The sequence below is a fragment of the Lutra lutra genome, chromosome 14 (genome assembly GCF_902655055.1).
Source record: "Lutra lutra chromosome 14, mLutLut1.2, whole genome shotgun sequence".
Classification (NCBI taxonomy): Eukaryota; Metazoa; Chordata; class Mammalia; order Carnivora; family Mustelidae; genus Lutra; species Lutra lutra.
In genome coordinates, this window is record NC_062291.1 from 79,653,715 (window position 1) to 79,894,328 (window position 240,614).

Below are 240,614 nucleotides of genomic sequence, written 5' to 3' on the forward strand. Positions count from 1 at the left end.
TTTCCAGGCATGGTGGATGTGTCTCCACCTCTCCACCTCCGAGTTAGTCTGGGGCCTGGGCTTTGCAGACCAGGTTACTGAGCCCCTGGAAATTTCCACCCTGGCCCCCGGCATGAAAACTCTTGACTTTTAGGCAGATCTTCGTTCCTGGAGAGAGCGGACTAAAAATCATCTCTCCACAAAATAAATCATCAGGCATAGTTTTAATAATGTAAAACTCTCTAATTCTTATTTAAATATTTTTGTCCAAACATTGCTGAATGCCCGAGCCAGAAATAGAGCACCCCAGAATGCCCAACCTGGCACGGATCTGAGAACCTTCCGGAACCATCCTCTCATGTGACAGAGGAGGCCTGCGGACTTGGGGCTGGACACTCCCTGAGGCCCTTCGAGCAGATGCTCCAGGTAACCTCAGGTGCTGGGAGGAAACACGGCACCGTTGGGGCAAGAGGGCAGGCGTGGCCTGCGAGACGCCACCCTGCCCGCAGCCCCCAGCCCTGCTGAGTCGGGCCTGGAACAGGAAGTGCTCAGAACCTTTCCTGCGGTTGCCATGGTGCCCACAATCAGGAAACCAAGGGCAAACTCTCCTGCCAAAGCACCTTGGCCTCTAAGAAGAGCAGGGCGAGCCCCGCATGTCATGAGCGCTCCCAGGATTCAGAGTGAGAAGGCGAGCGGCCCGCAGCGATCCTGTCACTCCGAGACCAAGGCCACGGGACTGCCTCTGTTCGACCCGCTTCTCTTGTGAACACCCACCCCCACACCCCCGGGGGCTGCGAGGGGGCTTTGGAGCCGTGAGTACAGCCGGGGCTGTTCATCCCTGTTAGAGACGGAGGCCATCCCGGGGCATCCCCAGGGCCCCGTGCTGCCTGGACTAGGCAGGGAGGGGCTGCGGGGGCTCCAGGCTGGGGGTAGGGGGCCTGGAAGCCGAGGGACCCTCGAGAGTAGCAGATGATCTGAGCAGCCCACTTAGAGACCTCGGTTCCCACCCCCTGGCAAAGGGGCGAAGCGTGGTGGCTCATCTCCCATTTGGCTTTTCCCGAGCCACATTTCCGGCGCAAGAGCAGAGAACGGTCAGTCTCCCGGTGGGCTTTAAAAAGTCAGAGAGTCTCTCGATTTGACAAATAACCCACCCTGGAAGTTTGCTCCTATCACTTGTTTTGTGGCAAAATACAGGCTCTTCAGGCCAATCCCCTGTTTGAAGAGCCCCTCTGGAGAGTTTTTGAAAATGTCAACCTTACCTCTTTTGTCTTCCAGGTGTTTCTTCTGCCCTCCCCTGGGTGTCGTCACCACAACCGTTCATGAAAATGCTGCATCCGGTGAGTAGCGTGGGCTCATGGCGAGCCTCGGAAGCACCTGCTTACAGCTCTGTCACCGCGTGTACACGAGGGGACGGGTTGTGTACAACTCCTGACTCCCAGCTCTATTGGCTGACCCTCCTGTCAGAGCCCAACACCCACAGGACTGCATCAGATTCACATTCCACACTGTTCGATCGCCCGTCATATTCCAGATACTGAAACCTAGTTCCCAGACTTCCTCTTGTCATTTTAACATCATCACTGTTGCCAGGGCCATCATCAGATGAGGACCAAAAGCCTCAAAAGGTTAAATGACTTGCCCAAGGCCATACAACCCTTTAGTGGTGATAACAAAATTTGACCTTAAATTCTCCATTCCCTGGCCCCTGGTCTCCCTATCACCCTGCCAGGGACTGGCCTGGCTTAGGGACAACCACACCCATATCTCTGGGACCCTCATGGTACACCTTCCCCAGCTAGCTTTCCTTGAGCCACCAAGTCTGAGGCTCCCAGCCATGCTGAACCTTCTACTGTTCCCTTAAGGAGGCTGCTGAGCCTGAGGACCTCAAGGAAACATCTAAGTCAAAGTCCCTGCCCAGTGGCCCAGATGTCCACTCCTGGGTATAGACCCCAAAGAATTGAAAATGAGTGTTCAAAAAGAACTTGTACACAAACGTTCACAGCAGGATTTCTCACAATCACCAAGAGGTGGAAAGGACACAGTTGTCCATGAGATGATGGATGGACAAAATGTGGTCTCTCCACACCCTGGAATATTATTCAGCCCTAACAGGGAATGAGGTTCTGATACCTGCTCCCACAGGGACGAACATGGAAAACATGGCGCCAAGGGAAAGGAGCCAAGGCTAAAAGCCCCCATGTCTGATTCCATTTATATAAATGTCCAGCAGAGCGAATGCATAGAAGCAGGAAGCAGACGGCTGGTTGCCAGGAGCTGGGGGAAGGGGTTAGGAGTGAGGGCCTGATGGGTATAAGGTTTCCTTTTGGGGGAACGCAAATGCCCCCAACTGGATGGTGGTGATCACTGTGCAACTTGTAAATGTACCAGATGCCACTCAGTGGTATGCAATGAAATGGATAAAACGGTGAATGTTACGTTTTGTGTCTTTTACGACAAGAAGAGAGAAAAACAGTCCCCACCTAGGATCTCTCAGTTTGGTGTCTCTCCGAATCCCCAGTGAGGATAAACACGTAAGGAAGAGTCTCTTGAAATGTCATCCTGTCCCCCCCAACCCCGTGGGCTCCTGAGCACCGCCCGCAAAGACACAATCTTGCCTCCTGACCTGTTGTCTCTGGAACCTTCTGTTCTAGATCCTAATTACTATGTTCCTTGAAACCCTCTGTCTACTGAGTACAATATTGGCCTTGAGAGGATTGCTCCTGAGAACCCCTGGCCATGTCTGAAAATCAGCCAGTGTTTTCAAATGTGTCTTGATTTTCTTTCTGATGTACACGTTGGAAAACCTGGCCTTTGGGAGAGGTTCAAAAAGGACTTTCTGCCTTCCTTTGCCTCCCAAGCACCACAAAGCTCGGCTGGAACGCCGGATGGTTGGCTCGACCAACCGGTGGCGTTTTCCCAGAGAGGCTTTCTCCGGGGACCTGCTAGGACTTTCCCAGATGTGCAAGGCTTTGAACGTGGACTTTGAAGAAGTTTTGAAGAACCCAGACAGGTAGGGTGATCAAAGGCCATGGCAGCCGGGACTGCCCCGGTGGGGGCACGGGACAGACAAGCATTTCTGGGAAGGACCCTGTGGTTGGGCTGCTCTACCTGGGCAGATGGGCTCATCTGGGCTGCTGTTGGTACCAGCCTTCAGGGTCACCACTTCCCCTGAGGATGTCTGAGATGTCCGTGACACCCCATGTGTGACAAGCTGGCTCCTCCCTCCTTCCCAAGGCATTCTAACCGCAGGCTTAGCATTCCTCCTCCCTGTGACAAGTGCTTTCTGGTCTCTCCTGGGACATGGAGCCAGACCCCACTGCAGAAGGAAGAAGTCACTTCCCTGGTGCTTTGAACTTTACTTGGTGCCGTTTCCCCCCTGGGCTGGTGGTACCCGGCTCGTGAGCACACGGCCTGTGCCCCAGAAAGCACCGGGCACAGAGGAGCCGCTCGCTCCCTGTTGGCTGAGCCGGTAGCCCCAGGCCAGCCCTGCTCCAATCCCCACCCCACTCCCCGGCGACTCTCCTCCACACACTTGGGTAAATTAAATCCATCTGTGGTTGGCACCTTAATTCTCAGATGACCCCGGATTAAAAAAGGTGAGTGCTGTAAGTTGCCATTTGGGGCATTAGCCTTAAACTATCTTGAATTTATTTTCTATTGTATATATATTTTATTTTTTGTCTGGTTAGGGCCTTGAAGAAGTCTTAGGGTTAAAATGCATGGTGTTCCTCAGTGGCAGGAGTGTAAGCAAACTGATCTGGAAAGCTGATGAGTGTGGCTGGGCAGGAGGAGCAGACGTCTCCGGGACTCGGTCTGTGTGATCGCTGAGCTAAGCTGGGGGGTTGGGGGTGGCCTGAGAGGCGAGGCACAGAAGCCAGAGGGTGGTGGCAGTTGTGCTGGGTATCAGGACTATTAAAAGTAACGTGTCAGACGGGTTAGAGTTCCTTCTCCTCCATTTACTAACTCTGTAACCTTTAGCCAGTGGAGTAACCTCTCTGAGCCTCAGTTTCCTCACCTGTGAAATGGCGATAAGAGCATCTTTCTGGAAGCGTTATCTTGAGGATTAAATCAGTCGGTACCTTGCAAATGCTTAGTGCTGTGTCTAGCGAAAATTAGATGATGTGTAAATGGAGATTTTATTCGTCTGAGCAAGTTTTAGTTAATGGTCCTGGTGATTTCATTTTGGGGTGTGCCGGCCCTGTGCTCTTGTCAGCCAACAGCCCCATTTTTCACTCTGCCTTTTACCACCTTCCCCCAAAGCAAGGCACCTGGCCTACACACACAGGTGGCACAGTGTGCCTCTCTCCTTGGTGATGCTAGGAAGCCATGGGTCCAGAGGCCGGCTGGGGCAAGGACGTACTCAGGGAAGGCTGATCGCTCATGGGTCTGGTGGTCAGCTGACCCAGGCTCTTCTCGTCCTCCTCCTGAGATGGTCGACTCGCTGGGCGTGCTCTCATGCTGATAATGGCAGAGGACAAAGGCAAGCCCAGGCACAAGTGCTTTCCAAACTTCCAGCCACATCACATCTGCTAAGATCAAGGCAAGCCACATGGCCAAACTCAAAGTCAAGGACAGGACATCAAATTGGACTTGCCAGTATTAAGCCAAAAGCCCTTTGGACAGTTTGCTGCAGGAAGTCCTTCCATCCATGAGACACATAGAGAATTTCTCCCTCCCCCTCTTGTCTCTCCATCATGGGTCATGACTGGGGAGACCGAGTCCCCAACCTAATAGCATGCTCCCAGTTTTCCCATGTGCTACTTTATCCTGGGCTGTCTAGTCCCAAAGAATGAAGAGGACAGCTCACAGATGCCATTTAGTCCATTAACTTTTCCAATGGTCCTAAAATAAACCTAGCCCTTGGAATCTGCAGAGCCCACATGATAGATGGTATATCTTGGCGAGGACCCATGACACCAGGAGAAGGCAATGAGGTTACTTCTGTTGTCTGGCTCAGCCGATGACACTGATGTTTGTGAGGGTAGTTGAGCTCATGGGCATTGCCCATAGTTTCCAAAGTCCATTGCTCCATTTTGAGATCACAGTCTGAACCCCTGACCTTGACCAACTCTTACTAGACGTGTGACCCAAGCCACCAGAAGGATTGAGGCTAGCTTGGGTCAGGTCCACTACTCCTGTTGGATAAATACCGCAAGCTCTCACTGCCTTTCTGGGGCTGAGTCACTAGTAGCTACCCTCTCCACTTGGAAAGGGCAGATTGTGGTCAATGTTATTCTGGACGTGGTTTCCCCCACCCAGGCCCCCCTCTATGTACCCTGGCCACGAGGGTTCTTGGAACCCTTGGAAAACAGCATGGTAAAAGTGACACAGACCAGATGTGATCATCCAGTGTCCTTTGGCCAGCTGGCTTTCTTGGGATGGACTGTCTTCAAGCTGGGACTATGTGACTCAAACTGTGTTTCATGTCCTTGCTCAACGGGATGAAGGCAGTGTTCATGAGAAGGTATCTTACCTTTGTCATCATTCAATCATTGAATAGATACTTACTGAGCACTTGCATAGTGCCCATGCTGGGGTTCCAGCAATGAATAAATGCCAGATCTGTCTTTGTGGAATGCAGAGCCTTGAGTGGAGGACACATGAGCAAACAGGTGACCACAAGACACAATAGAAGGAGCTCCAATGGGGGCGGGGGGGTTCCAGGGCGGTCAGTGGAAGGACCACTCACTCGGTCTCCCCAGAGAAAGCCACAGCTGAGCTCATCTAGGAGGGTGAGTAGGAGCTCATCAAGTGACGAGGTCAGGAGGACAGCACTCAGGGCAGTGGGTGCTGTGGGTCCAAGAGAATGACAGTGAGAGATGGTGGCTTCAGTCTGTTGAGAAGGGCTGGAGCAGGGATCGTAGAGGGTCGAGCCACACTGAGGAGTGTGGGCTTCCCCCAAGAGCCCCGGGAAGACAAGGAAGGATTCTCAGCAGGAGAGAGGTGAGAGCAGATGTGCGTTACACATGGTTCTCAAGCTGTGGCATCAACTGTGTATCCGAGGGGAGCTTCCTGGAGACTGGAGACTGGCCACAATTTCAGGGAGATAATAATGGCTTGGATGTGGCTTACAGCAGGAAGGGGGCAGGGACATCTGCTATTTGTCAGATCTAGGCGAGTGATCCGATGTAACAACCGTCAGCCTGCTGGCCTGGGCAACTGGAGACTGGTGAAAGAGCATTTGCTGGAGAAAGAGCAGGGTGGTTTGGCATAAAATCTGAGTTTAGTTTCTGGACACTTCGAGACTGCGGCGTGCATGTCCCCTAAACAGAAGTGTTGGTGAGTCACTTCCCAGAAGTGCCCAGAACCCTCTCTTGCTTTCTCTAGCAGGTGTTTATGGAATAGTTACTCTATGCTAGACATTGTTTTAGACACTCACCGAGAGAGGAGTCATTCAGGCAACTGGATATAATTCCGACTACCTTCTCGGGAAAGCCTATCAGCAAACTGAAAATGGGAATGGGTGTTCGAGCCAGCCACAAAGCTTACAGATAATCAAACTAGCAGACAAATGGTGACCTAAGACTAGACCTAAGCTAGATGAATGGATGCCATAGGGACACTTCCACTGGAATGATGTGTGTGGCAGTTAGCGAAGGTCAGTGTTAACTCCTGAATTTTCTGTTTGTATTTTCCCTCGAGGTTATGCATTTCACAAATTCAGAAAATTTTCTCAGGGAACTTGAAGAACAAGACCATCCCAAGTGGGGAGGCAGGTGAGTGCTTGTCACCGGTGGATTCGATCAAATGCCACTGCACCCAGGGCCAGCTGTGGTTTCGATAGAAGGAAACCAGACGCTAGGCCAGGTCACTGGTCTGTAAGTCCCAGTTTCTGTCCACTGCACACCGTGTAACTACAAATAGGCGCTGTAAATATTTGTCAGACACACCATGGGATGATGAATGGAACCAGGCTTGGCAAACACATTTTCATATGCTAATGGCCCCAGGGAAGGCAAACATGCTGATGTAAATAAATAGCGTTTGGAATGAAGACTAAACAGAAGCCCCATCAAGTATGGGCAGCTCTTCTCTGTCCCTTTTTGCTCTAACCAGTCATGAGTTGGACATCACCTCCGCACTTGCCCAAGAGGACTTTCCTGATTGAGAATGAGGAACCAGGCTAGGTCTGTTCTGCTAGGCAAAGCTCACTGAACCTTACCAGGCCTGGACAGTTCTGCTCCGTAAAGAGGTTTTGTTGTTGTTGTTGTTGTTGTTGTTGTTGTTGTTGTTTTAAGATTTGTTTATTTATTCTAGAGAGGGAGAGTAAAGGGGTAGGAGGAGAGAATCCTCAAACTCCCTGCTGAGGGCAGAGGATGTGGGACTTGATCTTTTGACCCTGAGTTTATGACCTGAGCCAAAATCAAGAGTCAGCCGCTCAACTGACTGAGCCACCCAGGTGCCCCTTAAAGGAGTTTTTTTAAAGATAAGCTGCCTGAGGTCAGAGCCAGCCTTCTTCTCCAGAGGAGGCTAATTGATTTCCTTGCCTGTGGGTTCTGGTTGACTGGAGGCCCTGAGAAGTAGTCTGAGAACATCTCCTGGCTTAGGGAAAATACTTCTGGGATTGGGAGTGACGTCTCCCATGCATGTGCCCCTGTAAAGGCAGCTGTGGGTGTCCGGGGAGGAGACACGCTTTCTCCATGCTGCTCCTGCCTAAAAGCACCCTAATGGGTGGGATACTTTCTAGCCCAGCATGACCAGAGGTGACCCGAGATTTGAGATGCAAGCCCGCATTCTGAACCCAGCCTGAAACAGTATCATAGGGTTGGTGAATCACAGTGTTAATGATAGGAGATGCCTGAGCTCACTCAGGCAAAGTAATGGCAAGGCCATTAACAAGTCGATGGGGCTCTCAAAGTCTTATCCAACACTGAGGTTAAGGGTTTGGGGGGGATGGGCGAGCACCACCCTCTTCCCCCAGCTCTGCGCTGACAGGAGTTCAGCCTGCAGAGGTATCCTGCCCACGGCCCCTCCCGCCTCACCTGACCATCTATCCTTGGATCCTCCATCTGGCCTCCTGTCAAAGGCTCTCTCTTTAATCACCTACGCTATCCAAGGACGAGATAAAGCCCTGTGCATAAAGCCCCTTCCAGTTTGCAAAAAGGTTCCTTTACTCTGTAATCCTGTTTCACACCTGTGAGCTGGGTTTTCTGGGGCTCCCCATTCCCTCGAGGAAAGTGAGGCTCACAAGGTCTCTGCCTCCTGGGGATGGGCCTTGGAGCTGCACTTGACTGTCACTTTTCAGGTGGCCAATAATTAAGCACCAGTGACCAGTAGCTTCAATAGGGGACTGGGTGGCGAGATCCCTTCCCAGGGGAGATTTGGCGATGCCTAGAGACATTCGGGATCGTCACAACTTAGTGGGGAGGGTGTTCCTAGCATCCTGTGGGTAGAGGCCAGGGATGTGGCTAAGTAACCTACAAGGCACAGAACCACCCCGTGACAAAGAAGTACGCGGCCCCAAATACAGAGTGCCAAGGGTGAGAAACACTGTAATGGGAGGGCATGGTGAGGTCCCCAAATGTGTCCCAGCCAGTGTCCCTTCCTTGTGAAGCCGTTCCAGTTCCCCAGCCGGAAGGCAGCCCATGTGCCTCCGAAGTCCTACAGCTATGCTGTATGCGTCAGCTGCTCTTGGATACTTTTCTCCATCTATGTTACCTTGTGAGGCCGCTCACTGGATCCGCTGGGAGCCAGTGAGTGACCTGAGGCCCACGCAGTCTTCATTGCTTTGTTCCTGGAGCAGCCCAGCAAAGCCACCTGCCCATCTGCTCTGTGACTGCGATGAGATGGCGGGTGGGAGTTGACAGGTCTCTTGGAAGGGGCACCATGAAACCGCTAACTCATCACCACGTTCTCTCCGTAGACGTGATTCTCACATGTCTGGGCTCCAAATGGGAACTCCACCAGCCCCAGCTTTTCCAGTCTGAGACCTTGGCCAAGCTCTTCCTGATGGCACTGGCCCAGGGCACCACAAGCCCCACAAAGGAACTGGAGAGGCTTCTGCGAGGTATTTTCTTAGAGGTGCCCTCCATAGAGCTCCAAATGCCGTCTGGTTTGAGGGTCCCCAGCTTGGTGTTTGGTCATCTCTTTGGGGACCAAGGTCACTCTGGCAGATACGAGCAAAGCCCATGGTGTGACCTCATCACAGATTTAACCTTGGTCTGCAGCTATAACATGGGAATGATCGTTCTCACTATGCTGCATTAACGCCTGGAGACGGTAGAGCTGAGAGGTTCTAGAACAAGGCCTGGCTCGTATTAGGTGCTCAGGAGATGTCATTTATTTTTCTCATAACAACCCAATCCTGCCCAGCCAGTGGAAATGGAGACTCTACCTACTTCTTCGAGAGGAGCAAACAGTTGTGTTGAGTCTTCTGAATGGCTCTCCGGAAGGAGGGCATAGTTCTGACATCTGGCCCAGGATGCTGGTTAGAGGTTTCATGTGAATGTCGAGGTTATGTTTCCTTTGGTTTCTCTTTTCTTAACTTTGCGTCATTATGTAAAGTATTTGGGCCACTTCTTTCTTTCGTTTTCTCCTTTTTCAACTCTAGTAACCCCCAGGCTCCCCTCTTTGTCCCCTAAGTTCTTCTCCAGACACACAGCCTTCTTTGGGTAACAGATGGGCATCATTTCAGGACGGCTCTAAACAGGTACTATGGAAAGTTCAAGGTTTCCAAAGCCAACCAGCGGGCCAGTCAGGATAAGGCTACATTTCCAGGATGTGGCAGCAAAGCTCTGTTATTCCAGAGCCAGACAGGCTGGCCAGCCCCCCAGCTGCTGCCCCACCCTGAGCCTGGAGAGAGGGCCCAGCTGCCAGCCGGAATCAGTCCGGCCACAAGGCTTCTGACTCAGCCCTTCCCTGCTGAGCTGGGAGCTGAGAGCAGGCTGCGGCTTTCCCCCAGCACTGGGACAACCTTCACACTCACTGGACAATCTCCTTTGCTCTTTCTAAGCGTTTGTCCCAGTGTCTTTGAGAGTGGGACCAGGCTCATCCCTGTGCCCAGGTCAGAACACTCTCCAGGCCCCCAAGGAAAGGCCATGGAGATCCAGACATGAATGCATTGAAAAGCAAGAGAATTGGGAAAGAGAAGATGGAGTTACTGTTAATGATTTGGTCTTTGTCATTCTAGAAGGGTCTCACTGAAAAGACTGGACCCTGCTAACACAGCCAGTCGGCTCCAAGCCCCCTGCTGGAGGCTGGGCCTGCCTGGGGGGCAACCGCGTAGGTGCAGAGATGAGGACCCCCGCTGCCCACACTGTCAGAACGCTCAGGGTCTGCGCCTTGTCCTGGGAACTGTGTGCCCGTGTTGTTGAGTGGACACGGCCACCAGGCTTTGTGCTCCTGCAAAAGCAGGACGTGCCTCACAATGACACTTTAGATGGTCTCACAGCTACTGCCTCGTGCACTGCCATCTTGGAGCGGTGGGCACAGTGCAGAGGCAGCCCCGTGCCAGCCTCCCTGCCCCGGCCACACACGGCTGTCCCAGCTGGTCGTGTTCCTGCCACCGAGAGCCCGGGATGAGCTGCGCTTTGGCGGGACCCCTTTATTCTTTTTTTTTTTTTTTTAATTTTATTTATTTGACCGACAGAGATCACAAGTAGGCAGAGAGGCAGGCAGAGAGAGGGGGAAGCAGGCTCCCTGTTGAGCAGAGAGCCCAATGCGGGGCTCGATCCCAGGATCTGGGATCATGACCTGAGCCGAAGGCAGAGACTTAACTCACTGAGCCACCCAGGCGCCCCCCAGGGCCCCTTTATTCTCTAGGAGGAACTCCCAAAAGGAAATGGTACTCTTTTACTAAAAAGGAACCACTTGGTTTCAGAGTACTTCCGAAGCACATGACTGAATTATTACTTTCCTGTTTGATTTTGAGGTTTTTGGTAAAACAGGCTATGCTGAAATTCTGACTTCCACTGACTCTGACCTAGCAGATATTTTTCCTTTCTTCCCTCAACAAATGTTGAGCGCTTAACTTAGCCTAGGTGTTGTGCTAGGAACTCGGTGTCGGGGGCTGGGGGATGGACAAGGCAACCCAAAACAATGACAAAGCGTGAGGAGCAGCATGATACCAGCTGCCACCTCCGGATGGCCTCGTCTGTGCCCCAGGGCGGGTGAGCGACAGAGTGCCCCTTGCGGGCGGGAGGTGGTCCTGAAATCCTGGAGGACAAGGAGTCAGAGCGGAGAACAGGGCCTGACATTCAGCAGATGCTCAGTAAATATTTGCTGAATGGGAGCGTGGACAGAGCCAGGTGCCGTGAGCACGGTGAGGGGAGACGGTGAGGGGAGACTCAACAGCCCTGCTTTCCCGACGGAATGGATGTTTGTTCTCCCCCTTTGCTCTGTCGTCTTTGTGGTTCGCCGTGTGACATCCTTTCTTGGATCCTGCTTCGTGTCATTTTTCATTACCCAGAACCTTGAGCTTGGGAGGCTTGGGGTTCTGATAGAGTCCCCTCATTTCGGTAATTTGGGTGACGTTTACTGAGGACCAGTGTGTGCAAGACTGTCTTGGGGCCTGGGGAGGGAGTGGCGAGGAAGCCATCCAGTGTGCCCGCCTAACAAAGACATGACGTGGCAGAAGGTGGTGGTAACGGTGGGTCTGGGAGGAAAAGTATAGCCACTTAGGGGGGAGGAAGGGGTGGGGTGCTACCTTCCATATGGAGTCAGGTGGGTCTCTGATGGGGGAGGGATGGAGCCCTGTGGCTCTTCTATGGAACAACAAGAAGGCAGTTTTGGGGTCCAGTGAGCCAGAGACTAATGGTCTTGGGTCCATTAGAGGCCTTTGGCTTTGTGCCAAAGGCTTGGGATGTCCCTGGAGACATGAGAGCCGTGGGTGTTGTAACTCACATTTTAGAATAAGTGTGAGTGGTTGGGGGAGGTGGGTGGTGAACCAGGCAGCCCCTTCCCTGCCTCCTGGGAGCCCTTAATGACGGGGGTCCTTGGACGTCTGTGGGGCAAAGTTCTGACAGCTACTAGGCGGTTAGGTCTGTCCCATGCTCACCCTTTAGCAGGTGGTCTCTGTCGTCCCATCTCCTGCCAGGTCTGGGCTGAGGGCGGGGGGGCACAGAGGTAACAAGTCCCAGCTCTTGCCCTCCAACTGCTCATGGCCTGAAGAGAGAGAGGGAAGAGAGGGGAGAGAGAGAGGGAGAGGGGCAGGGGCCAGTAAAAAGTATCTCCTGCACTGACAGCATCCGTTTCCCAGCCCTGGTCGCCGCGGTGGCTCAGTAAGATGAGCGGCGAAGGCGGCCAAGGGGGCACGAGAGCTCCGTGGCTTTGCCACTCCTTGCGATTCTTCAGCTGTTTCTAAATAAAGAATCATTTCAAAAAAGCATCCCCTAAACAAGCAAGCAGAAACAACACGTGGTGTGGGGAATGCCAAGATCAAGGTTGTGCAAAGGGCCAGGGGACCTCACGCTGTATCCTACACAATTCACCGCAACTGTCAGGTCCTGACGTCCCCATTCTGTTTCCTTTACCAGCCCACTTGCTTGGGAATGTCAAGGAAAGACCCCCCATAAAGAAGATGATCATTTCCTTGAAGATCAATGACCCCCTGGTCACTAAAGTTGGTAAGTTACACCTGTCTTCTTGTGCTGAAATGCCAGGGAGGCTGCAGCCCTGCTAGATTTAGAAACAATAGAACAAATAAGTGGCACAGGGTGTTCAGTCCTTCCTTGTTGAAGATAGCTGAGCGGAGCAGAGAAGGAGCTAGAGAGAGGTGCTCATCCCTGGAAGAGAGGCGTGGAGGATGCCGAGGAGGAAGAAAGCAACAGGCATTGGGTCAGACCGACCCGATGACAGGGAAGCCCTCGGCCTGCCCTTCCCGGGCAGCTGTGGACACGCCCCTCCCTCGCTGGGCTCACCCTCTCCCACCCCAGCCTGCCACCTGGAAACAGAGACAGACGGCTGTCTTAAAGCAGCTGCGTGCTGTCACGGTCTTCGGACCCACAGGTCAGGACACCAGCCCCGGAAAGCCCTGGCCAGGCCGGTTGTCCTCGGAGAGCACGGGGCAGGGCTGCCGTGCTGATTGGGACCAGGTAGACGGACTTAGAATAGGCCCCATCCCTCTGCTCCTGGGTCACAGGAGCTCAGTTCTCCGACATGACATCAGCCTAGCTCTTACCAGGAGTCCTTAGCCTTTTTGAAGACTCTGAGGAAAGTCTGCTGTAAGCTAAGCTTCCTCTCCAGAGAACAAAGTGCACGCACATGCACACAGTGTTTGTACATTTTGGGGCAGTCACCTCCCTGCACAGCACACAGGGCCCAGGGGCGCGGAGGACCCCTGAGGCACAGATGCCAGGATGGGATTAGGGCAGCGTTCTTTCAGCAGGAGCCGGCTTTTCTTGACTTCATCCTCAACTCCTCTGGGGAGGGTGGGAGCCCGGGCTGGATCTGCACTCAGGGCCGAGCAGGTACATTTCCTCTAAGGGCATCTCTGCCCGGCCAGCCCCAGGACACTTGAATGTCCAGTGGGGAGGGCACCCCCAGGTAAGGGACGCAGGGTGCAGAGCCCCAAGATGACGGATTTCTCTCTCGCTGCTGCTCTCCCAGCCTTCGCCACGGCCCTGAAGAACCTTTACCTGAGCAAAGTGGAGATAAACATGAACGACGTGCTGGGCGTGCTGGCTTCCGCACACATTCTCCAGTTCAGCAGCCTGTTTCAAAGGTAAGAAGCCTGGCAAGGCGTAGGGCCGGGGCCAGCCCTGGGCGAGGTAGAGGGGGGCCTCCTGGCCCATTCATAGACCGTTTCTCTTCCGTGGACGAGGACAACTGGGTTTCTCTGCACCGAGCACAGCTGTGAGTCTGCAGAGGAACCGAGGCCCTAACTCACACGTGCTGAGCTCACAGCTGAGCCTCCGCCCCAGCAGCGAGCTCCTTCCAGCCTCCCCCGGGCCGCCCACCCTGCTTGCTTGTCAGTTCACCGTGCTCACTGGTCGCTGACAAACCTCTCACTGAGCGCACACACCTCCGCGGGCCGACTGAGACCATGACCAGAGCCAAAATCAAGAGACGCTCAACTGACCGAGCCACTCAGGCTCCCGGTTTTCATTAGACTTTTTTCTGCAGAGCCAACAGCAAACTTAGGGTGTGAGCAGCCGGGGCTGTGCTCAGCCCTGTGGTAAGCTGTTTCTTGCTCTTCGTGTGCCTCAGTGATCTCAGCTGTGAAATGGGGCTCATTACATTTGCCCTATTTCCAGGACTTTGTCGGGGGTGAGGGGCTGGTGCTCTGAGCGGGAGCATCGGGCACAGTCAGTCACTGCCCTCAGCTCCTGGCCAGGGTGACCTCGTTCATCCTCCCTGCAGTCCTGGGAGGTGGTACGTGACTATGTCCACTTCACAGACAAGAAAACTGAACCCTCGTGAGTTGAGTGACTTGCTCAAGGCCACAGGAGAGCAGCCAGAACTTACAGGAGGTCGAGGGGCCGCAGAACCTGGACCCCAACACTGTCCGTTTCTGCTTTGCTCAGGCGAGTGGTGACGTCACCACTTGCCACGGAATGAAGCCTTCCTGCTCCCTCCCTTCAGGCGCACTTGGTGAGGCAGGGTTTGCTGGGGGCCAGTGACCGGTCATTTTGTTCCAACACACCTTCAGTCACTCATCTGCTCCTTTATGAACGACGCCTCGGGTGTCTTCAGGACACCGGGAACAGTGAGGACCAAAGGGACAGAGTCCCCGCTCTCTAGAGCTTCCTGCCCCACAGGTCTCCAGGGCACAGGAAATGAGCAAAGTGGAATGAAGGATGGGGATCCCAAACGGAACATTTTGTGTTATGTATGATTAATTGAAAGTAAACAGGTCCCTGTGATTAACCAGAACAGTTCTTAGAGCTCCCCTTTTCTGTATCCTGTAATACTGCTCCATTCCGGTAACATTTATGAAAGGGTAAGTGAACCAAATGGAAAATCGTTGATGGGATTCACTTTTTCTAGAATACGTTGTCCCTTCCCTCAGGCTTTTCCTGGGATGTGTGCCTACCGCACTCACATCCTGAGCGTCGAGCTGGTATCGTCTAACTCTCTGATTTCATAGCACTGGAGGCGATTCCACACAGAGAGGGATTCCGGGCAGCGATGGTCCGTCTGGCTTGTTCCACTGTCTGCCTCAGGATCTTTATCTGAGGAAATGAAAGAATGCAAGAACTTCCTGTCCTGGTCAAGAGAGGACCTCAGCAGGACGCCTGGGTGGCTCAGTTGGTTGAGCAGCTGCCTTCGGCTCAGGTCATGATCCCAGCGTCCTGGGATCGAGTCCCACATCGGGCTCCTTGCTTGGCGGGGAGGCTGCTTCTCCCTCTGCCTCTGCCTGCCACTCTGTCTGCCTGTGCTCGCTCTCGCTTCTCTCTCTCTGACAAATAAATAAATAAAATCTTAAAAAAAAAAGATTTATAAAAAAAAAAAAGGAAAAAAAAAAAGAAAAAAAAAAAAAAGAGAGGACCTCAGCTGCCCTGGAGAGCGCAGGGCAGGATCTCTCCGGACTTGTGCCGGTTTCAGGTCAATTTCTGTAGACTCCAAACAGCCAGATTCTACCCCGAAGACTGTTTTGAGCCAGTGTCTCATTCTTGGGTCATCCGAAATGACTCTATCCAGACACATGATCCGGAGTCTCGAGAAGCCTTATTGGGGAGGCAGGCGCCATGTGAGCTTAGGGATGCAGGCTCTCAGAGGCCGGAACGTGACAGCCAAGGGGACCAGAGTCTGGAAGAGACACTCCAGCATGTCAGCTTGGCCCGATCTGCAGGGTGGGTGGCTGTGGGAGGTAGGAGACCAGAGGTGTAGGCAGAGCTGGGTCGTGTGGGCTCTGGGGCTAACTCCACTGGGGCAAGGTCTGGCTTCTGCTGGGATTTCCCGTGCCCCGTTCATGGCCTGCACCACCCGTTTGCAGCCCCACATCGCCATGAGAACAATATCACAGCTTCCTGATTCCTGGTGCTCTGATATCTCTGACCTGAAAGCTGGAAGGTCTGCCTCCCTCTTGTCAGCCCCAGCTGCCCTACCTTGGGCCCAAATTCTTAGCCTCAGCTCACTCTCGGAGCCCTGGCGTTAGCAATCTGGGGCTGAGCTAAGAATGACAGGTCCTTCATTTTCCTTCCTCCACTCCACGACTTGTTTTAAAGGTCAGAGTAGCAAGGGCTTTGGAGATAACAAGCCCTCATTACCCAGATGAGCAAACCTCAGCCTGCCTGGGGCAGATGGGTCTTGCTCAAGATTCCCCAGGTAATTGTGGTGGGTGTCACAGGTCGGATCCAGGTGGGCCTGGCACGCCACTGGGCTGGCTCTCACCTGCCTTTGAGAGGCTGATGGTACAGTTGGCCAGGATGTGGCAGCACACGCCTCAGTGTGTGTGTGTGTGTGTGTGTGTGTGTGTGTGTGTGTAGTGTATAGTGGAACAGAAATGCCCTGGGTTACTCTGATAGCATCACAAATCCAGGTGCTAGATGAGACCTCAAAGACCATCTTAGTTGAGCTCCTGGCCAAGTGCAAAATCACCCTGGTGGCTGCTTAGGTCTGGATCCCACACCACCAAGGCCATCTGTGTTCGGGGGGTGCGGTGTGTGCCTGGAGGTTCCAGCTGGTACTGTTCCTTGGTTTTGTGCATCGCACACTTGCAACGGCACAGCTGAGATTCTGCTTGCTGTGTGTGTAGACGTATGTGCATGCTTTAGGCTTGCTTTGTGTCCCCCAATCTGGGGAAGCCTGACCATTCCAATGCAGCCTGGCCAATGAGTATGACAGTGAGAAGGGAGGCACACGTGAACGTGTCAGCCTCCTGGAGCACCAATTTCTGTACCCCAACTCCAAACCCTGCTAATTCTGCTCACATGTCTCACTGCCAAAAGCCAGCACGTGAAGAACACAGGGCCTGGGGGGGGGGCAGGACCAGCACCTTCTGCACACCCCCTTTCACACCTCAGTTCCACCCCTGCTACCATCCTGGAGTTGATGCAAACCTCTGAGGTTTCCAAGTTCTCTGCCTGGGGGTCTCCAAGAACCACATTTCTCTCTCTGCAGGTGTGTGGCCATGATGATGAACGGACTCATGCCAAGCACCATCAAGGACTTCTACCTGGCCGGCTGCAAGGTGAGGATAACCTGGACTGAGCTCATCACACCTGGGGAACTTTGAGAACATGTCAGGCTCTGGGATTTTACCCACCAGGGCCAGCTCCAAAATCAAAACAAAACAAAACAAAACAAAACAAAACCTATCTGAAAGCACCCACTTAACTGGTACCCATATTTTATTTTGCCAAGGAAACAATTTTAAAAATCACTTTAGTTTAAAAGGACATTTTAAAACCAAAAAAAAATTTTAATGAGAAATTAAAAAGCCTTAAAAATTAGGAGGGCAAATAAAAGCACAGCCTTTCTCACCCCAAGTAGCAGGCAATCTTCCAGGACATTCTTGTTGGAGTCAGGTGAAATTATGTGTGTCTCCCTGCCTGGGGCCAGTCACTGTATCAGTACTGGGAATAAATGATGTCATCATAAGGATCACATTATCAGAGGAGAACACTGAGACCCAAGGAGGGGAGCAAACAGAGCAGGGTCAGTTCTGAGTTGCGGTGCTGGGCTCGAACCCCAGGCCGTCCGATCCCAGCCTTCCTCTGTGAGGTCGCCATTGACCTTGAAACAGGTCCATCTGACTGCCAAGTCCAGTCCACGCACAATCGGCATGTCAGAGTGCCCTTGTGATGGCCTCTAAGAAGGCACTCACTGCCTCTTTTGCAAAGATAATGCAGTGCCCTCTCCTTCACTCCATCAGGCACTAAAACGTCACTCTGTGGGCAGCGTCTCTGCGATCTGGTCAGCATTTCTCAGCCACTCTTTGGCTTGGGAAGGACTGTCACTCCGAGGACATGCAAGGGGTACTAAGACCTTGTCCAGGTCCGTCCCTGGGAGAACGTTGTCGTTTTCTTTGGACTTTTTTCTTTGGACCAGCCTCCCTTTGGGGTACACCCTGTGGGCCCTTCCACGATCCGTGGTTTCAGCGTGCCACCCTGTGGTCACACCACCAGGGTTTGCTCCCAGCTCTGCCACTTGCTAGTTTTTGGATCGTTGGCAAGAGCAGCTATCTTGGGGCCTCAGTTTCTCCATCAGTAAAAATAGGGATAATAAGGAACCGACCACACAGGATTATGGTGAGGATTAACTTAAATCAATCTGGTGCGTGGCCAGGAGCATAGCAAACATTCCAAAAATGTCATCTGCTGCATTTTGTGTGTTTGGAAGAAAAGGTTTGAGTGTGTCTACAGCAGGACACGCCCGGGAGCCTGCTTGTAGTGTCGGCACGGGCCAGCAGAGGGCGCTGGGAGTTCAGGGATCTCTTAACCCATTGGCTTTTCTGGTCCTTCTCAGTATAAGGAAGCTCAGCTCACCACTGCCTGTGAGAAGTGGCTGGAAATGAACTTGGTCCCTCTGGTGGGGACGCAGATCCACCTCCGGAAAATCCCGCAGGAGCTGCTCCACAAAGTGCTTCGGTCCCCCAGGTCAGAGTTGGTCCCCAGGGCTGCTGTTTGTGGGACCAGGAGTTGTCCCCGAGGGGATCCTGGGGCAGTAGGGTTGGTTCTGGAAGGGAGGTGCTCAAGCGGGGCACCCCCATACCCCTGATGGCCAGGCCCAGTGTTCAGCACCCGCTCCTTCCCAAACTCCCCGCCCTCCTGGACAGCCAGCCCAAGGTGGGGGCCAAAACGTGGAGTGCTGGGGGGTGGGGTGGGGATGGACCCCCTTCACAGTCCTTCACTGGGGTAGGGATGCTCTGGGTGCCCGCTGTCTCGTTACCCACATGGTAATTAATTCAATAATTGCCCATGTAATTAAAAAAAAATCCTGGCAACATTAATACACATTCATGGTGGTAAAGGGAAAATAGAGAAAATCAGAAAACAGAAAATAAAACCTCTTATCCTAAGTCAGTTTCTATCTTTAGCCCTGACTCCTCTCCTGAACAGCTCAGGCCCAGACATGTGTTTGACCCGACAGCTCAAGCTAACAGCCAACCCTTGGGGCCCCGCCCTGTGTTCCTTCACCAGCTGCTCAAGCTAGAACCTTGGGAACCCTTCCACACCCACTTCGCCTTCACCCCGAGCGCGTCAGTAACACTCCCGCACCCAGCCCATCTCTACGGGCTTCTCTTCTTGGGCACCAGCCAGAGCCTAGACCTCCATCAGCTGTTCTCTGGACCACTGCAGGGACCTCTAAGTCAGGGTCTTGTGTCTGCTCTTGACCCCCACTGAGAACGTCTCTAGCCCAAGGGCCTCTGGTGCACGCATCTGTCCCTCTGTCTCAGCAGCCACGAGACATCCATGGGGCCACCTGAGACTCCAGCCCCGCTGAGCACCTGCCACACACAGGTGTGCTCTCCCTCCTGCCCGAAATGCCTGGTTTCTGGCTGGCTCCTTCTGGTCCTTCGAGTCATTCATGGAAACATCCCCAGTGCTTGACCTTTTAGGTTATTTCTAGTGTATTACCAATATAAATACAGTACCGTGGTGATCTCTCCTTCAATGTACGTGTGTCTATCTCAGACTATTTTCCCACATTAAATTTCTAGACGTGCCATTAACGAAGTCAAAAGGACTTTCTGGTTTTGTCACAAGTGAAAAGTATTTTTAAACATAGTCTATTTGAAAATAATTTCAAACTTAAAATAGTAAGAATGGCACAAAGAATATTTATACACCCTTTACCCTGTTTTGTTCAATCTCTTCGATTTGCTCAATTATCTGCATCTGTGCGGAGTTTCGTACCCACGTCTTGCTCCTGAAGCCTCTGGGGGCAGGTTACCTACACCAGCTACAGTTTCTCCTAAATGCTTCCGTGTTTATTTGCTGATAAAAAGAACTTTTTAATGTGACCGCAGTGCAATTATCAACCATACGCGATGCGGCATTGATGTTAATAGCTGATGTCATTGGCCCGGCGCTCTCCTTTAGAACATTCTGGTTTAGGGTGACAGGCTGTATTTACCTGTCAGGATCTTTGGACCTCCTTACAAGGCCATTGCCAAGTTACCAGGATTGTATCCCCTTGGGGTGAACTTCAAAAGCGAGAAGTAAATCCTACTAAACTTTGTAGCCATATGTCAGAGATGAAATGTCTACTCCTGCTCATGGCATAGAAAGCAATCGGATTTCAGAAAACAGATCTGGACAGATTCATTCCACTGTTGGTTTGAATTTACAGAGTGGCTTGCGATGTTCTCACACTTAAGGAGTAATGAGGTTGTTAGAACAGAGTTCTAATGTTGAGGGAGACCGTGCCCCGGGGAATCTGGGCGGCCTCCTGGTGTCATTCTGCCCCACTCCCTGCTGCTTCCCCACGCCCCTCCCCCATGTGCCCTCCCCCACCCTCCAGCAGAGCAAAGGTTACACAAGCATTGAAGAAAAGATAAACATGGCATCCCTTAGACTTTTCCTAACACTGTCCCTCCCTTGGAAAGACTGAGCTGTCGCACCCTGGTAGCATTTAACCAAGAACAGAGAAAAATTGTCTGACCACAGCCAGAGTCTCGGTGATGGAATGGGCCTTACAAAATGTACATGAGGCAGGAAAAGAGGTCAAGTACATACCACGTCAAGCGTCTAGACGCACAAGCTTGGGGAGACATGACTGATGTGGGAACAGGGTCCTGCTCCTCCCGCCCCTCCCCAGGAGCTGTCTACACACACGGTCCAGAGCCATCCCAGCGACAGGGGAAAGGGCCCTGCGTGGCCTCAAGCAAGTCATCAGCCCTTGTGCCTTGGAGGCTTTCAGCTGGCAGCGCCCTGACCTCCTGTTCACGTTCCCCCAGGCAGATTCTCCTCGGTCGCGGGTCGCAGTGGTGTTGTCAGCCCCACCTGCTTTGAAGCTGGAGGGAGGTGGGGAACAGAAGGTGCTGGAAATCGGGGCCTGGCCATACCTGGTGCCGGGTGGGGTCTGAGACATTTACCCAGGCTCGGGCACCTCACCTGGGCACGTTGGTTGGCTGGTGGGTCTGCCATCTTGGACCACAGCTGATTAAGAACAAACCTTTCCAGAGTGGTTGCACCAGCTTGCATTCCCACCAACCGTGTAGGAGGGTCCCCTTTCTCCGCATCCTCGCCAGCATCTGTCATCCCCTGACTTGTTAATTTTAGCCATTCTGACTGGTGTGAGGTGATATCTCACTGTGGTTTTGATTTGTATTTCCCTGATGCCGAGTGATGTGGAGCACTTTTTCATGTGTCTGTCGGCCATTTGGATGTCGTCTTCGCAGAAATGTCTGTTCATGTCCTCTGCCCATTTCTTGATTGGATTATTTGTTCTTTGGGTGTTGAGTTTGATAAGTTCTTTATAGATTTTGGATAATAGCCCTTTATCTGATATGTCATTTGCAAATATCTCCAATTCTGTCAGTTGTCTTTTGGTTTTGTTGACTGTTTCCTTTGCTGTGCAAAAGCTTTTGATCTTGATGAAGTCCCAGTAGTTCATTTTTGCCTTTGCTTCCCTTTCCTTTGGCGATTCACAGACCTGTACCCCTGGGGCTAATAATACAATATATGTTAATTTAAAAAAAAAAAAGAACCTTTAGATGAGTTCACGTTTATTGAGCCCCTTAGGGTAGGTGCCCTGCTCTGTGCACCGTCCCTTTCAAGCCCCACAGCCCTGTGTGACAGGTGCAGTTAGTGTCCCAAGGATAAGAGGGACAATAAAACGTAGGGCTGGCTCAAGCCCAGAGCTCAGGCTCCAAAGTCCAGGCTCCCTCCCTCCACACTACACTGTCTTGTCATTTGTTCCGGAGGCCACGCTGCCCAGCAGCCAAAGCTCAGCTGGGTTGTCCTGGCAAGTCACATGGTCCCAGAGGGGCTGTGTGGAAATGCCAGCACATGAGGGGTCAGGGATGGCCCATCCCCATGGGCCCACTTAGGGTAGACAGCGGCCCGTCCCCCAGCTTCTGGTCATGGTGTGTGGGTCTCTAAGCCTCGTGGGAACAACATCCATCTCAGCAGACACTTCAGCTTCTGGGCCGTTCACCTTCTCGTTCTGAAGCCCCTTTGACCTGGTCTTCCTCTGGGTTTCGTAAACAGCCTTGCGTAAACTACACACCGCTTCCCTGACCTCTGGGGCCTCTGGTGTTTCATTTCTTCGCCTGGGCCTTCGGCTGCCAGTTCACTTTCTCTTCAGAGGTCAGCACTAGGTTACCCTGTTCCGCGAACTCCAATACTATGAAAGCTTCCTTCCAACTTCTGCTTTTCTAGAAGCCAAGCTCCTGGTAGACTTAGAAGTGGAAAACTCCGCCAGCTGTCCAGTTCCTATCTACATGGAAAGCCACCCTACAACCCAGGCTCTGTCCACTTCTCCTGGGCTTCCTGCCCATGACATCATCAGTCCTGAGGGCTCAGGAATTCCCAGGAGAAGTCACCCTTGTCCTCCATGGTGAGCCAGTCCCACAACATCTGGAGCACCATAGGGCATGGCTCTCAAACAGTTTCTTCCTGAAGCTGATGCTTCTCTGGCTAATGGCAACTATTGAGCACTTGTATACAGGACACTTTGAGTGGGTTATTGGCCTAACTCCTACAGCCACGCAGTGAGATGGGTGCTGTTACCTGCGTTTTCATGTGTAGGAAATGAAAGGACTGGCCCAGTTTCCCTGCGTGCAGCATGAGAGTTGGGATTTGAACACAGGTCTGAGTCCTCAAAGCCCCGCTGATCACCAGCCCGGCCCACCGCTGTGCTCTGCATGAGGACTCATTTTTCCCTATTGATAATCAAGATCAATAAGGATATTGATGGTTAGTTTTTATTGTAAAACAATTTTAAAGTAAGGAGGCAACTAGAACACACAATTGGACCTCCCTCCCAAAATGAACAGTGACATTTTGTCGTAAGAAAGAAAACATCACCAACAAAGCAGAAGTCGACCATGCTCCCTTCCCAGCATCCTCTTAGCCTCTCCCCCTCCCCAAGACAATCAGACCATTGTCCCGGGCCTGCATGAACCCAGTCCTGTGATTGTATTCTTACTCCATACGTGCGTGTCTATAAATAATGTGTAATATCGTTTCGTGGGCACCTGGGTGGCTCAGTGGGTTAAAGCCTCTGCCTTTGGCTCAGGTCATGATCTCAGAGTCCTGGGATCGAGCCCCACATCGGGCTCTCTGCTCAGCGGGGACCCTGCTTCCTCCTCTCTCTCTGCCGGCTTCTCCGCTTACTTGTGGTCTCTGTCTGTCAAATAAATAAATAAAATCTTAAAAAAAAAAACAAAACCTTAAACTTCGAATCAATGTTCTCATCGTGACCGTAGTGCTCTCCAGCCTCCTCGTTTCCTGACACAGGAGCTGTGTTCTCTCCGTTGATTCTTACTTATCTAATTAGCATTTTTTTTTTTTAAGATTTTATTTATTTGTCAGAGAGAGAGGAGAGCGAGCGAGCACAGGCAGACAGAATGGCAGGCAGAGGCAGAGGGAGAAGCAGGCTCCCTGCCAAGCAAGGAGCCCCATGTGGGACTCGATCCCAGAACGCTGGGATCATGACCTGAGCCGAAGGCAGCTGCTTAACCAACTGAGCCACCCAGGCGTCCCTCTAATTAGCATTTTCAATTTGAAGTTGTGCAGGCTTCCAGTGAATGGATAGAGAGCAATTTTTCATTCCCTTCCTAATAGCCATTTGTTTTATTTTGCTTTTTTATTTATTCGGGATCCTTGTTCATGCTTTCTTGTTTGCCCTGATACAGCTTTCTTCATAGTCTGTACTCAAAGGGGGGCCCTTATTATTTATGTATAATTTTCTTTAAAAAAAAAAAAAGACAAGCAGTGTCTTGTTAACATTTTTCTCTTGAACAAATACCACTTACCTCCCAATGGCTACTACTGAGCACCTGTAAACACAGGTAGAACAGCCCAGATGTTCACCTGTGCTGGAGGGAAGTTTAGGATCTCTGGGTTCTGTGAGGCCATCAGAGCTCTTGAGTAAATGAAAATATGTTAGAATGTCCTCAGCAGGAACCAGTACTTCAGGGGACTGGAACTTGGCCTAAAGATGGAGGGGCTGGGGCACCTGGGTGGTGCAGTTAAACGTCCAACTCTTGGTTTCAGCTCAGGTCGTGATCTCAAGGTCCTGAGTTAGTGCTGTGTCAGGCTCCACGCTCAGTGCGGAGCCCGCCCTGACACCCCTCCCCCGCCTGGACGCACGCACACACTCTTTTTCTCTCAAATAAATAAATCTTTAAAGACAGAGGACTTTATTTGAACAATTACCCTTCATAATAAAAGTAAAACCAGGCATATCCCATCCTCATCGCAAAAAAAAAAAAAAAAAAAAAAAGTAAAACCAAGACCCTGATTCATGGAGCCCCAGGGACTCCTCCCCTGCTGCTGCTGCTGGCTCCTCTCTGGTGAGGTCCCAAAGAACCTCCGGGTTTGGGGACCTGGGGCTTGGATTCTGTACCAGGCGTCACGCAGCTCCCCAGCCAGAGCTGGTTGGTGGACTGGCGGAGTTCTGTGTGGGCACATCATGTACTAACAGGCTCTGTGACATCCCCCATCCCTTCTCACCCTCATTGCCCAGACAGTGACAAATTTGATCCTGTCTAACCAGCATCAAAGCCCATGCATCTGTAGGTGGCCTGAAAACAAAAGCAAAGAGACATTCTCCTGTGGCCAGAAATAGTGTGAAAGGTGGGTGGGTGACCTTTCCACTTCCTTTAGAGTCACCATTTAGCTTGGGTCCCACCCACCAAGACCACTCAAAGTGGTGGATGCAGAGGCTCTGATAAGTGAGGGAGCCAAACATGCCATCCCTGTGCTCATGGTGAGAAATATCAAGGGTATTAAGACCGACTGGAATGACTTCTTAGATAATCAAGCTGGTGGGAGGCTTTGGAGAAGCTCTCCGGGAGACCTCCTTAGTTTACAGAGTTGACGTTGTAGGGAGTGACACTCCTCCTCACCACTTGTTTCTAGATAAGAAGTCTCATGTCACTGCGGGCAAAGCGTGGGCTCCACAGCCAGGACCCAGCCCTGTCACTTGGGAGTCAGAGGTGCCATTCGTTAGCTCGCTCCTCCGTGCCAGGCCCTGTGCTAATGATCTCTGTGTATGTCATCGGCTCGATAATGTCCACATTCCAACCCGAGGAATATGTTCAGTTGCATGGCAAAGGGGAAGGAAGGTTGCAGAGGGATGACCTTGAGCTGGGGAGGGTGTGCTGGATCGCCCGGGGGGACCCAGTGTAATCACAAGGATCCTTGCACGTGGAAGACCACAGGCAGGAAAGTGAGAACTAGAAAGAGATTGGAAGGTGCTGTGCTACTGGCCTGAGGATGGAGGAAAGGGCCATAAGCTACGGGATGTGGGTAGCCTCTGGAAGCTGGAAAAAGCATGGAAACGGTTCTCCGTAGAGTCCCCAGGAAGAATGCGGTCCACACCTTGATCCTAGCCCAGTGAGCTCCGTTGTGTTCTTCTGAATTCCAGAACCATAAGATCATAAATGTGTGTTGTTTTAAGCCACTTGGTTCATGGTGGTTTGTTAGAGCAGTGACAGGAAACAGCATGCCACTTAAGGAAATCTTAGCACCTGCTGTCACCACTGTCTATGGATACAAGCATCTGCGGGAGGCTCCACGGCCAGCCTGGGGCTGGACTGACCCCTGCCCAGCTCTGCCCCCACAGTCCTGCGAACTCAACTCAGTTACGTTGCCCTCAGTCCCAGCTGGAACTAGGAGGTGATGATGGAGGCATTTATCTCAGTGCAAAACTTAAGAGGGGCTCCAAAAGACCTCAGCTGCTGAGGTAAGTATATTGCGGTGCAGTATTTTAAAATCAAAATTAATGCAAAACCCCACAATGAACGAAATATTAAAATTTTACATAAATATAGGGTCAGTCTGAATTTATCTATATAAGTAAGGAACATACCCCAACTTTGCAGGATTGTCCGGAATTAAATGAAAGAACAGATGAAAACATCTCGGGCACTCCTGTCTCTTTGAAGCCGGCCATTGGTTTGGCACCACAGCCGGTGGGGGGTGGGTTGCTTAGGGTCACATCCCAGCTCCCCCTAAGGATCACCGATGGGTCACTGGGTCCCGTGACCCTGAGAACATGACCTTGAGAACGTCATTTAACATCTCTTTGTCTGAAGTGACCTGCAGACTCAGGGGTGGTGTTTCCTCTTTCCTAAACTCACTCTTAACTTTCTGTTTTTTCTTACAAACGGCCTGAGTTGTTGCTACTCCTTAAATTTCTTCTCTTTCATTTTGGCCAGGTTGTTCACTTTTAACGAGTTTCATCTTCTGAAAACACTACTTTTGTGGGTCTTCTTGCAACTGAACCACAAAATCCAGACGGTTCCAGTGCACGAAACTGTGCTGGCGTTTTTTAAAAGGTAACGTAACCGTGCGGATTGATGAAATGCATATACGCTGGTTTTTACACTCATAATATCCTGGAGCAAAAGCCTCAGGGATACGATTTTTCATAGCATCACCCAGAGTGCACTGAATGCAATTTTCTTTATGGGACTTAAGGTTATCGGGATCCTTGGAGCCCTTGGAGTACTTGAAAATGCGAATATGTAGGTGTTATAACCTGAGATAACCATGTGCTTCTGAACTCTTGTTCTGTCCAATAAAAGACATGATGCACAAAGTACTCCTTTCATTCAGAAAAATATTACCAAACCTTCAAAACATCATGTTTAAAATGTGTCTAAATGAGACCAGGTCATCCTCCTTTATGTTTCATGAGAGCAGATGACATCGTGAATTTCCTAGACAAATGGAAAAGCATTTGAATGCACAAAGCTTTCATAGAATTAGCTCAGTTTCTTATACTCTCTAAACTTATGAATTCTAGAAATTCTAGATCTCAAAAGAGCAGTCAAAAATAGTAATTTCAGCTTAATGGACACCATTTAATTATGTGTTAAGTGCCATAATTCTGATAATGGCACTTTGTATTTGTAATCTCAGTTGGACTCTGGGGCTGGTTTTATTCCCATTTTACAGATGAAGAAACTCAAGGTGGAGATGAACTATCTTGTCAGAGATGACGCAAGTGATGGGGTCTGACTTGAACTCAGGTCTGCGAATCCCAAGGCATTTTGCTGCCCATTCCTAGGATGGCTGATAGGATTCCTCTCTTGCGTCCGCTCCAGCTGGTTCAGTAATAGCTCCCTGCATGCCGGGTTAAGCAAGATTCTGAGGCTGCCTCTAGGTTCAGTGTTTTTGTTAGCTGAGGACTTTACAGTGTGTCCTCCCCTCCCTGGTCTGCTCTCTGCTGTGAGTTTTCTGTTCAATCAAGAGTCCCCTGTTAAGCTGTGGTAGCTTGTGGGCAGCAGGGCAGGGTCGGGAGAGGCTGAAATTGGTGGTTTACTGGCTCCGTTTTGCACCTCTCTAGCCTCAATTGATACTTTGTGAATACACTCACGTCTATCACACAGGCTGGCTGTGGGGTGTGGGGGTCCTGTCGCCAAAGATAGTCCCAGGTGGTCCTCAGGCTCTGCCTGGAGGAAGTCACTGATGGCATCACCGTCACTGTCAGGTTGAGGAGCCTGCCCCCCACCTTGGCAGGAAGGGGGTCTCCAGGCACCATCCAGTGTGTCCCAGGAAGCCCAGAGGCTCCGTTTCTTGTGCACGTATGAGTTTCACAGATAAACACATCTGCCCCATACTCATCAGCGGATTGACCTGTTTAAGCCAAGTTTTTCATTTGCATTGTTCTGACGCATTTAATCCTTTTCTGGAACATCTGTGCACGATGTTAACTACAGAGCTCATTTTTCCTGCCTCATTATTTGGGGAAAGCGGTAGTCAGTGCCAGAATGACATGCACTTTGCTTAGTTTCTATATAATTTGCTTTGAACACAAATGCTTAAACCACCCCCCCCCACTCTTTTAATAGCCCAAAAGACACTTTTTCCTATGAGTCACACGCACCAGGAAAACTTGCTATTTGGCTCCAAGTTAGCACTCATACTGGAAACGGCTTAGAACCAGGAGGTAGGAAATGAGCTGGGATGTGGAAACTGTGTTTTTAATGTGGGAGAAACACTGGGAATGAGGCTCTCAGGTGTGTAGCCCCCTCCGCGGAATTGGGGGTGTGTCCTTGGGTTTCCTGAGCTGGGGTCCCCAGGCTCCTCCCCTCCGTCATTAGCTTTTCCATTTCTCTCGCATCTACACTGGGTTCCATTTTGAGCCCACACCTCCCTTCATGGCACTTCCCGAGCCCCCGATGCCACCTCGTTTCTGGTTAGAAACCACTTGTGAGTTTCCTTTTGGTGTCCATACCTCCTCCTGGCCCCATGTTCTCAGACACAGCGCAGGAGGGAATCCCAGGGGCCTGCCTTCCCTCCAGCTCCCCTCCAGCAAGCTCTGTGCCCCCAGGGAGGAGAGACGAACCATCTGGGCCTCAGTGCCCTTTCACTGTAGTCATCCGGGCCCACCCCTGATCTTGAGGACCATGTGCCCATTTTTAGGATTATAGGTGGTTCTCCTCCCATCCCAGGTCTCCTGCCCCAGAACAGGGGCACCTTTAAGGTGCTCCCTCATCAATGGCCTCCACCTCCCAAATGCATGTGCCCGGGGACCCCAGTCTCCTGAACCTCGGTTATCTCCTGAACTCGCTGCTCCTGCTTCCCTGACCCCAGGCTGCTCTGCCCACTCTGCCACTCTGTGCATGGCGGGGCCTCTCTGGAGAGCCTCTGTGACCAGTTCCCTTATGACCACATGGTGGTACATACGTCCTGACCCCCAGGAGCATCATGAGCAGCTTGAAGGAAGGGGGTGTGGGCCTTCATCTCAGCCCTCGCTTCCCGGCCCCGTGCTATGCACGGAAGGGCTTACTGAGTGATGAGTTCCCATCCATCGTTTTCACGTAGCTTGGTTCCCCTCACAGAAGTGGGTCTTCATAGGCTGAAGTAAAATTCAGAGAATGCCTTGTCTGTAGCAACTAGGAGTAATGGAGCTCAGAGGCAGGTGACTCGTGGCAGGTGCCCATTTGGTGTTCTGGACAAGGAAGGGTTCCAAGGCTTTCTCTAGACTCAGGGAGAAATTACGTCTTGGTGGATTAGCGATGTCTACCCCAGACACGGCAGCGAGCGGTGGTGGTTCCCTTGCTCTGTATTGGCCAACCCCGTCCTGGCCAGCCCCATCCCTGGGGCTGACCCGTAGCAAGGCAGGGCCTCGGGGCGGCTGGCCCAATGGGGCTGGTGGCCTGAAGGCTCAGGCAGTGAGAAGGCATCTCTGCTCATAGACCTGGGCCAGAGCCGGGTCACCAGGGGAACTAAACTACACAGTTCAATGAGGCCAAGGGGGACAGCTAGCCATGCTTCTGTGGCCGCCAACAGGGTTGTGCCATGGGGCATTAAAAGATGAGACAGCTGCCTCTGGGAGACAATGTGTAGGCTTAGGAATGAGAATCAAGGAAGCTGACCCTTTGGCCCAGTTTTTAAAGTTACTACTATTGGTGACGTAATGTAAATGGCTGAGTGATTTATTAAGGAGTCTCCCAGTGCTCAGAGTGGACATTTTGAGGCCATCACCAGATGGGGACTTCCCCAAAGGGACTGTACTTTGATAACGTGTGGCAGTGGGCCAAGCCGCCTGAATCTGAGCTGGGGAAGGGGGGTCCTATGAGCCCCGGGGACAAGCCACACTGCCGCGCTGGATGTGGTCTTGGCTAGCCCAACATCCACATCGGGAGGGCTTGGGGCAGTGATTGTGTAAAAATAGACCAGATGCCCCTTTTCTGATCTCTCTTAGCAATGTCCAGAAAACAAGCCATGAGAGAAGGTATTTGAATAATGCCTGCAAATAAAGACACAGGTCCAAGCCTTTCTTATTCTCCTATTTTCTTTTATTCATTGATTTTTTTCAATGTTTTATGCATTCAACACATAGTTACTGAACACGCACTCTATGCCAGGGACACTGATGGAAAGGGGAAAGGGAAGTTTCTCTGCCTAGCTAGATGTGTATGAACATCTTCCAACTTATTTTCATTGCTAAGTATAATATTATAGGAAGGGAACACTCACACACACTCGCACACACACACACACACACATGCACGCATGCTCCCCTCAGCACCCACAGTCTCTTTTCTGGCAATGGTTAATTTAGAAAAACAAATAGACTGGCCAGAATTAAATTTAACATTTCCTTGTAGGAAAACAAAAAATGTAAGCAAAGCTGTTGCCTCTGTCCACAGAGGAAAAGTCATCTTTTCTTTCCAGTTAGCAGTCTGAGGACATCCAGGAGAGCTGGAAAGTCTCCTCAGTTGGAGTAAAGCCAGAGGCAGGCAAACTTTGCACTTTTTTAAAAAGCACATTTTTCATCAAAGTATAAAATACATACTGAAAAGTGTGTGAACCCAAAGTGGATTTCCAGAAAGTGTGAGCAGCACCCAGCCCCACAGACAGATGTGGCCAGCCACCTGGAGTGTCTTATCTTTGTCCCCACCTTTCCCAGAAAAAGGCAAACAACATCCTGGCTTCCTTTCCTTTCAAGATGTCTTGGCTGCTTTTGAACTTTGTATAAATAGAACCTGACAGTACACACTTTTAATGTCTGCCCTTTCACTTCCCGGAGCATCTGTAAACTCCATCCAGGGACAGATGGCCGGGGAAGGCAAGAGGCGGGCTCAGGATCCATCAGCAACATGGTGGTGGGGTAGGAGCTGACCTGGGATCCCCTGAACTTCTTTTATTTTGAGATTCTCTGCTTTGAGGGAAAGTCATGGATTGACCTGTAATTCTAATCCTTAACGGACTGATGGATCACGAATTGGGTCCCTCTCTGACACAAGGATGGGTTCCAGCGGTGGGCTTACAACCTCTCCAGGAGGAGGTCATTGACAGCCACCAGCAAAGCCAATTTCCACGTGATCTCAACTCCTAGATTTCTATGAGCTCTGCAGCTGAGTCTCTCCTCCTTCCTTGGCGCTATCCCAGTCTGACCCAAGGACTCCTCCAGGAAGCCCTCCCAGATTTCACCTGCTCACCGGACAGATTCCTCCCTTGAGCTTCTCTTTGCAGAGAGAACAAGAGCACGTGCTGACCGTGTGAGTGGGCACTGGCCTGATAAAGCCAACGCTATGCTCCCCTTATGTCCTGTGAGGGGAGCCTTGGCATAGAGCCACTCCGTGGCCCCCCACATCTCTGACACCTGAGCCCACTGATGTTTCCAAGGACACGCTTTGTGATGCTATGTGACAGGAAAGCCATCAGCCATGTGTCTATTGTGATTAAAGAGTCATCATGAAACTGGGCACCCCTGGTGTGACAACTCTGATCTCTTAACCAGAACATTCATTTTGAAACATCCCATGAGTCACGGCCATGAGAGCTATCGGATGGTTCTGTCTCAGATAACCAAGCCCTGTGCAGGGAGGTGGATATATCTGGGGGCAACAGGGTTTCTCATCGTTGGACTTTGGTGTTTCTTGCCCTTTTTTATTTCTTCTCTTGCTCTGACCACGCTGCCCCTGCTCCCCTAGAGTTTGGCTCTCTGGATGCTGAAGCTCCTTTGTTTTCAAAGTCTCTAAATATCATTGATCCCTATGCCTTGCTAAGTTTTCACTTCCCTCCTGTGGCTTCTTGGCTTTCCACCCAAACCGGGTAGCCCCAGTGCATCGTCTTTGGCAAGATTAGAGATGTGGCAGGGGTCTCAGGGGTGAGAAGTGTCTGACTCAAGAGTTCTTACAAAGGGCAGAGCAAATGACCATTATTTCTGGACTCACTTCTGCCTTGGGGCAAAGGTCAGTGTTAGGGTCCATAATCAAAGGATCGAGACTGATACAAAGCGAAGGTCAAGCAAAGCTTTATTTCGCGCCAAGCATCGAGAATCAAACTTGCAAAGAGGCGACCCCTCCCAGCCTCACAGACGTACTTTTATAGAGGCCCTTTAGCCGGGCTATCCACAGGTAGCCAATGAGATTGCAATACACAGAGAACTCTGCACAGTCATGCTAAGTCTGCCACACACAGAAAAAAACTGCTAGGTAACACACAGGTGGCCAATTGAATTTCAATTTACCCTAGTAGATATATGCGTGCCCCACTGATTGGCTGTCTCCACCTGGCCTGACCCGCCCTTGTATCTAGGCTTTGCAAGTAAGTTCCTCTGGGAGGGGCAGGGTCAATCTAAGTTTACTGCATAGGGTCAATCTAAGTTCACTACATAAACACAAAATGACTCCCTCTGGCCAACCAGGCCCTTACAGTCAGGACCGACTTCATTGTCAAGATGACGTGGAACAGGGTCTCAATGAATGTCTGCCAGGACTTGGCCTGGCAGATAAGCTGGCAACGGCAGCAGGTGGGACTCCCATGAGCACAGGAAAATCAGCACGTAATAGCCTCGTCTGCGTGCACCCGTGTGCGCGTGTGCGCGCTGGGGACGGGGACAGCTGGCCCTCCTCGAGGAGACTCTGTGGGCGAGTGGAGGGAAGGGATGGGAGGATGGAAGCTGCCAGGTCGGTGGGACCAATTCCTCATCCAATTCATTCACTCAACATACTGCAAGCCCACGGAGCGCCCGGCCCTGCAGGAACACCGAGAGGAGGAGAGCAAAAACAGACACCAAGCCCCGTCCTTGTGGCATTTCCCACCTCAGAAGCAGACCCAGACCATATATTCAGTAAAGAAGATGTACATTAGCAGATGGCAGCTCGGGGGCTGGCTCCCGCCCCTGCTATGAACTGGCTGGGAGACTTCGGGCGAGGACCTGACCTTCCTGCATGGACATTAGCATATCGGGACAGAGGCAAGTTCATTGGGCAGGGGTGTCTACTAGGCGATGGCGGTGGTGGCAGCAGTCAGAATCATTTGCATGTACTGGGCTGTGGGGTTGGGAGCCAAGAGGACCGGGTCCTGGCTCCCGGCTGGCTGAAAGTGGCCAGTTCTATACCGAGTTCCATTTTGAAAAAAGCCGTGTTCCTTTCTCATTGTGAGTTATTGCCCCAAAGTGTGTAACTTTTTTCTTCAAACTTCACCTTAAAATGTAAACTATTACTTCATGGATTGCTCATAGAAATGGAGTGATATTTTAACCCTCATTCTTTTTTATTATGGTAATACATGCAGAACATAAAATTGACCATTTTAACTATTTTGGGGTGTTCAGTGGCAATAAATAAACACATTCACACTATTGTGCGACCATCACCTCCTTCCATCTCCAGAATGTTTTTATCTTTCCAAACGGAAGCCCTATGTCCATTCAACAGTAACAGCTAGCCAGCCCCCTGCCCCAGCGAACCCACCACTCCGCTTCTGTCTCTGTGAATCCCACTACCCTGGGGACCTCGCCTACGTGGAATGGCAGTGTTCATTCTTTTGTGTTGGGCTTATTTCTCCTAGCATAAAGTCCCCGAGGCTTGTCCGTGGAGTACCATGGGTCAGAATTCCGAAGGGTATATTTTAAGGCTACAATGAAGCCCTGGGGTACTGGGGCTCTGAGTCAGATGCTCACAGGAAGGGCAAATGACCAACATATGACAGGATGGGGGAAGTGAGGAGGCTGTGGCGAAGGGCAGCTCTAAAATGACAACCTGTGACAGTCAGAGGGGCACTTGTCCCGGGCACTGCCTTTCAGGAAGTCTGTGGGGGATTTGTCCCCGGGGCCCTTGAAAGCAGGACCCAGAGCCAACCTGGGTGTGTCTTTCAGTCTCAAGGCCTAGGAACTGTCCTCCCCGAAGGGGTCATGACCCAAGGGTTTCTTGAAGAACTTGAGGAGGCAGACACCATGGCCTGAAGTTTGCCCCAGAAAAGTCGGTGCTAAACCCAGAGAGATCTTGGCACAGACATGGCACCGAGTGCCAGGGGGCCCACGCCAGCACTCGATCTCACCAGCAGAGCCACGCAAAGAAGCCCCCGACTTAGTGTCAGCATTTTCTCACTTTGTTTGAAGTGGGGTGAATGCGCTCATGGTTGAGCCCAAGACAGTCGAAGCCTCTGTCTCCGGACAGCTGAAAGGAGCCAGGAGAGGGGGGAAATGCCCCAGGCTGTCCTCAGGAGGCCTCAGAGAGTCCTGGCTTTGTGACAGTGGACCTCGCTGGGCTCCAGGGGCGGGGCTCTACTGACTCGTTCAAGGTGTTGGACCACAGTCCCCTGATGCTCGTGCTTTCTGATTTTAGAAGATCAGCAGAGGCCACTACTTTCTTCCTTGGAGGTGGCCCCGGGCTTGGGCCATTTACAGGGTGGCAGTGATCACAAAGTCCACGCACTTAGCCAGCTTGACTCTAAGTCCCTTTCCCAGGGACAAGAGGACAGTGGTGGTGGTCACAAGATGGGGAGTCCTCGCTGGTGTACTGTGCCCAGCACCATCACCCATGGCTGTTGTCCCCACAGGACAGAGAAAGGGATTCGAGCTCAGGGAGGCTCAGTCCTGTGACTGATGGCCAGCTGGCTTGGGACTGGCACCTCGCCAAAGCATGGCTGGACAACGGATGAGCAGACTCATGACCTTGCAAGTTGGCCGCCACCAATGCCCCGTCCCTGTGACCCAAAGGGATCTTAAAGTCCAATCACGTATCTCAACAGAGCTCTTCCCTGAATCCTCGGAGAGAGGTGGTCTGTCCGGAGAGCTCTTGGCTGATGGGCTCTGAGGTCTGAGCACCTGCCCCAGGGAGACTCAGGGGTCTCGGCTTCCTTCCCACAAAGCTGCAGAGTTGGTGCCTGGGGGCTTCCAAGTCACTGAAGTGCTGTCCTCTTACTGTCCTTTCCCTTTTGGGCTGAAACTGTCTTTAACCCACAGCTCCAGCAGGTTCTCACTCTAGGGGCAGTGCCGGGCTGTGGGAACCCTTGCCAAGGGTGCAGGCTCATTCCCCAGAGCACTCAGCTTGACAGGGAACGAGAGGGACTGTGCCAGCCCAGCCCCTTCTTCCCTCCTTGGCACCTGCACCCCATGTTATAGCACGGAGTTCGTTCCTTGGTTAAATGGTGAGAGAGAGGCAATCGAGTGTTATTTGTCTGGCTAAGATACTGTGTTCTTGGGCCCTGGTATGGCCCACACTAGCCCAGCTCCACCTGCCCTAGGGAATGGAGGGCTGGTTCCGGGATCACTAGCACTGCGTTCCTATAAGTATCAGCCATCCTTTACACATGCCTGACCTGTCCGCTCCTGGAGACTGGCACCCAGCAGATTCTAATTAATAATCATTGGATTGAATCAACTCATTTGTTGCTGTGCCCCTCTCTCCTTCCACAATGCCTCAGCATCCTTACACTCTCTCCTGGGACCACTCACTTGGAGAGTCCCAAGAATTCCCATTTGAAAGCAAATGGTCCTCGGCAGGCTGGCAGGCACCCCCAGCAGAGGCAGGACACGGGCCAATGGTGCGTTCAGTCTGGCTGAGACAGGGTGCGATTTGGACATCCCTTTTGATTCATGGAAAAATAATCTACAAGAGCCCTTGGCTGGTGTCATACGGATTTGCCTTGAAGGAATGACTTTGCATTTCCAAAGGGACTTGGAAAAATTACCCCCGTGGTCTCCATTGGTGAAAAGTGACCCTTTCACGAAACGAGTTGTTTCAAAACAAGAGTGGTGGGTGTGTGTCTACGTGTATGCGTGTTCTCAAAGGGAATCTGATCTCAACCCAGCCCTGACCTCAGCCACGTGTGGAAATTAACTGGAGTTTAATATGGGCAGTAACCGCTGAAGGTCTGATTGGGAAACAGCTACTAGAACTCGTTACCCACATTCCTTCTTTTTAATCCTTCCAGAAAATACTTTTTAAAAATTTTATTTATTTACTTATTTGACTGAGAGACAGAGAGAGAGAGGGAACACAAATAGGGAGAGTGGGAAAGGGAGAAGCAGGTTTCCCATTGAGCAAGGGATCCAATGTGAGGCTGGATCCCAGGACCCTGGGATCATGATCTGAGCCAAAGGCAGACGCTTAATGACTGAGCCACCCAGGTGCCCGAGCAAGCACTTTTAAAGGGTCTACATTGGCCACTATTGAAATGGCAGCCTGTGTAGAGGAGGAACCTGAAGTCCCAGGTTCAAGTCCTCACTGAGTCTTTGTTTTTCATCTGTGAAATGGAGCCGAAGACACGTGCCCTCTCTGGCCCACAAAAGGTTTGTGAGACCCAAGTGAGAAAATGTATCTCAAAATCCTCTATACAGTAACTCGTTACTGTCAGTCACTTCCTGGGTATGCTCTGTGCACCTGCTAGGGGCGTGGCTCGGTGGGGGATGGCAAGGGGACTAGAACCAGTGCCTCATTACAACCTCTGGGGTCAGCCCTCGCCCAGGCTGCCTCAGCTGCCCTCTGCTTCCACACCCCTCACCCATCCAGAGAGAACCAAGCCCCATCTACTCCTGGCTGGTGAAACCACCAGTCTCTTTGACGTGACTTCCACTCCCCCTCACCAGTTCCAGAAAGCAGTCTGATGACAGTCTCTTGTTCCCCTCTGCTAAGCTTCCCCAAGAAGCATTCCTTTCTGGATCAGGACGCAGGACAGAGCTTGGTGCCCCTCTTCCTTTGCCTTCGCCTGCATGGCATCATCAAAGGTAAGCCTCCTGGGAAGCTGCTGGGGACTCGCCCCACCCCTCAGCCACTCCTGGGAAAGACCCAGTAGGCATTGTTGAAGGAATAGGCTGAGCGATGGCATTGTCACTTTCAAGCTGTGTGACTTTGGGAAAGTAACGTACCTTTCTGGTCTCAGTGTCCTTGTCTGTAAAGTGGGGGATAGTCAGAGCTTCCATGAAATATGATAGTGGGTGAAGGGCCGTATGGATTGCTAAAGCGTGTGTGGCTGCCAAGGGCTGCGTGAGTGTCCTCTAGCCATGTGTGCCGCCTCTTAGAGTAGCATCCCCTCCAGGTCAAGCAGCTGGGGGGAAGCCTGTGAGTCTGTGCTCCATGCTTGGCTTTCTCAGCCTCTTGTGCTGGGCCTGGCAGAGGCCTCTCTGACTTGGAAAGAGGCAGAAGCTAGTAGGGAATGTGTTTGGGGCTGCCCAGGTGGCCCCCGGGAGAACTTTGCGAATGAAAGGACATTATCTAGATATGATGGATAACTCTAAAACCCAGGGATAGTTGGTGGACCCCAGCTAGTTCTGTCCAAGTTGCTTCTAGACACCCCAAAGACACCCAACGATCAGACCCCATCCTGCCCTACTAGGGCAGGATTTTGGCCAGGGGGCTGTGAACACTGGGGGAAAATGCTCGGTGCCATCCCATTTGGGCTCCACGCACCTTATGATCTCCGGGACCCTGGTTAGACCCTCCAGTCTTCAACCCTCAACTTCCTTCTTTCTCCATAAATTAGACTTCTGCCAGTCTGTGATGAATATACTATAAAAATGCTCTCTTTGTGTTTCTTCCAAGGCAAAAATCTGGAGGAGTTAAGGCACATTAATTTCTTCCCGGAGTCCTGGTTGATCCGAGTTACAGCCAACCATTACCACGCAGTGAGTTTCCAGCTCAGCAAGGAAATAATTATTGAAATTTATTGCTTTTCTGACTTGGCTTTTTCTGGAGATGTGTTTTGCATCTGAAACCCCTGGGCTATTGAGGTCCAGATGGTTTTTGCTCCTCCTCTGGGGCAGTGGGTAAAGCCAAGCCTGGCAGGCTAGAGGGGGAGGGGACCCCAGGCTCTGAACCCAGGCACCCCGTGCATGCGCGCTATTGACCCAGAGCATGAGATGGGGTCCGGGAACGCTGGCTCTATGGCCCTCTGGACCAAACTTCCGAGACACGCATGTAACATGTGCTTGCTATTGGGAATTTTTTAAATGCAGAGAAATTGAAAGAAAAGACATATCCTCAGACCCATCGCCCAGAGACAGCGCCTGCTAAGATCTCATTGTGTTTATTGACTGTAAACTCTTCCACCAAGAACATTGGCTCTAAACAATGCTACTTTGCCTTTCCTTTAGAGTGGAAAATTTGTGGTGTTCCTAATTGTTAACTACTATAAATGACTGTATGAGAAACGTATTTGCACATGATAGTTTATTTTACCATACTTAGAATTGTTTCTTTTTTCATTATTATTATAAAAGATTATATTTATTAGAGAGAGTGACAGCAAGAGAGGGGAATACAAGCAGGGGGAGGGGGAGAGGGAAAGCAGGTTTCCTGCTTGAGGAGGGAGTCCAATGCAGGCTTGATCCTAGGACCCTGGGATCGTGACCTGAGCCACCAAGGCACCCCAGAATTATTTTCTTACAGGCGATCTTAAGAATAGAAAATACTGGCCCAAAAAGGAACATTCATTTTTGTTCTTGATACATATTAAACATTTAGGACCAAATTACTCTTTCTCCAGGAATGAATGAGCTTACTTCCCTTTGTACATGATCAGCAATGGGGGCATTTTTATTTTGGATCACTTTTGTTAATTGAGAAGTGAACAATGAAATCTCGTTTTTCTCTATGCATTTCTTTTATTACTAGTAAATATGAATATTTTTTTCTATGTGGCATGTCCCCCTTTGTGAATTGTCCACGCAAACTGTTGTATTTCTTGTGTTTCTAATCATGCATTTTTAGGGATGAAGTAGGGCAGTGTTTGAGTTCTGAGGATTTATGAGTCACTGGTTAAAACTCAATTCAGCCCAACAAACACCTATTGTCATGTGCAAACCACAGTGCCCAGTGCCCCAGCACAGCAGATAATTACTCCATGGAACCGAGCGTCTCTGGACATAACTCAGATCTAGGCTCTAACAGCAGAGTTGAGGCGGGAGACTGTCCCTGGGGCTGGACACCTCAGGAAGTCCCCCCTGCATCCCACCCTTTCTGTTCTTCTGACCCAGCCCACCTCCTTCCTTTTGCCCTCTGCTGCCAGTGTCATGCATGCTGCCATGCGGGATCATGCTTTTGACTTTATGGCCACCATCATCCTCTACAAGTGATCAGGCTATTTATGTACACATTTTATTTCCCCGGGGAGACTGCTCAGGCATGTTTCCCATTCTCATCTTGGCATCTTCTCAAAGCATTGAGACAGGACCTGGCACATGGTAGGCTTCAACAAATCCTGCAGCCTGGCTGGGTGGCCAAGTGTGGGATCCAGAGACAGAACTCTTTTTCAAGCATGGTCGGTGTTGTGGGGTCAGCGAACCAACGTGCAGATGGTGAGAGGCGCTGGTGTCCAGGTAGCTCGTGGGCTTCTCTTTCAGCTGGAGAATGGAGGTGACATGGTCCACGTGAAAGATCTCGCCACCCAGGCTATGAGATTCGGGCTGCTCTTTAATCAGGTACAGACCACTGGGCCCAAGCGAGGGGAAAGACTGTCCCCTTCCACACTTGGTTAAGAACTTCTGTATAATCGCTTCTTCCCTCCCTTAGCAAGACCAGGACAGAAAAGGAAATTGTCGTGTCTCCTCCTACATGTTCACCACACCCTAGGAAATGAAATTCACAAGTCAGGAGCCTGGGACAGGCCATTCATTGACATGGTGTGCACATCCAGAATTTCTCCTTGAGGGGGACCAAACTATCCTAGTTTTCCAGGGATGGAGGAGTTTCCCTGGGATGCAGAACTTTCTGTTCTAAAACCAGGAAAAGCTTGGACAAACTGGGATGAATTGGTCATTCTCTTCTCCACAAACATCAAGACTTGCCAATGGCTCAATGAGAAATTCCACTCCAAGCCGTGTTTATAGTTGCAAGGGGGAACCTATTCTGGGTGGATATTTTGATGGGTCCCTCCCCCACATCCAAGCATCAGGGGTTAGGGAGCTTGGCTGCAAGGCATCTGGGTGCTCAGTCCCTAAGGGAGTATGCAAGGCCAGGGACTGCATTCTATCTTGGGCTACCTGGGATAGGCACGGTTCTCCAAGAAATTGCTGCTCTCTGATTTTCTAAAGCCTCCCCAGTAGTGATCTCAAAAGGTTTTGTGTTCCAGGGACTTGAGGCTCTGAATCTATCATCAGAAACTCCCTCTGGGTCAGCACTGGATGGGCTGGGTCTCCCCCCTTGCTTGCAGAGACCTGCCTAAGTAGACAGACTGCCGACCTCAGGGGTCAGGACACCTCACGATACCATGAGTATGGAGTGTCTTTTAGGCCCATTAAATTGGAGCAGATGCTTTATTCCAAAGGTCTGCAAGCCCCTGAACATCTAAGAACATGCCTAATGCATTCTTCACCCCACTAGAGGACACACATAGTAATTAATATGTCACTGAGTGCTAACCCAAGGGATTTGTGAAGTCACTACAATTTGGCTCTTCCTAGGCTAAAATTGCTGTTGTGTTTTAAACCAGCAGTCAAATTAGTCATTTTTGTTTTAGCTAGAATTTTTTTACTGTGTCCTCATGCCATTGAACACTGAAGAGTTCTTCCCCGCTCCTCTTGTTGTTTATCCTTCCCAATTTAGGAGTATACAACTCATTCAGAAATGATTGCCGTATATGGATTCTTCTTTGAGATAAAGGGAATCAAACATGATACTACCTCTTATAGTTTTTACATGCAGGTAAGAAGGACAGAGCCCAGAAAAGGTGTGTCTCTGAAACGGTCTTTTAGATTCATATTAAATCATTATTCAATTCATACTAAATCAATAATAATTGATTATCACTCATTAATAATGACCATGGAATGTGTTGTAAGCCTGATATTAATAATGTTTCTACAACATGATTTGATCTGTACAACCTTGGGAGCTTGCTATCGTTGGCCTGTTTAATCGATGGGAGATTTCCAAACTGAAAGTCTTCATATACGAATGGTCTCTATTGACAAAGCTGGGGTTAAATTCTAGATTCTGACTCCACTTTCAGGGCTCAGTGCATCATCAGTTTGTACATGGTGGGTGATCCTTTACTGATGGCCCCTCTTTGGTGGAGGTAACACATAGTGCCCACAAGGGAAGAGGGAATTGTCTTGTTGAGAGAGTCAGAGCAGGGCGGTGGACAGGACACTGGTGAAGTCAGGAAGGCAGATGGCTTTGCCTCAGTGCTCCTGGTAGACTTCTGGAAGAGCACTGTGTTGAAGATCAGAGAGTCAAAGTCAAGCTGCATGGTGAGCTGTGTGACCTTGGCAAGCCGATGAACCTCCTATGTCCAGCATCCTGAGCTTTAAGATGGAGAAGGTAAGAGAACCTACCACACTTGGCTGTGGGCAGTATTACTGTGTTAATTTGTACAAAGGCCACTGGATCAGGGCCTGACCCATAAAGCACTCTATGATGACAATGATGACATTGATCATAACAACTATGACCGGGGACTGCTGTGTTCCACTTAGGATTTGCTTTATAAGTCTCTAAGACATCAAGCTCCTGGAGAAACCATATCTCATTCATCTTTTTCTTATCACTACTAATCATAGTACCTGGAATGCAGGGAAGATATGTTTGTATCATGAATGGATAAATGGACAGATGCGTAAGTGAAGAAAAGGGAGTTTTTAGCCCCAGCTTTGCCACCCCTCATCGCATACCTTTGAGTGAGTCACATCTCTTTCTTGCGTCAGTTCTTGGGCTTCAGTGACTCAGGCACTTCCCTACATAATGGATTTTACTGGATGGGAGAGATGAATTCTGTAACAACGCCCGTTGAAATGCTCATGTGAATACTATGTTGGTTTTTAAATTCAGGCCAAGCAATCGTGAAGACCTTCCAATTCAGTACAGCTTGACTTAAAGGCATTTTTCTGGGTTCACCAAAGCCCAGTCTGTGAGTCAGTAGTTTTGCAGAGTGAGGGCTCTGCTACTAGCTGACTCAGCAGCAGGAGCTCTCAGGAAATGGAGCCCTGGGGGGGAATACCCCTTTGCTCTGGGCACACATTATGCGGGAGAGCCAATGAACCAGGTGTTGCTAACTCTGGGTCACCCCACTTTCAGTTCCGCCTAAGGTGGATCACCCTCTTTGCAGAGAGTAAAGCACACTGACTTGGGGTTCCCATCCTTGCTCTATGAGCACGGCCCCGTTAGCCTGAGAACTGAGCGCTTGGTGAAGTACGAGATCAGAGCCCAGACCCTGGTGGACGGCAAGTGGCAAGAGTTCAGGACCAACCAGATCACCCAGAAGTTTGGGTTCGTCAAGCCATCCTGCAAAAGCCACGTGAGTGTCTGTCTTTGACTTTTCTCCTTAATATCCTTTGTGCTCTTTCTCTCCTCCACCCCTTGTTGGGGATCCCTGGCTTTACGTCTCCAGAGATCTCCAGGGGACGCTTGCTCACTTTCTAAAAGATAATCACAGCTCCATATCACGCTAGAGAGAGAACTTGAATGAAAAGCTGAGGGACATTGAAAACTCTCACTATAATGTCAGATCCATTTTATAAATGTCAAAGGGTACTGTGCTGGAGGAGTAGAGACCTGGTGGAGTGTTATCTGTCCCCTCCACCTCCACTGTCACCTACACATGGCCTGGGATGTGCACCAAGATCCGTGGCCTGACCTACCTGCCTCAGTGGCCACACCAGCATCCAGGTGATTCCCTACCTGGCCCAGGTCCTGACAGGTGAAATCCAAAGATGGCCAGGGAGCCTGGCTGTAGTCCTAGAAGGAACCTGGGAATTCCAGAATGTCCGGGGGCCTCCCTTGCTGTCCTGTAGGGAATGGGACTCAGCTTTAAGCCAGGGAATTGTTCCCAGTCCTGACTGCACATCAGAACACTGGGCCCTTTGCATGCTCTACAGCCCTGAGCCCCACCCAGCTCCTTAGACCAGATAGGCCACTGTACGGCCCAAGCATTGGTGTTGTTTAAAGCTTCCCAAGCTATTCTCTGTGATGTCAGAAGCCAAAATAACAATTTCCCTCGTGGAGGTGGGAGCAGGGTGGCTAGGATATTGGCTGGGAGAGAATATAAAGAGGATTTCTGAGGTGTCTGAAATGTTCTTTACTGTGGTCACCCAGGAAGACTCATTCGTGAAAATTCACCAAGCCGGACCCTTAAGAAGTGTGTACTCTATTGTATTTATGTTATACTTAAATTTTTTAGAGTTTGTTTTAAAGACTTTCCTCAGGTGGTTCTCATGTGCAGCCAGAGTTGGGAATGACTGCCATACACAACTGTGAAGTCCTCTCTCTCCCTCGTCCCTCCTCAAGAGGGCAATTGTGTTTATCCTAAAAGCCCTATTTGCTTTGTTTTGTTTTATCTTTTAGGCCCTGAAAGTCCAAACTGTGGGCATCCCAATCTATGCAAGTTTTTCATTCATCTTCCCAACATCTTGACAATTTCCAGAATTGGGATTTTTTTATGGGATTTTTCCTTCTTCCACCAGTCTGCAGAAAAGAAAATAAAATGACATTGAAGGGACCACTCAAGCCTTCAGCTGACTTTCCTAGCTGGCCATGGTCTTAGTAGAACTTTTGCCCACTGTCTCAGTCGGGCTGCTGTCACAGTGTACCACAGGTAGGGGAACTTATAAACAACAGATGTTTATCACTCACCGTTCTGGAAGCTGGGTGTCCAAGATCAAGATGCTGGCATATTCAGGGTAGGTTCTGGAGAGGACTCGCTTCCTAGTTCAGAGACAACCATCTTCTTGCTGGGTCCTTGGAGGGTAGAAGGGACTAGGGGACTCTCTGAGGCTACTTTGTAAGGGTTAGAGTGGTGTCATTGTGACCTAATCACCTCACAAAAGCCCCACACCCTAAAACCATCAGCTTTGGGGGTTAAGATTCAACACAGGAGTTCTAGGGAGACTTTCAGACTGGAGCACCATGTTTGTATCATATGTGGATGGAAAATACCAGACCTGAGTCTGTTCACCATCCTTCACCTCAGAGCACCTGGAGGCCAGCCCTAACTTATTGCCTTCACAGGAGCACTGTGATGGGAGTGTCAGCAGTTGACAACATTCTCCAACTGGGAGTACCAAGCACTCCCCTTTTCATGATGCTTCTCTACCTGCTGACCAGGACACACTGACCTCTGTCCCTGCAGTTTTGGGGAGGACAGGGAGGGAAGGGAACAATTACAAGGTAGAGAGTGACTTGCAGACCATCCACCTTTTTAAATGGAGCTCAGTAGTTTAGAGAAAGTGAGTTAGAGAGACTTTCTTCCCACTTTGTGGATTAGTTTTCTATTGCAGTGTAGCAAAGTCCCATAAATTCAGGCTTGAAACAACATACATTTATTATTTCACATTTGTTGCAGGTTGGGAGTTCAGGTAGCTTTGCCAGGTCTCCTGTTCAGGGTCTCCCAAGTCTACAGTCTAGGGGCAGCAGAACTGTGTTCTCATCTGAAGGCATGACTGGGGAGAACCCATGTCCAAGTTCATGGAGTTGGCAGATTTATTTTCTTGCAGCTGCATAACTGAGGGCCTGGTTGCTTACTGGCTGTTGGGAGAAGAGCATCTAGGCCCCAGTAACCCCCAAATTCCCTGCCGGCCATCTCTCTCTATAGACATTTCAAAGCATGGCTCTTTATCCTTCAATGCCCGTAGGACAGTCTCTTTGATGCTAGTCTGCTAAGACAGAGTCTTGTTGCTTGTAAGGTAACTTAGGAGTGACATCCCATCACCTTAGCCATATTCTCTGGACTAGAATTGAGTCACATGTTCCACCCACACTCAAGGGAAGAGGATTATACAAGGGGGCATCCTGAAGTGCATCCACCACAATGGGTTATCCAGTGTCTTTGGAAGAGTGATAGAGCATCCTTGATACTGCGCAGACAAAAAGGTAGGTAAATTTAGTCTAGCAATCACCTTAGAATCAGACATGGGCCTAGGGAAATCCTTCCAGCAGAGGACTGATGCTCTGTACAGGGTAAAATGGGAGGGAGAGAGGCTGGTGGGAAGATGGGAAGGCAGCCCAGTGGAGGCTTTGGAGGAGAGGAACAGATGCATTCATTCCCATGTGCATCCCCCCTTCTCTTCTGCAAGTCCCATCCCATCTCCCTCAACAGTTTGCTTCTGGCCAGGTCCAGACCATGAGAAGGAGTGGCAGGGGTTTGAAGGACAAGAGACTGGGAGAAGCCAGATATTTTCAGCAATGGCTGTGTCTCCTTCATGGTTTCTGCCTGGCAGCCTCCTGCCATGGTCCCAGTGCCACGAAATGGCCCTGCTTCTGGGTCTGTGTCCCTTCAGCCCGAGGGGCAGTTCAGCCTTCCTTCTGCTGCTGGTCTTTGGGCTTCCCCCTTCTCCTGTTTGACTTCTTAGTTCTTCCTTCATCCCCACAATCAGTTCTCTGTATCATATTTATACTGTTTGTAATCCCTGGAGTCCCATGTGCTTTCCAGACAAATCCTTGACATAAAGGGTTTTGAGAAGTTGGTCAGTGTGGCGCAGTGGGGTAGATTGTTGGAAAGCACTGCCTCGATTACTCTTCCCATCCCCACAGGGCTGGGGCGAGGGTCTGACAAGTCAGGCACACACCTTGCACCAAAATACTCAGGAATTTAGATAAATAATACTTTTTAAAGTTTTTATTTATTTATTTGAGAGAGAGTGAGAGCACCAACAGTGGGAGCAGCAGAGAGAGAGAGAGAAGCAGGCTCCCCGCTGAGCAGGGAGCCCAATGCAGGGCTCGATCCCAGGACCCTGGGATCATGATTTGAGCTGAAGGCAGACGCTTAACTGACTGAGACACCGAGGGTCCCTATGAGATAAATGATATTTTATTAAATAAAATAAAGCCACTAAAAATCTATGATGCAGGCTGGTGGGTTACCATGAGGTGAACATGTATCTAGGAGAAGCTCCCGGATCAAAAACAGAATGAGCCTGGTCCACACCCCAGACACCCCCCTCCTGGTCACTACCCCTGGAAAGTAAACACTATCCCAGCTGTCGCCATTTATTTGTTTGGCCATTGAGTTTCAATATTGAGTAGACAGTGTCATCCAGCCCGTCCTCTTCTGTGCCTGCTTGCTTATGTTCAACATCTCGTTGAAGAGATTCATTTATGTTTCCACAGGGAGCTATGGTTTCTTTCCCAATAAGCACGAGAGTTTCATTTTTCATTTTTTAAAACATGAAATGTTATTTCTAATAATACAGGCTTGTCAAAGAAAAGAATAAGAAAACACAAAGAAGAAAATAAAAGCCACTGGGACTCCCATCACTCAGAAGACTGGCAGGCAACCTCTTGGAAATCTTTTTAGGGACACTTATAGGTTTTTTGCCACTCAAAATGGGGTGATGGAGCGCATCTTCCTTAGAACCTGACTTTTTTTTTCCCCCAAGAATGAAACCGAATGTTTTCTTTAACCGAGGAGCACGGTATTTGGGGAAGAAGACAATGTTTTTGCCTCGTCTCCAGACTAATTGTGCTAAGTTAGAAACGTCGCTCGTCGCTTACCCTCAGTGAACATTGCTTGTCTATAAAAAGGGCCTAAACCAGCACTTCTGCCTCCCCCTGGGGACCATGAGCTGCTGGGTGGGACAGTCCCTCTCTGGGCCACCAGCTGCTTGCTGCGCAGCCATGGGGGCAGGGCACCGTGCTGCTGGCTCTAGAGAAAGAGCAGCCACGTGGCATTTTTCCACACTCCTGTGGGATGACAGAGAAGAGAAGAACTAGAAACTTCTGAAAAGCAAGTCTGCAGTTGCCCAGGAGAGAAGAAGCTGTTTGGAGGCTCTGTGACAGGCATGACTGCCCACCTTCTTTCTAAGCGAAGCAAGTTCTAGCTCAGTCCTGTAGAATATGCAAACTCGTGATCCTGGGGTTGGCAGGAGTGGGAGAAACTTGCAACACGGCAGTGCCCAAAATGCCTCCCTGGGGTGAATAGTAAAGCTGCGAGGGGTCCAAAAGCCGGGGAGGTAGGAGGAAGGCAACCTGCGAAAGGATGGGGTAAGGGGCTGAAGGGCACGTAGCGTGCCGTCCCATGGGAAATGCCATGTGGTTCTGACCGGGGCATTGGGACAGGGTGAGGGCGGTCTCATAGGGAAGGGAGCCCATCGTTGGGCTTAGGAGGGTGGGCCGTGTCCTTGCAGGGGAGAACGGGTAGGGCACGGCACCCTGGGGTTGCTCAAACAGCGGGGAGTGGCAGGTCTGCAACTCTTGAACTGAAGCCCCACCGGGACCCCTGGGAGCTGGCACCAGAGCAGGAGCGGGGCCCCAACTGCGGGAGGCTGACCTTGTGGTCTAGGGTTCCCCCGGGGACGTGCGCCTTAACAGGTTCCTGGAAGACCCTGAGGCAGGACGTCTGCTGCTGCGTCCAGAGACTCCGAACCTGAAGGTGTCGAGTGCCCCAGCAGGGTCCCTCTCCTTACCACACACACCCGACTGCCTCCCTTACCTGGCGGAGAATGATCTGACACCACCACCACGCCTGTGAAGGAAGCGGAACCTCAGGGGGGTGCCCTAGCATGGGGGAGAACCGCCCAGGGTAATCCAGAGCCCACCCGTTTCCACTAGGGGGCGAGGTCTGCCTCAGAAACGGGAACCAGACTTTTCGCGGCAGAAATTTGCAACCAAAAACTTGATCTTGCCATCTTCTTGCTTTGTAGTTGAAAGTGAACTTTGTACATCCTGGATGAGGTGCGGGTCCTTTGAACGGGTACAATGCTCGCATCATAACATCTCTGAGCTCAGGAAGCATGAGTCTTGAGACAAAAAAATTCTTAAAATGATGTTAAAAGCTCCTCTTTGTGAGAACTTCCCAGACTAGAATATTAAAACCTACAGTCACGATGCCCAAAGCAGTGACGAGGTGTGCTGGCCAGCATAACCTGCTGTGTGCCACATACACGAACACCTCTGTCTTTGCTCTTCCTTTTTTTTTTTTTTAAGATTTTATTTATTTATTTGACAGACAGAGATCACAAGTAGGCAGAGAGGCATGCCGGGGTAGGGGGGGTGGTTGGGTGGAGAAGCAGGCTCCCTGCTGAGCAGAGACAACTGAGCCACCAGGCGCCCCAAGAAACCCTGTGGTTAAGTGTTAATGTGTTGATGTGTGATTTATAAAGCACCTGACGCATAGCAGGAGCGTCCTACAATTTATTCCTGCTTTTCCCCCACGGCTTGGTGACCTTTAGTCCTTGGTGAAGGTTAAGATGGACACTGTGTGATCTTGGGCAAGTTTCTTTCCCTCTCTGGGCCCACTTTCCCTTAAACAAAATGAAAAGTTAAACTAGATGCTCTTGGTGGACCTTTCCAGCTGCAATCTTCCAGTCCTCTGATTCTGTGAGTGGAGGAGAACGGAAATGGATGGCTGAGCCTGTGAAGAGAAGAAGGAGGGTCTGGGGAAGAAATGAGCTGTCTTGCTTTCCCAAGAGCTCACTGGAATGAGAAGGGATTAGAAAGAGTAAGAGGTATTTTTTTTCCTCTCTCCTTTTTAGAGGGCTTTGCATCCTGGAAGCTGGTGTGTCTGTGGGACCAGAGAGGAGAGAGGGATTTTGCTCTCGAAAGCCTAGGCTGAGAAGGGGAAGTGCTGGGGGGGTGCTGAGTGCTGGGGAGGGGGTGGGCTCCCCAGGGACCGGGTGGGGGAAGTCCCAGGCTCCATCTGCCCACGGGGTGTTGGTGTAGGATGTGGTGAGTCCTGAGGCCTGGAGAGCTGGGACAGGGAGAAGCCGGCAGAGAGGGAGAGGCCTCTATGAGGGAATCCTTGGGGCAGTGCTGTCCACTGACCTCTTCAGTGATGGAAAGGTCCTATAGCCTCCCTGTCCAATATGGCAGCCACTCGCCACGTCTGGCCACTGAGTACTTGAAGTGTGGCCAGTGGGACTGAGAAATTGAATTTTTAATTTTATTTCCTTTTGATGTATTTAAATTTAAATGGCCATAAGTGCAGGTAGGAGCAGAGTGACAGCAGGACCCAGCACGGAGCAAGGACTGGGTCCTTCCTGATTCTGGAAACCCTCCAGGTACAGAGGCTCTCCCCAGGGCGGACCGCTGGGTGAAGGGCATCTCCCCGAGAGCAGAGAGAAGGCAGGCTGGGAGACAAAAGGTTCTAGTCTCACAACAGCAAACTCAGCTCTGTGTGGTGGGATACCATTGTTACCCCGCTTCTTCTACTAGCACCGATGGTTATTTAAATTTAAATAAGTTAAAAAGAAATAAAATTAACAACCGAGTTTCTCCATCAAATTTCAAGGGCTCCGTGGCCACACGTGGCTGGGAGTTACCATATGGGACCGAGTGGCTAGAGGACAAAAGACTTCTACGGCTCTACTTCGTGACTTTGAGTGAGTCATGTGCCCTCTGTACTTTCATTCCCTGACTCATTCTCTCATTCCACGGACATCTAGCGGCCGCTGCCTTGGGTTAGGGTTTCAAAGATGAACAACACAGGCCCTACCCTCATGGAGCCTACAGCGTAGGAGAGAAAGGTGTTGACAGATGCCTGAGAGCCCTGAGGAGAGGGAGCCCAGTTCCTGGAAAGGATAAAGTGGAGAAAGCTGACCGAGACCCCAGGCAGGGGAGTAAGGCCCAGGAAGGACCCTCTCCAGGGAGGTGACCCTTGGGCCCAGAGCAGAAGTAGGAGTGGAGTTAAAATAGGTTGGGCAGGGGTGCCTGGGTGGCTCAGTAAGTTAAAGTCTCTGCCTTCAGCTCAGGTCATGATCCCAGGGTCCTGGGATCGAGCCCTGCTTCGGGCTCTCTGCTCCTCAGGGAGCCTGCTTCCTCCTCTCTCTCTGCCTGCCTCTCTGCCTACTTGTGATCTCTGTCTGTCAAATAGATAAATAAAAATATTTTTAAAAAATAGGTTGGGCAGAGAAATTGGAACAGAGACAGAAAGTAGATGAGTGGGTGCTTAGGGCTGTGGGCAAGAGGAGGCTGGAGGGATGGGTGACATAGCTAAGGGTCACAGGATTTCTTTCAGGGCAATAAGGATGTCATGGACGGATGGTGGTGGCCACACAGCTCTAAATATGCTAAAAATCACTGAACACGGCACGTAACTGGGTGAACTGTATGATTCGTGATCTAGCTTATCAATAAAGCCATTAAAAGTGAAAAGAGAAGGAATGGGCCGTTCGAGAAAAGCCTCAAGCCCCGAAGACAACATGTACAACCATGCCTAGAAGACACAGAAGGCCAAGTGGCCAGAGCCGGCCTTGCAAGCAGAAGAAACCGCTGGGGCGGAGGGTGAGTGGGACCTCAGAAGGACCGGAAGCCCCGGGAGCGAGTCTGGTCTTTTTCCAGAGAGCAGTCAGGAACGTTGAAGAGTTTTTCAGCCTGGGCCTGACCTGATGAACTTTGCATTGTGAAAAAACTCATTCTGGATGATATTACAGCAAAAGGAGAGGGGGTGGAGACAGAGCAGGACTGAGCACACTCAGGAGGCTTTGGTGGCGACCCCCGAGGAGAGGTGAGGGGGTGCGGGCAGGGGTGACAGCCAGGCAGAGAGGAGGAGCTCACCGCTGCTCTGTCCAAAGGGAATGATCGTCCCCTCACTGCCCCGCGTGAACGTTGACCATGTGTCCGGCCCCGGCACCACCTAAGGGTGTGACTGCGGCCACTTGGGGAACAGAAAGCTCTTCTGCTGTCACACATTGTGTGCACACTTTTTTGTCTGAAAATAACTCTCCCCAAAGCGCACCGGAGTGCAGCGTGTGAACTGGTATCGCCTTCCTGAGGACGATTTGGCAACATATTAGAAAAGTCCTAGGATGTGAAGCGCTGTGATGGGTTATCATCACAGTGGCCCCAGGAAATCCCACCTCTCCGTGTTCGTGCCCTTGGCCTTGCCGCTCCATCCCTGGAGAGACGGTGTCTCATTTCTCCACCTGCCTGGCCCCGGCGCTGGCTTTGGCCGATAGAGTGTGGCAGGGGAACGTCGTGTGTGTTTGCTGTTCTACACACCTTGCAGCTCCCACTCTTGCCCTGTGGAGACCCCGAGACCGGGCAATAGCAGCCCTGACCAGCCCGCGGGAGGCTCAGAGACCACCTGGAAGAGATCGGAGGGCCTTGGCCCACTGGCATCACCAATTGCCGGACGTGTGAACGAGGCCATCTAGAGCCTTCCAGCCCAGTGGGGCCTCCAGTGAGAGGGGGATCGATAGGAAAGGATTCCTCCAGCCAATCAGCAGCATCACAAGAAATAATTGTTCTCTTAGCCACTAAATTTTGGGGGCACTTATCTCACAAAAGATACTGAAATACATATCCTTTTGATGAAACAAATCCACTTTATACCGATAAAAACAAAAATCAAAAAAATAACCAACGATTTATTTTACAAAGTTACAAAGGTGTTCCTTGAAGCATCGCTTATGATATAAAACTTCGGCATGGGGGCGCCTGGGTGGCTCAGTGGGTTAAAGCCTCTGCCTTCGGCTCAAGTCATGATCTCAGGGTCTTAGGATCGAGCCCCGCATCGGGCTCTTTGCTCAGCAGGGAGCCTGCTTCCCCCTCTCTCTCTGCCTGCCTCTCTGCCTACTTGTGATCTGTCAAATAAATAAAAAAGAAATTAAAACAAAAAATCGGCATGATCTTAGAGTATCCAACAGCTGGGATTAGATAGAATATGGTACATATGTATACTATACAATCATCAAAAAGATATTGCTGAGGGGTGCCTGGGCGGCTCTGTTGGTTAGACATCCTACTCTTGATTTTGGCTCTGGTCATGAGCTCAGGGTGGTGGGATCAAGCCCCACATCAGGCTCTGTGCTCAGCCGGGAGTCTGCTTGAGATTCTGTACCTCTCCCTCTGCCCCTCCCCACTGCTCACGTGCTCTCTCTCTCTCTCAAGTAAATAAATCCTGAAAAAGGTTATTATTGAGGTACGCTAGTGGCAAGATTTCCAGAATTAGTATTAATTAGGAAAACAAAACAATTTCCAAAAGTATGATTCCATTAAAATATGCTTATTTTACTTGTATTTTGAGACAAAATTGACGGGTCCAAAGGCATGTGCAACTTCAGTCTGCTGCTGTTAGAGCGCTCTCTCGAGATGGACATCACAACGTGTCTTCCCAACAGCCGTGATGGGCCTCCTGCTTCTTGACGTCCCAGTCACGTCCCCAGCCTCCTGCTGACACATCTGAGAGGCGGGTCAGTCCACTCTCAGAGCTCATGTGAGTTAGAGCAAAGGGAGCTTTAACCTTTATTTCCCAGAACAGGATTTCCTGGTTTCTTGACCACTCAGAGACACCTTCCCCTGACCCACTTGTCACCCCAACGAAGACACCTGATCTACTCCTGGACTCCCTCACAGAGAAGGAACATTCAGGTGCATCACGAAAAGCCAGCAGGGAGCCAGGAGTCATGCCAGCGGGATGGACTGCGGCTGGCAGCTGGGGAGTGGTCCTGCGTCGAGCCAGCGCACCGGAAAAGGCTCCGTGAGTCTCGAACACAGTGATTAACTTCTCTTTAATCTCCTCATCACTGAGCAGCACAGCCAACTGCTTGGCTTCCCCAGCAAGCTCTGCATGAGTCACTGATGTCTTACTGTGCATGTCCCACTGTGGCCTGTGCACACTTCATTTCAGGGGGTGTGACTGTTCCTTTCTGTGCCCTTGAGATGTCCGGGGAGGGAATATTGCCTGCTGTTCTCCTCTAACCCCAACTCAATATTGAATCGGCAATGCCTTATTTAAAACAATATAATATTGCTCTTAGAGCCTTTTTTTCCTACTCTGTTTCCTTCCTTTTTTTCCTGGCTGCTGAATCAAGGCTGCTGGTCCCTGGGATGTGGGGCAGCTCCTTAAGTAATAGGAAGTTTATTGACTCGTAGGTTAATTGAGAAAATCATTTACCAGACCATATGTGGGCATGCTGTGCCAGCAACCCTTGAACTGCCGTCAAGACTGGGCCCCAGCTGTGGCCGCTTCACTCTTTCTTCTAATGTGGGTCACTCCTTGAACTAGGACAGTCTGCAGGTGTCCCTTTTGTGCTCAGACACTCAACTCAGCCCTTGAAAGAAAGAAGTCAGAACAAAGGCCTGCTTGGGCATGTTAGAGCACAAGAATCGGGGAGAGGAAAGCAGAACCTTTTTCACACTGCAGATTCCTTGTACTCCTCTGACTTTATTATATAATCTGTTACATTCAATTAGAATCACAGAGACCTGGATTCCCCCTCCCCTTCCCTACAGCTTTCTAGCTGTGTGGCTTCAAGCAAATCACCTAACGTCTCTGAGCCTGTTTCTCGTCCTTACAGATCCTCTGTGACCACAAAACAAGGTGAAGCTGGTGATGGGTGGGAGGCAGAACAATGATTCCCCAGACATGCCCACATCCCACGCCCCAGAACCTATGAATGTTCCCTTATGTGGCAAATGGGTGCGATTGCAGATGTGATTAAGTTAGGGGCTATGAGTTGGGGGGATTATCCTGGATTCTCTGGGTGGACCTGGATAATCCCAGGGGGCCTTATAAGAGGTCGGAAAGACAGAGGGGATGAGACGATATAAGCAGAGACTGCAGTCATGGGACCACGAGCCACGGAATGCTGGCGGTCTCCGAAAGCCCCAGAAGGCAAGGGACAGATTGTCCTCCAGGGCCCCCAGAAGGAATGGGCCCCTCCAACACCTTGACTCGAGCCCAGCGAGACCAATTGCAGACTCCTGGCTCCCAGAACTATAAGAGAATAAATGTGTGCTTCCGGCCACTCAGTTCATGGTCCTGTGTTACAGCAGCCACAGGAAACTGATACGGCGTGGCCCGTAACTAAAATCCTGCACGCGTGGACGAGAATGGCTGTCACGTAGCCAGACCCAGGTGAAGCCAAACTTGGGGCGTGTGTCTGCTAAGGCGGCAAGGTGCCAGCCTGCAGGTGTCTATTCACAGGGAAGGAAAGTACCTCCACAAGGGCTGTGAGGGGCTATGTGGCTGGAGTGATGTCTGCCGCCATCCTGCCCTGTCACCCAGACGTAAGCCCCCGTCCAGTGGGGAGACACTCTGGACAGAGCCTAAGGAACTGCTTTCCAAGGGACTCTGACAGTGTCATGGAAGGACACTGAGCTGCTTTGGGGTCCAGTGACAAGGCTGGACGTGGAGGGAGTAGGGAGCCTTCAGCCCATTTTGACACACAGCATGGCATGGCTACAATCCAAGATGGCACCTGGCACGTTCTGGCACTCAAGGCGGCATCTCAGGACTACGGGCGCACCTCAGCCTTGACCTGGACGGTGGAGAAACGCCACTCTTGGGACTTTGCAGGCTGCTGGTGTCACTAAGAGATTCAAGCCAAAAACCTTATGTTTCCCGTGAAACTCCCCCAAAGAAATAATGCAGTGCACCATTGCAGGGGATTGGGCGTTGGGACCACTGGTGTTGGGACTTGTGTGTGAGGTGCCCATCCACTGTGAGGCCTTGGGACCCTCAGGCTCCTGCCAGGCCTGCCTGTGGGCACCCACCGAAGTTTCTCCCCAGGACAGCTGTTCCCTGGATAACCCACTGATCTGTCTCACAGCAGCCCCTCCATTCCTTGCCCAGTGTTCCCCACACTTCACAGTGGGGAACGTGGCAGTCACTGGAGCTCAAGCATGACTTTCCGGGAACTCCTCTTCCTCTGTCACATATATTCTGAGTCCACCTGGAGAGCCATCAAGGTGACAAGCAGACAGGATGCTAGGTGTCACTGGGCTTTCCAGGCTCTGGGCATCTCAGAGAGTTGTGTTAGCCCAGCAGCACCACTGCTGATGGGACAGGTGCTGTGACCTGGGTGCTGGACCCACCAGTGGGATTCCTTCTGCCTGAGGATTCAGTGCATGGGCCTCACGCCTCATCTATTGTGAGAAAACATTCCCCTGCTTGGCTGTGCTTCTCGGCGGACCGGCCTGGGCACGCAGCTCTTCTGTCTCCTGATCTGTAATTGTACGTCTCCTCCCCGCCCCACCGTAGCCCACAGTCTACACGGCAGGCCCAACATCGCCAGTAGGGTACAAATAAGACCGGATCATCGCGCCATTGCTTTAAAGGCCTCAACTGCATCCCAAAGAGGACATGGAAATAGATTTCATAACAAAAAATACAAGGGGCCTGGTTGAATCTGAATTCTGGATAAACCACGCATAGATTTTTTTAGTATAAGCCTGTCCCGAAAGGAATCTGAAATTCACATTAAGCTGAACCTGCTGTATTTAAGTGGCAACCCAAACTGAATACAATGAAGTCAATCTCGACTCTTCACCTTGATGGACAGGATCCCGGGAGCCCCACTTTTGCCCACTCGGGGACCTCATATTCTGCCCTCACTCTCTCCATATGCCCCATCGCATTAGGCTTCTGGCCACTGCTTTAAACATTTCTAAGACTTCCCCCACCCTGAGCCTTTGAACATTCTGTTCCTCTGCCTGGAACTGTGCTCCGCAGGTCCTCGAGTAGATGGTCTCTGCTTATCACTCAGGTCTCAAAACTCCGTCACCCCCTTGATGGGGGGTGTCTCCCCTGAACCCGTCCAGGTGCTCTCTGCCGCCTGTTTCCTTCCTGCTGTCCACCAAAGTTCACTGCTCACTGGTCTGGAAAATCTCAGGAGCCCGCCAAGTGAAAAGGCACCGGAAGCCCACGAAGTGATTTTCCATCAGGACGGCCTGAGTAAGGGCCAGTGGAAAGCTCTGAATGTGCACCCGGTTCTCCCGTCACAGTTCTGTTTACTCTCCTCTGACGATGCTGCAGAGACGGGGGTGCGAGAGCTCCTGCTGCTCTGGGGTCTTGCTCCTCCTGCCTTCTCCCTCCTGGCCATTTCCTAGCATCATTAACAGATGGCATCCTTCTGCCCTCACCTCTGTGCTGCCTGTGCGCCCTTCTTAAGCCTGGGCTGCTCCGGCCAAGCATCAGGGAGACTTTGGAAAATTCCTCCTGGTCCCCCAGTGTTTAGGAAAATCTCCCACCCCCGCCCCACCCCCGGGACATCTTTCTCAGAGCATGATGTCCTGAGTCATTCTAGAATGTCAAAATTTATAGCACCATGCACATGAGGGGGCAGGGTAGAGGGGAGCCAGAGAAACTCTTTGTTTAGGCAGGGTCATCTCCTTTGAGAAGTCAACAGCCAGACCTCAAAATCCTGAATGTTCTTTATCCCTGCCTCTCTCCAAGGCCTTCAGAGGTGTTGCTTGTCTGTGGTGGAACTCATTGTATTTCTGACCCCCCAGTCCATCTCAGACTGACACTTCTATAAAATGTGATAAAAAGATGAATGACTAGAAAAACAAAAACTTACAAAATACAACCTCCACAACGATGAGTTTGTGTGTTGTGACATCAAAATGCTGTACACACTTCTAAATGCTGACTCTCACTTTCTGCACATGTCCCACTGAAGGTGGGTAAGAAGTATGAGGGCTGTACCAGCCCACGGAGGCCACTTAGAGTTCCCGGTGAAGGTTAATGATCAGCTTGGTTAAAGTAAGAATCCTCAAAGTGTTCTTTATTCTTTATTATTATTTTTTTTAAGATTTATTTATTTATTTGTCAGAGAGAAAGAGAAAGAGAGGGAACACAAGCTGGGGGGAAGGAGAAAGGAAGAGGGGGAAGAAGACTCCCCACTGAGCAGGGAGCCCAATGCAGGGCTTGAGCCCAGGACCCTGAGATCAGGACCTGAGCCAAAGGCAGACGCTTCACCGACTGAACCCCCCAGGTGCCCTTTCTTTATTCTTTAGTATATGAATCTACAGCCAGAGACTTTCTCAGTAGACAAAGGCAATGGGAATACAGCCCTGATGGGTGTTTATTATTCACTCAGGCCTGGTTATAGGGGACTTCCTCTGACAACCTGAGGATCCCCAAAGCCACCAGCTCTCTGGTAGGAGACAGAGGTGGCTTTGTTTGGTTTGCTTGCCAGGACTGCCAAGAAGGGGCTGGGGGAGAAGCCACTTTGGGGGAGAAGACTTTGAGGGGAACTGGAGGTGGGTTTGGTTCAGAGACTGTGAGGCTGGGTCCTATTTGCTCCCCTGTCCTGTAGGGACACTGGCTCAAATCAAGGAGTCTTCAAGCCACATTTGCTCTAAGATTCTGTTGGGATGATGCTTCAATGTCATGACCACTCTTGTAAGAAGACCCAGTGGGTGTAAACCTTAATTTACAAAAGGGTTATTGGTCGTTAGGACGGCTCAAGTGTTTACTATGTGCAGGCACAGTGCTGAAGAGCTCTCAAGGGCGTATCCCCATTATCCTATGAGGTTCTTTCCATTGTTTTGATGGTCATTTTACAGATCAAGGGTCTGGCTGCAAAGAGCCAGAGTGCCCTGCCCAGGAGGTGTAGCTCGTGATTGGCCGAGCCGGGATTTGGACCCCGACCGTCTGGTTTCAAAGTGCCTTTACCTGCTGCATCGCATCACCTTCCAGATCCATCACTGAAGGGGTTAATTATGACTTTTTGGGGAAAGATTCCCTGGAGTAGGGCTCTGCAGAGTCCAAGGTCATTTCTGTGCATGACACCATGATGCTAGAGCAAGGATGGAATTACCCAGATGACCTCATCTGGAGAAGGGGTTCTCAAACTCCGGTGTCCCTGTGCCAGATTCACCCAGAGGGCCACTTGTAACACAGACTGCTGGGCTCCCACTCCAGCAGTGGGACTCAACCAGTGCTAGTGAGTGCACCGTGAGAAGAGAGAATTTGCATTTCTAATGAGTAAGCAGCAGGTGATGCTGAGGCTCCCAGGAGACTGGTAGGACTGAGCTTCTGAAATGTTCTCTGAATAGGGAATTTTCTCCCTGGGGGAGGTGGCCGGGAGAGGTGGGAGGACAGTGATATTTCTGCTGTCCACTCCAGGGTCTTCCCACAGCCCCTTTCTTCTTGAGGACTTGCAGTTTATTCTAAAGCACCAGATATTCTAATCAAGCCCAGTCCTACCGGTGAACTTGGGAGCATTGTGGCTCAAGAGCAGGTGGTCGTCTATCTCCTTGGACTGTGGAGCCTCGCCCAGTGGCAGGCACATCATAGGTATTTGCTAAATACCCAGGAGAATTCTCCCCAGTTAACAAATCCTGTGAATTCCAGTATATTGCCTGGGTGGGAGGAAGAGGTGGTGATACTTTCTTCCTCCCCCATCATCTTGCTTAAGTATCTTGAGGATTGGAGATGTACTGACCCAGCCCAGAAATGACAAGGGAAGGCGATCAGAAAATGAGATTCCAAATGGAAAGGAAAATTTTATGCCAGGAAATTGGGAGAGCCATTCAACACCCCTTCAGCTCAGACAGGCTGTGGCTACCCTGGAACCAGTCAGTTCAGCATGGAGTGGGTGAACCCTGCGTTTTGTCCCGCAACTACCTTGGGCCTGAAACGTGGCCTGCTTTTGTGGGCTGGTGCTAACATGCGAGATGGACGGGCAGGACACTTATAAGATCATCTTGGGCTCAGTCTCGCTTTCAGGGGTTCCACTCCCTGTCCCATCAAACATGAAAACCCAGCCCATTCCATGTGAAAGAGAATTTTCCAATAAATTTCAAAAGGGCTGTTATAATTTTACGTTTGAAATTATTTGCCTATACGAAGTAGTTAATGTATAATACTTGCCTACAATTTCTTAGCCTTCACATATATCTGGAAACTTTTCAGGAAGTGAAAGAAATCAAGTGTATTCTGTTTCAAGGTCATGAAATTCCAACTCTCAATTTCACAACTAAGTAAGTTGACAACGTGTTACATTGCATGTGGACATTTAATTGAACATTTTATTAATAATCATATTGTCATTTTCTTATCTAGAGCTAATAGGTTTTTCCCTGGTTTTAATCGTTTCTGAAGGTTCATAGGTCCAGATGCTGTCTTTTCAGTGCCTGAAGTTTCAAATATGCCGTCTCACAGGCCCTTGGGGGACTCTTCCCATAGCAGCTGGGCCTGGGGGCCTCTCCCAAAAGTATCCGCGCAGCTCACTCATTCATTCACCTTCTCCAGGTGTTTGCACACACGTCACCTGCTCCAGGAGGCCAACCCCGACCACACCCACCCCTCCTTGGCATCCGTAATTCCTTTTACTTGGAGTGACTTTGTCATTTTCCACGTACCATATAATTTACTCATTTATTATGCCCATTGTGCATTTTCTGGCCCTCCCACCCCACCTAGGTGGGACATAAACTCTGAAAGAACTAGAATTGCATCTTTGGTTTTTCACAGACAGATCCCCAGGATCTAGCAGAGTGACCTGCACTCAGTAAACACTTGTGAATAAAATTATGCACAGATGTTGATGGAGGTCAAGATCGTAAGTAGGGGCTTTTGTTTTAGGGCCCAAAGCCAGGCAGGGGCAAGACCTCGTTTTGCAGAAGAGTTCCTAGGAGATCTGTTTGCTGCAGCTTCACCTCCAGGGCCAGAATGGCCTGAACGTCAGGTTTGCCCTCCCAACGGTAGGTCTTTCTGATGGCCCCTCCCCCCATGCCCTGCACCCCAGAATGCAATGAGTGGAGAGTGACCCAAGCCAACTCTGGAGGCAGGACCAGGGAGAGGGAGGGCCTAAGGGACTCCAGAAAGGGTTCAAGAAGAGAACACAGGTGAGAGGAGGGAGCCTCTGCTAGTCAGGGGTGGCGACCTGGACCCAAACCCAGGCGCTGTGCCCTGGACAGGTCCAGGGCAGTTGCATATGCTGGAGAATCCCTCACAAACCTGGCACCTGCCGATCTGATGGAACATGTCTTAGAGCCTGAGGTCAAGGGCAGATTGAACACCTTCCAGGACTCCTTCTATGAGTTTGTTTGCCACAGTGACAGATCACATGGCTGTGGACTGACCCACCTGCCTCCTCCTCTATGACTTCAGACTGTAGCAGGAGCTCTGCCGGCCCCAGAGACTGTCTGGGGTTGCCGGTGGAGGCTGGTTCGGCCTGCAGGGAGAGAGGAATGGATGGACCTTCCCCCACAGAACGAGGCAGGGAACTGCACCCTCTTCCTTTCTACGCATGCTCCTGCTCGACAATTTCTATTACCAAAATCTATAAAAATGTCCAAGAGTGGGCGCTGGGTGGCTCAGTTGAAGTGTCTGCCTTCAGCCTGGGTCATGATCTCAGGGTCCTGGAATCGAGCCCCACATTGGGCTCCCTGCTCAGCGGGGAGCTCACTTCTCCCTCTGCCTCTCCCTCTCCCCCTGCATGTGCACCATCAATCTCTCTCTGTGTCTCTCTCAAATAAATACTGTCCAAGAGTACGTACAGCATCTCATTTGATCAAGGAGGGACCTTGATGCTCCAACATGCACCTGTCAGACAGGATGCCAGCATCATTTCCCCAAGTCCCTCGAGGGTTACAGAACAGAGCTCTGTGTCTGCCCTGGGCTTCCGACACTCAGGTGTTCTGAGGAGCCGTGTCAAGGGGAGCGGGGCCTCAAACCTGTGAGTCAAAGTTAAAGGTGTAAGAGATTTTCAATCTGGGGATGGGGGCCAACCTGGGCGAGTGGTTTTCAATGCCAAACTGTTTTAGCAGGTGAAAGGTGTTAGTTTGGAGAATCAGCTGTCTTGCATTTCTACTCACAACCCAGCAGGCTTCATGGAGTTTATAGACCAGTGAGAGGACTCTGAGTTAGAGGTAGGAATACGCTTCCTTCTGTCGCTGATCAGCAGAGAATGCTGACAAACGGGAAGTCATGGCAAAAAGAGAATTTATTTTTTCTAAAGATTTTATTTATTTGACAGAGAGAGAAAGAGAGCGCAAGAGCACAAGCAGGGGAGGGGCAGGCAGAGGGAGCAGCGGGCAGAGGGAAAAGCAGACTCCCCGCTGAGCAAGGAACCAGATGTGAGACTGGGACCCTGGGACCACGATCCAAGCCAAAGGCAGGCTCTTCACTGACTGAGCCAACCAGGTGCCCTTATTTATTTTTTTAAAGATTTTGTTTTAATGTAATGTCTACACCCACCACGGGGCTCAGACTTACAATGCCGAGGTTGAGAGCTGTGTGCTCCATCAACTGAGGCAGCCAAGCCCTCCTGTTTTATTTTTGTTGTTGTTTTTATTTTTTGCCTCACGCAGTCTAACCTGTGTTCCAGAGACGCTGGTGACCGAGAAACCCCAATGGGTGCAGACCAAAAAAGGTCCAAGAGCTGTCTAGCCAAAGAGCCAGGCGAGGGGGCCAGCCTAGCAAAACAGAAACCTCTTGAACAATGACCGCACACTTTAACCAAGCATCACAGAGAAAACTGCAGCCCCACCTCTGCTCGGCAGGCAAAGGCTCAGCGAAGAGCTCGACTTTCTCCACTGCCTGACTATAATGAGATGCTCCAACCCCTCACTCCCGGGAGGTTGTCAGAACAGGCCAAGTGGAAAGATGGGACCTGTAACAACAAGCCTGTCTTCCCAGTGTTGGTGCAGAACACGCAGGGAGCCTCGACTTGTCTGCCAGCCAGAGATTACAAAGCACTTCTAGCCCTGTCCTCACTGGGGTGGTGTCAGAGGAGACAGAGAGGGAAGGTCAGACTTTCCGCTGCTCAGGAGTAACCCGGCCACCTCCTTCTTTGGTGTCTTTAGAGGCAACATGGGGACAAAACGAGCATCCCTGCCCCTCACAGCCAGGGTGGTATCAGCTGAGACCTACTGGAGAGCTAGAACTTCCAGGCCTGCCCAGCAGTAACAGGAACGCCTCCCACTCTGGTGTCCGGGAGACTCAGTAGAGAGCCTGAAATGTCGTCCCTACCCGGAAGTAACAAGGTGGGCTCTTGCCACCTGCCGGGGTTGGGGTGGGGGTTGCCCCAGGTGACCTGCTAAAGCATGAGATGGAAACGGGCTCCAGAAGAGCATAGTACACCCAAATGTCCAGGTTTTAAAAATTGCTTATCATACTGAGAACCAGGAAATCTCACTTTGAGTGAAAAAGGATGACCAACAGACACCAAGGCCGAGGTGACACAGACCTAGAATGAGCTGATGGAGAGTTCAGAGCAGCAGTCATACGAGTGCTTCCATGGGCCATTACGAACATGCTTGAGACCAAGGAAAAATGGAAATGGTCAGTGAGAACATAGAAGGCTTAACAAATACATAGAAGATTATAGAAGAATCTAAGGGGAGGTCTAGACCTGAAAAATACAACAACCAAAGTTAAAGGTCAGTGGCTGCTGGGACAGGACACATAGATTGTGTCGATGTCAGTTAGTTTTGATGTTGTACTTGACTGTGTGAGATGTACCCATTGCGGTAAACTGGGTGAAGGGTATTGGGGGCCTCCTTGAACTACCCTGGCAGCTCCCTAAGAACCTATAAGTATGTCCAAATAAAAATCATTTTAAGAAAAAGGTATGTAGAGCATTGTGTCATTCTATAAAATCGTTTAGCTTTATCGATAGGGGAAGTATCTGTGCAGGAAGGTGTCTGGAAGGATGTTCAGATTTTTGAGGGACTACTACTTGAAAGGTAGCATTTGGGAGCGATTTTCCCTTCTTTGTGTTCTATTTACAGTGGGAGTCATTTTTGATTTAAAGTCTAAAAGAAATAAAAGGGCTCTGAAAAGACATATCCACCTGGCCTTGGCAATGGGTGGAATCGTGTGTGGTAGCTCATTGGACAGATGTGTGGTTCAGGGCTTTAACCACAGGAAAAATACTTGCCTGCTTCCTTATGGTGACAGCCCCTCTGAAGAGCTCAATACATAGCAATTGCCTCTCTGATCCCAAATCAGAGGCTGGGTAAACCACCCCCCTCACCCTCTCACCCCTCTCCACCAGGCCCTTGAGAATGCTCTTAACTCAGTTCATTTCAAATTCCCACTTAAGCCAGAAATTTCTAAGTTTCATTTTTAACCCCAAATAGAAGACAAATCCTAGAGATCGTGCATTTCTACAGACTGTTGCCTATTAAATATTTCAACCAGCAACAAAAATGGTCATATAATAATTTTTTGAGGTCCTGGGTGTTAAAGAATGATATCACCAATTCTTAAATACCCTAGAAGGTCCTCTTTCATGTAAGTAATCTAGATAGCTAGAAGCTAGAATCAATGACATTTTTTCCCTAGCTTTGTTGAGCAAGGATTTGTTTGGGTTTTCCCATTGGGGAATTTGTGCATGCAGAATATGATATGAAAAAGACCTGGTGTGTGTGTTTCCATGAAGTGTAGTGCTCTCGTATGTCTATTAAAACAGACACAGTCCAGGGGCGCCTGGGTGGCTCAGTGGGTTAAGCCGCTGCCTTTGGCTCGGGTCATGATCTCAGGGTCCTGGGATCGAGTCCCCAGTTGGGCTCTCTGCTCAGCAGGGAGCCTGCTTCCCTTCCTCTCTCTCTGCCTGCCTCTCTGCCTACTTGTGATCTCTCTCTGTCAAATAAATAAATAAAATCTTTAAAAAAAAAAACAGACACGGTCGGTTTGGCTGGAAATGCAAGGACTGGCTCTTCTACTTCCTAGGCACATGAGCTCCCGTGTCCTCAGCTGTAAAGCGAGAGAAATACCGGACCAGGCTGTTGTCAGCTCTAAATGAGACAATATGCACAAAACAGGGTCTAAAACTGGATTCAAAACGGGGTCCGGCCCACATGGGTTGTTCACTTTGGCCCGCTTACCTGTGTGTCCATTAGCAAAAGAGGGGATTAAAAATCTATGGCTTTTTCATTGCCTTAAAGAAGTGGTAAGAGGCTAGATGCCAAAAGGTCTCGAGTGGGGAATTAAGTGGTAGTAGGTAACCGGCCAGCTGGCAGGCCAGACTGATTTTTGCAAGATGTTAATGACACTTTTAATTTAACTGCAAGTGGGTCTTGGCTTTATACTGAGAACCCTATAGAAAAGGGTGGGAAGTATTGAGAGACTCTGGGCTTTTTCATGCTCTGCTGCTTCACTCTCATACCCTGGGCAAGACTCTTTGCCTCTCTGGGGCTCTTTCTCTGTAAATGGCTTGACAGAGGCAAGCACTGCCTGGCTGCCTCGAAGCCTGACTGTAAGAAGAGGCCATGACTGTGAATGGTTCCTCAGTCAGTGGGCCTTCGCAGGTGTATCTTTGTTCCTTGCCCCATGGGCGATGCCGTGACCGACAGAGCCATCTCCTGACCCCCAGGCTCACGATCTGCAGGGTAGGGACCATGCCCCCACCTCTCTCCAGATCCCCTCTTTTTGGGCTTCTAACCCACTCCCCTCACTTGCCTCTTCTCTAGGAAGGCCAACAATGCTGCCTTTCCGAGACAGGAGGCGGGGACTGCTGAGGATACAGCCCCACACCAGGCTGGGAGAGCGCCTAGCCTGAGTTTGCCCACTGGTGGCTCAGAGTGGGACCGTCCCGCATCCATGGAGTCCCAGATGCATTCATCCTTGTCACCAAGATAGGCCCAGATGCTCTTTCCCAGAAGCCAGATTCGGCTTCTCTCCAGGAACCTGGTTACCCTGATTACGGGGCAGGGGCATCCGGCTGCTGCTAAGGGAGGGCCTTCAAAGTAACTAGTACTTTACTCCTACCCCAGAGGCCAAGAGGACAAGGTGGGCCTCTGGGCCAAAGGATAACAGTCATTTACCACCATGTCCCTCATGATTCATTCGTGATTTGTTTACTCGAGTCATTGTTCATTCACTCAGACTTTCATTTGATTTTATTCTTTTATCAGATTGGTGGTCCGCTCATTGATTCGCTCATTTACTCAAACATTCATCTGTCCACCAACCCACTCATCCACCCCTCTATTGACCCGCCTGTCTATACTTCCATTCCTCTGTCCCTCCGTCCCTCTACCCATCCACCCACCTACGCACCCACTGTGTCACTTGGTGGGTCAGGAATGAAATTAACCAGGCAATCAACAGACACGTATGTATTCCCTGGTCCGAACTACTGTCCTACTTCGGCAGTGCGTTAGAACCTGGTGCCAGGCTACTATGTGCTAGCACAGAGCCAATCTCTTAATATACTTGATCTTCACATTAATCCCAGAGGCAGGTACTAAGCTTGGCACATACGGAAAGGCGGAGTAAGCCCGGAGGGACTGGGTGACCTGTCTAGAGAGAGTCAACAAGTACGAGATGGAGCTCAGGTCTCACCCCAGGTCTTCTAGTCTCTGCAGCCCCTACCTTTCCCAGCTTATCTTTGCTGTCACTGTTTACAGAATATCTTTACATTCCTTTCACACCCGCCATGGGCCTAGAAGATGCATCACATTGCTCCATGGTGCAAATGAGCAAAGTGTGTCTCGGTGAGGTTGAGTGAGACGCTAAAGACCACAAGTTGGTAAGGACAGAATCTGAACTTGAACTCAGGTTCTTTCACTGCAGAAGTTCTGTTCTTTCTATAGCCTATGTGCTCTGAGAGTTAACCACACAGGGCAGCAAGTTCTGAGTGGCAGTGGCCACTGTGTATTTAGGAGAGAACCCTGGGTTCTGGGAAGGGAGCAATGAACACGTGTTGGGGGACAGAGAAGGATTTCTGGAGGATGAATAATCAAGCCAGGCCTTGAACATAGGGAAAATGTCACCAGGTGGAGAGCACCTCAATGGGACAAAGGTACAGAAAGTCTGTCTAGGAGTTTGGCCAGAGCAGAAAATTTGTGATAGGCAAAGGAAGGAAAAGAGGCTGGAATATGGCGGGGACGGCTGGGGGAATGAGTTCCCTTCCTGAAAGTCCAGAAAGACTTTGCTAACCCACAAATCTGATCTGCTCTCCCTTATTTGAAAGCCTTCAATACCCTTTTTTCCATTTCTCCCCTGATCAAGTGTACACTTTGTGCCTGTCTTACCAGCCCTCTCTCCCCTATCACTTTGCCTGTGCACCCACTCTACCCAACAAGTCCTGCTCACAGGGCATCCTACCTCTGACATGCCCGTGTGGGTGCTTGCTTGGGTAGGATAGCTTCTCGCAGCAGTGACTCAGGGAGCAACTTTTGTTTCAAGGAACTGCATGGGCAGGCCCGCCACTCCCTGGCTGGCCTCCTGCATCCAAAACAAACAGTCTGGCGGGCAGCGTGTGGGCACCAGAATGAAGTGGGGGAGGGCATTTCAGGATAACCAGGAGAGCTTCCAGAGAAAAGCCTGTTTGTTGTTAGAAAATAAAGATGACGAATCCTGGAATAGGGCCGGGGAAAGGGGGGCGCCTACCTTCTCCAGTGTCCCGGTAAGTCGCTATCACGACAGCTCCTGGGCACTAAGCCCCAGCCTCACGATCTCTGTGCAGCAGAGGGATCACTTGGCGGATGAGGAAACCAAAGTTCAGAACACTAGAGTGAGTGGCTTGAAGTTACCCAGCCAACAAGCCACAGATTTGAACTCAGATCTTTCTGGAACCAACAGAATCCCCTTACTACAGCATCATGGGTCAAAAAGCTTAAATTGCAGAGATGTGATCATCTAGGTACTTGTGAAAGCAGATTTTCTAACTAACGTTAATCACCTCTACAACAAAGAGCCCAAGTAGTTACAAACCTGTTGCTGTGGAGACCGAGATTTCTGAGTAATGCCGCTGGTTTGCCCTCCTGGATGCAGAGCTCTGTTGGTTGACATTTGGTTGACTTACGTGAAAGACAAGAAAGAAATCAGAGAAAAGGAATCCTGTGGCAGGAAATACAATGAAAATTGCTGGCCTCCTCTGACCAGCTTCCTGGCCAGATCCAAGTGCCCCACTGGAAAGGGGGCAGCAGCCGTGAGGGACAGGGCTTTATGGCTGTGTTCAAGATGGTGCTCCAGGCCAGACCAGGACATGGCAGTCCCTAATCTGTCATAGCTGGGCCCACTGTTGCCCTGGCCCAGGGCTCCATTCTCCCAGATGCCTGAGTCCATCTCCATGGGTGCTATGTGGGCTCAGCATCTGGAGGTAAGCCTGGGGGCTTGGGATTAAATCACCAGGAGTGAGTCCTGGGTAGCTGCACACCTTGCTCATGCCCAGTCTGTCCCACTGACTTCCTGTCAGGCTGTCCTTCAGTCTCAGGGCCCTTTCTAGGGCTGGAACTTGCCTGCTTTATGCTGCCTTCCCTTTCAAAATCCCGCAGGCATACCTGCCTTTTCTGGAAGGGTACTGGCCTCCTAGGAACAAGCCACTGTTTCTTGACCTTCCTTTCTCTAGGGCCAGAGATCATTAAGACATGGTCTCTGCCGTGAGGCAACCCTGGTCTCCTGCCAGAGGCACCCCTATAATTTAAAAATGGCAGTAGTGGGGTCACAGAGAGAGAGTCACTCCTCCCTGGAAGTCCAGAAAGATTCCAAGAGATGATGAGTTTTGACTGGGGTATTAAAGCTTGCCTCTCAGAGCAAGTGGGTTTTATTTGTGGGAGATTAGGGGGTGGGATGGGGCTAGAGGGAAAAGCCATTCCGGGGCAGAGAAAGCAACATGAAAAAAGAAACAGAAGGGAAAATAATCAAAATGTCCATCAACAGGAGAATAGATAAATTGTGCTTTACTCATAAAATGAAATACTACATAGTGATTAAAAAAAAAAAAAAGAACGGACCTGTTACAACACTCAAGGACATAGATAAATCTCACAGACACAATCTTCAGCAAAAGAAGTTAGACGCCAAAGAGTACATGACATAGTGTGTAATTACAATTACATGAAGTTCAAGAACAGGTCAAACTAATCTATGGTGATAGAAATCAGACTAGTGGTGATCTGTGGCTGGTATAAGAAGCCTTTTGGGGTGTTAGAAATGTATCTTCGGGCACCCGGCTGGCTCAATTGATAAGGCATACCACTCCTGATCTTGGGGTTGTGGGTTCAAGCCCTGCATTGGATGTAGAGATTACTTAATAAAAAAAAAAAAAATGTTTTTTTAAATGAAGTGTATCTTGATCTGAGTAGTGGTTAGAGTTTATGGGGCTTTAAACTTAAGAATTTTGGAATTTGCTATATGTATTAGTTAGCTTGGGCTGCTATAACAAAATACCATAGATGGGGTGGCTTAAATTTGTTTTTTCTAATATTTTAAATTTTTAAATATTTAAATATTTCATATTTAAAATATTTTAAATATTAATTAATATATTTAAAAATATTTAAGATATTTTTAAATATTTAAAATATTTTAATATTTTAACTGTATTTCTCACAGTTTTGGAGGTTGGGAAGCCCGATTTTGCTAACAAGGAAATGTGATTCAGTCTCTGGTGAGGGTTTTGTTGGCTTGCAGAGGGCTGTCTGCTCCCAGAATATTCACATCGCTGGAAGGAGTGGGGACAGTGAGCTCTGGTGTCTCTTCTTATGGGGACACTAATCCTATTGGGTCAGCCCCTCCCCCTCCTTATGACCTCCTTTAATTCTCATTACTTCCATAAAGGCCCTATCTCTGAATACAGTCCCATTGAGGGTCCGGGCTTCAACATATTGCGGGGGGGTGGGCGGGGTGGGGAGGGCGGGGAACACAGTTCAGTCCATAACACCATATTTAAGTTATACGTCAAAACTAAAACAGAGAAAAAATAATACCCATGTCAATTGCTCATTGCCAGGGATTCTAATGCCATTGGTCTGGGGGTGGGGTCTTGTCCCAAGTATTTTCTTAAAGCCCGCCCAATGATCCTGCTATGCCCCAGGCCTTGAGACTGTAGTCCCTCTTATGAAGACCTCCTTTCTCCACCGTTCTAGGACTTGAACCTGGCAGGGGAAGCCAGCCGCTGGGCTTATCCTGGAATGCACAGACCGCAGCGACGGCTAAGGAAATCAGTGCAAAGTTCCCTTTTATCTGAAGGAAGTCGCGCATGAAGGGCTGCTGCCGCGGTGGCTGCTGAGGTCTCCAGCCCCGGGGCAGTCTGGCTGGTCCCCGGGGCCACCGCGCAGGCTTCTCCACGCCAGCCCCTGCGCGCACACCTGCACCGGCTGCTCCTGGCAGGGGCCCAGGCTTAGCATCTCTTTGCAGCCTCTCGGCAGCCCCGCTGAGGAGGCAGGAAAGCCCTGATTGGAATAAGCCGCCCTGGGACTAGGTGAATAATTGTGAATGGAATTCGTGCTGGAGACTTGTGGTTCTCACAGCTGCGGGTGGGGGGACCACCATGGGAATTCTGAGTATTGTTCAGCTCTGACTGCACCTTCCATTGTTGGGCTCTAATTACAGCTTTTGTTTCACCATAAAGTACAGTTATTAGATGCTGGCCGGAACAAAGATGTATTTACAGGGGGGGTGGGGGGCGGCGGAGCTGCGCTATTTTTAGAGCTACCCCTGTTGTTAGGCTGTGGTGGGGGGGGGCGCTGCCAGCTTTTAGGTGAAAGCGAAATGTTTCTGAGGGAGGCGGACAGCCCTGAAAATGATGAAGAAGCCATCGTTGTCCTGATCTAGTCTAAGTCAATTGATTTATGTTTATTTACTCTTGTAGCCAGGAGGGGGTGTGGGGTACACATGGGAAGGCAAACTGAGGGCCCCCTGTATTATTATTAGGCTAGGTTTTCCAGAGAAACAGGCTAATTAGGAGAAATAAAAATAGATATAGAAAGATATAGATAGACGGATAGCCACAAAGATACAGATACACGAGAAAGGAGACTTACTATAGGAATTGTCTCACGTGGCTATGGAGGACAAGAAGTCCCACGATCTGTTCCTTGCAAGCTGGAGAGCCGGAAAAGCTGGTGGTGTCCAGGAGCACCGATGTCTCAGGGCAGGAGAAGATGGATGTCTCCTCAGTTCAGGCAGCCATGAAGTCACCTACCTCCATTTTTTGTTTTATTTGGGCCCAAAATGGATTGGATGATGCCCACCCACGTTGGGGAGGGAGGTCTTTACTCAGTTTACCGATTCAGATGGTAATCCCTTCCAGAGGCACTGTCATAGATACAGGCAGAAATAATGTCTTAGCAGTTATCTGAGCATCAGTTAAGCTGCCCCGTATAATTAGCCATCACATCCCCCTTACATTGGCATCCTTGGTTCTTCTGAAGGAGCCCTTCCTCCTTCCCCACTACCATATCCACACGATACTGCTCTCCAGCTGCACCAAACTCCCCAGGATCCTAGACCATGGTGAGTACGTCCATCCCAGTCGCCCTAGATATGTGTGAGATCCACAGCCGTCAGAGTAGTTCTAGAACTTACCAGCTGCCCAAGTGAGAGATTTTAAATGTATCATCCATTTTGGTCAGGCAAGTTTGGGGATTGGACTAAAGTGAATAATACAGTTGTGAATATTTGTGGAGCCATGAATGTGTGCCAGACACCTTGCTAATTGAGTGCATATTTGCTAATATGTGTTATTTCATTAAGACTCATGATGAGCTGTAAGGTAGGAATTATTATCAATTGCATTTTACAGATGAGGAAATGTTGAGGCTCAGAGAAATAAAGTAAGGAGCCCAAGGTTACAGCTGGTCCGTGCAAACGGACTTCAGAGCCCTAGCTCCTTTCTGTCCTTTCCTGGGGTGGGACCCACGATGTCCACAGGGTTTGTGGTAGAAGCTGTGACTTCCATTTCTCTTCCTCTGGGGGTCAGACCATGGCAGCCCTCCCAAACGCTTGAGACATTGGTTCTTGTTGTTGAAGGCAAATACACTCTTCAGATGAACGACAAGGTGGAGTGGAGAGAAACCAGTGGCCTTTGACACAAGGAGGACCTTAGCTAGAGTGGGACATGAGAGTTGCCGAGGTCTGAGGAGTGTGTGAAGCCCAAGATGGACTCATTCCCAGATACTCTCCCAGCTCTGTCTGGAAGAAAGAGCCCTTTACTTTCTAGAATGTTCCTCAACTTAGCTACCCAGCTGTGACGCGGGACAAGCCCCTTGGCTTCAGAAAATCTTCCTTTTCATGGTTTCATGCCACACCGGAGCAAGAGATCACATGTTTGGATGATAGCAGGCCTTCTGTGCTCCATAACTTGAGGGCCTACGAGCATCCCAGACCTGCCACGTGTGGTCAGGATAATTAAAATATGACCTTACTGGGGTGTGTGACAGGGCCGGAACCTCACCAGACCCCAGAGACCACAGGGGTTGCAGAGGATTTTTAAGGGACCTATGGAATAGGGGTCCTAAGGCAGGACATACCTGGTTCCTCTCCCTAAAAATCTTGGAGGCAATTCTCTCTCTCCCTCTCTCTCTTTTTTTTTCTTGTTGGGCCTGGAGTTTGGGTTGATTGCTGACCTGTTCTGAAATTCTGTTCTCACACCTCTGCGAGCATGACTTGGGGACAGTCCCTCATAGGTCCTCCCTGAAGGACTTAGCTCCAGCCCTGGGACGCAAGAATGAGCTCCAGAAGGAGCATCCAGTCACCTGAACTGTATTCTGGGCAGGTCACTCAGTCCCACCCCACCCTGGGTAATTACTGAGACTCATCGTTCCTATCGCTTGGCTGAAGCCCAGGGCGTGGGAAGGCCGGGAGAGCCAGCCTTCTGAAGACTGCCAGAACAGCAACCCTATCCACTGCGGCGGGTTTCATTTTTACACTGAAAAACAGGGAAGAGCTGTTTTTCACTCTCAGCCACCCAGTCTCTGGAAGGCACGACAGAACCAAAGCTGGGTTTGCAGAGTGTCTGGTTCATGTTTAATTCTTATTCTATCTTGGTTCTGATTTCTAGAGAGAACAGGGGTTTACTTCTGGAATTGCTGCTTCTGTCGACTTCTGATTCTGCCTATCCGTGAAGCAAGCTGGTGGCCTTCATCACTGAACAAGTATTTCTGTCCTAGGCAGTGAGGATATAGTGATGAACGAAACAGATAAAAAACAAGAACAAAAGCAAAAACAAAAAAACTACAGGCTTCACACTAGTGTGACATGCCAAAAATAAACAGGATAGATAAGTAAGAGATATAATGTGCAGGAAAGTGATCGTTGCTAAGGAGAAAAATATAAAGCAGGGAAGGAAGACGTGAAGTGTCCGTGAGGGGAGGCCATAGATTTTAGAGGTGATGCATGCTCACTAACTTTCTGTGTGATTTTGGATCATAATGTGACTTGTCTACACTGCTCTTCTTCATGTTGTCAAAAGGGTTAATTCTATGTGGAGGATCCAGGGTCCTGCATGTAAGCATACGGAAAGGACTCGATAAGTATTTTCGAATGCAACATCAAAGTGCTTTCTTTACACGCTCGAGGTGTGATGATGAGGAGGAGAGTGATGTTTTCAAGGTAAATTGCAGATTCTTGAATTCAGACTCCTCCTCTCCCTTTTCTTCAGATGACAAGTAGCCATGGAATATTCCAGCATTCCTCAGTGCTGTCTGTGGGTCCTGAATGTTCTGGGTTTGTACTCAGACTGTAATTTCAACAAGGGAATATTCCACATACTTCTTCTTCTTAAAAAAACAAAAACAAAAACAAACACACTAAGAGCACTGTTATGTAATAATCTCTCCATCCAAAAAAAGGCTGGGTAAAGGAGAGAGAAGAGTATTATTATGGTTATTATTATTATTGTCATCATCATTACTGTTATTTTGGTCACCACTGATCATTTATTTATTGGCTGATCCTGAGAATTCCATTCTTTCCCCCTTCCCTAGGGTGTTAACAGGTTCCGTTTATACCGCAACCTCAAAGGAGCCCTGGGATTACCTGGCTATGTGTCTTTGGGCAATCTGAATCACTTTTCTGGCTCTCCCCCTTGTCTGTACATGTGGCTCTCAATATCAAACAACCTTTGGGGCTTGTTAGGCCAAAAACACAAAGGAATAATTTAAAACCACTCAGTCGAATAACGTTCCGTCCAGAGTGAGGGAGAGGCTCTCCACTTCAGAGGTCTGATCTCTGGGCTAGGGTTTCCAGATCAAATACATGCTAAATTTGAATTTCAGATAAACAGGAGTTTTTGTTTGTTTGTTTGGTTTAAGTGTGTTCCAAATATCCCACTTAGAATCTTCTAGGATTCTGGAGCTGGAGACTCCCTTTAGACCCTCTAGGTCAGGAAAGACAAGCTCAAATGTCTATAGAAATCGGAAAGGTGACATCTGGAATTTTATGTGAAACCTTACTATTTTTATTTATTTTAAAGATTTTATTTATTTGAGAGAGAGAGAGAGAGTGAGAGAGCTGAGCACATAAGTGCACGAGCAGGGAGGAGGGGCAGAGGGAGAAACAGATTACTGCCACTGCCTTTCCCCCAACCCCCAGGGGAGCAGGGAGCCCTACTTGGGGCATGATCCAGATCATGACCAGAGCTAAAGGCAGACACTTAACTGACTGAGCCACCCAGTTGCCCCCAAATCTTCCTATTTTTGAATGTTAGCTGCATAGTTTTATTTTTTAATTTAGTTAATTAATTTTTTAAAGATCTTATTTATTTATTTGACAGAGAGATCACAAGTAGGCAGAGAGGCAGGTAGAGAGACAGGGGGAAGCAGGCTCCCTGCTGAGCAGAAAGCCAGATCGATGCAGGGCTCGATCCCAGGACCCTGAGATCATGACCTGAGCCAAAGGCAGAGGCTTAACCTACTGAGCCACCCAGGCGCCCCAGCCACATAGTTTAAAAAAAAAAAACCAAACTGACTGTGAACCAAAGGAAACAGTGCTGTAGCTACTGTAGAAACTATGATCAGGCCAAACACTTTCAACCATTATATGGATGAAGACATGAAGCTTTGAGAAGACAGTTGTCAGCAAGGCTACACAGCCAAGGTTTCTCAAAAGGTAACAGAACCATCGTCTTAGAAATGTTGATGATGAGCAGTCTGAAAGAGCCAGGACAGGAGCATCCCATGGAAGATGTGTGTATTTCCCCTCCAACAGCTTATGGGACTCTGAGAACATTCTTCAAGTTCAGCAGCTGAAATCACTGAGTCAAGAAAGACAAAGCGTCACCCTCTGCCTAAGGTCACACAGGTACATCTCCACAGGTAAGTGTAGGGTTGTTTTCCACTTCTCCTTTGATTCAGGTGAGACAGTATCTTTAGGATCCTAATAAAGACAAATTCCAAATCCAATTTTCTGCCTCATAACCAGAATGGAGTCAAGAGGCCAGGCTGAGTGCCCAGACTTTTAACCCAGTTCACAAAGATAAGGAATCAGGATTCTGCCATGTAACCAGGTCATCAGCATTTATCTGGTGTTTTCTGTCTCAGCAGCCCTACAGCCTGTCCTACCACTGCACGTCGACCTGTCTCCTCTACATCTTCACATAGCAAGCATGTTCTGAAAAGCGTTGATAAAGATTTTGAGGGGTGAAGGCTGTGATCTAAAGCTGTGCATGCCGAAGGAAGGAAAAGGACACAGAGAGAACAAGTATTTATTGAGAGCCTAGTGTGTGCCATGCATGTGGAGGGCGTGGCATATAGTTCTTTCCCAGCTCTTTGCATGTCTAAGTAATTCTCATTTTGCAGGTTTCAGCTCAAATATTACTTCCCCAGAGAGCCTTCCCCAACCGCCTTCTCTAGAGTACCTCCCCATCTCTTTAACTTGTGCCATTTCTTCATTGCCTTGAAATCTAAAATCATCCTGTTTAAGGACTCGTTCCCCTCACGGATCGCAGGCTCCAAGAGGGCAGGATGGTGTCTGTCTTGTTCTCAGATGTACACCTAGTGCCTGTCACGGGATTTGGCATGTAGTAAGTGCTCAACAAATATGTTAAATTTTTATGAATAGTTCATGAGACTACATATTTATGGGGCATCTTTCCGGAAAGAATCTGAATTCATCCTTCCTTAAGTTTCTCCAAGCTCCCTGTCCTATAAAGTAGGAGGTGGTGCTAATAGTTCTAGGCAGAAACGATTATGAGCGAAGAGTTGGCGCGCAGAGCTGTAAAGCGTTTTCCTTCAGGTCACACAGGAGCATGCGAATTTATACTTCCCAGACCGATTACGGAACAGCTCGCAAACGAATTACCTGCAAGTGAACGAAGCCTATTTTTTTTTTAAAGATTTTATTTATTACTTATTTGACAGACAGAGATCACAAGTAGACAGAGAGGCAGGCAGAGAGAGGAAGGGAAGTAGGCTCCCTGCTGAGCAGAGAGCCCAATGTGGGGCTGGATCCCAGGACCCTGGGATCATGACCTGAGCCGAAGGCAGAGGCTTTAACCCACTGAGCCACCCAGGTGCCCCGAACGAAGCCTATTTTTAAAGATTCCTGGGCTGCGAAGCTCTAGGAGATGACATCAGAGAACCTCCAGTTCCTCCCCCTCCTCCCGCCCCGCTCCGAACCAAGCCCCTCCATCCTCAAAGACTACCAATCCCAGGAGGCGCCGCAGCGCAGGGGCCCAGAGCTCCACGCGCAGCCCGCCCCGACGCGCCGAGGCCACCTCCTCTGGAACCAGGAAGACGCCCGATGCCCGGCCCGCCACGCCGCGGGGATCCGCGCGGGGCGTGCCGGGACTTGTAGTCTCCGCGGGCTGGGAGTGCCGGCTCCGGAATCTCGGCGGCCGTCTGGGGGCTGAGGCGGCGCGGGCACGCGTGCGCAGTGTGTGGACGGGCCGTCGTGGGCGCCACTCCGGCAGTTCGGTGCCTGTGGGAGCCGGGGCCGCGGCTGCGCGGGTGCTGCGGGCCGAGGGCCGACGTGAAGTTGGGCGTGAGGAGCGCGGCCGCACCGGGGCGGGGTGGGCGGGGCCGGGCTCCGGGACCGCCGCGCCGACTGAGGCGAGCAGGGAGGCGGCCGCGCGTCCGCCGAGGGGCCGGCGGGCGCTGGTGAGTGCGGGGCGGCGGGCGACGCAGGGTACCGGGCTGCCCCGCGGCCCCTCTCCCCGTGTGTCCGCCGCGCGCGGCTGCACCTGGGCGAGGCCGCGGCGCCGGCTCACCTGCTCGCGGGCTCCGGGGCGGCGGGAGGGGGCGGCGTCCTCTTCCCGCGACTCCTTTTTATTGTTTTCCTGACCTCAGCCCTCCGCGGCGTCCTGCGGGGGAGGGCGGGGAGGCGGGCGGCGATCGGGGTCGCCGACGAGCTGGTCGGGGGCTCTGCTGGAAAGGACGGTCGCGCGCTGCTCCCGGGCGCCCTGCGAGGGACAGCTGTCCGGGGATTCCCGGCGGGCGACGCCTGTCGGAGTGGCTTGACTCCAGGGCTGTGCCCCGGGGGGCTCCACTGCCTTGGGCATCGTTCTCTACTGTCTTCATGCGCTTTCACTTTAGGGCCCGCGGAGTCAGCAGTCGACTCCGCCCTGTGCCTCAGAACCATGCTTTACCTTCGCACCTTAATGGTGCAGATGACCAGTGCGAGCGTTGAAAGTGACTTGCCCAAGGTCACGCAGGTGGGACCAGGGAGGCGAGCAGAAAGAACCCTGGTCTTTCAGCCTCGTGGCCAGCTGCCCGCCGCAGCGCCTTGGGGAGGTTCTGAGTGGTTTGTGGTTTATTTCAGATGCTTTCTGTTGACCCTCCTGGATAGATCATCAGAAGGGAAAGTGGTGTCCGAGTGAAAACGGTCTTGTTATTTATAGCATTTATTGCCTTTGTCGAATTCTGGTTATGCTGAGTCCCAAAACAGAGCATCTGCCCTTCGCGCGGCACTGGATTGTTTTGTTGCGGGCGCAGATGTGAGAGAAGGTTCGGGGAAGAAATATGCACGCAATTTGTGCCATTTTTCTCTCCCTTTTCACCTACCAGCCCTGTAATACTTGCTTTCTTATTTTACGATTGATTGCTGTCTGTTTCAGCAGGACTTTCTTTGCTTTAATGAAGTCATCGCCTTTGTGAATTAGTTTTCTAACTAGAAAATCTTATTTCCTGTGTGTTTAATGACTGGAACAAGTAGTGCCCTCTGAGGTTTATAACCATTGTCTTTTATCTTAGAACTACTGATCAGTCTGCTTTATTACCCCGCCAAGGACTCAGCTTGCATACTTTCTATGTGAGTTTAATGCCACTGAAACACTTTACAGCGAAATTTGGCTAAGCTTTATATGAATCGGAGAAAAACTTGAAGAAAATCCTTCTGTAAAGCTACATTTTTCTTCACCATGTGAAGGACTTGAAGAACTATTATTTCAAAAATAGATGAATTCTGACTAAAATGCCTGTAACGTTTCATATTCCTCGTTTTCATATTAATACACTTGTGGCAAAAAATATTTCCCCAAATAGAGTTTCTTTAAATAATCCTCATCTTGACCAAATCTTCCCAAGGAAGATTACATCTTAGAATATTTATATATTTAAACAAGAATGTCTGAGCTTAGCAGAATTTGAGTTAATGGTTACTTTATTTTATAGTGCTGTAAACCCCACAGAATATCCATTGATGGGCTTCTCTTGAAGAGAGAGCCATATCAAGGAGTATCAAGGGCTATAGCTTTGGATTTGTTTTTTGTGGTTAAGTAGTGGGTAACTTCTGTGGCTTAAGAAGATGTGATTTATATGTGCTGAAACGGCTTCACATGGCACTTTATCTTGCTAGTTACTAGTTTTATGGTTGCTTTGGGGAGAAGGGAAGTAACAGGTTTGTCTCTTTTTATTCTGTTTTAGCAATGTAGCAAAATAGGAAAGAGAGGTGGTGTGTCAATTTGAGTTTGTCAGTAGACCCACAGAGACAGTAAAACAGGATAAGTGTACAATTGTTAGGAAACTGCTATGAGTTCATAAGCCGGAAGGACCTTTTTAGAAATGTTTAAGGACTTTGAGAATAGCATTGGGATATTTTCTTTAAAAAGCCACTATGGGCAGTCCTCCCGTGTTTGTTGTTAACATATAGGATGTGGCAATATTGAATTCTCCTCGGAAAATATTTAGGAAAGATGGAAGCATTTTATATTTTTGTAGAGGCTTTTCCTCTAGAAATGTCTAATGCAGCTTAAAAACAAAACAAAACAAAAAGACTCACTTAAGCCTCAAAGTTCTTATAGTCCTACCATAAAACTTCCTGTTATTTTGACTGTATGATAATTTGTAACCCAGAGTGAAATCTAAGAAATAATTTATTAGTGTAATTTAAATTTGACTTCAATATTGAAATATTGCTAGATGTTTAGTTGTTGTTCTTGTTTAAATAATTCTGTCATTTAAGAATGGAAGAGAGATCATTATCTGAATACAATATAGTAATTATTCAGATGTGATAACAGTTAACACTCTGCTTTTATGAGATTGAAAACTTCAAATGCCATAGTAGTGGTAAGTGCCTCAGCTTTGAGCTGAAGTGATATAGAAGTACTACTTCTTCACATGCTTGAGCATTTTACTTTTGTTAATATTAAATTTTGATTTTAAATTTCTAGATTCTCATATTTCTGATCTGCAATAATATAATAAAATGGTTTCAGTAGGAAATAAATATTAAAACAGTTAATTATTTTCACCATTGTAGGTACACAACATTTAGAAAGGTATTAACATGTTATCAAAGAATTCTTAGGGCAGAAACTTCTGGTGGTTTTAGATGCTTGTCTGTAATGCTTAATTATTTTTAGAAACATAAAAATATGGGATGTTTTTATTTAAAAATAAAAATTCATGTTGATACTTGTTATAGCAGTAGGACTCATTCAGTTATGCTTAATGAGTAACATTAAACCATTGAACTCTGAGTAATATTTTCTCCTAGTAGCTGCTCTGTAATAAAGAATATTTCAGCTTATAATTAATTCCTAGAAGATATTTAAGCAAACATATTTGCTATTTATTTTTATAAGCCTTTTGATTAGTTGAATTGCTTTGAATGCAGGGAGTGTTTTTGAGGATTTTGTATCAGAATTTAAATTGAAATGTCTTTTGACTGTAAAAGAAAATCAGTGTCAGTTGCGATATTTTTTAGCATTAAATTAACCTTTGAGTCTTAAATATTTTTTTCCTACGGAAATCTTATTATTGTCAGTCTGACAGTTTTATTTTTTTTTAAAAAGTTGTGGTTTTACCCTTTTATATAGTCTAGCCTCTTACAGTTTATCCATTGAACTCTGGATTCTGTGAAGAAAGGACAATCCCTTGAAGAAAGGACAGTCTCAGGCACTTAGAACTAGAAGCAGTCTCAGAGGACTTCTAATGTAGCATCTTACCCAGTACAGTAAATCCCCCATGGGAATTTTCATGTCTGGTGTTTCCTCTCATTACTAAGGGCAGTGATGATGTTCCGTGTATCATCAGGTTACTGAGTAGTCTGAGCTTGGTGAAAACAAACAGAAGACAATTTTATTTTTCACCACTTACTGCTTTGAACTGTGATATGTAGGGTCTTCCTCTTTCCCCTCTCTTCCCACTCATCATATCACGGACAGATGATGGCTTTTCCATCATTTACAGTTATTAAAACTCCAGTCTTTCTCTTTCAGTTTAAACTTTCAGTCTCCTAGTCAATTTCAAGTTCCTCCCCTACCCCAGTGTCAGGCACTTATTACTTAAAATACTTGGACTGGGGAAGAATTGTGGTATGCTCCCAGAATTCCTCTTTCTCTTTCCTCTTCTGGGATCTACTTGGTCAGGGACTTGTAAGAAGAAAAATGGAAAAGGGCACGTCTATCTTACTGGGTGCTGTTAAAGCCCTCTTTTGATTAGCGATGGCAAGCCATTGATGTCCACTGATATGCGTCTGCACTGGAATTTTTGGTGAGCTCTCACAGAGAGACTCCCCAGTGTCCCTAATTCCTGGATTTGAAATTTGCTCTGGGCCTATACGGCCACCTTGTCCTCCTTGTTCGTGACCTGTCAGTCCTACCCCCTGGTTCCTAGGAGTTTTTGTGGGGCTGAGGTACTTTGGGGATCTTTTCTCTCCACAGCCAGATTTTTTGATAATGGCAAGACAGCTCAAGTCTAGCTACCTCCTGCAGCTTCCACTTAACCCACTGGAAACTCACTTCCTTGTGATGCCAAGCGGTGGTATGCTAGCTGCATAAATCTGCCCCCCTTTTTGTGCCCTTACATTTCTTGTTAATTTTTTTTGTCCCCCTGCTCAAATAGGTACAGATCAGACTCAGTCTGCTTCTTAAGTAGACATTGAACTGAAGAATGGGATGCCAGTCTCTCCTTCTTGTAAACTCTTCTCTTAGAGGGCTCCTGCCATTGTTTTGGGGTGAATATCTCCTTCCTTTCCGTGTCTTCTCCCTGCAGACTTGGAAGACTTCCAATTTTTTCCCTCTCTTCTGTCAAATGTTTCTATCAAGTGACGGTAAAGTGTTGATTATGGTGCCAGAGCCCTTAGGGGTATGTGTGTGAGGGAAGGGGTGTCAGTGCTGGGTTTCCCAGATGTTTGATGTCTATATATCCTCAGCTTTGAGCTTGATAGCAAATTTGGGACAACAAGGCTAGTCCCACTCAACACTGGTTAAAAATAATAGTGAAGCCCTGTGGGCCTAGTGCTGTCTCACTGTGCAGAATTTAATTTTTCCTTTTTTTTGTCTGTGTCTCCGTGATTTTTGTTTTGTTTTGATTTTTTGGCTTACTTCCTGGGTCCTGACTGATGAAGTATTAATATTAACTGTGAAAATGTTAATTGATGACTGATTGTATGATCTTATACCTTAGAGTGAGGATACATTTGGGGAAAGGTTTTAATGATATACTTTTATCTATTCTTGCCTCGTACCAAGTTTACTAAAAATATAAATACAAATAGAAATATAGTGTTTGAAACTTTTGCCTTCCATCGGCTAAGCAAACCAGTTAGTTAAATCTGCCAAAGGATATCTCGTCTAATGAGGAAAAAACAACTTTCTATCTAGAAACTGTAATATTAATATTCATTGCAAAAACACGGATGGATCTAGAGGGTAAAATGCTAAGTGAAATAAGTCAGTCTGGTAAAGACAAATACCGTATGATTTCACTCATGTGGAATTTAAGATGCAAAAAAAATGAACGAAGAAAAAAGAGACAAACAGAAAAAACCCCAGGTTCTTAAATACAGGGAACAAACTGGTGGTTGCTAGAGGGGAGGTGGGCGTGGGCTGGGTAAAGTAGGTAAAGGGCGTCAAGAGTACACTTACTGCGATGAGCACTGAGTAATGTATAGAATTGTTGAATCACCATATTGTATACTTGAAACTAACATAATAGTCTGTGCTGATTATACTTGAATAAAACCATTGTGGAGGAAGAAAGTATTTGTTGGAATCATTATGGGCTCCTTAATACTTCATTCAACAAATAGTTATTGAGTGCCTTCCATGTATCAGGCACTGTTTTAAGCATTGAAGAAACAAAAAAAATCACTGCTCTTGTGGAGCCTACATTAGAGTGTGGGGGAAACAGACAAGAAACAGGTAAATAAGTAAATGATATTGTGTGTTAGCCCCAAATGCCAAGGAGAATAAAGTTGGAAAGGGAGACAGGACAGTACAGCAGTACAGTTCACATTTGCAATTTTAGATAGTGTCAAGATAGGGTGTCACTCTTTCTCTGAGAAAGTGATATTTGAGTTCAAAGGCCCTGAGTGGGAAGCTTGTCTGACATAGGGAGTCCAGTAGCCAGATGAGTGACCAAGGGGGGACTGGGATAAGGTATGAGACATGTAGGTGAAGCCTGTATGTCTTTGTAAGGGCTTTGGTTTTTTACTTGAATGAGATGAGATCACATTGAAACAATGGTTCTTAAACTTGGCTGAACACTGGAATTAATCTGGGGAAATTGAAAAAGGTACTAATGGCTAGATCTCATCTCTAGAGTGTCTTTCTTTTTTTTTTAATTTTTATTTATTTAAATAATTTAAACACTCAACGTGGGGCTCAAACTTAGAACCCTTGAGCTCAGCAGTCACATCTGTTTCTAACTGAGTCAGCCAGGCACCCCCCATCTCCTAGAGTTTCTGATTTAATTGGGATGAGGGATGACCAACCTTGGCATCAGGATTTTTAACAATCCCTCGGTAATTCTAATAAGTAAAGTTGAAGAGTTTTGAGTAGGGTGACGTTACCTAGTATTGAAGAATCTGGGCTCCAGAGCTAGACTCCTCTGGTTTGAATCTGAGCTGTGCCATTTCCTAAACCTGTGACCTTGGGCAAGTAATTTTTAAAATTCCCTGTTCTTTGTTTTTTCTTTTTTTTTTTTTTCTTTTTTTTTTTTTTTAATATTTTATTTATTTATCTGACAGAGAGAGATCACAAGTAGAGGGAGAGGCAGGCAGAGAGAGAGAGAGAGGGAAGCAGGCTCCCTGCTGAGCAGAGAGCCCGATGCGGGGCTCGATCCCAGAACCCTGAGATCATGACCTGAGCCGAAGGCAGCGGCTTAACCCACTGAGCCACCCAGGCGCCCCTGTTCTTTGTTTTTTCATTTGTAAAGTTGTTCTAAGTATTAAGCTAATATTTAAATATTTGGAACAGTGCTTGGCCAGTAGTAATACGGGTTTACTGAATAAACACTTAAATATATGTCTTAATGGAATCACTCTGCTGTGTTGAGAATAGAGTGAAGTGGCAAGGCAGAAGCAAGGAACAGTCATCTAGCTGAGAGATGACAGTGGCTTGGACAGTGGCAGCAAGGCAAGTGATGAGAAGTAGTGGGATTCTGGATATTTACAAGATGGAACCAATAGGATTTGCTGATCGGTTGGATGTGTAATGAGAGAGAAAGAAGATTCATTCCAGTCTGACTCTAAGACATTTTGCCTGAACAGCTGGAAGAAGGGAGTGGTTGTTTACTGAGATGGGGAAGACCGAGACAACAGGTTTCTAAGGGGAATGGTTGATGCTGTTTAAGTTTGAGATGTCTGTTAGATAAGTAAGTAGATATGTAGACAGTTGTATACATGAGTCTGCAGTTCAGCTGGATGTCCAGGGCTGGAGACAGCTGTTGGAAGCCATCTGTATGTAGACTTATGTAAACAAGTGAGCTCACCTAGGGCATGGGCAAAATGCATGAACAGATACGAACATTACTTCGTTTAGTTTATGAACACTAAAACTGAAAATGGTTTCAGAATTAATAATACCAAGTGGGATTACTGGGTTATAGGGTAAATGCATGTGTGATTTTGTTAAATAGTGCTGTATTCATCTCAGTAGGCTTGCACCATTTTGCCTTTTCATGAACAATGTAAGAGTCCCTGTGTTCTAATAACTTCACCAATATAGTGTATTGGCAAGCTTTTGACTTTTGGCCAGTTTGATAGGTGAGAAATGGTATCTCTCTGTAACACAGATTTTTTTCTATTATGAAGGGTTGTGAACATCCACAAAAGTCTAGAATTGTATAACTATAGTACTCATCAAGTAGTTCCAACAACTATCAGGCCAGGCCATGCCTCCTTCATTCCCTACCCCTAGATTTTGCAGGTACTATTTTGTGTATAAGTAGATACCTCTGCTAAGGATTCATTTTCTTGGTGACATAACCATAATAACATTATCACACTGAAAATAAAGACCCATTTTCTTAATACAGTTAGGCAGTATCCTAATATCAGTTGTCTTTTCTTTTTAAAGATTTCATTCATTTATCTGACACAGAGAGAGAGAGAGAGAGAGACAGCTGGAGAGGGAACACAAGCAGGGGCAGAGGGGGAGGGAGAAGTGGACTCCCTGCCAAGCAGTGAGCCAGATGCAGGGCTCGATCCCAGGACCCCGGGATCATGACCTGAGCTGAAGGCAGATGCCTAATGACTGAGCCATCCAGGGGCCCCCTAATATCAATTTTCTTAAATATGTCAGTGTTTTAAAAATTTATTTAATTTTTTTTTAAAGATTTTATTTACATGAGAAAGAGTGAGAGATTGGATTTTGCTATTTGAATACCCGTGGTATGGTTTAACATGTTCTCTCCCTGTTTTTTGTGTTCCCTGTCAGTTGGTAGTTAGATCTAGAGGTTTGGGTCACATTCAAGCATTTTATTTTCAGAGGTGTTTCGTAAGTGCTATCATGTTCTTAGGCACATGAAGTCTGCTTGCCTTTTTTTTAATGGTGTCAGTGGCAATGCCTACTGTATCTCTGTTATTTTGAGATTTTTCTTCTTATGAATGAAGTCAAGCATCTTTTTATTTTTAAGGGCCATTTTTATATCTTTTTTGCAGAATATCTGTTCATGCATTTTGCCCATTTTTCTCTTGAACTTCTGACATATTTCCCTTGACTTTTTTTTTGCAAGCTCTTTAAATGTTAAGGAGATTAGCCCTTTATGATGATGTAAGTTGTAAATATTTTCTACTGGTTTTGACTTTGCTTATCAGGTTTTTGCCATGCAAAAGCTTTTTTAAAAAAGTTATGCACGGTCAGTTTTATCAATGAATTTTTTATTGCTACTGGATTTTTAAAATTAACTTTTTGGAACTGTAAGTTACATACAATAAACTGTATCCGTTTAAAGTTTACAGTTTGATGAGTTTTGACTATATTGTGGCATGTGGCTATGGTTCTTTTACACAGTAGAATGTATTTCATTGTATAGACAAATTACGTTTTATTTATCTCCATGTGTTGGCGGACATTTGGGTTGTTTCTAGTTTGAGGCTATTAGAAATAAAACTGCTCTAAATATTAGTGAATTAGTCATTGCATAAATATATGTTTTCATTTCTCTTGCATTAATACCTAGGAGTGGAATGGCTGGGTCAGAGGTTAGGTGTGTTATTTTGGTTTTATTGCCAAAACTTTCCCCAGAGTGGTTGTATCATTTTACATTCCCATCAACAGTACAGAAATTCTGGATGGGCCACATCTTTGACAACATTTCATGTTGTCATTTAGCTTAATTTTAGCCATCTGGTGAGTGTATATGGTATCTTTTTTAAATCATGATTATTGATGTATAATTTACATATAGTAAATTTTACTCATTTTAGGGCACAGTTCTGTAAGTTTTGACATGTGCATATAATTGTGTAAGCTCCATCACAATCAGGATACACAACAGTTACATCATCAAAAAAATTTGATTTGTGTTCCTTTGTGGTTCTTTTTCTTATCCTAAGCCCTAGCAATTCTTTTTTTTCCCCAAGATTTATTATTTATTATTTTAGAGAGAGAGGGGAGGGGAGCGGCAAAGGGAGAGAATCTCCAGCACACACTCCCCTGAGTGCAGAGGGAGCCCTGTGCAGAGCTCGATCTCATGACCTGAACCGAAACCAAGAGTTAGACACTTAACCAGCTGAGCCACCCAGGTGCCCCTCAAGCCTTAGCAATTCTGATCTGTTTTTTAGCACCGTAGTTTGTTTTGTTTTTTAACTCGTATGCAGTAGAGTTTACTCTGCGGTGTATGGGCCTGAGTTTTGATGAATGCATTGTGTAGTGATACATCCCGGCACAATTAAGATGCAGAACGGTTCCATCACTACAAAAATTACCAGTCCCTCCCTTCATTTACTGATTTGTTCCCTGTCCCAACAGCCTTTTTGGTCTGGCTTCTTTCACTTAGCGACGGTAGATTCGAGATTTACCCATGTTGTATGTATCTATGGTTTGTTCCTTTGTATTGCTAAGCAGTGTTCCATCATATTGGTTGTACCACAGTTTATTCGTTTATGGGTCAAGGGACATTTGGGTTGTTTCTGCTTTTTACCAGTTATAAGTAATGTTGCTGTAGACATTTGTACAGATTTTTGTGCGAACACAGCTTTCAGTTCACGGTAGGATTGCTGGGTCATCTTGTAGTGGTATGTTTAACTACACGAGAAACTGTGAAAGCTGTTCATCCAAGTTGCTGTACCATTTTGCATTCCCACCAGCAGCGTATGAGAGGGAGTTCACTTGTTCCACATTCTTGTCCGCATTTGATATTGTCAGGTTTGGTGTTGTTTTTGGCTTGTTTTCGGTTTAGCCATTCTGTTAGGTTTGTTGTGGTATCTCATGGTTTGTATTTGCAGTGCTTTCCTCACTAATGATTGTGAACATCTTTTCATGTGCTCGTTTACTCCTTGTGTCTTCGTTGACTGTTTGTTACTATTTGTCTTTTCAGATTTTCTTGGCCATTTTCCTGTTTGGTCACTTCTCTTACTATTGAATTATAATATTTTCTTGCCTGTTCTTTGATATCAGTTATTTGATACACATATATGTACTGAATATTTTTCTCATCCTGTGACTTGTCTTTTGGTTTAACAGTGTCTTTCAAAGAGCAGTTTTTAATTTTTTTAAGTTCAATATAACAACTAGTATACTGTTCATCCTCTTTGTGTCTTAATTAAGAAATCTTTGTGTACTCCCAAGGACATGAACACTTTCTCCTATATATTTTTTAGAAGCTTTATTGTTGTAGCTTTTGTGTTAGGTCTGTGATTAATTTTGTTACATTTTTTTCCCACATAAATACCTAATTGTTCTAGCACCATTTGTTGAAAAGACTATTCTTTTCCTGTGGAATTGCCTTGGCATATTTGTTGAAAATCAACTGACAATATATATGTAAGAGTCTGTTTCTGGATTCTAGGCTGTTCCACTGATTTATCTTCTTCTTCTTCTTCTTTTTTTTTTCCCCCAATCTGTCCTACATTGTCTTTATTGCTATAGCATTTTTGTAAGTCTTAAAATCAAATAGTGTAAGTAATCCTACTCCATTCTTTGGGGAAAAGATTTGGCTTTTTATTTATTTATTTATTTGAAACATAGAGGGAACATAAATAGGGGGAGCAGAAGGCAGAGGGAGAGGGAGAAGCAGGCTCCCTGCTTAGCCGGAAGCCTGACACGGGGTTAGATCCCAGGACGTCTCAGAACCTGAGCCAAAGGCAGCCACTTAATGACTGAGCCACCCAGGTGCCCCATAGATTGGGCTTTTCTAGGTCATTTGCATTTCAGTATATATCATAAAATACATATCATGTTCTCTATTTTTATAAAATATTCTGGACTTTTTATTGGATTATTATATCAGTCCTTCATTCTTTTCTGTATCTGCATAATAGTCCACTGTGTTAGATGGATCACATGTTTAACTGTTCACCTGTTGATGAGCATGTGTGTTGTTTCCACTTTTTGGCTATTGTGACAGTGCTGCTATTAATAGTTATGAGTAGCTGTTATCACTTCTTTTGGGTGTATATCTAGGAGTGGAAATGCTGAGTTGTATGGTATTTCTGTGTTCAACTTTAGAAGAACTACTAAACTGTTTTACACAGCTCTTGTACCATTTCACAGTGTGAGGGGTTCCAGTTTTTCCACGTCTTTGCTAACACTGGTTACTTTCCTTTCTTTTAATTATCACCATCCTGGTGGGTATAAAGTGGTATCTCACTGTGGTTTTGATTTACATTTCCCTAATTACCAATGATACTGAGCATCTTTTTGTGTTCTGTTTGGCCATTTGTGTATCTTCTTTGGGCAAAGTCTTTTCAAGTCCTTGCCTATTTTTTATTTGGATTGTTTATTATTGAGTTATAAGAGCTATTTATATATTCTGGATATTAGACTTTTGTCAGATACGTAATTTGTGGACATTTACTCCCATTCTGTAGATTCTTTTTTCATTTTCTTGATGTTCTTTGTTGCAAAACAGCTTTTAGTTTTGGGGTTCCTGGGTGGCACAGTGGGCTAAGCGTCTGAGTCTTGGTTTCAGCTATGTTGTGGTCTTGGGGTCCTGAGATTGAGCGCAGTGTCGGGTTCTACCTCAGTGCAGCGTCTGCTTAAGTTTCTCTCTTCCCTTCCCTACCCTGCTTGCACACTCTCTCTCTCTCAAAGGAAAAAAAAGCTTTTAGTTTTTATGAAGTCCAGTTTAGCTATTTTTTCTTTTGTTCATATTTTTGGTGTCATATCTAATAATTCATTGCCAAATCCAAGGTCATGAATATCAGCCTCCATGTTTTCTTCTTTTTTTTTTTTTTTTAAAGATTTTATTTATTTATTTGACAGAGAGAGAGATCACAAGTAGGCAGAGAGGCAGGCAGAGAGAGAGGAAGGGAAGCAGTTCCCTGCTGAGCAGAGAGCTCCATGTGGGGCTCCATCCCAGGACCCTGAGATCATGACCTGAGCCGAAAGCAGAGGCTTAACCCACTGAGCCACCCAGGCGCCCCTCCATGTTTTCTTAAAGTATGGTTTTAGCTATCTTACATTCAGACTGTCAATCTATTTTGAGTTAATTTTCATGTAGTGTGACGAGGGGTCAAATCTGCCCCGTTGCATGACACTGGCACCTTTGTTGAAAATCAGTTGGCCATATAGGTATGGGTTTGTCTGGGGTCTCAGGACTATTCCTTTGGTGTGTGTCTGTCCTCATGGCACCACTCAGGTGGATAGTTTTTACTGTTGGATACAGGTACACCTGGACGGTATTGTGGGTTAGGCTCCAGACTACTACAATAAAGCAAATACCAAAATAAAGCAAGTCAAATGAATTTTTTGGTTTTCCTGTGCATATAGAAGTTACTTTCACACTATATTGTAGTCTGTTAAGTGTACAATAGGATTACGTCTAAAGAAAACAATGTACAGGGGGCACCTGGGTGGCTCAGTGGTTTAAGCCTCTGCCTTCGGCTCAGGTCATGGTCTCAGGGTCCTGGGATCGAGCCCCACATTGGGCTCTCTGCTCAGTGGGGAGCCTGCTTCCCCCCCCGCCCCTGCCTGCTTCTCTGCCTACTTGTGATCTCTGTCTGTCAAATAAATAAATAAAATTTAAAAAAAAAAGAAAACAATGTACATATCTTAATTTAAATACCCTTTCTTCCTAAGAAAATGCTAACCATCATTTGCACTTTCATCGAGTCATAATCGCTGATCACAGATCACCAGGACAAATATTGTAATAATGAAAAGATTTGAAATATTGTGAGAATTACCCAGGTGTGCCACACAGAGACACCAAGTGAACAGATGCTGTTGGAAAAATGATGCCAGTAGACTTGGCTCCATGTTTGCCACAAACTTCCAGTTTGTAAAAAACACAGTGTCTGGAAGTGCAGTAAGGCGAAGCACAAAAAAATGAGGTGTGTCTGTACGTTAGTATAGTGTATTAATTTTCCAAGTTTTGATCACATTTTAGAAATTTTAAAAATGTTGGTAAGTTCATTAAAGGAATTATCTTCTCAAAGTGCCAGATTTATAACAATACACATACATGACCTTAGTGGATAATTTTGTTTAAAAATTTTTGGTGTATCTTACTACTGCTCTGGATGTATACAGAGTAGTGTTTAGATACGCGGTGTATCAGGATGTGTTCTAATTGAATTTTCATTGTGGATGAAACAACCTTGAGCCGTTATGTAAAGAACTAGTTACGTATATACGTTCAGCCTGCCGAAAGCTGTTGGTGCTGGCTCTAGAAGAGCCGGAATAGGGACAGTCTGCAGCTCGCATCCACAAGGAAGGAGTCACATAAATGCCGTTTCTAGAGAAGAAAATTGGCTGGGAACTCTGCTTTTTACTCAGGTCGTGGTTTTTAACTCTAATCAGTACAACAGAAATTTTAGTACTGTAAGAATCAGAATATGATGTGTTTCTGAAGTCTCTTAATCTGTAACTTCTCTCTTCTCCTCTTTTCCTCCCCATAATTATTTACTGAAGAAATTGGGCTCTTTGTCCTGCTGTTTCCCACAGTCTGGCTTTGGCTGAGTGAAACCCTGTGGTGCAGTTTACTATGTTCCTCTGTGTTCTTTATTTCCTGTAAGTTGGTGGTTTGACATAGGGAGATCTAGAGACTGGATCCAATTCAGATAAATTTTTTTTTTTCTTATTACATATTCACTTCATAGGTGATGTTTATGTCTTCCCTCAGGAGGCACATAATACCTGTTTATCTCTCTTTTTCATGGTGTTAATTAATTTTACTATGATTCATTTTAGTTTTAGCAATTCAAAGAGCTTTAGAGAAAAGTGTGGTGTAAATGTTAAGATATAAGCTCTAGAGCCCAAGAATCTGGGTTCATGTTTTCATTTATTAGCTACTGGTTCTCTAATCTTTGAGAGTCACTTTCCCTTGTGAGTGTTGAGTCTTATCTGTGAAATGGGGACGATGATTCCTATTGATGGGGTTGTTCTGAGGATTCAGTGAGAAAACGCGTGGAAAAGAACCTTGCACAGAGCCTAGCATCTAGTTAGTGGCCAATAAGTGTTAGCTATTGTTTTTCTGTGAACTTAAAAATACTCTGTAATAATCTGAAAGGTAGATTATCTGGATTTATAAGTGAGGAAATTGAAGTTTGGATAGCTAATTTTTTGGCTCATCTAGGTGTGTTTAGGAAAGAAAGTAGGTCAGTTAATTCAGCGGAGGTGAACCGCTCTTCTTTGTTCCAGTCGGTAAGTATAGCTGTATTTAGTAACCACTCACAATAAGCTTAATTTCAAAAATGGTTTTGTCCATGCTTTGTACATATCCACATGTACATCCCCACCTCATGTTGGGAAGGAGGCTCTTTGTTAAACAAATTGTAAATAGCACATTGTAGGTTTGAAGTCCACTGAGAAGTACTTACTGTCAAATGTTTTATTTTACAGTGTAATGTTCAGGCTCAGAAATGCCTTATGTGGATCGTCAGAATCGCATTTGTGGTTTTCTAGACATCGAGGAAAATGAAAACAGTGGGAAATTCCTTCGAAGGTACTTCATACTGGATACCAGAGAAGATAGTTTTGTATGGTACATGGATAACCCACAGGTTTGTGAAATCCAGATGGTCACCTTTTTTCAAATCACACAAGAATTTTAATTGTTAATATATCTAACATACTGTATGGCTGTTAGGATTTGTTTTCCCAAACAATCTATGTTTAGATTTATTTCTCCTGGCTGCGTTCTTCCTGTCCTGCATGTTCAACCCCTGCTGTCTTACTTGAATTTCACATGAAACTAAGTTTATTTGTGCATACGTATATGTGTCCCACCCTCCTCGAGACATGCTGTCCCTGGTAGAAAATTCTGAAATCGTTTAAATTTAAGATACTGTCTCTGGGATAGAGACCGCTGTCCTTTGGTAAAGAAACTACCTGAGCTAGTTGCCACTCTTGTACACATGTATAGCCCTTTCATGTTGTGGTGACAGATTTGAGAGTCAGCCGTGTAATGCCATTCATGGATTGAATTGCACTTGGATTTTATTGTTGCCTTTCAAATCATTGGGGAAATGTCATAAATTAAAAATTAGAATCTCCATTTTAAGATCTGTGAAAGACCTTGGATTAGAGATCATCTAATGAGTAGTTTTAAGTTTTCTCTCTCTGTGAATCTCTTCATTCAAATTGGGATGGATGTTGCAAGGTTGAGTCCCTAGCAAACGTCTAAGCTGATTCTGTCTAGTGGGTGAGGAACTTAAAGTCAAGGGAGGAGTGGGGACTGGTGGGAGGTTCCATTCTGTTTCACGGAGAAGGAACTAGACCCCCTGAGAAGCAATCTAATGTTCTTTACCACCCTGTACTTCTGGTTAGACAAAATACTTACGTACTAATGCGTTTATATTTGTTTATATAGCATTCAAGTTGTAAGGGACTGTAGTACAAATTCCACCTCCTCTTCAATGCAGGAAGCCTGTCTATCCCTGATCTTCACTTTAGCTGTTGGTTGAATTACACATTATGAAAAAGTACTTATGCTATTTGAGACACTTTCATTATTATTTCTTCTGTGAGCCAAAATCTCTTTGCTTGTATCTGCTCCCTATTAATCCTACCTGTCCCTGATTCTCCATAAAGTAAGTTTAGTCCTTTATCCAGACACAGTCTTTCAAATTTTAGAGGATAATTTGTATTTTAATTCAGTGTAGATTATTTGAGTGCTGACTTTGAGACTTTTTCCTAGGAACTGTCTACTCTCTATCCTTATTCTTATAGAGCTTACTGACACTGTTTTACTCCCTTATCTCTGGGTGTAACCACCTTTCTTGGGTGGTAGTAACCTGGCTATGCAACTACGATGATTAATACCTTTACTTACTGGGCCAGAGTCCGTGGAAGAAGGAGCAGGTCAGCAGAAATCAAAAGTCCATGTTTATTTATTTTTATATTTTTTATAGAAATCAGATTTCTCCCCTTTATTACTCCACCTTTTTATCTGTGGCACAATCCCCTCCCAAACTCTCTTTCGCAAAGTGGAAAGTAACTTAATTCCCCTTGACTCCCTCTCACTGCTGGGTACTAGATCCTGGTTTCTGGTTCTCCTCACCTGCACGAGACATTGCAGAGTTCTGGCCTGTGCTCTTCCTGGTTTGTCTCTCTTCACAAGATCTGGGCGACTGACACATATGGATTCTTCAGGATTGCATTTAAAGCTCCTTGGTTGTTTCTCTTTCTCCATAATAATAGGTTCTCCCCTCAGAATTCATCCTTTTATCAGCACTTCACACTTAGAGCTAGAAGAAGGTGAGCACAAAATGGACTATTTTTATTACACCAAAGGAAAAATGAATTTGGAATCCGTTAACGGTCTTCATGGAGGTCGTAGCATTCAAAATTGACGCAGAGGGTGGATATGATTTTGGCCCGTAGTTGGAGAAGTGGGTGTTCCAGTGCTCATAGAATAGCACAGGCAAGAAGTCCAAACAAGGAGGCCTGTGCCTATATGGAGAAGAGGTCCCTGTGGCTGTAGCAGGGAGGTTGTGTGTTAAAAGTTTGCACTCAGCTAGATCTTTCTCACATGAACTGATATTTTGTTTTTAAGAGTTGCAGTGGTTTTTTTTTTAAAGTTTGTTTATTGGGACACCTGGGTAGCTCAGTCGGTTAAGCGTCTCTTTGGCTCAGGTCATGATCCCAGGGTCCTGGGCTCGAGTGCTGCATTGGGCTCCCTGCTCAGTGGGGAGTCTACTTCTCCCACTAACTGCTGCTCACTTGCTTGCTCTGTCTCTCTCAAATAAATTAAAATCTTTAAAAAAAAAAGTTTATTTATTTAAGTAAACTCTACACCCAGCATGGAGCTTGAGCTCATGACCCTGAGATCAAGAGTCATGTGCTCTTCTGACTCAACCAGCCAGGTGCCCCAACACGAACTCTTTAAAAAGCCGGATTTGGGGCGCCTGGGTGGCTCAGTGCGTTAAAGCCTCTGCCTTTGGCTTGGGTCATGATCCCGGGGTCCTGGGATCGAGCCCCTGCATCAGGCTCTCTGCTCAGTAGGGAGCCTACTTCCTCCTCTCTCTGCCTGCCTCTGCCTGCTTGTGATCTCTGTCAAATAAATAAAATCTTATAAAAAAAAAGCCAGATTTCCATGATGTAATTAATTAGCACATTGGTTTTTATGAATGTAGTACAGAATTTTAAGTCTGTCTTTCTGTTTGGTTCTTAAGAGTTTTAACTCTTCATTCTAACTGATAAGAATCTTTTACAGTCTTGACTCTGCAGCTGGTGGATTAGCCATCAGTATACTAGCTTTGTGTCATTTTTAAATGTATTAAGACGTAAAGCTCTTAATGAAAACATTAGTAAAATGTCTTGCTAGGATGATTACCTTAGGTTGAACCACATGAAATTGCCAGTATACCACCATTTTGATCTACTAAAAAATGACAAGTTCTATCTGCTTCAATCTAGTTGTTTATGTTATGGTACTGTAACACACTTATGCTAGTCATAATAACCCTGATATGAAAAAAAAATCAGTTTAGCTCACCTGTCCGTAGGAGCCATTCTTCCTCTATTTTCCTTTCTTTACCACTAACCATTGGTTTGAAAATCCATTCTAGTGTATTACTAGAGATCCATTTGGAGCTTTCTATATTTTGTTGAGGGTGTGGGTAATGGTGGAGAATTAAATAATTGAGTATCTGTTCAGGAAGTGACTTTGAAGAAACTTGAAAGAAGTATTTTGGCAAAAGGAGTGCAGGAACTCATAAGAAAAATGGCTCATTTCCCCTTTTATTTTAAAAGCCACTAGTTGATTATTTCTTGTTCACTGTCAGGGAACAGATTTTGAAACCTACTTTTTGTAGTCGAACTTGGCAGTAATCTCACTGATCCATAGAAACTAGGTATTTTGAATATTCTTTATCTCTTAGCTACTTACATTTCCCTATACCGTGCCACTGTTTAATCTATGACCCTTCATGTCATGCGGCCATGACATACTTCTCATTTTTCTTCCTCATACAGGGCTTAGAACTGTATTAAGCTGGGGCGCCTGGGTGGCTCAGTGGGTTAAAGCTGCTGCCTTCGGCTCAGGTCATGATCTTGGAGTCCTGGGATCGAGCCCCGCATCGGGCTCTCTGCTCTCTCGGGGAGCCTGCTTCCTCCTCTCTCTCTGCCTGCCTCTCTGCCTGCTTGTGATCTCTCTGTCAAATAAATAAATAAATAAATAAATCTAAAAAAAAAAAAAAAAAGAACTGTATTAAGCTAGTTAAAAGATTCAATTTTTGGAGGATTTAAAAGAAAAATAACACTTCTGAATGGAAGGTTAGTAGTAGTTAAAAAAAATCACTTAGTAGTTAGGAGGTCTTGAAGGCATTTTAACATTTCATTGACTAATCCAAAATTAAAAAACAACAACAAAGCAACCTCTTAATGTAAAACATTTTATGTAAGAACACAATTTAACAGTATACCTTAAAAATTATAATGTTATTTTATATACATATTTATGGTTTATATTTAGAAGCTTGAATGTAGTATATAGTTTAAAGCAAAACATAATGCAGTTTACATAGGAGTGAAAATTCTGAAAAGATCTGTCCCTGTCAACAATAACCAGTAATTACGTTTGGGAATCTTAATTGAGTCTTTGAAGTGTCTCGGCTTTCATATAATTAATTGTTTCCAGTAAGCTTATAGAGAGGTCTGAGAAAGGTACCTCCTAATCATTCATAAAGCAAAGTCAAAGGTTTTCTTTTTAATGTACATGATCATAAAGTTAGTTAAAAAGTTGATCTTGGGTAATCTGCCGTGGAGGAAGCTTTCAATGTTAACACTGTTTTAATTTTACTTTTAAAATATTCTGTCGGAGTTTTCCTTTATATTCTTTTATTATTTTTTTCCAGACTCTCTTATCTGGTGTTCCTGCCTCCATCTTCCCCCTCTATAATCCATCCAGTTTATTATATTACAGGATATATTAAAGTACAATTTTGATTTGATTACAGAATGCTCACAAACCTTTGTTAATGGTGCAAATTCTTAACAGTATAAATTATATATTAAATTTATATAAATTATTATATATATAGGAATATATTTAGGTTCTCAGTTCAAGTTCCCAAACCACTGTTTTCTACTGCAACCCTATATGATATACCGTGTTACAACCCTGCTTTTATGGCTTTTAACAAAAAGTTTGGCCACAATGATAAAAATAGCCTTTGAGTTATAGAATGCATTATGGTGGAACAAAATAGAGTTTGGTTTTGTTTTCCCAGTTGTCAACTTGATTTGTAAATACTTGAACTAAAAAAGTTGATTTGTAAAATGTGATATTAAAAAATCTAATTTCTTAACTTTTTCTGGTACGTTTAGAACATTATAATATAAAATAAATTAATAATGTTGGATTTTAATTATATATTAATAATTTGTTTCTAGAACTTACCTTCTGGATCATCACGTGTGGGAGCCATTAAACTTACCTACATTTCAAAGGTAGTTTTTCTGTATTGTTTCATATTCATGCCTGAATTAAAATTCCTTGGAATGAGAGTATGAATAATCAAAAGAGCAGCTTCCTTTCTGTGTCGTTTAGTGATGAGGTTTGGGGTCATATCATGTTGAAAATAGTACCTGCTCACTATGGGTAGGAAGTTCTTTTATAAAATTCGGAAGAGTATGTGGCAAATTGCAAAAGTTAACGTTAACTTCTGTGATTGGGCCATCAGGACATTGGAAGGGCATCAGAAGGACAAAGATGAGTTAACAGGTTCTATCTTTGGGAAACCTGAAGAAGATGTTTTCTGAGTTTGCATTTATTTAAACTGTTTCCAACTTTTAATCCCATTACCTTTGACTTTTTATTTATGTTTTATTTTGAAGAAAATAAGAACCATCTTCATGAGGAAACAATGGTTTTTCCTTCATTTCACTTTGTTTCTTCTAATTTCTCTTTTCTTGTTGTTGATATTTCTGGAATTTGTGTAATACTGTTTTTCTTTTAAAAAATTTAGGTTTGGTATTTTTAGGTATTTCCCCCCCTTGATTTTATCGGTGTTTTGGGAAGCGAGATAGAAGTTGAGGACCTAAACCTCTGGGGTTTTTATACAAAATAATGTTTGTAGATGACTTAAGTTATGAGATGTGAAGAGTAGCATGGAGTCATATGCGTGTGCGTACTATTAAGCATGTATTGGAATTTCTTCGCAAAGGTCTTCAACAGAAGACAGGTTTACAAGTGTGCTTCTGTTTAAAGGACAGACAGTTTTATAGACAAAGTACTTTGTTCTCAATATTGTTCTAGTTGACAGCAACAACAAAAAGAATCAGCCCGTGCACAAAAAGGTTACATATTTAAAGGGCAACATTTTATTATTATTTATTTAATTAAAACCGTATTATTTAATTTGCAAAAGACGAATATTGTTTAAATATACCTCAGTTGTCCCTGTATGGGCCCAGCACGCTTCCGCTGCGCCACTCTGCTCCTTATCAGTTGTCCCTGTAAATTAAGACATTTTATAAATGCCTTAGGGTACCTTGAGTTTAAATTCTATAGTGATTATTATTAGGAAGCATAAAATTCCACTGCGAAATAAACTGTAGTCCCCCCCCCCACCCCGTCTTCTTGCTTGCCTGCAGCATAAGTGTGCTGTGATGTAAGGATGCCGCCAGGAGTTGTTGACTCTCAGCGCAGTGATGAGGAATAGGCAGTGGAGGGAGAGATTGCCGATATGCTTGTATCTTTTCAGTCATTTGTTGCCTGGTCTTTTTAAAAATGGGAGCTCTTTTTAAAAATAAAGTATTAACTAAGCAAGTAAGCCTTACTGGCCACCTGCCTCCCAACTCCTCTTTCCCCTTTTAAAATATAACTTTCTCTGTGCACTTCTGTTGACTTTAATCTGTGTCCCACAGCTTTCCCGAAGGTTGAATTGTACAGTTTGTACTCTGCGTTAGATATGCCTCCTTTTTCCAGAATTTATTCCTGGAACAAATTCCAGTGTGACTCAGAGCTGTGAATTTGTAGTTGGGATCAGTCAGGAACCCAGACTTAGAATTCCTTCTGAAGGTACAAAACAGATGCTGCAATGAGATATCACCGGACAGCAGATGGTGATAGTCACGAATGGGCTTCTAAGAGGCTACTTCATTAAAGGGGGGGTCACAGCGACCAGGTGCAACTAGTCGTTTCACCTTCTGAAAGCCGTGTGTTGCATTTAGCGGTGTGACCCCGTTATCCCAAGATGTTCTCATTTACAAGAGGATCCAGTGCCATTTTGGTTTCATTTCCTCATTGCAGATTAATACCTTCTGGATTTGGGGGCTTGGTTAATTACAATCTCCCCCTTACCCACAGTCATTATCTCTAAAGGTTCACAGCTAATTTAGAAATATGCAATTTGGAAAGAATTCATATTTTCTATAGAGTATTCTGAGGGTATTTTGAAAATTATGTTAAACTAAGAATTTTTCTGTGTGTTACATAAAACTTTTAATGGTTTACTTTCAACGTCTTCACATTTCCTTTGAGTAAATATTCAGAAAGAACATGAAAGTATCATTTGTTTTAAACCTCTCACAGTCGGGAGCCGTATTCTGTGTTTAACTTGCAGTTCTTTTTCAGTAGCCGTAAAAGTTTGATTTTAGATCTGTTTGCTAGATCCATGTTATTATTGGGAAATCATACATGTGCATGTTCATGCAGCATTTAAAGTTGCTTATCTCGCATATGAGGAAGGGAGTGACACATTTCTCTTTTTTGTTAGGTTAGCGATGCAACTAAGCTAAGGCCAAAGGCTGAGTTCTGTTTTGGTAAGTAGCCATTCTCCGGATGTTTGTTAACTAAAGTTTGGCTAATATAATTACATTATGCTGTAAAAGAAAACAGTCCCTGAAAAGCACACACACAAACCTATGGGTTAATGGATTATTCTAAGGGAAATTCCCTTGAAACCACCATCCAGATGAAGAAATAAAACTCCCCTGCCCCTGAAGACTCTCGCCTGTGTCCAGCCCAGTCCCAGCGCCTCCCTTGTTTGGATGCAGTCGTTAGCTGCCGTGTGTAGTGATCGCCGCCAGCGAGACTTCCAGTAATTCTTACCTTTCTGCCTTGTATTCTTCTATCATAAATGTGTAAATAACGGAAAGGACTTGGTCTTCAGCTTGTGGGTGCTGAGGAGTTTATAGCTTGGGGGCGGAGGTAGTCGAGGGTGTCTCGTCCGAATAGTGAATGTCTGAAGCAAGCCGTGAATGCCGCGCGCTCCGCTTGGCGCTGGGGCCGGGAGAGCAGCAAGAAGCAGTCGTCGCCCTTAAGAGCCTCACAGGCTCCTTGTCTCAGACGCCGTAGCCGCCCAGACCATCGCGTTGATTGCTGTCAGCAGAGAGAGGAGTGTACAGGCTGTTAAAGAGCCACAGACGAGCTTCACGTCCTCACTGGGGAGTCAGGGGAAGCCACACGGGGTGAGGAGACCCTGGAGTCAGTGGCCACCTACCCTTGATCGTCCTCTGCCATGGGGGAGCCAGGGGGGTGCGGTGGGGGCACAGGGACAGAGACATCACGGGAGAAGCGCATGGTGTGCGCGGGCGCCGGATCGCTCCGTGAAGCTGCCGGGAACGAATGGCGACGGACCAAAAAGTAAAAGGGCAGGCGGGAGTCCGGGTATAACATGTTGACAAATGATGTGTGTGTGCATGTGCATGTGCGTGTGTGTGTAAACGAGAGGTGAGAAATTAGCGTCTAGAAAGCTGACATTAGGTGAAGGAAGTTTTCTGCATGGATAGAGTGTTGATGCAGGTAGATTCGTTCAGTGGCTCCCAAACTACAGTCCTTAAGGGACTGAATCTGGGTGGCGGCAGTGGAAGGAAGGACAGACATCGCTAGCAGGAGACGTGAAGGGACTTGGTGACTGGATGTGCGGGAAGAGAGAGGTTTCTGGTAGGTTCATTTCTAGTAAAGAAATGAGGAGTCAGGGAGAGCTGGGTTGGGTAAAATGTTCGGTGAGGAGTGTGGTGTGGTGAGGAAACAACAGATGGAAACGTTGTGGTGGTAATAATCGAGGACTGGGTAGAGCCTCAAGATCAGGAATGGAGGAATTTGGAACCTGCGATGATGGCGGGTCGTAGTTGAAGCTGGGGGAACTGGTGTGCCCTCAGCATGTTCGTGGAACCTAGTGATGGGAAGACATTTCACAGTGGCCAACTGGCATGCTTTACGTGAGAGTAGATGCTTCTTGTGGTAGAGTTGATGTTAATGTTCCTTGTTCTTTTTTGCTTGTAAAGGGCAGGTTTCTTCTTTAGGCATTGTGTGAGGGATAACAGCTCGTGGCAGTCATGTACATCCAGCAAGAGAACAGGATATGAGCAGGATGTAAGGTAACTGTTCAGAGAATCCTCTGTAAAGCTTTTTAATTTTTTTTTTTTTTAAGATTTTATTTATTTACTTGACAGAGTTCACAAGTAGGCAGAGAGGCAGGCAGAGAGAGAGAAAGGGAAGCAGGCTCCCTGCCGAGCAGAGAGCCCGATGCAGGGCTCGATCCTAGGACTATGGGATTATGACCTGAGCCGAAGGCAGAGGCCCCAGCCCACTGAGCCACCCAGGCGCCCCTCTCTGTAAGGCTTCTATCACCATTAAGAAACTAAAAAAAATTTATGTTTTTATTACAAATTTATAATTTTGGTTACTAAATAGGAAAATACCTCAGACTTTGTGAGTGAAAAGCTAGTGGGGGCAAGTCGAGTAACAGAGTACTTTGTGTTTTAGAATGGGTAAAGCATATACTCCTGAAAGTCTTTAATGTAAATCTCAAACCCGAGGTTTGAAGGAATAGGATTATATAGCAATAGATGTGAGGTTCAGTTACTGGAGTATTTAGAATGGGTGATTTTCCTTGGAGTCAAAGATTAAGAGTTTTGTTTTGCCAGTAGTTTATTAGTCTTTACTACTAGAGGGGACAGAAAAGAGATTCTTGAAATGCTAGCCTTCAGAGAAGTAGGCAGAGGCCGGAACTTCCATTCAGAATGGCAACAGAAAGACTCTCCTGCCTTTATTCCACCTCAGATTGCTCAAAAACAAGTGACAACAAGAAACACTCCAATCATCTTGATGAACCTGGCAGACATCTGTAATCTGCAGTGTAGACAGATGGGAAGTGCGCGGAGGAACGTAAAATAACTTAGCAGGTTGCAGCAAAGGCCAGTGGAGAGCTGGCCTGTCAGGGTCCTGCCCCCCATGCCAACTCCAGCTGGAGCTAGGTTCTGGGTGCTCTCTGGGGAGTCAACAAGAGGAGGGACTGAAACAGGGACTACGTTTGGATGTCTGTGTGGGATAGCCTCTGGTCCCTGCTTCCATCTGGCTTAGGCAGCCTCCCTTCCACCATCCCAGCAAGAAATGGCATGTGTACTATGTTTAGAAATAGAATCAGTGAAGGGTGCCTGGCTGGCTCTGTCGGAGGAGCACATGACTCTTGATCTTGGGGTCATGAGTTCGAGTCCCATGATGGTCTAGACATTACTTAAATAAGTAAAAACTTAAAAGGAAAAAAAAAAGAAATAAGCTCTGTGCTTGGGGAGAAGGAGAGGGTTGAGGCATGAAACTGAAGATAGGAGGACTAAGTGAAGATCTGCCCATTGAATGCACCCTTTTCCTGTGTCTAGTCCTGGAGCACTGGGCAGCCAGGCACAGAGGGATGGGAGTCTGCCTACCCTAGACAGGAGAGCTGTAGGTACTGACATCTGGGCATTTCTACTAAAGGAGTTTGTTGTGTAGTAAAGTCCAGCAGTTAGCAACCCTACAAATCTTCAGGAGAGCTTCCAGTCAGTTTTTTAGTACCTTGTTTTTGAAAGTATGAATAGACAGCCCGAGATTACATGACATTTGAGGAGAGAGAACTGTCAAATAGGAAAAGGGACACAAGACAATGGCAAAACTCAAAAGAAAAAGTCAAAATCTAAAAGTAGAGCAGAGACAAAGATGAGAGGAGAGAAATGAGAAAATTAGAGGTTCCTTTAAGGTAATCTGCCATCTGACTAAGGGAAGAGGACAGAGAAAGAACAGAGGGAAGAGAGACACTGACAAGGAAGGCATGCGGAAAGCGTCGCATCACCATGTGGTCCGTAACTGCATTCGAACCATAACCCAGGTTGCTCCTGGGTTGTGAGAGGACATTTGTTTGCAGTCAGGCTCATGTTTGCATGAGCATCCAGTATGTTCACTTCGATGGTGAAGATTTGAAATGAAGGGGCTCCTGGGTGGCTCAGTGGTTAAGCGGCTGCTTTTGGGTCAGGTCATGATCCCAGAGTCCTGGAATGGAGTCCCACATCAGGCTCCCTGCTCAGTGGGGAGCCCGCTTCTCCCTCTCCCTCTGCCTGCTGCTCTGCCTACTTGTGCTCTGTCAAATAAATAGATACATAATCTTTAAAAAAAATTTTTTTTGAAATAAAATAAAGAAGTACTCAAGTGAAGAGGTAGTGGGAACACCAGCGTCTGGTTTGGAGCCATCATACACTGTAAAGCCCCTGATTTAAAAGCGTGGCATCTTACAGCTTTTGTGTAGTTTTGTTTTATTCTGGTGTTTGTTCATTCTCTGTCCCCACCTCCCTCCCAGTGTTGTTAATATGCCCCTTCCCAGTAATTTGCTTTACATTTTCCACAGTGTGTTCTTACTGGAAATCTCCAGAGGAGAATGATGAAGAGGATGATCTCTGTTTTGTCCCAAGTACTGTCCTAGTTTCTTTACATCTCTCACTTCCACCCCTCAATGAATGGGTGGGTTGCATCCATTTCATTGATGAAGAAAATGGGGCTCAGAGAGATTGCATGGGTTTTGCAAGATGACATTGCTAGTTGAGTGCATGAGCTGGTCAGGTCTGAGTGACTCCCGGCTGATTTTTCTCCCTCCCATCATATCATTATGCCCTTTCCTGCCATGCACTATATACAATAATATAGCACCTGAATTTTTATTTGGAGTGCAGGGTTTGCTAAGAATCTTTTTGAGAGTTGTATTTGCCTCTTTTCCCTTAAAAGAAGTTCTTCTATAAATGTTATTCATTCAAAAATAGATGTATTAAGTGCTTGCTTTATAGCAGGTACAGTGTAGTACCAAGTGCTCAGATTTTCAGACTCTTCGGATGATCTGGGCAGATGCCTGGAACAGTGTTGAGGGAAGAAGCCATTGGGGGAGGTAGGGGGAACTCAGCCTCAGCCCGAGTTGGAACAAGATTGTAAAAGGGTGCTTTGCCAATTGTTAGAAATTAAAAATAAAAGCGGCGTGTTAACATATCCTACTCTGCTACTCATTTATCTTAGTTTATGCTAATGGCGTTTAGAATTTCTCCAGTCTCTAGTAAGATATAAAAGCACTGACTTACAGTGTTCTAAATTTCTTTAGTTTCCAGACCAGTTGTCGTACAGCACTTCCCAAGGGACTTCTGACTTCCTTGCTTAGATTCTCATCTCAGTTCAAGGAAGCTCTGGTTTAGTGTCTTGGTCTCAGTTCTAATTTCAAAGTCCTATGCATTTGAGAAGTAACTTTGGAAATTATTTTCATAGTTCAGAATTGCAGCAGTGTAGCTGTTGAAGTGCATTAGCTCCTAGAATGATATTTATGTTTTTAAAAATGAATGCACATGAAATATAATTAATAAGCTTTAATTCAAGGGTTGACAGGGATAGTTGGTAGACAACTGTGTATGCTGGTATGCTTTGCTTCATACAAATAGATAGTCACTAAACAGGTATATGTAAGTTAAATTGTACAAAAAGTTCCAAATGTATTAAGATTTTAGATATAAAGACATAGATATAAAAGAGTGCTGAAAATATCAAGGTGTTTATTTTTATAACCTTGAGTTGGGGAGATTTTCAAATATGTGAAAGCTCAAGTCATTACAGGAAAAAGAAAAGATTGGTAGAATATTCCTGTTAGATAAAAGATACCATGGGCAAAGTGAAAAGGCAAATAACAGACTGGGAAAAAGAACTTGAAATAAAATAGAAATGATTAATACAAAAGCTCTCCAAGTCAACACAAAGTAAGTGAACACTCAGGAGAAATATGGGTAAAGAAAAGAAAGCTCAGAAAACAAATTCTAATGGCCAAGAAACATAAAAAGTAATTTGTCTCAATAATCAAAGAAATTCACATTTAAACAAGATGTGATTATTCACCAGTTAGGTAGCCAAAGATTGCTGTGTTTGTGAGAGTCCAGTCAGGAAAATAGTCTGCATTAGGTATTTCAAACCCTGGGGTATTTGTTTTGGGGAATTGGTTACCCATTTGTTGGAAGGCTGGAAGAGCACAAAGGGGAATGCTGAATAAACCTAGGCATTAGAAACTATATAAGGCCACTGTCACCCACATGGCTGGAGAAATGAAAGGGGAAGAGGTAGTAGTATCACCTAAACCTAGGACTTAGGAAGGGGGCCAGGATGGAGCTAGTGAGGGGTGTCTGGGGAGTCTGCAGGGCTGGCAGAGAGAGGGTGGAAGCGTCTGAGCAGTAGCTAGTGTGTGTTGCTGCTGGTGGAAGGACAGCGGTAGCAGGAACTTATGAGAAAGTGCCCTCTCCCCACCTCCCTCACACCTTCTAGTCTCCCTTCAGTACCTCCCATTAGCAGAGCATGGCCCGAGCTGGCAAGGGGTCGTAGGAAATATTGTCTACAGACTGCAGCTCCAATATCATAGAGTCCTGGGGTTGAATACAAGGTCCCTCACTAGCATAGGTGCTAATAGTCAAGACTGGTGTGGGGCACTTGACAAAACAGGCCTTTGCATACACTGTCGTTAGGAATGTAAATGGGTTCAACCTTTTGGGAAGACACGTTGCCCAATACCTATAAAAATTTTAAAGGTGAATTCCTTTTGACCCAACACATCTGTGATAAGAAATTTATCCTATAGAACTGGTAACTCAAGTATGGAAAGATACATATACATGATGTTTCATTGGGATAATTTATATGATTTTAAAAAATTAGAAATAGCCTAAATGTCCAACGTTAGGGGATTGGCTAAATATATTGTGGTATTTCAATTTCATGAAAAACATGGCCATTAAAGATAAGAGGTTTACCTATGTTATTGAGTGATAAAAGCATTATTACATATGATCTTGTCAAATCCAAGAGAGTCACAGTATTGAACCTAGCATGGTTTTTCAGAAAGTAGCTGCAAATATAAATTTAGATGTAACAATTGCAAAATTTCGTGTGTTGTAGTTTATTTTTTTCTCTCAACAGTTATGAATGCAGGGATGAGGAAATACTTCCTACAAGCTAATGATCAGCAAGACCTAGTAGAATGGGTAAATGTGTTGAACAAAGCTATAAAAATTACAGTAAGTATTTGTTTTTTTTTTTTTTTTAATTTTTAATGTCTGGAAATAATCTTTACATTTTGAAAATATATCTGCTTAGTGTCTCTAGTTTACCAACAGATTGTGTATTCCAAGTTTGTTTAAAACACAGGTGTTTATAATGTGAATACATTGCCTTGTGCAAGGTGACTATCAGCTCTTAAAAATAGCCCATACATAAATGCCTTTTGAAACCATTATGTACCTAATAAGATGTGTATTAGTGTAGATTTTAAGCACTGCATACAGTAATGTTTCTAGGGTAAAATGCATATTTTTTCTTCCTGAGTAGGATAAGGGGCTTCCTGCCACTGACCCAGCTACTGGGCGTCGGCCTTCCTGTCTTCCAGGCCATGGGCAGGATTGCTGTCACATAGGGTAGAGTTCCAAGAGAGGAGCAGGAAGCGGAGGTGAGGGAGTGGGAGTGAGGCACAGGGATAGGAAGTGCATTTGGAGAGCTATGGCGGCCAGAGGGTGCTGCCCACCCACATGGCCCCGGAAGTCTGTCTCAGGCTCTAAAACCTGCCTGGATCCCTCTTCCTCCTTGATTTCGGGACTTGCCGTCCTTGCACACCTTTTCTGTGCTCCAGCTTCCCGCTTGCCACCTGCATTTCTCCTTTTGGTTTTCTGATGAACAGGAATGTGTATTGATTATCTGCAGTGTGTCAGGCCCTGCCCTGCAGGTTTTACCCAAATTATCTGGAACAGTGAGCTTTGAAGGATTGAGAAGCTTACCAGTTTCAGAGCTGGTAAGTGGTGGAGCGGTGAGCCAAACCCAGCCCATTTGACTCTGGAGCCAGACCCTGAAGAGCAGTGCCTTACTGCTTCCTGAAAAAAGAGCCCTTTCCTACTCTTTTGTTCCTAATGCAAAAACCCAACTTTTCTGAGAGCGTTTACTACTCACAATGATAGGCAAGTAGAGAGGTTCTGTGCCCTGATCCTACCTCTCCTGGCTTTTTTCCTCCTTACACACTTGTAGAGAAACACATAGAGGCCAGCATGGAAAGGATCTGGAAGGAGTTCCTGTGTGAGGTTTGTTAAATTGAAGTGTGTTTCTGTTAAAGTGTAGTTATTTACTGACCTTAAATGACTTCAACCCTCGAAAGACATGTGCTCTGAAAGTTGCCATATGTTATTACTTGATAGTTTCCGTCTGAAATGAATGATTCCATATTTATATCACAACACAATGAAGAGTTAATACAACTAAAGCTGTTCTCAGTGAAGTCAGAGTTTTTGTCTTGCACCAGCACAGCCTGTTATCACATGACAGAAACACCCACGCCGTGCATCTGATCTGTACATGGAGAAGTTATTTTAGGCTTGTGCAGTTTCAGGAAAGCACTTTTTTGAGCTGATGCACAAGTACATATTCTTCAAAGGTCTTAACTAATTGTTTTTAATTCAATATATATATATTTTTAATGTGAAAATTTTTTTGGAAAGTACCTAGTAGCTTTACTGAGTTTATTCATTGCAATAGCAATTTAAAATAATAAGAAGCACTGGTTTCTTAGTGCTTTAAGAAAAAAGTAGTGGATAGTCTCAGGATTTTGCCATTTTGGGGGTTCTTGAATTGCTGTGTCTAATTTATTAATGGTGGGAAACCATCTGGTACAGATGACACTGTTAAGCTTGTTCAAGTGCAAGAGAAACTGAGGTTGGGTAATGTTCCAAAGTATAAAGACTGCTGATACCAGCTTTTGTGGTTTTACAGCTTTGTTTTACATGTTGAAATTTTTATAGTTTTTAAGCTAAATCAGTTGATATTCTTTTATAATTCATGTTTTTATAATTCACATTTAGAAGATAGGAGTACATGAAAGGTACAGAAATCCGTAGCCAGTCAACAAAATGAATATAGTGATATTACAGTGAATTAAAGTGATATAGAAGTGATAGTATTTACTAAAGATCAATCTTAAATAAACATTTAACTTACATGATAGCAACGAGAGAATTTCCCATGCTTCCATGAGGTACCTTTAATTTTTTTCTCTAAAGAGTCTTGCCAGGGGGCGCCTGGGTGGCTCAGTCTGTCAAGGATCCAGCTCTTGGTTTTGGCTCAGGTCTTGATCTCGGGGTCCTGAGATCGAGCCTTGTGTCAGGCTCAGTGGGGAATATGCCTGAAATTCTCACCATTTGCCCCTCCCTCTGCTCACACACTTTCTCTCTCTCAAATAAATAAATAAATAATCTTTATTTAATAAAGAGTCGTGCCAATTTTAATGTCATATGCATAAATACACATGTAAATAAATGTATTAGGGTGTGGAATCTCTAATTTGTCATACTTTCCTATGGAAATTGCCAGTGATTTACATACATATTTCTTCGGAAAAATTAAATACATTTTAGTTATGTGTGGTTTACATTTCTGTGGAATCTCTCCAAATGACATTTTGGTCAACTGTATATGTGACATATAAACTTAAAACTTTAAAAAATTCGTAATTAGAAAAAAATTCATAATTAGGTTTTGGAGTATGTGGTTCAGAATACGGATGGTGAAGGGGTCGTGGTAAGGGAATGGTGATTATTAAACTACTTCCTAATTATAGTACCTGTCATCTTAATGGACTGTCCTCTGACACCCTGGTCTGTGGCTTACTTTGCTAACATCTGTGTGAAAATTTATGGTGGCTGCCATTTAAAAAAAATTTCCCCCTTATTTGAAAAGAAAAGAGAGTCAGTATTAGAGGAACCAACCCTGAGGGGAGTATCAGTGACTGGAGTTGGGAAAATCAAATTTTAAAGTATACTTTCAAATAACTATTCATTTATAGCAGTAAGAGTATGAACATGGTGGTCTCTGGTCCCTTATTGAGTACCCTCAGGGGTACTCAGTAATTTGTGTTTGAACATTCGAGGTTTTAGTGTGTAAGCCCTGTCGTTTTTCTCCGATTTGTTCATCCCTCGTTCTCTGACTCCCTTTTCTTTTTCTGCTGTTAGGATCACAAGCAAACACCTAAAAATACATGCAGAGTTCCCGCAGAAAGCAGCCGCAGGACAGACAGAAAGCAGGAGACGGGGAGTCAGGGGCAACGAGAGCAAGCACGTCCAGTGTCTTTGACACTTACTGTCTGCCTGGGGGGTCATTTTTCTGATTCTCGTTTAGTAGTTGGCTGGTTTGTTAGTCCTGAACGTGTTTATTTTAATGGCTGAATTTAGACTAATATTCAAAATTTTTAGGAGTAGGTATTCTGCTTATATTTTTGTTTTAGGAGAATGTTTACAGTTTATTTTTTATTACTGTCTTTTTAAGGATTTTATTTACTTGTCACAGAGACAGCGAGAGCAAGAGAGAGAGAAAGAGAGAGAGAGAGCACGATCAAGGGAAGGGGCAGAGGGAGAAGCAGGCTCCCTGCTGAGCAAGGAGCCCAATGTAGGACTTGATCCCCAGACCCTGGGATTCTGAGACCTGAGCCAAAGGCAGACCCTTAACGACTGAGCCACCCAGGTGTCCCTACAGTTTATTTTTTTTAAATTGTAATGAAATGTTACATTAGTTTCAGGTGTACAACATACTGACTTGAAAGTTCTGCTTGTTACTCAGTGCTCACCACATAGTTTAGATAATTTTTATTGTAAAATACAGATCGAATTACTGAGCTCTAGCATTGGAATTATGCCATACTTAGCATTTATTTTATTATCAGGACAAATTAGAAGCAGTGGGGCTTAGCAACATAGAGAAGGGATTTTAATACACCATCATTTCTGAAAGAAAAATAGAAAAGTATAAGTGTATAAGTGTCAATGTATTTTTAGGCCGGTATTAAAGGTTTTTCTTAGGAAATGCCCACGTATGACTAAAACTCTCAAGTTCTTAAAAGAAGGATTGACTTCACCTGGGTCACCTCTTAGCACATTTCAACTAACACAGTTGAGAAGAGTGTTGAGTTCTTGGTTTTAAATTCTTCTGATGCTGTTTTCTGTTCTTAATGGGATAACTTGGTCCCATCTTATCTGTCATAATTGAAATACATGATACCACTCATTCAAACATTATAGGCTTCCTTAGATTGTTTCTGGGTGTGTAGTGTCCTTTGTCGCCCCTTCACTATCATGTCATTATGTGAATCTTGTCAAGTAGAGTTCTAGCCATTATCTGTTGCCCTTAAAAAGTCCAATGTATAGCCTCTTAGAAGAATGCTGGAGGCATTCCGTGGCAGGGTTCATTTCTCTTCCTGTTTCCCTCACTTTGGTTTCTGCCAGTGACCTGCCTCATAGTGTAAGTATAGCCGGAGGCCTGGGGAGAGAGCCTTGTGGGGAAGCATTTCTAAAGGAGAGAGACAGGGAAAGAGTTGCAGAAGTCAACCAAGAGACAAGTTGGTATATCCATGAATTATATCCATAAAGTATATCCATAAATCATATTTATGTGGATTGGCATACGCTTAGACACATGTAGAGCATGTTTACCCAGTATTTCGTGTAGCTTTGTCTGCAGATACCGCTGTCCGCCTGCTCTTCCCCAGACGCGGTGGGAGAGCACAGGTCTGGCAGCAGTGTTTCTCAGGCTGGTTTCTGAAGCACCTATCTCAGAAACCTCTGGAATTCCTGCTGAAAGTGCAGCCTTGTCACACCACCGAGGCTTCACAAGTCAGAATTTCTGGGTATGCAGCCTGGGAATCTGAAGGTTTTAATAATGTTCCTGGCTCATACTTCATGAATGTTAAAGCTTAAGAAACCACACTGGAATCATATTAATAAATGGCTTGGGTCTTTGACTGCAATGTGATTATTGTCCCCTGGAGCTGTGCCAGTGTCCTGTTAACAGGGATTAACTGTATGGCAGGCAGGTTACTTAATTTTAAATGTTTTTACATCACAATTACGGTGCTTATTGGAAGTAGTTGTCATGATGTTTCTGAAACACTGCAGAATCCTCAAATGCCCTTTAAATCAGTGGCAAGGTTAACTGTCATGCTTAACATCACATCAGTACCAAGCATATTTTATTACGTTTTGTTCAGAGCCAAGAAAAATCTATAATTCAAAGATAGACAACATGCAGCAGTCTATTGATAGAACTAGTGCTTCGCCAAGTACTTTGTTTCTGGATTAGGCCACATAAGAAAAGCTGAAGCATAGGTTAAACATTTGTGATGCCTTTGATTGTTTGAGTCCACTTTAGTGAGATACTTGTGAGTGATTTATCATTGATACAAGTATTGGAATTTCTTTTAAAAATTTCCAGTAAGCTTTAAGTTATATTGAACATTTTGACTTCTAGTTTAAGTATCTTACTCTTTTTTTCCTGCTGATTTTGGATTCATCCCCTGAGTCAGTCTTTCACCGTTTACTGAATACCTCCTCCACTCTCAGTAGTAGACTGTTCTAACGGTAATGATTGACTTGCCACAATCCCTGTGCTCAGGGGTGCCGCAGAATCTGGGGCAGGAATGGCGGACAGGGAGAGATAACATAGAGCTATAACCCAGTGTCAAGTTCTGTAATAAACAGGAGGTATAGTATAGTGGTTGACTGTACAAGAGAGTTACACGAACTTAAATAGAACATTGTACAGCCAGGATCTAAACCTGTGTTTCTTCGTGCCTCTGAGCGTCTCTTCTCTCACTGAGAGAGTGAAGATACACGCCCTGCGCATAGGGTTGATCAAAGGATTAAGTGGGAGAAGGTATGAAGTAGTAGCTGCTGAAGTAAACACTCAGTATATGGTGGCTGTGTTTGTAAAGTATTACTGAAACAGAAACGTTAGTGGAGAACTTAAAGGGGTACACACACACACACACACACACACACATGTAGTTTTCATGTATGTCAGTTATATGTAAGTGGATGATTAGTTGGATGTTCTGTGATAGAAGAGGGTCTCCTAAATAATGCTAGTTGTAAAATGATTCATTTACATATTATTTTAGGTACCAAAGCAGTCAGACTCACAGCCTCATTCTGATAACCTAAGTCGCCAGAGTGAATGTGGGAAGAAGCAAGTGTCTTACAGAACGGACATTGTTGGCGGTGTGCCCATCATTACCCCAACTCAGGTAATGCATTGGTTAGTCTACTGTGTGACGGTTTACCCACTGCGTAGTGATTTTAGTGTTATAAAATAGAACATCTTTACTGAATTAACACAGTAGTTAATTAATTTTAAAAACTTAGTGTTGGTTTCTTATTTCAAAAGTATGTGTTTATTATGAAACATTTGGAAATCACAGATCACAACACTTAACACTTTTCATGTTTTCTCTGAGCCTTTCTCCTTTTATGCTTTTGTCGCCAGAAGTGGAGATACTTTGTAAACAGCTTTTCCCCCTTATATCTCAAACATTTTCCAAGTCATTAAGTATTATTCTACATCACTTTTAATGACTGTAGTCATTTTGCCATGAATTTACCATAGTTTACACATCCTCTGTTGTTGAATAGAGTTCCTTTTCCTTTTGTAAACAGTATGAGTAGGAAAAGCCCATTCTTTCTCCCCCACACTACCACACTCAGCATGCTGCTGGCATCGGAAGTGTGGGGTTCTGCGACGCTGGCTGGGTGTCCGACGGTGTAAGTCAGTTTTGACATTCAGCCTGGAATCCTCAGGTTAAGGGCTCAGTCCTCCAGGACTCCCCCTGCATCCCTTCAGATGCAAGTTAAAAGTCCAGGTTATTACCTGTGCTTCTGATTGATGGGCTTTAAATTGGATGTTCCCGTGACTTCATGTCCAGATTTGAGTCATTTGCTAGAGTGGCTCCCAGAACAGAAGAAAGCAGTGTATTTGCTGTTTGCTGGTTTGTTATAAAGGATATGATAAAGGACGCACATGAACGTCCAGATGGAAGAGATGAGAGGGGCGTGAAGCCTCAGTGCCCGCTTTGGGACTCTCCTAGCACCTCCCAAGTGTTCACCAATCCAGAAGCTCTCTGAACCATGTACTTTTGGGATTTTTATACAGGCTTCATCATGTAGGCATGATCAACTCTGTTTCTAGCCCCTCTCCTCTCTCTGGAGAATGGCAGGCGGGTCTGAAAGTCCCAAGGTTCTAGTCATGACTTGGTCTTTCTGGTGAGCAGCCCCCATCCGGGAGCCCATCCCCTATCTAGGAGCCCACCCAGAGCCACTGCATTAGAACAAGAGATGCTCCTAGTGCTTATCATTTAGGAATTTACAAGGATCTTCGGAGCTGTGTGCTTGGAACCAGGGGCAGAGACCAATAGGTATTTTCCATTATCCATAAATGCTATGATGAACATTCCTAACCGACTGAGCCACGCAGGTGCCCCCTATGATGCACATTCTTGTAGCATAAACTTTGGAGACATTGAGGATAGTTTTTTAAAGGATGAAGTCCTAGAATAAAATGCCACATCAAAGAGTTTGCGAATATTTTTTAAACCTGTTTTTCTGCAACCTGACCTAGATGAACCACACAGAGAAACTAGAATTTTGACTCTGTTCTATCACACAAGTGCCAGTCTGCTAAGTCATATCTTATTTGGGTATTATGAAGAATAGAAATTTATAAAAAAAAATTTGAATGAAATTAAAACTTTTGAATGACCTTAAATTTCTTGTGTTGCTGTTGAGTGAATGAATTTATAATACAGATTGAATTACCAGCTATTGAGAAACTCCAGGTCCAGAGGTAATGGATTGCTGTCACCAACTTTGGGCACTTTCCTTGTCTCCGTGCCTGTTTGTACTGAGAGGACTTTGGCACTTCATAAACCTTGTAAATTGTTTTATGCGCCATATTTTTCAGGTCTCGTGTCAGGGAAGGGTGACAGTGGAGAGTCTTAACTCATTAGTTAATTAGTGCTTTCTTTATTCTAAATTAAGGGTATATTAATGAACAAAAAAATTCATGCTCTAGTGGGAGCTTACATTTTTCACCAGAGTTGGATAAAAGTGTAAGCTAATATTGTGTTTGTATGTGTACTTTTAAAAAAAGTAATGATTTTTAATCTCTAAGATTTTTAATCTAAGATAAAACTATACTAAGTTGCTTTCACCTGTCTTACGTCTTATGCTGATATAAGTGGTAAGACAATTTGTCTGTAGCAGTATTAAGATAGTAGTTTGTATCTCTGGCTATTTTGATATTATACAGAATTAAGATTTTGTTGTGTTTTAATTTTGGTGTATTCAGCACGTTCTAAGATTCCATTGCAGCTGCCATATTAAAATTTTTTTTTACTTTGCTTTTTGTAATACAGCTTTTTAAATTTATGAAGTATTTACTCATTATAAAAGCACTTAATTGTTAAATTATCAAGAAAATGATAAATCTCATTTGCTTGATTAATTTATTCAGTGATTATTGGGTTAGTAGCAGTTACGTGCTGGGATTACAGAATTTACGTACATAATTCTTGCTGTCGACCTGTCTAAATGGATAAAGGTTGAAAATTCCTCAAGATGAGACTTGAGCATTGGTTTTTCTCTTGAAATTTAAGAGTTCTTCAAAATACATGTTTGGTTGATATGTGGGATTCTAGATTATAATATGTTGCATACTATAAATAGAAGCCAGTGCTTTGGGGACCATGAAAACATAAGTGTAGTTAGATCTTTTTTTTAAAAGCACTGGACTTGGCATGTAAAACAAAACAAAACAAAAACCCTCCAGAACTTTTAGATTCTTTTTTTTTTCTATTTTCTTTTCTTTTATTTCTTTTCAGTGTTCCAGAATTCATTGTTTCTGCACCACACACAGTGCTCCATGCAATATGTGCCCTCCATAATCCCTACCACCAGGCTCACCCAACCCCCCACCCCATGCCCCTCCAAAACCCTCAGTTTGTTTCTCAGAGTCCACAGTCTCTTGTGGTTTGTCTCCAGCAAGGAGAAAATCTTCTGACAAGGAGTTTTTAGATTTGACAGCAAAACTGTCGTCCATCAAAGGAAAAATTGATAAATTGGACCTCATCAAAATTGAAAATGTTTGCTTTGTGAAACAGGATGCAAGGAAAGCTACACACTAAGAGGAGATATTTGCAAGCCACATATTCAACAAGGCACTTGTATCGAGAACATACAAGGAACTATCAAAACTTAGCAGTGAAAAAATAATCCAACTAGGAAGTGGGCAGAATTCACGAACAGAGATTTCACCAAAAGACAAAAGACAGACATGTGGCAAAGGAGCTCTAGAAAGGCTTCTCAGTGTCATTAGTCAGTAGGGAAATGCAAATTAAGACTGCAGTGAGGTCTTACTGCACACCTCTCAGAATGGCTCAGATATGAGTAACAGAAATGCTGACCGCTGGCAGGGACGAGGAGAAGCTGCATCCCCCCTATATTGCTGGTGGGAATGTATGACCGCTCTGAAAAGCAACATGGCAGTTTTCTATTAAAGTAAGCTTGTGATTACTATACAACCCAGCATATGTACTCCTAGGCATTGCTCCCAGAGAAATGGAGACTTATGTTTACATAAATCTGTACACGAATGTTCGTAGCACTTTTATTCCTATAGTCCAAAACTGGGAGCAACTCAAATGCCCTTTAACAGGCAAAGACTTAAACAGCCCATGGTATGTCCAGACCATGAGCACTACTCAGCAGGAGGAAGGGACAGACTAGTAATACAGGGAGCAGCCTGGACGAGCTTCCTGGGAAGGGTTCTGATCTCATAAGGTCACATAATGTAGGATCCATTAAACCCCATTGCCTGACTGTCAGAATAATCGAGATGGAGAACAAATTAGGGGTTACCAAGGGATTGGGCATAGGGACTCTATAGGGGTAGCCCAAGGGACCCTTGTAATGGTAAACACCTCTGTGTACTGTTGTGGTGGTTTTACACAAAGCTACATGTGACAGAATTGCATAGAATGATCCAGACACAGAGACGGATGAGTGCGTTAAAACTGGTGAAATCTGAACGAAGTTTGTGGGATGTTCCAGTGTCAGTTTTGATAATGTAGTGTAGTTGTACAGTTTCCCTCTTGGGGGAACTGAAGGGTATATATAACCTCCTGTACATTTTTTTTTTTTTTACAACTTCCTATATTAGTGAATGTGTGTAATTATTTCAAAATCAAAGGTTCACCCCCTTCACCCTCTACCTCCTCCCACCCCCCCAAAAAAAGCACTGGGAGCAGATAAGAGAAATAGAAATCTATGGTTTTTATTACTGATGTGAGTGTTATGATTAAGTATCTCGAATTATTTAGGAAACTCTTCAAAATTTGTGTTCCTAACTGAACTAAGATTAGATTTTAAGATTTTTTATTAGAATAACAACATAAAATACAACTGTGCCTTGAAGCTAAACAAGCAAGAAAAGAATTTCTGTACTTGCCTCTTTTTAGAAAGAAGAAGTAAATGAGTGTGGTGAAAGTATTGACAGAAATAATTTGAAGCGGTCCCAAAGCCACCTTCCCTACTTTGCTCCTAAGCCACCCCCAGACAGTGCAGTCATCAAAGCTGGATACTGTGTAAAGCAAGGAGCAGTGGTGAGTACCTTAACGGGGTATGTATGGGAATAATGAAAAATGAGTCCTTTGATAGCAAACTCGCAACATACCAGCCACGTGCTTTGTTTTTTGAAAGACCCAAAGTCAGAGACCAGTGGGCTGAGGAGTCAGGAGATAGAATAGGGGTGGCTGTACGTTCATAACTTAGTGTTATTTTCTTGGTCTGTGAGTGGCTGGATAAATTAATGCTTATTACCACTGACCTTTAATTTTAAATCCGCTTTCCTAACACCTTATCCCAGAAGGCTTTCCTATTGATTTTTCCTCCCTTGTGAGTGGGTCAGAGAAAGAGAGCTCTAGCAGGGAGGAGCAGGAAGAGAGGAGGCAGGGCTGTGGGGTGTGGGAAGGCTCACTCACTCGGTGTTGGGCTGACCTCAGTCGAATTTTCTGTGACCTTGATCTTCTTACTTAACCTTTCAGTCTCTCAGTTTCTTTTTAAGGAAAATTAGGTTATAAAACCTACCATCTGGAGATTTTTTTTTTTTTTTGAAAGATGTAAATTAAGATAGTATTAACACAGCACCTGGCCCTTAGTAAGAGCTGGTAAGGGTTAGTTAGCCAGATCCTCTCATCCAACCAGACCCATGGGTGGGACAGTGTAGGAAGAGCAAGTAAATTTACCAGTATTTCTAAGGTTCCAAAGTACTTTTCCAAAGTTTGTCACTCTGTATGTGAACCAGATCGTTAGAATTTCATGAGAAAATAAACTTTAAAGTTTGAAAATTAAAAAAAAAATTCTATGAGTAAAGAAATACTTCAGATTTTACTGGCAGTTTATTTGACTTCACATCACTTTCTGGCAACTCTAATTAGCTTAGGTCAGCCATGGAAAAGTTCTTGTCTCCCTAATCTACTGACCTTTAAGCCGAGGGAAATGAAGGGGAAGGTTGAGAATCTGTCACCATAGGTCTACAGGTAAAGTCAGAAATCTCATCAGGCAATGACTCACTTGTGTTAATGAGGGCTTTTAGGGAGACATTTCTTTCTTTTTGTTTTACTCCCAAGTCCAAAATAACAACCTTAGTGATGTTGAAGTGCTTGCATGAAAACTGTATTTCGGTGACAAAAAAATATTTGTACAAATGGGTTCACTTTGTTAAGTATTTGATGCTTTACTACTAAGTATAAAGTACCTAGAGAAAGATTCTTGCATTTTACAGATCTTACAGAACTTAATGTGGTTTAATAACATTTCCTGTGCTGGCTCTTGAGCTCTTGATGGCATTTACTTTGTGGGGTTGGGGGGTGGGGAAGTGCCTTTTTTTCTTTTTAACTTTTAGAGTATTGAAAATATGAAACCATAGTATAAAATTACATCGTACAAGCTGAAAGCTAGCCACCAACGTTGACTTAGGAGCTCAAGGCCCGAGTAGTGCAAGAGATGGAGTTTCATGTATGTCCTCCTCAGGGGAGGGTAGTGAGGTTTTTCAGGGCTTGACATCTCTGATTTTGGGCTCATCAGAATATTTAAGTGGCTGCTAACATTTGACATTCTTAGAAACAGAAGTCTTATGTCTGTGTTCATCCCTGGTAGATGAAAAACTGGAAGAGAAGATATTTTCAATTGGATGAAAACACAATAGGCTACTTCAAATCTGAACTGGTATGTTGCCTTGAAATGTTTGAGCAGAGTGTTAACGCGGTGGTGATTTTAAGTGTGTGTGTGTGTGTGAGTGCGTGTGTGCGCGCGCGCGCGTGTGTGTAGTTTCTTGTCCTGTTTTCTATTTTTAAAAATAATTCTGGTTTTGAGAGGTACATATATTTCAGTTTATTTGGTTGTGATGTTTAAATGGTAATGATGTAAATACATCTTAAATAAAAAGATTATATCCTCAAAGGCATTTCACCTTGAAAGAATTAAAAATATCAGAACTCCTTAGTCTATAGATTTCCTCTAAAGGGGAACTGGAGGAGATTGTAGGAAGAATTCAGTCTCTAAAAGTCAGCATTTTAACGCTGTATTTCTACAGAGTTGTAAATACAAAGTTTCTGTATTTTCTTCTCTGCCCTCTCTTGATATTTTTTTCCTGTTTCAGATTGACTTTTAAGTTTCCTCATATAAGACCTTTTTATCCTATCTGAAGGTGGAATCAAAGATTGAAATTCTCTCTTTTACTTGTTTGAGTAACATCCTTATTTAAAATATTCTTCTCACATAGCCCAAGTTCTGCAACAGATTGTTGGATAATTTGAATGTTTTTTTATACCTTACATGTCTGTCCTGGCTTTTCCTGTTTTATGGGACCTTTGAGTAGGGAACCTATACTTTATTCGCATGAAGGCACCAGAACAGCCCTATCCAGTAGAACTTTCTACACTGATGGAAATGGTCTCTATCTGCGTTGGCCAGGTTTACTGGCTACATGTGGCTGATGAATGCTGAAAACATGGCTGGTATGACTGAGGAGCTTGGCTTTATTCAATTCTAAAATTAAAACCATTTTAATTTAAATAATTACACATGGCTTGTGGTACTGTATTGGACAGGAGAGTACTTAGAGAATAGGAAAGGAATATTTTGAGGTTCATCTCAGGTGTCTGTTCTTCTGCGAGTCTTTCAGACTCTAGATTAAGTGCCTTCTCCCTACACATCATGGTGCCCGTTGCCCACTTGTGTCCTAATACTTCCCGTTGTGTTTTGTAATTGTATGCATACTTGTCTTTACCAGTTACTTATGTGAGCTTCTTGAGAGCAAAGATCTCTTTTATACCCTTTTTATGAACACAGCACCTGGTACTTGGTAGATAATGAATAAGTGTTTTTGAATATTCAAATGGAAATTGGCATCGCGTAGCAAGATTAGCCATTTTAACATGGGTATTTAGCCTTGTTCAGACGTCAAATTGTAAGAGCCTCATCTGGAAATAGTAGTTACTTGGCTCAAAAAGTATCAGACTTGGTGTCTCAGAAGGCTACACGTTGCCTGATTAGTAGGTTGATGCATTGCTTTTAATAAATGACACTACTCTTAGAAAGAGTCATTAATGCAACAGACATTCGTTGAGCCCTCCATGGCTCTGGTGCCCTCTCCTGGGAACTGGGAACGAAGAGAACAGTTAGTGATGTTAGAAGATGGCCTTCTGGGGCGCCTGGGTGGCTCAGTGGGTTAAGCCGCTGCCTTCGGCTCAGGTCATGATCCCAGGTCCTGGGTTCAAGCCCCACATCGGGCTTTCTGCTCAGCGGGGAGCCTGCTTCCTCCTCTCTCTCTGCCTGCCTCTCTGCCTACTTGTGATTTCTCTCTGTCAAATAAATAAATAAAATCTTTAAAAAAAAAAAAAAAAAAAAAAAGAAGATGGCCTTCTTGGGACGCCTGGGTGGCTCAGTTGGTTAAGCAGCTGCCTTCGGCTCAGGTCATGATCCCGGCGTCCTGGGATCGAGTCCCACATCGGGCTCCTTGCTCGGCAGGGAGCCTGCTTCTCCCTCTGCCTCTGCCTGCCATTCTGTCTGCCTGTGCTCGCTCTCTCTCCCTCTCTCTCTCTGATAAATAAATAAAATCTTAAAAAAAGAAGATGGCCTTCTTTAGGAGTTCAACTGTGCCAGAGAAACTGACATGTACCCCATCACCCCCAGTGATTATAACGAGACAAGAACTGTTATGCAAACATTTATTAAATTTTGAAAACCTGCATATAGACATGATGCTATTAAACTTGAGATAAAAGAATACCGAACTAAGAGAGGAGGGAGGGAAGTGACAGCCGTGTATATGTAGGACTGTGTTAAGCATTTAGAAAACACAGGTAAAGCTAGAATCTGTAAATATACCAATAGATAAGGGGTGCATTTCCCCCACATTTAACATTTCTGAAATTGTGGGGTGTCTTAGAGTTGCTGCAGGCGAGGGCGGTCGAGCAGCAGTTCTGCGGTAGTTGACATCGCTTGTGTGCACACAGCCCCTTACATAAGATCTGAAAACCCCAGCACCAGATCCTGCAGTGAAGAAAATCTTGGGGATACAGTGGGGCATTCTTAAGAGATGCTGCATCCCCAACACTCTTTTTGACACAGAGAATGGTATGGATTGAGAAACGTTGACACTGATGGCTCTGAGTCAGAAAGTGATTCGGAAGAGCTGGAATCGGAATGTGAAGTTTTAAAAAACCTTAGCCAATTTGCTTATGTACCTCCATAGGCTCAAGAATGACAGATGATAGGGGCACCGGGGTGGCTCAGTGGGTTAAGCCTCTGCCTTCGGCTCAGGTCATGATCCCAGGGTCCTGGGATCGAGCCCCGAATCGGGCTCTCTGCTCAGCAGGAAACCTGCTCCCCCCTCTCTCTCTGCCTGCCTCTCTGCCTACTTGTGATCTCTGTCAAATAAATAAAATCTTTAAAAAAAAAAAAAAGAATGACAGATGATAAAAATTGATGTTTAGTGTGGAAAAGGGCTTTTTTTTATAAAACCTTTTGATCATTTAAAAGTTTAGACAGAAAGTAGATAGAATAGTATTCGGAACCCCTGTATATTCCTTACCTGGATTTTGTAATTATCAACACATGGCTAGTTTTGTTTCTTAGGTACCACCACCCACTCCCCCTTCATATTTTGTTGGTTTTTTTTGTTTTTAAAGATTTTATTTATTTATTTGATAGAGATCACAAGTAGGCAGAGAGGCAGGCAGAGAGAGAGAGAGAGGAGAAGCAGGCTCCCTGCAGAGCAGAGAGCCCGATGTGGGGCTCGATCCCAGAACCCTGGGATCATGACCTGAGCCAACGGCAGAGGCTTTAACCCACTGAGCCACCCAGGTGCCCCTCCCCCTTCATATTTTGAAATAATTCCTAGACATAGTATTTTCTCTGTAATTATTTTATGTATGTATTTATTTACATATGTAAATAAATATGTAATTTATGTATGTATTTCTAAAATAAGAGGAGTTAAAAGCTTTTTTTAGTAGGTGTGAAGGATTTAAGCACACAACTGAAAAACTAGAGAAAATATTTGTAATATATATCAGGGAGAAAACATTAATATCCCTAAAGAATCTTAAAAATTGAGGGGGTCCTTCCTTACCCTCTGCTCTCTTTTCCTCCCATGAGTCCCAAACAATTCAGGCCTACAATTTTTAGCTGAGGCAGATCAATGTAGGTGTTCTTCTGGTGGGCCAGGAGCAAAAGAACCAGAGTAGCCTGGTGTCAGCAGTCACAGGCCAAGAAGGATGAGGCCATCCTCTTGGGGGTTTTAGCCCAACATGGTGTAGGGAGAAGAGCACATCCACACTGGGAGAGAGGGTGGTGGCAGAGATAAGAGAATGTGGATGTGTGTACTTATTGATAAAATAAGGAAATATATTAAAAGCCAAGTTTCTGTCAAAAAAGGGAATAATAAATATGGAAAAGGAGAAAACTTTTATATTAGATTGGAGTTAATGTGAACATTTAACATATGCAGGTAGATATAGAATTAAATATAGATGTAAATGTATTCATGTACTTATGTATATATGCATCTAGTATACTCTGTAGCTCTGTGCAGCTGGAAAAAACCCACCCTTTTCCACTGAAAGGAACCTAGACTCCTGGAGAAATGGTGAGATAACAAAGCTTGAGACAGGAGAAATGAACAGAAACTAAGACTGCGATGTCTTGTATCAGAAAAGAAGTATTCATAGAATGCTAGGGACATGTCAGAAGGACCCAGAATCCAACTTGAAAACATTGTACTTTATCATGTTGGGGGCATTTTGAGCATCAAAATAAGTAATGTTGGTAACAGATTATTGCCCTTTGAATAAAGTAGGAATCCATGAACCCACATAGATATAAATGAGTGTATGCATGAGTCTGTGTATGTAAGATGAGGAACCAGAGATCACAAAGCTTCAAAGTCCCTGTCTACAAAATACACATTAAGTACAAAAGAAATAGTAACTTTACAGTGATAGAATTACCACTGTAATCTAAAGTCAGATACCTCTCTAATCCAGTTATCAAATGAGTAGAGTGGAGCTCATCGGTGGTGCAAGGAATTAAAGTTATTTACCACCTGACAGGATAGCTTGAGAAGGTTGTGGCCTCATTTCTGTGATATTCCTGCCAAAGACGCCTAACCTGAATTTAGACTTCGGGAAGGATCAGACACACGGAAATCAGGAACCTTCTCCAGAATAACTGCCCTGCCCTGGAGACTTCAGTAGAGTCACGACTGTGGGAGTCAAGAACGGCTGAGGAAAAGAAAGATGAAATGAGTAAATGCAGCCAGCGGTCCTGAACTGAATTCTTTTGTTTTAATAAAGGACATTCGGGGGACACTTTCCTGATTTCCATGGTTGTATTGTGATAAGACGATGTCTTTGTGGGAAATACACTGTAAAGTGAAGGGTCATTGGGCCAGGTCAGCAGCTCACTCTGAAATGGTTCAGGAAGGTCAGGTCTTTGTGTTGTGTTTTCAGCCTTTGTCTAAGTTTGTGGTTGGTTCAAAGTTTACAGAGAGAAAACCAAGAGAGAAAATATCTGGTAGAAAAAGAAGTAAAAGATCTGAATAGACAGTTCATCTACGGAGAAACTTAAATGGCCTTTAAACGTATATGAGCTATTCCGCATCACTCATACTTAAAGAAGCGTAAGTTAAAACCTCAGAGAAATATTACTTCTCATCTCTCATGAGAAAGCCATGGTTGAGTGAAGAGATGGGCGGTCCTCTCCCCCCAAAACAAGTGTAAGGGCTATTCTCTAACAAAAGGAATGTGAACTCTTGGAGAGATGCTAGATTTCAGAGGTGGGCCAGGAGGAATAGGACAGGCTGAGCCCAGAAAGTGAATTGTGACAGAAGATAAGGAAGTGGCTCAGAGGATGATGGGGATATGCCAAAAGGACGCAAGCCCAGCTTGCAGGGACTTCCAGTGCCCCAAACTCCCACAATTTGTTCACCTACATAAATAATGATAGGAATGGATTACAACCCAGAGAATTAAAATGAATGAATTTTTATTCATTAATTAATTAAATGACTTAAATGGGAGGAAAACCATTTCCTTAGAGCAAAATTCTAGCTACCATATATAGATGAATTGATGGGGTTAGGGGGGAAAATCACTGTTGGCAGCTACTATAGTCATGGTTTCAGGCAAGAATTCTTTGAATTCAATAAAACTAGTAGGCAAAGCAACGAGGGGAAACTAGGTCTTCCATAGGCTCCAAGTATCTTCCCACAAGATGATAATGACAAAGGAGACGAGGATAACTTTCTAGTTACTGGCAAACATGACCATAAGAGATGAGGATTAACATCCTCGTTATGGGACACACCACTCTCATGCACTCCCTGAGAATGATGGGATGAGAAGAACATATTTCATCGGTGGTTTCCCTCCAAAACTGTACAGCTTGAATCCAAGCATGGTTAACACCAGGCAAGTCCAAATCAAGGGACATTGTACAAAATAACTGGCCTGGACTCTTGAAAACTATCAAGGTCATGAAAGAGAAAAAAAGACAGCAGAACTCTTCGACAGTCAAGGACATGAAGAGACATGACTGTTAAATACAAGGTCTGATTCCATATTGAACCCTGAAGCAGAAAAGCCATGGTTTTCCTGTTTTTGTTGAGGATGCTGCTGGGCAGTTAATGAGCTCTGAAGATAACAGTATTGCAGTGGTGTGGAATTTCTGGTTCTCCTAATTGTACCGGGTTATGTGAGAGAACATCCTTGTTTTAGGAAATCTGCACTCAAGTATTCAGTAGTAAAGTACATCCTAGCTATGACTTGCCTTCAGACATTTCAGGAAAGGAATATGTATACACACCGTAGTCACATACATGAACACAAACAGAATGATTTAGCAAGTGTAAAATTTTAACGTCTTGGAGAACAGGGTACTACATATACAGAAATTCTTTGTACTATTTTTGTAAGCCTTTTATAGTCTGAAATTATTTTGAAATGAACTATTTTCTAAAACCTAAAGATTCGTGATTTCTTTTTAAAAGTGTTCTGGCATGGTTTAGTTTTTTCTTAGTGCTGCATCAAATAATGGTATGTCTTAAACTTATAATGTGATATTCAGTGAAATACGGCATATAATATTTCATGGAATGTATAGTATAAATATACTGTTAGGAACTAGTTGTGTCTTGTATCTAGTTTTGTAACCTTAGATGAGGTACTTAATGTCTGGGGCTCTGTTTCCTCAGGTGAATAGTAGTGCATGCATTGTGGGGTTGTGGAAAGTTTAAGTGAGGTAACGTGTTTAAAAACTAGCAGATGTCGTGGCACTTAGTAAATGTTCAATAAGTTGTGCTTGTTAAAATAATGTATTCATATAAAAGTGATAGTCTTTAAATGAGAAATGTAATTCAAAGAATCTGGGTATTTGCTACTCTGGTGCCTTCTGTATTTAAAAAACATTCCAGAAGAGGAAGCATTACACCTATAGGGCGCATAGGAGTCCATCGGGGGAAAGTCTGATGGTTTAATGGCTTTTAGTAAGCTCCACTGTCATTAAGACCAGAAATAATGTGAATAAGGGTTATATGCCAGTTTCCTTGTTTCAAACTACAGTGTGTATAAGGTTCTAGTGTTTGGTCTCTTCTGATGCTAGATGGTTCAGGAGGGTCTTAGGTCTTAGATGTGCTTCAAGAAAGAAGCACAGTGTTCATGCGGATCTCCAAGTAAGACAGCTAATTCTTAAAAGGATTTTAAGAACATACCATGTATCTGTTTGCTTTTTTGCCAGGAAAAAGAACCCCTCCGTGTAATACCACTTAAAGAGGTTCATAAAGTCCAGGAATGTAAGCAGAGGTAAGCATCAGCTCTCACTTAGTTCCTGGCACAACTTATTAATACTCAATGTTGCCTTAGTTTGATTTATGTGTACAGATGATATTTTTCTGTGTTATTTCTAGGGTTATTTTAAACTCTTCTTTGTACTTGGGATATACTTGAACTTACAAAATCTTCAGATTAAAGTATTGAGATATTTTTTGTTTAATTTGAAAACTGAAAGTTAAGAAACAATCCCTAGGCTTATTAATGGGAAGGAAAATATTTAATATGAACAACTTCTATCATATTTGACAGATTGATGTATTACTTATTTTAGTATTTGGAAGTTGCTACATAATAGGGTATTGTAAGAAAAATGTGTTAACTATGCCAGTGTGTCTTTGAGCAGACTGATTAATTCGCCATTGAAAACTTTGAATTTTATACGTCTTTAGGAATCTTTTAAAAAATATATATATAGCTATATGAAATATGTAAAGAATAAATTGAAAAAATTGCTAATTTGGTTTTGTTAAATTATACCAGTATTTTACCTCTATTTATTCTCTTACTGACGTATATTTGGTATTAGATAAACAAGTGAAACACACACTATCCAACAACTGCTATTTACGTGCAATTGGACGTTTGTTTTTGTTGACAGTGACATAATGATGAGGGACAATCTCTTTGAAATTGTAACATCGTCTCGAACTTTCTATGTGCAGGTGAGTTTGGAGATTATAGATCCTCTTACCAAGAGATTAATAATTTTGGAGGTGAAGTAAATAAAAATAAACTTGTTGCTTATGTGAATAAGAAAAGAAAAACATGACAGCTGTAATTCACAACTTAAAAAAAAGTTACATGTAAAATTATTGGTAGGTCATTTTAGCAAATAGGGGCACTCTTTGTTCTGAGTGGCAGAATAGAATTAAATAGTATTTGTGGGAAGGGAAATGCTGTTTTAATTTAGATGCTAACTTTCAGTTTGGATTATTTTTGCACATATTTTGGAATTTTGATTGTATCATTTTTGGTAATTTTAGAAACCGGGTCTAAAATACCCACAATAAAAACAGACAGTGGAGCCCACAGGTGGGAGACAGGCATCCTGTATTTAAGTTTAAAATACACCTTTTACTTATACAGCAAACTAGTTAGATTGAAAGTTTTTTTTTTTTGAAGAACATTTGTTTTTGTTTTATAAAAGTTACATATGATGATTGCATAAAATTTGGAAAATATAAAAAAATACGAAGAAAAGGATATAAAGCACACAAAATCCCACATTCAAGAAATCATTCTTATTTTAGTGCCTTCTTAAAGGGGTATATTTTTATAACAGTGTTCTGTTATGTGTTCTGTTATGTGAATGTTCCGCAGTTCAACTGTTTCTCTGCTCCTCTAACTGGTTATTTACATAGTTTTGTATATTTACTATGATAAATAATGTGGTGGTGAATGTTAGGGTCCATGATCAAAGGAACGAGACTGATATAAAGCGAAAATCAAATTATTTCACGCCAAGCATCAAAAATCAAACTGACCGGTCAGGGCTGTCTCTTACGAAAAGACGACGATGATGATTCCGACAAGGTCACTCCCAAGAAGGCCGCTCCGGACGAGGCTGCTCCGCAGATGAGGCCGCTCCCCGGTTGGAGCCGCTCCCAAGAAGAGGTGATGACGACAGCGATGATGACAGGGAGGACAACACCGATGACACAGATTCTGTTCCCCATGACGTCACTCTGACAAGGCTGCTCCGGCGAGGCCGCTCTGGAGGAAGCCTCTTCCCTGATGATGCTGCTCCCGCAGGGCCGCTCACCAAGGAGGCCTCTTCCCTGACGAAGCCGCTCCCCGGAATGACACCGCTCCGGCGAGGCAGCGGCTCAGGGTTCCTGGCGAGGTTGCTGCCTTCTAGGCCGTTCCCCGCGGTGCCGCTGCCGAGGGTTGCAGTGTGTGGGCGGGGCTGCTGGCATCGGGATGCTGGCATCGGGCCGCAGGCGTCGGGGCGCTGGTGGCGCGGGACCGCTGGTGGCACTTACAGCTCTTACAAGAGCTGTTACAACTCCTCTTCTTCTCCCGCCGACTCTTCTCTCTGCTGCTCCGCCGACTCTTCTGCTGCTTCTTCTTCCTCCTTCTTCTTTTGACAGCTCTCCTCCTCCTTTTCGCCAGCCTCGCAGACCAACCTTTATGGGGGTGGTTGAGCCCCGCCCCTACACAGGCGGCCAATTGAATCCCAATTCACCCAGTGGATATACCCACGCCACACCGATTGGACGTCTCCACCCGGCCTGCCCCGCCCCTACTTCCGGGGTCCACAAGCTAGTTCCTCTGAGAGGGGCAGGCCCTTACAGTGAACATTTGTGTGCTTAAGTCTGCCTTGATTTCTTCTTTAGGTTAAGTTTCTAGATCAGGAGTGGCCATCAGAGTATCAACATTTTTAAACTCCTTTTTTTTGCCACATTGATTTCTAGATTTGTGCTTTATCTTTCCTGATTTGAGTTTTTCCTTTTAAAAGTCCTTGTTATAATCATTGGTTCAAAAGAACATGTTGTGACTTAAAATCTTTGGACATAAGTAAAAGGCAGGATCTCTGTTTAATCGGATTTAAAGTCATAGTAAAGTTTTAAATTCACATTGGGAAGCAAGATCCTATCAAGGAATATGCTACTTTGGAATAGGACTACCAGAGTTTCAGTATTTAGTGTAGTACTAGAAAAGATTTCTAGGAGAGTAATATACAAAATGATGTCAAAATGTTTTTTAACCACACAATTACATAAATACTCTTGTAACAGACAGTATAGCAGTGGATAGAGCGAGACGAGGTTTGTCTTTGACTTCTTCCTCTCATCTTCTCTCCAGAAGTACTCATGTTGACGCTTTTTGATGTGTCTGATCTTAAAATATCAGGTGTCCAACTTTTGTCTCTATAATAACTTACCCTGCAAAACCTGGCTTTAAAAAGTGATATCTAAAATTTTTTGGAAAGCATTGCCTTGGAATGATTTTGTTGTTGACTCTGTAATAATTTACCAGAATGGGCACACTGGATCTGTAGACATAGGAACTGATTTTGAGGACGAACTGACTGAGTCCTTTCTCTCCCTTAGGCTGATAGTCCCGAGGAGATGCACAGTTGGATTAAAGCAGTCTCTGGTGCCATTGTAGCCCAGCGGGGGCCTGGCCGGTCAGCGTCTTCTGTACGTTCCCTGTTCTCTGGGGTGATACTCCCTAGGGCCCCCCCCTCACCATCCTGTCAAGTTATTTTCCTTCCTCTCCCCCTAATCCTTCTGGTTTCGTTCTGTATTGAGATTTATTTGCATGTTGACTTTCATACCAATTGGACTTGCAAAAAAATAATGCATTTCTAATTTAATGCTTCCTTGTAGTGTTATGTATACATAACTTTCTGTGCATTGTATTGTCTTAAATGCACAAGCAGGGCAACTAAAGAATGAACATTTCCTTGCTTTGTTTTAGGAGTTCTTTCTTGTACAAGGTCTAGATTTGTTACAACTTGACAAATTCTTAATATGGGATGTGGCCTAATCCTGTAAAGCACCTGAGGTTGTAGCATTACACAGTTTGCTGAAAGCCTCAATTTCCTCTTTACTCCCTCTAATTTTAGTTAAGGATTTTTTTAACTTATTAGTGCCGTAAGACCTTTGAACAGCTGAACCCAGAATTAATACGATTTCCTGTTCTCAGCCACTATTTTCCATTGCATAGTCTCATTTTCATTTTCTGGTAGGGTAATTTAAAAACCTGCCGCTTTTCACTATCAGAATTGTCTTTGTGGTAACATGATAATAAAATTGAAATGTTAAACATTTTCAGAAATAAGAAAAATGTTTTTAACTTATGTTTAAGAACATCATAGGAATAAGATTTGGCTTTAGAATACTTTGGTCAGTGGTCTCTCATCTCTACTGAGGAATAGAAAAAAAATTTTTAAGATTTTTTTTATGTATTGGGATGGGGACAGGGAACACAAGCAGGAGGCACAGCGGGCAGAGGGAGAAGCAGTCTCCCTGATGAACAAGGAGCCCAAGGTGGGACTGGATCCCAGGACCCTGGGATCATGACTTGAGCCGAAGGCAGATGCTTAACCTACTGAGCCACCCAGGTGTCCCGAGAAAAAAAGAACGTTAAGTGTCTTGAAATGTAGCACTTTTCTGCAGAATGTAGTCTCACATGTAGCATGAAAGCCTTTATTACCTTCTACAGATTTGTTGTTAATGCCAGATGTTCTGCACTTTTGGTATTTTTCTAGTAGTAATTCTGCCTTTAAATAGTTTCCTGGTAGTGATAACTACAGATCAGTAAATACAAGTCCAAGTTTCTCACTTCTTAAGTTACTCTCCTTATATCCTTTTTTGGAATATCTTAGAAGTCACTTTCATAGTATTAATTTTGTAACTGCCTGTGTTTTATGTGACCTTTCCGGCCGCCAGGTATGGGACTCTGCAAAAAACAGTGTCTTTGGGAAGAGGAAACATTGGAGAAGGGCACCTGTGTTTTGTGCTTTGTGGTGGGGGCAAAGTGGACTCTCTGTCTGTAACTGTCAGCAGAACTTTCTCTTTTCCTCCCTCTCCCCAGTATAGGTTAACTCTAATCTTAGCTTTGCACTGTGTTCCAGATGCGGCAGGCCAGAAGGCTGTCGAATCCTTGTATACAGAGGTATACATCAAGAACTGGTGAATGCAGCACGTATGTGGGCTCTCACGCAAACGTGCCTTCTTACTAGAGGGCCCGGACTCACTCACTACTTACAACTGATCATAGAAAGTTGAGTTAACCAAACTGCCCTTTGCAGTTACCGTAACTGACTTTGTTGACACTAACGCAAACTATTTCACTGCAGTCATCCAGTTGGATATGCATATTTAAACAATGATGAAAAAGATAAATCATGAAAAAAATGGAACCTTACTAATTGAAAAAGTCACATTAAGCTGTTTTCGAAAAATTAGTTTCCTGAATTGCCACAAGTTTCAACTTCTGTATTTTATGTATTTTGAAATTTTTTATACTACACCATTTAACCGCACCCTTGTTCTAATAATATATGCAGACTCGTGCATGCATATACATTGGATAAACTCTACGTTACTATACTTTGCATGACATTTTAAATCTCAGGTGAAATTTAGCCAGCTCCTGGGAATCTATAGTGTTTTGTCAATTTGTAGCACTTTGTTTTCAAACCACTAGTATCATACGTGAACACAGTATGCTAGGAACTGTATGGCAATGCATTTGGAATGGTCATATTAAGGATATCCTTAATTAGAAGCAAATTAGAATTAAGATTCACAACTGATAGTTATTTCTCCAGTTTTAATAAATGATTAAATATGTACCCTTTGCTGCCTTTAAGACCTTTAACCGTATGAATGTATGACATACTCAAAACTAAGTAAGTGCCGTGAAAGGAACAGTGAAAAGACTGCGCCACTACTGGTTGCAGCAAAATTCAGGGATGAGAAACGAAATTTGTCAGACTGTCAGAGAAAACCGTAGGTTTGGAAAACAGTGAGTTCCACTTACTAAAGAAATATGGCCTTTACTTTTTACATTCTGCATTTTAATTTTTTTTAATCTTCCTAAAATATGTGGGAGGATTCCTAGTGTTGATTGAGAAGATGCTGTTAAATAGGATGGCAGAGCTGCTAGGCCCCCTTCTTAAACACAGTTCGGTTGCAGCTGGAGCCCTGCACCCCAGGGTAGGCTGCCCGAGTCTTCAAGTGGCAAAGCTTTGGTGACAGAACTGGTTTCTTAGTGGAAATGGTTGTCGACTGTCATGGCTTTAACCTCACTTCTAAAAATGCATTGCTTTGGGAAAGAACTTGCACATGTATGCTGCATGGCTCATGCTTCTGCTCTGTGTGTGTGTGTGTGTGTGTGTGTGTTTCGTTTGTTTTTCAGAGAAGAAAGTCTCACACTGAGTTACTAACTCTGTCGTTACTGTTTGCCTGCGTCTGACCACCACCCGTCTTTGCAGGAGCATCCCAGCTGTGCTTCCGAATCCAAACCCGCTTGCCGCTCTGCCAGCACAGCCGCCAGCCCACATTCCGCAGCCTCTCGCAGCAACTCTTTGGTCTCAAGCTTTACCGTGGAGAAGCGAGGATTTTACGAATCTCTTGCCAAGGTCAAGCCAGGGAACTTCAAGGTCCAGACTGTCTCTCCAGGAGAACCAGCTTCCAAAGTGACTGAACAAGCGCTGCTAAAACCTCAAAGTAGAAATGGCCCTCAGGAGAAGGACTGTGACCCCGTGGACTTGGATGACGCGAGCCTTCCGGTCAGCGACGTGTGAGACGGAAGCGCGTGGAGCCTCACCTGCCTCCTCGGCCCTTCTAGCCAAAGATGATAGAGGACGAAACGGTTTTTAATACACATATTATACTGCCTCTTTGATGTACTCTTTATAAGCTGGTAAACCAAGAATCTAGGGAGTGGCCAAATTAAATGTAATTTCTTTAAAAAAAAAAAAACATAACACGAGAAAAAAACCTGTTTCAGTATCAACTGTCTGAAGCTTCGTGTGCTCTCTTTTGGGTGATGAAAATGTGTGTGTGGTATTTTTTCCTAGTGAATTTGACAGTTTAAATGTTTAACAACTTAAAACATTAAAAATGCATATTAATTATTTTGGTTGTTTTTAAAATGCTACTTAGATTTCCTATTAGATGCTTGATATTTACATATTCTTACTGGTGAATATTATTGAATGAAATATTGTCAGACTAAGATATCTAAAATCATGACGTCTGTGGTGCTGTAAAATTTATACTACAGTGTGGACAGCTTGGAAATGATAACCATCTCTGTTGCTCTGGGCGTTAAGGTGAGTGGCCAGTGTTGCGGAGAGGAGATCGTTGGACCTGTTAGTGAGGATTGTGGGTTGCATGGGGTGGAAATTAGAAGTCACACAGCTGTGTCTTCGACATGAGTTGGAAAAAAACTTGGGACTTGCAGCAGTCTTTGCTTTTATGGAACAGTGAAAATGATTTGGTGTGAAATTTCTGGGTGATCTGATTTTCATATCAAGGTTTTATAAATAGTTCTTATTTCTATATTTGGATCAGTGAAAGACCTCAAGTTTAGATGTAAAGACACTCTGCCCTTAGCTGTGTGACTGTGGCCTCCCCTTTTTGTCCCTGATTAACCTCTCTTCAAGCGCCTGTGTATTCTCCTCTTGGAGGATGTTGTTAGAATAATGTGCTCAGAAGTCCTACGTGATCAGTTTTTAACATTGGGATAAAATTAATTTTCAGTAGATAAGATATCTTCTCATGGTCAAGATGCCAGGATGCTTTTATTCTCCTACGTGTGCAATAGAGATGTTGTAAAACACAAATTGGAGTATACGTTTAATCACGGGCATATCGTAAATGTCAGCACCGCTCTAAAAACCCTTAGTTTCAAGCATTGAGTAATAGACCAGTTTGAAGTACCATTTTTACAGTTGAGTCTTAAACATTTGCTTTAAGAAACTAGTCTTGAATTTCACATGCTGCTATTTTTATGATATTTTACCATCTTACTGTGCTGTTTTGTTATGAATTCATATGTGTCCCTTTTTCTCCTTTGCATTTTCTAAGATGATGTCTGGTTTGAGAAAAGGAGAGAGATTTCCTACTACAGTGGTGGGGTCCAGAGGTTACCATCTGTTATAGGGGAATTATGGAATCAGTTTAAAAATCTAAATGCATTAAGTGCACCACTCAACTTTTTTATTCATAAGCTAATATTTTAAAAAGTTATATTTCTATTTTTTCTTTTTTTGCAGCTATATTGGAAAATGGTAGATGGAAAGTTTTAAGTAGCTATCACTTTTTCTGCCAACGTATCCATTATAATGGCTCTTTTGAAAGTTACTTTTTCATGAACACACCTAAGAAATCCTGTGTAGACAGTTTGCAATATTTAGGAGCCTCATGCTTTTTTCTTTGGTACAGCTTCTACATTACATGTTCATTTCAGCATATTTTGGTATTGGTAATTTGATATATTTCATAGTGGCAAAATACTGGCTCTATTTTGGGACTTTTTATAGAACTGCCCTTGTATTAAGTAGCATAGGAAAATGTTCTTGTGATTGTCAGGGTCTCCTCTAATATTTATCTCAATACTTTTATAATTCTATGAAAATTATTTAATTATTTTAAAACTTTTCTTGTAAATATGTCACATCTGAATTGTCAACAAATCACTTTGAATACCTTAATATTTGCTGCATTTTTTTTTCCTGTATATATATATAACATGTCTTCTTTCAGAATGGGAATGTACGTGTGCTTCCCAGTGTTTACTTTTATGTCTGTTATCTTTATAATGTCAAACTGGTTGAACACTGTAATGATTTGAGAATAAACTCAAAATTCTTACTTCTCATTTGGTTTGGTTCCGCTCTGGTGTGAACAGGTAGTAGAATTAGTAGAAAATATGGGTGATTGACTGGAAGTTACATATTTAAGGACAGACTAATTATTTGGTAACCTTTGAAAGGCATAGTTTGATATATCTGTACAAGGAAAGATGATTGGTTTTGGAAAAAAGGGCTTGCTTATTTTGCTTCACTAAAGCAAAAGAAAAACGTGCCCTCAAAAGTACTGTGACACATGTTGGCTTCAAAGCATCTCTGAATTGTCCAGGCTGCTTTTGCTCTGCTTGGTTACTGGTTAGACTGGACATGGCATGACCGGGGGGGGGGGGGGGGGGGGGCAGAGGGCATTTTGATTCTCAGAGGGGCCGTTGTCATGTTAGAGGTTATTTTTTTCAGACCCACTATTGGTAACAGAGAGTCCGTGTCTGCTGTATAGGCGGCATCGAATAATGATGGAATTGGATGAAGGCCATCTCTTAGTAATCTTTATTAACTGGTGCAACTTAATTTTCTTTCCCTGAAAAGTATTTTAAATGCTTTTTATTTTTTAAAAAGACCCAAAACAAGAAAGTTCTAAACTTTGTTGCTTTCACAAAAATAGAAATCCCTTTCTCAGCCCTTTTTTTTCCCCCTTCTAGCTGCATTTCGGGAATTTCCTTTAAGTGGTTCTCGTACCTTTATCAAAACAACAGTAGGTGAGGCAGGAAATACTTGTATTAAAAAGTGCAGAGACATAATGAATACGAGATTTGGTAAGAATTTTCCTTGTCTTTCTACGGGTATGACAGTCTACATCAGACATGATGAAAATACACTGGATGGGTTTGTATTTTCCATTTGCAATCTTATCCATGTTATACAGATCCCAAATTAATTATTTGTATATTTTTATTTTTTAATGATTTATGAAATTATATTTTTGCAAACCTCATCTAAGACCTACTGAAAATATTACTGAATTGGGGTTAGCATTTACAATTTTGATTGATAAAATTAGTATTCCATTTTCCAGACATTTAAAGTGAGTAGTGCCTTACTATGTGACTATAGTCACATAGTCACCACAGGACTACAGTCATGTGGTAACAGTGCCACCTTCTGGTTATGTCATTGCTAAATTTAAAGTAATTTGTAGTCTAGTTCGCTTTATTTCACTCATCATGGAAATTAGGGAAGATAGGTAATTGCATAGGATAACTTCTTTAATTAAACTATTCGGAGAGAATTACAGATTCACGTGTAGTTGTAGGAGTTCTTGTGTATCTTTTATTCAGCCTTTCCCAGTGATGATATGCTGAAAATCTGTAGTAAAATATTATAATGAGGATATTGACACGAATACAGTCAAGATACAAAATAATTGCATCATCACAAGGACCTCTTAATGATGCCTTTATAGCCACACCTGCATCCCATTTTACAGGTTTGGTAATGAACTTGGTAATATTAGACTTAAGATCCAATTCTTTTGGGGGCAGCTGGGTAGCTCAGTCAGTTGAGCATCTGCCTTTGGCTCAGGTCATGATCCCGGGGTCCTGGGATCGAGCCCCGAGTTGGGCTTCCTGCTCTGTGAGGGAAGCCTGCCTCTCCCTTTCTCTCTGCCTGCTGCTCCCCTGCTTGTGCACTCTCTCTCTCTCTTTCTCTTTCTGTTAAATAAATAAGTAAAATCTTAGAAAAAAAAAAGTCCACAATTCTTTTGATACCACAGTTTGGGTTCTCAACTGTTATGGTGTTAACTGCCTTGGTAGAATTCTCAAAAACTATTCTTTGTTTATTTTGTCCTATCTCCAGGCTATTAAATGAGTTTAACTTTCATTCAATCTCTTTTTTTTTTTTTAAAGATTTTATTTATTTATTTGACAGAGAGATCACAAGTAGGCAGAGAGGCAGGCAGAGAGAGAGAGAGAGAGGAGGAAGCAGGCTCCCCACTGAGCAGAGAGCCCGATGCGGGGCTCGATCCCAGGACCCTGAGCTCATGACCTGAGCCGAAGGCAGAGGCTTTAACCCACTGAGCCACCCAGGCGCCCCATTCAATCTCTTTTTAATAGTTCCCAGAACCATACTATTTCAAATGATAGACATTTGAAAATAATAATTTCTTTATACATACATTTAAATTTAGCACTTGAGAATAGTATGTTAAGTATCCTGGTCACAACCTCCCTGAGAGATTTTAAGCCCTGACATTTGACATCGTATAAATTTAATAAGATTACCAGAATAAGGACTATAAGATCAAATCGTTTTAGGGTGACAAATTCTTGCATTGGAAATAGTTGTAGGGACTGGTTCTAATCACCTGTAGGATGGGAAGCTTTTGACCTTCTAATACAAGATCTTGGGCAAATTGCGGTCTCTGGTGTATGATAGGCGATGCCCAGGACACCTATGAAGATCATGTCCACAAGGAATCCGTGGAGAGAGAGAAAGTGCCGTAAATAATAAGTGTGGAAGCCTGCGGCAGCATGGAAATCCACACGGGCAGAGGCCGGCGTGGCCAGGGAGCGAGGCACTGGGTGACCAGCGTTGTGCTGGAAGGGCCTCCGCAAGGTCCCGGGAGAGAAGAAGGAACTCTCTGAGTGAAAACTACGTGACATGACAGTACATTCCCAGATGCTGATTTGGGATTTGAAGGGCCCAAACTGGTACCAAAATGTAAACATTCTCTTCAACGTTGTTTCCTCCTCTCCCTCCCTCCCAAACTCTGCCCCTTGGACCAGCCGCACTAGCTTTCTTCAGCATGTGTGTGTGGTGGGGGGCCGCTGGGAGAGGAGTGGATGGGAAATGTGGGGAACTTCCCATGATTCAGAAAGTTGCCGCATCAAAGCCCATTTTCGCCTGCCTCTGGTACCTTCATCAGGTGAAAATCTGCTCCCTCTGGAATCTTACTGTTTCCAAATAGGGGCCCCCGGTCCCAGTGGTATGTGTTCCTTTGTGACTTTGGCATACACGGTGTTCATTGTCTTGGTTGATGTCTCTCGCGTTGTCCGTCCATCCTTCTCTGCTTTGGCCCGTCTGATTACTACTCTGCAGAGTTGGTGCTTCCCTTAGGGTTGCCCTCTGAACCTCTTTCGGGAGGGCGTATCCGACGATCTCCCATTTCCTCTATGAAAATGGCTATGCTTGGGTTTTCTGTCTTACCTAGACTCAGTTCTGAGAAGTCACATTCCTAGACAATGATACTTTCTACGTTTTCAGATGTGTTTGCATGGAGCTGAGCAGAGTACGGAATGCAAGATCTCACGTTGTCTTCAGCTCAGATGTGAACAAATGTGAACAAACCACACAAATGGTTTGTATGGCACATGGCACTTTCATCAGTGTCTTACCTCGTGCCACGGTGCTCACGAACACACACTGACATCGAAATAGAGTGGTAGTATTCAGGCATAAGGAGACCATCTAGATCCATCTTAGGAGTCTTTTTTTTTTTTTAAGATTATTTGAGCCGGGGGAAGTACATGAGCGTGCAGGCAGAGGCAGAGGGAGACAGAGAATCATTAGCAAATTCCCCATGCCCAGCGCGGAGCTGGATGTGGGGCTCCATCTCATGCCCCTGAGATCCTGATCTGAGCCAAAATCGAGTCCCCACACTTAACCGACTGAGCCACCCAAGTGTCCCCTTATGAGTTATTTAAAAATTAAATTAAAATTCAAGTGCGAGATGTAAAATTTCTCATAAAGCACCTGTGATCTCTGGAAAGCAAGTCTGAGTTCTCCGTTTGCAAAACACTCACATGAACGGTATTTAAACTGTTAATTTCTTAACAGCTTAATCTCACAGCCCTTCCACCTTCTCACACAGTGCTTCTTGTATACCCCACGTCCCAGTGCAACTGAATCGTTCTCTGTTTGCTGGTTCCCCCACCTCTCTGCCATAATCGTCGCCGCTCTTTACAGAAGGCCAGTGTCCTGGTCGTCTTGGCTTTGTACTTCCACTCGTCCTTTAGTTCGCACTAACGTGCAACTTTCTCCTTGAGGCGTTGGAATTGCTTTCTCAGTTTTCCCACAACATAAGCCATGATGACCCCAGAGTACCCGATTCCCTCGCCCTCCGCAGGCCAACATCCACTCGGTTACTTGCAGCTGGAATTCAGCTGAAGCTCCTGCCCTTTAACTCTGGGCTGACTAACGAGCTTTTCTCTCTCTCCTGGAGTCCCTTTTAAAAACCAATGACTTCAAAATTGGAAGTGGAAACAGCCCAAATCTAGCTCTCTGTTGATTAGATAGGCCCAAAAGGGCCGTCCATGAGATGGGAAGCGGTTTTCAGACCCGCTGCTAGGAACGACCTCTCCGGGCAAGGCCTTCACGCACGCAGAGGTTTGGACAGCTGCTCACAGCTGTTGGAGGGCCGCAGGCCCCTTGCACACACATGCACGTTCCATTTGACGTTTAATTTGACGCCCCAGACAAAATAATGTAAAAGGCACCTGACATTCCCACACTTCGCTTTGTTCCGGACGTGCCTTTGTGTTTATTTACATGCGGGCATAAGCATGTTTATGTATTTGGGACAATGTGATACAAGCTTTTTTGTAGCCTTCCTTCCACGCCACAAAATATCACAGACACCTTCACGTATCAGTGACTATGGAGCAACCCCACTATGTCTTGAGGTTTAAATCTTTAGTTGCGTATCTCTATAGAAAATTCTCAACCCATTCCTTCACTGGACCTTTTGGTTGTTTCCAACTTTTTGCCATTCTAACGTCGCTGCAAGCTGGGTCTTTGCCTCCAGGGCTGGTGCATCCCGGCTGGGTGTGCATGTTTCACACCTGGTCCTGCCAGTCTCCTAGGACGGATGTGTGTCATTTCTGCTCCCGCCGATAGTGCGTGAGACCGGCCCCATTTCCTCGTGTCCTGGGCAGTGCTGGAGTCTGTCATTTCTGGCAGTCAGATTTGAAAGGATATCTTCTTGTGATTTCAATTTTATGCTTCTTTGAAAATTATGGGAAGTCCAGATTTTTTTAAATGTTAATTGGCCACTTCTCTTTGTCCCTTTTGTGGATTGCCTGTGTTTGTCCTTATCTATATTTCTTATTGTTGCTTGAATTTGTTTGTTTCCAAGAACTGTATGTGTATGAACTATTAATCTTTGTTCTCTGTTCATCTTCTGTATTTAAATATTATCCTTGTTTATCACTTGTCTCTCTCATTTAGATGCTTCTGTTTATGGGTATCTTTTTTTTTTTTCCTATATGGATTTTGCCTTTAGTGTCATGCTTAGAAAGTAATTTTCCACAAAACTACTAACATGCCTCCTTGTATCTCTTGATATATTTATTATAACTTTTTACTCCTATAGGTTAGTTACAACTGGAATTAATTTTGACAAATAGTAACAAGTAAAAATCCAATATACTCCACCACCTGACGCTTACGAGCAAGTTCAGCAGTTCCTCTGTGCTGTTAGTTTTAAGCTATTTTTAAAATTTATTTGACATAGAGACAGTGAAAGAGGAACACAAGCAGGGGGAGTGCCAGAGTGAGAAGCAGGCTTCCTACTGAGCCCCATGCGGAGCTCAATCCCAGGACCCCTGGGATCATGACCTAAGCTGAAGGTAGAAGCTTAATGACTGAGCCACCGAGGCACCCCTGTGCTATTAGTTTTAAAAATCTATTTCTTCCCACAGATTTGAAATACCATTTATATCAGTGTCTTAGCCAGTGTGGGCTGTTATCACACAATCCCATAGATTCGGTGCCTTAAAAACAGCAGAAATTTATTTCTCACAGTCCTGGAGTCTGAAAGTCTCAGATTGAGGCACCAAGAGCTCTGGTGTCTGATGAGGGCTCATGTTGCTGGTTCACAGATGATTGTCTGCCCACTGGGTCCTCACATGGTGGAGGGGGCAAGGCAGCTCTCCGCAGTCTCTTCTAAGAGGGGGAAGTGCCCTCATGATCTATCACCTCCCAAAGGGCCTCCTCCTGGTACATCCCCTGGGAGGCTCGGCTCAACACATCAATTGGAGGGGGACACAGAGCTTCAGGCTTTAGCACGCAGGCCGTCATGGTTTACACTGGAGTCCATTTCTGAGCTTTCTAGACTCTGAATAATTCTCTGCCAGTATCATACCATATTAGTAATTGTTTGTAATACATTTTAATATTAAAAGCATGTTTTTCCATGGTATTTTTGAATCTTCAAATCCTTATTTTTGAATTCCAAAAAAATCCTACTTTTTAGAAACAGTAATTACACCAAATTTATAATGTTGTCAGCGTGCTTGTTCCTGTAAAACCTGTGATGAGGCTCCCTGAGTCTGGCTGCATTTGGTGGCTCTGTGGACAGGTGATTGTCCCAACTAGGGATTCTCCTTTTAGGGTTTGCCTTTTGGAGGAGTAAGATTTGCAGAGAGGACGCCGTGTACATGAAGGCAGGGGACATGTGGGTCCCTGAATACGGCAAAGGCTGTGAACGAAACCTTCACTTTGGAGCTGGGAGGGGCATGAAGGACCAGGAAGAAGGGTGGGCACAGACAAGGGCGTCCTTCCCATTTCTGTGCAACCTGCTGTGGGCACAGGCCAGAGGGCTGACATCTCTGTCATACCATTGGTCACTCCATATAGATGGTGGTGCTGGGACTGGCTGGTAAGACAATGGCTGAATTTGGGGGAATTTTGCAAGCTTGCACAGCCATTTTTTATTTTTACTTACAGAGGTAGAATTCAGTGACTCATCAGTTGCATACAATACCCAGTGCTCATTCCATCACGTGTCCTCCTTAATGCCCATCCCCCAATTACCCCACCTCCCCTCCAGCCACCCTGTTTGTTTCCTACAGTTCGGTGTCTCTTACGGTTTGCCTCCCTCTCTGTTTTTCATCTTATTTTTCTTTCCCTTCCCCTATGATCCTCTGTTTTGCTTCTTAAATTCCACATATGAGTGAGATCATATGATAATCGTCTTTCTCTGACTTAGCCTCATACCCTCTAGTTCCATCCACGTCATTGCAAATGGCAAGATTTCATTCTCTTGGATGCCCGAGTGTTATTCTGTTGTATGTGGACCTCATCTTCTTTATCCGTGCATCTGTCAGGGGACATCTGGGCTCTTTCCATAGTTTGGCTCTTGTGGACTTTGTTGCTATAAACTTTGGGGTGCAGGTGCCCCTTCTGGTCACTTTGTTTATAGCCTTCGGATAAATGCCTAGTAGTGCAATTCTTGGGTCGTAGGGTAGCTCTACTTTCAGCTTTTTGAGGAACTCCCATGCTGTTTTCCAGAGTGGCTGCACCAGCTTGCATTCCCACCAACGGTGTAGGAGGGTTCCCCTTTCCCCGCATCCTCGCCAACACCCGTCATTTGCACACACAGCCATTAGTAAGATTAGACTGTAAATTTACAGTGAAGTAAGCTACATTAGGAAGAGAGTTATAAATACAACTCATCACGTCCTGGTTATTCTACTGCGCCTTCTCATTATCTATGGTCTTGGGGTTATTTCTAGGTGCTGTACCTGGAAGGCCAAGGCACAACCCAGTGCTGTGTTCTGGAGCTTTCCTCCCAGCTCTGAATTCAGCGATGCCACAGTGGTAGTTGGCCACAGTCGGAGCACTTAGCCTGGAAATTGGCAAATGCTACAAATTCGGGCTTGATTTATTCTTCTGTTGATCGTCTAGACGAGGGGTTGGCACCTCTTCCCGTAAAGGGCAAGATGGTAGATGTTTTCGGCCTTGCAGGCAATATGCCCCGGTCGCAACTACTAATTCTGCTGTTGCAGGGGGAAAGCAGCCATGGACAGCACACAAACGAGTAGGGCTGATTCTGGTATAACTTTGTTTGTGGATACTGTAAGTTGAATTTCATATAATTTTCTTGTGCCACAAAATATAATTCTTTTGATTTTTTTTCAGCCACTCAAAAATGTAAAAAACATGCTTAGTTTGCAGGGTGTACAAAAACAGGACATGGACTGATTTGGCCTGCAAGGCGAGTTTGCTAACCTCTGGTCCATGATTAAGAAAGTGTTCTGTGAAAGTCAGTTGTCTATATGGAATTCACAATAAAGAGTATTGTATATTTTATTAGGATTGGTAAATCATATATAATTACAAATCGTATCAATAAAATTTACAATAAACTGTTCCCCCCGTCCCCCTCCCCCAGGAAAGCAGTTGTTAATATTGAATTGGCCTGAGGGTGCTTGGGTGGCTCAGTGGGTTAAGCCTCTGTCTTCAGCTCAGGTCATGATCTCAGCATCCTGGGATCAAGCCCCATGTCGGGCTCTCTGCTCAGCAGGGAGCCTGCTTCCTCCTCTCTCTGTCTGCCCCTCTGCCTAGTCGTGATCTCTGTCAAATAAATAAATATATATATTGAATTGTCCTGAACTTCTAGTGCTTGGCACACTTGCTTTAGTCTAGATAGTAATAGGATTGTTTCTGGTGTTTTATTTTTATATATGATGCTGACTGTTGACTTCAGATATTCTATTCTATTTTGTCTTACTCTATTCATTTTTTTAGAGAGACAGAGAGAGAGTAGGGAGGGGCGGAGGGTAAAGGAGAAAGAATCACAAGCAGACTCCCTGATGCTCCTATGATCCTGAGATGGTGACCGGAGCCGAAATCCAGAGTTGGATGCTTAACCCACTGAGCCACCCAGGCGCCCCAAGATATTCTTTATCATGTTAGGGAAGTTCCTTATTTTTTTGTTCACCAAAAAAAAACCCACCAAACCAAACCAAACCAAACAAACAAACAAAAAACCCCAAAACAACAAAAAACCAAAACCCCAAAGAACAAAAACAAAAACAAAAACCCACAGTCAGGAATGGATATGGAATTTCACTAGATACTTTTTGGCATTTGGAATGATATGAAAAATTACATTAATACCTTCTGAATGACAGCATTCTTTCATTCTTACTCCATTCTTTCATACAGTACAGATCGATTTGCTTATGTTTAGTGGCTTCATAGCTCTGCCCATATATAATATTCACTTTTATATTTTTTGGCAGCGGGGGAGAGAGGAATGTTCTCTGTTATGCCTAATACTGGCATGTGCCTGCTTTATAAAGTGACTTGGGAAGTTTTTCATCTTTTTTCTCATGTTCTCTCTCAGTTCAAAGAACATAAAACTGTTCACTTAAAGTTTCAAGGAATTCAACCATGAAACCCGTTCGCCTCAAGAATTTTTTCAGAGGTAGTTTTTATTTGTTTGTTTTGACATATATTTCTTTTTCTCCATAGATACTGGTTTAAGTATTTAAAATTTTGTTGATATTATTAATTTATGACATGTATTTTTCTTTTTTAGTGTTTATTACATTTTAAAAATATATTTTATTTATTTATTTGACAGAGAAAGAGAGAGACAGCGAGAGAGGGAACTCAAGCAGGGGGAGTGGGAGAGGGAGAGACAGGCTTCCCACGGAGCAGGGAATCCGATGTGGGGCTCAATCCCAGGACCCTGGGATCATGACCTAAGCCGAAGGCAGATGCTTCACGACTGAGCCACCCAGGTGCCCCTGTTTATTGCATTTTAAAGAAAGATTTTAAGTAATCTCTACACCCAGCGTGGGGGCTCGAGCTCACGACCCAGAGATCAAGAGCCACATGCTCCCCGGACAGAGCCAGCCAGGTGCTCCTAATTTATGATTTCTGAGAAAATTTCTATTCCATCCCTGTTTCCACTGTTTCTCTTACAGTCTAGTGTCACAACGTGTCAGACATCAGATTGTTTACTCATCAGGTAAAAACCTTTGATACTTTTCCGTTGTTCGTAAAACAACAGCTATAACGCGGGGTCCAGTCCTGGCTCCCGCCTTCCCGCTGCCGTGGGTTCGGTGTCAGCTTCGTAGGAGGCATCCCAGCCTCCTGCCTAGAGTCACGGGGTGGCGGGGGCGGGGGTGTCCCCGGGAAGAAGAGCTAGCGGAGGCATGCCAACAACTGGATCTCATTCCGATTCTGGAAACAGTTTCATTTTAGCCTCAAAGGAGCCTTAATTGTCCTGGGATTTTTGCTGACATCATAGAGCTTGGCTCATGACTGATTCTTGTCCTTAGGCTTCAAGGTAGAACAGGCATTAGTGAGTGTTACAAAACGTCTTTGGTTGCGCTCAGCCAGCTTTTTTCCCAGCAGAAGAAATGCTGTGCTTGATTAAATTCAGTCATTTTCCAAGGGCTTCCTAGGGACAAGAAATTTTGCTGAGCTCTGGAGGGGAAGACATAGGTGAGGGAGACACACAGGAGTTGCCTCTATCAAATGGCAGACTCCAGACGGTGGGACAGAGTACCGCGGGTTTTGCGGCAGTCACCCCCATCCGGGCTGATCGGTCAGTTATGCTGTCTGTCCGTCCGGGCTTGCCTATAGCTCCCCTCTTCAGCGAAGTGCGAGTGAATCGAGCAACCTCTATGTGGAAAATGGTGGTCTCGGGAGAGGGAAAGGCTCTGCTTGCCGGTCACGTAACCTCACCTAAAACTGAAGTTGACACGTACCATTAGAGCTCACGTTTCACTGGCCAGAAAACATGACATGGTCAAGCCTGACATCAAAAGGGCAGGGGAGTATGAGGTGGAACCGTATACGATCGCCATTTTATTAGGTCAAAAATGATGAAACATGGCAATTTTATACGGTTCAACATCCTATAATCCTCCTATGGGGGGGCAATGAATATTTGAATCTACCCCATAGAGGTACCAGCAAAATTGCAAAATACCTATAGAAAAAAGAATTGTCTTTTAAATTCAGAGGAAGATATACAAAAAATTAAAAACAAAAAAATCCTGTATCTCACTTACATTAGACACATTCAACCCATTCTTCCATGTCTCAATGAATTAATTTAAAATTAAAATTTAAATTATGCTGAGCTCTTGCAATGTGCCAGACTGTGCAAGAGATGCTGGGGTAGAGAGGCACCCGTGCCCAGAGAGCTGACATTCTAGTTCCTGCCCCACTGTCTGGCGCCTGGTGCAGACAATTTGTAGATAGGAGGTGGGGGGAGGGGATGAGGAGGTGGCAGCTTGCGGTCCTCCTCTAAATGCAGGTGTTGACCAAATTCATTTCCATGCAGCTATAGAACTCACGGTTGCTTAAATTACTGATTAGAGACCTTATTTACAACTGTAATAGTCCTCTGTCTTCAGCATTTAATACAACCTAATCACAGCATTCCACCCACGGACCTACCCACATTCAAGGCGAGGGGATTTTACAGGGCATATATATCAGGCAGAGGAAAGCTTGGAGGTGGTCCTAAAATTCCGCTTGCCTTGGGTTTGTTACACTTTCATTTTAGCCATCTTTGTGGGCATGTGTCATTGTTTTAATCAGTGTTTTCCTGACATCACTGGCCGTTTGGAGATCTTCTTTTGTGAATTCTTTGGCTCAGATTTTTTTTTTCTATTTGTCTTTCTGTTGTTGAGTTGTATATTCTGAAAATGAGTCCTTGTTTAGAAACAGGTGTTGTAAGTATCTTTTCCCAGTGGATGATTTTCCAGTTAGATGAGCAGAAGTTCTTTATTTTAATTAACTCATCATTATCAATTTTTTAAATAGTGATTTATGTGTCCTCTTTGTGAAATCTCCCTGCCTACCCCCAGGATCATAAAGATATTTTCCCATCTGAAGCCTTTCGCTGAACTCTGCATTGTTTTTACTTTCAAAGTTAGGTCTATGATCCACTTTGAATTAATTTTTATGTTTGATATGGGACCTACGTTCGTTTTCACCCCATCTGAATAGCTAATTGATTTAATGCCATTGATTGAAAAGACCCTACTTAATTGCAATCATGTGTTTGTGAAATCAGGTTACTGCTTGACGTCTGAGTCTGATGCAGGCTCCCAACAATGCCAGGGGCCCGTATGTTTATCTTCATGCCAGTACCCAACAGTCCTGATTAAAAATTATGTTGTGATATCTGAACACCACCTTTAAAGGTATCCAGGGAGTCCTCACCTCCGTGGCGCTCATACAGCTAATTCCTTGTGCCGGGGAGCAGAGCACAGGCCACTAATGTTGGGGAAGCAGAAACTGGGAAATAGGAAGGGAACGAATAAGCCATGTCCAGAGACAGACAGAGCTTTGTGGAAGACGTCAAAAAGGCGTATGACTGTCTTGGGGGATTAAAAAGCATGGAAAAGCATCCTTGCTTTAAAATGTCAGAAGATACAGATTTGGAACAATCTATAAATTCTTCGGATTTGTTCAGTGCTAAGCACTTGGTGCACGTTCAGCTGTGCCCCGGGTATGTGGGAGGCAGTAACGAGTAGAGTCTAGAGAAGATCGGAGCAAATGCTGAGCTCAGCAGTGGGACAGGGTGGGCCTGAGGGACAAGGTGTGACCACAGGTAGGAGCACCTTCCAGTGTTGGGGGGGGGGGGTCCTCAGACGGGAGCCCCTGCTGCAGGGAGAGCCTGCCTAGGAGCTTGGCTCCCACTGATGGAAAAGGCTTTGGCTTTCTCTTCCTTCTTTTAATTGTCTGCCTCTCCCAGGGTTACTGGTTAGTACAGAAAATACCATCCATCACCCTTCACCCCTCCACCCAGAATCAACTTCGGGCTTTGTTCTGCTCATGTTTGAATGTGGCCATCAGTTTCTGGACAATCAGGAGCGAACAGCAGGCACAGTTTTATATCCTGCATTTCTTACTTAGTGTATCGGCATCCCCCTGGGTCGTCACTGGGCTTCCTCTGGGATCTCAGACTAGGAAAGTGGAGCCCTAATGAGGATTTCCTGATTCCCCTTTGACTGATCGCAGTGGCTGGGCTTGGTCTTCCTGCCACTGGGGGCTGGGTTATTTCTCCCTCCCTTCTCTCAAACGGCATGTCTTTGTGACAGGAAGGCCGGTGTGATTTTCAGGATCTATTTCTAAAGTGGTGACGCTTCTTTTTTAAGGAGTCACCTTAAGGCGTAGTGAAGTCATTGAATGACTGGGTGCCAGGCACTGGGCTAGGCTTGAGTGCCCAGAAACTGCCTACAAGAAGTGGAGTCCATCGGGAAAGAGGGACGCAAGTCTCCACCACGTGAAGTGACACAGCTTTAAGAAAGGATGGAGAGGGGCCAGTGGAAAAGTACCTTGGCCGTGATTCATCGGGGATAATGCTCTGCGGGTGCCACGCCGTCCAGGAGTGCCGACAGCTGACGGCTGGAGGACGCATCAAAAATAGAAGCAAGTTTGGGCGAGATGGGTAAAGGGGATTCAGAGGTACCAAAGGGTGGGGGGGAAACGGAATCAATTTCAGGGAAGAAAGTACATGAACATCAAGATAAAATGTCTGCCTTCAGTGCTGTACAGGCGTCTGCTGTCCGTACAACAACCTGAGCCCCACAGGGCTGGTACTGGCGGGTAGCATGGGCAGGTCAGATGCCCTGTTCCAGATGGCTCCCAGCCCTCGGGGGGAGGGCGATGGTGTCCCATCTGAAGACATCCTGGCTGATTCCAATACAGGCTGTGGAGTTAGACAAATAGAATTCCCAGAGCCATGGAATTTTGGATGCACACTGGCTGTGGAAGAACGGGAGGGTTTAAACGGGCGTTCCCATGGTGTCAACACAGAGAAATGGCTGGTCTGTGGTTCTCAGCCTGACTGCTCACTAGCGTCCCTGGGGTTGGGGGGGGGGGGGGGCTCAGAAAAGTCGTCATCAGGGACGTTCCATCACACCGCATAGAGCATTTTTAAGACAATTCTTTGAGATACAGTTAAAATCCCATGCAATGCACCACTTAAAAGGATACAACTCAGTGGGTTTTAGTATGTTCCCAAGTGTGCAAACATCACCGCAATTTTGAAACATTTCAAACACCTGGAAAGGACCCCCCTCCCCTTTAGGATTACCTGCCTATCCCACCACCCTCTCTGCAGCCCTAGGCAACCACTGACCAGTTTTCTATCTCCGTGGATTTCCCTGAGGTGGGCATTTCATGTGAACGGGGCCATACAACATGTGGCCTTTTGTGACTGGCTTCTTTCCATTAAAGTCCTATCTTCATGGTTCTTTGGTTTTGTCCTGGGAGTCAGTATTTCATTCTTTTCTATGGCTGAGAAATATTGCATCGCGTGGATACAGAGCAGCGACTAGACATTGGGGTGATTTCCACCTTTTAGCTATTACAAATAATGTCACTGTCAACATTCGTGAGCAAGTTTCTGTGTGGACATGTGCTTCTGTTTCTCTTGGGTGTGCACGGGGAGTGCACAGGGTCACACAGGGGGACCCTGTGATGATCTGAGGAACAGCCAGACTGGTTTTCAAAGTGGCTGCACCATTTTCTGTTCCCATAAGTGGGGTGGGAGGGATCCCATTTCTTGACAGTTCTGCCATCTCCCATTATCCCCTGACTTTTAATTAATTAATTAATTAATTAATTAATTTGACAGAGATCACAAGTAGGCAGAGAAGCAGGCAGAGAGAGAGAGGAGGAAGCAGGCTCCCTGCTAAGCAGAGAGGCCCGATGCGGGACTCGATCCCAGGACCCTGGGGTCATGACCAGAGCTGAAGGCAGAGGCTTCAACCCACTGAGCGACCCAGGCGCCCCTGACTTTTAAATTTTTTAATTTGATTTAAAATCAATGAATTAACATACATGGTATTAGCGGTAGAGTTTAGTGACTCATCAGTTGCATAAAACACCCAGTGCTCATTCCCTCACGTGCCCTCCTTCATGCCCATCCCCCAGTCACCCCATCCCCCGCCAGACTCTTTATACAAGTGACCTAGGAGGTGTGAATCAAAAGCTCATTGTGTTCTTGATTTGATGGTGACCGATGATGTTCAGCATCTTTTCATATGCTTACTGGTGCCTCTAGAGTTTTTGACTCAACTGATCTGGGGTATTTAGTTTTAAAAAAGTTTTTTTATTTTGAATTAATTTTAAGATTAGACCAAAGTCATAAAAATAGTATAAATCTCTCACTTACCCTGACCCCAGCTTCCCCACAGGTCAACCACACTTGCTGTTTCTCCACCTCTGAACCATCTAAAAGTGAAGGCCCTTGACCTCTAAATGCTTTCATGTATATTTTCTTTTAAAAGACAAAAATAAAAACCAACTCTCTCTTATGTAACTACAGTAAAGTCATCAAAATCAGAAAATCAACACTGACCCACTACTATTATTTACTGGATTTAATCAAAGTTGGCCAAATTCCAGGATGTCATCATTTGGAAAGAGCTGCGTGAGGGATTCTAATGGACACCAGGGGTCTCCATCACCCCTCCTGTAGAGGAGGACGGTAGAAAGGAGAATGCCCTCCCCGAGGTCACCAGCCCTTTAGGTCAGAGTTTTCAGGGTACACAGCCCTTGACGTATCTTTATATGCTTAGGAAAAGATGCCTCTCCCGGAGCTGAACCAGATAGGCAGTTGGCTTGGCGAGGGGACAATACCTTTGTCATTGTATCATGCCCCTGCACCCAAGAGTGGGACACATTCTCTATCCAGGACTGACTACAGCTGAGGAGGGTGGGGGCGGGGGGGAGGCACGGCTCCTGAGGGCCTGGGGCCATCAGTCCATTCTGCTCAATGGGACATGTGCCCTTCATGTCTGACCTTGGAGAGTCTCTGCTGGATGCTGGGTGGGAAGGAGAGGAACTGGTCCTATGCAAAGGGCCGAACTGTTTCTGTGTGCTCCTCCGTGATGCCAGCAGCAAACTTTCGGACCCTTCTCTCCCACTAGAACCTGCCTCCAGACTCCCCCTCCTTCCACACCCCCATCCCTCAGACCCGTTTTCGCCCTGGTCCTGGTGGTCTTCCCAACCCACAAACCTGACCACATCCTTTTCCTGATTAAAACCGCTAGATGAAGCCAGAGCTCCTCCATATTCAATAACTAGAAACAGAGGCTGTCTCTGTTCTGCCCTTCCTTGCCCACTGGCCTCTAACTCCTGCTCACTCCTAAGGCTTGCTCGGGGGTCTCTCAGCAGAAGCCCCTCTGAGGCTGGTTATCTGTTCCCCTAAATGAAGCCATGCTTCTCCCCCGGTGATAACACCCAGCGTGTACATGGAGACGGGCCAGCAGAGCAGGAATGGGAGGTGGACAAGGGAGAGGAGGCAGACTTAGATTATTTGTTGCCTAATGTGCTGTCTCCAGGCCAACAGCAACATCACCTCAAAGTTACTAGAAATGCAAATCCTCAGGCCACCCCACCCCCGACCTAATGACTCAGAAACTCGGGGTGCCTCTCAGCCATCTGTTCTTCAGCCAGCCCTCTAGGTGCTTCTGAAGCACGCTCAGGTTTGAGAACCCCTGGCCTCACAGCTAGAACCAGGGTTGATTCAGCCCTTCTCTGGGTCAAGCAATTCAAGGTAGATATTCCCTATAGCTGGTAAGTCAAGAATATCGACAAATATTTCCAGTGCAGCAGACAGAGGAGATAGGAAAAGGCACTGGGTGGGAGAATGTGATTGGGTAGAGGAAACCCACAGCCCGTAGAAGGCCACCTGGGCGGCCCCCTCCAGCTGCTGGGTTGGGTTTATGGAAGCAGAGATCTCCACCCTCAATGACTTGGGGCCAATGCTTTTAGAGCACCCATCAGGAAAGGGGCACCATTTTTATATTCTCACAGTTCACATTTCTCCCGATCCTATTAGTATAGGGATTAAACAAAAATAAACATTTGCCCGTATAGGTAACAATGTATATGTAAAATAACAATGAAAGTTTGTAGAGAAAGAATCTGGGCCGTATCTAGGTCAAGTTGGTTTAAAATGTTGGCATCCAAGCATCTCCCAGATCCTCCTGATAAACTCAGTAAACGCTTTCTCATAGTTACAGAACTTTGGATGTTTGTGTGTATTTTAGTGCCTATGTAACTAGATGATGAAATAACTCAAGGCTTGAACAGCCTTCCCCGTTTTTAAAAATTTCTTTTTACAAGCACATTTAAAATTCTGGCTCATGATTTCTTTGATTTGACCTCACATGTTCCCGCCCAAAGGCAGCATGTTCTATACGTGACCTTGGCCAGGTTTTTACGCTGCTCCCGAGTCACAGAAAATGGACAAGCTGTCACTCATGACACTTTGCTTGCTGCCTGTGGTTCTATTTGAACTTGGGTCTGTCTGATCCAGTTGGTCAAGGAGACTGGAAACATTTGGTCATATGACATGCACTTTTAATTTTCTAGAGCAAATATGTTGGAAAGAGCTGATTAATGCAAACACAGATGGCAGGTCTTCTGCAATTGATTTAGGGGACAGGTTAGTCTAAATTAATGAAAGATCTGAATTATAGATCTTGGAGGCTTGACAGAAAGCATGGAACAGCAGCCAGGCCAGGACTTGTTCCCACGGGTCCTCCTTTAATTACAGGACAGGAACGTTTTGTGATTTGATATTAGAAATGCTAATATTTCCCAAAGTGCCTCTAAAGTTCCCCCAAATATTTTAAGCATCCTCACCATTTGCAATATTTCTGGAGGAGGGGATTGCGTTGAAGAGGTCATACCAAAATGAGTTGATAACTTGTTACCAAGCTATCGGAATCTCTTCACTTCTTGTCTGATTAAGTTACATTAGCTGCATCTTCAGCTTAACTCAAAGTGCTTCTTAACCTAAACTCTAAGAATGTAGCTCTGTTTAAAAATGTCTGTTGCTGAATCCACACTGCAAGGTGATTCGCCCAAAATGCAGCTCCTTCCAAGCCCCGGGGAGCTCTGCATCAGCGCCAGGATAAAGCCCAAATTCCTCAGGAGGGCAGCGGGAGCCCTTCACAACCTGGCGTTCCCCTCCAGCTGCCTCTCCTGCCCACAGAGACCCCCTTTCCTGCCTCCAACCACACTTGACAGCTGGCAATTTCCCCAACTGAGTGGACACACAGTGTCGACCCCCCACCTGAGCGCCGCCCGCTCCTGTCCGCCTGGTGACTTGTTCCCCAGCCCTCAAGATGCAGCTCAGTTGACATCCTTACACTCCCAGTTCCTCCCTCTCCTGGAGTTCCTTCCGGTCACCCTGCACTCGTTTCCTTATCCCTCTCTCCAGTGTGATAGGCACTCATTTCATACGGCTAACGGGGAGCACTCCTGTGGTTACACTTAAATGAATTAAAACGAAATACAAATAAAAATTCAGTTTCTTAGCTGCATGGGCCACATTTCTAAGGCTCAGTAGTTAGTTACACATAGTGGCTACCGTCTGGGACAGGTAGAGACCATTTCCAACGTTGCAGAAAACTCCTAGACTTTGAGCTCCTTGGGGGCAGCGGCTCTGGTATTTAATGCCACATCTCAGTGTCTAGCAGAGTGTCCAGCACATGGCAGATGCTCGAGACGTTTCTCTTGAACTAAACCAAAATGAACCGACATGGGACTGCCTTTAGAGACGCAGGAGCACGGTGTGCCCTTTGTCAAAGGAGATGATACTTTCCGATGGGAATAATGGGAATGTGCCTGGTTCTCTGAGGGAAGGGAATCAACACTGGCTCAGAAGTCATCTTTTACTTGGGCAGCCAGTCCCCAGCCGAGGTTCTGTAGAGAAGAGGGAAATGGATGCGAGGGGCGGCTGGGGGATGGATGTCGGCCACCCTAGACACAGAAGACAATCGGGCTTGAAAGGCCGTTTAGATGACATAGAGAATTCTGGATGAATTCTCCGGAACTCACCCTTGTGGTTTGGAACTACCCCCTTTCCTCTGGAAAAAAATCTTCTCTAGGAATCTGTGCCAAAACCTAGTGAGAAATGAGTTTTCATGATGTATCAAAAATATGCATCTTGTAAGAAACTGTCTTTATAAACGGCAACAGAAGGGTCAGAAGGAAAAGAAAGACTTGCCTTTTCAGACCCTAAGCATTACTTCCAGAAAAGGAAATGCTAGGATTAAAGGATAAGTAATCAATGGCGGGCTCTTGATGTCATATTTCAATTGAATTATTCTGTGACCTTCCATGGATGCCCTCACATGGACATAGGCAGACACACACACACACACACACCTCCTGAGTGGACTGTTCAGGATCTCCCTAACCCTTCAGGTGGGACTTTAATTTCTCCACCTCGGAGTCGAAGGGCTTGGGGGTGGGGCCCTCCGATGGGCTGGCTTCGCAGTGATCCCTGTTAAGTAAGGGCGGGGACAGGGGAGCGGGAGAGCTGCGGTCATGCCTGGGACATGATGTGATGTGATCACGGTCTTTCTAAAACCTTGGGCATTGTGAGTTCTGCTTGTTGGGAATGGCTCCGTCTTCCATGCGTCCCTCCGCTGACTCCTTGATGCCACCACCAGCATGGGTCCCGGGGCGGGGTGATGCCTTCTTCCTTCCATGTGGCAGAAGAGCCATGTGGCCTCTGTGATTTGCATTTCCTGGTCATCGCCATTGCGAACACCCCTTTCAGGTTGTGAACCATCACAGGAGTGGTTTTGTGGCCACAAAACAACCTTTTCCGTCACTAGATGCGCAGTGACCACCACATTCCTGGTGAAGGTGCCTGAGGTTCTTAAACTTACCAAAAGTCACAGAATGAAGGGCCAGAAGCCGGATTTTGACTCCCGAGCCCATCATATGACGTGTCTCCTGGCAGCTTCACTAGGTCACACTAAATCACCCTGGAGAGAAGAAGGGCATTTCAGGAGGAGGGGAGAGCATGAGCAAAAGAATAAAGGCTTTTGACAGGAGAGGGTATGTTCCAGAAAATGCAAGTTATTCAGCACTGGGGGAGTAAAGTGTGTGTGGTGGGAAAATGAGATGGAGCAGGGAGGAAGGGGAAGGCGGGGAGGGAGACTCCGTGGAACCATCAGCGACTGACTTGTCCTCTGTTAGGGAAAAAGCCAGGAGACCCACCCAACATATAGTTTTGTTTTTAATCTGCTATTTCACACCAGTAGCTTGGCTGAAAGGTGGAGGATGGGGTCCTCGCTGCACCCCTCTTAACTGGTAGTGGGACCCTGGGGGAGTCACTTATCCTTCCTGACCCTTAGCTTTCTCATCTGTAAGATAAGAGTACTAGACAAAAGTTTTCACCACAGGCCCTGCTTAATTGATCTGTCCCCTGGACCGCAGTGGGGACATTCATTACTGGCTGATGAGCTTTGTTAATTACTTCCCTCACCCCTAGGCACCCTGCTTTTGGGGTAATCACAGATAGCCAGGCACTCAGCGCCCCCAGTCAGCGGAGCTGACTCCTCTCCCGTATCCAGGGCTGAGTGAATTCTGGGTCAAGGTCTCGCTTTCCACAAGGATGAGGTTCTGGCTTTGAAATACTTCCCTAACGTCTTTGTCTTTCTCCAGCTCACCCCTGCTGAGCCTCCTGTTTCCCAACTCTTGGTCCCAGGCACCCTTCTCCACCCTCTGGCATGGCTCACATTTGGAACCTGCTTTGGGCAAGAGTGGTTATAAATATTTGGATTTTACTTTTTTTTTTTTTAAAGATTTTATTTGTTTATTGGACAGAGAGATCACAAGTAGGCAGAGAGGCAGGCAGAGAGAGAGAGGAGGAAGCAGGCTCCCCACCAAGGAAAGAGCCCGATGTGGGGCTCGATCCCAGGACCCTAGGATCATGACCTGAGCCGAAGGCAGAGGCTTTAACCCTCTGAGCCACCCAGGCGCCCCTGGATTTTACTTTTTAAAACTATTTTTACTGGAAAAATAGCTTGTGCACGAGGGAACCATCCAAATAGGTTAAAAAAAAATATAGTGCAAAATCACTAAGCCTCCTGTGCACCCTCCCACACCTACTCCACCCAAGGTTCACGGTCCCAGCCCACCCGCCCTTGGGCGTCTCTGGCTGGGCAGGGCGTGTGTGAACCTGTCTCCTCCTGGGTCCTCAGGCGTCAGCTTTGTTCATCTGCTCAGCATTGGCCTGGAGGCCTCCGCCGGGGGCCCGGCGCCACCAGGGCACCTAGATCCACCTCCGGAGTCCCCCGTGCCCCTCCAGGTGACGTCCTGACTTGCATCTGTCCCCAAGGAGGCGCTGAAGACTCAAGTGGAAGATCAGAGATGAACTCGTTTATTTAACAACAACGTTTTCGGACACTCCTGCACGTGGTGAAAATTGCAGCGGTACGAAGCCCCCGTCTCACCCAGACTCCCCCCGCCCCCGGCCCGGCGCATTACCAGCCGCTGGAGTCTCGCTCCGGGGCTACTCTGTGCGGGTACAAGCACACATCCCACCCGAAACAACTTTTTAAAGGAATCTGACACGAATGCTTATATTCTGATTGCTTATGCTCTTTTATTTTTTCATGTAACCGTGGGTCTGGGCGTTGGCTTTCCGCCAGCCCCGCGGGCGCCACCTTCTTTGGATGCTGCACAGGGACTTGGTCACGGTCGCGCTTGCGGGACACGGGGGTCAATGCCAGAAAGGCGCCCGTCCCCCTCCTCTGGAGCGCGTGACCAGAGCCCGCGTTGGCACCGCCGCCCGCGGTCCGGGCAGCGGCCCCTTCCCGCTCCTGGGGCGGGTCCCCAGTGGGTAATTTGGGGAAGTTTCTGGGGCCCGCACGCGCGGGGCCGCCGCAGGTTCCCCCTCGCAGAGTCTCTGGCTCGCGAGGGGCGCGAAAGAAACCGCGAACCGCGGAGAGGAGCGACGCGCGGACCGGGAGCCCCGGCCCCGCGAGAGGGCGGACACGCGCGCCGCCCCGCCCGCGCCGCCCCGCCGGCCGCGCCTTGCCCGGGCGCGCCCGCCCTGCCCCCGCCCTGCCCCTGCCGCGGGCGGTCCCCGCTCCAGCCGTCCCCCCCACCCCCCGCCCCGCGCCGCCATCCGGCCGGCCCCCCCGTGCTCCCCCCCAGCCCGGCCGCCGTGCCCGTCCCCAAGGCGGCTCGTCACCGCCGCGAGGCCAATGGGCTGGGCCGCACGGTCGCGCGCACTCTCACCCGCTCCCCCTAGTCCCTCCCGCGCTCTCCCCGGCGCCGCTCTCCGGTCCTCGCCCAGCCCGCTGCCGCCGCCGTCGGAGCCGCCATGCAGCCCCCGCGCTCCTCGTGCCTCCCGCTGCTGCCGCTGCTGCTGCTCCTCGCGGCGCCCGCCCAGGCGCTGCCGTCCCGGCCCGGACGCTCGGCGCCTCCCGCCGCCGGGTGCCCGGAGCGCTGCGAGCCCGCGCGCTGCCCGCCGCCGCCGGGACACTGCGAAGGCGGCCGCGTCCGCGACGCGTGCGGCTGCTGCGAGGTGTGCGGCGCGCCCGAGGGGGCGGCGTGCGGCCTGCAGGAGGGCCCGTGCGGCGAGGGGCTGCAGTGCGTGGTGCCCTTCGGGGTGCCCGCCTCGGCCACGGTGCGGCGGCGCTCGCAGGCCGGCCTCTGCGTGTGCGCCAGCAGCGAGCCGGTGTGCGGCAGCGACGCCAACACCTACGCCAACCTGTGCCAGCTGCGCGCCGCCAGCCGCCGCTCCGAGAGGCTGCACCAGCCGCCGGTCATCGTCCTGCAGCGCGGCGCCTGCGGCCAAGGTACCCGCGCGCCCGAGCTCCCGGGTCTCGCCATCCCGCCCCGAGGGGTCCTGACGGGCGGGCCCGGCGAGCCGAGGGGCGGCGAAGCGTCGCGGGGCGCTCAGGGCTCCCGTTCGCCGGGAAAGGGCGGGCACCGGCCCTCGGGGAGCAGCGTTCCGCGGGGGGTCCCCCTCGGAACCCAGCTTTGCGCCCAGCCCGGGGCCTGTTCCGCGCCCGGCGGGGCGCCCCGCGCGCTCTGCCCTGCGGCCCCCGGCCGGGATGACGCGGCGTCCCGCCCGGTGCTTACCTGTGGGTGCCCCGCGGGGCGCCCCAGCGCGCCAGGGAGCGGGGACAAACGAGACGGCGTGTGCGCGGGAGTTGAGAGGGACTGGAAAGGTGCTTTGTGCCGGAGGCGTTGGGACCACAAGGACTCATTTCGGTCACTTTGCTTCCCTTTACTTCCCCACGCCGCACGCCCGCCGCCCCGCCATCCCTCCCCGCGCCTCTGGAGTTAACCAGGCGTTCGTTTTCTCCCGGACCCTGTGCGCGGAAACTTTAGGTAACTCGGTATTTGAAAGGAGCTGCGTTGCCCGCGGCTCGGCGGTTCCCGCGATGGTCCCCGCGGGACAGGCGCGGGGGGAGCCGCGCAGACTCCGCAGCGCCGTCGCTGCCTGCCCCTTCCCGTGTTTGCAGCCAACCCTACAAAAACGAAAGTGGTTTTTTGGGATAAGCTGAACGGGACTCCGGAGGGCGGAATCTGAGGCAGAGGGTGGGAGGCCGTTTAGGGATGAAGACGTGAACCCCTTCTCCTCTTTCGCATCTTTTCGGTATCGACAGGACCCGGCTTGGTAGGGGGGCGGCGGGGATGGGGCGAAGGGTGGAGATAGTGTCTCTCTCGCGGGACCTTCCAGGGGATGCTTCTGGTCTCCAGTCGGAGAGACCATGTGGAAAAACAGTACGGAGTTCGGCTGCGGCCAATCCAGCGGTGGAGGGACGGGCCAGCCTCGCTTGGCAGTGCTCTTGGCCGCCGCCTCCTGCCGCGGGGCCGTGCACGGAGAGGGAGAGAGGGGGAACCCAGCGCCAGGAGCTGGTCTAGATTTTCGTAGTCAGAACAGGGTCCAGCATGACCATGGAGGGCCTGGCACAGGTTGGCTCACATGGAGAGCAAGGTGCCAGCGCTGTGTAGGAGAAATTCTAGCAACACAGGAGCAGGGAGCCGGACTGCTGCCCTCAGGAAAGAGCCTAGATAGGCGGTGCAGGAGACTTATCTTGGAGAGAAATGATCCAAGGGGGACGGAGGTATGGGTTGACAATGCACAGGTATGTGGGTGTGCTCTCTGCCCCAACCCTGGGGGCCACACGTTTTACCCATGTGACTTCACTCGGCTTCACAGCCTCATGAGGAGGGGGGCTTCTGCTATTATCCCCCCTTCACAGATAGGGGAACTGAGGTTCAGTGACTTGCCCAAGGCCACTCAGCTGGAACTTGAACCCAGAAAGCCTTCTTCCCAGCCAGCCTTGTGCTCAACCCAAGACTGAGGAGAAGAGGTCAGGCAGGGTGAAGAAAGTTTCTGGAGGGCCGGGAACAGTCTGGGCAAAGCCTGAGGCTTGCTTGGGAGCTGACGGATAGATTGGTGTGGCTGGGGACATTTGGGGAGGGCAGCGAGAGTGACCCAGGCTGGTGGCACAGAGTCACTGGCCCGAGGAGGCCAGCTGTGCTCTGATCTCAGAGGTTCTCGGGCTGGGCAGCTCCGAGAAATCCCAGGGCAGGACTAATGCAGTGGCGGAGCGCAGAGCGCACCAGGTGCGGTGTTTCGGCGCCCGTGGTCATCTGGGTGTGAGGTGACTGCACGGGAAGAACATATTGCATATTGTCAAAAATGAGCCAGCTGTTACGTGTGTCGTCTTGCTGCACCGGGTCCTGAGTAACTGGCACCGTCTGGCTCCTAGTTTATTGCCCACGAGGTGGAGTCACTCAGTGAGCTTCGGACTTGGCAGAGGCATTCCTCGTCGCCGTGGGAAGAGACACAGGTCCTTGCCCATTAGCCATCAGTCCCACAGCAGGCCCCCAGAGAGCCAGCGAGGGGACAGCTGCGGGAGGGTGAGTGTGGCAGCTGAGAGGAGAGACAGAGACAGAGGAGCAAGGCTGTTCTCACCCTTTCCTCTCTCTGCAAATATTTACTGAGCGCCGCAGGGTGTCAGACACCGTGTGTTTCTCTGTCTGCCTGGCCCCCAGGAGCCACCTGATCGCTCCGAGGGTAGCTGATGAATGACCAGAAACCAGAGACACGGGGCCAGCCTGACTTCCCTCCACGAAAGGCTTTGCTTTTGCCCCCCTGCCCCGCCCCCCTCTCATCTAGCACTCCACCCTTGACTTCCCAGAGGTACCTCTGAGGGCCAGAGCCTGAGAGCCAAGACTTCATTCGGTTGCAGCCCGGCCCGTGAACAGGTCACTTGACGTCATTGTTAAATGAGGTGAATTGGCTGCCGGCTCTGGCGAGAGGGTTGGCAGGGATGCTGTTTGTGCTGGGGCGGACGCGGGAGGCCTAGAGCTGGAACGAGCCGTGCAAGGATGTGCGGAAGGAGCTCCCGGGACAGGAGTGGCCTCCATCATGTCCAAGTTCCTAGGGAGGGTTTGCCCGGGGCAGAGAGCGAGGGGAAGGGAGCAGGAAATTGGAAATGGCCGAGGACCAGAGGCCCTGGGCAGGTGAGCGGGTCTTTGTGGTCATGGTAGATCTTCGGACGGCGGAACATGTCACCATTTAAAAGAAAGCACTTTGGGGGTGTCTGGGTGGCTCGGTCACCATGGAGCATCTGACTTTGGCTCAAGTCACGATCTCAGGGTCCTGGGATTGAGTCCTGCGTTGGGCTCTGCACTCAGCAGGATGTCTGCTTCTCTCTCCCTCCCTCTGTCCCTCCCCACCACTTGTGTGCTTTTTCTCAAATAAATAAATAAATACAATCTTTAAAAAAAAAAGGATAAAAGAAAAGAAAGCACTTTCATCTGTACACCGTTTAATGAAAACTTCAGACAACCTCTCTTAAAAATGGTTTTGGAAATGAAGGCAGATCCTCTACTTCAGAAATCAGTGCTGTTGTCAGGGTTTGGACGGGCAAGGGTCCAATTACACTAGAGAACAAAGATCTCTCCTCTTCCACCATTAGCGGTTTGGATTAGTTTAAAGCAAAAAACTCTCTACTCTCAGGAAATAATAACAAAGAAAGGAATTGCAATGAATATAACAGTATAAGAATAAAGGCCAACATGGGTTTAGTGCTGACTCCGTGCCAGGCATATGTTAACTCATTGGACCCTCCTAGAATCATATGAGGGGTGTTCTGGAATCTTCCCTGTGTCACAGCTGGGAGACAGAGTCACCGAGAAGTTCCTTGTCCAGGACTTGAACCCGTGTGTCTGGTCCAGGGCCCATTCATAATCACCACGCTGTGCTGTTGACAGAGAAGCTAAGGTTACACGCCAGCGTCTGTTAAGCTGCAGCTCATAGCTGGAATAAACAGTGCTCCAGATGGCCGTGGCCTTGAGATGAAATGTAGGACACCTCCCAGCTCTCATTCCACAGGCATGGGAGTTGGAGGACACGGTTGCCCCCGGTTGCCATTGGGCCAGCTCTTGCTGCAGAAAAGCAAAGGGAGCAGAAGGGACTGGAGTAAAGATGTTTCCAAACCAGAGTCCCAGGCCCCAAACGGTTTCTGGGGAGAGAAAGGCCCCTCTGGATTCCCAGATATTACAAAAAACGGGCCAGGATGTCTAGTGCTGCAGACCTTTACCAGAAAATGGACAAGAAGCCAGGAAAGAGGCTGAAAAAGACTTCCCAAAGCAGAAGGCTCCTCCATTTCTGCTCCTAGTACCCCCGACAGAATGGCCCTTCCCACCCGAAACAGAGTGTAGACAAGCCCGGAGCTCTCCCCAATCCTGGTCCTGGTCCCCCTGTCTCCTTACCCACCCACCCCCCCACCTGAGGAGCGAGGGCCTTTGAAGGGGGATCCTGGTGTGCATTCCCGGAGAAGGACCACTGGCTTAGTGGAGAAACTGCTTGCAAGTTTACGAGGATTTGCGCTCTCTCGTTGACTGTTTGCTTTTATTCCCTGTTGGTTTTGCTAAAGAGTTAAAATATTAAGATTTCATAAAATTAGCAAGAGTATCAAAAGCCAAGCATTGGAGTAGCATCATTCTGTCCGGAAGAACTGTAAATAGGTTGCATTAGAGCCGAAAAGAACTGCCTTCAGCAGGCAGCTGTGGCGGGGACCATGTGGCCAGACGTCCGACAGCCTCCGGACCGAAAGGCTGGATTCTCAGTCCATTTGGAGTTGTGTGATCCTGGACACCGTTTCGTGCCTTGGACTGAGAAATCAGACTTTCCATGAGCTTATATTTCAAGTGAATAAATAGCTCTGGTGAGGCTTAGTTTGAAGAAGAAATCAAGTTTGGCTCGTGGTTGAGGGCTCCTCGGAAAGCCAGCTGGAGTGGAGGGAGAGGCAGCTGGTCAATTCCCAGGCGGTTACCTGACCAGGTGACCCGCCCCTGACGTCTCAGGGCCTCGGAAATGAGGGGATGGGGCCAGATGATCTCTGAGGTCCCTTCTAGCTGGAGTGGTCTGGTCTGTGAGTTTTGTAAGAAAACTAGCCTGAAAATTGTGGTCACTTCATCCCCATTTTAAAGGCTGGGCTGAGTTCTTTTCTTAAACTGTTGATGAGTAAAGCCTGGGTTGGCATGGGCCCATCTGGCATGTGGCCCACCTTGGGCCTGGATCCCTAGTACTTCAGCTTTTTCTGGCTGTGGAAAACCCCTGGGTGACCGCTGTGGTGACAGGCCTACCCCCCAAGACAGGAGCGCCAGCCAACCTTGTCCTTCTTGCTGCTTCCTGGGGCTCTGAGGCTGAGGGGCACGGGTCCCTGGAGTGAGATCCCTCCTCAGTCATTTCATCTTTCCTTCCCACCTTCTCTGCCATAGGAGGGAAGGAAGGAAGGAAGAAAAAAAAGAGAAAAAAAGAAAGGAAGGAGGGAAGGAAGGGAGGGAGGAAAGGAAGGAAGGTAGGAAGAAAGGAAGAAGGAAAGAAAGGAGGGAGGGAAGAAGGAAAGAAAAAGAAAATTGGTATTAGCAGAGAACCTGAGGAGTGGAGCTATTCTAAATGCTTTTGGCAAGACTCCCAGAGGCGGTAGGGAAGATGACAGTGTGACCCAGTGCTGCTGGGTGACGTGTGTCTAGAGCCGCTGACAAACACCAGCTAGTACAATATGGCACAGGGCAGAGATGAGTGGCAGAGACGGGGCGTGTCGCTCGCTGTAGTCAGGGCCCAGAGTTTAGCTCCTGGAATCAGTGACCTGAGTTCTGTTTCTAAGTGTACTCAGAGCATTTATGGAACCCCTACTCTGTACTCAGAAGGCCCAGATATAGGGGGTCAGAGGGAGTAAGGCCAGGCAGCCCATGGTTTTCAGGAGCTCGTCGTAGGTCACGTGATACCGGGCTGAAGGCGTCAGATCACCACTTTCTAAGTGTGGGACTTCTTGAGTGTGACTTAATCTCCATAAGCCTCTGTTTCCCCATCAGTGAAATCATAATAAAAACACGAGGACTTACGTGCATATCTCCTGGGGTTGTGGGAGGGTGGAAACTCTTAGACGAAGGGTTTGGGAGTGTATGTGATGTATTGCTAGAACCCAGCCGGTATTAGCTGTTGTCATAGTAACTGCCACCATCACTAAGGCATCCAACCAGGCTTTGGCTCAGTGGGGGAAGTGCTAGAATGATCGTGCCCCCCCCCACTAGGAGTAGGGCTGGGGATGGGTTAGAGAAGGCCTGGCAGAGAAGGAAGGTTAGGTAAGGGATGTGTGTCCTGCGGGCTGACTTGGAAATTGCCAGTAAATATGTTTAGAGAGTTTCTCCAGGCCCAGGGACTCAGACACCACTTTGCCCGTCACCCCCTGAAACCCCTGGTCCTTGCTGAGATATCATTGACAAGTGTGTGACTTCTCTAGAAAGAAGAGCTGGAACACCTGGGATTTAACAGGTTAACCCTCAGCAAGGTCTGTGATGCTCAGGAGATAGCAGTAGACAGCCCGGAGGCCCCGAGACCTTCTTGAATAATCCTCGGTTTGCTTTCCATGTTTTAGGAACTCCTCCCATGGAAAGAATGGTCACATCTTAAGGGGGGGGGAAAGCCTGGGAGCCTGTGGGTCCCCTGTGATTTGAGATTCCTGGGACAAAATTGTCAACTAAGCACATTTCAGAAACAGCCCTCCATGGCCTCATGTGACAGCAGCTGGTCCCTCACCAGGGGCCAAGCCTGTCCCCTTGGGCGCAAGATGGTTTCGGGGCGCATGTTGTTGTGGCTGGAATTTTTGATAATTTTCAAACTTGAATAAGGCCTGTCTAAATGAGTCAGAGCCTTGTGCAAGATTTTCAAGCCTCAGGAAACTTCTTTTTCATGAGTTGTGCAACCAGATCTTGCGAAGAAGATGGTAGATCTGTGTGCATGTGTGTGATGAGCTGGTTTTTTTTGTTTGTTTGTTTGTTTTTCTTTCCTCGGGGTCTGGCGAGATGTGCAGTAGAGTTCCCTTTCACACAGTTTCGGGTGAGATTTCCCTGGCTCCTCTAGCACTTGAGTCATCCCGCTCCCCGTGGCTAGGAGAGCCCCGTCTTTGGTGTCAGTATTCCAAGTGGCGGCCGCCGCTTGGTGGGGATGGATGGACACAGAGAGCTCTGCCTGGCGGGGATACCCAGGCAGGTGGCCACCAAATGGATGGAGAGAAGAGAAGCCTCAGTGTAGAGCGGACACATCTGCTTTTCTCTGGCAGAGCGAGCTCGCCGGGGTGGGGGGGACCCGGGGTGGGCAGTATGACAGGCAGGGGGTGGGGAACAGCTCTGGCAAAACAGTGACCCGAATAGCTACGGCCACTAGGTGCTCTCCGGGAGGGGGCGCTGTGCTGCCCAAGTTAGGGCCTGCCCCGGTGACCACCCAGGCTCGGGGCACATGCTGGACACACCCGGGCAGGGAGAGGCACTGTCCTTGCGGCCTGGCTGAGTGGCAGTCCACTCCCCAGCAGGGGACTGTAACCATCCAAGGCCAGCCAGGAGGGATGAGGCAGGGCCGGGATTGGGACCATGGCTCGAGACTTCTCTGTGTCGAGTGTTATTTGGAAGCATGTGACTTAATCTCCAAGTATTTGAAGGGTTTCCAGCTATCTTTCTGTTATTGATTTTTAGTTCAGTTCCACTGTGGCCTGAGAACACGCTTCGTATGATTTGTGTTCTTTTAAGTTTGTTAGGGTGTGTGTTCTGGTCTGGAATGTAGTCTGCCTTGGTGAGTGTTCCCTGTGAACAGCAGAATCTTCTGCTGTTGTTGGGTGGGGTGTTCTGCGAATGCCACTTAGGTCTGGCAGACTGATAACGTTGCTCAGGTCAACTCCGGCCTTACTCATTCTCCGCTTGCTTGGTCTGTCAGTTCCCGAAAGAGGGCGTTGACGTCTCCTGAGTCTATTCTGAAACCCTGATCTGCTATCTCCTCTATGACCTGCCAGTGTCCTAGGAAACACACGGTCTAGCCCCCCTCGGACCTTTTGATGGAGTTACTAATTCCCTTCAGTCTCAGTTTCCTTATCTATGATGTGGGGATAAGGATGCCACCTCAGAGACCTCAAAGGGACACTGTGAGGGTCAGGCTGGGAAGGCGTTTTGTCACCTGGGAGTCCTGGAGCATCAGAGCTGAAAGGAGTTAGGACCTCTGACTGGCAATTCCAGACTCTTTGGAACTCTTGGTAGAACCAGCACCAAGCAGTGGAGCCAGAAGGATGGAAAAAGTCATATGCTTCCTGAGTGTCAAGACCCAGGTCTTGGGGGCACCTGGGTAGCTCAGTCGGTCAAGCAACTGCCTTCGGTTCAGGTTGTTATCTCAGGGTCCTGGGATGGAGCCCCGTGTCGAGTTCCCTGCTTAACGGGGAGTCTCCTTCTCCCTCTCCCTCTGCCCCTGGCTCATGTATGTGTGCTTTCTCTCCCCACCAATCTTAGTCTCTCAGATAAATAAATAAAATTGTAAAAAAGAAAAGACACAGGTCTCCTCAGGGAACGTTATTGCACTGAGACACCATAGCTCCTGGCCAAGGTCACTGAATTGTTTGCAAGCACTGATCCTCTATTTCAGAAGGCCAAAGGCAGAGTCCGCTACCATCAGCTCCAAAGGAAGGACACTTTGGTTCAAAATGCCAGGACCCCAACTATTATGTAGGGCACACCACCGTCTCTTGTGTCTTTAGGGACCCTGTGGTCTGCGTTCTGATTTCCTCAGCCTGAGTTTCCTTTGAACAACTGCTGGTCAAGGAATGGCCCGAATTGAGGTTCCTTAGTCCCAGCTTGAAACTTCTTCACCCTCTTCACATTTTGGCTCCGAAAAATATAGCCCCACATGGCTCCGCCCTCATTGGAAAAACCCAGTGGGAGAAATCTGATAACAGAAGGTACAGGAGGAAGGTCAAGCATGTGAGATCATCTAGAAAAGACCCACATGCTCTGATTCCTTTCTGCCCATGGGGTCGCACAGTACGCTCATACACAGCCTGTTCCCCATCACTGGCCAGCCTGATAATTCTTCATCTTCTGAAAAATATCAGTGTGCCTCAGCAATGGTCTCTGACTATAGCAACCCACCATTGGCTTGTTTTCGGGGGTCGTTTGGACAAGGATGACGCCTTCGCTGCAGTGACACTGGTGGCTGGCCATACTCACTAATGGACTGGTGGAGAGGACCAAATCCCAGAACAGGAAACCTGGGTGTGGAAGGTCCTGGCAGGTCCTGTAGCCCAACCCTTCACTTTACAGTTGGGGAAACTGAGTCACCCAAAGGGAGCATGCCTCTCACAACATGCCCCACCCATCAGCAGGGGGGCCAACGGAGACTGTGCTGAGGCCCAAGGAAGAGCCCCTGAGGCCTTCCCGCCTCCACCACACCTTCCTGCTGGAGCAGGCGGGAGAGATGGGAGGGCACAGACGAGAAAAATCCAGACGATTTTTCTATGAGGCTGAGAAACGATGGGTACTTTTGCTTAGTCTCCCAAAATGATGCTAAAGAAAACGTCCCCCTCCCCTGCCCGCCGACAAGCAGTCTCCTTTGGTTGGAAGATGACCCAAAATCTATCCACGTAATGACTGATTTCTCCTTTCAAGAGTTCCGAGCACATATTATTAATGTCCTTGAACCGTAATTACAGTGCTCTTGCTGAAGGGGAAAAAACAGTACAAATATCGTGGTGAACATGCCAGATAGGTCAGGGCTGAGGTGCTTCCGTGCCTTTTAAGCTGTGGTTAGATTTTCTTTGAGATGAATATACCAGGGTTCCCTTCTCTTGGCATAAACGCTCTTTTTAGTTTCTTTTACCGTACTGTGTAGATATCTTGGGAAACTCATTCATACTTTTGATGACATATTTTACTGTATCAGTTTCTTAAAGTTGCAAATATAGGGGTGCCTGGGTGGCTCAGTGGGTTAAGCCGCTGCCTTCGGCTCAGGTCATGATCTCAGGGTCCTGGGATCGATCTCTGCGTTGGGCTCTCTGCTCAGCAGGGAGCCTGCTTCCCCCTCTCTCTCTGCCTGCCTCTCTGCCTACTTGTCATCTCTGTCAAATAAATAAATAAAATCTTTAAAAAAAAAAGAAGTATGACGACTGCCTGGACGGATATGGATTTTTGATGTCTCTTGGTGTATGTTGCCAGGTTGTTTTCCAAGAGGATTTTACCCATATTTGTTGCCATCAGCTATACAATTATCTCTTAAGTCACTGATGGTTGAGGCAGGCAAAAATAAATTTCCCTGAGAGAAATCCTTCAAGACAAATAGAAAGGAAAGTATGAAAGGAGTCATCCTGCTTAGTGAGTTAATTACCTGGTTGATCTTTATTCTCAGATGCTTTTTTTCTTTAAGATTTTTATCTATTTATTTGAGAGAGAGAGGGATGGGGGAACGAACAATGGACAGGGTCAGAGGAAGAAGGAGAGAGAAGCAGACTTCCTAGTGTGTTCAGTGAGGAGCCAGGACCAGCCAGGGGATGGGAAGGTCCGAGGTCACAAGCCAGACTATGACTGAGAACATGAGTGTTTGGACACGCAGCCCAGGCCTTTCCACACTGAGCCTCCCGGATACCAAGGCTCCCCAGGATGTAGGAGGAGACCAGAATGTTTTTGTTTGTTTTGAAAAGCGAAGAATATGTTTATTTGACTGTTTTGTACTCATGGACAGAACTATAACATAAACCACATAGATAAAATCCAACTTTCTAGTAGTCATATTAAAAGAGTAAAAAAGGAACAAGTGACATTTTTTCTTTTTTTATTGCAAGTTCTATTGAGACATAATTCACATACCATAAAATTCACCCTCTTAAAGTGTACAGTTCACAGTTTCCCTATATTCACGGAGGGGTGCAGCTATCACCATGATCTAATTCTAGAACATTTTCATCCCTCCCCAAAGAAACCCAGTACCCCTTAGCACGCACCCCATACATCCCCCTCTGCCCAGCCCTGGGCACCCACTAATCTGCTTTCCCTCCCTGTGGATTTGCCTGTTCCGGACATCTCACATTAACGGAGTCACACAATGTGTGGTTTTTGGTGGCTGGTTTGTTTCACTTAGTGTCTTGTTTTCAAGGTCCATTCATGTAGCATTCCTGAGCATTCCATTTTATGACCGCCTCATGTTCTGTTGTGCGGACAGGGGAAGGCCAGACTTTTTATTGTATCTGCTCTTCCTGGCGGCGGATTCTAATCCCAGCCGGGAAGGTCACGTTGAAAAGTCTGAACTCAGGCAGCGGCCCTGGCTTGTTCTGTCGGAAGAAACCCGAGCACGGGACATGGGAAGCCAGTGTTGAAAGCAGGAATATTCTATATGGATGGAATTGATATGCTAAAAGGAAAAGATCAGGGAATGCGTTTTTCAGGTTTATTAGATCATATACCTTTTTTGGGAGCTGGAAAGGATGTCGAAATGGTGTGGCCTAGCCCCTCATCATCTCAGCACTGAGGCAACTGGGGCCCAGAGAGAGGAAGCGGCTTGTCTGGGGTCTCAGGGCCCAGTTTTCGCGTCTTTTTCGAGCCAAAGATTCCTTCTGGCTTCTGTCAGTCATTCTCCTCCTCGGATCTGGAGGATCGCACTCATCACGAATGAGTGTGGGGCACGTCTCAGGAGGACCTGTCCCCTTCCTGGACGGGGGGCCTTGGTTCTCTGGTCACATCCCTCCCTGTCCCTTCCTGTTCCTCCAACCAATCCCAGCCACCACTCCCCCACCCCCTGCCACCAGGGGGCTGTGGGAGGGGACCCAGGACAGCCGAGGAGGGTGTCTCCCAGGCCCCTTGAGCAACTCAACCATCTCCTCCCAGCCTGCTGCTTACGGAGCCTGAACCTTCCCGGCCCCTCCAGACATAACAACCAGGAGAAGTGGGAGCAGGAAGAGAACCCAAATGAGAAATCTGGGAAGGTCGAGACCGGAGCCAGATGCTTATCAAGGGGAACGCTAATAGTGTTTTTGTGAACGGAGCAGTTAGCCGTTTCCCTGATGGTAATAAAAGACACACATGCTGGGCATTCAGGAGACTTCGGGGGAAAAAGAAAAATTGTGCGAGGGAATGGATTGGAGACTTTGTTTCCTAATGCATACAATAGGTCAGGAAAGAATGTCCAAGGCAACAATACTGACCAAACCCAGGCGCTCACCCTGGTGTGCAAGGAAGGACTTTTTCTGGGGGGCGAGGGGGGCGGGCCATGAAACTGCAAAGTGATTAGTAATGACAGGCACCATTAAACATAGACACATTGTTCTGCAAAAGGCACATTTTACCATTGAAGCTGAGCCGTGCTTGTGGCTGAATTTATAGGGCTTTGCAGCCAACTGGCCGGGCGCCCCCGAAAGCCTGTAGGGGGTCGGGAGAGACCGTCTCAGCCTTGTTTGGGTCAGAGTCAGGGTTTGTGCTCCTTCGTTTCACCTGCCCTGGTCTTTCCAGCACCATCTGCTGCGGCCTCGGCCCAGCCTCGGCAGACGGCTCCGCGCACAGGGCACCGTGGACACGGCGGACAGATTCGCAGGCTGAGGTCTGGCGTCAGGAGAGCTTTTCCCACTCTCCGCCGTCTGGGAGCCTGCTCCGGAAAGAGAGGGGCTGCCAGCGCTCGGGAGTGCCAGTGTGGGCTGGAAATCGAGGCCAGGCTCCCGGGCTCCGCCTCCTCTTCCTCCTTTATTCACGATGAGGCGAGAAATAGGTCACACAGAGCCCTCCTGAATTTTCTTTCTTTATTTCTGCGCAGAAGACAGAGAGTCTGGGAGCCCCTCCTTCAATTTCGAATCTTAAAAAAAAAAAAAAAGGAACAGTTGCTACTTGTGAATTCGGTTTATTTTAACAAGAAGAGGTCCAAGAGCCTTTGGCCTTGGGAAGTCCGACTCCCCAACGGTGTCTTCCGTTTTCTCCACCTGCCTTCGATTTGCTGCCTGGTGCTCCCGTTGGTGCACTTGATGCCCGGGATTTTCAGGTTTATTCTAGAACTCAGCCTGTTGCCTTCGCCACAGCCAAGTGATGCCTCTCTGTCCCTCCTGTGCCTTTTCTCTGCAAGGTTCAGAGAAACCTCACTGCACGGGGGGCCCCCCAGGGCCCTGGAATTTGCAGCCACAGCACTGATTAGAATGGGGGTCTGGTTTCCCGGAATGTGCAAAGTCTCGCTTCTGTTTCTGCTGCCTCCACAGCCCAGACCAGCACTGGGCCAGCCCCTGGGTTGGAGCCGTGACTGACAAGTGTCCTTGGATTGGGATTGAGTGGGACAGACAGAATGCAGTCCCTCAAACTGAAAACATGGAGAAAGTGGGGCATCTTTGCTGCTTTCACGGGCTTCCGCTTCTCCCCGCCACCTCCGTAGGCAACCACTCTCGCAGACTCGAGGCCTCAGCCCCTTTGCACTTCATGACCCCTTCCCCATTAGGAACCTGTTTAGAATTTTTTTTTTTTTTAATTATTATTTGACAGAGGGAGAGAGAGAGAGAGATCACAAGTAGGCAGAGAGGCAGACAGAGCGGGGGGAAGCAGGCTCCCTGCTGAGCAGAGAGGCCCCATGTGGGGCTTGATCCCAGGACCCTGAGATCATGACCTGAGCCGAAAGCAGAGGCTTAACCCACTGAGCCACCCAGGCGCCCCTAGGAACCTGTTTAAATGGATTTCTCTGCTGACCATCAGGGAGAAAGTCGTGAAAGTTCTCTGTTAGAGGAAGAAGCATTCTGTTTTCCTGCCGTCTGGCTCATGCCTGCCTCTCTTTCTACCCGCCTTGGCTGCTCTGGCCTCCCCCCGCCCCGCCCCGCCCCCGCCCGTCTCACGGTCATTCTCGAATTCATCATGCAACCTCACAAAGAGAGCTTTTCTTAGTGAAAAATCATCCCCCTCGCCCTCCCTGAGCGCGGACCAGCTCCCTTCCCAGCTGCACGGTGTCAGGTTAGTTAAGTGCCGGCTTCTTGTTCCCTTCCCCGCGCACCTGCACAGGTGGGACCAGTGTCCCGCTCGGGCTTCCGGTGCCCGCGCCTGCGGAGTTATGGAGCCCAGTTCCAGTTCTGACATCAAAGGGCCTGAGGGGGCAAGCAGGGCGGCGGGGGCCTGTCACTGAGCGAAAGCGTGCTATTTTTGCCGTCATAGCTATGGGCCAGGGCGGGCGCTCCCTATCCGTAGGCCTGGCCTGCTGCCCTCCCACACTCTGATTTGTTTTGTCCCTCTGCTGTTGCACCTTGGGCTCAGGGCAGTGCCGCTGGGGAAGTAGGAGGAGCTTCGGAGCGCCAAGCATTGGATCCAGCGCCCTCCCCCTGCGGGGCTCCCTTGGCTTCTCTGTGAAGGTGCCAGACTGAGCAGAACAGGGCAGGTGGGAGAGTAGGTGATGTGCTGGGGGTGGAATTTTCTCTTGGAGATCCCCTCTGGATTTGGGCCCAGATCTATTTACCCAGCAAGTAGTTGTCTTTAATCTGGCCATGCTAGGGACAAGGAAATGTTAGATGTGCCCCTCGGACCATCTAAAGATGAGAAAGAGGATGGCCTCCAGCACGCACCCCCGTGGCCATATGTTCCGGGGTCTCAGTGGCTTGTGCCCTGAACTGAGGCTGGTACTTGGAGCTCCAGAGGCAGGACCTCACATGGGGGCTCATGCTCCGGGTGTGGGGGCTGTGCGCGGGTGGCTGATGACAGCTGAGGAGTGTGTCCCAGACCGCTTAAGCAAGTGAGCCCTTCCGAAAGACTAAATATTTCAGGACACTCCGCTCGGGACATGCTGTGGATGTTTCTTTGGTTATAGTTTCTGAGCCAGTGGGAGCCCGGCTGGCTGTGTTTCTGCCGGCAGTCTGGGGAAAGCTTTTGGGCTGGACCTCGTGTCTAGAGCAGTGGTCCAAGCTGGCATCTCAGGGGTGGTTATCTCTCCCGGTCACCACGGGGTAGGGGGTGGTGGGCTCCTGGCCCTTCAGGTGAAAAGGGGGACATTTTGTCCATTGGCCTTCATGTCCAAATTCTGTGCACTGCATTTTGTGCCTTTGCCTTTGAAGGGATCTTATTTCTTTTGTCACTTGTGCCCACGCGACAGAAGAAAGAGAGGGCTGGAATGGCAGCATGAGGAGGCCGGGGCGAGAGGAGGAGGGCGAGTTGTCCCCAGCCGCCCTCCTGTGGTCCCATGGCCAGCAGGCCCTGGCTGACTCTGGCCTTTTTGGCTGAGTTTCTTCCTTCATGTTTCTTGTCCTTCTCCCCGCATCCTGCCAACTGTGGGAACTGGGCTGTGCTATGATTTGTAGGCTCGAAAAGGGCCCATAGCTTCAGTGGCACTTAAAGTTGTAGCAATTAGGTGAAACACTACAAGTGAGGTCTTTCTTTCTCTTTGAGAGTTGTTGCGGGGGCGGGGGCTGGTCTTGGAAGCCACCCAATCGAGCCTCCTTATTTTAAAGTTGAGGAACCTTCAGCCCAAGGGGCTTGCGAGGTCACGTGCCTCCCGCATGTGCGAGCAGTGCCCGAGCTTTGGACCATGGAGGGCGGGGGGGGGCCTCCTGGCACGGGCAGTGTCCATCAGCTCCTGAAGACTGCCGGCGGGCTCCTGGGCTTGGCCGGGTTCAGCATCCTGGCCAGCCCTGAGCAGCACGTGCTGCCTTCCGGGACTTCATCTGCCCCTCGGGTTTTAAATCAAACGAAATTGAAATGTAGGTGTGCAGTCCGTGCGGTCCGTGCTCAGAAGGACCCCGTACCTGGGTTAACGCTCTGCTGTCACCCTCTTGGATTTCTCAGCACTCTGGAACAAGGAGCCCCTGCGGTTTTGTTTTGCACGGGGCCCTGCAAATCATTTCTCCCGTCCTGAATGTAGGACAGTGCATTAAAATGCCAGTGATTTGATCAATCTGCTCTTGCTACTGATTTAAATTTTGGGAACATGCCGTACCCTGCGAATAAAGGGGGATTCATTTCTTTTCCCTCGAAGACACTGTGTTCTGTTTTCCAAATTAGCTCTACTTCTCGATTCTGTTGAGAAACTGGAAGGCACGATTGTTCTTGTTGGAAGCCAAGGTTGGATTGTGAATCTTGAGTTCCGGCCCTGAGCTCTCAGGCATGGAAGTGGGAGGCATTTTCCTACAACTGCGGGGGCTGCAGGGAGCTGGAGGCTGAGTGAAGGACCTGGAGGGGAGCCTCCGGCTGCAGAGCGGAGGGGTAGCCTCCCACCTGTGCCACTTGCCAGCTCTGAGGACACGAGTCACATGTTCCACTCCTCTGCCTTACTTCTCTGGTTCTTTCATTTTTCCATCTTTCTGTAGACTGGGCATAAGATCCTCCTTATAGTTGCAGGAATAACTAGAGGTAATGTTTGCGGAGTGCCTGGCATTGGGCTTGACACATAGTAGATGCTCAATAAATGAGTAAGATTATGGTTTTATTATTTGATTGCCAACATCTCGGGTTGGGTAGGAATTGTCTGGGAGGAGAACAAGGATCCAGGCAGGAAGACAAACAGGGTGAGCTCAAGCAGGTAGGGTGGCGCGTGGTGTTTTGGAGGCCAGTGAGAAGTTTGCAGCAATGGAGAGCGGACATCAAGAACTCATGGGATAGAGAGTTGGGGAATCAGAGCCCCCTCTGGAGGGAGGGAGCTGTGCCCAAGTGATGGAGACCAGCATGGGGGTCCTGAGTAAGTTCATGCACCCCAGGTTGTAACTATCATTTTGGGGGAGACACCTGAAAATGGGCCAGGTGTGCCTGAATTACAATGCTGAAACGGGATTCTGAGAAGCCTTAGAAGTGTGGGAAGAGGCACTCGGAGGCCTTGAAATGCACCTGGACAGTGGCACACCTAGTGAGGGCTGGGAGGTGATCATGGCCTTGAGCGCAGGCTTTGTGTGCGTTCTCTCCCTTAGGACTCGCCACGGCCTGGAGGAGGTGGTATTATCTCCATCTTGCAGAACGGGAGACAGGCTCAGACAGAGTCACTGTGTGAAGTAACACGGCTGTGAAGGAGCAGAGTCAGGATCTGAGGCCCAGTCTGGCTCTGGCGTCATCCTGGCACCAATGGGAGCCTTGGGACCTTTCTCAGCCTCGCTGACCCTGCTAGGAATCTACTGGGGTTGGAGCTCTGCCTGGCATTCATTCCATCCATCCCTGACACTCCAAGTGTCAGATGGCGGGGGGCGGGGTGGTCTGTCTGGAGAAGGCAGGATAGAGCCCAGAACAGGGGCAAGGTGTCCAGGATCCATTGCTAGGATTCCTGGAGCCAGGTCTGAGGCAGCTGCCGCCACCTGGGGCGGCCCTGGGGTTCTCCTGGGACTGCCAGGGAGGGCCTGGAGGGCTCCCTCAGTCCTTCTAAAGCAGATGCTTCCCATGCTGGCCATGCTCTCTGGTCGGTGACTAAGAGTCCTGGTGGCTGAGGCAGTGCACCCTGTAAGTGTAGCTCAGGGGTCGCCCCCCCTTATATTGCCAGCTCGTCATGAGCTCCAGAGGGCCTGAGACCCGGGAACGTGTGGGACTCAGGCCTGCTACTTGGGTAGGATTGGTACTCCTGCCTTCCTGTTGGCAGGTCCGGGTTTTATAGGGTCTGAAAAGCATACAATTTGGGGGACCCTCTTTAAGAAAAAATTCAAAACTATAAATATAACATTAGTTATGGACATGATCTTTATTTAGATTGAAAAAGCAAACTGCCACAAATTACAAGTTTTTCAAAATAAGAAAATCCTACAGACTCCAAAAACCCAGAAAAATGTCATGATGTTGTCATTAAATGCCAAACACACCTTCACCTTTAAAACATCTTCCCTCCCGGGGCACCTGGGGGGCTCAGAAGATTAAGCATCTGCCTTTGGCTCAGGTCAGCCCCATATCAGTCTCCTTGTTCAGCGGGGAGCCTGCTTCTCCCTCTGTGTCTGCTGCTGCTCCCCCTGCTTATACTCTCTCTCTCCTTGTCAAATAAATAAATAAAATCTTTTTAAAAATTTTAAAAAATAAAATACCTTCCCTTCCCTATATATTTTTGGGGTTATAGACTCAACCACCTTTTCATAGGACAGTGAGTTTGTAATGTTTCCTATGGAGAGAATAGAATGATTTATTATTATTATTATTGTTGTTGTTGTTGTTAATTTAGTCTTTCCTCTGGCATATTCCCCACTACTGTGTATTTCCAGGCCAGGTCACCATACCGTGTACAATCTCTGGCTTGCACTAGGAGCCAGGATAGAAATGCAGAAGTGACTTCAAAGCACATAAGTGTATCTAATGAAACCCAAGCAAAATGATTCTACAGTTTGACTTTTTAGGCCCGTCCCCAAATGCTACAGCTGCTCTGATAGGACAGGAGATGTGTGGCAGAGGGAAGGAGACAGTCACCTCAACCAACTACAGTTTAAATATTTTTATAAATTTTTTTTTGTTATTTATTAATTATTTTTCAAAAAGTGTCTGACAACTGAATGCTTTGCTAGGGCCCCTCGCAGGGCCAGTGTTTACCTTTACCCTTCACTGTAAATCCACTTTTGCTCTGAATTATTGCAACTGTGTTGGGATTCTGGACTCTCTGCTGGAGAGAGCTCAGAGGCGTAAGGCAGAGGTCCCTGGATTTTCATGGTTCGTGACACCCTTAGTTTCAGTAATCTTTTCGTGGTACCCCCTTGGCCAAAAGAAATGCCTAACGGTTTTATTCATCAAGTAATTAGGTCCCAACAAATAAATATGTGTTAGTGTCTTTGCAGTATAATTGTCACTTGCAAAGAAAATAAAGGAAAAATGGAATTTTAATTTTGTTACTCAATAACCACACCTGTTTATGGATGGGCTAGGTGTACTGCTGGGTTCCATAGAGCCTCTTAAGCCTTAAAAAAAATTAGCTTGGACACTGCCACCCTCATTTCCAAATTCAACATTGATTTTTGTACAGTATTTGCTTTTAATCACAGTGACCACCAGCATCCAAAGTGACAAAGATACAAAAATCATCCAAAGGATTATAGTGCAGTCTGATCTTGAAACTGAGAACTAGCGCATCCCACAAACATCAAGTATCACAGTGTTTCTGCAGAAAACTTAAACTATCCTGTGAGTTTGCTATGGCACTCCAGGGTGCCTTGGGGCAGAGTTTGAGAACTATGACATTAGAAACATAAACACTTATCTCTTCTTTCTGCATCACATCTAATCTTTATCTGACATTTTTACCTTAACTACTTAAAAAAAGCACATCTTTCGGGGTGCCTGGGTGGCTCAGTGGGTTGAGGCCTCTGCCTTCGGCTCGGGTCATGGTCTCAGGGTCCTGAGATCAAGCCCCGCATCGGGCTCTCTGCTCGGCGGGGAGCCTGCTTCCTCCTCTTTCTCTGCCCGCCTCTCTGCCTCCTTGTGATCTCTCTGTCAAATGAATAAATAAACAATCTTTAAAAAAAAAAACAAACTTTAAAAAAAGCACACCTTTTGATGTTTTTAAAGCACATACTTGATTTTGTGTTAAAGTTTTGCCTAGAAACACAGAGTTTATCTGTTAACTCGTAGTCCCCACCTTGTAGATTTTCATTTCCGCTGCAACACATTCTCTTCACTGTGATAATGTATGTCAAATACTTAACTTAGTGCTCGGCTCTTTTTGGCAAACACTTAATGGAAGTGTCTGTTATGCTAATTTTGATACTAATTAATGAAACTTAGCAACACTGTATCTCTTTTTCCTCCTGTAAGGAAGTTGTTGAAAATAGTTAAAGAAGTATTATCTGTAAAACTCCATGGAACATGGGTTCCAAGGAAGTAATATTTATGGAGTTGTGTGCTTTCTTAGTAGTTTATAAAGAGGAGACAGGAATCATTTATTATTTTTGGATGAAATCCTGGCAATTATAAAACTCGTTAAATTATAAGAAATGTTGGCTACTCTTAATGGATCATTTGTTGTGTTAAAAATCAGTAATGATAAATATTTATTAGCTAAATGGAAAGGACTGTCCTGTAAAATGTTGTGACTCATCATTCTAATCCTAGTTATTCAGAGTTTTTCAGTCTAAAATAAAATCACATAGTGTAAGTCATTTGATTTTCTCTTTTTGAGAATTGTTTTGGATATCCCATGTTTTTTGCTTTCCCCATAAGTTTCAGAAATAGCTTATCAATTTCTACACAAATACCTGCTGGGATTTTCATTGGGAGTATGCTGACTCTGTAGGTCAATTTTGGGAAAATCGATAACTTCGTAATAGTGAGTCTTCTGACTCATGAGTATGGGGTATCTCTTGGTTTACTTAGACCTTTTAAAATTTATTTCAGCAAGTAGGAGACAGGGAAACAAACCATAAGAGACACTTAACGATGGAGAACAAACTGAGGGTTGATGGAGAGAGGTGGGTGGGGGATGGGCTAGATAGGTGATGGGTGTTAAAGGGGGCACCTGTTGTGGTGAGCACAGGTATTGTATGTAAGTGGCAAATCACTGAATTCTGTTCCAGAAACCAATACTGTAATGTTTGTTAACTACCTAACATTTAAATGAAAAAAAAATTTATTTCAGCAGTGTTTTACAGTGTTTTACACATACTTTATTAAATATTTACCTACCTATTTAATGTTTTGATGCTATTAGAATTGATATTTTAAAAATGTCAATTTTTCCAAGGGTTAATTATTAATATATAGAACTATGGTTTTGTGTATAGTGACCTGTTAGCCTGTGACAATGAAAAACTCACTTATTCTAGCAGCATATTTACAGATTCCTAAGCAACTTCCATAGCACTATTACGTCATCTTCAAATACCCTAACAGTTTTACGTTCTCCTTCCTAACCTTTATGCTTTTGATTTTCTCTTCTAGCTTAATTATTCCAGCTAGGACGTCAGTAAAATACTGAATGGAAGTCGTAAGAGCGGATGTCCTTGTCTTATTCTCAGTTTTAGAGAGAAAGTATTCTATCTTTCGCTATGAAGTATGATATTAGTTTTAGGTTTCTTATCGATCCCTTTTAACAGGTTGAGGAAGTTCTTTTTCTAGTTTGTTGAGTGTTTTTATTGTGAATGAGTGTTCAATTTTTGTCACATCTTTTTGCATCTGTTGGATAATTGTTTGGGTTTTCTTAGTATTATATTCCAATGTTAAACCTTATTTATGTATTTATTTTAAAATATATTTATTTATTTGAGTGAGAGAGAGAGCGCGAGAGCAGGGGAAGGGGCAGAGGGAGAGAATATCCAAGCAGAGTCCTGCTGAGCACAAAGCCCAATGCAGGGGTTGATCCCATAACCCATGAGATCAGGACCTGCCCAAAACCAAGAGTGGACACTAAACTGACTGAGCCACCCAGGTGCCCCATGTTAAACCTTATTTATCCTTTCCTGGAATAAATCCTGACTGATCATGATATATTATTCTTCTTGCTAAATTGCTGAATTCTTTTTTTTTTTTTTTTCTAAATTGCTGAATTCTGTTTACTAAACATTAAGGACATTTGGTCTGTGTTCATGTTGGATATTAGTCTGTAGTTTTCTTATAATGTCTTTTGTCTGGCTTTATGTTAGAGTAGTGTTGGGTTTATAAAATAAGCTGGGTAGTGTTTTCCCTATTCTCTTTGGGAAGCAACTGTGAAGTGTTTGTATTGTTTCTTTCCTAAATGTTTGGTAGAATTCACCCATGGAGTCATGAGCATGAAACTTTCTTTGTGGGAAGGTTTTTAACTGCAAAGACAATTTCTTGTTTGGGTTAACTATATTTTCTTGAATGAGCTTTGGTAAATAAAGTCTTTTAAAGACATCTGTCCATTTCCCCAAGTTGTAGAATTTATGTGCACAATTTCGTCCAGAGGATTTCCATATCATACATTTAATGTCTGTAGGATCTATAGTGATGCTTCCTCTTTGATTCATGATGTTGGTCATTTTGTCTTTCCTGTTGTTTTCATTAACCAGGAATGTAAAAAAACACCTTACCCCCATTTCTGAATTCTGAAAAACCAGCTTTCTGTAAACGGTGGGCTGTCAATGAACTCTAAGCAATTCCAGCTTCTGTACCATAATGGAGCAATGAGAACAGTTAGAAGGGTCAGACCTTGACTCTGCATGAGGCTTCCCATTTTCATTACCTTCTGCCACATTGGTTTGGCCTAACTAAGCAAGGCCCTCACTTTGTAGAGGGAGTTACATTTGTCTTCTGGTACAAGCTGGTTGATGCTTGTGAGTTTGAGAGTACAGATACGCTGCATTTCAGGTCAGACTATTGTGTTGACCCAGTGCCCTGTTTCCCTTCTGCAGTGGCTGTGGGTTAGTCTTGTACACAGGGGAACACATGTAAACCTCAAAGCCAGAAAAATGGGCCTGCCGCACAGCTTCCCCTTGATCTCTGCCTCTGTGGGGGTGGCCACGAGGGCCCTGTTAGGAGGAGTTTCCCAGGACCTACACAAATTTGCAAAGGTCGGGAGAGTAGTTCTCTCCCTAATGTATCACTGAGCTATGTGGCTCTCACACCTGTCCAGAGCGGCCTACTGGATAGCACCTTTATCTATTCTCTTTTTATTTTTAATTTTCAACTGTATGCCATGACTTGGCCAGGCAGTTCATATACAGAACCTTATAAAATCAGCGTCAAAACCACTCTGAGGTAGGTGCTATTGTCATTACATTTTATGGACAAGAGGAGAACTCTTGGGGGAGTAAGGTGACATACCTAGGGTCGGTCCCACAGCAGATAAGTGTTGTCTCATACCCTGATCTGTCTGATACCACGCCTGTGCTCTCAGCCATTTTCTCCATACTCAGCGGCCTGGACGCCCCAACCCGCTGTCTGTCTGCATCACTTAGACACTGGGTCCACCTTATCCATAAATCAAGAGCCAGAGCCAGTCTGGGTCCACCTCTGGGGATTCTCCACCTTGGCTGACCCCTCTGGAAGGAAGACAGTTGGCCGGCAGTTGAGATCAGAGCAAATGGAGCCAGCCGGGGCTTGTAAAGACTAGGGGGCAGTGGCAGTGTCCTCTAGCTTGACGGACAACCTTTTACATGGAGTAGGACTCTGACACGGAGCCACGCTGCTCTTGAAAGATGTTCATCCCTTGTTCTGAAGTAGGATTTTGAGAAGCCAAACACTTCTTTGGTTTGACATCTTGCCCATGTTTGAACAATTAGTTGGTGTTCCTTATGTTCATCATTTCCTCTCTATTTCATGTTCCTGTTGGTGCTGGTCCACTCAGTGGTGGTAATGGAGGTCACTGGTTGCTTTTCATCTAAGCTGCACAATTCAGGCTTGTCAGTTGGGCTTTTTATTATGGTCTGTCCTCCTGCTTCTCCTTTCTGTTTACTCATCTGCAGTCTGCAGAGTCCTGTGCCCAGTCTCCGATTCCACAAACTCTTCATGTTGCTTCAGCTTACTGAGAGGGAGAGAAGGGGATTCAATCATAGCATGTTGGAGCTAGACTGGATGGACTTTGCAGCTCATTCTAGAGGCACCTGGCCCCATTTTACAGATGGGGAAATGGAGACCACTTGGCAGACAGGATGGGACCTGGGCCTTCTGGTGCCCAGGCCAGTGTCTTCCCTGCTCTCCATCTTGCTTTCCTGGGGTGCACAGGTCCTGGAGGCTCTCTCGCTAGTTTGTGTGAGAGAGCAAGAGGTTCTCACACTAGCTGGAAAAACCCATGCTCATTTTTACTCCTGCTGCGGGCAAATTCTCCTATGCCTGCTTTGGGAAGTCAGAGAGAGGAAGTGAGTTAATGATGGTAAGACTCTGGTGATGGCCCTGCTTGAGAGAGTCTCTGAAACTCCATGCGGCCTTGTGGGGTACTGGCCTTTGGGCATTAAACCTCCTTTTGGCCTTTCCCAGGAAGCTGGTCTGAGGAAGCCCAGATGCGTGTGTTTACAGTTGTCTCTGGGTGATGTTCACCAGGTTTTGTGGCCAGAGGGAATATTTCTATCACCTTCTTTATAGCTCCCTTCGGTGCACTTGGGGAAACAGACCAATTAATAGAAATCTGGGAGGGTGGTAGATATGTGTGAGGCCAGGATTAAGAAGAAAAGTTGTAGATCTGTCCAGATATTCCTATTACTTATACTCTCTATTAAGAAAATTTAGTATCTATGGAGAAGTCATTTAGGGTCTATGAGCCTCAGTTTCCCTAAATATAATACAAGCACTATATCTGATTTTCCAGATTCTTAGGAAGGAAGAAATAAAATAGGATCCTGTATGAAAGGGCTTTGAAAGCAAAAATAATAAAATGATGCTACTGTGAACTTGTTGAATTAGTTTTCTTGGTCTAGTAGGTGCTGATCTTTTTCTGACCTTAGAAAACCATGCTCTGCAAAAGGAGAGGGATTCCAGCCCGGAAGGAAAGCAGCTGAGAGCCCGGTAGCCAAGACGGAGAGGGGCCCTTTGCTTGTCGATGGCCTCTCACTTCCCAGAGGAAAAGCTTGGGAAAGGCAGGCTCGTCCCCGAGATGTCCTGGGGTCCAGTGGTATGAGTCGCGTTGCTGATGTCTCTGGTGGGGTCACACAGCTGTGGCAGGGACCGAGGAAAAAATCTGGACAGCTGCTGTGGGGTTGCCATGGAAGTCTGTGGATATGCAGCTTTGGGGGCCACAGAGGACTTGAAAGGGTCACAGCTTTGACAGCCGGCCCTGAGCCCGGGCAGAGGCCTACAGGGAGGGAGGTGTGGGGGGGGTGTGAGTCTCTCTAAGTGTCTGTGAATATAGATATGTGTGTGTATGAGTGTAAGTGTGTGTTAGTGCATGTATACATATGAGTATGTGTGTGTGCAGCTCTGTGTGGATGAGTGCACACGTGTAAGAGTGCACACATGTGAGCCTGCACATATATGTGAGAGTGTGTGCACATGCATGTGCGCAAGTGTGTATGTGAGTGGGAGAGTATATATATGCACATGTATGTGTGTGAGAGACAGAGTCTGTATGTGCGCGTGTGCGCGTGTGTGTACATGTATGGGTATGTACATGTATGGGTATGTACATGTATGTGTGCATGCTCACAACTGAGCGTGTAGGTGGGGGTGTGTGTGTGCACCTCTGTGCATGCGTGTCGGGGGTGGGGAGCAAAGCCCCTTAGGGGAGTCAGGGGCAGTTTTGTAGGCCTGTGGTTTCTTTTTAAACTGCAAAGTTGTGTTGTGAATCCCTCCGAGTGAGCTGTGACAGGGAGCGACAGGGGCGGGGGACAGATCAGTGCTCCTTAGACCATCTGTGGCAAAGGGACAGATTTCCTTTATTTCCTATCCATTATGGCTCAATTAAAATATGCTAAAAATGAACTCCTACCAAAATGTCATAAGAAAGACACAAAATATAAACCTCAGCTTAAAATTTTTCGATGCAACAGACAGAAGATGACTCTGTGAAGTTGCTCTAACGGTTTCTGGAAGCTGCCTGCCGGTGTCTGCAGGGGACCAATGGGTAGTGAGGCGGGCAAAGCCTAGAACCCCTCTGGCCTGTGAAGGCAGAGAGAGATGTGTTGAGGGATGTGTGCAGGTGGCATGGATTTGGGACCAGGACTGCAGGCTCGGGTTGCACTTGCGGGGGCCACACTGGCCTCTGCTGCCACCTACGCCCGCAGACTGGGTGTCCTGGGACCTGAGTTCCCAGAAGCTCATTTCTGAACCAGATGCCGTGGTGTGTGCGGCTGGCGGGTGGAAGCCATTTTTTGGCCTTGCTGGGTGAGAGTCCTACCCTGGCATGTGGGATTTCTGTGTCCAAAAGTAGCTGTGAAATGGGGGTTCGCTAATTACTGTGTGTATGTTTATATAGAAATTATGGTCACTTGAGTTCCCTCTCTTTCTTTTCCCCCCGGTGATATCAAGGCACCTCTGTGCCTTCTGGCCTGGGATGTCCCAGGGGGTTGGAATAAACAAGGCATAGTGGACAGCTCTGGGGACAGACGGTGGCCTCTGTTCACCTTGTGGGATCAGTGGGAAGACAGGATCTGTGCCTTTGCCCTAAGGCCTTTTCAGTCTGTAATGTCTAGCGGGCATCTCCTCAAAGCCACCTCAGCTCTCCCCTCGGTGGTGGTGGTAGCGGTGGCACGCTGGGAGTGGCTGCTTCTCTGTGGCACTGTGGGAACTGGCAGGGGCATGGCGGAGGGTGGTGCCGTGACCGTGACCATGACCCCTTGCCTCACCACCTTTGCCGAGGAGCCGCTAGGAGGTCCAGGTATCAGCTGGTGCCTCTGGGTCAGCATTTTTGCAGTGAAACCATTGGGAGGAGAGAAGCAGAACAAAGAGGTCATCTCTGATGGGTGCTACCTCTTATGTGAGTGGAAGTTCCCTTGGGAGCCCTGAGAACCTTTGCAACGGAGTGCAGGTCTGGGGTCTTGTCCTCACTTGTCTGGGGTTCCAAAGGTCCGGGTGTGTATTTTGGCCGCTTCTCACCCATGTCTTTCTCAGGAGCCACAGCACAGAGCACCGCATCTTGACGTGTCCTGTCTTTGCTTTGTTCTCAGGCCAGGAGGACCCCAACAGTCTGCGCCATAAATACAACTTCATTGCCGACGTGGTGGAGAAGATCGCTCCTGCCGTGGTTCACATCGAGCTGTTTCGCAAGTAAAGAGGGCCTTCTTGTTTTCCCATGGCCTCTGAGGCTCCCGCTGGAACGCGCTGCCATTAGCAAAGCATTAGGGATGTTTCTGGGTTCCTTTGAAATGTCCAAGAGCCACCGAATATGTTCCTACGGGAAGATAACATTTCCCCCTTAGTATGCTTTCCCTTTAGACTGTTTGAATGTACATTCTGACACTTCTAGATCACTTAAGAACCTCTAGCTCTGAATAGCGTCCCTAAGAATATTTTGTTTAAGTGGAATTTTTGCATGCTTGCAAATATCAGTAGCCTTGCGTTGTCTTGAAGGTTGAATAGACCCGACATGTAAAATAAATTCCTAGATGTGCGTTGCTGAATCAGTACGTTGAACAGTTGATCTGAAGGTGTTCGGGGCTTAACGGGCTGTCCTCTGGGTTCTAGGCTTCCTTTTTCTAAGAGGGAGGTGCCGGTGGCCAGTGGGTCTGGCTTTATCGTGTCTGAAGATGGACTGATTGTGACAAACGCCCACGTGGTGACCAACAAGCATCGGGTCAAGGTCGAGCTGAAGAACGGTGCAACCTACGAAGCCAAAATCAAGGATGTGGATGAGAAAGCAGACATTGCACTTATCAAAATTGACCACGAGGTAAGTGCGCTCCCTGCCTGCAGACCTGAGTTCCCAGGTGGCAAAGCCTGGGAGAAGTTAGAGGTCCAGAGCACCCTGGTTCCTGAGAACCAGTCAAGACTGGACCCCAAGAGGAGAGCATTTAGGAGATACTGAGTGTGGCTTGTGGTGAGGGAAAGCGGGGGGACTCGTGGAATCATCTTTAAGAAGCAGACTGTAAGATCAGAGTTTTAAAAATAGAAGCTTACATTTTTATAACAGAAAGCAATAGTTTTATAAAGAAATTAGTAGGTAAGCAGTGAACATTGAGTCTCCCTTCCATTCCTGAGGCAACCCTTGTTCTTTTGTGTTCAATTTTTTTAATAATCATTTTTTTAAACTTATTTTCAGCATAACAGTATTCATTGTTTTTGTACCACACCCAGTGCTCCATGCAATCCGTGCCCTCTCTAATACCCACCACCTGGTTCCCCCAACCTCCCACCCCCCCCACCTCTTCAAACCCTTCAGATTGTTTTTCAGAGTCCATAGTCTCTCATCGATCACCTCCCCTTCCAATTTCCCCCAGCTCCCTTCTCCTAACTCCCCATGTCCTCCATGTTATTTGTTATGCTCCACAAATAAGTGAAACCATATGATAATTGACTCTCTCTGCTTGACTTATTTCACTCAGCATCATCTCCTCCAGTCCCGTCCATGTTGCTACAAAAGTTGGGTATTCATCCTTTCTGATGGAGGCATAATACTCCATCGTGTATATGGACCACATCTTCCTTATCCATTCGTCCGTTGAAGGGCATCTTGGTTCTTTCCACAGTTTGGCGACCGTGGCCATTGCTGCTATAAACATTGGGGTACAGATGGCCCTTCTTTTCACTACATCTGTATCTTTGGGGTAAATACCCAGTAGTGCAATTGCAGGGTCATAGGGAAGCTCTGTTTTTAATTTCTTGAGGAATCTCCACACTGTTCTCCAAAGTGGCTGCACCAACTTGCGTTCCCACCAACAATGGAAGAGGGTTCCCCTTTCTCCACATCCCCTCCAACACATGTTGTTTCTGTCTTGCTAATTTTGGCCATTCTAACTGGTGTAAGGTGGTATCTCAATGTGGTTTTAATTTGAATCTCCCTGATGGCTAGTGATGATGAACATTTTTTCATGTTTTGTGTTCATTTTTATTCATTCATGCATTTCACTGGGTTTGAAAACAAGCCATGTCTCCCAAATTGGGGTTTTTCAGGGTTACTGGATGTGTGTGTGTGTGTGTGTGTGTGTGTGTGTGTGTGTGTAGGCTTTATCTGTGATTTGAGAGAGAGAGAAGGGAGGGGTTGGGGGAAGGGAGAGAGAGAAGCCCAAGCAGACCCTCCACTGAGCAGAGAGCCGGTCGCAGGGCTCGATCCCATGACCCTGAGATCATGGCCCGAACTGAAACCAAGAGTCGGACCCTTAACCCACTTGAGCCACCTAGGCGCCCCTCTAGACGTGTTAACAATGCTCCCTTCTTCAAAAAGTTTTGGAAACCTTGAATTAAAGCAGAGCTAATGGATTTCTTTCTTGGAGACTTTCTCAGAACTTTTGATATGCTAATGTGCACAGCTGTCTCCCACAAAAGGGTGTACACCCCAGGTGATAAGCATCTGTGCTTGGAATTTTTTTTTTTTTGCAAAACTGAGACACAGTGAATTCAATCTGAGAAACACTGTATTTGAAAATGGTTTGCTTTCTATTTAAACGTTCTCCTTGTAGTCATTTTTGCTCTGTTTGATTTGTGTAGTGAAGACTTCGTACCTGAAATTAAATCCAGTTCCTACCAGACCGTCAACAATTCCCACTTGTCGGTAGATGTCGGTAGGCAAGGTTTGGTTTGCAGTGAGATCGCATTTTTTGGTTTCTTCATGTCCTTGTAATTTTCGGGACTTCCTGTGGAAGGAAGGAAGACTCCAGGTAGGCTGGAATCTTCTTGTGGCCTAGGGAAAGATCCTAGACTGAGAGCCACGAGGGGTCTTTTGACCCAGATCTTTACACACCTTCGCCTGGATGTGGGCCATGAAGGCAGACCACCGTAGGAGCCCACAGGCTGTTTTTTTCTCTGTCTGCTCTTTATCAGGACAGCAACGGGCTCCGCGGTTGGTGTAGGAAACTGGCCTTCAGCGAGGTCTCAGTCAGATATTACTTCTATTAGGTAACTGTGGAATTTCTAGCAATAACTGTCTTTGAAAATGTGTCTTTGGTCATGACTGAGCAGAGAGCCGGTCGCAGGGCTCTCTATAATCATAATAACTTCTGCTTGATGAGCTCCAACCGGCTGACCCAGCCTCTGCCTTCACTTGTAACTTCCACCTAATCAGCAAGATGGCTCTATCATCCGCATTTTATAGAGGACGAAACAGGGGGCTCGGAGAGCTTAAGTAACCTGCCCAAAGTCACACAGCTATGCTGTGGGGAAACGAACCTGCCTCTGACCCTCAAGTCCCCAAGGCCATGGCCCTTACTGGATGGATGCAACCTGGCCTTTTGGTGGGATGGGATGGCTGGACTTTAAATAGCTCCCCAGGAAGGCTGGTGCTTCCCTGTTTAGGAATGTGCCGCTAGGAAGTGTCCAGGATGTGGTAGTCTCACCGGAAGGAGGCTAGCCAGAATAGCACATCCTGTGGCCACACGCAGGACTTTTCAGCTCCCCCCCCATTCCGAGCCCCTGGAAGGCAGCCAGCAGTGGGGCTCTCTGCAGGCACAGTGCTGGCCCAGATGCTGCGTGAGCTGCTACCACTGAGTAATTCTGCTTTTGGAATGCGTGGGCAGTAATGCGCCTCTGGCCAGTGGGGGAGATTCTTTTCAGATTGTGAGCCAAGGTGGAGACTGTCTTGGTGTCATCCCCAACATGTCCAGGCAGGGCAAGAAAGCTCTCAGCGGACCATCTTTGCCGTGTTTCTGACCCGGCCCTTCCTGCCCGCGGGAGGCCAGCCCTGTGCCGGCGGTGTGGCATTTGAGGGCTGTTTCTAGCTCGAGAAAAAGATGCTTAACATTGAAAAGTTGAATTAAATGTGGCTTTTCAAAAAGGAATCGGAAATGAATGGATATTAAATTGCAGACACCCACACAAGAGACTGGTTTCCACTGACTAAACTGCTTTTTTTGCTGATAGTAGTTGGAAAGGGGTGGGGGGTAGAGTAAAACCATCTCTTCCAGCTCTTTCCCTTTTGTTTGATGATTGATTATGAGGAGGGGCCGGAGACTGGCTTGGAACGAGGCTCAGTTTGGAAGGAGCCTCTCCTCCCAGCAGATCTGAGTCCGAGTCCGCCTGAGCACAGGGACGAATAAACTGCAGGCTGGGGATGGGTTGTGCACGCGCCTTGCGCTGGGTCACTCTCAGGAACAGCAAAGGACCAGAAACTGGGGGTGGGGGGGTGACGACTCAGAGCAGCCCAAACAGAACCAACAAAAATTGGGCCTGAGGATTGAAAATCATTACAAATGCTGCCTTGACACGTGAGGCTGTGACCCAGCCTCCCGGGGCTGTTTTCTCATAACCCAAGGAAATTGATGGGACTGTCCACCGCGTCCGCAAGCTCAGTGGCTAACTTGGTGGCTCCTAGCCTGGGCCCATTTCCTCCCCCCACCGTCATGATTTCATTCGGAGGCTGTCCCTTACTTTAACAGCTATTGTCCTTCTTGAGTGTGGTATTCTCAATACTTTTTTTTTTTAAGATTCTTTCTAAAATTTATTTTAGAGAGAGAGCACGCGCATGCACTCATCCGCTCCTGCGAGTGGGGGGAGGGGCGGAGGGAGAGGGACAGAGAGAGAGAAGCACACTCCCCGCTGGGTACAGGGTCTGACTCGGGGCTTGATCCCAGGACCCTGAGACGGTGACCTAAGCCTAAGTCAAGAGTTGGATGCTTAACTGACTAAGCCACCCAGGGGTCCCTCGACACTGTTAAGGAATAGAAATTACCCTGGACATCTGTTGTCATGCTTCCTTGTCATCCAGCACCCCCGTCTCCTGAGAACAGCAGCTAGCATTTACACTGGGGACTACGTCTCCCCCACTGGACAGTCTTGGTGGGACCAGTAGTCATGGTGCCCCACCCTCCTGGGGCCAGGGGGTGGACACAGGACAAGGACCCGTGGATCCAGCCGGCCCTCCCCTCGGAGGCCTCGCAAACCCTCCCTGGGCCCACGGGCAATGCTGGTAGAGCCCCTGCAGCTGAGCAGCCTCCCCTCCCCCGCCGGAGCGCTGGGTTCCCGCCCTTTCTGACCCGATCTGTCTACTTTTCTTTCCATTCTTGGAACTCCCTTCGTGTCTCCAGTGAACCCCCGCCCCCCTTGGCCTGAGATTGCCAGCGACATGTCTGGGCTGGGAACCAAAGAACTCTGTTTTTGCTTCTCACTGCTGAGAAGACACATGTGCACTTACTTTCCCTGCTGAGTTTGGAGACGGAAGAGCTTTCAGAAGGAGGCTCATGCGCCAGTGGAGCGGCCTAGTCTGTCCCCCTGTCCCCCACATCCCAAGCTGGGGGAAGAGGGTGCCCCCTGTAGGCCCATCCCCTCCAACCACAGCCCGTTCTGTGCTTCTGCCCTAGGATTTGCACCTCCTCTTTCCTGGGGCTAGCGTTGGGGGAAGAGGGGGAGGGAATGCCAGCAGCAGGAAGGGGGGACAGTGTGCATGCAAACATTTTAATAGAAAGCAGCTTCGAGGGCAGACAAGTTCAGCTTCAGATACAAACTGTTTCCAAATGTGTTCAACATGACACGGGCCGTGTTTGCAGAACATTTAAAAATTTTATCCAAAGGCAGCATTTTGTCTGTGCGGTTTTTCCCCCCTGAGTAGTTCAGGAAGAGAGAGAGGGTAAGAGGGAGAGAGATAGAGAAGGAGAGTGGGAGGTAAAAGGAGAGAGTGATTTGGTCTCTCTAGGCTGGCCTCCAGGACAGAAATACGGGCATGTGTTGAAGAAGGTGAGAGGGAAAAGCCACATTTGTTAGTGAGGTGCCCCAGCTGTGTCCATGAGGAAGCACCAGCAGAAAAGCCTCTGCTTCCCTTGCTGAGTCCAGCTTTTGGACCCTATGCTGTCTGCCCTTCACACGTGTCCTAGGGGGCCTGGCCTGATGGGGCGCCCCTCCTCCTGGCCTCATCTCCTCCCTCCTCCCCTCACCCACTCTGCCTGGCCTCCCCTCCTCTCTGGCCTACCAGCGCCAGAGCTGTTCTCCTGGGGTCCAGGCCATGGCTCCCCGGCTGTGTCCCCACAGCTGTTCCAGAGCTGCCCTTCCCACCCTTTGGGTCCCGCCCGAAATTCTGCCCTGGACGGCCCTTCCCCAACCCACTGCCCAGGGTGGCTCCCCACATCCCCACGCCAGACTGGACGGCCACTCTGAGGACAGTCACATTTCACTCTTCACCACCCCCCACCCCCCATCTCCTTAGCCCAGTCAACAGTTGTCTTATTTGCTGATTTAGGTCTCTGGGCGCTGCTGGAGTGTGAGGGACACGCCGGCCTGACGCACTTGTCAGGTAGTCGCTGCGGGACAGAGAGGTCCCAGGACCGGCCCCAGTGCTCTCTGCTCAGGAGGAAGCGAGGCCCACGGCTCTGAGGCACGGCTGAGGGGGGAGGCCCGGGGCCTCTTGTCTGATGAGGGCCTGATGGCTCAGGGGGCCAGCCGCCACCCCACCTCCCCAGCCCGCACTCCGCAGCCAGGCCTCATCTGATCCCCGGGGCCGCCCGCTTTGGACGGACGCCTGGCCTCGCCCGGGCTCCAGCAGCCCTGTGGTCTCGGGCAGTCGGAGTGCGGCCGAGGCAGGGAGGTTTCCTGTGGCAGGGAGATGTGTGCAGGCCGCCAGGTTTAGGCCTGTGAGGTATTTTTCTTCCCTCCCCACCCCAGGCCTGCATCCGCCCCCCGGCCACCTTCGGGCCCCTGACCACCTACAGGCCAGAGCCGTTTGAAGTGGCTGAAGAGGAAGACTGCGGGGCGGGGGGCTGCTCTGTTTACACAGGGTCCTTTTACTGCTGAGCCCACTTCTAATCCCTGAAGCTCAGGACAGGGGTCACTCGGGGCCGGGGGCTGGGGGGCTGGTGGCCCTGGGCCTTCAAAGCACAGGTGCCAGCAGCTGCTCAGCGGGCTCTGTCTCCTCCAGGCCTCTGTCTCAAGGTCTGGCCCGGTGCGCCGTGACTCTGTCCTGAGTCCTCAGCGAGGAGGGTCCGGGTGGCCCCCCGGACGGTGGCGAGGGCGGGGGTGGTGCGGCGCTCGGCGTGACTCATGCCCGCCCGCCGGCCAGTTCTCCTTAGACAACCTGATTGTCGGAAGCCGCTGACTCAGCCACCGGAGCCGTCCAGGAGTGAATCAGATAACACAGAGGCTGGGCTGGGACGGCTTCGAATCTCCTGGAGTCCGTCCCGCAGCCTCGTAAAGCGACCGGGAGCCTGGGCTGCGGATGGCACTGCCATAGTTACCCTCTTATTTTGTTTCTGTGTTTTTCCATTTCGGATTCTTTCCCCCACTGCCTCTGTGCCGGTCGTTTGTGGTCTCGTGCTCTGGGTGCCGGAGCTTAGAGGGCTGCCCTTGAATTTGCTGCGGGCGCCCAGGCCCCTGTTGATGTTACAAGGCTTCTGTTACCGTATTGATTTTTACCATTTTCAGGGGGTGGGAATCAATATTTCATCAGGGAATGTAAACCAGGCAGCGGAGCAGCGGCGGCCCTCATTCCTCTGCGCGGCCTTTGTCCAGAGGCCGATGGGGACGTGGCCCCTTCTGCTGGGACTGCAGCTCCTTCTGGAATGTGGAAATGTTTCAGTTCCCCAAACTATCAAAACCGGAGCCCTTGTGTGTTCTCTGGCCTGGGTTCAAGAACTTAGCTGATTGTTAAGGAAATTCTTTGGCTATGTTTTTCTCTTAATATGGTAATGCCTTTTTTCACATTGGCACTCTCTCGTCAGGGAATTAGGTTAAGACTCTTATTTATGGTTCTGACAAAGCGGTTGTTGGGACTGAACGTGTAGGTGCCGCATCCAGAATGTCTCCCGTCTCCATCACTGAGTGGGGAGCGGGGACATACAGACATACACTGCTTCCGTTGGACAGTTTAGCGAGTAGGTAACAATGCGGGAGAGTCCAGGGCTGGTCACCTGTGGCTTGCAGGCCACATCTGGCCCTCCATCTGTTTTTGTAAATAAAGTTTTATTGCGACACAGCCATGCCTGTGATTTAGAGTCTGTGGCTGCTTTTGCACTGTATCAGCAGAGTGGAGTCGTTAGGATGGAGACCACATGGCCCATGAAGCCGAGAGTATTTACTTTTGGGCCTTTCATAGATGAAGTTTGCTAGCCCCAGTGTGAGACAATTAACACCTTGTCCTAGAGGAGCTGAGTGTGCTAGAGGCCAAGTACGCTCGTTAAGGCCCAAGCTCTAGGTGACCAAAGAGGGGAGCACAGAGAGGCTGAATTCACTTGCTCTGTCTCTTGGGGCTGGTGCGTGCGCGTGTGCGCACGCGCGCGTGTGCGCGCATGTGTGCATGTATGTGTGCGTGTGCTCGAACTGTGTTTCTTTGCTGCTGCTGCTGCTGCATCGCTTTTGGTGGATTAAGCAGATTATGTTTACTCATTTCTCTGCATTTTCAGTAGAATTTCAAGATGTTTTGAAAATGATTATCCAATTCCAAATCCAAAAGATCTTTTAAGGTCTCGTGGTTCATTTTCTTCAGTTACTCTTTATTCATTCATGGATTCTGTAAGGCTTTACTGAGCCTGTGTCTTGGGCAAACACTGTATTAGGTCCTGAGCACGTATCAGCCAAGCACAAGAGCCACGTGACCCCGGGACGACAGGCTAGGGGGGAAACAGAAAAAATGGGATATGAGGGTAACAAGTACAGAAAAGGAACAAACGGAAGAGGCAGGAGGCACGGAGGGCTGGGGAGGCCTCTGTAGGTAGTGTAGGCAGGAAGCTTATGTCTGGGGTGACAGGAAGGACAAGGAAGGACAGAGCCAACCTAGGGGGCAAGGCTGGACCCCGAATCAGGTGCAAACTTATTTCTCAGTGAGTTTATTAGAGCCCTTCAGAGCCCAAGCTACTGTTTCCGGTTATTAGCTGGTTTCTGTGCATATTGTCTACATTTCTTATTGGCCTTGCTCTTGGGGATTCCTGGTCATATTTTGGAAAGCTCCAGTTTTTTATGTCAATCTCTTGAGAATCTGTAGGTGCAAAGGCTTTGTAATGAACTGGTTACCTCTTTTCATAGCAGTATACATGCAATTTCGCAAAACTGGTTTCCTACAATCACCATGACCACCTTCTGTGGCGTGGGAGAAATAAGACATTCTGGTGAATTGAGGACTGATTATTTAATACATTAATACATTAGCATTTAGTAATGCTTATCAAGTCACTCTTGTTATTTGAGGCACCAGAATCTGATAATGAGAGTGTGTGACTCATGGTATTTCCCTCTTTGCTTTGGCCACTGGGGAGCTCATTGAAACCATTGGTTTTGTGGTGAGAATATTCTCTATGACCCCATTTTATGCCACGAATATATGTTAATTAATGTAACATAGTAGGCCCTGTGTCACCGACCATCTCAGATTATTTTTATGTTGAGGCGGTGATGCATTATACATCTTTAAAAAATTTAAAGCTTAAATTTGAAAGGAAAGATATCTTTTGGGCTCCTCTGCATACAGGATAGCAGGGGCTCTAAGTGGTCATGGGGAGTGAGGAGACAATTCAGTTCAACAGACACTGGGTGGTTGCTGTGCATTGTGCCCTGAATCGACCAGAGAGAGATCACTGCCCATCCCTTCTGGAAGGCGCTTTTAAAATCTGGTTTGTTCATTCTTTCCTTTTCCATTTTCATATTCACCAATTTTTAAAAAATCAATATTTATTGGCCAAAGTCTCTTGGAGCAGCATCCATGAAGCTGAAGTCAGTGGATAAAAGTGGAGGGATAAAAAAGAAAAAGTGGAGGGATCAGAGGGGCCGGTGTATACGAAAACCAGAGTGACTCTTGATGGAGACCATGGTTTGCCTCCTCCGGGTACCACAGAATTTGTACAGTCACTGGCCGCTGGGCTTCTGGATAGAACTGTTGACATTTTGTGGTTTAAACAACAAGCGTAAGGGAATTTTCAAGATGCTCATGTTTCTGGATACAGCTGGCAGGAGAAATATTATAGTGGGGTTTGTAAACAGGGAGGACAAAGGTGGTTGTGTTTGCCTTTTCTCTTTCTGCTTGTACACGATCAGACTCTTCCTCTTTCTCTCTCCCCCTGACTCCCCCACATCTCCTGTCTCCCCACCCGAGCCCTCCCCCACAGCCGTCGGTGGAACAGCCTTGGAGGCCTAGTCTGCTTTTCCGAAGGAAGCCTGCAGGTCTGAGAGCTCTGCTTCTTGCTGGCTATGGGGGATGTGCTATTTTCTCCATCACATATTTTTAAAAGAAAATGAAACGTTAGCATAACTGTTTCCAGAAAGCACGTTGAATCACTCAGTTGAGTCTCTGCCAACAGCTGCAACATTAGTCTTTGAAGCAAGCTTCAAGCGACACCCAGGACCAGCCTGGAAGCCCCGGGCCCTTGACAACGGGCCTGCTGGGTGGCTGGCGGAGGCCGTGGCTCCTGCAGATTCGGCAACAGAAAATATTTTTGTAACAGGAGTACTTTATACTTTCCAAGGAAGAAAAAGAAGTCGTTCACTTGCCTCATTAGGCTAAAAAAATTTTTTTTTTCCTTTAGCTTTATTAGTTTGTTTCATTGACCTTCTCTGCAAGCTTCAGGGAAGGAGGGAGCACTGGAGTGGGGACTCAAGGCCTATTAGGCTAAACCAGTGTGGCCAGAAGCTGCAAGACTGATGGGCCTTCACTCTTAGAGCCTCTCTAGCCGACTCCTGGCTAAGCCAGCATCTGCAGAATTCCAAGAGTCCCCTCTCCGCTTGTGGCCCGAGCTTGCAGGCTCATCTGACCCCACTGGGGGGTTGTATGAAAAGCAATCTATTAAGGACGGTGGTGCCTCTTCTGATCTCACCAATTTAACCATCATCTGCTAATAGGTTTTTTGGAAATCATCCAGGTCTTTTGGAAAGGACCTTAACTGTCAGAGCTGAGATGACCTTGGACATCACCATCCTCAACAATCTTATTTTAGAAGTGGTAAAACCAAGACTCAAAAGAAGCCAATCAAATGGCCCAAAGTCATGGCATGAGCTACTACAGGACAAGGTCCAAGCCCAGCTGTCCTGTTGCCTGGCACGTGGTGCTCTTGGGGTCTGCAGGGTTCCTGCAGACATATATGCTGAAGTGGCATATATGTGTGTGCCTGGGTGCATGTGTGTGCGTGTGCACATACGTGTGTATGAGTATGCATATGCGTGTGCATATGGTATGTGTGTGACTTTGTTTGAGTCTTCTCTTCCGCACCAGCCTTTGCTGTTGCTGGAGAAGAAGCCTGAAGCAGGCCATCACCCGGGGACCTTACCCAGCACATACCCAGATTTTCTTCCTGGGGGGCTCCGGGGCTTGTGATTCACCTTTAGCGTGAGTCCGGGTCCCATGCAGAGTCCTTGAAGCAGGTGGTGCTGCACAGGCCTGCCTCCATGCCCCAGTCTGGGCTTGTCTGAGGATAATTCAGGCTCCCAGCATCGGAGGAGCAACATGGCCCAGGCCCTCACCCTGGGGACTTGTGAACTTGGCCTCCTCTGGCTGGTTTCTGTGCTGGTTGTCCTTCGACTCCCCAACTGCCCTGTTGTGTGTCATATCCGCTGCCATCACCTGCCGCTGTGCAAAGGTCCTGTGCTCTGAACATCTGGACAGTGAGCAGGGTAGGCTGGAGAGGACACGTGGGTGGGGGCATGGGGAGGATTCTAGTCCTGGTACTGCCACCACCTAACTGGGGGAACGTGGCAGCAGAACAGGCAAGATGACTGGTCCCACCGCGAAGCCGGCTCTAACAGCAGAGGAAGTGACAGAGCAGGAGGCCCGTAGGGCATGCGGACAAGGGGTGGGTTGGCCAGGCTCTGCTTGGATCACTTGTGTCGTGCACTGATGAACACAGAGACTTCTTGACCATTACTTTTTTTTTTTTTTCCTAAAGATTCATTTATTTATTTTAGTGAGAATACTGGGTCATTGGAATAATAACGCCCAGGCCATTACCAGTTTTTTTTAGAGCCTGACATGGGGCTTGATCCCACGACCTGAGATCATAACCTGAGCTGAAACCAAGCATGGGACAGCCAACTGACTGTGCCACCCAGGCACCCCTCGTGACTGTTACTGTTTTCTGATGAGGATTTTTCCTCTTGCTCCCATCTCTACCCCATAAAAACCTGCATGAAGGAGCATCTACTTATCAGAGCCCTTCCCAAACACAGTTAGGTATTAGGATTGCTGCTCTAAAATGAACCACTTTGCCCTAAGCTTTGGTGGACCCTGGTGGCCGCTGCTCTGCAACCTTCCCCCACAGCAGACTCAGCCTTCCTCCTGCTGGTACAGCCCTGGTCCATCCACTCATCCCTAACACTGCCGAATCCTGGGGAGGGTAAGGCCATCATGGGGGCCATGTTCCCCTTGCCAAAGAATGGTTGGGGGTAGCCTTATGACTACTTGCTGGCCGATGACCCAGGAGGAAGTAGGTGCTAGGTCCCACATTCTTTGCTCTTCGAAAGAGACTCATAGGGGAGAAGATAGCCTTTGCCCGCCACTGGGCATAGTCCTGTCTATATAATGCCCGGAATGGAGGTGGCTTAAGTTGATCCTACCTAAGGAAAGATGTCTACGAGTCTTTGATGTGACTGGCCCTCATGCAACCCTGCCCTTGAACAGCTGGACATTTATTCCATTTGAGTTGGGTTTTCAGTTACTTGCAGCTAAAAACGCCCTCATTGATACACCCAAATCATTTTTAGTGCTGATCTATATTTAGTCCTTACGGAACATTCTGGACTGAGCTGACCGTGGCAATGGAGATTGGGACTTTGTCTCTTTTTACTACCATGTGACTCCAACCCATCAGACAGTAGGCCTGGAGGCACAGATGGATTGATTGATCTGTGTGCACTGGGCCCGGCTCATCAGAGACGCTCAGTGGATGCTTGTCGAGAAAGTTCTCTTTCATGTTGGTGGTGTTTCATGGGAGCGGTGCTGCCAGGCCTGCTGGTTTTTTGTTGTAATTAAATGAATGGGAGAGCCTTCTTTAATCACACTGTGCACCATCCTCTTCCAAGTTTTCGCATTAAATCTACCGCACAATTAGTATCCTGCCTATGGGTAGTATGTAGTCATTTAACACAGACGTGATAAGTCTGGAGTCCGCACCCAGGACTTCTGACACCCTCCCCTGGGCTCTTCCTCCACCGGCCTGGGTGGTAGTGGGCCGGAAACCCAGGTGGTAGGGGGTGTCATGTTTTCTTAAAGCCGCTCTCTGCGGTGGTGGCGTGAGGACGTCCTTTAGCGTTAGTGAGTCCCCTCGCAGAGAGCCACCCCTGCTCTCATCGGCATGAGCGTGGCCTTGAAAACTAGCAGCACAATGGAAACATCTCGAAGGACTTGGGCCAGTCTTGAGCCCCATGCTCTCCATTGTGGAGCCTTGGGGATTTCCTGTGGGCATTTATGAGCTCTCCCAGCCCACTGCCGTGGTGTACACACCCGGTTCACTTTGTCAGCCCCCTGGTGGTTCGAGAGTCTGACGTGGGAGTGGGATCCGCTTACCCCCTTGCTTCCTGCCAAGTGGAGGAGAGATGTCTGGGTTTGCCTCACGGGCGTGCTGTGAGCCAGGCTCCACCGAGATGCTGAGGTGTGGGAAGTGGCTGTCGGGAGAGGGGCGCTTCAGAAGGAGACTCGGGCAGAGTGTCTGCTCCGCGAGCCTTGGGGCGCCTCTGATGTGGGTGGCTTGGGGACCAGCCTTCGGACGGCGCTGCGGAGGGGAGCCGGGAGTGCGCGGACCGGTGTTCCCCATCCGGAGGTCAAGCGCGAGACGTGTCCGCGTTTCGTCTCCCCCAGGCCCCCCGTGGAGCTCGTGTCTAGACAGCTCTGGAGTCAGATGCTCAGTTACCGAGTAGGAGTCTGGCCAGCAGAGGTGTAGCTGCGCTGAGCAGACAGAGCCGCGGTGAGGACTGAAACCCCGAGGAGCCCCGCTCCGACCTGGGGCAGCCGGAGGGCCTGATGCTCTTGGGGCCGGCAGCCCCTGTGCGGAGCAGGGGGCCAAATGGCCCCGAGGAGACCTGGCGGCCTTCTGGAGAGCTCTAAGTCTGGCCTGACCCACACGTCCATCCCACGTTACCCCCTTGCAAGGGTTTCTGCCGACAGTTGGGTTCCAGGTTAACACGTACCTGGAGTGCAGGTCGGCCCGTGAGGAGGCCTGTTCTCTTCTCTAGCCAGGCTGCTCCTTAGCTGGGAGGGGCCGCCCTGTCTCTGAGTCTTGGTTTCCACTTCTGTAAAAGGGGGAACGCCTGCCCCAATGCCCACCCCCCTCAGCCCCCCGCCCCCGGTTGGCCATGAAAGGCTTTGCCAGCTGGGAGGTGAAAGGTGCCTTCCTCTCACACCCATCAGGTGCTCCTATTAAAAGCCCCACCCCCTGGGATTTGTCCACTTGCTTACTTCTGTCTCCGATCGTCCTTCATGATGTGGGGGTGCTTGAGGGAGTAGCAGCTTATACGAGGCAGATCTGATGTTGCCCACGGGGCCCATCGGTGCACATCTGACTGGCCACTTGGGACCCAGATATCCCCTATTTTGTTCAAGTGAGGACTGGTTCTTGGGGAGACTCCCTGGTGTCCACCTGTCCAGGCCCATGTAGTCCCTTGAGTGTGACACCTTCACAGTGGTCTGGGGATCCCGACCCCTCCCCAGTGAGCGCAGCAGAGCTGCTTGCAGGCCCCGGGCACTCTCCCCCCAGCAGGGTGTCGTTCCTCCGTCCTCACAGCTTCCGTGTCCCAGAAGTGTTTGCCTCCCTGCCTCATCCGCTGGGCCTGAGCTGAAACTTGGGAAAGAAGAGGTCTGGGGGTGCTGTCTTGAGGCCCCTCTGCTTCTGAACTCCGAGAACCAGGAGCCTGCTCTGCGCCTTCCCAGGGTAGGCGAGGACTAATTGGGATCTTTCACAGCCCTGCCCCATAGGACTTTCTGATGTGGTTCCCAGACTGTGGCTGAGCTGATATGGGCTGGGCCCACCTCTGTGTTTGAACTTGATCTCTTGCCTTGAAGTTGGTGAAAAGCCAGGCGTGCCCAGACCCAGGAGTCTTCCTTGCCATGTCCCCTTGCCCAGCCCTGAAGGAGCAGCTGTGTCCCCAGCAGGCCTCCCCCAGACTGGCTTGGTGCACATCACGGGCCCCCCTCGCCCACCCGCTGTGAATGTTGGATGAAATCATTGCTGGCAGGGGTGGCTGGCACGGGCCCAGGGTAAACAGGCCGAGCTGAGCTCGCCCGCATGCCGCTGGACGCCGAGGAGCTCGGGGAGTGTGGAGCGGCAGGCCTGCCCCTTCCAGAGCAGCACGGGGCACTGTGGCCTCAGGTGACCCCAGGGGTCACTGTTAGGGTAGCCCGGTGCCACCAGCCTTTTCCTGGGTGAAAGGCTGGGTGACACGGGCTAGCTTGTGGGAGTTTAGTTGGTGGGGTTCCCTCACTAGGTCTGCACAGATCCCCAAGGCAGCAACAATCACCATCACTTCCGGGACGCTTACCTGTCCCACTAACAGGATGCGTCACACGAGCCAGGCAATATTCAAGGGCTGTTGGGGTCTTGTCACCTCATTCTCACAACCAACTCACGAGAGCGGTGTGCCGTGTGTGGTAGTCCCATTTTCCAGATGTGAATACTGAGACCCAAGTTGTTGTAAACTCGGGCCAGGATCAATCAGGCAGCCTGGCTGGGGGTCTGTGCTCTTGACAGCTCTCCTGGGCCCCTCACTGGCTGTGCTCGGAGGGGCGTTCCTTCTCAAAGCCAGTTTTAGATCCCTTCTTCAACGTTCCTTCCTCCACGTACTTTTTGGCCCAGTACCTTTCTTATTTGGGGTGGGGAGGGGTCTTTGTGGCACAGTGCTGTGGAGCCGATGAGTCTGTGTTCAGGGTCACAGTCCCAGGCACGAGTCTCTGTCTCAAGTCACCCAGTCTCTTGGAGCCTTAATTTCTTCATCTGTGAAATGGGCCCAGTGATCACCCCACGTCACCTCATCTGCTTTCAGGGTGTCTGCTCTATCCCTCTCAGGGCAGATGCGAAAGTAATGGCTCATTTTGACTCACCCCACCTTCTTGCCCCGCCCCCCACCTCTTCCTTTCTTTTTTGAGGTGGACAAACAGGAGGATTGGAAGTGCTATTTGCAGGAGGTCAGGGCGGGGTCTTGGCTTCCTGGGCCTGGGCCTGGTTGTTTGGGGCAGCTGCTCCTCTTGTTGGGGAACAAAGGCTAGAGGAACTCGGGAGGTTTGCTTGGCTCTGGAAGGAAAGGAAGGGGAGGGCCTCAGGCCTTCCTCATGGACGCCCCAGCCACTCCAGCTGGCTAGATCTGGTCTGAAGACTTGTGTGGAGCCTCTGACTGTGCCTGGCCTCTGGCGGCATCGGGAAAGGGGCTTGTTGGATTAGTCAGTTCAACAGGGCCAGGGAGCAGAGGTGGTTGATGGAGGGTCTTTTCAGGCGAGGGGAGAGGCTACTTCTTGGGTCTTGGTGCTAGTGGAGAGGTGGGGTGGGGGGCTTGCCACCCCGATTCCCCCTCTGCCTGTCACCAGAATTGCCCTATACTCAGCGTGGAGACTCACCCAGTGCGGACTGTGCAGTTCCCGCCCTCAGGGCCCCCGGCTCCACGGGACTCTGGACAGACGTGCCTCTGATAAGTGGGAACTGATCCTTTGCACCCTGGGGGGTGTGAGCTCAGGATCCAGCGCGCATCTTCACTCTCTAAGACGGCCTTAGGCAGTCGGGCCCCAAATTCAGACTTTGTCTCCCAGTCTCAATTAAGTCTGTGCTGATAGCTTCAAGATGTGTGACCCCGAGACGGCCTCCCGTGACCTTCTGTGTTTTCCTTGGCCCCGAGACAGCTTGCAACATGTTGGTGGTAGTGGGTGGGAGGGGCCGTGTGGCCTCGGCCTGGGAAGGGATGATGGGCCTGACCTCGCTTTCCCACAACGCCTGTCACCGCGTGGCGCGTCGGTCCGTGCTGTTCACTGAGCGCAGCGACGCCTGCCTTGTGGTTCCAGGGAAGGCTGCCTGTCCTGCTGCTTGGCCGCTCCTCAGAGCTGAGGCCAGGAGAGTTCGTGGTCGCCATCGGAAGCCCGTTTTCCCTTCAAAACACAGTCACCACCGGGATCGTCAGCACGACCCAGCGAGGCGGCAAAGAGCTGGGGCTCCGGAACTCAGACATGGACTACATCCAGACGGACGCCATCATCAACGTGAGCCCTGCGGGGTCGGGCTGGGCGCTCGGGAAGCCGGGCTTGGGAACCAGGGGTGGAGTCAGGGCCCTCAAGGTGCTGGGCAGGGAGTTCCCGTTGAACCCCTAGAGCAGATGAGGTCGAGGGGCCGTCCTCAGCCTTTGCCATCTCCAGGGGCTCCTGTGAAGGGGCCTTCAGATACGCCAAGGTCCGTAGCCCAGAGGAGCTCCCATCCCACCCGAGGGGCCATGGCTCCTCTGCTTCCAGGCCCCTTGGCAGAGCTGCTTTCAAGGCTTTGTGCAGAAGGGATGCTCACACAGGTACGGACACTGTTGCTCCTCCCCCCAGCACCCCCAGGTGTTCGCTCTGCCTTGGGGCACAGTCTGAGCCTTAGGCCCTTACTGACCGATGTCTAAGGAGGCCGGGCTTTGCTCCACACCGTCTCATCAATGGGATCTTTTTTAAAGTCACATTTTTTTCCCTTCAGCAGTCATCTTACAGGGTTGGTGTTTCTAAAGAGTAATGCCCCACCCCCCACATCTGTTTAATAGATAAGACAAAACGTGTTTTACGCACTTGCTGCCTCGAGTAGGTTTTATTCCCAAACTTTCCTGCGATCTGCATGAAGTCATGGAAAAAGAACAAACCATGCAGGTTTCCAGCCCCAGCAGCGAAGCAGGGATCGCAGAGCTGGGAGATGGTGAAGTCTTGAATACTCGAGCTAGTGAGTAGCCCAGCTGTCCTCAAGAGAAGGAAGTAGTGTCGGGTGCTGTAGGGAGGTCAGAGTTGGCCTCTGGGCTTCGGAGCCCCCCCCCCAAATCTCATTTATGGCACATCTAAAACTTCCTGTAAAATTTTAAGATCCCTTTTTTCAGCAAAATATTAGGTTGACAGCAACAAATCTGAGAAAACCTGAACCCAGGGACATGCCAGGCAGGGAAATACTTTGGAATATGTAAAGATAGGAACTCCTAACCTTTTAATTTTTGCTTAATTTCAGTATGGAAACTCTGGAGGCCCATTAGTAAACCTGGTAAGGCCTTTTTTTTTTTTTTCTTTTAAAATACATGCATATGCTTTTTTTTTTTTTTTGCTTTCTTTTCAGACTTGAACTTGCCAAAGCACATTATCTAATTCTTTTAAAGTGAAATCTGTGAATGTACTCTATCTTTGCAAATTACCCTTCTTATCTTTTCTGAAAAGAGCAAGGCCCCTGGAGTCTACCTGAGGACACTCGTATTTCAGAGTTATAAATCAGGCTGGTGGAATTCAGGGCCGATCCAGGAGTAGCGGCAGGAGGAGGCCTTTATTTTGAAGGTGTCAGCACTCCGGCCTGTTATAGAAAGTCGTGGCCTCAGAGGAGGTCTCCAGGCCGCTGCAGGAACTGGCTTGGCTCCTCCACAGTCTTTGTCTTGGCCAGAGGCCCTCCCTCAGACCTGGCTGGAATGAGGAGTTACACTCCCCTGATTCCCCCCGCCCTATGCGCTCCCCCCCGCCCCCCCCAGATGTCACTTCTGTCTGTATTTAAATACGTATGCATGAGAAGGGAAGCCTGAGAATCTGTCCGAGTGAGGTGAGTGAGGTCCGCACAGCTCAGGGGTCACCCAGCTCTATTCTCAGGTCCCTCAACGAAATTGAGGCCGTCTTTAGCAAAGCCCAAGGCGGCAGTGCCTCCTGGAAGGTTCTGGATGTCAGGGACCAAATTCCCAGGCCTCGCAGGAGGTACCAGGAAGGGACTGATGCTCCCTAGGCAGTTTGCCCTTCTCAGCCTGAGCCGAACAAACCATGTAACAGGAGGGTTAAGATGATGGTTGAACGGCGTGAAGGGAGTCTGTGCCTTCGCGAGTAGTGTTCACTGAACTGTGAGTCTGTCTTGAACCGAAGCCCATCCCCGCAGACTGGCTTGCTCGGGGATTTCAGGCTGGTCTGTGACACGCAGAGGAGGGGAGGGGGCGTACCCCGCAGCCCCGGAAGCACCCATGGCTGCTCTTGCCATTTTCCTGGGGACTCTAAGCGCTAAGGTTGTCCCCCCTGCTGTGGGCAGAGGCATGTTAAGATCACTGGAAACGGAAGAAGCAGGAGGGTGTAGACAGCCACCTAAAGGACTCTGAGACCTGTTCCCTGTGGAAGGAGTGGAGGGGCACCTTGAAACTATCTGCTTCAGGCTGCTTTTACAGCATGGCGGACCCTAGGGACTGAGCCTGCTGTGTGTCAGGGCTCCCCTTGCTAAGGGTGGGTCCTGCTGCCTGAGTGATGCCTCCCCGCTCCGGCCCTGGGACTCCCCCACTACCCCCGTCAACTCATTCATGAGCTCAGAGACTTCTTCACACCGACGACCTCTTCATCTTCTGCTAAACCTTCGTGCATTCAGAAGGCTGTTCCCATCTCGCTCTTCAGGACGGTGAAGTGATTGGGATTAACACTCTGAAGGTGACCGCCGGCATCTCCTTTGCAATCCCATCTGATAAGATTAAGAAGTTCCTCACCGAATCCCATGACCGGCAGGCCAAAGGTAAAACACAGCTCTTCCTGCCGTGGAAGGTTCCGGAGGGGGCAGGCCACACACCTGAACATGAGCCAAGGCTTTCAGATCCGAAAGGCAGATGGGATGCACGTTGTTAGGCCCCTGGTATTAGGTCACAGGTGTTGGACCCTTGACCGTGAACATTTCATACGGTTTAGTCTAATACGTACCAGGTGGGATTGGAGGTGATTTCTAGACACCGTTTTACTTAAGTTCCTTTGCGCTGTCAGGTGGAAAGTATTGGTCCCATTTCTCTGATGAGGAAACTGAGATTCAGGGAGATCATTCATGCCACAAACGGCTATCGATCCATCTGCTTGGGGTGAGGCTGGGGGTTCCGTGGCTCCGCAGGGGCCTGTGTGATATTTACCTTCTGCCGGTGGGAGGAGGAAGGATGGCAGCAGACAAACAGGCAAGATTTCAGATACCAGTGATGTTTTCTTGCAAATGAAGCAGGTGGCAAGCTGGGGAGTGACGGGGTTGTGGGGCTGGCATTCCAGACCCAGGAGTAACAGACTCAAGGCCCCCCTGGGGGGTCTTGTGTCTGGAGTGCGGGAACGTGCCGAGCTGCACAGACAGATGTGGAAAGAGGTCAGCCAGGATCACAGTGGCCAAGGTGAAGGCCTTAGGGCACACGTCCACATGTGCGACAGGGAACAGACGGTTCATGGTCTGGTGGATGTCTTTGAGAAGTGTTTCTCATGGTGGGTGGAGACTGCCGGAGGGGCTGAGTAGGAGCTGTGGGGCTGGGGAAGAGGCTCTCCCAGCCGTCCACACCAGGGTGGGGTCATATTCTGGATTTTTAGGAGGGATAGAACCCTCATCAGATGTCAGGACAAGGACAGAGGAATCAGGTTCTTGGCCCTTCACTGAAAGGACAGGATTTTCCCAGGTCCCGTGGCAGGTGGGGTTCTGAACAAGATACGAACCACAGCCTCAGTGTACCCCGATGGGCCCGACTTTACACTGCCAACCGAGGGATCGACCCTCATAGTTCCTGGTGTCCCCGGGACAATGGCCACCTGAGTTACCTCTTGTTCTTTTGCTGCCACACCAGGCAAAGCTATTACCAAGAAGAAGTATATCGGCATCCGAATGACGTCACTCACATCCAGGTGGGTAAGCAGGACTCCCGTGTCTGTGTCTTAGATTTAAATAAACCTGAACTTTAGAAGGCTCCCACTGGCCCCTTGGCAGAGAAACCTCATGCTGCCTTAAGCATCTCAGTTTCTGGTTAAAATTAAGAAATATCGGGCACCTGGGTGGCTCAGTCAGTTCAGCATCTGCCTGCGGCACAGGTCATGATCCCAGAGTCCTGGGATCGAGCCCTGTATCGGGTTCCTTGCTTGGGGGTAGTCTGCTTCTCCCTTTCCTGCTTCCCCTTCCCCCTGCTCTCATGCTCTCTTGCTCTCTCTCAAATAAATAAAGTCTTCAGAAAATAAAAAATAAATAAAATTGAGAAACATCAGGAAAGAGAGGAAGGGCCATGAACCTAGGCCTCTGGTTTTATCCTTCTTTGTGTGTGTGTGTGTGTGTGTGTGTTTGGAGCAGCTCCTTCCTTCTAGAAGATTCTGCCCTCCTTTTTGAAGGCAGCCCTGAACAGTGGGGTGTGTTGGTCACTCTCCTTCATGCCTTACTTTCACCACTTGTTCTGTTGAAACCCACATTCCAGGAGTGCCCCAAGCACCTCCTCCAGCCCAGAGTGCCCTGCCATTCCTAAGCCTTGCCGCCCTGTGGGCTGTGGCTACCGGAATGCTGGGTCAGACCTCGATGACGGATGGGCTTGTTTTCCCCGAGCTAGTGGAAGGTGCAGCGTGTGGCTGCCAGCCTCGTAGCTTACCGGTGTTTTAACCTTGATGAAAAAGTCTGGTATCATCACATGAGTCCTGGTGACTAAGGGCATGGTTGAAATGCTTATAGGTCATGTCAGCAAAGAACATATTAACATATAACATAGGTGTCACTGTATTCATTATCACAATTACTTTATTATTAATCAGTTGTGACTATATTACTGTGATTTAGATGCATATTAAATTTTTGGCCCTCCTGAATATAGACTGAACTGCCAAGACTAAAATGTGAATCAGTTACTTGTCTTGGAACCGTGGGAGATGGAGGTATGGAGAAGGAATCTAGGCCCTGGCATCTGGCTTCCTGAGTTCTTCTCCCAGCTCTGCTACTTCCTGGCTTATGACCTTGGGAATGACTTGACCTCTGTGCCTCAGTTTCCCCCTCTCTAAGACAAGGATAACAGTGCAGGCATTTGGGTGTGTGGTGAGGGCCAGGTGATTGATTGTGTGTCGAGGCAATTTAAAGCAGAATCAAAGCTCCTGGAGACATTTTCTGTTGGAATCCGGGACAGGAGGAGAAGCTGGGTGAGAGTCTCAGCTGAGCGAGTCCCCTTGTTCACTTAATGTTAAAGTCAGTGTGTTTCCTCCCAAGCAGCAAAGCCAAAGAGCTGAAGGACCGCCACCGAGACTTCCCAGATGTACTTTCAGGAGCGTATATCATTGAAGTCATTCCTGATACCCCAGCAGAAGCGTGAGTTAGAATTATCTTCCCTTTCCCTGATGTCTTTTTGGTTCTTATAGATAGTGGGAAGGAGGCTGTGTTCTTTTCACATTGGCTCAGGTGGTTGTGGGGATCCCTGATGACATGGTTGGACACCCTTGGCAGTCTCATCAGCCAGGCCTTCTGACCTCCTTCAGCTCAGGACTCATCAGCAAAAGGGTGCTTCCTGTCTTCAAAAGTCCTCGCTTCATGAGGAGTCATTCAGGTGGAAAGAGCGATTATCGAACTCTTCATGGATCTCTAGGGCAGGCCTGGCTGGGGATAGAGGGTTTAAGGAGCTGTGTCCCTGATAACTTGGACAGTGGTCCCATTCTAGGCCCCCAGATGGACATATCTCCTCCCAAAGAAGCCTTCTGTAATTCTGTTGTCAGTCAGGCCATACCTGTCCATACCTCCAGAAAATAACCCAGGTAACATCCAAGGAACACGCAAGGAAGGAGCTCAACCAGCAGTCCGTGTTTGTTACCTCGACTGACATACTGTGCAGAGAGGAGAGCTAGACCAGGGACCTGCAGACTCTTCCCTGGAGTCTGGGTCTGGCCCACCGCCTGCTCTAATTTTATATGACCATGGGCTAAGAACCAGCCTTTCATTTTTGAACAGTTGAAAAAATTTTAAACAAGAGTAGTTTTTTACGATACATAAAAATGATAGGGAATTGACATTTCAGTGTCCATAACTGAAGTTGACTGGAGTCCAGCCATGGGTAAATGGGGCCATGCTCAGTAGTCCTACACAGCCCACACTAGGCTGAGTTGTGAAGGATGCCCTATGGCCTGCAAAGCCCCAGATATTTCCTATCTGGCCCTTAAAATTTGCTGGTACTGTGCTAGACCATCAAGGACCATAATAGCTTATTGGACACTGTCCTATATGAGAGCGGAAGTTACGGCAATAATAACACAAAGGAAGGCCTCATAATAGAACCATTCTACCTGCTCCTCTGGGACCTGCCCTCTGAGTTGTGACACCCGTTACAGGCAGGTTGGCCACGGTCATGGTCCACGGTAGGTGATATATGGCACATCCTTGCCTCCTTTGGGGTCAGTCTATCATCTGACCATACCAGTTCTGGGAAGCATTTCTGCACTGGACATGATGGATGACTTGGCCTAAAACTCTCAAAGGAAATAGTGCAATCCATTGGCATTTTGAGCCTTCTTGCATAAGTTAACCACCCTATCCCACTGATTGGCCTGGGGATTCTAGGTTCTAAGCTGTGTCTCTGTCTACATCCAGTCGAGAACCTTCCAGGGCGGTTAGACCTGGAGGAGTGGAAGCATTAAATGTGTGTTTCCCTTTGTGTTGCAGAGGTGGGCTCAAGGAAAATGATATCATCATCAGCATCAATGGACAGTCTGTGGTCTCTGCCAATGATGTCAGCGATGTCATTAAAAAGGAAAACACCCTGAACATGGTTGTCCGCAGGGGCAATGAAGACATCATGATCACTGTGATCCCTGAAGAAATCGACCCATAGGTAGAGGCATGAGCTGGCTTTCATGTTTCCCTCAAAGACTCTCCAGTGGACGACACATGATAACTCTGGGCTGGTGGCACGGGACAGCCAGGACTTTGGACCACCATGTTGCTTGTCCAGCAGAAACACCTGGCCAACAGAATCCTTCTTGATAGTTTGCAGGCAAAACAAATGTAATGTAGATCCGCAGGCAGGAGCTCACCCTTCTGTATCCTATGTATGCTTTTCCTCGCCAGCTTGGACTGTTCCTGCTTAGACAGTCAACAATTGTCTCTTCCTTTTACCGAGTCATCATCTTAGTCCGACTAAGGCAGTCGATAGAACGCATAGATGGAGGAAGGTCCCATGGGAGCCAGGATGGGTCTGGGCACGTTTATGCTTTTCCTCCCAGTCGGCACCCAGAGGAGGCTGATGCCAGAGACCATGAGTGGGTGAATGTTGGCTTTCAAAATGGCCAGAGTTGCCGCTTTTAGGAAGCTCTTCAGAACGGGGAGCACAATGACTTTGAGTTTGAGCTATTAAAATACTTCTTCATACTCTGCTTCCTGGCGTGCTTCTTTCCCCTTTCCCTGCGAATAGCTTGTCGCCATCTTTTGAAATGATTACAAGGTCAGCAGCGGTTCCTCCTTAAGCCACAGTGTCCATGCGGGGCTGAGCCTAAAGACTTACCAGTTATTTCAAAATCATCACGTGGGGTTTTACCAGTGTTCGTAACAACCGTACTTGCCCATTCTGGCTTCATACAATAGGGTTTGAGGACAGTTGCCCTTGCATCTGGAACTTTCCAAACTGAAGAGAGTTTGTTGACCCCATACATCATGCAGTCAGTCAACAAAGATTTTCTGAGCCTCTGTTCTGTGCCAGACCTGGTGCTGAGTCTAGAAGGGTCAGTGCAGGACAAGATGGAGCCAGACCCTCTGTGACCCAAGAACTCTCCTGTCCTGAGTTCCCAGAAAGCACAGGCTGAAGATGAGTGCTGTTGTCCTCAGTCAGGTGCTGGAGCAGCTGGAGATACCTCGGTCTCCGTAAGAGCCTCCGGGAGTCTGGGAGGCCGGACCCGGCTAGATTGTTGCAGAAACTTAGCCTGAGGCTCAGCGCAGGCCTTTGTCCCCGTGGGGGCGCACACCAGAGAGGGGGCCCTACACCAGGAGCAGAGGGAAGGCTTTTCACAGGTTCCAGGAAAAGGTGGGGCCTTGGGCTGGGGGGCGTTTCAGTTTTCTAGACTGAGAGCTTAATCCTTCCTCGACCAGTAGATCGCCAAGGTCCGGTTCCTAACTGAAGAGGCTGTGGACAAAGGCCCAAGTTCAGGGTAGGGAACATCCAGTTAAGCAAGGCCCTCGAAGCAGCCGGCCGGGGGGCCTGGCACGCCTGGTGCGTCCCTTTGCTCTCGCTTAGATGATCTCAGAAAGGTGGGAGAAGCAGGTTCCTTCACTCCGGGCACGGGTTTTGCACAGCTTTCCTCTCCACCAAAGGTGATGACTCAGAGAATGGCTCCATCCTGAGACATTTTCCCCGTGGGCCTGCTGCTCCGGTGGTCCTCGGGGCCGAGGTGCTGGCCCACGTGGGGAGGGAGCACCGGGTGGCATTGAGGTCAGAGGCAGCCCTGGCCAGAGCCCACCTGCCTCCAGCTGTCATCCGCTTGGGAGATCACGCAAGCCTCTGCTGGAAACCGTCAGCCCGGAGACCACAGGCTCAGCCCTCTGTAAACACTCAGCATCCTCTCCTCCTGTGGGGCGCGGGGCTCTGGTGGGGCTGGAGTTTTGCCTGCATATGGGGTCGCATGCAAGGCCACAAAGATGGCAGCTTGGCACATGTTGACACACTGTGTTTGGTGCCATGGCCACCCTGACCTGTGGCACCCAGGGTCCTGAGCTGGCTGCACCCCACGCTCCCATGGCAGGTTCTCACAGGCCCTCTTAGGACCATTGTTTCCTCTTCTTGCTTTGGGTCCTGATGGAGACTTTTGCAATATAAAGGAGCCTCACAGCCTGGGAGGCAGACTTGAGTTGAAAGCATAACTCTTGGAGTTAGACACACATGGGTTCAAGTCCATGGTCTGTGGGCGCCTGGGCGGCTCCGTGAGTTAAGCATCTGACTCTTCGATTTTGGCTCACGAGCCCCGCGTCAGGTTCTGCAGTGGGTGTGGAACCCATTTGGGATTCTCTCTCTCCCTCTCTCTGTCTCCCTCCCACCCTAAAAAATACAAAAAACAAAAACAAAACCCAAAACATGGCCTGCATCTTACTGGCTGTGCAACCTTTGAACAAGTTAATTAACTTCTCTGTGCCTGTTTTCCATCTGTACTACTTCTTATGGCTGTTGCAGAGAGTGAATGAGTTAATACACTGCGCGTGGTGAGCATTTGATAAATATTAGTGACATGGATGTTCACTGATGTCTTTGAGCCTCAGTTTCCCCCTCAGTAAAGGAGGGACTGATAAGTGTCCCTCCTCGCCCTGGAGCTGTGAAGGCTGACCCCGAGGGCGCAGGCTGGAGAGATGTGCAGCTGCATTGTTTTTCTGCTGCTACAGCCTGCTCTCACTCCTCCGCTGGCAGGCTCAAGAGGAACGTCTGTGGGGCCTTGCCGCACGTCAGACGTCACGCCGAGCGTTTTACATTTATTCGCTGTTCCATTCTCTGATCAGCCCTGAGCTGGATGCTATATTTATCCCCTTTGACAGGTGAAGAAATTGATGCTCAGAAATTAAGCATCTTGCTCAAGTCACAGAGCTGATAAGCGGGGGCTGGGACATCAGCCCATGAGGTCTGAGCGCCTGGCCTGTGTGCAGGGCTGGCAGCCCCTCTTTCAGGATGATAACTCCCAGCCTGTCCACCTCTGAGCCAGTCTCGGTCCATCCCCACTTCGAGTAGCTAGTTATGGGAGCCTGTAGCCTGCCCAGTGTGTGGTTCCTCCAGACCCTTTCAGATGTATCCATAGCTGGTGCGGGGCTGGGCGGGGGCAGCGGCCCCTTCTCTGTCTCCCGCAGAACTCCTGCTCACCCACACTTCTCCCAGTCTCGGCTCCACGGCTCCAGTCCCTGCTTCCAGCTTTTGTGAAACCTTGAGTGATACCCGTCGGCACATGTACATGGCTTGGCTGGTCCCCCATCCAGCCCTACCAGATGCTTCTCTAGATGCGTGGGCCAGGAGAGAGGCCACAGCACGAAGCGGGCTCCTTGCCATATCTTCTGGGGCCCAGCTGAGCAGGTGCTGTGCCCAGAAACCATACAGGGTCCTAGTCTTTTCTGGCTCCATTTCTGCATCTGCAAATTTTGAGGAAGGCTCATGTCTGGTGGTGGTGAGGAGCAGCTGCGTTTTTGGTAGAACGTGCACCATGCTTGTCTTCACCCAGTCAGCACCTCCGACAGGCCCGAGACTTGGACAGTGGTATGTTGACTGGCTAGCGAAGTCACTGGCCCATTTCGGCAAACGTCCCTAAAGGGAGCCGGCCTGAGTCTGTGCAAAAAGGCGTGTATTTATGGGCAAATGGCCCAGTGCAGGTTCAAGGTCACTATTAGAAAGCTGGCCTCTCCTCGAAGGTGGTTCCAGGCGAGGTGAGAGGTAGGAAAGCACCGGGTTGGCACACAAGTTTCTACTGTGTTCTGCCAGCGTGGGGCAATGGGGAGGAAGTGCCCGCAGCCCTGGGATGAGCAGGTGGTAAGACTTGTGTCTGGGTGTCACCCTGGGCCATCCTGGGGAATGGCTGGAGGGCGAGCTTGCTCTCTCAGCTGCTCTCTGCCCCATGCCTCTGACCTCTAGGCAGCTCCTCCTCACCCCGAGACCGCCTGGCCTCCATACTCACCTCTGCAGCTGGCTCCCAAGGCCAGCGTTGGCCGCACGCCCTTCCTCGGCCCTCCTGCTGGGACCAGATCCCACCCAGTTCTAAAGAACTCTCGCTCCAACTGACTCACGAGACATGACTGCCACCTGGGATCTGAGAGGACCATCAGGATGCTGGCTTGCAGAGCCAGTACCCTGTTTTAAAACACGTGTTGCGTGTTGTGGGCTGCATTTCAGAGGCCCCCCTGGCACCCCCTACATGCCCCTGTCCACCCCCCACCCCCATGCTCTCAGGTACAGCTCATGGAGGGGAGTCTGGCTGCTAAGCAGGAGGTCAGTTCTTGGAATCAAGCAATGCCTGCATGTTAGAAGCTCTGACCAGAGGGCCCAGGACTTTGCAGGGCACGAGGCCCAGGTCCCGCAGGAGCCGCAGGAGCCACACAAGCCACCAACCCTGTCCGTGTCCTGCATCCGGGGCCCGGTTGGGCGGACTCATGGCTGTCCACACAGGCTCCCCCAGGGGGCTGGCCGTGGCCCTCGGCCCTTCCATCACCCCGTGGGTGGAGCGCACAGCGCGGCCTTCCTGCCATCGGGCAGGAGTTTTACTCAGCACTTTTCAAAGTGGTGTCCTTGGTGTGGTGCCTGCCAAGAAGCAGCTAAGGCCAGATGAAGTAAACACTAACGACAGCATTTTTAGTTAAAAACAAATAAAAGGTAACTCGGACTCTCGATGGAAATAAGTTTCTGTCAAATGGGTCTCACTGAGCCCCATAAGCTCTTGTGGACATGCTGTCTGCTCCCCCCTCAGGCCATCCCCTCCCCCTCCTCCTGCTCCTGCCCCCCCTCCTCGTGTACCCCCATGTTCTTCACTGCCACCCCGACCCCACCTGCCACAGGACTCTGCCGTATGCGTCTCGCTTCCCAGCACCCTGAGGAGGCCGTTGTTGCTCCAATCCCCATTTTACAGACTAGGACACTGAGGCCCAGAGCATCAAGTAGCAGCCGGGGGTCACACAGAGAAGGGAGGTGAAGCCAGTGAGTAGGAGCTCGGACTTCTAGCTCCGGAATCCTCTCTTCTCACCACGAGGCCTTTACCCACTTCTGCTGAGGATGCCCAGTAACTTGCGACAGGTTTCCATGGGGCCGTCTCTGAAGCGGTGAAGAAAACTTGGCCCCGCGCGGGCTCCGTGGCTGGTTGGTAAGCAGCACTTTGCAAACCAAGAAAGCTCGGCCCCTGGTTCATGGGCAGCGCCCCCACATCAAGGTCATAAACGCTGTGAGGAGGAAGCGAGACCACGGGGGCCCCATCTCCTTACGCCCGCGGATTGCCCAGACCCCGCAGGCTGCCCCGGGTCTGCCTGTCTCGGTGCTTTTCGCTCCGTGCTGTCTCCCAGTGAGCCGTGAGAGCTGCACACAAGGGCTGAGGCAGTTCCCAGGGTAAAAGCGTGCTTCGCTGTCGAAGGATCTGCCCTGATACGGAGCATCAAGAGTACATCCTAGAAACCTCAGGGAAGGGAAGGCTAGTGCATCATGTACGTAGGACTCAAACCTCTTCAGAAATCCCAACAATCAAGAATCCTCAATTTTTTTTAAAAAAAGATTTATTTATTTATTTGACAGACAGAGATCACAAGCAGGCAGAGAGGCAGGCAGAGAGGGAGGGGGAAGCAGGTTCCCTGCTGAGCAGAGAGCCCGACGTGGGGCTCGATCCCAGGACCCCGGCATCACGACCCGAGCTGAAGGCAGAGGCTTTAACCCACTGAGCCACCCAGGCGCCCCAAGAATCCTCAATTTTTAAAGCTATTTTCCGGCTTGTTATATCCTGTTTCCTTCATAAATTAATTGCACTGACATTTAATGAATGCGATCAAGAGAGGCGGCGTCGGCATGGAAGGTTCTGAGCTGCTCTCTCGCGCCAGTGAAAGTAGACTGAAGCACATGGAAGCTTCCAGAGAATGTTCTGTTGGATTATGACAACTGAGCGAGGGGCTTATCAACTTAGCTTATTTTAATCTTGGCTGAGACTTTTCTCCTGCACTGGTTTCGTGCCTGGCACTATATGAAGGCTTTGTAGCCACCGTCCCAAGGAATTCTGAATGGCTGACCATTGCTGCCCATCCTTTCGGAGGAGGAAACCAAAGCTCAGAGAGGCAGCTTTCCCTGTTCCATAACACACAGTAACAAAAGTCAGAGCAGAGGGCCCCTGGGTGATTCAGTGGGTTAAGCCTCTGCCTTCGGCTCAGGTCATGATCTCAGGGTTCTGGGATCGAGCCCCACATAGGGCTCTCTGCTCAGTGGGGAGCCTGCTTCCCTCTCTCTCTCTCTGCCTGCCTCTCTGCCTACTTGTGATCTCTCTTTCTCTGCCAAATAAATAAATAAAATCTTTAAAAAAGATTAAAAAAAAAAAGTGAAGGCAGAGAGTGAAAACCAGAATTCTGCCTCCAGAGCCCCCAAGCTGGTTCCCACAGCAGCGGCCACAACACATCCTCTTTGTGGCACCCGAAAGGTCTTGTCGTGGCTGCTTCGGTGGTCTGAGCCCTGAGCCCGGTCCCCGCGCTGGATTTAGGTGGGGAAGGGGGCAAACATTTGTCAGCCACGGTTTTCTCAACACAAATGACTTAAAACGTGTGAAACTGGAAACCCACAAAGAGTAAAAGCATTGAAAAGCATCTGGAAAGAAAACTCATCCACACAAAATCTTGCACACAGATGTTTATAGCAGCTTTATTCATGATTGCCAAAACTTGGAAGCAACCAAGATGTCTGTTGGAGGTCAGACGGATAAATAAACTGTGGTCCACCCAGACAACAAAATTTTATTCAGTGCCCAAAGAGACGAGCAATCGAACAATGAGAAGACATGGAGGAACTTCAAATGAGTATTTTCGAGGGAAAGAAGCCAATTTGTGAAGGCTGCATACTGTAGGGTTCCAGCTGTATGACATTCTGGAAGGGCAAAATTCTTTGGAAATAGGAAAAATTAGCCAGTGGCTGCCAGGAATTAGTGGGTAGAGAGAGATGAGTGATTTTTAGGGCCATGAATAAGAGACCCGCACATCTTTCCAAACCCATAGAATCTACAACAGGGAGTGTGAACTCTAATATAAACTATGAATTCTGGGTGATAACAATGTGTCCGCATCGGTTGTAACAATGTACCAGTCTAGTGGGAGATACTGATAATGGGGGAGCTGGGGGTTGGGGGGGTGAGGTACTTAGGAACTCTGTACTTCCTGTTTAATTTTGCTGTGGGCCTAAAACTGCTCTAAAAATAATAAGGTCTATTAATTAAAATTAAAAAGCAAACTTCGGAACCATATGAGGTTCTAGATCAAGCCCTAGAACCAAAGGAAGCACCTGTCTGATCCAGGAAAATGCTTCAGATTCAGCTCACTCCCACCAGCCTCCAGAGCGGCCCCCCTCTGCTTCCCTTGGCCCAGACTGCAGACCCAGGACAGGTGTCCTGGGCAAAGGTGAGAGGGGAGTGTCCTTCAGAGAAGAACTTCTGGAAGCAGCAGTCTTTCCCATCAGGTTCAAGCCTCCATTTAAATGAAAATGCATTTTCATTTAAAACAAAAATGAAAAACCCAGTCTAACTGCTGCAGGTGTGGCCCCAGTCTCCTCCATATGGTTCTAAGCCCTGCTCCTTACAACCTGACCAGCCCCAGCTTCTCACAACCTGACTAGCCCCAGCTTCCCGATCCAACCTTTTCCCAGGACGGAAACATGTGTTCCGAGGGGAAAATAATCTGTTCCTGACCCCTGAGGCCTGGGAACGCTATGCCTTGGGCTGGAGTGGTGCTGTGAGGTGCTTGGGGGCTGGGGGGGGGGAACCATTGTGGGAGTTTTTCTGCCCTGGTGCAGACCCCTCTCCTGGGGGAGTGCCCTGTCCTCATGACAAATTCCTTACAACCCAGAAAGGACGAGGAGGCTCTTGATAACCAGAGCTGGCTCTACTCCACAAAGCCACTCTCATGTCCTCTTGGGCTCTCGGATCATGCCCTTCGCCCCCGCGTTGTGCACCTGCCAGGCCCACATGCTCTCTTCCCTTCAGGCATCGCCCCCTCTGCACTGTGTGGGGCTCCTCGGTTTGGGACCACTTGGTCTCTGCTCAGACAGGGCCCCTCTCCTCCCAAGTGTTGTTCTCATAACGTCCTCTTGATCTGTGAGGTGGGCACACTGCATCTGAGCCCCAGAACCCTTGAGTAATTCCTTACTAGGCTAGCAGAGGCGCAGTTTCCCTTGAACACCTTGGCTGGGGTGACGGCAGAGGTGTGTCCACTAGGGGGCGAGCTGGCTTCAGGAAACTCGGGGGAGGTGTCCCGAGAAGTGGAGGTGAAGGGGAAGGATGCCAGGAGGAAGCAGTCAAGAGAGCAGGAAGCTGCGGACAGGAGCCAGCAGCTTCCTCCCGCCCCGCCTGTGCATTGTGCGGTCCTGGGCAGAGGCTCTGAGCCGCCGCCCCCCCCCCCCCCCCCCCCCCCGCCTCTCTGCTCCCTTCTGCCCTCTGGTCGCCGCCGCCCTTTCCGTGCATGGTGGTCCTGGACCCCATTGACTTGTTTATTGCTTGTTTCTCTGGCTGAAATGTCAACCTGTCAGGGCAGGGATCTGGAGCCACAGCCCCATAGGAGGAGGAGAGCGTGGTAGGAGAGGAATGCTGGAGGAGAGGCTGAAGTCGGGCAGTCGTAGAGACACGTCTGCGACATCCTGCCTGTGTTCTGGGAAGCATCCTGCAGCCTCTGGCAGCCTGCGCTTTGGAAGCTGGGACTATTTTAGGGGCAGGGGAGCACCGCTTGGCCCTGGGAGCACCTCTCTAATCTTCCATTTGGGTGGCTTCTTCTCCCTCCTGCTGTATTTACCTTGCCTTGATGGCTAAGCATTTCTCCCAATTTTGAAAATTAGCGGGATTTAGGTGCCCCCCTGGCACTGGGCTGTGATCTGGTTTAAGCCACTGTGCATTTGCTCGTGGGGACACTCCTGGCCCAAGGACCCCCTCCACCATGGGTGCCTGACCCCACACACCCACCCAGAGCAGAGCCTGGGAACGTGCCTGCTAACGGGCACTCCAGCTGAGAATCTCTGCCTGCAGAGACCAGACAAGGTGTCTCCTTGTCACACTGGGCCAGAAACACCGGGAACCAAGGCGACAAGTGGGTCTTCTCCAGGATGGCAAGTTGTCAGACTGGGAACGTTTATTCACAGCCATGTCTGCCTTCCTCTGTGCCCACTCCCTGCCCCCGAGGGCCCTGGGGTCCCTGTCATTATCGGATACTTTCTCGGGCTCTGATGTCCATCACTTGCCCCTTTCTGGGGTGCTCAGCAAGCCGTTCCTCCTCCCTGGACCGGTGGAGCCCTCACTGGTATTACCGGTTGAGGCTGCTGGGGTTCCAGGCAGAGGATGGGGAGAGGGGGGACAAGTAAGGAGGAGGAGCCAGCAGGCATGATGGGTCCAGCTTGGGGCGAGGCAAAGGCAGGAGCTGAGCAGAACTGGGTCAGAACGCACTTGCTGCTGGTCCACAGCCTGGAGCGTGTTTTCACCAGCATCTCAGGGACGCTGGAAACATTCTTCAGCTGCCTCTGGCCTCGGGCTTCGGTTTCTTCCTGTGTCTGACTCTGAGCAAGCAAACACCCCTTCTCCGTCCAACCAGGCTTAACAATTGTTTACACTTTGCTCTACTTCCTGTTGATAAATAAAAAAAGAAACACCCTGAAAACCTATCTGAGCTCTCCTTCGACTGCTTTTGTGCAATCCCACTCTCCCTACCCCTCACCCCCTTGTTATTAGTTCTGTGTGTCATTTTTTTCCTACACGTGTATGTTACATACGTACCTATGGGCAGTGTGTATCGGTTTATGTGGCTTTAGGAATTTTGTTAATGATATCTAGTGTGTACTATTCTACAACTTGTTTTTTTGTAACTCAACTTTGTCTTTTGAGATCTACCCTGTGTGTGTGTGTGTGTGTGTGTGTGTGTGTATCCACACACATCTACATTTACATATATGTGTAAAATTTGTGTATATATATGTAAAATGTATATATGATATGTATATAGAAAGGAAGCATATATATTATATATAATATAGAATAATGTATATTATAAAGTAAGTATACACACACACATATTTCTTTTTCGCTCCATGTTAGTATTCCATCATATGAACATGTCCCAATTGATTTTTCCATTTCCGGAATGATTGGACCCTTATGGCGACGGGGTTCGGCCTCTTGATCTGCAGAGCAGGAATCGCTACACCTCTGTCATGCACTGTGGAACTTATGTGAGGGGGCGCAGGGGACAGTACCTTGCATGGCAATTGGCCACAGAAACTTCTCAAGACCTTCCAGGGGGAGTGGTTTTCAGCTCCCAGGATAAGTGCTGGTGCAGGACACTCTATGTCCAGTGTCTTCTCCAATGTCCAGTGATGGCGGCCTCTCAGGTTGACCCCACGAAAGGGGGGCTTGTGACCCAGCGAGTAAGGTCAATACTAGGCTCCATCTGACACTGGAAGAAACGTTAGGAGTCACGTAACCCAATTTCCTCCACAAGGGACCACCACGGGCTGCCTACCCCTTGCGTGCAACCCCCCCCCCCCAGGAATGGGGACCCTCTAGCCCCAAAGGCAGCTCAGGCTTGTATTGGGTCAGAAATCTGTGTGTCCTGGTGAGTTCCACTTTTCTGTCTGGGGCTCCACGGTACATGGCATATTTAGCAGCAGCTAGTGTACCGGCCCCGACCCCGGTCTTTCATTCTCCAGGCTAACGTCACACTTCAGAAAGGAGATGCGACTCTCCGAGGACACCTTCTCTCACGCCCCTGCCTCCTGCTCATCCTCTGAATGTGCTCCTGTTCCCAGTCGTCGGTGGCAAATTCCTGGCTGAGCTGAGAGCCGGCTGGAGTGTTGGGGTCTGCAGGACACACCAGCGAGGGCATGAGGCGCCCTGTGCGGCTGCTTTCTGCCTTTGTACAAACAACCTCGTCCTGAACGCCTGGGGCTTTTCTGCCCTCGCGTCTTCTTCCTATTCATCACTTTGCTTGGAACTGACACTTCAACCAATTAGCAAGGAAATCCAGACGGGTGTCTAGGTAGCTTCTTAATCTGTGCGGCCTCTCTCCTGGCACTGTGAGGGGACCAAGGGGCTGGCGGCTCTGCGAGCCTAGACCCTTCCTTCCCGGGCCTCTGAAGCCCACTCCCATGGGCCCCCATTCTTTGATGAAGACAAGTGATGCTCAGCCTTGGATAACTTGCACTTGAAAGAAGCATCGAGCGCTGCCTTTTCACTTGTCTTTTCAGTGAGAACCAAGAGCTTCTGGGCTCCAGGTTGTGGGTCTCTTGGAAGGAGCACATGCAGATGCGAGAGCTGTTGGCCGCCCGAGGTTTCCTTGAGAAGCAGAGAAAATGCAACGAATGAGATGAAGGGCAGCGAGAGCAACAGAGAGAAGGACGTGGACGGGCAGAGCGAAGGAGGGGGTCCTGGTGCGTCCAAGCCCTGGTTCCCAACCACTCATGGGGCCCACCAGATGCCCCGGGTGCGCATAATGAGTCTTCCTTCGGCACGAGCCAGTTTCAAAACTGTGCAGTGTCTCTTCCTTGCAACTGTGTGAGCCTTGATTGATGCAAACACGAAGCCGAGACCACTTTCTTGCGCAAACCAGCCACTTAACCCACTCCAGAGCCACTCCTGCCCCCTCTCTGCCCCTGTGCCCATGGCCTCTCGGCTGCTGTCCTCCCACGTGCACTTTTGCAATGTGTTTTTATGGTGAGCCGTGCCTATTGCCTTGGATGGTGGGAGGACACAACACTAGAATTAATAAAACGTGGGAACACAAGAGGAAACTCCGCGTTAAAAGGGCCAATCTGGACTTTGTTAGGGACCCCGTTCCCTCAGTTCATCTGGCTTGGAGAGAGGAAAACAGCTTCCAGATGGAAAACACCTGGGCTTAGAACCAAACTTTCAGTTTACGCAAGCAGAACCGTCCAGCCCGAGGCCGCCGGAAGTGCTCGGCTGTCTGGGCCTGGTTCAACGTCAGTCACACCAAGTTGCTAGAAAAATCGCGTTACCTAAGGAGAAAGTCTGCCCCCATCCCTGGCCCACTTCGGGCCACCGAGTGTGGCATCTCAGAGCCTTGAGTTCCGCAGCAGCTCTGCTGGGACGCAGGGGCCGCCTTGGTTCTGGCCTGAGCTCAGCCACTCAGCTGGGCCACCTTGGCCAAGGGAACCTTCATTTCTGTGAGTTGTTGTTGTTGTTTTTTGATGGTTGCAATGAATCCTGGGCCCGCCTATTTCACAGAGTTTTAGGAGAATGAAATGGTAAGGACAAGGAGTGAAGGAGTTTTTGCCAAGCAGCCACACACATGACAAGAATGGCTACCATGTCTACTGAACGTGGAAGTGTGTGGACTCTCGTATTTCATCCTCCAACACCTGCAGAAGAGGAGATGAATTTGGATTTTTCCTGGGCAGCCCGGAGAGAAAGGTCAGCAGGCTCCGAAAAACCAAGGGCAGAGGGGGCAAGGGACACAGCATGTGACAGGAAAGCAATGGGAAATTCTTGAAGGTGTGAAGAACCGAAGGAAGGATTTCTCCTCGGTGTTCTGGCTCTTCTGTAAACTCCCTTTCTTGCCCCTAGACTTCAGTGCAGGTTTGCTCATGAGTCAACGCCTGGCAGAGAAGAGCAATGGGGGAGGTGGTAGTACCATGGCAAGACCAGCTGTGGAGCTCAGTGGGCACAGGAAGCTTGAGCTACAGTGACCTTGAATATGAGCTACAGAAATCATGGGGATTGTGTCGATGCCCTCAGCAGGTGGCAGAGGAGCGGGAGCCCTTTCTACGTAAATCTTATAGACCTGGGCAACTGTCATGGAGAAGGGCTTGAAGAGTCATGGGCACCCAACACCTCCATGAAGTGTCACCTCTGCTTTCTACTTCCCCTCCCGTGTTCTGATGTCACCTGTTCATAGCACATCCAGAGGATACTGGGTGTGTCTATCTGTGACTTTCTTGTTCCTGTGAATTTATTCCCTCCCTGAGCTAGGATTCTGGCACACAGAGAGGAAGAGCATGAGCTTCCCATGCTCCAAACTCACTGGCTTTGCACTTTTTTTTTTTTAAATCTTATTTATTTATTCAACACAGAGAGAGAGAGATCACAAGCAGGCAGAGAGGCAGGCAGAGAGAGAGGAGGAAGCAGGCTACCCGCTGTGCAGAGAGCCTGATGCGGGGCTCGATCCCAGGACCCTGAGATCATGACCTGAGCCGAAGGCTGACGCTTAACGCGCTGAGCCACCCAGACGCCCCTGGCTTTGCACTTTTAAGAATCTTAGAGACATATGGCTGAGTCAGCTGCCAGGATCATTACCCACAGTCCCCATCAGACTGATTTGTTTGCTCACAAACACAACCCAATGCTTTAAAAGAAAACCTTCTTGGAGGAAAGCTGAGGATAGAGCATTTCCCTTGGTGGGTGCAGACAATACCCAGCATGCAGGCACAGCCCAAGATGGCGCTGCCCAGGGGCAGTGTGGTGCTGGGTTGTTATGGAAATTGTTTCCTGACTGGAGCCAAGGGCATTTCCTTTGGCTTGACCACACCCTCAGCTTCTTTTTATTTTGGATGAAAATAGCCAAGCAATTTGGCAGGAGACCTTGACCACTGGATGTGGAACTCGTAACTTCTGGGAAAGAGAGTAGCACTGTAAGTTGTTTATATGGTGACTCTTAGAATGCTACATTTTCATGGACAATTTCTCTTCTGTTGTGTTCTTTCAGCCTCGAGGGGGCCCAGTCCATAATGAGTTAAGGTAGGTGTCATCTCTGATGTTTGCAAATGTTCTGAAGATTAGTTCCATAGCTTAGCTAAGCCCTTTACATATATCATCTTATTTAATCTTACTATAAATGAAATAAGTATTATTTTAGTCTACGTAGAAGAAAACTGAAGCTTCAGGTTTGCCTGACTCCAAAACTCTTCTCCTCTCCCCCAGCCTGATGTGTCCTTCCAAGCTCAGCTGGAAAGCCAATTGTTCTAGAAAGCCATTCCCTACGACTGCCACCTGGGGACTCTCCCAGCCCCAGCCCTCTTTCCTGGATTCCTAGATCTGTGTTTGTGTGATGTTGGCTGAGCCCTCCTACCTCACACCACCCCCATGTCTTCATCCCAGTTCCTGAAATCTGTCAATATGCTACCCTAGATGGCAAAACAGATTTTTGCAGGTGTGATTAAATGAAGTATCTTGAGATGTGAGAATTATTCTGGACTATCTGGGTGGGTCTAGTGTGACCACAAGGGTCCTCAAAAGAAGGAGGCAGGAGGGACAGAAGGAAAGAAAGGAGATGTCACTAGAGAAGCCAAGGTTTGAGGGATGCACTTTGAAGGCAGAGGAGGGGGCACGAGCCAAGGAGTCTGAGTATCTCCAGAAACTGGGAAAGGCAAGGAAACGGCCCCTCCCCTAGCACCTCCGGAAGGAATATACAGCCCAGCTGACACCTGGATCTTAAACTGTGAAGCCCATTTTGCTCTTCTGCCCTCCCAAACTCTAAGATGATAACTTTGTGTTGTTTTGAACTACACAGTTGGTGGCACTTTGTTATGAGAACAATCAGAAATGAATACAGTCTGTGTTGGGATTTCTTTTCCCTGCACTTACATCCACCTCCCTGTCAGGATGTACGTTTCTGAAGGCTGGAACCAGTCTACGGCCATACCACCCTGAACGCGCCCGATCTCGTCTGAAGGCTGGAACCACTTAAGTCAGTAGCTATATTTTGAGCAATCACTCTATTTTTGAGCATCCTGGAAAGCAAGGCAGACGTGAGTGACACATGTCTCTGTCCTCAAGAGAGAGAGGTTCGTAAAAATACAAACTTTGTATTTTTAGAGGTCCCACTCAAAACCTTGCACAAAAGAGATGGGCGGTAATTAGTGACTGAGGGTCCCCATGATACAAAGAAAAAATTTTGATAATACGGAAGAAAACACAAATATATTTAGTAAGCTTTTATAAACGAAACTAGAAATAGGTGGTCCTCTGATTTTTAAATTAACAGCCGTGAAAGTAAAAATATCCTTAAGCTTAATTTAATTCCAAATGAAAGAGAACAAGAAGGGGAGGCCGCTGGAATCTTGGCCATGTGAAGGAGGGGGGGGAATTTGTGAGAGGCTGGTGGAAATTAGCTGAAGGCTGTGAGGTCGAAGGGCTAGGATGTTCTGGAAGGAGGAGGGGCTTGGTAAACTCCTCTAATTAAGTCTGCCTTTATGACCTGTAACTGCTTGTTCTTGACTTTGAATTACTAACTAAACAAATTAGACCATTTGCCCAAGGTTAGAGTGGCCTTTATCTTTACACCTTAGCTCTTACCTCTGAAAAAAATTGCAGGGAGCAAGAACTGGAATTGTTAGCTTCTGCTCCCTGCACCAGGTGTGCCTTGACCCCTATGTCAGGGACAGGCATCTGCCCTGGGAGGGAGGGAGACCTCCTTGTACACAGATAGATCAACTGCTTCAATGTGCAATTCTCAAAGATCACCTGTATCAGAATTACATGATTCATATTAAATTCATATTAGGGTTTCTGAACCCTTCCTTTCCCAGACCACTTGATTCTTTTTTTTTTTTTTTTTTTTGTGGGGGGTGGGGTGGAGAAAGAGAGGGAGTGGGGAGGGGCAGAGGGACAGAATCCTCAAGCAAACTCCCTGCTGAGCACAGGGCCCCACTTGGGGCGGAATCTCAGGATCCTTGGGATCGTGTCCTGAGCCCAAACCAAGAGTTGAACGCTTAACCAACCGAATCACCCAACGGAACCCTTAACCAGTTGAGGCACCACCCAGACCTCTTGATTCTGATGTTACCTAAGATTTGAGAACAGTGCAACTTTACAAAATAACAATCTTGGTAACAAACTTGGTAACAAACTTGGAACAAACTTGGTAATGCTTATGAGCATTAGCATGAAGTTTGGGGCCTTATTACACTCGGACTGGACCAACTGATTTTTGTGATTGATTTTCCTTTTAATCTCTAGAGAATTGGACAGTTGGATAAACCATACCTCATAATTGCCCTCTATTAAACCATTATTAGGTGTAACAACAGTAGACATTTTATGGCCATTTCCAGCATATGCCAGTTGCACGAAATAAAAATTTATTACTCTACCCGTTCAACATGTCCCATCAGATCAGTACACTACTCAATAGCGTGATATATGGCTCTTAGAAGCCCGATGCTTGAAAAAATAGAGGATGGTGGACTTTGCCTAGAATACTTTTGGGGGGGGTGCCTGGGTGGCTCAGTGGGTTAAAGCCTCTGCCTTCGGCTCAGGTCATGATCCCAGGGTCCTGGGATGGAGCCCCGCATCGGGCTCTCTGCTCGGCAGGAAGCCTTCTTCCCTTCCTCTCTCTGCCTGCCTCTCTGCCTACTTGTGATCTCTGTCTGTCAAATAAATAAATCAATCTTTAGAATACTTTTGGGAATCAGTGCTATCCATAAGAGTAAAGCCACTGTTGGGAAAAAGTATATTCCCACACTCCAAGTGTTTGATGGCCTGGATGTCGGTAATCTGGTTGTTTTACAACATGATGAAGCAATGAATATTAATCTTTCTGGAGGATTATTTCATCACTCTTCATTACTGGCATTATCTAAGCTATAAATGATTAACGGCCACGTAAAGATGGACACACTGGGTAATGTCCCTGCATGCAATGTGAGGAGGCTGGTAGGATTCCTTGTTCTCATTTTCATGCACAAGGAACCAGTTTGATCAGCTAAGGTCGGGCAGCTCCCCAGCAGGTGGGCTTCTACACACTAGCCCTGGGCTTGTGGTTGGAGATATGAGTTACTCATGATAAAATGATTGGAGAATGGTGAATGGTAGAGTTCTTAAAAATGGTATTGAAAAGGAAGGTCAACACAAGGGCTTTAATTTTTCCTAGATCATGGGTGCATGTCGTGTGGTGTTCACGTTTAGAATTACACAGCTTTTTTTTTTTTTTTTTTAGAGGGAAGGTAGGGGGAGGAGCAGAAGGAGAGGGAGAGAGAGAATCTAGGCAGGCTCCACGCCCAGCATGGAGCCCAATGCAGGGCTTGAACTCATGACCCTGAGATCACGACCTGAGCTGAAATCAGGAGTCAAATGCTTAACCGACTGAGCCACCCAGGCACCCTACGCCATATTTTTTAAATTGCTATTTTGAATATGCTTCCTGGAAAATCAAATATGTAAAAAAGATGAGCCAGAGGGAGTGTTCACATTACAGCACAGGTTTTGGGCAGGAGTCAGTGGGAAGCAAGTAGGGCTCTGGAGGTGGATAGGATTGGGGTTCAGCTGTTGCTCAGCTAACTTAGTTACTAGCTGTGTGTCACTGGGCATTTTTCTCAACTTTATTTCATCTCTAAAACGGGCCAACAGAGTCTACCTTATAGAACTCTGGTGGGGTTTTGAGACACTTCATATAACATGGCAGCCCTGAGGTCGATCCTTGCTAAATGGGGGTGACAGTGGTGATCTTCAACCCCATTACCACTCTTCAATCTGACCCCTTAAAATATGTGAAACAATAATTCGTGCCTAATTTTTAGAACAGTATTGATTACAGAAAATGTATTCTGCCTGTTTTTCCCCCCCAGAGGGATATATGAAATGTTTTATTCATCTTTGTGATCACCTTCTCTCCCACAGTTACCTGGGGCCTATGGCCTTGTTAAGAGATGCACGCTACTTAGACTGTGGTTGAATTGGGCTGGCAAAGCAGTCTTGACAGGGGGTGGGGAACTTGGATTTCTCACTCTGTAAGCAGACCATAATTAAACAGCTAGACCTGAGAAGAGTCAACAGAGACTATTATGTCCATATATTTACCTGTAATTAGGATGCACAATGGTTCTTTGAAATAGGTGTGCACTGGGCGTCATAGCTCCTAGCACTGCGAGATCTTGGGAACCTGTCTGGATTTCCTTTTTTTCTAAATTCGATTTTGCCGGAGACATCTTTGGGGCCTTCTGGCCCCTGGCTCTGGATCCAGTTTTAACAGCAAAGGGAATAAGCTAGAGTCTCTTTGTAATCATAGGCTCCTTGGCTGCCATGGGCCCCCACGGGAGGTGGCAAGCATTTCTGACCACAGGAAGAGCAAATGCAAGGTCAGGGTTAAGCATAAGTCCCGGCACCACTTCATTGTTCTGTGAAGAGGGTGTGATCATCGTCGTACTTGTCTTGGAAACTCTGTGAGGACACATGAGATGCTTGCTGTCACCGTTCTCAGCACGAGGCACTGAGCCAGACAGAGCTTACTGCTGTCATGTCGTCTGGTCTTCCAGGCCAGCTGGGTGCCCTCCTGTGGGTGACCATGACAGCAGAGCATGGATTTCTGCATGCCAGGCAACAGCCGGTACAGCTCAGACTCTCCTGAGAATTGGAGGAAAGCCATGAATTCCACCCGTGTCTAGCAAACGCACACCCCCCCACCTCACTAAGTGTCCATGGGGTCCTCGATTCCATAAGTCTGTGGGACTGGGTTTTGGAACATGCAGCTCAAAGGAAATTACCAGTAGAAGTATGGAGCACTTACTGTGAACTGTCCTTGAAGTCCATCAGGATGCAAAATGGCAATGGCATTTACTACTTTTCACCAGCACTTTCTTCTTCTTCTTCTTTTTTAAATATATATATTATTTATTTGACACAGAGAGAAAGAGAGAGAGAGATCACAAGTAGGCAGAGAGAGACGGGGAAGCAGGCTCCCTGCTGAGCAGAGAGCCCGATACAGGGCTCAATCTCAGGACCCTGAGATCATGACCTGAGCTGAAGGCAGAGGCTTAACCCACTGAGCCACCCAGGCACCCCCCTCCCCTGTCTTCTTTATGAAGCTGAGTGTCCAGTGGGCTGACCCCAGTCTTCTTCCTTGAATCTCAAATTTGACCAAGGTCAGAATCTGGATCTCCATGGAGGAAATGTCTTTCCCAGGGAAAGGTCTAAACGCTCAGATGAGAACATCCTTACTAATGAGAATTGCCTTTATGGCTCTTCACTCACGTTAGAAGTATTTTTATGGTCAAGTTCAAGCAAGCTGTCCCAGTAAACTTCTTATGGGGAGGGATGAGGTAAATCTTGAACAGATCACATGGTTCTTTTCTGGTGGTTAGTAGGTAAGTTACCGAATAAGGTACTTGGGGGAATAAGATAAATTAGGAGTTGGTAAAGGAGAGAAGTGCTGGTTCAGTCCATCTTTACCCACATGCTTGCCTGTTCCTCCTGCAGTCTAAAAGCCCCAAGTAGGCAGGACCCCTGAGTTCTTGGCTCGCTGCACAATGACTGCCTGGCCCATAGGAGACCCAAAAAACAGTCGTGCTGTAATTGATGAGCTCTGATTCTCAGACCGATGTTCTGTGGCAGAAACTCCACCAACCGTCACAAGCGCTTCCACGGGTATTTTAAGGACCCATGGAATGGTTTTGGCGTCTCTATTTGTGGTAGAAAAATATATTAAGAGAAAATCATCGGCTCATAGAGAGCACTGAGCCATCCAATATATCTTTCCCGAAGTTCTTAAAAATTCAAACAAGGGGGTGCCTGGGTGGCTCTGTGGGTGAATAAGCCTCTGCCTTCGGCCAGGTCATGATCCCAGGGTCCTGAGATCGAGCCCCGCATCGGCCTCTCTGCTCTGCAGGGAGCCTGCTTCCTCCTCTCTCTCTCTGCCTGCCTCTCTGCCTACTTGTGATCTCTGTCTGTCAAATAAATAAATAAAATCTTAAAAAAAAAATTCAAACAAGGCTGGCACAGCTTATGCGAATTAAAATGTTTCCTTCATGGTTGTTACGGTCATCTTCGCTTTAGTATCATTTGCTGAATCTGTGACTAATTTGTTGTTGAGTTTTTGACAAGGAGCACAATATCCAAATACGATATTGTTTTCGTAAGCTTTTTGGTCATTTTGCATTAAAGCTTCAGTAATTGGTTTTATTATGAATGTATTTTATGTATGTGCAATAGATTTAAACGATGTCAAAGTTTACACGGTAGGAGTCACATTGCCACTTTCAGAGGCAAATATTTTTCATATCTTGCTGTTTGGTGATCCCAACTTTTATGGAAGTTGGCATTTACCAATATGACTGGAGGGCCAGGAGATGGCTTTGGCAATGCAGGTACCAGTAGGAAAGAGTCTGAAATCTCCTAGTGGAAATATGGGTCTTTGTCTGGTCTTCTGCGCTAAGTGAAGATCTTAGACTGGTACTAGGCTTTAGCATTGCCTTCACAACTACGGGTCTCTTTTCACAATGATAGAACAATACTCGGGTTCTGATCCATGTTAACCCAATCTGTATTTTGAAAAGCAGAGTGTGTCCTTATAAGCACATTGCTTACCTCTAGGAGCTCAGAGTTAAGCTCAGGAGATGAGAAGTAGACATAGAAGAAATTTGACAGTACTAGATGCATATACGAAATGCCCCATCAGTGGTGGACATTTTCTCATGCTCCATTAACGGCGGCAGCTCAAGGTGGGTTTTGGGGGGTAAAAAAGTTGCAGAAGGAGCTGAGCTGTTGTAAGGAAATGAGATGAGTTGGGGCAGGGTAGGGCTATTGCTGGGACATGGGTCAGCCAGGAGGAAAGGTTGTGCAGACGTCAGTGGATTGAATGGAGATAGTGGAACGCCTTGAATGTCAGACTTGGAAGTCTGTCTTGTAGACGATGGGCACTGAAGGCTTCTAGAAGATTGTCTGATAGCAGCAGGACACAGGGCAAAAGGCTAAAGAATGGATTCAAAGCCCAGAGAAAAAGCCCAAAGCATAGGGGTGGCTGTTATGGGCCTCTAGGTCCATTCACAATTTCTGCAGAGAGAAAGCTGAGCCTCGTTCTGCAGCCACAGATGCACCTTCTCTCCTGGATCAGGTGCACGCAGGCGGCCCACCACAATCGGCCCACCACGATCGGGCTTCTCCATGCTTCTGAAAACCCAGCTCTCGCCACTTGCCTTCCTGGATGTTATGCTTCCCTTGCAATTCTCCCAGCGTGTCTCTGCTTTGTTTTTAATTCATGCCCCTGTACATACTAATCCCTGTGCCCTGAAAGCCCTCCCCTCCCGCCTCCCTCCCCGTGCCTCCCCACTGCCGCCTCTTTTCTTTTGTGACTTGGCCCAAGCATCCCCTCTATGATTAATGCTCTTGCCCTGTGCCCTTCCCTCCAGATGGGAGCCTTTCCTAGGTATCCACAGAGCCTCTTTGTCACCTTATCATGCTCTGTTGTTGTCCCCAGCTTGCACAGGTCTTCCTGTCGCATCATACACTCTTCAAGGGAGGAGACCTTCTTTTCCTCATTTCGAATCCCAGTACCTGGCCCAGGACTTGACAAGGAGTGATCGCTCTGTGTACTCTTACTGAGTTCATGATGGAGATGAACTCTTCACTTTCTCCTCCCAGGAACTGACTTGAGCTAAAGCAAAACACCTTCTGAAGGGAGAGCTTCCAGGATGTAAGGACAGAGAAACCCTAGGAGTGCAGTTCTCAAGCGTTGGGCTGTGGCCCCTCGATGTGTTACGAACTCTTCTCAAGAAGGGTCTGTAGAGGTGGATAAACACTTACAATACATTGTTGTTTTATTTTATTATCATGGTGCTGATTGTAGGCTTACCGGGCTAAGCAGGGCCTTTGAAGTGAGGGAGCTCTTTCCCTGATCTTGCTTCTAGGAGGCTTAGTGTGAAATTGGGTCAGAGACAGACATGGAGGTGAGGATGTGAGTATGGAAGAGAATATAGTCGGCAATAAATATTCCTGATCAAACGGAAATATGGCCGCAAAGGGCAATTGAGTGACTATCCCACTAACGGTGGATGCTTTTATAGAAGGCATGGGAGTTCTGTTGTAATCTTTAATGTTGTTTGTGTCTTATATTTCTTCGGGTTCCTTCCTGCCAATATTCTGGGTGGGAACTGCTGCCCTAGAAAGTGTTGCTGAAGGTTTACTAGGCCCCCAGTCAATAGGTCACAGGTCTTAGGGTGCAGACCATGGGAGATGTTAGTGGCCTCCTTGTTCCCTAAACCTGCCACCATTTTTTTTTCAAACTGATGAAATGATAAAAAGTCAAGGACTGCTTTGCTCTTGTTTTTATAAAATTGTCTCCCTTTGGCAAGTTCTACAAATGTGTCTTGTATTCCAGGTTATGTAACCACTTCCCAGTAGCAATTATTTTTCAGTTGGGCTATTCAGGGGCAGATGATTTTCAAGCTAAGAGAAAGGACATTCACAATCACAGTGTGGAAACTTACTACCCCTTTTACAATTTTCCTGAAATTGTGTTAGTGGTTGGCTCTTCATCATAGATGGTGACTAATGTCTCCCTTCCATATGTATCTCTTCTGCCTGCTTGATCAGTAAGTGTCTGAGAAAAACATGTTGAGAAAAACCCCCACCAGGCTTGTGGTTTTATGAATTTTTCTTTGCAATTGTGTCAGTTTTTGCTTGACGTGTTTCAAGATGATTTTGACAGATGCAACCGAAGTTTGGTGAGATGTTTCTTTTATTACTCTGTGGCATTCCTCTTTCTATTAGTGATTTTTACCATAAGTTGTATCATATTTTGCTATCAATTAACGTCCCCTTGCCAATTTTGATTTAGCACTTACGTGGGATGTACAGCCTTTCCCAATATTTTCTATGCCATCTTGTTTTAGGCATAACTTTATAGACAGGATATAGCTTGACATTTAAAAAAAATACAAATGGTTCCATTCCTTCCCACCTTTACTTAGACTGATGACATTTTATTATGTCCTCCGTTTCCTCTTTTTCCTGCATAAATTTTGCATTTCTTTTTTTTTTTAAGACTATATTTCTTTATTTGAGGGAGAGAGAGGGAACACTAGCAGGGGGAGCAGCAGGCAGAGGGAGAGGGAGAAGCAGGCTCCCTGCTGAGTAAGGAGCCTGATGCAGGGCTTGATCCCAGGACCCAGGGATCATGACCTGAGCCAAAGGCAGACACCTAACCGACCGAGCCACCCAGGCGCCCTGAATTTTGCACTTCTTATTTTAACTCTTGCTATTAAATTTCAAAATATAAAGTTATTCATATCTATGGTTTTCCATATTGTAATAGCTATTGGCATTTTGATAACATCTGTCCAATGCATTTATTGTGTGTAAACATGTCTTCAGGAGTGATGTCATCATAACTCATTACACCCACATGCAGACTTACTAAATACTTTGTCACAGGTTTCTACTGTTTGGGGTATTTGTCTTCAACTCTTTTGGAAATAGCCTTCCTTTTGCTTTTGGAAACTGCTTCATCCGGGTGGGAGTTGCCATGTTCTTGAGACCTCAGCAGCTGCCCTTTGACGATTGGATGACAGGTGAGCATGTGACCTCACATTAGGCCAATCAGAGTCCTTTCCTGTTTTTTTGAATGGGAGCAGGAAAAAAAGAGGGCTTGTCCTCTCTAGCCATAGATGCTGGGATGGCTCCTGGGTGGCGCAAGTACCCTGGCCTCCGGTGGCCGCTTCTTCCAATCCTCAGTGGAAGAGAATGTAGAAACAACACAACCCCTCCAAGAGGCACCTGACTGAGCGGTACTTGACTCCTCAGGAGAAAGCACGTGAACTGTCTGGAGGCTGTCAGCCTGCCCAAGGACCTAGATAGTCAAATGAGCACCTACATCTAGGGAGGAAAAGCCCCTTTATGCCTAAAGTACAAATGGTTTTGACTTTTCTGTGGAGATCTAAAAAGGGGGCAGGAGGACGTTCAAATTGTAATCACTGTGCTTCAAGGAATAATGGGAAGAGACTAAGAGGTTCATGCACACAGATACGCCACCACCTGAAGAAGAGGAAGGAAGCAGCTTTGGAAAAGAAGAGGAAGCTGGAGTGGGATTGGAGAAAATTTTCTGGAATCAGGGAGGATGAAAGGATCAAAGGGATTTACTCTTTGAAGTCCATGGAAGTGGTCCCTTCAGAACAAGGGACGGGACCATGAACTATGGTATGTGCTAGAAGGTGAACTCATATACCGTGTGAATGTGAGAGATGACACTGTCTAAAAGAGAACATTCAAGATGAATTTTGAAGAAATTTTGAATGACAGGCTTGGTTTAATACCCGACCTCTGCCTGGATCTTCTCTTGTTCTCTGTGCTGGTTTGGAGGTGCCCATGTGTGCACCTGCTTACAGCGGGCAGAGGTTATGTGCCTGCCAGGCAGGAGCTCAAGAGGCATGACCGTGGGCCGCTCCAGCTCATTCCTGTTTGTGTGGGTCTCCCAGGAGGATGGGGCAGGGTTGGGGGGAGGATAGTATTGGCCCAGCAATGCTGGGACAAAGGGAAATGGGTGTTTTCTCTTCCTTATTTTGGGCTGTGTCTAACAACTTTTATTCTCATGGCTTTTGTGCTTTATTTTCCATGAGAAAGGGTGAGTGAAGAGAATGGGGCCTTGGCTTTTGAAAACCTTGCACAATGTGCAGGCTTCACCATCAGGGCCTAGTTCAAAGAGATATCCTAGCTTGAAGATGGGGGGATATGTTGGCTTCTTAGTGAGTCCCTTCTTGTCTGGAGATCTCCAGATATTATATCTGCGTGTGCTGGGATGAACATGGCGATGCCAGCAAGCCCTGGCCAGATGCCCTTAAGGAGGACACCTGAATGCAGGTGCTGACGCTTGGAGTGTTAGCTCACAAGCTCACGATGACAGATGGCTGCAACACCCTGAACACATCCCGAGGCAAAGGAAAACAGAGGGCGATGGGGAGAGGAATCCTGTGAAAGGGTTAGCTGGGAGGGAGACCTGCTCCAGGCACATGCCAACAGGAAAGCAAATCGGGGTGGTGGGGGGCGGGGAGATGGGCAGCCAGGCCAGGGACAAGAAGCCCCAGGCTCTCTGGCAGGACCAAGTGTGACTTCTGAGATGGGGCTGCCCACACACGGGGTGGGCTGGGAGAAGGTGTAGAAAAAGGTCCTGAAAGCCAGCAAGGCAAAGGGGAAGCTAGGACATCAGCTGCTGTGGTTGCAGAAGAGCATGAAAAGAAAGAGGGAGGTGGACCAGGAAAAGGTTGGAAAAGGTTAAGGCACAGCAGACAGAAGGTCACCGAGCTGAGGTGAGAGAGGGGAGTTGGGCAATCGTGTTGGCAGCACAAACAGGAAGCTGCCCCCGATCCCTCAGAAGCCTCTGCCATGGGCATTGCCACACAAAGGGCACTAAGATAATCTGACCCTTGTGCCAGGGCTTCTGGGCACTGTGGGGGCTGTGATGGATACTCATTAATAGACCATTTCCTCAGTCCTTCTTCCGGAACACACTAACTGCCAAGGGCACCTGCGTGGAGAAGCTGCGTGAGCTGCCCCTCCCCTCCATGATGGCTGTTCCATCACACACGTCCCCTGCCTGAACTGTCTGGAGGACCAGCAGCTCTGTGTCCCTGCCTGCAGCTGCCCTTCCTCAGGAGGCCTTTTCAGAGGCAGAGTGACCAGTGGGAGGAAGAGGGGTCGCCTCTACTCTACCGACTTCCCTGAAGCTCTGTGGTCTCATCAGAAATGGAGGGAAGGAGAGAGAGGACTGGGCATGGCTGTTCTCCAGGTGCCTTGCTAGTTCTGGGATCTGGTGACTTAGGGGCACCTTTAGTTGCAGGTGTGCGAGTTTCCAAGTGGAGAAGGGAAGGGGTCCTGGACACTGGCGTGTTCCTGCTCTCCGGACACAAGGCCAATTAATTTCCCTTTCTCAGCCAACAGGAAAGAAAAATTTAAGCTAAAAGTGAAGGGAACTAAATTAACCCTTGGAGCGACATGGTAAGTAAGAAGCCCAGCTCCAGTTAGGGGACAAAGAAGCAGCAGGGCTGGTAGGCACAGCATGACCACGACAGTCACCACGGTGGTTCAGAGAGTAGATCCTAAGAGTTCTCATCACAAGGAAAAAACACATTCCTTCTTCTTCCTGTTTGCTGCTTCTATATGAGAGGCTGGATAGTAACTAAACTTACTATAGTTGTCATAAGTAATGCACATCATTATGTTATATACCTTACACTTAAAAATGCTGTATGTCTGATATCTCAATCAAACTGGGAAAAAAAAATTCTGACTCCCCCCACCCCCAAATCACTAGGAAACGTTATTTTAAGGTATGGGAGGGGTCCTGATGGATTCCTTTAAATAACCAACTTCCCCAATTGCCGTACAAATAGGGTCCCATTCACGCAATGTTTCTCATGAAGTTTGAAGAGCAGGTCTGTTGGGTAAAGAAAAATGTAATTAAGATTCTTTCCGGGGCTGGTTTGTGACTCATAAATTCTTTAAGAATAGATGAGAACCTGTGTGTGATGGGAAGCCATTTATTTTATTACTTTATAATCTACTTAAAAATTGTGCTCATCCTTTAGAAATTTGCTAGTATAAGTAACCCACTAAATAAGTGTAATCGACGATATCATCAAAACACAAGTTCACTTTTTGTTTTTTTCCCTTAAAAATGTATTCAATGGGAATCTCTTCCCCTATTCCAGTAAGAAAACTTGGGCTGGAACTTCTTCAGAAATAGAGTGCTATGGCCCTTTGAATCACAAGGCAGTTTTTGGGCTAGTGGCCTGGGGTCACTAAGGCCTGGGCACTAAGCTTAGAGCTCAGACACAAAGGTCATCCACAGCTTTGTGATCCAGCTAGCCAGGACAGAAAGCAGATGCAGCAAGACCTGCCTCCAGCCCCTTCAGTGGTGGGTGGATGGGAAGACCAGGAGTAGCACAGTGTCAGTTAACCACTCAGGGAGGGTCATTGCCGGAGGCAGGAGGAGTGCTGAAGGAGGGTGGGTGTGGGCCTTCTCGTCAGCACTGGTGAATGAGAGGCTTATGGCCAGAGTTGATTAAGAAAAATTACCGTGGAATTTCTTCCGTCTCAATATTAGGGGGCAAAGACAAAAATGTGTTCTCCTTTCTTCTTCTTTTTTTTTTTTTAAGATTTATTTATTTATTTTAGAGCGAGCATGTGCACAGGTGCATGCATGAGCAGGGGGGAAGGGCAGAGGGAGAGAGACGCTCGAGCAGACTCCGCGCTGAGTGTGGAGCCCAACGTGAGGCCCAACCTCATGGCCCCAAGATCATGAACTGAGCCGAAACCAAGAGTTGGAGGCTTCACTGACTGAACCACCCAGGGGCCCCTACAACTGTATTATCCTTCTTAAGGATATTTATTTGGGAAGTGTATTTAATACAAATGTAAAGTGAAAGTCGGGGATATAGTTTGCTCTCTTAAATAAAGCATTTTCTCTTTTAAAAAAATTGGACTTTTTCTTCCATTATGAAATTACAAAATGATCTGGAAATTAAATTTTGATCACTGATTGCAATGATTGGTCAACGGGACTGTTTTTGGTTTTATTTTTGTTTCTCGGTTTATCATTTTTGCTTCTGTTTTTGAGGATACTGTTTTAAACCTGGGCACAAGTGATAACTCGGGACTCAAACTTTACCTCATTTTAACTCCCTCTGGCTGCTGTCCTGTCAGTACATTAGAATTATCTAAAATGGTTTGTGATCAGACTCTTACAAGATCTGGGGCTATCTCTCCTAGAAATGTCAAGGATCTTCCCGTCCCTATCTGCGGGGCCCAGTGGAAGCCCTCACCTGCTCTGTGGAGCCTGGGTAGATCCCCTGAGTCCACAGAACCGGCTTCACAGAGCCCCCCTGGCCCAAACCACCCATCAGCCCCAGCATGGGCAATCTTTGTACTGTTCGTGAGTTCATTTTTACTTTTTAAATTAAAAAAAAAATCATTTGTATAGATAATAGTTCAAACCAACCAGTGATTTTCTATTTGTAAAAAGTTAATAGGTAATTTAGATGAAGATACACATTTTTTAATGTCTAGGCACTGCTAGTTACTGCCTCATAAATCTTTTACTATTATGGATCTAACTCTTATCTGTGCCCCAGAGACAAGCTTAGAAAGGTCTTTGAATTCACTGAAGTCTGCTTTCTTAAAGCCATTTGCCTCCTGAAGTCTCCAGCACGTGTCTCTAACGTCAGTCCTGATTCAGAGGTCTCTAAGGGGCCAAGTGGTTTTCCTGCGTTATTTTCCGCTGTGCCAGTGACATTTCTCTCCAGCTGGATTGTAAGTGCCTTTAGGCAGGGATCGTTTTCTTCTTCCTAGTAGATTCCAGACCCCTGGCACAAGGCATTGGGTATGACTGTGTTCTTGAAATATGTGTGCCTCCGTGTACCCCAATACGCACATGCTGTCATGTCTTGTTCTGCCATTGTCTTTATAAAACTCACCTCTCACCACTCTCCTCCTCAAAACCCTGCCAGGGCTCTCCATGTCCCACTGAATTATATACAGAGTCCTCGAGGAGCTATTTAAGACCAGCAACCCAAACCACTTTTCTGCTCATCTCGAATGAATCCCCTGCGGCCCCATTCTGAATTTCCTCCCAGCCCTGCTCAGAGCATTTCTCTGGGGGTGCCCCAAAACCATCTAGGAAGTTTGAACAGAAACATCTCCAGGCCCAACACCAAAGGCGATGTATCAGAATCTCGGGGCAGGGGGGGGGTGCCCAGGCATCTGTGTTTTAAACCGGTTTCCCTGATGATTCTCCTACAGGACCCACCACAGCTCTGTGACCCCCATCTTAGAATGAGTCCTGAGGAACCCCAGCAGCCTGCCATTGCATGTGGTTCTATTGAGAAACAAAATGGAAATTCAGCCAGCTTCGACCCCGTGTGAGTTTCTGTGTTTAATGAAGATGGCTTCTAGTAGGACCTGGAAAAAGCAGCTTGTGATTTCTCCATCCCCAGGGAGGGCCCTTCTCACCTTTGGGCCACAGGGCAATGGGAGGCAAGGTGGTTTCTGGTTCAACCAGGAAGCCAACTTGGAGAAATCTGGGTCTCTTATCTCTACTTTTATCTAGCAGATTTCTTTACAGCTTGCTACGGACCAGCAGAGCATGATTGAAGAGTAGCAAGGAAACCGACCATGAGAGCTCTGTAGTGAGGCCACAGATGGACCAGGAAGACCCTTGACTAGGGGGTTGAGAGACCGGGTTCCAGACTTGGGAAGACATATCCCCTTCTGGGGCTCCACTTCCTCCTTGGAAAATAAGGGGCATTGATTAGGTGAGCTCTAAATTCTCTTTTTCTATTGGGAAGATATCTAAGAAAATAGTCATTTCTAACCAATCTATTTTTGTTGATTCTAACATATATGTGTTTTGTTCTGTTTTTAACATTTCTCAGATGGGGAATCATTTCCACTCAAGAGACACTTTTTTAAAAAGTGTAAATTCAACTAATCAACACGTAGCGTATTATTAGTTTCAGAGATAGAGGTCAGGGGTTCATCAGTTGCGTGTAACACCCAGTGCTCATCCCATCACGTGCCTTCCTTCATGCCCATCCCCCAGCCACCCCGTCCCTGGCCCCCACATCCCCCCAGCAACCCTCAGTTTGTTTCCTAGAGTTGAGTTAGAGTTCCTAGAGTTGAGTCTTTTACGGTTTGTCTCCCTGTCTGATTTCGTCAAGACACCATTTTAACATGTCTCATCCTTCTTCCTCCCTCAACATGGTTACTTGATCCAATGGCAAGACTTACATGTAACCCACAACATGCTGTGGTCGAGGACATTCTGCGTCTTTTGTGTGGGGGAGGCAGTTTTCTCTCCTTGTGGAGTGTGTGACTTTTTCCCCTTCTCCTTGGTTTCTGAGGAAAGAAGAGACAATTCTATAGAACTCTTGAGGGAAATAACAAATGTTAGAAGAGAAACTACCTTTCCTGGCGGCTTGTTAGCCCAAGTAGGGCTCGAACACATCACCCGGGCTGCTGGCAGTGAGGAGGAAGTGGAGGAGGGGCAGGAGGAAGGGCGTAGGGCATCCACGTGTGGGACCTCGTGTATGGGATTGAGATTTTGCACATCTGTCTGCGTAGAAGAGTGAGAGCTTTCCGGGAGTTTGGGGTGTTAGAAAATAGGATAGGATGGAAGGTTTTCATCAAGTCAAAGTCAAAATTCCAGGCCAGAACTGAAAGGCAGCAGATACCTATCTCTGGGCTGTACAGGCCACACACTGGGTGGTCCTCAGCGTTCCAACGGCCGTCGAGAGAGAGAGCAGCTTCTCTGCTGGAGCTGAGGCTGGTGGGAAGGAGGGTAGCAGGGGAGCACAACCAGCCCCTCATCCTCTTCGCTCACCCAATGGTACGTCCAGATGTGGGACTACGCTTGACAGTCACTGTTCTTCACCTAGGTCATCTGTCCATGAACCCTTTGGGAAATGCTTTTTTCAGGTCTGGGGAACAAGAAGAGTTAACACTTCTAGAACAACAGATGGGTTAAATCTTATGCTGATCTTGTTTCCTTCTTTGCTTGGGTGCTAGGAAGCAGACAGCCACAACTTCAATTGATCTCTAGCAACTACAGTCCTCTAGGGGAGAGCCTTATGGCATTTCCTGTTTGGTTTGTAATTTCACCCTGGCCTCATGTTCCTAGCCCACCATTAGTTTTCCCTTTACAAGGTCGTCAACGTTTCTTTCTTTGCTGTCACTTCGTATGTGGTTTTGAAAATTGCATGAAATTGTTTTAGAGCAAGGGCCCAGCCCCACATGGCACGTGAGAGAGAGGAGGCCCAGGGTGATCGTGGGCCCTGGTGGCCAGCAGAGAGAAAAGTCTTCCCAGAGGGAAGCAAGACAGACTAATCCAGGTTTCTGAAATATGGTTGGGCAATGACAGAGAAGGAAAGAGACCTTGAATAAGTCTCCCGTGGTTGAATGAGAAAGCGTTATAGCCCTTCCCATGCCCTGGCACTTTTGGCACGAGGAAAGCCCTTCCCATGCCCTGGCATGCCTCCCAGTCTGTACCCCGTCCGCAGAGCCCAAGACACTCTGGGAGCGACCCCAGAGGTGCTGGAGGGCTCAGCTGCTCCAGCCCAGCCTTGGGTAAGCATGGCTCTTCCCACAGGGTTAGTGCTCTCTGGCCTGGCGCCAGCTCCCCGCAGGGCGCTAATCTCTCAGCCTGATCAAAATCACACTTTAAGGTCATGGAAAAAATGTGTTCGCCCAATTACATCCAGTGAAATAGTGGGTCTGACCTCTCCTGGGGGAATCCTGTCCAGTCACACATGTGCGCACACACTCGCGCGCACACACACACACACACACACACACACTTGCGCTGGCTCTCGGGGCTTTGTGTTGTAATAAGGAAGAAGGAAATAGGAATGAAACCTTTCTCACTCAAGGAACCAGCTTGAGAGTCAGAGACAGCTTTGTGGCGGTCATCAGTCATGGCTTCCTTCTTCACTGGATGCACATAAGACGTCCATTATGGCTGGGCTGTTGTCAAGCTCTGGGGACACAGCGGGCACATTTGTTTCTTTGGTTTGGCTGAGTGTTGCGTGCTTGTCATTACCCCTTAGGTATTTAAAATTCTTCCTTTGTTCGAATTTCCTTGGAGTCATAGCATTTGTTGTGGTTTTCAACACCACCTGTCAAGGCCATGACAAAGACTGACGTGGTAGTTGTTGATGAATAAAGCAGTGGATTTGAACCATTGCCTTGAACCCAAGGTGAACCAGTTCTCCAGAGTAGAAGAGCCATGGCGATGGCTTCCTCGTCTCCAGGGCCATACCTGCCACCTGAGCTCCTTTAGGACTACAGCCAATGTGGGCGACAGATGATCTTCTTTTTAAAGAAAAAGCTTTCCTTCTGGGTGATGGCTGTCCTTCGGGCTGCTCCCCTTGGCCTACTTTGCTTGGAGTTTAGAGCCACTGCTTCCCTCCTCAGAGTCAGAAGGAGAGCAGGACAGAGGCAGCCTCTCTGAGCCTGGAGAGCAGGTGGTGTGGGCCTGATGGATGTCCCAGTGGACTTCCCTCGTGTTGACCTCCAACCCCGGCGCACAGAGAAGTGTGAAGATCGGCAGCGCTGGGAATGGTCAGGCTGGGTTTGAATCCGGGTCCCTTCCCACCAGCATCTCCCATCCTGTGAGCCAGCTCTGCTCTCTTCCTTGTTCCCTTTCCTTCCTCTGCCCCCGGCTGGTGCTTCACTGGCTTGAAAGGCTTATACTCCTTGTTAAAGGCGAGAGAGTGAGATGGACAGAGAGTTCTGGATTCCAAGGGGAGATGCTCCATCAAATCATCCCACCAGGACACTGATGGAAGTGGAACTGAGTTCCAGCAGTCAAGGTCCGGGATACAGAGTAAGAAGCAGGATGGTCTTAGGACAACTAGACAGACATGTGGTCCTGACTCAGGCTCAGCTGTGGAGTTTGGTCTTTCTGTGAATGTACTAGGATTGCCCCCGAAGGCTTCAGCAGAACAATGGGATCCATCCTGTTTTTTCAAGTTCCCTGTAGCTGCTGGATGGAGTTGAGATTGGAAGGGGGCCTAGGGGCTGTGGGGTGAGGCCAGGCTTGGGGTGGAGGTCTGGCCCTGGGGCTGAGCAGTAGGGGGAGTAGCCCTCACCAGCAGGTGACTCTGAACTAACAACCCTCTTCTCTTTTGGTGATTTAGTGTCCATTAATTTATGAAATGGTGATGAAAATAGGGATTTAAAAACATTTTCGGGGCACCTGGGTGCCTCAGTTGGTTGAGTAGCTGAGTCGGTTTTGGCTCAGGTCCTGATCATGGATGCTGGGATGGAGCCCCACATCAGGCTCTGTGCTCAGCCGGGAGTCTTCTGGAGAGTCTCTCTCTTTCCCTCTGACCCTTCCCCCACTCTCTCTTTCTCTCTCAAATAAATAAATATATCTTAAAAAAATTTTTTTTTTAATTTACCAAATACAGGATGGTAGCATTGTGTTAATCCCAAAATAAAATCTGTTTGAAAATCAACAGGTTCATAACAATAAATGTTTGGAAACAGTAGGCCTGCCTGGAGTATGACAGCCCAGAGCCTTTCATTTCTTGTACCCTCTTCCCAGTGACCTTCCTTTATCCCCCACGGCCACTCCCCGGGTCTTTGGAACTTCTGGAAACTCAGCCTGATGCTGCCAGACCCCAGTCCTGGCACAGAGCCCATACCCTTTCCTGTCTTTGGTGCCCACACACGGATGGTGACCTATCCAGACCTCACCTCACCAGTGCCTCTGCTCCTCCTCAGTTCATCAACCACCCCACGCCCAGCCTTTCAGCACACCCATGACCTTCACGTTCCAGTTTTCTCCACCTTACCCCGGGCCTGGGCCCCTCTGATTCATGCCCCAATCTCAGCCACCCTGGCTGCTTATTAGACCTTCAGTTCACCTTTCCCAAGGCCCCTTTCCCATCCCTCCAGGCTTAAATCAACAGAATATGTAGATGAGGGTTTTGTGGAGATAGCCAGCAGGTAGCCAAAGACAGGGGAAGCCAGTTGGGTAGAGAATCAGGGTCAGAGGTGCAAAGCTGTGGGGGTAGATGGAGTCCTTCGGGGAGGAAGAGCAGGGACCTGGGGCAGAGCTCAGGAAAGTGCCCATTATTCCCAGTGTCATCCCTCCTCCTTCCTCCCAAGTTCCCTGTCTCAGGTGGTGGCTCCTTTAGTTGGTGTCCCAATGACTCAAAGCAGAACCAGACATTCTAGGCTCCCCCATCTCTGTGCCCACTCCTCTGGCATCTAGCTGAACCCCAGCTTATGGCTCTGACTTCAGTTATCTCCCCCTGCCAAAATCTTCCCCACGGCCACTGGCCCTGCCACATTCCTGCAGTGCAGGGCTCTGCCTTACTGGACTGCGTGCCCCTGGATGGGGATACGAGCCAGGCACATAGGTATGCTCCCTGCAGTTTGCTTAATTAGTGTCGCTGTCCTGTGAGCAAGCCTTGGGGTTACCCAAAAGGCCTTCCAAAGCACAGATTGCTGGGGGCTGCTCTGCAGCCCAAGATGTTTGGTTTTGACAAGATCTTGGGTGATGCTGACCCTGGGGGTTCAGGAAACTCACTCTGAGAACCAGCAGTTCAGTGTATCCAATGCCTGGATGAAACTACATGAGTATTGATGTTCTTGTCTATCCGGAGGGAACTGGGTGCTCCCTCCTTCAAGGCCACGCGCATCAATGAGGACACACTTGAATGCATGTGCTCTCAGTAGCGCCTTGTTCCACTGGGCTCTTACTAACTTCCCAGTCAATTCTAACCCTGCAGGTGTTGTAGAAGACGAGCATGAGGGACCGTCTTATGGTTCAGGATGCCCTCTGGGTAGACATTGACCAATCATCAGCCCCTTTGGATCCCAAGACTTCTCCTGAAATAACTAAACTTCATTCTCTTCATGTAGCAAAGCGACCACCAAATGTTATCCTTCTGAAACAAATAATCATGAAGTGAACCACATTGGCTGTGGCCCAAGTTCACCCATGCTCTGGCTGGAGATGCCCTGCCTAAGAGTCTCCCATGTCTCTTCCATAGCAGGGGCCGCATGTCTGGGAATTGGGAGCGCAGTCATGACCACAAGCATTTAGAAGTGCCCTGAATAGTTCCTTTTGCAGAGACTTCCAAGAAAGGACAATGACAGGCTCCATTATCTTGAGAGTTTCTTTTGGATACCATCCAGTTTCCTTGTTTTTATTCTTTGCTCACCAAACTATTGGCATATAATTTGGTCTTTCAAGCAGACTGATTCTGGAGCCAAAGTATACTCTTATTGTAAATGAATGAATTGGCCCCCTGGCTTACCAATTAGTGTCTGGTGAGTATAATTAGTGTAACTGGATTTCCTAGAACCTGATCGCCCTGGGGTGAATTGAACTTGAAAAGGCTAATACTCCGTGATGCTGACGTCTCACATGAGGGTGCCCCCACCGTCTCCCAGGCTCCTTCCCCTTGCTTCCTTCCTTTCACCACTGGACCTTCACCCTTGGGGGCTCCCTGCTCAGTTATAACGACCCCCTTGGAGACGCAGTGCACCGGGCCTCACTAACCTGTGCCTCCATGGGAAAGAGTTGTAAGTAACTCTTTCGAGAATGGTGATGGTTGTTGAAGGAGAAATGGCTCCCGAGTGTCTGATGGTAGGGAGAGAAAGGGGCAGACAGGCAGCAGAGAGAGACTGGGAAACACAGTTCTGATTTCCTTTTATTTTTCCATTTAGTTGTGAGCCAACTCTGGACTGGCTGCCTATGTGGCTTCCAATTGTCTTGGTCTAGAGCTAATGTTGTCCTTAAAAATACTCTCTCTTCACTCCTTTGAGGACCTAGGGTCTTTCACAGGGCATAGGTCAAAAAAGTCAGCACCGGTTCTGAAGACCTCAGAGCCTATCTTCTTTCTTTACTCATTCCTTTGAATGTTTCTGAATATCAGGATGGCCTTTGGTGGATGGCACTCAAACCCAAGGCTCTCCATTGGATTGGAAATACAATCTCCTAGGGGTAGGACGAGGAAGGTTTTGGGGTTTAGTGGGAAAATACCAGGCATTAGAGTCAGACTCCTGGTTCAAGTTCTAGCACTGCCACTTCCTAGCTGTGTGATTTTGAGTAAGTTACTAACCCTCTCTGAGCCTCAGATTTCTCCAAAGCAGTTATTGAGCTACTGTGATATTTGGGTCACCTTGTCCAAAGTAGCTCTTGCCACCAATACTCTGTTCGATCACCTTGTTCACTTCCTTCCTAATTCTTCCCACAATCTGAAATGCTTGTCCCTGCTTGTTTATTTCTTGTCTGTTCTCTGTGTTGCCCTAATTTATAAAGCCAGTGAGGGCAGGTAGCATGTCTGCCTGGCTTTGGACTTTAGCCCCATTACTTAGAGCAGTGCCTGGCACATCATAAGTGCCCAGGACATATTTGCTGGGTGAAGAGATGAACAAGTATAATCTTTAGCATGTGGTCGGTACCCAGCACCCAGTTAATGTAGAGCTCACTCTGTGTGAACTGTCCTGGTCTCCTTCTTCCAGATCTCCTCACACTCATTCAGTCAATTCAGTCTGCAAATATTTTGGGGGCACCTACTAAGTGTTAAGCATAGATTCTGGGGTTACAGCAGTGAACAAAACACACACAGATCCCTGCCTTGTAGCGCTTGTATTGTAGTGAGAGCAGACAAGCAAAACAGTAAAGATATAAACTATAAGGAGGCCAGCTGGTGAGGGGCACATGGAGCATGGTAAACCAGGAAGGGGTTAGGGAGCGTTAAAGAGGGGTGGTTAGGAGAGTCTACAGGGAGGAGACATATATCAGAAAAAATCTGAAAGAGGGAAGGAAGTGAACTCACAGATTTCTGAGGGAAAGCGTCTGAGGAAAGTGTCCAGGCAGAGGAGACAGCAGATGCAAAGGCCCTGGGGCTGGACTATCACTGGAGTAAGCTGGCCCTGTGGGGCCTGTAGACCATGCCAGGCCTCTAGGCATTCTCCTGAGACAGATGGGAGGAACATGATCAGACTTCTACTTTTCAGAGGTCATTAAAGAGTTTGTTTCTGGAAGATTCTTCAGTTGGCTTGTGTCCCGATGGACAGTAAGCTGTATCAATCGTCTTACTCTCCATCCTTATGATGGGAGGCAGTCTCTGCTGGAAGTTGTCCTGGACACTGGCCTGGCTCTGTGTTCCCCCCCCCCCGCCCCCATCTCAGTGTCCCCACCTCGAGGCTACATGTTGGTGACCCTGGAAAGCAGGAGTGGGAGCTCCTTCTGAGACCCACCTTCCACAGCCAACACCTCTCGAGCCCCCACTCTGCTGGAGACACAGTGATTTCAGAGGAGCAGCAGGGATAGGGAGACAGCTTGGTCTTCAGATCATGGTGGGGCTGCACGGGGCGGGGTCCCTTGTAGCTTGGTTGGGAAGACGGGGTCTCTGAGAGCAAAGCTGAGTGACACCATAAGCATTATAGACACAGTGCCCCAAGGGTTGTTACCATGGTAACAATGGTTAGCAGGTCTGAGCTGTCAAATCAGATTTTGGAGGTCAACCTGACACCTGAAGGGGAGCCACGGTCACACAGACTTCTGGGACCCAGCGACCAGAAACACACGGCCGTGTCTGAAGTTGTGGCAGCCCACCCCTTCCCACCCAGGCTCTCGGGCCTCCCTCTTGTACCCTCAGCTCAATGACCCTGGTTAGTCCCAGGTCACAGGGCTCCTGGGCTCAAAGACAGGAGACCCAGTGGCGGGGGCGGTGTTGGGGAAACTGTATCGTCTCCAGCTCCCCCTGGTGGCCGGCCGGGCACTTGTCCGCGCGTAGAGCCAGTCTCCAGAGAAAGGGGGCTTGGCCACCTAAATTGAGGGCAGTTGCTGGCTCTGGTGAGTTCGCCTGGGACCCCAGCTCAGCACTGGGGCAGTGCCTCCGGCAATCCCCGGAGGCTCGCTGGACCTCCAGCTCCCCATCCTGTGAAAGGAGGGGTGGAAATCACTCCAGGAATTCGCACAGGTTGCCCTAGGGAGGAAGTGGGGTGTGCAGTACGGGAGACGGTGGTGAGGACAGAAAGGAGGGCAGGCTGAGCCCGCAGGGGACTCCTCCTACCACGGTCTGAAGGGCTTTTCTGGCCTCTTCTACCTTTGGGGGCTTCCCATGAATTTCTATTTAGGAAAGGTTTTTGCTGCTGAAAAGTAAACACCATTTGCAAACCTATAGGGTTCCAGTGTGGGCCCTGCCTCCGGGATTGGGGGGGGGCAGGGTGCTTGGTTTCACCTCCAGAGTCTGCAAGCAGGCGGCCATCAGGATCCTATTTGCCTGGGGAAGGTCCTTCACACATGGGGCCTGGGGGCCGAGCCTCAGAGCTTTGATGAGCTTCTCCACCTTGTTGCTCTTACTGGCAGCTCCATAGCTCTGGTCTTCCGCCCAGACATGCTGCTGACACATGGGCTTCTGAGCCAGTGGGCCGGGGAAAGGCAGGCCCTCAGAGAGGGAGCAGATGCTGCTGGAATGGGGTGGGGGGTCCTCCCCAGAGCCTCTTCTCCACACAGGAAGACCTGTCTGAATAGGGTCTTATCACCCACAAAGGGCCTCGGCACAAGGGGTTCCTGGTGATG

General features: G+C 47.7%; 4 protein-coding genes across 11 annotated transcripts; 3 read left to right on the forward strand and 1 right to left on the reverse strand.

The window, feature by feature from the left end:
• Positions 1-533: 533 nt before the first annotated feature.
• Positions 534-69,017, forward strand: BTBD16 (BTB domain containing 16). Its single transcript, XM_047703201.1, has 18 exons — positions 534-791; positions 1,255-1,316; positions 2,838-2,989; positions 6,622-6,695; positions 8,843-8,986; positions 12,453-12,542; positions 13,525-13,639; positions 16,981-17,050; positions 18,328-18,458; positions 26,195-26,314; positions 36,359-36,450; positions 37,265-37,347; positions 39,064-39,141; positions 40,265-40,363; positions 41,766-41,954; positions 43,001-43,335; positions 45,844-46,602; positions 68,144-69,017. The coding sequence occupies exons 2-16, from the start codon at positions 1,299-1,301 to the stop codon at positions 43,067-43,069; spliced, it is 1,524 nt and encodes a 507-aa protein (XP_047559157.1). The 5' UTR covers positions 534-791; positions 1,255-1,298; the 3' UTR covers positions 43,070-43,335; positions 45,844-46,602; positions 68,144-69,017.
• A 4,203-nt stretch (positions 69,018-73,220) lies between these two features.
• On the reverse strand, positions 73,221-75,642 carry LOC125084612 (proline-rich protein 2-like). The gene is made up of 2 exons (XM_047702134.1): positions 75,205-75,642; positions 73,221-73,251 (listed from the first exon to the last, which is right to left on the reverse strand). The coding sequence occupies exons 1-2, from the start codon at positions 75,573-75,575 to the stop codon at positions 73,236-73,238; spliced, it is 387 nt and encodes a 128-aa protein (XP_047558090.1). The 5' UTR covers positions 75,576-75,642; the 3' UTR covers positions 73,221-73,235.
• Positions 74,957-131,125, forward strand: PLEKHA1 (pleckstrin homology domain containing A1). 7 transcript variants are annotated; one of them, XM_047702127.1, is made up of 12 exons: positions 74,957-75,094; positions 89,671-89,831; positions 94,666-94,722; positions 96,993-97,038; positions 103,463-103,560; positions 109,467-109,592; positions 113,856-113,999; positions 115,555-115,623; positions 122,695-122,759; positions 123,388-123,451; positions 125,843-125,932; positions 128,737-131,125. In XM_047702127.1, exons 2-12 carry the CDS (start codon positions 89,691-89,693, stop codon positions 129,046-129,048), a joined length of 1,212 nt encoding a protein of 403 aa, XP_047558083.1. In that variant the 5' UTR covers positions 74,957-75,094; positions 89,671-89,690; the 3' UTR covers positions 129,049-131,125. The 7 variants fall into 7 exon arrangements, with proteins under 7 accessions (XP_047558083.1, XP_047558086.1, XP_047558084.1 ...); XM_047702128.1 differs by lacking the exon at positions 74,957-75,094 and adding an exon at positions 127,372-127,442; XM_047702129.1 differs by lacking the exon at positions 74,957-75,094 and adding an exon at positions 127,372-127,412.
• A 21,744-nt stretch (positions 131,126-152,869) lies between these two features.
• Positions 152,870-203,509, forward strand: HTRA1 (HtrA serine peptidase 1). Of its 2 annotated transcripts, none has more exons than XM_047702666.1 (9): positions 152,870-153,434; positions 179,355-179,454; positions 179,872-180,076; positions 196,217-196,411; positions 197,391-197,423; positions 198,788-198,902; positions 199,972-200,029; positions 201,360-201,458; positions 202,800-203,509. In XM_047702666.1, exons 1-9 carry the CDS (start codon positions 152,957-152,959, stop codon positions 202,966-202,968), a joined length of 1,452 nt encoding a protein of 483 aa, XP_047558622.1. In that variant the 5' UTR covers positions 152,870-152,956; the 3' UTR covers positions 202,969-203,509. The 2 variants fall into 2 exon arrangements, with proteins under 2 accessions (XP_047558622.1, XP_047558623.1); XM_047702667.1 differs by having other exon boundaries at positions 152,873-153,434; positions 201,363-201,458.
• Positions 203,510-240,614: the final 37,105 nt, after the last annotated feature.

Excerpts from the sequence above, each read along its gene's own strand:
- BTBD16 (XM_047703201.1), top strand. Across the intron at positions 17,051-18,327 it reads TCTACCTGGCCGGCTGCAAG|TATAAGGAAGCTCAGCTCAC; the intron begins GTGAGGATAACC and ends GGTCCTTCTCAG. Across the intron at positions 18,459-26,194 it reads AAAGTGCTTCGGTCCCCCAG|GTTGTTCACTTTTAACGAGT; the intron begins GTCAGAGTTGGT and ends CATTTTGGCCAG.
- LOC125084612 (XM_047702134.1), bottom strand. The coding sequence starts at position 75,575 with ATGGTTCTGAGGCACAGGGCGGAGTCGACTGCTGACTCCGCGGGCCCT.
- PLEKHA1 (XM_047702127.1), top strand. The coding sequence starts at position 89,691 with ATGCCTTATGTGGATCGTCAGAATCGCATTTGTGGTTTTCTAGACATC. Across the intron at positions 94,723-96,992 it reads AACTTACCTACATTTCAAAG|GTTAGCGATGCAACTAAGCT; the intron begins GTAGTTTTTCTG and ends CTTTTTTGTTAG. Across the intron at positions 123,452-125,842 it reads CTCGAACTTTCTATGTGCAG|GCTGATAGTCCCGAGGAGAT; the intron begins GTGAGTTTGGAG and ends TCTCTCCCTTAG.
- HTRA1 (XM_047702666.1), top strand. The coding sequence starts at position 152,957 with ATGCAGCCCCCGCGCTCCTCGTGCCTCCCGCTGCTGCCGCTGCTGCTG. Across the intron at positions 179,455-179,871 it reads CACATCGAGCTGTTTCGCAA|GCTTCCTTTTTCTAAGAGGG; the intron begins GTAAAGAGGGCC and ends TCTGGGTTCTAG. Across the intron at positions 196,412-197,390 it reads AGACGGACGCCATCATCAAC|TATGGAAACTCTGGAGGCCC; the intron begins GTGAGCCCTGCG and ends GCTTAATTTCAG.